This window comes from Leucopleurus acutus, assembly GCF_964270905.1.
Source record: "Leucopleurus acutus genome assembly, chromosome: 4".
Taxonomy (NCBI): domain Eukaryota; kingdom Metazoa; phylum Chordata; class Mammalia; order Artiodactyla; family Delphinidae; genus Leucopleurus; species Leucopleurus acutus.
This window is the reverse complement of record NC_139146.1, coordinates 34159170-34447527: the sequence shown is the minus strand read 5'-3', so window position 1 is coordinate 34447527 and position 288358 is coordinate 34159170. Positions and strand designations below refer to the sequence as shown.

Genomic DNA, 288358 nt, shown 5'->3' with positions numbered 1-288358 from the left:
TTAATTTGATTTCTTTTATAGTTGATTTTTTTTCTAATTTTGCAAGTAGAATTTTTAAGAAATAGTAATGCTTTCCTTTCAGTTTAAAGCTATACTCAACAGAGTCATTGCTAGACCTGTGGAAAATTACCTCTCTAGTTTTACTTAATTTTTCTGGAGTGGTTGAACTTTAAGAGAGCTTCCTTCCCTTGCAACTTCCTTATAATTTTCATTTTGATTTTTTTATGAAGTCACAGTGGAAAGCTTCTTCAGTATCTCCATAATGAATCAACACTGATTCCCTATTCAAATGATGTCCCCATTGAGAAAGACACACTAATTTCAAGATCTATACAGCTAAACAAAGTCTCAAGTTCAAGTTTCCCATCACTATCAACGGATTGTGGAAAATAAAAATACTAATTAAAATACAGAAGTGAAACCACTGGTTTCTGGGAAAAGCATGACTTTCAGAGAAAAATAAGATGCTTTGCATGAAAATATTCCCACTAAAAGTATAATTTTTCTGGAAATTATACCTTTGTTGCCACGTGGCTGATGATATTTAAATTTAGGTGGTTTAGAAAGAAACACTTAATATGAATTCTAAATCAAGCTTTTCTACTTGCAAGTCTAAGATGCAGATGAAACTGGTTTTAGAATATTCCTACTTTCAAATGGGACCAAAACAATGAAGCATTCTATTTTCTTATATCAAAAATATATTTTTTTGAAAATTTCTCCTTTTTATACTTTTGAAACATTCCCTCCATGTGTAAAACCAAAGGAATTTCTGATTAATTGTTACTAAACGTTAGCCTAGAGGTTAAACATAAGTACATTTCAACATTGTATTATAGCAAAAAGGGGAACTGTTATAGAATTGAGGTGTAAAAATAGACAAAATTTTCAGCTTAATGAATAAATGTGAAACACGAAATTGTTTTCTGAATCACTAAGTTTTGCCATCCAACTGTCCACCCTTACTTTACACTACATAGATTGGGAGCTTGTGTATCCCCGGTGATCTTTCAGAAAAGGGTGGGTCTGATGAATTTAATTCAGTTGAGTGTCTTCTTTTACCCACTAAAAACGAGCTCTCTCTTCTCATAGGAAGGCTATCATGACACATCTCTCAGCTTTTGTTCATGTTTCTCTATTTGACCTGATTACTCCTTTACTTCCCTACAACTGTCCTTTCTCTAAGTATCACATCTTCCATAAGACATTTCCAACCATCAAGCTCATTTTTCTCAATCTCAGTAGAATCACAAAAACACAGATGATGAAAAAGGAAAGTGGCAAAGAGGTTCCACTGGTGATTTAGATGTATTCACCCTTTTATGTTCACTGTGACAATCAGATGTAATAACAACATGTTATATGGTAGCTAGCACCTTGTTGAGAAGGGAAAAGGAATTCATATTTATAATGTTGACCAGGTACAGGTCCTTCCCACATGTCTTGTTTAATCCACACACCTGTCCACCAGATGCCAGCCCTTAAAGATGTCTTTACATTATGGTTTATTGAGCATTCCTTTACAAACCAGGAGGGTACCTTGACCAGCTGCAGGAAAGAAAGGGTCAATACACCCTAAATCATTGCCATTGGCAAACTCTTAAAATTCAACTGCTCACTCTGAAATCATACCACATAGTAAACCAGTTACCTCAAAATGCATATTATGACATAAGCATGTCTTGACAGCATGATACTTAGAATCAGGCTTCTCCAGTCATCCCATCGAGATTTGTTTTTCTATGTCAAAAGTCAATTTAAAAACATCTGCTTTAAAATCCTTCCAGACCAAAATAATATCCATCCTACTCCACAGCAGTGCCTACCAAAAATCCAAAAGAATTAACAGATAAAGGACAGCTAATGGACATGTGAACCATTCATGCCCCAGCAATCTAATTCATGTCCCTGAATCTTACACCTAGAAAACAGTATAATCAGTCCTTAGAGCTTCTAACATTAAATTTATGTTTTATTGTTTGTTCCTCACTTTTTTCTTTTCTTTTTTTGCCACTGTCTTGTCCTTAGCCCACTATACTCACTCTGGCTCCAAGAGCTGCCTACAATTCACAGAGCCCATGTTTTGTTTTTTTTTGTTTGTTTTTTCTCTCACACCTGAGTCTGTGCACTTGTCAGAATTGCTCTACCTACATAAAGCACTCATCAACCCTTCTTTTACAATGGGCTAAAACTTAGTTTCTTCAAAGTTAGCTTAAATACTCACCCTACAGGAAACCTTCATTCCCAGCCCTTCTACAGTGTCAGTGAAGATCTAATAGAGGTATATGTGGGTAATACAGAGAAAGCCCATCTGCTTTATTAGTCTCTTTACTTCAGTCTCTCCTATTACACTAAGCTCCATGAGGGCAGGATAATGAACAGTAATAAAATGAACAATGACCAAAGTGAAACTAGGAGAAAAGAAACACATGGCATCAAGAACTCAGAACGGTTATAAAATTAAACTTCCTTTCACAAAATAAACCACCAGGAAATGATTCACGATGATGTTACCTGGTTTATAATCAAATGACTGGGATTTATACTACCAACAAAGTTTTGAAGATGTAGGGTGTACATGCAATCTCCATAAAAATATTATCTTACTTCCTAAGCAAATTCCCAAAGATAGAAATGAGAGGAAAAGCAAAGACAGCTTTGATTACATAAATATCTGAAATGTTATCACTGATCTGAAATATATCAGAAACAGAGTTTTGGAAAAGATGGTGGTATGGTAGCAGATATCCAAAGTCCTTCCTAGAAACTCAGTCAAATCACAAAAGAAAAACAAGAATAGGAGAAAATCTGCATCTGAGTTCACAATGGTCAAATTCCAGTGGCAGATAATGAGTCTATTCTAGTTAACATAAGCAGAACATTTTACATGATTTTAGATGGCTATCAGAATCATGAGAAAACTTAATAAACAAACTCCTAGTTAACTTTTCAGAAATGACTGAGAATCACAATACAGAACCAAGCTATGAAGAAAAATGGTAGCTCTATAATCAGGCACCTGCCTGTAAAACTCAGAAGCTGCCACCTGCTAATCAGGAAGCCACAACAAAAATAGATACCCCAGGATGACATTTGCTATAAGAAGCTGGAAGAATAGCTGTGCCTCACTTCTCTCTTCCAAATCTCATACAAGGGCATCCAAATGATTAAACCTAAATTCTGTTTAGAATCCTAGCTAAGAATGTCTAGAAAATGTACTGTTTTTCAGCCTCTTCAATAAGTCATGGCAAAAGCACTAAGGATTTTTTGCTAGATATAATGAAGATGAGATTAGGTTGAAGGCTCATCAGGAACATACCCATGACTCCCCTTCTCCAGGAGTAGTAATGAGACACAGGAAAAAACTAAGGAAATCCTAGGGAAAAAACATAAGTACTTTTAAATCAGAGGGGACATGGCTAGAGGTGAGGTTAGCATCACTCAGCTTGGTGCTCCATCACCAGCACATACCAGGGCTATGCTACCTCATTGGGAAAGGAATCCTGGCCATACCAAATAAAAACATGCAGTACAATGTTTTCTGAACTGGCTTATCACTAATGTAACAGACTTTTCCCAACTGGAAAGTTATTCCCCTAAAGCAAGAGCATTTTATATTTCTACCGACAAGGTCGGGCTGGCCCTAGTACCAGCATATGCCTGGAGTAAAAGAAATGTGGCCCTAGGACAGTAGTTTCCAATAACCAAACTGTAGAGACCAGGTTCTTCTGTGGATATATTTATCTTCCTCCCCAGTCCCCTCAGACTGATAAATGACTGATAATTTAACTGAATTCATTCAGAGGGATACCTTAAGTTCTAAAAGGATGAGGCCAACAATAGCCATGTAAATAGTCACTACTTAGGGGGAATAGGGGGCAAAAAATAATGTCAGCTCCCATTCACATCACCCACAGGGAAATTGAAGAACACTAATCATACAAGAGATAGGGACAGAATATACAAGACCACAGATGAGAAGAACATTAACATTAAGTGGGGTGGGGAGAGAAAACAAATAATGGAATAGCAGCATTTTAAGTGGCACTACAAGCAGCAAAGATTAGATTCAACTACAGAAAATAAACTGCAGAGAATCAGAATTAGACTAAAAAGTAACAGCAAATGAAGTAGATAAAATATGAAACACAGATCAGATATCTAATATATGAATAATGGGTATTCATTTAGTAAATTGTTTTGGACATCTTTGTGATTGGCTTAAAACAAAACACAGAACGTACAAAGATATTAGAAGAAAACTTTCCTAATGTGAGAAAAAATTCAAACAGATAAAAGGGCTCATGATATACTAAGAAAAATAGCCAGACCTTTATTACATCATGGTAAAATACTGGAGGTGGGGAAAGGTGGGAGGAGAAGAAAAGAAAAATGAGTCTAGGATTGAGCTTTTTAATGACAGAAAACAAATAGGGCAATTTGTATGGAAACTTCAGGGAAAAAATTATAAGCCAAGAATTCTATAATGAAATGAGTTCACATGTGAAGGCAAAAACATTCTCAGATATATTTCCTCAAATTTTTGTATACCACTCTTGTAATCTTCCTGAAAAAAAGAAAGAAAGAAAGAAAAAAAAACCCACCAACAGGTACTTGAATATTTCAGTCAACCAACAAACACAGCAAGATATAAATTTCAAAAATAGGAAGCTATGACATAAAAGACTGTCCGGTGGCAAGTCACAGAACACTATCCAAAACTAGCTCTAAAAAATGGAGCTTTGGTCGCCTCATATAATAAGTACAGGGGTATGCAATCATCAGGTTTTTTCCCAGTGGACTGGTCCAACAATTTCCTTAAAGACCAAGGTATTTTCCACCCATCCAATCCTTGTCCTAAGCAGGTTAGCTTTCATCTTCATGAATACATAGCTCCTGCCAAGACAGACATCACTCCTCACACATCCATGAGGGAGGAGAGGGTGAAAAAGAGAGCTTTCTAATCACACATTTCTTTTTAATCAAAAAGTATTTCCCAGGAGTTTTCCAACAATATCTCCTTACATGTAATTAGCCAAAACTACGACACATGGCTATCTGTAGCTGTACAGGAAGCTAGGGAAGTATTTGTCACTTTCAGGCTCTATCATAGACAGATGGTCTCTGAGAGTTGGAAAGAGGGGAAGTGAATGACTGTCAACCAAGTGTGTAGTGTCCACCAGCATATAAAAGTAATTATAATTATTGTAAAGTTTTGCAAAACATTTGTATGTTATTTCTGGAAAGATTAAGATATTTTTTGACGTATTACATCCAGACAAAACTTAGAATATACCAACAAAAATCAAAAGGGGTTGTGGGGGTAAGAAAGAGCGTATGGAGGTCATGGTAAGTGCTCCAACAGTTACGGGTAAAATAGTCCCTCCTTCTCTCCTGAATCTCTTTCCTGTGTTGATAGGGAGACCTATACATACCAAAAGGTGTAATCCTTGCTCTTGGAAATGGTCAAGAGTTAGGAAGAGTCATATAGAGTTATCTAGACAGTATGACAAGCACCATCCTGTGAGTTCAGCATTTTCCCAACTCCCCACTCTCACTCCTTCCTCGGACTACACCAAAACTAAATTACCACTTCTTTAAGAAATTCAGATATTGAGCTTATCCATCTGGCCCATTCTCACCTACCGAAAACCCCTTCTCTGGTGCTCACTCCCCACTGTGAAAACTGGTAGGTGATATTGGAGACTCTTAAATCCATGCTCCTGACTCAATTGTCCAGGTTCTGCATCCCATCCCACCCTCCCCACCCCCATTCCCACAAGGGTCCCCTTTCTATTGTGTAATATCAATTCTCTCCTCTAAAATTCAATCAAGATAAGGTGTTAACAAAGGAAGAGAAGAGGAGTAAAGAGAAAAGTCATGGAGATTAAAAACTGTATCCATTATTTCTCAGTCTTTGACCAATGTAAGACATTACATCCTATTTTTTGAGGGGAAGAGGGCTTCTTCATACTCCTTTCAATTCTCTCTCCACTCCCAACAGATTTTCTTCCATGACTCATCCTCCCCTGAAAACCAATACACTCAGCCCTAATGCTCATAACCATGTCAGTAAAAGGTCTATTCTTTACTGAGGCCAGAACAATGAAAAGGACAGGGCTTTCTGCAACATTGAAAGATAAAGGAAAGCTAACACTTGTCTAACTCCAGCATTTCCACAAGCCACCACAGTCCACGGCTATGGTCACCTGAGCTTTCAAGGGAGGGCAAGGTGGTATGGAATGGGAAAGTCAGGGAAAATTGGGCATTCAATGAATTTGATCCATCAATCCTCAATTTTGGATGACCCCAAGCAGAAGCCTCCTAGCAAGTGGAGGGTTCCACAGCCGGCTCCTGTTAAGCAGTTTCCTGAGAAACCACCACTACCCTTCCCCACCTCATTAAGCACATGAAAAACATCTGTATCCACCAGGAGCCTGACCCAAGATTTATTCCTCTCTCTTTCAACCACATGAAAATTCACAGTGGGACTCTCCCAAGGGCAGTCCAGGAGTTCAGCCACACCTCTGTCTAGCATGGTCAGCAACTGCTTGAGTTCCTCATTTTCCCTGGGAACTGCTGTCTCCTGCTTCTAGAGGTTTCTCACCACTGTCGGGAACAGCACTCCCTCCTTTGTGATGGAACAGGACAAGTACAAGAAAGAGGAACAAACAGCACAAAACTCAAGGTATTCCAGCGCGCTTCTTCCAAGGCTTTACACCCTAGTCTCCCTGCAAATGCCCCCTCCATCCTTACCTGCTGTTGGCTTCACCAGTTTTCCTTGTGGTGGTTTTCTTCCCATCTGACTGCTTCGGGTTGTTGAAAATGTCAGTCTCTGGGTGGGAAAAGAGAAGAAGAAGGGGGAGTGGGTGCCATGGAAAGTATGGTTTCTCTCGGGAATGCTTCCCATCACCTCCAAAGACTAGCGTCCCCCGGCAATTCCACCTTTCCCCTAGCAATTCCACCTTTCCCCCGGCATCTACTGCACCTGCTCCCACGGCTGCCCCAGCTCCTGCTTCTTCTTCTTCAGCTCCTAGTCATACTACACCTTCTAGGTGATTAGCAACTATTGGAGGATGTTATGGACAGGACGTGACCACAGGTTGACCTGTGAGCAGGACCCGGACAATTGGAGGCTCCTGCTTGCTCCCCATCCTTGAAATGTACATTCTGCCCACAGTTCCCACAGCCAGAGCCATTTCAAGGACACAACCTTAAGACAGCAATGTGTTGTTGAGACCATCTGGATGGTATGCAGGGCCAAACCAGGTTAAGGACACTATACAAACTCAAGATTCTGATGCACAGGTGCAGAAATCTACTTATCTTGCAGCCTCTGAGACAAGCCTGATAAGTAGTTTTCCTTGCTTATTATAACTGCCACCTAGGAATCTGGAGTGGCTGCCTCTTTCTTCCCTCGCTACTTGTCCTCCGTGTAGAGTGGCCAGGTTGCAAACCAGCAGCAACCGTTGCAGTCGCTTTAAACAAGAATGACACACGCAGGACTCCCAGAGCCACCAGCCAGGGGAAATAAGTCACAGCCTACACAAGTGGAGAAAAAGAACCGTCCCTTCTCCACATGAGTGTGGAGAGCAAGTTATGGGAGGTGTGCCATCCTCCCCTGCTCCCGGAAGCTAAGGCTTGGTCCCCTACCTCCTTCCGTGCCTTGCCCAGGTCGTGCAGCCCCGTATCCTGTTCCTCGAGCTCCTGTTACTGAGCCCGCACAGCAGCACTCGTCTCCTTGTGTATCTGCACCCAGGCCAGGAGCAGGGCAGGAAAGAACTGCCGTTCTTTTAAGCCAGTGGTTCTCAGACATTAGCAGGCATCAGCATCACCTGGGGAGCTTGTTAAGGCTGACTGCAGAGCCCACCCCCAGAGTTTCCAATAAAGTAGGTCTGGGTGGGGCCCCAGAATTTGCATTTCTAGCAAGTTCCCAGGTGATGCTGACATGCTGGTGGAGGGATCACACTGCTCTAAGCTCTACCTTAACTTCTTGTCCCTTCCCATCTTCCTCCTTCCAGACTCTCAGCAGCCTTCACTGGCAAGAAGTAACTGTGGGCACTTTACTTCCCCTCTGTGCCCATTCCATCTTCTAGGACAAGATCTGTTTCCCTCAATCTTCTCTTCATTAGGCACTCATTTATTCTATCCATCAGTCATGCTGGAGCAAGGCAACTAAATAGCTTTTGAAGACTCCCAGGTGATTCCATGGTATAAGGTTTCAGAACCACTAGGTAGATGGTGATCATTGCCCATCTCCACAGGTGAAGAAAACCTCTGCCGCCACTTCCCCTTGGGCACCTTCCGCAATACAGAACACCAGGGACTGGGGGCCCCGTGGGTCCATTACACCTCTCCAGTCCTCTCTCATCTGGAGCACACCCTGTCAACTTCAAAGGAAGGCTAAATCTCTGAAACACTTCTGCTGTCCTCATTCTGCATTAAGATCCTGGGGTTTCAAGTCCCCCAGAGCAACCCCTCCTATCAAGTGCAGGAAGTTCAAGAAGAAGGGAGGTTCATCCCTTTGCTGACTCATGCCCAACTTACCCCCATGAGACATGGCTGGCGACAGAGAAGGTGGCTAAGGTCACTGTCTCACAAAGACAGCACCACTGCCCTCTCCACCGTGATGCATCCCCTTAGCCTCAGGCAAAGGAGCAGAACTCGCCATTCCCTGGATCCAGGGCAAAACATCCTGCTGGGGTAAGCTAGACCTAGCCGAGCCCCGGCAGTGGTTGAGCACGCAAGTGTAGGTGTCCGAAAGCGGAAAAAAAAAAATAGGGAGCCCCCAAGTAGACACAAGGCAAATGCTATGTGAGCCAGGACAAAGTCGGAGTCAAGGAAGTGGAAACTAAATAATGAGAAAGCCCCCAGCTGCTACCTGGAATCAGAGCCCCTTCCTTGTGAGGTTCCACGATGCCTTCTGAGACTAGGAAGGTGTTGGGAGAAGCAGGATTTCCTCCAGCTTTCTGCAAATCAATGTAAGCCAAAAGTGCTGGAGCCTACCCAGGCATGGCTTCCTTAACTTTAAGGACATCCCCCTCTAGTACCTAATCATACTTTATTAAACCAGAAAATACTTCAGAAATCAAAAAGTCAGATTTTCTTATTTAACAAAAAAGGGAAACAAGTCAGTCACACACAATGAGAGGCAAAGCCAGAAGTAAATCCAAATGCTGTAATTCCAAGTTAATTTTTTCCACGGTACCATATTTCCTCACTAATTCATCTCCACCACCTCTAATCTATTCATTTCCCAGCCAGCCTAGCTAAGCCAAAGAATGAATGCTTACCTAGTTGAGCCAGTCTCCAAAAGCCTGATTGCTCAGAACTCCTTGAGACCCACTTGCTTTCTCATTGGACAGTCTTGGGTTTCCAAAGAGAAAGAGAGAAGAAAAGAAAGAAAGAGGAATTGTGAAGAAATTATATGAGGAAAGTCACAGGAGTGGCTGGCTAATGCCATCCTTCCTATGAATTCCAAGGGTCTTTAGTGCAGAGACCCAGGCTCCCAGGGCCAGCCTCGTTGCTCACTAGTTCTCAGTCTGGGCTCCACCTTAGAAATGCTTGGGGAAATTTTAAAATTCCCCATGCCCAGATCAATTAAATCAGGATCTCTGAGTAGGAGACCCAGGCAGCAGGATTGTTAAGGCTTCCCAGGTGATACATTGTGTAGAATCATGGCTCTAACAAGCTATATGTTAGTTCCTCTCCCAGACTCTAAGGCTGATCAGCTGGGGGATAAGCTTTCTGGGTGGGAACAAGCTGAGTATTAGAGAGGGCAGTTCTTTGGCAGCAATGTAAAAATTAAATTTAAGCAGCCACTCAGTAAGGAATAAACTCATGCTTTAGTTTAAAAATGAAGCCTCAGGCTTCCCTGGTGGCGCAGTGGTTGAGAGTCCGCCTGCTGATGCAGGGAACACGGGTTCGTGCCCCGGGCCGGAAGGATCCCACATGCCGCGGAGCGGCTGGGCCCGTGAGCCATGGCCGCTGAGCCTGCGCGTCCGGAGCCTGTGCTCCGCAACAGGAGAGGCCACAATGGTGAGAGGCCCACGTACCGCAAAAAAATAAATAAATAAAGCCTCTAATTTTATTGAGTCAACCTTTGCTTCTCTTCCAGATTGTTTTCTCCTTTTCTGTTCTATAAAATTATTGAGCTAAAGCAATAATGCTAATGGGATCAATACTGAACATCATTAGAGGTAGATGTCATGCCTTTTCTTAACAGTCTTCAGTGAAGGCGTGGAGCTGAAAAAAAAACAAAAAACTATGTTTGCTCCCTTCATATGTCTGCTAAACTGGTTGCCTGATGCATTAGTCCTTTTTCCACTCCCCAGACCAGCAGTCCAATCAAGGCTCACCTAAAGGATGACCTGCAGGGAAGAAATCTTATAAGGCTTTATAAGAGAAGCACTTGCCTGGCTATCATTTAACTATTCCAGCTCGATAGAATTGCTAAGGTGTTATCAGCTGACTAGGACCTGGATAGCAGAAAAGAGGAAGGCAGCTCATAGGGAAGAAAAACACAGAGGCAGGAAACCATAAAGTTGGGAAGCTCGTCATATTACACTGGAACTACTCAACTATATGGCTCACCATTTCTCTTTGATTCCAGGTAAGCAAATTGGACACTGTTTCAGGTGTTTCTTTATAAATGAGTTCAGAGAGGCAGAATGGTGTAATGAAAGATAGCAGGACTTGAAGTCAGGATCAAACCTGATGTGTCACTAACTAGCCCTATCTTTGTCCTTGAGGGAAGTTTTTTAACCTCCCTTAGCCTCAGCTTACTCACCTGTAAAACAGAAATAATAAAATCTACTTCACAGGGTTGTTTTAAAGATTAGTGTTTTTGTATGTAAGTACCTAGTATCGTGAGTGAAAAGAAAGGGCATTCTACAAATAATTGTGACAACAAGAAAAATAACCATAGCATTTGTACTCACAGCAGCAGTTGTTATTGATTCATACTGACAGAAAAATAGTTCGCTTATATACCAAACTGAAAGCTCTCACTTTATTTTATTCAGGTTTTAGGTTTTTATTTTGTGAAAGTTTGACACGAGTAGTATTCATAGGTATGGAACTGAAGCTTACAGTTATAAACAAAATTCCTTTAAGGAAGCCCTTTTAATTTCTAGTTTTAAGGTACTGGAATGATATGAGAAGGCTTAAGACAACATTTTCAGTCCCTAAATCAGTGAGACCACATTAACCAAATGGTCTCTAGTTTTTAAAGCAATGAGAAAAAAAGAGATCAATTCTATAATGAATACAGTGTACAGAAGTGGAGAAATGAGTATAAAATGAAAGAATATGAAATCAAGAGAAACATCTTGCCATATATATGAAGACGTAACTCATTCTTTAGCAGAATGAATAAAGAAAATAATGACCAGATGCAACCTGGCAAAAAGGTGTATGAAAACTTCCTCCTACGGGTGGTGAGTGTATCAGACAAATTATCAGCAAATACATAGATTACTTTCTAGATCAGAGAAAAGCATTAAATAACTGTGTAGCCTTAGGAATGTTTCTTAATCTCTCTGAGCATCAGTTTTTCTTTTTAATTTTATTGGAGTGTAGTTGGTTTACAAAGTTGTGTTAGTTTCAGGTGTACAGCAAAGTGATTCATTTTTACAGATACATATATTCATTCTTTTACAGATTCTTTTGTCATATAAGTTATCACAGAATATTGAGTAGAGTCCCATGTGCTATACAGTAGGTCCTTGTTGGTTATCTATCTTATATATAGTAGTGTGTGTATATTAATTCCAAGCTCCTGATTTATCCCTCCCCGCCCCCTGCCCCGCTGATGCTCCTCTCTGAGCATTAGTTTTCTCTTCAGTAAATTTGGGATAATATTAACGAGACTCTATTGCTATGTGTGTGGAATTAATAGTCAGTGGTGCATGGAAAGCACTTAATATAGTGCTTTTCACTTTGTTGTTGTCTATTATTTTTGTCTCTGCTGCTGGAATTAAAATAATTTAATAGCAGGATTTGAAGACTTATCAGAGAATAATGACCTAGCTAATTTTCACTACCTGATCCTGCCCTAAGATTAAAGTGAAATATCAGGTATATTACAGGCTCCCAGCATCCTTACTTATTCTTAGTTTGTTCAGTAGGAAATCTAAACTTAAAGTACTTAACAGGAGTTCTGGGTTTTAATCAAGCAAGCTAGTTATGTTAAGGGATGACATCTCTTATCACCTGTTTTTTCTACAAAGTTTTGATCAGAAAGCTGTGTTACAAAGACTTTTCAATTTCGAACAATGGGAAATCCTTTCTAATTAGTTACCAAACTCTCCTTGTCCTATGTCTGAACAACATTCAGGGAGTGTGTGAGACGTCAAGGGGAAGAAGCACGCAGAATAGTATGCTAGAATGCAGTTTGCCTGTTGGGGCACTCATCCTTAAGCAATGACCACAGCAGATTTTGCAAAAGGCATGGTAAACCTTTCCATTTTATTTGCTTATTCACTGAATATTTCTTAAGCATTTAGGAGTGACCAACTGTTATAACAAGCAACCCCAAAGTTTCATTGGTTTTGCACTACCTGATTTAGTTCTTATACACAAAGTCAAATCAGACATTCCTGATGAGCAGCTTTCATCCAAGTAATGACAAAATCCCAGATATTCCCATTAGTGACTCTGCCATGTCCTAGGGTCTTTTCAGAGTCCTCTGCCCAATGCTTTATTCTCAGCCAGGCAACAGGCAAAAAGAAAGAGACCTCAGAAAGTTGAGACCCTGGCACCCATCCACCTCAGCTCAGAATAGATACACATCACTTCTCACAGTGCATTGGCAAGAACTAGTTACATTGGACTCCCCTGGTAGTGCAGTGGTTAATAATCTGCCTGCCGGGACTTCCTGGTGGCACAGTGGTTAAGAACCCTCTTGCCAATGCAGGGGGCACGGGTTCGAGCCCTGGTCCAGGAAGATGCCACATGCCGCGGAGCAAATAAGCCTGTGCACCACAGCTACTGAACCTGCTCTCTAGAGCCCACAAGCCACAACTACTGAAGCCCGCACGCCTAGAGCCCGTGCTCTGCAACAAGAAAAGCCACCGCAATGAGAAGCCCATGCAACACAACTATGAGTAGCCCCTGCTCGCGGCAACTAGAGAAACCCTGCGCACAGCAATGAAGACCCAATGCAGACCAAAAAAATAATAATTAAAAAAAAAGAGAAAAAGGAATCTGCCTGCCAATTCAGGGGACACGGGTTCAAGCCCTGGTCTGGGAAGACCTCACATGCCGTGGAGCAACTAAGCCTGTGAGCCACAACTACTGAGCCTGCATGTCACAACTACTGAAGCCCACACACCTAAAGCCCATGCTCCGCAACAAGAGAAGCCACCGCAATGAGAAGCCCACGCACCACAACGAAGAGTAGCCCCCTCTTGCCACAACTAGAGAAAGCCCGCGTGCAGCAACGAAGACCCAAAGCAGCCAAAAAAATAAATTTAATTAATTAATTAATTAAAAAAAAAACTAGTTACATGGTCTCACTTAGATGCACGGGAAGCTGGGAAAAGTAGACAGGTAGTCAGTCCCCAGAAATAAGTCTATACTATGGCAGGAGAGTGTGATTCGGTGTTGCTCAGCTAGCCATCAGTGCCATAAGCACCCAGTTGCTGGGGACAGATCAATTTAAAAAAAGTGAATCCTTCTCATCATGAAGCTTGCAGTCTAGTTTATCTTTAATTAGAAGCTCCTCCTAATGGCTCAGTGTGTTGAATTGCCTTTTGTCAATTTAACTCTCATCCCTGTCTACATTGTGGAACTACATGTCCCAGAATCCTTTCCTGGTACCATTCAATGTTAGATCCTGCCAATTAGACTTTCACAAAATTTTAGAGAAGAATCATTTTTTTCAATAGCAGCTGTTTGCAGGCGGATGAGATCATTTTTGGCAGCACTCTTTGGCTTTCAGTGCTTCTCCCAGGAATCACCTGCTATAAGCAGGCAGCTGAGATCATCAACAGAAGCTTCCAGTGGCTCCAGCCATCCCCCTGAGAATAACCCAGTTCACTACTCCATGCAGCTAGGATCACTGATAGTGGCTCTCCAGCAATCCTGTACTTTCAAATTTGCTAAATAATCATCTTCTGGACTTTCTCTCCCACAGCAATTCCAATGTTCTGGGTTAATTTTATTCCTACACAAATACTAATTTCTGTTTTCTGACAAAACCTGAACACAGGATTAAAAAGTTCAGTCAGTGCATTTATTCAGTAATTCAAAAAATATTTTTCATTGCCTGATGTATGTCAGGTTCTGTGCTAGATGCTAGAGAATACAATTTGACAGGCCCAACAGATAAACTTCTGGCTTCATTGTGCTCACTTGTAATAATCTCAGTGAGAAACACATTGTAAAACATAATAAGTAAATTCTGAAGAGTACTTTAAAGAAAAACTGTAGGGTGCTGTGAGAGAGGACTTTTTTCAAGAGAAGTAAAATAAAAGCTGGGGTGGGTAGACTCCTACCGCACGCATCAAATTAGAAAATCAAGAGTAACTCAATGCTATATTACTAGTCAAAAGAAATTTGGGAGCTTCCCTGGTGGCGCAGTGGTTGAGAGTCCGCCTGCCGATGCAGGGGACACGGGTTCGTGCCCCGGTCTGGGAGGATCCCACATGCCGTGGAGCGGCTGGGCCCGTGAGCCATGGCCGCTGAGTCTGCATGTCCGGAGCCTGTGCTCCACAACGGGAGAGGCCACAACAGTGAAAGGCCCGCGTACCACAAAAAAAAAAAAAAAAAAAAAAGGAATTTGGCAGAATTCATGGAAGGTATGACTAATTAGATGTATTTAATGCCTCTGAGTTGTAATATATCACCACAGGGGTCACAATATGTCAAGGTCACAATAAATATCTTCCAGAGGCAAGAAACCCTACTTTGTTCTTATGTAGTAGGACAAAATATTTCATATTATCTATATCACTCAAGGATTTGGGATATCAGTGAAATTTAAAAAACCCAATTGACTATAAATACAACTTCAATATATGTAACTATTAGAATTTTAGAGTAAAATCCATTAGAGAAGAATCAAGTAAAGCAGAGTAGACAATTCTGGTCAAGAAAAGATGGTGTTTATAGTCTTCCCACATGTTAATTCCATTTGTCAGTCAATGGCTAACATGCTTATTCATTTTATGTTTTATAAACTGGATTAGAGAAAGACCACCAACATTCACTGTTGGGTTGTGTACTAGCTGTCTGAAAAGTATAAGATGTAATTATGTGTTCATTTTCTTTCACTATTAATGTTAATATAGTTAATAAACATTAATTAATATTTATTAACAACTTGGAAAAAGAAAAAATCATGAATGGACAACCATAACACTCCACCCTAACCACAACTAGAACATATAAAATTTTTATAAAAATCTGCTTGGTTCTTTATATCTCTTTAACCTTCAGAGATAGGCCTTTCAACTTACCTGTTTCCAACCTTTAAATATAATCAAGGAGATCTCTTGTAACCTCTGCCCAGTAGTTCAAAGCTCAGCAGCTGGCCAGTCTAGCTGCTTGCCCTATGGTGTTATTGCCCAGAAGCAGAGACCAGCCTTACTCTTTGTAAATAAGCTTCAGCATACATTTATCATTCAAAAATATTTATTGAACAACTTATGTATGTTGGGCCCTGGAGATACAACTGAAGAGGACTTAAATGATTCCTGTCCTTATAGAGCTGGGAGAAGGAGGGGGGTGGGCAGGAGGCGGAAGAACAAGGAGGAAGTGGGACATCCATGAAAGGAAGTACAGGGGCAACTAATCCAAACTTGACAGATTTGAGTTTCCCAGAAGAAATACCTTCTAATTAAGACCTAAAAGATGCTAAGAAAATTATTTTGGCACAGAAAAGAGGTAAAATAATCCTGACAGAACGAGAAGCCTTGGGGAAACCCAGAAGTAAGAGAGACCATGGCAGATGTCCATTTGGAGGAATTGGAAAGAATTTAACGTGGCTGGATTTTATAATAGGTGAGGGCAGAGAATTAACAAGGAATAGATATTACAGGAAATGGTAGAGGCCATATTAGAGAATTTGAACTTTAAGAGCAGTGTGGAGCCTTTGAAGGGTATAAACTAGGGGAACAGTTGGATCAATTTTGTATTTTGGAAATTTCATTCTGGCTACCATGGGGAGAAAGGAAAGGAAGGGGAGAAAGATGGGAGGAGGAAGAGGATGTGCCATATAGAAGATTATTGTCATAACTCAAGTACTGATAAAAAAATCATGGTAGTTTAATCTATGTCCGTGAGTCTTTCTCTGGATTTACTGACTACTACTGTGTTTTATTTATTGAACACCTTTGTTTGTTTCCTGACTTACCCCTCATAGCCCTTTCTAGATGTTGAAGAACTATTACAAATTCATCTCACTAGCTGAATTTCTACTACACGGTACCAAATATACTTGAAAGTAACTTATTGCCAGGCTGTCCCTCTGCTGATTGCTCAACCGTGTATTCCCCAACCTGGCCATGCTAGGGTCTCAAGAAATACTGGGACGTGTACTTCTTGCCTACTGCAGACCTTTCTAAATAATTCCTACTTAACTAATTCCTATTTTCTGATGCTAAGACCCTTTGATTTGCTGTCATTCCTCTGTGAAACTGTCTGCTCCCCAAGTCTTTACCATGTTCCCCTACTCTCCCTATGACCTAAGCTCCAATTAATACATTAGCAAAAGCATGGACTCTAATGGGCATTGACACAGATCTTAGAATTTTGAACCCGCCCCAACCTACAGGCCTGAGACTGAAATCTGGTGTCATAGAAGTTTTCTCAGTCTGAATTTAATAGCTATTTTGACCAGAATAGGCAAATTCATCTTTTAAATATTATGAGAGCAATTATAAGTTTACAGGTACATTGATTCATCCATTCAGTAGTCATCGAAAATCAGACCCTATGGTTAGAATTTAGCTAACCTCTGAAAAGGATAAAAAATGTTGAATGGTGCATAATTCTTCCTTCCAAGAAGTTAATGAGCCAGCTTGGAAGCCAAAGAATATGAACACTGAACATTTAGCTAATTTTGTAAGATATTTAATTATCTCAAAATGATAGATATCAATTTAATTTGAATGCTTACTGTGTGCTAGGCTCTGTGCCTAATGCATGACATGTCCTATATTTTTAATTATTATAATAATCATGCAAAGCAGGTGTTATTATTCCAATTCTTAAAATAAGGAAATAAGATGCAAGGAAGTTAGATGACTTGTCCAAAATTGTACAGATGGTAAGTGGTAAAAGTGGATCCAATCCCTAGTCTGTTTTCCCTCAGGGGTTTTGCTTTTTACTCATATGCTATAGTGCTTGCCTTCTAATGCCCATGAATCATTTTATATTCTAATCTAAAACCCATTATGTTCACTTAAATATGTTCTGGAAAGGAATACAGTGGGATGAACGAAGACAAGAATGGCAGAATGCTTTCAACTTTTATGGTAACTCCAGTTAATTTATTGTAGCTAACTGAAACACTGTCTTAAGAGAAGTGATAGTAGTTGAAATAACCTATAAAAAGTATTTTGAGGCTGCATTTGAACTCAGTGTGAAAGAAAGCCATCTTTAATTTGTGATGTCTTCCCTGAAGTCAGAATAGAGAAGTTGTGATACTGAACTGTGTCAGTAGCTATCTGTGTGAAAGGGAGTCCACAAGACACAGCCATATACAATTGCCTAATAACAGTGAGGACATAAATGAATTTTGATATCCTATATCTGTCCTGAGCTAGCACCTTAAACTTCTACAATTTTCAATGCCTGTGTATCCAGCAATCCAGAAAAGAAAAGGCAAAAGAGAACTGTGAGGGAATAATAGGCCAAACCAGCATTTTCTAATATGGTAGCCATTAGCCACATGTGGCTTTCGAGCACTTAAAGTCTGGCTGGTGTGACTGAGAAACTGAAATTTTTATTTTACTTAATCTTAAGTAATTTAAATTAAAATGCTAGATACTCTATTTGGTTTCTGGAAATGTTTAAATATGTTTAGAATAACTTGAGTATGTGATTCCACTTTTTAGCCATGTTATGAAATCTAAAAACGGATCAAGTAATTTCAATGAAAATTAACTTTCAAATTCAAATATGCTATAAGTATAAAATATACACTGGATTTTAAAGATTTAGCCCACACAAAAAACAATGTAAGATATTTAATAATTATTATGTTGATTATATGTTGAATATTTTGGATATATTGGATTAAGTCAAATATACTCTTCAAATCAATTTCACCTATTTCTTTTCACTTAATGCAATCAACTAGAAAATTTTAAATACATATGAGGCTCACATTTTATTTCCACTAGACAACATTGGACCAGATACTACAGATCACAAGGACAGGGAATGGAGGGTGGAAGTAAAGTCAGTATAGATTTAATTGAGCATTCAGGTAGGTTGTTGTTCTAGGTCAGTGTTTCCAGGTCTTTATTTTTCCCCCATTATCATTCCTTAAGGTGCCTTTTTAGACAACTTTTTCCTAGTCGCTCTCGCCATGAAATTTGACCACAAGAGATACACTGTACAGTATATCTGCTTATCTACCGTGGACCTTTGGAGGGAACCACAAACCATTCTAATATCTGAGACGTTCTTGCCCAGAGTGTACTTAATAGCTTGTCCCTTTGAGGGTGATATTATTCCCATTGAGAGTTCATGGGTTATGAGAATTGGGAAGAATTAAGTGACCAGAGGTCCTAGCGAGGATAGAAGGTGACTTCAGACAGTGTGAAGCAATAACAAATAAGGGGTTATGAGTTAACTGGGAAAGGGGTAAGTTGAAGAGGAGGTAGAAGAACTATAATGAGGATCTCATGCAGGGCATAAAGCATTAGGACTAGTGCCCACAATTATCCAACACAGTTTTTCTTTGTCTATACCTTTGGATGACACATCTTTCAGGTATAAGTTGGGGCAACACCTAACTCACAGTAATGTCAATTGTACAATGAATATGTATCATCGATATAAGAGGTGCTGTGTATATCACTAATTCCTCCCATACAGATGCCAATTCTGTAATTTGGGATGAAATGAGGAAGTTAAAAAATATATATATCCTGTGATAGCTTCATTTCCAGGTGTTGGAATTTAATAAACCAAGCATTACCCCATCATGAGCTCCTCCCTGGTTTTTCCCTTCCTCTCGTCTTCACTGCTTATGTACCTGTAGGAATGTCAAATGAGGGTAATTGACACTAGAGGAAGATGAACCCCAAAATGTAGGGAAATGGTCAATCAGTGCAACTTCCTGCAAATGAAGATTCATGTAAATAAAATTTGTTTCCATAGTATCCATCTCATAAGGTAATTTCATATAATTTAAGAGGCAAAATGAGGCAATATCTACCCCCTAGATGTTGTCAGAAAGTAATTTTCTTAAAACACATAGAGTAGAAGCTTGGAACTTGTATGTCATGAGATAATAACATAATGGTAAACAGACAAAGAAATCTGCATTAAGTCTTGGGTGATAAAAAGAGAAGTGATGAGTAAGTATTTTCCAAGTTTTTGCTACTACTGTCCAAGGGCACAGGTACCCTGGCCAACTGAGAAAGTGTTCAAGTTTTCTTCGCAGAGCTATCCTTGTAATGAAGATGAGTATCATAGCTTCATGATAATTAAAAAGCATCATTTAACTTATTTTATCCTGACTCAAGCAAATTTCTGCTTTAAATTTAGCTTTGCAAATAGGCCCTTCTGACCAAAAAAACTCCCCAGATGATCAGCTGTTTTAAGTTTTCCCGCCAGTCAGTAGAGATATTTTTCACTGAAAATTTATGAGCTAGCAATTTAAATAAGTCCTTTGGATGCACTCAAAATGTACTATGTTATAAACCTAAACCCATAAATTCCTCCCCCTTTCCTGCTGTTCCTTTATTCCCTCTCTGTATAAATAGGGGAGGAGAGTGAGGCTACCACCTAAGCTAAATGCTGGGAATTTTTCTGAGAATTCTTGCTCTCTTTGGTTCTTGCTTTACTCTTAGTCATTGCAGCCCATCACCTCTTCTGTGTAACACATGCACATCACCATGGCTACTGTCTGAAGTCCCTCATCAACGCCCCCCAACTTCTGTAAAGGTCTTTCTGTCACTTGTTTTTCTTTCAAATCAATTATCACCTTAAACACTACTGTATTAACCCTGACTGACATGGCTAAAGAGACTAAGACAAAAAAGGGAACTTAATGACCCAAGTAACTAAGAATGGTAAGAGTGTTTCTGGCTTCAGTTGCAACTGGGTCTGCAGACTTAAGCAGCTTATTAGGTTTCTTTTTCTGTCCCTCAGCTCTGGGTTTGTCAATAGATTGGCCCCAGTCTCACCTTTTGCAGACAGACTTTCTCCACCTGGTGAGTGTCATGGACATGGAGATGCACGGGCATGTCCCTTCCAGAAGGGACTTGCTGCCAGCTGCGGGGAACGCAGTGAGTCAACAGCCTCCAGCTGCCAGCTCCTTTCAGGTCTGCCTCAGCTGTGGAGAGCCACCTCACTGTAGGTCACACCTTTCCCACGGTGGCATGCATCTGGGGACAAAGTTAGGCTGGCCAGCCATTTGAGGTCCAGGCAGGATGCTGATGGGCTTTTCTTACTCCAGAGCTCCCTGCCAGTTGGGCTGGGGCTTTGTCAAACCTGCACCACAATTCCTCTTCTCCCTCTGCTCAACAATGTATCTTTTCCATTGGATTGACCCCTAATAAACCCCTGTACCCCAAACTCCATCTCTGTCTGCCTCCAGAGCACCCAGCCTATAACTGAGTTTCATGGCCTAAATGACTGGGATTTCCAGAATCCCATCTCCATGGTGCCAGGATCAGGGCTCAGCTTTCCCCCTCTAGCTCTGGTTAGAACAATCCTAAGGATGGATTCTGATTGGCCCTATTTGGTTCACATTTCATTCCCTGGGGTAATTACCAGGGCCATGGAGTCAGGGGCTGTGTGACCACCACCAAGATCACAGAGGAAGGAAGGGTTATCTAAAGGAAGGAAAATGTTGTCCTTTGTAATCGTCCATACATTCAACTGAGGGCTCTTTCTAAAATAGAGATCTAAATTTGTTTTTCCTTTGTTTAAACATCATCAACTTTGCCCAATGCCTATAGCAGAATATTGGTGAAAAACATTCACAATAACACAAAACTCTCTAAAGGACACAGATGCAGCAAAACACCCCTTATTTTTGTGGGGCACATTACTTAGGAATGCTTTCTGCCTCAAATGGAGATTCCATTTTACATAAAAAGATATCTAGAGGAATGCAGTTTCTGCCTTTGGTTCAGCTGCTCCAATGTGTCAGGGCCAGCCGGCATCTTGGTTGTCCTCATGGCTTTTCATTTGCGGTTGCAACACGGTTGCCAAGACTTTAGCCATCATGACTTCAGTTAAGACAGGACAAAGGAGGAAGGAAGGAGACACACCAAAGCTTTCCCCAAGCCCCCGCCCCCCCCCAAACCTCACCAGTTTCTACTAACAGTTTATGGATCAAAAATGAGTCACATAAAAACCTCTAGCTGCAGGGGGAGTTGACTGATAAAGTAAGGCTCTATAGGAGCCATCAGGGGAGAAGGGGTTGGAATTTAAGCTAGATAAGAAGCAGAGTGAGAACAGGAGAGCATTGTGAACTGACAATGAAAAAGGTTGTAGAATTGTAGATTCCAGCAAGTCAGGGTACCAGAGGAGGAAACCGGAATGAGAGGACATGGTGAGCAGAGAGTTAGAAAGCTTGAACTTGAGATTGTGGAGTTAGTTGAAGTTACTTGTATTGACGAGGTATAAGATAAGGACATAGGAGTCAGGGACTAAGTGGAAGAGTAAATAGAGGGAAGGAAACAAACCAGGAGACACCTCTGATTTAACAGCTTTTACAGGCCAAGCAAGTACCTGCCACAGAGCAGAAACTGGAAAAATGAATATTGACTGACTTCCCAGTCAATATTCATCTGCAATCTTGATGTCTCTCCTGAGATGCAGACCCTTTTGTCAAACAACTTTCTCCTCCCCGATGTCCTGTAGGTGCCTAGTGTCAGCGTGCTCAGGATCAAATCATAATCCCTCAATTATTGTTTGTTTTTTTAATAAGTTTATTTATTTTTATTTTTGTCTGCATTGGGTCTTTGTTGCAGTACGCGGGCTTTCTCTAGTTGCAGTGAGCGGGGTCTACTCTTTGTTTTGGTGAGCGGGCTTCTGATTGCGGTGGCTTCTCTTGTTGTGGAGCTCGGGCTCTAGGTGCACTGGCTTCAGTAGTTGTGTCATGTGGGCTCAGTAGTTGTGGCTTGCGGGCTCAGTAGTCCTGGTGCACGGGCTTAGTTGTTCTGCAGCATGTGGGATCTTCCTGGACCAGGGCTCGAACCCGTGTCCCCTGCATTGGCAGGCGGATTCCTAACCACTGTGCCACCAGGGAAGCCCTAATCCCTCAGTTCTGAGTACCCCATCCCTCTCTTATGTTCTCGGGTTAGCTTAATTGTATCCATTTATCTCGACTGGAAATCTGAGAGTTGTCCCGACTGCTCATCTTCCTCGCTTCCTTGATGTTGTTCCTTGCAACATCTTACCAGTGGCAAGGTTCAGCGGTGCTAACTTAGAATTGTCTTTCTGTTTCTCCTCTTCCTCCAACACCTTGGTCAGACGTGCCATCACCTCTTCCTCGGACTTTGACAGTCATCTTCGAAATTATCTCCCTATATAGAAATATTTCTCTTAAAACTGTTTTAATTAAAACTTTCTCAAATCTTAGAAGTAACATGTTAACCCCAATCTGTGAATCTAGGGAAAGTTGTACGAAATACCACCTCTTCCTATGCCCGCTGAATAAACTGATACCCATCTTTCTCATCTTTCACTTGGTCAACAACAAACATAATTAGTCATTTATAAGATTATTTTTACTGCTGTTTTTATAAAATGGGATCGATCCATATGCCCTGTATGCTAATTTAAAGGTTCCTTAAGCCAGTGTCTAACATACTGATGGATCTCCGTAATTTATGGGTTATGTTTCATTTTGTTACCCTTGCGTATCAGAGTAGTTATCACTTGTTATAATACATACTTAATTGCCTGTTAGAGTCTTAGCATTCTGAGGATAGAGGCCATGACTATCTTGTTTACTGATATGCTCTTACTACCTAGAGCAAAGTCTAGTGTCAAAAGCGTTTTGAATGAATGTACAAAGAGCAATAGCAAATAATGTGTCACTAAAACAAGAGCTGACATTTATTGAGAATGTACTATGGGTCAGTGCTATGAGAACAGGCTACGTGCTTACATGCATTATCTCTTTCACTACTCAAAACCCAGGAAGTCAGTACTGCTACTAGTTCATTTTATCATTGAGGGAATTGAACCTTAGAGAAATTGTCATTTGCCCAGAAGTCATGACTACTAGGTAAAGGATTCAGGACTTAATCATGGTCTGATTCCATGCTCTTAATAACTGTGGAGCTAACAAATGAATTTCCTTTTTAAAAGTTTGAGCATATTTCAACATTTTCCTAAAACATACATTGTCACTCACTTGCATTTTATTACAGCATCTTTACTAGGGCATTTTAACTGATCAAGGAAGAAGTGGAATTACAGAGAGCAACTCAGCATTTCTCATTCTTGCAGCCTCTCTGTTCTTGGCTGTGGCCAATAGGGAGTAACATTTACTGATAAATTCTTCATAGTTAGGATTTTAGTATATATGACTTATTTCTTTTTTTTGAGGCAGGGTTTTAAATAATGGGAATTTTTTAAATCTTGTTGGCAGCTCAAGCAACTAGTGTTAATATGTTTGCTCCAGTAAACCCTATTTTCATCTATTATATATATTTTCATTCTAATATGTATATTATGTATAGTATATTCTATTAAGCATATTTGCTCTAAGGTTGAAGCAGTTATGACAGGGTATCCAAAATGTTCTTAAATATTTGGGCTTCCCTGGTGGGGCAGTGATTGAGAGTCCCCCTGCCGATGCAGGTGACACGGGTTCGTGCCCCGGTCTGGGAAGATCCCACATGCCGCGGAGCGGCTGGGCCCGTGAGCCATGGCCGCTGAGCCTGTGCGTCCCAAGCCTGTGCTCCACAACGGGAGAGGCCACAACAGTGAGAGGCCCACGTACTGCAAAAATAAAAATAAAAATATTATACGAATACAAGCCCCTCTTTTGTTTCCTATATGAACTAGCATGGAGAATGTTTTGTTTTCTTGGCAGATTGGAGTAAAGGTAAAGTTTCAGATCTCCTGACAACATTGCTTATTAATAATAAATGGTCCCTGAACTGCCATTTAGAGAAATGGGATGTGCAGAGCTGTGTGATGCTGGACTAGAAACATTTCTTTTTTGCCAGTTGGTATAGAAAAAAGACATAGAAAATGAGGCATTTGGTCAGGGGATTAAGAATTTTGAAAGCAGGGATTAAGAGGAAATTGAATCGTTTCTCCATGTGATGTGTAATATAAATCCCCTGTGCAGAAAAGAGTTAACAAAGCAGACCCAATTTCCATGCTTCGAAAGTCCTGCTTGCAGGGTTGACCCTTGGTTGGTATCTGGGAAGTTGGATTTCAGGGAAGCAGGGGGAACCATTCTCAGAACTGATGAGAGTGGCCCATTGTGCCTAAAGTGTGCAGACAACATTGTTTTTCCTGAACACCTGCTTTCCCTCTGGGAGTTTGGAATTTGGATGTCAGTCAGAGGGTGCCTACATGACCAGCCTCCAATAAAAACCCTGGGCACTGAGTTTTTAACAAGCTTCCCTGGTTGGCAAGAGCTAGAAAGGAGTTATCACAACTCATTACCAGGGTGAATTAAGTGAATCTTGTGTTACTCCACTGGGAGAGGACCCTTCAAAACTTATATCCAATTTTCCCTGGACTTCATCCCATGAGCCTTTTCCCTTTGCTCATTGTACTTTGTAGCCTTTTGCTGTAATATATCATAGCTATAAGTATGACTGTTATACTGAGTCTTGTGAGTTCTCCTAGCAAATCACCAAACCTGGGGGTGATCTTGGGGACCTTCAACATAGCATCTTACTCACTATTACTAAAAATCTTCAGTTTATCACACATCCATTGAGTTTTCACTATGTACCCAAGTATTTTTAAAACATTGGGAATGTGATAATGAATAAGGTGCATCCCCTATTAAGAGGCCTGTGGGCCCGTGTCGTGGTTCTCACCCAAGGTTGGTTTTGTCTCACGGGGGACATTTGGTAAGTCCAGAGACATTTTTTGATTGTCACCACTTGGACAGTGCTACTGGCATCTACTGGGTAGAAGCCAGTGAAGTTGCTAAACATCCTACAGTATAAATGGACCAGCTCTCCCCATCCCAATAAAGAATCATGCAGTCTAAAATGTCAGTAGTGCCAAGGCTGAGAATCCCGACCTACTGAGAAAGAGACACATAACAGATAATTTTAATAGAATGTGAAAGCTGTTTGCTGGCTTCCTCTCTGGTAGGAATCTTGTCCTCTGCCCTACCTTAGCCATTCACTCCCACAGCCAGGGTCCCCACCTACCACCTTTTCATTTTCACCCCTTCACAACCTCACATTTCCCCTGATGAGGTTAGATTCCTCAATTTCTATAATCATTCCCTCTCATACCCACCATACTCCCATATCTATCTCCCTGTGCAGGCCTCACTTGTCCAGTCACAGCACCACTAAATCCAAGTCTGCATCTACTCCAGACTCACAACACAGCTGGCTTTGATGGTTTCACTTTAAATTCATGATCACTAACCATCAAGTGAGCCTGAATGGTGCCATCAGAGTTGCAGTCCCTTCATTCCCTCACTCAACAGTTTCGTACCTCGCCCTCTCTCCTCACACTTCCTGTACCTCCTACCCCTGGAAGTTGATTGGGCTGTTTCCAATGTCACTGAAAAAAATAAAAACAATCAGAACTTCCTCAAGCTCTCACCGCCACAGCTACCTACATACAGACACCTGGCCCCAAGAACTCTGTCTTCCTGCCATTATGAAGGATGAATTCCATTTGTCAGCAGGTTCCAACCCCTCTCACTTGCTCAAGGACATCACTCTAGCAACTCTATCCCTTTTCTCCTGTATCATCATTCTTCCCCTCTCTACTGAAGGTTTCCTACCAACAGAAAAATATGCTATTACTTTCCCCATCTTAAAAGACTTTATCCCCTGACCCTACTTTTTCCTCCATCACTGCCCTATTTCTCTCCTCTCCTCCACCCAAAAACTCCTCAGAATACTTGTATGTATTTGCTGCTTTGAATTTTTCTCCTTCGATTCTTTCCTGAACCAATTCAGGAAAGAATTCAGGTTTCTACCAGCACTACTCTTCCCAATCTGCTTTTGTCATCCATGTACCGTCCTGTGACGATAAGTCATCTTCTCATAAGGTAGAGACAGGATGGGAGCTCAGGGCTCTCCCTGACCTCCAGGACTGCACTGAAGCCTCAGCTTCTTCATGAACCCGATTCCACTGTTCCTGTTTATTTCACAGACAGCACAGTTTTTCTCAACTCTCTGAATCACCTCCCCATGCTGATTGCTTTGTTCTCTTAGTGGCCTTAAGCTCAATTCCAGTGAAAAAATAATCCAGTTGGTCAATTCATAGTTTCAGGCCAGGCTTCATCATATATTATCTACCAGGCTGTGAACTGACTGGTATGATTTAGTTCAGGTATACCTGGCCACCTATATGTAAAACAACCAATTATTGCTTCTCTAAGTTGACAGCTGAGGAAGAGGCACCTTTATCAAAGAAGGAACACTAGGATTAAAGACTGCGTGCTGAAGCCAGTGTAGTGGTATTCAGGCAATTTCTGATCATTTTGTCCCTAACGGCATAGATCACATACTGCCTTAAAATATAGTAATCCTGGAATACATTACATGTGGCATTCTCTAGATTTAGATGACTGCATTCAAGGACTATGTCTTAGTTATCGCCGTATCTTTCAGCCAATTGACGCTGTGTCCTCAGCTTGATAAGCCGATTAGGGCAGTGTAAAAGAAACATTTACACTTACAGCTTTGGACATGAAGCATATTTTCCCAATTCTTACCATGCTTCATTCTGTCCTTATGACTGCCTCATCTTCTGCTACTACTTCTTTCTAGCTGTATGCTAGACTGTAAACTCTGGGTGGGAAATACAGTGATTCCATTGCATTGGGTTGGCCGAAAAGTTCATTTGGGTTTTTCCATAACATCTTATGGAAAAAACCAAACGAACTTTTCGGCCAACTCAATAGTTAACTGCTCTATCCCCAGAACCTTGTTCCACAGCCTAGCCCATCGTAGGTGATTGGCAAATGTTAACTGAATAAATAGCAACTGAGCATTGGTCCCAGACTGGTCCCTTTGGCTCCATTTTTATGGCTCCCTGGCTAGCCCCTTGTGGTATGTCTTCTGCAATATCTTTGTCTACTGATTATACTCTTTCCCCACCTTCATTCCATATCCTTTTCCCAAATTCATGTTGGGAAGCCTGGCAAGGTACCATGCATTGAAAAATGTAGACATGTAATACATTTGTAGCAAAAAAATTTCTTCCCAGGAATGTAACCTACCACCTTACTGACCAGTGCTATTAACATGGTTATCTGCTTTTCCGCAGCCCACCATTACCACACACAATAGGAAATAAATAAGGCCATTTAATAATAATGTAAATGTTACTACTAATAAAGATAAGAGTTACATTAGAGCCAAGTTACATATCTTTTACAGGACTGGGAAATTTTAATATGCTTCTCCATTCAGGGAGGGATTTGGGGTTTATATGATCTCAATCATTTTTTTATCTGTTAATACCCACATTTTGGACATTTCACAGATCATTAGCATACCTACTAGAGGAAAAGAAATATAAATAGAAAAGGAACTAAAATTAAAATGCATTAACTGGGTTATATGCCCATAAATCTGATAGTTTTAAAAAAGGGGAGGCGGTAAAAACTGGCAGAAGGGGTAGGAGACTGAAATCAGTGATTAGAAATGAAGCGTGAGAACTGACTATGGAATTCCTTTATCAGGAATATCCTTATTTTCCATTGGAATGCACCCTGGGAAATCAGCTATAGTATTCTCTGTGTGGTAGGTCAATTTTTCTGGCAAAGGGGACCATATAATCTCAGTGTGAAACATTTCAGGACTGGGGGGAAATGTGATGGAAATGAGCCAGAAGAGTGAATTACACACATGTTTGAGTTGAAGCTGCTCCTGCCAGGCTGTAAATTATGAGAGTCATTTATAAGAGAGTCCATAATTGCTAGAGGAATTTCTGTGTTAATCATCAGGAGACAGATTCAATAAAAAAAAAAAAAATCAGTGCCAGCTTATGTAAGGTTCTTTCTCCTTTCCCAAGGCAATTATTGGCTATTCTCTGTTGATGACTGAGGAATGATAGCACCTTAATTAGCTATTTTTCCTTGAAGAAAATCACATTGCTTTGATTTAAGCACACCCAGACAAGCTATCCAGGAAGTCTGTGGCTACAAATCTACAAGTCTGTAGATTTCAAAGAATCCCAAAGCCAGTCCCTCTGGTTCAAATAAAATAACAATATAAAACATAATTTTAGCCTTTATTGAGAAGATTAAATTCTGTTTTAATAAAAACATCTTTTTGGCTCTACAATTGCTATATTAGACTGAACTCTCATGTCAAAAAATCAATAAAAATTAATTGTATTTATATGAAGTATAGACTTGCCTGAATCATACCAATGTGAAGAATGACAAATATCATCCAGATGGAAAGAATAGTCATAAATTTTAAAATACAAATCAGTTGTTAGACACGTTAATTTTCTCTTCTTCCTAGTTCCTAGAGCTATTTCGTGTGTCCTTATTTGCTGTAACTTGAAAAAAATTTTAATATGTAAAACAAACTGGGTTTGGGGAATTCCCTGGCGATCCAGTGGTTAGGACTCCGTGCTTCCACAGCAGGAGGTACAAGTTTGATTCCTGGTCAGGGAACCAAGATCCCTCATGCCACGCGGCAGCCAAAATGAATAAATAAATAAACAAACCGGGGCGGGTGAGGGGTGGTTATTGAATAGTCCCTCAAAGAGCAGAACAGGCCACTATAAGTCATGATTATCTGAGATGATTTTTTTTTAATAGTTACACAGCCAAAGTAAAGAAGCCTAAGATTTGCACATTTTTTTCTTTCTTGTTTGCTAGCCATTACAACTGAATTACCTGGGCAGGTTATCAGATTTCAATAGTTTTATTGGTTCTCTTTTCTTTTTCTAAAACTTTCTATTTTCTTGATTTCTAATTTTGAATTTCTGTATTTCTCTCCAACCTAGTTGAATTCTGTTTTTACCCATTCAGATGAGTAATGTCATCATAATAAGCACTGTGAGGAAATGCCAAGTTGATTTAAACAAACATCTTTTCCCCCAGTGAGTTTACATTCTAATGAGAATAAATCATGGCTACTTAAATAACTAGAAAACAAACAGACAGAGATACTTGGGGAAGAGTAGTATACACGAAGGACTATGAGAATTTAGAAAACAGAAATAATGAGTCCTGGATAGAGAGATTAAAGTAAGCATCACAGAGAAAAGTGTATTTGTGCTGAGACTTTAAGGACAGGTATTGTTTATATATACCTGTCTGGGATAGGAAAATGATACATAACTGTATGAGATGACCAAATTTAGTAGCTGATAGAAATTTGTATTTCTCCTCTTTCTTTAAGACTTAGTGATCTCATACTCATTTGGGAAAGCATGATGTGGCGTATTCCACAGTGAGCTTGATATCCAGCAGTCCCTTTATGGCAGAAATGGACTATCAGGAACTGTTACTCACAGCATTAGTGACACAAAATACACATCTCCATCTTGACTAACTCATTAGATGGGAACCAACTGATATACCATAAATGATCTGCACAGCATGACCTCTTTTCCACAAAGAGACTGCACTTTGTACTTTAGTTAACGTTAGGGATTGCAAAATGAGAATTTATTCTTTTCTTTCTATTTTTTAATGATAGAAATAGCTTTTAATTTTTACACTTAACATTCTGAGTAACATGTAATAATTGCTAAGGACTGTAGTGTTAGAAAAATAAGGATGAAATAATGCACACAAAAGATAGGAGAGGTATTTTTAATAATTTTAAGGGGGGTAATGTTTCTATCAACTTGATTACCCATAGCTCTGTACATAGTCCTATGGATTTTAGACCCAGTTTTTGAGTCCCCACTATTCACCAATAAGATGGCAGTGATGTAGATAAGAATATTCCTATAATTCTTTCTAATGATTATATGAAACCCAGAAGCCCTAAGGAAAAAAAAAATTGACGCATTTGACTTCATAAAACCACAATACTGTTATATAAAGAGACACTACAAACAAAGGAGAAAATATTTTCAATATGTATGGTAAAGGGTAAATACCACTTTATACAGAAAACTCTTACAAACCAATTTCTTTTAAAATAACATGACCTCCATTAAGCATATGAAACTATTCCCAACTCCACTAATAATCAATTCAACTTAAACAAGAAGAAATTAATTTTACTTATAAGATAGGCCAAGATTAAAAAGAATACTAATATCCAGTCTTGGTGACATTAGAATAATCATACACTTTTGTGGAAGTATAAATTGCTACAACATTTCGACAAGCTATTTAGCATATTTCACAAAATTAAAGTGCACAGTTGCTCTGACTCAGGAATTCTTCTATGAATGTATCGTACAGTAATATAGAAACATGTGAAATATACAAGCATGATACCTTAACAGTGGTTGTCATAGCAAACAAAAAATAGAGAATTTGTCTATAGGAACTGATTAAATAAATCACCATAAATTTTTACAACAGGCAGGGACCCATTTGTCATCTCAAGACAAAAATTTAAAGTATGGTTGGGTGGGAGAGGGAAGGAAGATAAAAATTGTTTAAAATGTTCACTTTAAAAATTAACTTTAGCATAAATCACAAACATGCACAAAGTAAAAGATGAAAGCATGGCTCAGACCCACTCCCACTCCTCAAAGTTGCCACTGGTAACAATTTGGTCTGTATCCTTTCCGAAATGGAGAAGTTTTGAAGCCATGACCTGCTCTGCTTTTACTAAACCAAGATGCAGTTAAACATTAGTTTTTAAATCTCATAATAAGATACAAAGTAAACAGCACCAAAAAAAATTACACTTCCCAAGTCTACAATTTCCAAAAAAAATGAAATCATCCGCAGTGGTATTGTGCATCTTGTGCTTTCTACAGAGAAGAGTTTAATTTCTATGCTTCTTTTGCAGCATGTCAAATGTCACAGACAACACAGGCATTCAAGCTTCTCTGAGCCTTAACCACTTTCTTCCAAACTTCCTGGTTTTCACCTCATGTACAACAAATGATTTGCTTCCTATTTTAGACCAATAAGGTTTCATAATTTCCATCAGCTTTTCTTACAGCAGCTCTTTTTCACATTCGGCAGCCTGCCCCTTCCCCTTTCTCTTAAAATCCAACAGTTTATTTAAATAGTTTTAATTCCCCAAACATTTAAGCAATGTTAGAACAATTGCTATAAAGTGTTTAGATGCCTGGCTGACCCATAATTTCCATTTAAGCCAGTCAGTAGGCGGAATTAGTTCAATTTATTATTTTCTTTTGAATTGATCTGTCTTCGTTCCCCGCCTTGTGAGACTCTACTTACTTCCCCCTTCCTCCTCTTCTTTGTCCATGGCTTCGTCCTCCCTCTCACTCCCTTCCTCTCCTTTTATCTCCCTTCCTACCATTCCTGCCCATCCTATCACCACCCACCCTACTTTCTCTTTTTTTTTTTTGCGGTACGCGGGCCTCTCACTGCTGTGGCCTCTCCCGTTGCGGAGCACAGGCTCGGGACACGCAGGCTCAGCGGCCATGGCTCACGCTCCGCGGCATGTGGGATCTTCCCGGACCGGATCACGAACCCGCGTCCCCTGCATCGGCAGGCGGACTCTCAACCACTGCACCACCAGGGAAGCCCTACTTTCTCTTTTCTTAACGTTTCAGCTGCAATATGTGTTAAAACAGAACTTCAAGATCTCCCTGGGCACTAAAACACGTTGTATACCATGGCTACTCCTATAGGCTTTAGCAAGAAAGAATCATCAGCACAATTGTCCCTCAGGATCCTGGCTACAGCCTAGTGCCGAACAAGGGAGCACAGTAACTGGAGGGGGAAGAAAATCTTTCACTTGCAGAACTTAGGCCTGTGTGTGTTGCCTTCTGCGTACAGTAACCTCTTCGCTTTGCTCATTATCTTCTATTAAATTTTTTGAGCTATCCTGTTGCTTTCAGTTATACCATCACTATCTCATTATCTAGAACTCCTTGTCCCCATGCACATTTTACCTCTATAGTTATTTGCATCTAATTGTTACCCTTAACTCACTTCTGCTTTCACCCATGCCTTTGGCAATGCAATAGCAACATGCACAGTCAAGATGCTGACCCTTCAATTTGTTGAAAGATACTGCAAAGTTCTAACATTCCTACTAATGAGGTGAATTTTTTAATTGCTTTCCAATAACACATGAAGAGGTGGGATAGAATGGGAATAGTGTGACAAATAAACCTAGGAGCATGAAAGATAAAAGAGATTATGTGTTAGTTCTTAATACTCAGAAGTCCAAATAGTCAAGTCTGCTATTGAGACATTATACTTGTGATTCTGCCAAAAAAACGTAGCTTTTGTGAAGAGAGATGTTGTTTCAGCCCTTTAAAATATGAAATTTACTAGGAGAAACACCACAGTTTTAACTGATTTCTTCACCTCTTGAACCAGTCTCATCCACCTCTTCATTTTAGAAAAATCTTTCTAATATTATTGTACTCTCTTCTCCAAAGTCTAGATCCCTTGGTGTGGCGACCATCTACACATTTAGTCTTCCCTCTCTCCTGCCATGCTCCCTCTAGATATCTATCCCATTACCTTAGTAACTTCTCAGTATTCCCTGCTATAATTCTCTGTTATAGACCTTGCTACCCGCTCTGTATAGAATCCCTTACCCACTACTCTGCATGACTACTTTCCTCTGCCAGCTGTCTCTCCTCAGCTCTAGTCTCCACTCTGTGGAAGTGCCTGACCCCTGGGCAGGCACAGGTACTACTTACTCTACTCCTCTTGTCCTCATGCATACCTCCATTAGAGTCTATGTATGTGTGTATATATATCTATCATTATACATTTATACATACTATTGTACAATTTTTGTTTAGTATATCCAGCTCCTCATTATACTTTTCTGAAATCGGATACCATATCTTTTTATCTCTATGACTCCAGCATCTAGAATGAGTACCTGCCATTTAGAAGATGCCTGTGTCAGTGAGATTTCTTGCTTGTAGGTCACTAAAACCAACTATGGCTAAGTTAGAAAAGAAATGCATTAATAAAAATATTGGGTGGATTATAGAATTAAGGAGAAGGCAAGATAGAGAAATAGGCTCAGAAAATGGGCAGGAACCAATGGATTCAGGGCAGCAGAACCAAGACTAAAGTCATGCCACAAGGATAGTCTAGTTACCTTGCTACCACTGGTATGTGTCTCCATCCTTACTGGACATCACTGTTGTGAACATGTGGTGCTGCCACCACTGGACCCTCAATACGTTTAAATGATTTCCAGTTTCCGTTTCACTACCCCCACATTCAAAATTCTGAGTGCAAGTGTCTAGATGGTTGAGCCTAGTTCATGAACCTACACCCCAACTTATAGGTGGTGGTGATAGGAAGGGTAAAGAGAAGTGATCTATGTATCCCCCCAATTTATACAGTGGACAATTCCCTTAAACAGGAAGGAAAATTATACACTGAGTAGCCAAAAAAAAAATTACAAATGTCCACGAGAGTTACATATAATCATGTTGTCACTATGAACTACAGCAATGAACAGAATATATTTTAGCTGTATTTACTGATTTTGAATCCATCTTTAAGGATAATGTGATGGTTTTTATTCCCTTTGCTTATTACAGAACCATGTAAGAGAAAAATAAAATTTCATTAGGCAAATTTCTTCAGGCAGCTTTTTAAAATAACATGAACTATCAAAAGACTTTCTAAGAAGTGAGGGCTTCCCTGGTGGCGCAGTGGTTGAGAGTCCACCTGCCGATGCAGGGGACATGGTTTGAGCCCTGGTCTGGGAAGATTCCACATGCCGCAGAGCGGCTGGGCCCGTGAGCCATGGCCGCTGAACCTGCGCGTCCCGAGCCTGTGCTCCGCAACGGGAGAGGCCACAACAGTGAGAGGCCCGCGTACCACCAAAAAAAAAAAAAAAGAAGTGAGACAACAACTAGAAATCTAATCAATGTGATAGATAAAGACTATTAGCCCAACTCAACTATTGAGGAAAAAACCCTCTCAATCTAAAATTGTAATCACAGTGAAACTTTTCTAAAAAACGAAGGTAAAAATTAAAGACATTTTCAGACAAACTGAAGCTAATAAAATGTGTTGCCAGCAGATCAGCACTATAAGAAACCCTCAAGGAAGTTATTTGGATTAAAGGGAAATTATCCTAGATGGAAGACTGAATATTCAGGAAGGGATGAAAAACACAGAAAAGAGTAAATATGTGAATTAATATAAAATTATTTGTTAAAATTTATGTAGAAGATGATTGTTTAAGGTAAAATAATAATGGTGATGATGTAATTTTGACTTTTAAACATAGAGAATCAAAAATAGTGACAAAAAAGCACAAAGAATAGGAGTTGGGGTAAATGGCACTATTCCATATAAGGTTCTTACATTATTGGTGAAATGACATAACATTAATCCATTGTTGACTGTGATAAATTAATGATATATATATTGCAAATGGCCTTATACTAACCTCTAAAAATAATGCAAAGAAAATCCAGTAGAAAAGCTAGAATACAATAATAAAAATCTACTTGATCCAAAACGGGAAGGAAAGAGGGACAAAGGCACACACACACACACACACACACACACACACACACAATTTAAAAAAAACAAAAAACAGGTGGAACAAATAGAAAACAAAGTAGCAAGATGATATACTTAAACCCATATGAGTAGTAAGTGCATTAAATATGAATGGGCTAAACATTACAATTAAGATATTGTCAAAGTGCATAATGAATCAAGACCCAATCAAATGCTATTTACAAAAGACACAATTTAAATGGAATATCATGGATAAGAGAAAACAGAATGGAAAGAGATAGGCCACACAAACCCTAATTAGGGGAAAAAATATGCTACTGTGGTTATATTAATGTCAACTAAAGTAGGCTCCAAAATAAAGGATATAAAGAGAGATATTTCACAATGATGAAAAGTCAATTCATCTGAAAGACCTAAATATGAGTATTATGTGTATGCACCAGTATATGTATCTAGTAACATACTTTTGAAACTATGAAGCAAAAATTAAATAGAATTTAAAAAATAGACAATCCTGCAATGATAGCTGGAGATATTTTTTCTTCAGTTTTTAAAAAGTATTTATTTTTGGCTGCATTGGGTCTTTGTTGCTCCACGTGGGTTTTCTCTAGTTGCGTCAAGCAGGGGCTACGCTTCATTGCAGTGTGCAGGCTTCTCATTGTGGTGGCTTCTCTTGTTGCAGAGCATGGGCTCTAGGTGCACAAACTTCAGTAGTTGTGGCACATGGGCTCAGTAGTTGTGGCTTGCAGGCTCCAGAGCGCAGGCTCAGTAGTTGTGACACAGGGGCTTAGTTGCCCCGTGACATGTGGGATCTTCCCGGACCAGGGATCAAACCCGTGTCCCCTGCATTGGCAGGTGGATTCTTAACCACTGCACCACCAGGGAACTTCCATAGCTGGGGATCTTCATATAACCCTTTCAATAACTGATAGCTTAAGCAAAATAAACAGTAAGGATATAGAAAAGTTACACAACACTATTAACCAACACTTGCATTTATATAACACTATACCGAATACCTGCAAAATATATAGTGTTTAAGTACACAAAGGACATTTACTGAAATAGAGCATATGCTGATAAATAAAGCAAGTGAAATTTTTCAATGCACTGAAATTATGCAGAATATGCTCTCTTACCATGGTGTTTCCTAATAAATAATAACAGAAAAGAAACTAGAAAATTCCTAACTGTTTGGAAAGTAAGCATCACATTTTAAAGAACTTATAAGCTGAATAGGAAATCATAGGGAAATTACAAAATAATTAATTTGAATAAAAATAAAACATAATAAAATTTAGGGAATGCAACCAAAGTAGTACCTAATAGGAAATTTATAAAATTTAAATTAGAAGACGTTTTAAAATAAAAACTCTAAGTTTCCACCTCAAGAAACTAGAAAAATATCAAAACCAAAGAGAGTAGAATGAAGAACATAATTTAAGTAGAAATCAATTTTAAAAAGAGGATAGGAACAATTGAGAAAATTAAAGCCACAGTGGATCTTTGAAAAAAATTAATAAAGTTAATAAAAGCCTAGCAGGACTGATCAAGAAATAGGAAACAGCAACAGGATATATTGTACAGAACAGAGAAATATAGCCATTATTTTGCAGTAAATTTAAATAGAGTATAATCTATAAAAGTATGGAATCACTGTGTTGTATGCCTGAGACCAATATAATATTGTAAATCAACTATACTTGTTTTAAAAATTTTTTTTAAAAAGTAACAATCCAAATGTCTAGCAACATGGGAGCAGATAAAGCAATTGAGTTAAATTCAGATAAGGGAATACTATTCAGCAATAAAAAATAAAAATAAGGCAAACATCTATGCAACAAAATGGATGAATCTCACTGACTTTTTTTAGCAAAAAAAATCAGACACATAAGACTACATACTATATGATTTAATTTATAAGGAATTCATTATTGGGCAAAAACAATTCATAAGAAGTCAGAATAGCAGTTTTGATTGAGGAGAGGGATGGCTATTCACTGGAAAGACCATGAGAGAACTTTCTAAAAAAAAAAAAATTGAAATGTTTTAAAACTTGATCTAGATTGTTTTACATAGATATTTATATGTAAACATTTATTGAGCTGGACACTTATGATCTGTGTATTTTAATAAATAAAATGTATTAATATCTACTATTTAACTGATTTTTCTTTGTCCAAATATAATAATTCTCTTGATTCTCTTTTAAAGTAATCTCCATAAGAGCAAGATTTTGACTCTTTGGTCCACAGACTCTTTTGTCTCCAGTGCCTGGCACACAGTAGACCCTCAATAAATAGTTGCTGAATGATTGTTAAAAAGGAAAAATGTAAGCAGCCTTATCATGTCTGTTTTAATCAACAGTTCACACTATCCAATTACAATTTTTCTTGAACTAGCCTTATATAATTGCCATATTTTTTTCCTCAAAAGGAAGTAATTTTTGGATTCCTTTCCCCCCTTCTGGTTTAACAAGGTTAAACTTTTTAACACTTGACCTTATGCTTTCACATCTAATTTTCTCTTTGCAGGCTGCTGTTTTCATTTTGTAGAAGGTTCGATTGATTGTGTGTGTGTGTCTTACAGGGTTTTTTCTAGAGAATGTAAAACTTCAAGTAAATTAAATAATTAAATATATGTAATAATAAATAATGCTCTTATATGCCCTCATTTACATAGAAAAGAAGTTGGTTGCCACTGATTTGATTGTATTATGCTTATATAAAAGTCAGTACCTGTTTAATCTACATATGTAGTACATTTAACCTGCCTGTTCCTCCAAAGTAGCATTATTTTTTCCTTTTTAAGAGTTGTGTTAACAGCTAAAGTTTTGGGTCACTTACTCTCTGTCAAGCACTGAGGTCAGAGCTTTACTTATGAGTTCCTAGTAATCTTACTTGATCACTTATCAGTGGTGTGTGGGAGCCTGATCTTATCAGTTCTTACCAGCAGGGCCAGCTTCATAATTTGCAAGGCCTAGTACAAAATGAAAAATGCAAGCCCATTCAGGGCAGGGTAGCAATCTCCCCTTCCCACAGGACTACCACCTAACCCACGGCAGATGGACAACCCCAAAAGAAACAGTTGGTACCTTAATGAGGGGTAGGTGAGAAGCTTCAACAGAGTTGCCCATTGAAAATACTGTGGTACAGCCAGCCCAGGGCTAAGATGACCAATACCTTAACCTGCAATGAAAGCCTACAGGGTACCCATCTGACCCCCTCCAGCCACCATGTGACCAGTTGGTCTCCTCAAGGAATGGTACCATATTGGAGGCTCAACATTGGTATACGTTACTGACAGATTGGAAATTTGATGGTGGTAGTAGAGGGATTAGGCTTACTAAGTGGGAATCCTTCATGCAGAGCCCACATCCCTGTCACCAAGGCCACTTGGCTCATAAGGCTATTGTTCTAGCGCTAGGGTAGCTGAGGACACTGTTGACATCAATCAGCCAAGTTATTTGAACTACTTTGTTTTTTTAGTATCTTTTCTGTGATAACTACTCTCTGGCAGGGATTAATAAGTAATATGAAGGTCTATAACTTTTGTGCCTATTCATATATATCCATCCATGTACCTCTACCCCATACCTTTTGGTCTCTTACCATCCAATCTTTCTCCTTACAGACTGATGGTCCATAGGTCCATATACTCCTTTAACCAATGTATATGACCAGATGCATCACTCAAAGTTCTGCCTATTGCAGGGATTTTTTTCTCACCACTGTCTTTCAAAGCCACTGAATATGGCTTTGTTGAAGTTGCTGTCCATTTGGGGCAGGTACCAACATACCAAGCTGGCCCATTCATAAACCAAGCTTGGGCTTTGTTTTCCTCAATCATCTTACTGTAACTAAATTACAACTAAAATTGTGAGCTAAGTGGTCACTGGCATAATAATGACAGATGAAATGGCAGTCAGCTTGCCTTTGCTCTCTGCTCATCCTCAATTCCAGAGGTACTATTTCCATGTTGCAATGGGTTGTTGCTGGGCCCACCCAACTGTACATCTCAAAGGGTCTGACAGACCCTAGCTCTTGCTGGGCAGTTCCAGACACGCAGTTATGCATTCCATTTTATACCATTGTTTTTAAAAGGCATATAATTCTCTGGATGATTTTGATGTTCTTCAGTTTTACTATGATGCACCTAGGTGTGAATTTTTTGAATTTCCTTGCTTGGAATTTATTGGATTTGTTGAATGATATTGGTATCTTTTGTCATTTCTGGAAAGTTCTCAGCCATAATATCACCAAATATTTCCTCTGCTTCATTATCTCTCTTAAACTGAAATTTCAACTAAGCATATATATTCACACATATGTGTTTCTGTCTATCTGTGCTATATTTTGACCCATCTTTGATATTTTTCATCTCACTGAGCTACTAAGATCATCTCTTCAATTGTTTTTTTTTTCTGACTTACTAATTCTTTGCTTAGATGTGTATAATCTGTTATTCAACCAGTCCACTGAGATTTTAGTAATTATAGTTTTCATTGATAGTAGTTCTGTTTTGTGCTTTTTCAAATTTTATTTATTGAGATATATTTGCATACTTTTATATTATGTGTCTTATAATTCCAAAATATGAAGTTTAAGTATCTGTTTCTGCTTCCTTTCTCACGTAGGATAGCTTATTTCCTTGTATTTAGTAATATTTTTTATTATACACTGCTCATATGCCCTGGAATTTTATCTGTGGAAGTGTGTTAATGCCTAATATTAAAGTAGGTTTTCCAGAATTTGTCTGTTCCATTCATATATCTGGGGCACTTTAAACTGAATTCACAACTCGGATTTTTGGCTTGGCGGGTAACATGAATTTGGTTACAAAACTGAGCTATGGTTACAAATATCAAAGGATAATTTCTAAAATTTTTTTGACTGAATACCAAGTTTTGAGACTGGCAATTTTTCTTATAGTTTCCCAAAGAGAAAAAAGATTTATTCATAGTCAGTACATACTCTGGCCATAGAGTCCTTTGTGATCCCAGTTTTATGTAAGGGATTTCTTATTAGACTCTCACTTTAGGTGGCTTCCAGAATGCTTTTTCCCTTACTTGAATTTTACAGTCTCACAAAAACCAATACTTAAGTAGTCAGTATGGTTAATTTACTTATCTAGGTACCCAGGTACACCCCAGTCTCTGGCCTGCATATTCCTTATTTCTTTCCTAATGAACGCAATTAAGGAGTGTTTGTCTATATTTTACCCAGCACCAGCCTAGAGATCTAATCAGCCTTGTCTCCAGAAATCTCTTTTTCCACTCAACTTGTCAATGTCCCCTTGTTATAACTGCTCAAAATTTAAGTCTGTTATGAATTATTTGGCTACAAGTAACAACAACAACAACAAAACAGATTAAATAGTTGCTACAAATAATTGTTTTTTTAAAAAAAAAACAAAACAAGGAGTCTGGAGGTCGGTATTGCATTCCAGTGCAGCTAGCTATTCAATGGCCATGACAATGACAATGACAAAGGCTCAGGCTATTTCTACCTCTGCTCAGTGAAATTTAGTATTTTGACATTTTATCTTCATTGCTTGTCGACATGGTTATAAGTTAGCTCCTGTTTCTTGAGGACTTAGTCCATTTTTCAAGTGGAACAATGAGGAAAAGCCAAAAGGACAAAAGGCAGGGTCAACTGTTTGCCCTTTTTTATTGAGAAATAAAATAAACTTTCTCTTATTTTTCATTGGCAGAACTGAATTAATGGCCACCTCGGACCAATCAACAGCAAAGATATATGAGAAGAGCATTTCTATTTAGACCAATCACAACCCATTCCCTGAAACTAGGATAGGGCCCTTCTTCCCTTTAGATCAGGAGTTCTCCATTACTACCTGAGTAAATGTGGATTCTGTGAACAGAAAATAGGGAGTTGTAGAATGAACATTGGGTATGGATTAGGTTATATCTGCTGAAACACCTAAGGCTTTCTCAGCATCTAGCCCTTCTTACCTAGAATGACTTCTCTTCTCCCTTCATCCACTTACATGACTTCATGTCCTTTAAGCCCAAGCTTAGGGCTACCTTTTGTTAAGGACTTTGGCATCATCCTCTGTCCACAGGGCTTGCTCTCTTTCCAACTGTCAACTTGCTACATTGTGTTATTCTTTCCAACTCCCAATCCAGATTATAAACTCCTTGAGAGTATGCATTGTGTCTCATATCACCTAGCCTAGTACCTTGAACATGCTCAATCAGTCAATGGTAATTGTTTCCTAAAGAACTGATTGATTGTCTCATGACTTATGTTCTCCATATCTCTTCTGCTTAATGACATCACATCTTTGGCACATCCTAAACTCTAGTCCCATGACCCTATTTTATACCATAATCCTATTGATCTCTGTTTTTAAACTCTAACTGTTCTCACATCAAAACTCTGTTCTTTTCTTCTTGTTTATGTTTTCCTTTGCTGTGCAAAAGCTTTTAGGTTTCATTAGGTCCCATTTATTTATTTTTGGTTTTATTTCCATTTCTCTAGGAGGTGGGTCAAAAAGGATCTTGCTGTAATTTATGTCATTGAATGTTCTGCCTGTTTTCCTCTAAGAGTTTTATAGTGTCTGGCCTTACATTTAGGTCTTTAATCCATTTTGAGTTTATTTTTGTGTATCGTGTTAGGGAGTATTCTAATTTCATCCTTTTACATGTAGCTGTCCGATTTTCCCAGCACCACTTATTGAAGAGGCTGTCTTTCTCCACTGTATATTCTTGCCTCCTTTATCAAAGATAAGGTGACCATATGTACATGGGTTTATCTCTGGGTTTTCTATCCTATTCCAGAATGGGAGAAAATATTTGCAAATGAAGCAACTGACAAAGGATTAATCTCTAAAATTTACAAGCAGCTCATGCAGCTCAATATCAAAAAAACAAACAACCCAATCCAAACATGGGCAGAAGACCTAAATAGACATTTCTCCAAAGAAGACATACAGATTGCCAATAACCACATGAAAGGATGCTCACCATCACTAATCATTAGAGAAATGCAAATCAAAACTACAATGAAGTTTCACCTCACACAGGTCAGAATGGCCATCATCAAAAAGTCTACAAATAATAAATGCTAGAGGGGGTGTAGAGAAAAGGAAACCCTCTTGCACTGTTGGTGGGAATGTAAATTGATACAGCCACTATGGAGAACAGTATGGAGGTTCCTTAAAAAACTAAAAATAGAACTACCACATGACCCAGCAATCTCACTACTGGACATATATCCTGAGAAAACCATAATTCAAAAAGAGTCATGTACCACAATGTTCATTGCAGCAGCTCTATTTACAATAGCCAGAACATGGAAGCAACATAAGTGTCCATGGACAAATGAATGGATAAAGAAGATGCAGCACATTTATACAATGGAATATTACTGAGCCATAAAAAGAAACTAAATTATTTGTCATGAGGTCTGTCATACAGAGTGAAATAAGTCAGAAAGAGAAAAACAAATACTAATACAGTATGCTAACATATATATATGGAATCTAAAAAAATAAAAATAAAAAATAAATGGTTCTGAAGAACATATGGGCAGGGCAGGAATAAAGATGCAGATGTAGAGAATGGACATGAGGACATGGGGAAGGGGAAGGGGAAGCTGGGATGAAGTGAGAGAGTGGCATGGACATATATACACTACCAAATGTAAAATACATAGCTAGTGGGAAGCAGCTGCATAGCACAGGGAGATCAGCTGGTTGCTTTGTGACCACCTAGAGGGGTGGGATAGGGAGGGTGGGAGGGAGACGCAAGAGGGAGGAGATATGGGGATATATGTATATGTATAGCTGAGTCACTTTTTTATAAAGCAGAAACTAACACACCATTGTAAAGCAATTATACCCCCAATAAAGATGTTTAAAAAAAAAGAATATTCAACTCAAAAAAATAAATAAATAAAACATATTTTTCTAAGACAAAAATGAAATCAATTAATTAAAAAAAAACAACTGATTTTCCTCACCCCTTATTATTGTGATAATTTGTTATTGGTTACCATCTCTACTGTTGTCTTACACAATTCCATGCTATTCTAGTTTTCCTCCTCTGTTTCTCTTTTTCCTGCATCTTTTGCTGATTCCTCTTTTTTCTTACTGCTCTGATGCTTTTATTCTCTGTCTCCTGAGAGTTCATATTTAGACCTTTTTTTGCCCTCCTCAACCTTTTTCTTTTGAGCAGATCCATTCTGATTTAGATGACTCCCCAAAGTAATGAGAATAGTTCTACTAATTCCTGTACCCGTACATGTTGCCTTGTTGCTATTTCAAGCTCAAAGCTTCCCAAACTAAACTTACCGTCTTAAGTCCAAATATATTATTTATTCCAGTTTTCCTCTTTCTTCCAGTGGTGCCGTCACTTTTCCAGTGTTAGAGAATTAAATATTTAAGGCATCTCTAACTGTTCCTGTCATGTTGATTCAATCTTTGAAATGTCTCTAATATCCATTGCATCATTTTTCCTCCTCCTTCCAAGTTCAGACATATTTGCCTCAATTAACTAAATAACCTCTAACAATTCTCCCTGTCCCAATGCCTCTTTTCTCTAATCTCTTTTAAACAGATTAATCTGCTGTAAATTTACCTTTAATGAAATCATGATTCTGATCCAGAAAGCTTCAGTGACTCTCCCCTACCCATCACATAAAATCCAGATTCGTGAGACTGCCTTTCTGAGTCAACTCTAATCTGATACCCCTGATGTATCCAAGTTAATTGTCTATTTCCCCAAAATGAATGTTTGTTATAGTAGGACAAGTTCATTTTCACCTCTGTGCTTTTACTCTGCCATGCCACCATCATCCCTCTCCCAATTTATCAATTTTGCTTCTGCTTCTCCCACAGAAGACTTCTGGAAATCACCTCAATTAAACAAGAGATGCTTATTTCTGATATTCAGTAGCCAATAAAACATTCGCTCTGCTTCAAATAGATTTGACTCCCTGATGAATGTGAAAAAAAAATAGATAACTTGCATCATGGGTTCTTTTTTAACAACCATTCTTCTCATGTCTTTCCTGTAGTTTCTTAGATTCTTTTTTTTTTTTTTTTTTTTTGCACCACTGTGACTATCTCTTGTGCTCTCCTCCCCACCCTTTTTTTTTTAAGTTTTGCAGTTTGTGAAATTCAAAGACGAAAAGGGCTTACTTGAAACCACTTAGCTGACTGGGGATTTGTACATCCTTACATGGTCCTAGTTTGTTTTTGAAAGAGAGCAATTCCATCTGGATTTTGGCCTTTGGGGGGACTTTATGCAGGTGGCAGGCCACTTAACCTGGTGGAGATTTCCTTTTAATTATGTTCATGTTGAATGCCTCCCACAAAGTAGGTATTCTGGACTGATTTCTTTTTGTCATTATAAATGAGTGTTTATGCTAACATTTTTTTCTTTCTTTTGAAGATTGTTTATTAGAAAAACAGTTATGATTTTTAAGACTCCAATCCATTTGATCTTAATGTATTTTCTTTCCCCACAGAGCAGAGATATTTCAAAAATGTTTTACTTTAATGGTTTTTTATCTAGGCTAATCCCTTATAAAAGTGCAAAGTGTCTGCATGCTAAAACAAATGTGCATTTGAATACTCAATTGATTAACCAGTTTTCAAATAAACTTTTTAGATTTTGCATGTGCATTTGTTGCTCACTTGACCATATAATAATTAATTAGCCTTAAGTATAATGGATTGCACCTTCAAATCCTGCATGCATATTCTAATAGGATGACAGTGTTTTATATCACTTTTTATATTTTAGTCAAACAGACAAGCACTCACAAGCTAAGGAAGAGAATTTTGAAGGTGGGGGATATTTCATATCTGCAGAGTTGACATTTTGATTCATGAAGTGTTACAGTTGTTTTTAACGTATTTATTTGGTGGCTCATTCAGCAAAATTAATCCTGATAGACGAAATGTGTTTAAAGCACTGCTTACAAAATGAATGGTGTCTCTAAGCTAATAGAGCTATAAATGAACAGGAAAAAAATGGAGAAGACTTTAAAAATGAGTCAAGTGAAAATAAATGCCAGATTAAAAAACAATTTACTCTATGTATCTAGAGAGCCAGAGGAACTCAAGTGCAAAGACTTATAGACTAAGTGAGCAACTGAAATATTTAAACATCAACCTAATGCTATTCAGCCATGATGGTGGGAAGGCTGCGTAGAGTTGGGCTTCCTACCTTCACTTGTGGTACATGGAGCTAAAAGGCAAAAACCTAAATTATGCCATGAGGGGTATATTACGAGTCAAGCAGAGAAGTACAACCATGCCACTCATCAGTGATTACAAGGGGCTATGGTGTCACTTGAGAATCAGGAAAAACAAGAGCCAGAAATAATGAGTTAGCTCCGGTATCTAAAAAGCAATGGGGATAAGTACTGCAAACCGAGGCCCACTCCCTTACAAAAACTTGTGCCCATCTCAATTTTTGGTTTTGAAAGCAGAATAGGTTTATTTAAAGTGATCTTCACAGAACAGACACTTATCTATAAAACTCTTCATAAAAGAGAATTCCTATTTTATGAATAATACCTTGAGTCTATATAGACAGTTCTACCAAGATTTTCAAAATATATAAATAGCCAAGTTCTCACTCTTGGGAAAGGTCAAATAAGTATAAATATTCTTTGTACAGAATAGTATAGGGCTTCAGAGAGAATTATATGAGTGCAAACTCTGGCTTTATCACTCATTAAGTATTTGACCCTGGGCAAGCCAAAAGATCTCTATCTGGGTTTTATCATCTGTAAATGAAGATAGATAATATTTATTGTTTATCTTTAATCTCACTGATGTAGCCCACGGTGCTTAAAAAGTATTGTGCACTTAGTAGGTGCTCAATAAATGTTTAATAAATGAATGGATATATAAAGCATTTTTTAATACTTCCTGGCACTTGTTTTCAATAAATAAATGATAAAAAAAATTTAATTTGGTGTCATCTCCTACGAGAGTGAGGCTCTCAGACCTCCCCTATTTGGTCTCTCCACTGAAATGCACTTAACTCATTACATTAGGACAATACCGCTGAAAAAAAGTTCTGTGATAAAAGAAGTTAAGGAAACACAGCATGTTTTTCCTCTTCTTGAGATTCATAATACAATTAGTTTATTAAAACACCCAATGAGCCCTGCTGTAGGTAAACCTGTTTACCTTTGTTTATCCAGCATTTTCAAAATGAATTTGTCCACAGAAGTCTCTTTTCACATCATGACACTCTTTCATTTATTCAAATATTTATAGAGTACCTAGTATACTCCAAACACTATTTTCATGTCTAAAAAGTCATGAACAAGTCCCTGTCCTCTAGGAGTTTATACTATTAGTGATGGAAACATTTAGTAAAAACTAAAATAATATGTGATTTCAAGTAGTAATAAGCACCACGAAGAAAAATTAAGCAGGATTTGGAGATAAACAATGACAGCTGAGCTTGGAGTATAGGTGGTACAGAAATCCACAGACTATAATTTGGGAAATTCTGCCTTAGATTTATACCCATGTGCTAGCCAAGGTGAAAAAGGCCTACAAAAGGAAAAGGCTTGAGAAAATCCTTAACACTCTTCACTCTAATGGATGTGTGCTCTCTGTGAAGATCATGTTCCTTGACTTTGAAGACCAGCCCTATTGATGGGGATTACTGATCAGCTATAAAAGGAAGGCAATATCATGGGAGGCATCCTAGAGATTCTGATTTAGAGCCCCTCAAATTGTTCTTTGTAGGTAGTACTTACTCAGGTTACTCCTAAGGCAATTTTTCCTTCTTGTAAACTTGGAAAAATGTAATGTTTGCACACTTTGTTAAAGATCTCAGCTGTTCAATTTGCCCTAACATATCTCTCATTAGTAGATAATTGACTGGCATAATTCTTCCTTCCCACAGACATAGAAATTGGATTGCCAGATTCCATGTTGTTTCTCATATCATTAAGCAGGACAACCCATACCTTCTTTTATTCACGAGTTCACAACACCTACTAGATATCTACCGTACGTGCGGCTCTGTGTTAGGAGCTGGGCATGCAAAAACAAATTTGACCAAAAGAAGCTTACTAGCACATTGTAGGCAGATGGTTAGGTACTTTCCCTTGTGTTTCCCAGCCTCTGTCTTAAGAAATCAGTCACAGCTTCACAAAGAAGAAATGTAACTTATTGGTTTCTCACTTTCCAAAGCCACAGAGAACACACTAAATAGGAGTAGATGCCTAAGATATACTTTAAGTCCACTCATGAAGTTTTTGGATGGCTTTTAAATATTTAGGGTAATGATCAATATGACAATCTTTTGCTAATCAATAGAAATAAGATACCACAAAGGCAGAACTTCTCTCCATTCTTCTCACTGGGAAGGGTCTGCTTAGCAGCATAACTTCTAAACATTCATGAGACCACCTCAAAAGCAGGTACTTGGAACTGGTTAGAGCAGAGAAAGCAGTGATTCTAATCTGCCACCTGAAGTCATATGACTCATCTGAGGCAGAAGTGGTAAGAAACATTTAGGCCAGGAATCTGAAATTATGAGCGGCTAAGAAAGTCATAATGATTGTACTGATGAGTCATCTGCCATCTGCTTCTCATTCAGAAAAGATAAGTCAAGATACAAATAACCAAGAGTAAAGCAATACCAAGAAAATGCAAAACGGACTCTTTTTCTAGAATGATAGAAGGAAATATGAAGTATATGAGAAGCTATCACAAGGAGACTGATTTATTCAGAACCTCGTTAAGCAGGCTGGGCAGATATAGATATGATGAGACCTAAAACCTGCAGTAAGTGACATGAGAAGGGAAGGAGACCTATACCCTAACCAGAGAACTGGAAGCCAAGACACTCAATAGGTGAGTTTCAGTTTACCAATTCATTCTTCCAACTCTACTTGCTGGCTCAATTTGCAATGCCAGAGGCAAGAAAAGGCCCTAATAAGAACACTCCATTCCAATGAGAAGAGAGAAGCTGATAGCACACATATGGTCTCTTCTTGCTGCCTTGATACCTTTCAGGCCTCTCCTATGATCAACTTTGGCTACCTCACTAGCACAAAGAACCATTCAGTGGAATTGTGCTATGTTCAATTGAACTTCTCATTTCATTGCTCTTGGTTTATATTGCAATTTTAATGCACCAATCACACTGTATTATGAGGCACTGTCTGTACCTCTGTCTCTCTAATAGATGGTAAACTCTTTGAGAGCAGAAGCAATAGCTTATTCATCTCTGTCTCTCTAGTACCCAGAAAAGTTGCTGGATCAGAATAGGCATTTTTAAAATCTTAATATTATAACAAGGTCCTACTGTATAGCACAGAGAAATATATTCAATATCCTGTGATAAACCATAATGGAAAAGAATATAAAAAAGAATGTATGTATATGTATAACTGAATCATTTTGCTGTAAAGCAGAAATTTACACATTGTAAATCAACTACACTTCAATTTTTAAAAATCTTAATGTATTGAATTTAACTGAACTTCCCTTTGGTATTTCATCTATAGCCTGCCGTCCTGTTAGTACATAATAGGACTTTGGTTATAATTCTCCTCAAGAACTCTATGAAATTCCACTGAGATTCTAGATGCCCTACTCAAAAACTTAGCTAAAAGAGGGGCAGTAGACTGATATTCGCTCCTTCATTCATTCTACAAATCTTTATTGATTATCTGCTGTGTGCTACACACAGTTCTTGGGGCTTGGGATACACCAGTAAACAAGCTAAGATCCCTGCCTTTGTGAAGCTTACATTCAAGTGGGAAGCAGGAACAGAAAATAAATATGATAAGTAGACATGCTAATATTGAAGATGATAAATGCCATAGAAAAGAGAAAATATAGAATAGGAAAGATCGGGAGTGCCAGGATCAGGTTTGGAGGATGGGCCGTTTGCAGCACTAAGTAGAAGAGTCAGGGTATATCTCATTGAGAAGGTATGGTTTGACAAGACTTGAAGGAGGTGATGGGGTTAGCCAAGTGGATATTTGAGAAAAAAAGTGTATCATGCTTTCTTCTCCAACTCCATAAAGAACTCCCTAAGGCAGCCGGTGGTGCCTTTGAAACTCAGATGATGTGGTTAGTTTGCTGAGCTGCCGAAGCACTTGCTTTTGGCTCACACGGTAAATTCAGTGAGTAAGGTTTTAGTCATTTTGTTACTGTTGTGTGATGTGGGAGACTGAGAACAAGAACAGAGAAAGGAGAAGAAGCACAGGACTCAAGAATGGGGTGAGAAGAAGAGGGAGCTCCATGTTAATCTGAGCTCAAGGAAGGTTCTGGAAACCTTGTGGGTGGTATGAAGTCAAAACCTTTCCTATTTCCTAAATGTTCTTCCCTGTAGTAAGTTTAAATTGTCTAAATTTGACACTTAAAACTCACAGGATCTTTTTGCTGCCAATAAAGACTGCTTTAGCTGGCTTTTTCCCTTCATTCTGTATTTCTGTGGCAACCAAAGGAGAGCACTCAAAACTATAATTTCTGGCCCAAGAGAGGGAATTCCAGTTTTATGGTTTTAATCCTTGCTTTCTATCAGTCTTATCACATTATATCTCTCTGTTCCTGGGGCTTCTTCAAGCTAGTCAAAATGTTGCTGGAAATTCATTCATTCAACTAAATATGTTTATTAAATGCTTGACAGATCCTGACTATATTCCAAGGATACAAAGATGAGGAAGATGTGATTCTATCAGTAGTGAGAAGACATCCTTAATAACCTGTTGCAGTGTTACTATATCTCAGGCCAGAACACAATGACCATAAATCACAAGAAAACAATAAAATACATTTGTCATACTCTAAAAATAATTCCGTCAAAAATAATAAACATTTTTTCCTATGATTTCTAAAGAGCTGAAACTTAAGAAAACTCATGTTCCTACCAATGATTATTTTATTACTGCCATTTTCTTCCCCATAAAAGTCTGAAACCTCAGCAACATTTAGCCTCTTCTCCTGGTTCCTGTTAATAAGTCTGTGTTTCACCAAAAGGCCTGCATCGCCCACATTTACCATTTTATCACTATACCACAACAAAGGAAGAGAACGGAAGCTTCACAAAAGCCACTATAGAAGAACTGGAAACAGTGAAGTTAGGGGATGCTTTAAGACAGGGATTGTGGACAACATATGAGCACAGAGGTAATGGTGGTCCAGTTGTCAGAGATCATGACTCTATAGTGAGGTCTGCCCACTGGGTGGTGGTGGTGTGATTTACATAATATAGAGCGCAGTTATCTGAGAAAGAAAGTTTTCTTCAGCCTTATAAGTCTTAAGAATCCCCCCCAAAATTCAAATAACAAAACATATAAACCATATGCACGGGGTGTTTGGCGTCATATCACAGAAAGGTTTTTGCATTGATGAGCAGGTAGTTGCTGACTCGAAATGGGATTTCTCTTCTGCAGGGGGAACTGCAGACATATAAGGAGGGGAGGAGAAAATAATCACAGCCCTCACAGACTGCTTTCTTTGTTTTATTCTTCCTGGAGTCTCATCATTCTAGGGAGAATTTTGTACTGCTTCTGTTTTGTTGCTGGGCCTATCCTGTTTCCATACCCAAATGAAGTATTCCTGGAATCTAAGGTGTCATTTTACCAGCCTAACCACAAGTTCTGCATTGTTTCCTCTGTTCTGCTCTCACCCTTGAATAATACCTCTCCCTCGGTGCTAAATTCAGTGCCCCTGTCTAGCATCTAGGGAAGAATACTGAGTCCTCTGCCCTGCATATCTTCCAAAACGGTAAGAGAGACCAGCAGAGCAATAAAATGACAGGCCCATTGTTTGAGCCCAATGCCGGGACTTCCCCTTTTGTATAAGCTGAGTCACATTTTTCCTGTTGTCGACTTGAAGCCTGTCCGTTGATGTACGATAGGGCTATCTTGCTGATGTATAAAGACAGGCAGAAAGGTTTCCCTGCATTTGTTTGCCTTACCTTGGACACTTACCAATTAGAAGCTGTCCACTGGCCAAAGGAGATAAGACGTGGTTTATTAAAGCCCAGATACTAGACTGAATGAACTAATTTCTGACAATTTTCTTCTGTTAACACACTATCTGAGGTTCCTGCCTTGTGCAATGTTACTGATTTTGACACAAGTCTTTTGGGATGTATATGTGCATTTTATTCTTGATATCTGTTCAGTTGACACATGCTTTCAAACCGCACATATCTTTGATTGGCTGGAAAATTGTGCAAACAGGAAGTCAAAAGATGGAATCAACCGTGAAACGACCATAACAAGTGAAGTTTCTGCTTAAGTGCCAAGGTGGGAATGCTATTATGAGGAACAAACAAACAAAAAATGACATGATAATATCAATATAATTCCAACAGGAAGAGTGAGCATCCAGAATGCTCTAATTATCTTATTTTCAGGACCTTATAACCAACAAAACGGTTGCAGATCTTAATCCACAATATTGTTGCTAGACAGATAAGATCTCCAAAATTAGGTGAGGGGTGTGATGACATTTGCTGGCTAGGAAATATTTGAGATAATATTTTTTGTCTGATGATGACTATCTGTACTGATCTTAAAGAAAAAAAAAACCTTGCTGTTCTAAGTTAATCCCTTCATTTATTTGGCAAATATCTCTTGAGTTCTTACTCTAGGACAGGATTGTGGAGGTCATAGGATATTCTCTTCTTGCTTACAAGTCTTTGCACCAAGAATTTTCTTGTAATTCTTCAAAGTTGCCAAGCATCGGTCCTCCTGTGATATTATTCTCCTATGGTGAATTCTCAAAATGAAGGATTTTTAACACCAGTGGAAAGAATGAAAGATATCCTCAAATCAGTGGATATAAGGAACACAGGCAAATATTAGAATGAAACGAATGAGGCAACCTTTAGACAAATATCAGAATTACTACTTCACTAGGTATGTTATGAGTTTATGAAATTTATTACTTTATAACTTTTAGAAATATAAATGGACTTTAAAAGTATTTGGATAACTTTTGAGGAAGGACTGCTGCTGGCAGTAGAATAGGGGAAGGACAAAGAACGGACCACTTATATGGTAAATCTTGTTCATCCATTTTTTGAGAATTTCTATATAAAATATGCTATGTAAACGAGATCATGTGCCATCTATTCAGATAACTGACTCTTTTTTAAAGTATGATCAATATCTCTCAAAGTCTACCTCTGCCTGAAAATAATTTAAAAGATTACAGTGGAACATTTTAATGTCATCTTGTTGGAGGGAGAATAAAGAATTAATAGTGAGGACTTAGCACAAAAGTGCTTGTTAGTTAGAAGATTAAATCACAATGCATATATTAATCCATTTAACCTTCAGACACCATTTTAAGAGACTGTTTTAAGAGGAAGTACTTTGGGGATATTCATTTCAGTTATCCTTAATTGTATTCAAAAATCTGGTTTCTAGAAATTTAAAGATCAAAGCTGGAAGAAAATAAATCTGAAGGGGAAACGTGGAGGGGAGGGATAAATTGGGGGCTTGGGATTGACATACACACTCTACTATATATAAAATAGATTACCAACAAGGACTTACTGTATAGCACAGGGAATTCTATTCCATATTCTGTAATAACCTACATGGAAAAAGAATCTGAAAAAGAATTAATATATGTATATGTATAACTGAATCACTATGCTGTACACCTGAAACTAACACAACATTGTAAATCAACTATACTCTAATAAAAAAATTTTTTAAATGGTTAAAGAAAAAAAAGAAATTAGTCTAACCCTCTTATCTCACAGATAAGGAAACTGAGGCACAAACAAATTGACTTCCAGAAGTCACAGCTTTGATACAGGGAAGAAGCCAAGCCCATTCCAAGTCACCTAGATACCAGAGCTTGTTTCATGTCTCTGTGTGGACAGGAAGAGGAAATAAAGATGCATCCTAGAATTGTCCAGTTATCCTCTATCCCATATTGTGAAATGATTCCATTTAGGGATGGAATCAATCCTGATTGGGAAGCCCCTGCATCGACTTTAAACTCATGAATCTGCCTTAAGTGGTGATATGCTTGTCATAGTTCTAGCCCCATCCACAATACATCCCAGAGCTGCTCACCAACACTGGACTAACAAAACAGTCCTCTTTATTGTTTAATAGAAAGATGAAAAGTGAAGAAAATTTCCAAGTATAAAGGCCCTCCCAAAGAGAAATCCAGAGAAAATAGCAATAATAATGCAAAATATTCAACTATATAATTTCCAAGACTTTCATTTAACTGTATAGTCAAATAACGTTATTATTCATTTCACAGCTATAGATCAATTTGCTCACGTGTGAAACCTATGAAATAACAACCATTTTCTCTTCAGATGAGTGATCCTGGTCTGAGTTCCCCATACAATTTGATGAAAATACATTATTCCAGATGGACTCCAGTTGCTGGGCAGATGGAAACCTGTAAGTAAAAGACTAAAAACTTTATTATCCTAAATTAGGTGGTCAGAGAGAGAAAGTAAGAGAACAGAACTGCATCTCAAATAATTTGTAAGTTTCCTGAATTTTAAAAAATTCTTTCAGGAGAAAAAACTTCAAAAGAGAAAAAATATATGCATTTATAAGTTTTGACATGTTTAAGTTTTAAAAAGTGTCTACTTTTACAGGTCAAATTTTTATCCATAATTTGTAGCTATACTAAATATAACACAGTACTTTCCATTTTCACATACTGAGCCAATTTGTTTATAAACCAAGCACAGGTGTTTTCACTGTCCTTTAGTTGAATGTACAGTATTCCCCTCTCCTTAGGGGCATCGGTGCAAACTAAGGGAATATCACAGATTTGACTGTGGTGAGTGACATGAGGGTCTGGGCTACCTGCCCATGCAGCTTACTTGCCTGTGATATTTCTGGATATACCTTTCTATCTAATGATAGACTACCGCTGGGCCCATCCACATTCATGACTTGGCTAGTCCAACAGAAATTAGCTCATAGTGGGCAGCTCAGTTGGCATCCTATGGGCAAAAGTTCCATCTTTGCCAGGACCCAATACCACTCCAAGAACTGTTTTTCAAAAAGTACATAATTCTCCACTGCAGATGGCATGACATTGCTCCAAACTCCCAAAGGCCTGCCTTGAGCGTCCGCCACTAGAGGTTGCCATAAACTCCAAACAACATCTTTTCCCACCACTGACACCTCCAGCACTGTAGGGTCTGCTGGATCGGGTCTGCTGGATCACATAGCCTAAGGACATAGACCCCACTACAGGCTACCCCTGATGCAGAGCCTTTCCAGCGCTGGTGCCCCCTCAAATCTGACAGCCTTCTGTGTAACCAAGCATATGGGCTAGAGCAGCATTTCCAACTGTAGAAAGCAGTGCCTCTAGAACCGAGAAGAACCTACTGGGAGCACTGTTGTCCTGCTTGTGATGGGGATGCAAAATGCAGTGATTTGACTTTTGCGTAGGAGAGCATCTTCCACCATGTCTCTGATCACTGGGTATCTATAAACTTCACTGAAGTGGCAGGTCCCTGAAACTTCATCTCCCACACTCAGGGATTGCCAACTCTTATTGGAGAGGAGTAGACTATCTCTGTAAACCTTGAACATTCAGGGAGGTCTACAGAACTAAAATCCTCTGGGAGCATCTATCCAGATGTCTCCATCCCACGTTTCAAGATCCCAGGTTTTCCCAGTCAGGGCCATCAGAGACCTGCCTTGACTGAGCATCAAAGTATCTCTGCAGCTTCTAGACTCCATCAGGTTCTGAGTCTGCTCTTCAGCTGTTCACCGTTCCACTGCAGGAGATAGGGGCCTCTTCATAAGGTACCAGTGAGGCTCTCTGACTCTCACGCTTAGTATTTGTTGTTTGTTAGTGGCCCTCAGTTTCTCATCATCCCACCGTAGAGTGTCAATACAGCTTAGTAATAACCAGCCAACTCTGCTGTCCTTGCACACCCCTTCCCCACATCTTTCAAATCCCTGAATCATCACACCCACCTGGGTGTTCTCCACTGTGATGTTTCTGCATGTCCCCACTGGGGAAATGTTCAGCTATGGGACTGCCATCTTGTGTCCTGTGTTCTACATTCCTCTCAGGATGGAGTTCTCCTTGCTTGCTGAGCAATGAGTGAGCCAAACGCCAAACCCATTTTACCACCTGATTTCTCAGAACATTTTTAGTATCAATTGTATCAATGCAGGTGAACCCAGAAGCAGACATCAAGATAGGATTACACATGTAAGATATATACTAGGAAAAACTCCTGTGAATGATAAAGGGGGCAGGAGTAGAGAGAGGCTTCAGAGCACCATGAGGTTTTTCTCTGTAAAAAGAGAAACAGAAAGTTTGTCATCCTGGATCAGATGATCTCTAACTCTATAACTCTCCAATTTCTGCACCTTCTGCTCACAAATTTGTTAGAAGAACTGAACGTAGGTGTACATGGAAAGGCCTAGCTCAGCATCCATACAGAGAGGGTCCTTAACAACTGTTAAGTTATGTGTTCACTGCAAAAGAAACCAAAACAAAACAGGGGAATAATAGGCAGAACCCCTGAGTGTCCTTCAAAGAAATACAGTGCCCTTAATGCCATGTGCAAACAGGTAGCCAGGGAGAGGCTGCCTCTCTCTGCATTTACAACGATGCCTACTTCTCACCAAAGTCAACGTTAAGCACTTTATCTTTAGCACAAGGAAGAAAACAGGATGCACTTATCTCCTTTAGACATGACCTCAAAATGTGTTCTGTCTTACAACCATTATTACTAAAATGCATCTCTCCTATTGTTTAATCAGAAAGAGAAAAATAGGGCTTGTGACAGGAGGTAGGACAAGGTAAACAAATACTGAGTGCTGGTTGATGCCAGGCACCACTTTAGACCCTTTGTAAATGGCTCTGACTTCATCCTTACAACAGCACTCTGGAGCAGGAATTATTACCACATCTTACATGAAACTTGAGGACTTCCCTGGTGGCGCAGTGGTTAAGAATCCCCCTGCCAATGCAGGGGACATGGGTTTGATCCCTGGTCCAGGAAGATCCCACATGCCGCAGAGCAACTAAGCCCATGCACCGCAACTACCGAGCCTGCGCTCTAGAGCCCACAAGCCACAACTACTGAGCCTGCGTGCCGCAACCACTGACGCCCGCGCGCCTAGAGCCTGTGCTCTGCAACGAGAGAAGCCATTGCTATGAGCAGCCCACATACCGCAGCAAAGAGTAGCCCCCGCTCACCACAACTAGAGAAAACCCGTGTGTAGCAACGAAGACCCAACGCAGCCAAAAATAATTAATTAATTAGTTAATTAATTGTTAAAAAAAGAAAGATAATTGGGGTTTATAGAGGTTAAGTCACTGGTCCATAGTAACTCAGTTAATTATCAGAAATGATCAATCATTGACTCCAGAATCCTGTATATTTCATCTTTTAAAAACTTTGTCTGTAAAGTGGAACTTATGCAGATTTATAAAAATTTTTTTAGTTTTAAATAATTTTCTTTTCAATATAGAAATGAATTTTCCCTATATTTTAAAATCTGTAATGATTTTTGTCCCTACCCCAGTTAATACCACACCATTTTAAGCAGTTAGTTGTTCATAGATCTATTTCTGTCACTTAAATTTAAATTCCTTGAGGGCAGTTATCATGTCTAATTCATCTCAGCCCTACCAAATAGAAGAAAGCCTAAATATTCTACATACTTAATTTATGTATGCTGAGCCAAATAGGAAATCTCAAAAACTGCAGTTAATTTTTCTGCTAATTCTCCAGTTATTTTGATATAACAAATTAGGATATTAGAGAAGAAAACATATTCTCCTCTTTACTCTATGAGACCTACATCAACATGGAAGGACCCTCTCAGAAACCTTAAAACTATTCTATTTGCTGAGAGCCCAAAGTTGTTTAACTATGTGTTTTCTTGGCTAAAAGATAGATGTGGCTTATGGGAATCAACAGGGAGTCTTCATCCCAGAAACTCACCCTGAGTTTCCCCACTATGTGGAGAGATGACCAATGGGATGCATGAAAGTAAAGGGCACATGGGATTTGGGGAACAGATCATGAAAGGCGATTCTAGAAAATAGGCCTTGGCGGTGGCTTTCTGAATTCACATCATGGTGAACAGCACAGGCTTTAGAGACGGACCAGCTTTAGTTTGAATCCTGTGCGTGGCACCGAGCTGTGTGACCTTGGACCAGTTGCTGAACCTCTCTAACCACAGTTTCTTTGTGTATAAAACAGAGATGCTAATAGTGTTACTGTGAGAATGAAGAGGAAGAGTGACTGTAAAGCATTTAGCATGTGGCCAGCACATGAGAAATACTCGTTAAATAATCACTGCTACTCATTCTTATTTTTCCTATGCATGTAACCAGCAACTCGCCTGTCTGAGCCGAAAGATAACAGCACTTGGAACTCACAATTTTAGTAGGTCTTTGCATTTCTATCACATCTTCCATCTCAGAGAACCAAAGCCCTGGAAAATATTAATTCTTGTCTGCTTTATTTATTCTAGTAAAGGCGAGAGCACATACAATGGCCTAGTTATTGAAAAGGACTGTAGCACAGAGAACTAACGCCACACGCACAAAGAAAAATCAAGTAAACCCTTAGCAGAATCTAGGTCTCTCATCTTCCAATATTCCTCTTTAATTGGATCAGACTATCTGTTTCCAGTGGCTAAATATTATTTATTGGCAGTGTAAGTCAAGGCTGCTGATACATTACTCTTTCGGGGAGTGTTTGTTTTTGGAAAACGGCTCTCAAATTTTCTAAATGTGAATTTAAAAGTCTGTCAGTCTATGTGCCGATAACACAAAACAGATTGTAAATGTAACGGGAGGCAGTCAAGTCAAACAAACCCAATGAGAGCGCCAGAAGGCTTAATATTAGGACTGCTCCTGTTCACAGGCTTTTGCTAATGACAGAACAATTGTTTGTGCTGATTTGTAGCTGGCATTGATATGCAGACAGTGACACTTTCATCTAAAATCCAGCTCCAAATTTTTTTAATCCTGTCAATGAATTTGCTGTGTCTGCAAAGAGCAACTCCAAAGAACCTTTCTCAATAATAAGAAATGGAAATATGCCAGCACAGTCTTTAATTCTAAATCCAGGGCATTCGTTGAAATATACAATGATTTTTCTCTTTGTCATTGTTTTGTCATCTACTGGGATGCCTGCCTCTGAACTATAACGTGTACATTTATAACTAACAGAGTTTTAAAATACTGAAATTGGTCAAAGACGGAGGGAGGTGGGCGTTAAACTACAGAAGGATATTGCAAGATTCCAAACTCATCTAACATTTCCTTTGGAAAATAAGAAAATGTAAATGTGCTCTGACTGCTGTTCACATTGACTGTGGGGACCAGTTTTTTATCAAACAGCACCTGCCTCTCTATTCAGAGATGTCTGCGTGTGAGGATAAGTGCAAACAACAAAGGCTTTGACTGTGACAGCAGCTGCATCATTTGCTGGGAACTTGCCATTATGTTTCAGGTCAGAGACTGAGGTTTGGTGCAGGGAATGGAGCTTTTAATATCAGGTGAATGGATTTTTTTTTTAAGAGGTTGGGAAGCTTTGGGTCTTAGGGAGAAAATAGCGCTTTAAAAATAGTCACATTTCTTTTGTACTGCAATTATCAGTGCATGACGAATCATTTTTTTATTCTCTTCCATGTAGGCAGAAGGAAATATCCCCTACCCATCTCTGTAGGCTGGACATTTTAAGAAATCAAAATGTTCCCATATTTAATCAGTTTCTTGAGAATATGCAATTTACCTAGAAGATTGATCCTGAAACATCACTTTTAAGGGAGGATGAACAAATGGCACAAATTCATCAATTTGTCCAGGAAGTCATTGTCACATGTTCACTGTTTAAACAGGTAATGTTGAGTAAATTGGTGGCATTTCCATAATTCCTACTGGAAAGAAGCTCACCTTGTGTAGGTGACAGAACATCAGAAATAGGAATAATCAGTCTTATTAAAAATTTTTTAAAATGATAAAAATATAAAGGAATAGAATAATACCCTCAGTTGAACCCAGCTCTGACATTAATGGTGAGACCCAGGCAGATCTCTTAATGCATCTAAGCTTCCATTTCTTCTTCTATAACGTGGAAATGGTCAAACGTTTCTCTAATTGTGAATAGGAAATAGGAAAATGTTTGTGAAGAGCTTTGCAAATCGTAAAACACTTAAAGAGCATCATGAAGAAAAGGAGCTAGAGGAATGATAATCATGACAATAATAACAATTATAAAAACAGTTATAATATTATTAAATATTATAAGGACAATTATTATTATTAAAAATAGTAAATCTTGCCCAGAAGTGCTGAAAATTGGTAGCTGGTACAGCTCAGACTATGTCGTTCTTATGCTCAGGGCTGGAGGAAAGGAGACACACAAGCCTCATAATATATGAGTCTGTTCTGACTGAAGTGGACTCCAGATGCATTAACACGTATTCTTTGAGAGGAACTCTGTGGATCATGAATTAAAGTCACATCTTTCTGAGAGTCTTTTTCAAAAGCAAAAGGTGGGCTGGTTGAGAATCCTATTCTTCAGAGAGCTTGCAGGGTTTCAAATGACTTTGACCCACTGAATGGGGGGGGTCACATTAACTTGTCAAAGTCACATTTCTCTCTCAATAAATCTGTTGCCCATGTGTTTGTGTGTAGCCTTACGTGAAGGTGTCAGTCAATGGCAAGCATGCATTGCCGTTATCTCTGCTCCAAAATTCACAGTTTTCCATTGCTACAGGAACTAAAGATTTTTTTTTTTTTTGGCTGTGTTGGGTCTTTGTTTTTGCGTGCGGGCTTTCTCTAGTTACAGCAAGCGGAAGCTACTCTTCCTTGAGGTGCTCAGGTTCTCATTGCTGGTGGCTTCTCGTTGTGGAGCATGGGCTCTAGGCACGTGGGCTTCAGTAGTTGCAGCACTCGGGCTCAGTAGTTGTGGCTTGTGGGCTCTAGAGTGCAGGCTCGGTAGTTGTGGTGCACGGGCTTTGTTGCTCCGTGCCATGTGGGATCTTCCCTGACCAGGGATCGAACCCATGTCCCCTGCATTGGCAGGCAGATTCTTAACCTCTGAGCCACCAGAGAAGTCCAGGAACTAAAGATTTTTAAACACCATCCTAAAAAAGTTGCAGGAATTATAGATCGAAAACAACTGTATTTTTGCTTCTGAAACAAACACCCCAGGAAAATAAATACACATTTAACACTACATGCACTATGTATACAACTTCCCACACTCACTCTCGAGGTGATAAATTTTGTGGTGAGAAGGTAAGGCAGCCGGTGGTCACTTATGCGGAGTCTAAGCATTACAGTTCCTTTGCTCAGAGATGGCGAAAGATGTGTTTAGCATATGTAGGTTGCCAAGTTTTTCCCCTCCATTGGTGGTTGTTTAGATAAGCAGGAACCACATTTCCCAGAATCTTCTTCTCTGTATAGTCCTGGGTTAGTGCCACCCATGGAGATGTTTGCATGAGATTTGGGAGGTCAATAAAGCAGCAGCCATTATGCTCAAAAGACGGTTGTTGCTCAATTCAGAGAAGAACAAAGAGGTTCAGGTTGTATGCCTCTCCCTGATCTATGTCCACCTTCCTACCTGACTGCCTGCTCTACTGACCAATAGCAGCCCCAGGCTACCAGCAGACGCTTTGTGGTGAATTCACAGAGGCGTTAGCCACAAAGAACCAGAAACCTTCTGCAGACTTCTATCTCAGTGCTGTTTCTGACTCCACTCTAGTAGCTGGACATGACTTGCTTTCTGCAAGCTCTAACTCGTTTACCCACTTGAGAGCTGGGTTAAGTCAGGTTCATATATCAACACAATTCAAGTCATCTAAAGATGATTGGTATTAGAAAAAAGCATGGGCTTCCAAGTCCTTCAAATCTACGTACTCATCTTAACTCCTTTTTCAGCTATCTTACCTTAATTTTCTTAAGCCTCCATTTCTACCTTGCCTTGATCTTGTGTGAAGAAAACAAAAAGTTTTCCCATGAGAATTCTTAATCATAAGCTAGTCTTCAGGTAGACTGGGGACTCATGCACTCTACCTACATAAGCCATAAAAATCCTAAGCTAAGACTTTAAAGTGGCCCTTGGTTGTTAGTGCCTCAGATACATCTGGGAAGAGCAAATATAGAAACTTTCCAAAGGAAAGCACCTTAGACCCAGGACACAAAGTTTTCCCAAATAAAGTTCCAAGAAACATGAGCTCACAATAAGGGGTAAAAAATTGCAAACACCCAAGGAAACAAGTTGTCATTAGCAAGAATCAGCAGAAAAAACAAAAAACAGAATCTGACCTGCAAAGATTGTAAATAATGAATTTATAAACACATATTTATCAGTCTCATACTTTGTGCCAGACTGTCCTTGGTGCCTGGGATCAGGCGTATCAGTGAGCCAAACTGAATTCCTGGCATTTTGATATTTGATATTTCTTGCCAATTGCTATTTATTATCAATGTTTAAAATGTAAGGAATGTCTCTTTGAACTTTTTAAAGAAATACTAGAGGGTGTCAAAATGACAGGTAGATTTGATAAATAAATAGAACTTGAAGAAAGAAAGATAATGATCTTGGAATTTAGAAGCTCAATGGACAGGATAAGACACAGGTTAAAAACAACCAAAGAGAGAACTCAAGTTTTTCTCCAGAATGTAGGACAAAGAGACAAAGGGATGGAGAATACAAGCAAGAGACAACAGGACATGAGGAACAGATCAGGCTCTAACACATACCCATTGAGTGTTTCGGAAGGAGAAAACGAGAGAGAAAGGGGCAATATTCCAAGAGATAATGGTTGAGAGTTTTCCAGAAGTGAAAGGCAGCAATCCTTACACTCAAACTCAACAAGTCACACCGGTATTTTTTTTTTTAATTTGGCAGCACATAAAATTTAATGGCAGCATATTTTAAAACATTAGATTTAGGTACCAAAATATTAAAAGATGGAATAAAATTTTAACTTCTATTAAGTTGTCAAAAAGGACAAGACAGCTGAGGCACTCAGGGCACAAGATTTAGGGAGGAATAATTTAGAGACATACAAGGGCAGGGCTGGCCCTTTCAAAACTCTGGCGGTGAGCTCCTCCTTCAACTTCGTGCCCTGGGTGTCTCATTTGCCTTACCCCTGTCCCGGCCCTCATAGATAAAAATCCGCTTTTGTGATCTAATATTTGGAATTCTCTAATTGAACATTTTAAAAAGTGAACTGAGTTATTTTTATGAAGTTTATATCTGTTTTTCAAATTTACTATGTGGTGATCTAATTTATATTCAATATACTGCACCCTTTGTAAATGTATAGTTTGTTGAATATAACAATGTAACTACATCCACAATCGAGATACAGATATTTCCATCATCCCAAAAAATTCTCTCATGCTCCTTTGCTGTTATCTGTCCCCACCTCTGGTCCTAGGAAATCACTGATGTGCTTCCTGTCATTACAGTTTAGATTTGACTTTTTACAATTGTATATAATGGTATCATACAGTTCTTACACTTGTTTTTAAGTAACAAGACAAAACTATCTAGAGCAGCACTTATTTCAAAATATCACGTTATAGATATGGGTTATCTTTATTTGTAATAAATAAAAAAGTTAAATTAGATATATTCGTCACTCTGCTTTTTTCTTTTTACACTGGTTTCAGAAGTACTAGAGAGATTTTGGTGTGCTATATTAAAAAAAAAGTGATGAAATTAATGAAACCAGAATTCTGTACAGGAATGTCTTGAAGCAAATTAGAGAATTAGTATCATTTTTATACTCTTAATTCACATGTATTTAACTTGAGTATTCATTTTGTTTTATCTTTATCAAAAGTCCCATCATGGGTATAAATTAAATTTAAAAGGTATTTAAGAATAAAAAAAAAGTTTTAGCTCTACAGTAATCAAAATCAGCATAATGGCTAGAAGCATTCAACCGGGTGACCAAATCACAAGTATAATTATCTTATATCCAATGACTGCTGTGCCTGGCCACTCAATACATTCTACCAGACTCTCAAAGTGTTCAGTTTTGAAAGAAAAAAATAATCACATCATCATTTAGGTATTTTGAAAAAGAAATTAGATGTCATTAACTTAATTTTTTATGTATCCCTGTATGGATTTTTTAAGGGAGAGTCATTACATTCAAGAATCTTTTATAAACTTACCAAATAAATAACGAATTTTTTGTACATACAAGAAGCCAAAATAGATGTCATTACCATTTCTAATGATGAGTCCCCTGTGACACTTTTACAAACCTTTGAGGATTTTCAAACCACAATTTGGGAAGTAAAAACTAATCAACGGTTACAGGCCACTTATGGGTCACTAATTACTGCATGTCACCAAGTAAAATTGCCTCTTTAGCCAGTCACACGCTTTGAAGTCTCTGCGTTATTATACACCATTTATCAGACCTCTCCTTCTGCCTTATAATCCTCTCACTTTTTTTTTTTTTTTTTTTTTTTTTTTGCGGTACGCGAGTCTCTCACTGCTGTGGCCTCTCCCGTTGCGGAGCACAGGCTCCGGACACGCAGGCTCAGCGGCCATGGCTCACGGGCCCAGCCGCTCCGCGGCATGTGGGATCTTCCCATACCGGGGCACGAACCCGCGTCCCCTGCATCGGCAGGCAGACTCTCAACCACTGCGCCACCAGGGAAGCCCTCACTTTCTAATTAAGGCCAACATTGTATTATGTTTCTCCAACCTACCTGGCTGGTCTATCTCTGGTTCTTTACCAGTTCCTCTTCCTTCTCTTGGCCGAAACAGAGCTAAACCCCCTGCTTTTCTCCCCCAGTTCATGCTTGATTTCCTTTGCTTCATCTGCTGTGCTGATCCTGGGCTTGTTTCCCCAGTTCTACTTCATTTTGCAGACCGTGTTTCCCAGGGGTCCCTTATCAGCTGGCTTCATTTGGTTAGACCAAATGGGGGCACTGGAGGGAAAAAGGAGGCCCTTGCAGAGGCACTGAGGAAGACAGGAGGGTAAAGGATGGGAGAAGCCAGGATATTTCCCTCCCTCTCTCTTTCTGCCTTGGATGCCATCTCTGATGTCTTCACTGGAGCTGGATGGTACAAGATGGCATCACTCACATGTCTGGCAATTAATTTTGGCTGCTAGCTAGGTCCTCCTCCATGCGATGGCTCATCTCTCAGCAGACAAGACTGGGCTTTTTCACAGCGTGGCAATCTGAAGTTTTCGAGAGGGCAAGACTGGAACTGCAAGACATCTTAAGGCCTATGAGTTCCAGAATTCACACAATGTCACATCCACCACGTTCTATTGGTCAAAGCGAGTTACAAGGCTGGACCTTATTCAAAGGGATAAATTTTACTTCTTGATGTAAATAAACTTTACTTCTTGATTTAAATAAACTCTACTTCTTGATGAGAAGAGCAGCAATAATATATTGTAAAGGGCCTGGACACAAGGGAATGTCATCCCCTAGGGGCCATTATTGTAATGATATACTTCACCCTGTCCCTCCAGAAACACCACCCCTATCCTAGCCACAGTTTAGGATCCTAGCCACATGCTATTTCTAATCTCTGTGTTGTCCCCTATTTGTCTCCTTAGCTCCTTCATCACCTGTTTAATCAATTGATCAGATTCCTTCTGGTTTCTGTGTTGCTCGTTTGACCCTAAATGTGCATCACCTTTCTTACTTTAACAGTGAATAACTCAAATCTGAATCCAAGCTTGATCTCTCATCCAAAATCCAATCCTAAACGTCCATATTTCCACCTAGATTTCCTCTTCATCACCTAAAGCTGGCATATCCAAATTTTAAGTTATAATCCTCTCTCCTAGACAATGACCATTGTCATTTTCTCTATACTCTGAACCGGGGTAGAATAACTACAGCCAGTGGACCAATCCACCACTGCTGGTTATATTGGAACACATTCATGCTTGTTTATTTTTGTACCATCTGTGGCTGCTTTCACAGTACAAGGACAGAACTGAGTAGCTGCAACAGGGTCCATGTGACCTGCAAAGTTTAAAATATTTACTATCTGGCTTTTTATGGGAAAATTTGCCAACTCCTTTTCTAAATATCTGATTCTTTTTCTTTTTCACGTACAATCAGGGAAGACGTGTTATCAATCTCAACTCAGACTCTCTTTATTTCTGGTTATTTCAATATTCTTTTAGCTCTCCCTGTCTCCGACCTCCTAACCTGTTCTACATATCTCAACTAAATTGATTGTTGCAAAATACCATTTTAATTGTCATTCACAATTCTACAGTGACTTCTTTTATGTATGATGATTACAAACACATTCTTCCATGAAATTACCTCAATTTACCCAACAAAATTTAATTTGCACTTTTCCCAAACCATCTTTTCCAATCTAGTGTTTCTTCTCTTGAACTTAATGATCTCTTCCTTCATTCAAATTCTGTTGCACTAAAAATATAAAATTTTGTTTTAATTTTTTTGTAAACTGAGAGATAAAATTATTCAAATAGAAGAGTTGGGAAAAAGAAATAGAAAACACTTACTCATAGGTTTTTACTCAAAAGAGAAAAAGTTCACTTACACAGAAGCTAAAAATTACAACTTCTCTTTTCAATGTTTGTGAACAAAATCCTGAGGTCAATACAGACATCCCTGGAAATAATCTGTTAAAACATTTGAGTGCTGGAGCAACTTCCTATCAGTTTGAAAGGGCAGATTGTTAAATAGTCAGTAATTTCACAATCTAAGTGTTAACTCCTTGATAGTGTAAAATCACCCATTGTGTACGTACTTACATGGAAATCGGCAAATGATGCAAATCAAGTCTTTTTTAAAGAGTTTCCCAGCACGTCACCGTATGCATACATACATTCATAAAAGAGGAAGAGAGAGGACAATAATAACAATAGTAATTAATAATAATTGATAAAAAGACACATTAGCTTAGAATTTACTATGTTCCAAACCATGTCCTAAGTACTTCACATATATTCAGTGGTATGCTGGAGCTGCCTGGTACCTGCTTGCAGAATCTGATTATGGGTATTGCTTCCCAGCTGTGTATTCAGTGACTTCACGTTAGAAAATCCAACATGGTGGGAGTATTTACACCATGGAAATAAGCCAATACTATAAATCAGGACTTGTACCCAGAAAAGAAGTCTTTAAATATTTACCAACACATCACTGGTCCCTTTTTTTAACTGAAGAATAGTTGATGTACAGTATTATATTAGTTTTGAGTGTACAGCATAATGATTCAGTTTTTTTTGCAGATTATATTGCATCATAGGTTATTACAAGATAATGGCTATAATTCCCTGTGCTATACAGTATATCCCTGTTGCTTACCTATTGTATACGTAGTACTTTTTATCTGTTAACCCTGTATCTCTAATTTGTCCCTCTCCTTCTCCCTCTCCCTCTTGGTGACTGCAAGTTTGTTTTCTATATCTGTGACTCTGTTTCTGTTTTGCATATACATTTATTTGTATTATTTTTTAGATTCCACATATAAGTGATATCATATAATATGTCTTTGTCTGGCTTATTTCACTAAGCATAATATTCTCTAGGTCCATCCACATTGTTGCAAATGCAGAATTTCATTCTTTTTTATATTCCACTGTACATATGTATATATAATTTGTACAATGGTATATATGTGTGTGTGTGTATATATATATGTATATATCTCAATATATACATTTCTTCTTAATCCAATCATTTGTTGTTGGGCACTGGGTTGCTTCCTTGTCTTGGTTATTGTAAATAGTGCTGCTATGAACATTGGGGTATGTGTATCTTTTTGAATTAGTGTTTTTGTTTTTTCCAGATATATACCCAGGAGTGGAATTGCTGGATTATATGGTAGTTCTATTTTTAGTTTTTTGAGGAAACTCCATACTGTCTATAGTGACTGTACCAATTTACATTCCCACCAATGGTATACAAGGGTCCCCTTTTCTCCATAACCTGTCCAATATTTGTTATTTGTTGACTTTTTGATAATAGTCTTTCTGACAGGTGTGAAGTGATATCTCAATGTTGTTTTGATTTGCATTTCCCTAGTAATTATCCACGTTAAACATCTTTTCATGTGCCTGTTAGCCATCTGTACCTCTTCTTTGGAAAAAAAATATTTATTCAGCTCTTCTGCTCATGTTTTGATTGGGTTGTGTCTGTTTTTGATACTGAGTTGTATGACTTTGTATATTTTGAACATTAACCCTTTGTTGGCCACATCATTTGTAAAAATTTTCTCCCATTCCATAGGTTGTCTTTTAATTTTGTTGATGGTTTCCTTTTCTGTGCAAAAGCTTTTAAGTTCAATTAGGTTCCATTTGTCTATTTTTGCTTTTATTCCTTTTGCATTAGAAGACAGATCCAAAAAAATATTGCTATGATTTATGTCAAAGAGTGTTCTAGGAGTTCTGTGGCTTCCATTCCTACATTTAGTTCTTTAAACCATTTTGAGCTTATTTTTGTATATGCTGTGAGGGAATGTTCTAATCGCATTGCTTTACATATGGCTGTCCAGTTTTCCCACCACCACTTGTTGAAGAGACTGTCCTTTTTCCATTGCATATTCTCACTTCTTTGTTGTAGATTAACTGAACATAGGTGTGTGAGTTTATTTCTGCGTTCTCTATTCTGTTCCATTGATTCATATGTCTGTTTTTGTGTCAATACCATGCTGTTGTGATTACTGTAGATTTGTAGTATAGTCTGAAGTCTGGGAGAGTGATACCTCCAGCTTTGTTCTATTTTCTCAAGATTGCTTTGGCAATTCTGGGTCTTCTGTGGTTCCATATCAATTTTAGGTTTATTTGTTTTTGTTCTGTGAAAAATGTCATGAGGGGTCTTCCCAGGTGGTGCAGTGGTTAAGAATCCACCTGCCAATGCAGGGGACAGGGGTTCGAGCCCTGGTCCAGGAAGATCCCACATGCTGTGGAGCAACTAAGCCCGTGCACCACAACTACTGAGCCTGCGCTCTAGAGCTCACGAGCCACAGCTACTGAAGCCCAGGTGCCCTAGAGCCCATGCTCCACAAGAGAAGCCACTGCAATAAACCCACACACCACAACGAAGAGTAGCCCCCACTCACCACATCTAGAGAAAGTCAGCACACAGCAACAAAGACCCAACGCACCCAAAAAAAAATAAATAAATAAGTTAAAAAAGAAAAAAGTGAACAAAAAAATTATCATGGGGTATTTTGACAGGGATTGCATTAAATCTGTAGATTATTTTGGGTAGTATGGTTATTTTAATAATACTAATTTTTCCAACCCAAGAGCATGGGATTTATTTCCATTGCATCATCTTCAATTTCCTTCATCAGTGTTTTATAATTTTCAGAGTATAGGTCCTTCACCTCCTTGGTTAAGTTTATTTCTAGGTATTTTATCCTTTTTTCATGTGATTTTAAACAGGATGTTTTTTTACTTTCTCTTAATGTATAGGAATGCAACAGATTTATGTAACTTAACCTTGTATCCTGAAACCTTGTTGAATTCATTTATTAGTTCTAATAGTTTTTGGGTGGAGACTTTAGGGTACTCTGTATAAAGTATCATGTCATCTGCAAATAGTGACAATTTTACCTCTTCCCTTCCAATTTGGATACATTTTATCTTTTTCTTGTCTGATTGCTGTGGCTGGGACATCCAATGCTATCTTAAATAGAAGTGGTTAGAGTGGGCATCCTTGTCTTATTCCTGAATTTAGCAGGAAGGCTTTCAGCTTTTCATGGTTGAGTATTATGTTGACTGTGAGTTTGCCGTAAATGGCCTTTATTATGTTGAGATGTGTTCTCTCTATACCCACTTTGATTAGAGTGTTTATCATGAGTGGGGGTTGAATTTTGTCAGATGCTTTTTCTGAGTCTATTGAGATGAACATGTGATTTTTAGCCTTCATTTTGTTAATGTGGTTTATTACATGGATTGATTTGTGACTATTAAACCATTCTTGTGACCCTGGAATAAATCCAAAATGTTCATGGTGTATGATCCTTTTATATACTGTTGGATTCGGTTTGCTAATATTTTTTTGAGAATTTTTACATCTATATTCATTAAAGATGTTGGCTGTAATTTTTTTGTGTGTGTGGTGTCCTTGTCTGGTTTTGGTATCAGGGTAATGGTGGCCTTATAGAATGAATTTGGGAGCATTCCCTTCTCTTCAATTTTCTGGAACAATTTGAGAAGAATAGGTATAAGTTCTGTTTTATATGTTTGGTAGAATTCTCATGTAAAGTCATCTGGTCTTGGATTTTTGTTTGCAGGAGTTTTTTTAATTACAAATTCAATTTCACTTCTAGTGATCAGTCTGTTCATATTGTCTGACCGCTGTTGTCTTACTGATTTTCTGTCTGGATGATCTGTCCATTGATGTCAGTGGGGTGTTAAAGTTCCCTACTATAATTGTATTACTGTCAGTTTTTCTCTTTATGTCTGTTGGTATTTGCCTTATATATTTAGGTGCTCCTATATTGGGTGTGCATATGTTAATGAGTGTAATATCCTCTTCTTGCATGAGTCACTTTATTATTATATTATGCCCTTCTTTGTCTTTTTTTATAGCTTTTGTTTTAAAATATATTTTGTTGATATGAGTATTGCTAACCCCACTTTCTTGTAATTTCTGTTGGGAATATCTTTTTCCACTCCTTCACTTTCAATCTGTTTGTGTCTTTAGCCTTGAAGTGAGTTTCTTGTAGGCAGCATATTGAAGGGTCTTGTTTTTTTATCCTATCAAATAATGCTTTTTGATCAGAGCATTTAGTCCATTAACATTTAAAGTAATTATTAATAGGTATGTACTTATTGCCATTTTATTACTGGTTTTCTGATTGTTTTTGTAGTTCTTCACTGTTCAGTTCTTTTCCTTTTTGTTTCTCCCATTGTGGTTTGAGGATTTTCTTTAGTGGTATTCTTGGGTTCCTTTCTTTTTGTTTTTCATGTATCTATTGTAGGTTTTGATTTGTGGCTACCATTGGGTTCATATATGTTGACCCATAATTATGTCTACTTGATTTAAACTAATAGTCATTTAAGTTCAAATACATTCTAAAAGACCTACGTTTTTTACTTCCCTCTACCACATTTTGTGTTTTTGCTGTCATATTTTGCATCGCCAGTCTTCTCCCTTTACTGTTTATTGTAGTTATAATTGCTTTAAAAAAATTTTTTGTCTTTTAATCTTTGTACTGTCTTATTTGAGTGACCGCCAGTCCTTACTCTACATTTACCTCTCCTGTCGACATTCTATAGATTCTTTTCTATAGATTCTTACTTGTTTTCCATGTGGCGATGACCCTTCAACGTTTCTTTTGGGATAGGTTTATTATTGCTGAATTCTTTCATTTTTTGCTTGTCTGACAAGTTCTATATCTCTTCTTCTATTCTAAATGATAGTCTTGCTGAGTAGAGCATCCTAGGTTACAGGTTTTTACCTTTCAGCACTTTGAATATATAATGCCACTCCTTTCTGGCCTGCAAAATTTCTGCAGAGAATTCAGCTGATAGTCTTATGGGAATTCCCTTGTATCTTTGTTTTTCTCTTGCTGCCTTTAGAATTCTCTCTTTATCTCGAAATTTTGTCATTTGAATTATGATATGTCTTGGTGTGGGTCTGCTCTGGTTCAACTTGTTTGTGACCCTCTGTGTTTCCTGTACCTGGACATCTGTTTCCTTATTTAGATTTGGGACGTTTTCAGCCATAATTTCTTCAAATACTTTTTTGATACTCTTCTCTCTCTCTTCTCTTTCTAGAACTCATGTAATGCGAATGTTAGCATTTTTGATGTTACCCCAGAGATCTCATATGTTACACTCACTTTTGTTTTTGTTTTTTAATTTGTCTTTCTATCTATTGTTCTGATTGGGTGATTTCCATTATTCTATCTTCCAGACCACTTATGTGTTTTTCTGTATCATTTATTTTGCTATTCATTGTTTCTAGCATATTTTTATCTCACATATTGAATTATATGTTTTTGATTCAGTCTTCTTTATATTTTCTAGTTCCTTGTTAAAATGGTCTGTGTTGAGATCAATTCTCTTCCTTAAGTCAGGTAACATTTCTATTGCCAATATCTGGAATTCCTTGGTAAACTGTTTATTTCTGTTTCATTATTTGTTTTTTTCAAGAACTTTCTCTTGCTCTTTCAGTGGAAAGTACTTCCTCTGCTTTTTCGTTTTACTTAAATTTCTCTGTCTCTATGAATTTAGGTGAAACAATTTCCTATTATGGTCTTAAAGAGATGTTCTTATGTGGGAGCATCCTTATACAAGCTACATATGCCCAATGCCTTTGGTGGGAAAGCTGGATTTGATGAGGTTGCCAGTCACATCTTTCCTCAGGGTGTGCTGTCAGCTATCACCTTGGTAGGGGGTATGGCTGGTGATTGAGGAGCTAGAGCTTGCACAGGGTGTGAGGTGGGACTTCCTCTGCTCAGTGGTCATTACCACCCTGTCAGAGAAGAGTCTGCTCCCAAGTTGCTGGATCAGAAGCACTAAGGGCTGGACTCAAGGTGGCTCTATTCTCTTTAAGTTTGTGTTTTTTCTTCTCCCTACTCTGGGACATTTGTCCCAAAGGAGGGAGAGTGCTGAAGCAAGTGGGGTTCATGTGTTACAGAGGTCGGATGCTCTGCATGTGTAGGCATCCGTGGCTGTGCTCAGATACAGCCCATGGTTACAACTTTCCCCTGTCGTGGCCTCCCCAGATCTAGTGCTAGGCTGTCTCATGGAGTGAGCAGGGCCTGAGTGTTTGCTCAGCTTGGGCTAGGGCACACAGTGAGGCTGTCATGGGAATTCTGGAAGCTGAACTGCCATCAGTACTCTGGGCTGCTTCTGGGATGCCACTTGAGTAAGCATCGACATCAGCCACCGCCACTCCACCTGAGCTACACCCCAGGGCCTTGGGTTGCCTCTGCATTCCTAGGTCAGGTCTTCTTCCAGGTCCTGGATGCCCTAGATCCAGTGCCAAGCTGGTGTAGAGTGAGCAGTGCCAGGGTCTTCACTCACCTCTAACTGGGGAGTGCAGCAAGGTGACAGCAGCTAGGGCAGACCTCTCTCCACCCTGCCTGGGGTCACGCCAGCACTCGTGCACTCCTCATAAGTGTGGGTCTAGGCTTCTCCAGCCTTTATATCTGTCTCCGAAGTCCTCTGATCAGCCAAGGGGGCTTGTCTCCTATCCATAGGACCCCAAGACTGGGACGCCCAGTTTGTGAGTCGATCCACTCACTCCCCAGGGCAAGCATCCACCCATGCAATCTCCCTTTTCCTCTCCGTCCCTCTCAGGGGTACAGGTCCCAACCTGATACCTTTCTTCCAATCCTACCTGATTATGTGTATATCTTTCACATAAGCCTTGGTTGTAAAGGAGTCCTTCTCCCCATTTCCAGTTAGTTTTCTCTGAGAATTGTTCCACATGTAGAGGTATTTTTGATGTGTTCATGGGGGAGGTGAGCTCCATGTCCCCTTACTCTGCCATCTTGATCTCCTCCCTCTCCAGCACATCACTGGTCTTAAGCCAGACTTTTACAAGACAGAATACTCACTATTGGTCTCCTAATGTATTAAACAGTGTCCTTTCATCAGTAGGAAACCTATGCTTGAATAGAGAAAAGGGAAGGAAAAATATGGAATTGCAAAAAGTAGGGAAAGATTTGACTGTAGTACTGAGCATAAAGTGATTAACAGTAAAAGTTTGAGCTGATTTGTAGGGGAATGGGGATGATAGAGGCCCATGGGAAGTGTTAGGGTCTTGCTCCAGTTGTGGGGAGAGGGAGAGACTCTTTTCTCTTTTCCTCTCTAGCATCAAACAAGAAGTAACTCTTCTATCCCAAAGAGGTTTTTAAACTTCCGTCCCAAAGAAAACACGTTCCACTGAGAAATTAAATAGCCAGTGAGATCACAGAGCCAGAAGCACGTGTGCTAGGGAGCTATCCATAGTGACATCCACAACTAACAAATTAACTTCTTTATTACACCTGTGACCTCTAGCAGTACCTACAGGTAGTTTGTCATGCAGTGGAAAGGAATAGTTGGGAGGAGTAATCTTGCTATTAGACAATCACAAATCTGCAAAGCCCTAGAGATCATGCAGACCTTCTTTTCCATTTCAGTCTATAGGCATTGTCCCATTGGAGAGCCAACAGGTTCTTGTAGTCCTTGGTCCCCAAAGAAGACTGTACATCCTGCAGACTATTCATCTAAGATTGAGCCTAGAATATGATGCTTTTGGTGTGTTATTATGCTCTTGGGGGGTGGGAGAGAATAAAAGGAGATCTGGAGGAAGGAAAATCCCACCCTGTCAACCTAAGGAAGACAGAACTACCTAGAGGAGTCAAAGAGGCCTCATCAGAAGAAGGTTCTGTCTCATTTTATTTTTCCTTCACATTTAAAGATTTACCCAACTCACTAATGTCCTAGAAGCAAGATACAAGCATCTCAGCTCAGGGTAGACCTTGAGCTAAGAACAACAGGCCGACAGTCAGTGTTCACCTGAGAAGTGTTGGCCAAACTTCCACATGGTCCTGAGACATGAGCTACCATGGAAGGCCCAGATATCCATACAAGTAATTCCAGCAACTTCCAGAAGCCCTACTGGGTATTAACTAGATCAGTTATGTATCTAATATCTGATGGTACCTAATATCCTGAAATTATATTGTATCATATACTAAAGCACTAATGCCTTCCTCATTGAACACTCAGAAATATAAGAAATGTAGCTACTATGATCTCAGAAACTGAGGGAAACTTCATAGTTCTGGACTTGAGAGAAATAGACCAGCCCATTCATTCTGTAAGTAATAGGACAGGAGCTGATCTTTTTGTAAGTACACTGAGAACTGTTAGGGAAAGAAGATAAGACCAAGAAGGAAGGTCACAGTCACTCTATAAATATTTGTGGCAGTTTGAGAATCCAATGTAATTTATGATTAATAACCCTAAAAGTCTGTAATAGATATAAATATAAATATAGATATAGATATGGATAGATATATATATTCACACAGGCACACAAGGCCTGATACAGGCAGGACTGAGACAAAAGTCTGACTACTGTTATCAGCAATCAGTTAAAAATATATATATATGACAAGACCACTACTACTGCTTCAGTTTCATGTGCAAGGTAAAAGAAAAAGTACTCATTTGTTAATTGCTGTTTCTATGAGTGATATCATCTCTGCTCTTCATTCCAAAAATAGCACAGGAGTGATAATCATAATCACAAAACAATATCATAGGTCTTTATGAAATTTAAAATAGTTTCCTATGTGTTTTTCCATCTCATGATAGCTTTGTGAGAAAAGCAGGCTATCAGGGCAAACATGGTAGTGTTAAGAACAGGAAGAATGGAAAAGAAAGGAAGGGCAGAAAGGGAGAAAGGAGAGGAAGGAGAAAGGAGGGAAGGAGGGGAGAAAGCTGCCTCCCAGCTCTTCCTGAAATTGGATATCAGTCTTAATCCTAATAATATCTCCTTATATCTCCTAACAAGTGTTCCAGAGATTAAGACCTACATAGTTCTTTGAAATCCCTGAAAATAATTGCTCTACAATTTCTAAGTAGTAGTATAATCATCACCAATCTTAGCTATAAAATTTCTCATAAACTCATATATAAAGTTGGGGAACTTCAGAAAAAAAAACAACAGTAAGAGCACAGTAAAGCACAAAGTCAAGGGAGTTGGTTAAGACAGAAAAAAAGCAGTAAGCACTAACTTTCCCTATAGGCCTCATAATCTTTCTCCAGGAGGCACTCCGCAGCCAAGCAGTAAGCTTCCGTGAAGAACAGGGTGTGTAAAGAGACCCGGAGACCAGCCCTGGGAAGGGAAATCCCTCCCATTTTGTCCTCAGTTCAACTCCCAAGATTCCCAGGCTCACTGTGTGAGTCACAGTGCAATTGCCTACGATATGCATCTGCACGGATGCCCTCTGCTTCAGCAGGGAATTGCAAGCTCCCGCCTGCCTGTAATAAGGGGGAAAATCAGTGCAACAATGTGACCGGATGCTGAAAAGCTGGCAGCCAGAGAAAACAGTAGTGCATTTGGCTAATAGTCTTTTGCAGGGCTTTTTACTGTAAAGAACATTGGCCTCCATGGACTAAGAGAAATTCAGCATTTGCATCCCTTTCTTGAATTTGATCTCTTTGTTTCCATTTTAATAGGTCGTGGGAAGTTTCCTGTGAATATGTAAACAAGCTTTGTGTTTATTTTAATCACTTTTTCCTCCTGTTTCCAGGCTCTGGACAACCCCCAGCCCTTACTTGAATTCTGGTGGTTAGAGTAGAACACAACCCATGTTGTAACCCAAGTCTTTCCTTTTGTAAGAGGAAGTGGTGAGATAAATAAAAGGATGGCATTTCCTTAAAGCAGCTGCATCTCCTATTAGCTGGCTGAAGAACTAACTCAACAAAAATTAGTCAACTGAACTAGTTTAAGAAAGAAAAGAAATCTTTGAGCTGGCTAATTTACAGCATTGAAAACTGAATACCCACCTAAGAAAGAATCTCTCCCTTTCCTGTTAATCCTGAATATTGCACCTCTTCTTTACTTCTCAGTGAATATCTTGAAAGTGTCACCATGTTTATTGTCTCTACTCCCTCCCACCTGATTTATTAACCCACTGTAATCAGGCTTCTGCCCTTACAACCTTACTGAATCTTATTGACACAGTGAATGTTTTTGAGTACTTACCTTATTAGATTTCTCTCTGGTAGTTCTACATGCTGACCAACTTCTCCTTTGAGAAATTTCTCTTCTTTTCTTTTCCATGATACCATGCTCTCTCTCCTGATTCTCTTACATCTCAGATCAATTCTTTTTTTTTTTAAGGAAGCAATTATAAAATTATATAATATTCTTCAAGTAGAGAATAAAGAGTTAAGGAAACACTTTTTAATTTTTAAATCAGATCAATTCTTAGAGTTCTTTCCTGAATCCTCTTCCCCCATCCTCTTAAAAATAGATATTCTTTTGTGTTCTCCACCTCTTCTTTGATGATCTCATTTTTTTCTTATATTTTCAGTATCACCTCTGCAAAATTTTCATGTTGGTATCTCTAGCCTAGACTTCCTTCCTAAGTCCTTATGTCTTCACCTCCCCATCTCTACTGTAGCCATGATTATTACGAACAATTCTAACTCAGCTCCTGCTGCCCGACTCCCACCTCAAGTGCCTACTGCTGCATGTCTTTCTGTGTTCTGCCCCCAGGGCCTTCTATAACGCCACAGGAGCTGGCTTGCCCACTTAAGCAAGGGTAGCCCACAATGGGGGAGTCAGTAGATAAATGTTCCAGACTTCCATCCTTCAGATGGCTAATTCTTGGAGGCATTCTTTGTCTTCTCAAAATCCCTTGTTGTCCAGAGCACTGACCTGAATAAAGTACCCTGATGTTGTCTCTTCCTCCTTTACTATATCATTCTTCTTATTTGGATGCTCATGCTTTGTAGGATTGCTTCCCAAATAAATTACCTGTACCCAAGTTCTTATCTCAGAAATTGCTTTTAGGGAATCCCAACGGCATTTTGTACCAGGAATGGGTGTGGAAGGAGACCCTCAAAATGAGATTCTATGGTTGGAATCTCCTTTTAGTTGATACTAATAATACAATTTCTGGTGGGGAGCAGGATGGATAAGACCCAGCATGAAGTAGCATTCAATTACTAAGACTCCCACCCATAGTGAAAATGATGAAATATAGAGGAAAGGAAAAGCATTGCACTCAGTGATGTGGGGTGATGGTAATTGAATGGCTTTTGTTAAACATCTTCAAAGCCTTGAGAAAATAGAATAGAACATGGAGTAGAAATAAAATAGCAGAATCACATCAGCTATCAACTCAGTGCACACTGGAAGATCAGAAAGCTTCTATAGAAGGGTTCAAAAAGACCTTCACTCCTACAGTCAGAGGGTAGTCTTTGCTGAAAATCAGGCCAAAGAGCTAAACCTTATGAAGAGACTGGATGTACAAGGTTGAGAGATCTCCTAAGCCGAAGACACAACCATGATAGAAAAGTAGTGGAATCCTAGACTTGATATGGAGACATCTGGGTGGATTCATTTAAGAAGGTTGAACCGCCAAGTTCTTCTGGAGCTTCCAGACTAGCTGAAGCAGCTCCTTCCCTTTGGTAGAGCAGAGTGTCCCTTACCTGAAGATCTTGTAAAGACCTCACCTGAGGCAGATGCCTAGAAAGATGATGTTGCCTCCTCAAGACCCAACATAGCCTCCCCTTATAATTCACAAACCAGTAACTATGGTCATGACCCTATTCACTGAGTAGGGAAATACAGTCCCCGCACCAGAAAAAAATAGCTTTTTTACAACAACAACAACAAAGTACTACTAGCCTATATGTATTAGCAGGACTTGGAAAAATACGTTTGGAAGTGAATTTTGAGGGTTAAGATTGGGAGGCAGTATATAAACCTGAAAAAGGGAGATTTGTTGACACTGAAGTACTCTTCCAGGACTCAGGATTTAATATCTTGGCAAGAACACTGGAACCCCATCCTAACACAGAGCTGGGATGCCTTCTTGAAGCTTAGTCACACTTATGGCTTATAAAGGTAGAGATAATGCAACTGCAATGGCAGAGTATTGAAAAAGAATTTGGAAGGCTCCAGAAAGAGGGAAAGAAAACTCACACTAACCATATTCCACAGGAGGGCCCAGAGGATACACCCTTTGCTAAGACAAAAAAGAATAAACATTTTTTATAAGATTCTGTTATATCTTTGAGAATTTCAGTGGTAACTCCTCTCTGTAAGCCAGGGTAGATAGTAGGAACTGATGCCATGGTGGAATTCATTTCCATTGGACCAATGGGGATGATAGAATTCCAAAAAACCAGAGACCAGGTTGTTGCATTTAATAGTCAGAGGCAAGGTGAAAGTAATTACCCTAATGGGCCTCAAAACCAGAATGGCAATCAGGGTGCCTTGACCATGGTGTTCCTAGAAGTAATGCAGATGTCTGTCTGTTTACAGAGAAAAGTCAAGGGCTGGTGAACAGAGAGCTGATGTCAGCATCCACAGTGGAAAATCACAATATACTCAGTTGATTTTCATCAGGTGTGCCAAGAAGATTCAATGAGGATAGAGCAGTCTTTTCAACAATAGTGCTGGGGCAATGGACTATCCACATGTAAAAGAATGGATTTGGACCCTTTCCTCACACCGTACATAAAAATCAACCCAAAATTGGTCATAGACCTAAAGAGCTAAACTATAAAACTCTCAGAGAAAACATGAGTAGATCTTCATGACCCTGGGTTAGGCAACTTCTTAGATATGACATCAAAAACACAAGGGATAAAAGAAAAAACATAAGTTGGACTTTATTTAAAAAAAAATAGCTTTTGTTCCTCAAATGTCACCATAAAGGAAATGAAAAGACAGGCTTCCCTGCTGGTGCAGTGGTTAAGAATCCACCAGCCAGTGCAGGGGACATGGGTTCGAGCCCTGGCCTGGGAAGATCCCACATGCCGCAGAGCAGCTAGGCCTGTGTGCCACAACTACTGAGCCTGCACTCTACAGCCCACGAGCCACAACTACTGAGCCCACGTGCCTAGAGTCCATGCTCCGCAACAAGAAAAGCCACCACAAGGAGAAGCCCATGCACCCCCACAAAGAGTAACTCCTACTCTCTGCAACTAGAGAAGGCCCACATGCAGCAATGAAGACCCAATGCAGCCAAAAATAAAATCAATTAATTAATTAATTAAATTTATTTTTTAAAAAAGGAAAAGGAAAAGTCAATTGTGATTGTTAATTTTATATGTCAACTTGTCAACAGGCTTTGGTGCTCTGTTTTTTGGTCAAACACCGATCTACATATTGCTGTAAGAGTATTTTTTAGATGTAATTAAAATATTTAAATCAGTAGACTTTGAGTAAAGCAGATTACCCTCCATAATGTGGATGGGTCTTATCCAATCAGTTGAATGTCTTAAGAGAAAAGACTGAGCTCCCTGGAAAAAGCAGGTATTCTGCCTCCAGACTGCTTTCATATAGCAACATACAGAATATTACAACGTCGGCTCCTGCCAGAATTTTCAGCCTGCCAACAGATTTCAGACTTGCCCCCTCAATTGTGTGTACAAATTCCTTAAAAGATCTCTCTCTCTCTGTCTCTGTCTCTGTCTCTGTCTCTGTCTCTCTCTCTTTCTCTCTCTCTCTCTCTCTCTCTCTCTCTCTCTATATATATATATATATATATACGATTTTTGATTTTGTATATATATATTTTTTTCTCAATATGTATTTCTCTGGGAAACCCTAATACAACACCTACAGAATGAAAAACACATTTGCATATTATGTATCTGATAAGAGACTACTTTTATCTAGAATATATTTTAAAACACAATTCAGTAGTAAAGAGACAAATAACCTAACTTTAAAATGAACAAAAGTTTTCCATAGACATTTCTTCATAAAATATACATGGGCATTCATGAAAAGAAGCACATTATCCCTAGTCATTAGGAAAATGCAAATCAAAACCACAAGAAGATAGCACTTCATATTCACTAGGATGACTAAAATCAAGACATAAGACAATATTAAATGTTGGGAAGAATGTAGGAAATTGTAACCCTCATACATTGTTGTGGGAATGTAAAATGACTTAACTACTTTGGAAACGAATTTGGCAGTTAACTGTTTAATATTAAACACAGAGTTATTATATAATTCATTCCTACTTATGGACCCATGTAAAATGAAAACATATGTCCAAACAAAAACTTGTACATGAATATTTATAGAACATTATTTGTATTAACCAAAAATGCAAACAACACAAATGTCCATCAACTAATATGTATGTGGCATATCCATACAATACAATATTATTTGGCAGAAAAAAAAGGAATGAAATTCTTATACATGCTATGATTCTGATGACCCTTGAAAACATTGTGTTAAATGAAAGAAGCCAGTAACAACAGACCAAATATTGTATGATTCTGTTTATATACAATGTCCATAACAGTCAAATCTGTAGAGACGGAAAGTTGATGAGTTGTTGCCCAAGACTGTGTAAGGCAGCAGAAAGAGAAGGGCAAGGAATGGGGAATGATTGTTGATAGGGATCAGGTTTCTTTTTGGGGTGATGAAAGTGTTCTAAAATTAGTTTATAGTGATGGTAACAAACTCTGTAAATACACTAAAAAAAACACAACAACTTTGAATTATAAACTTAAATGGGTAAATTTTGTGGTATGTAAATTTTATCTCAATAAAGCTGTTTTTTAAAAAGAAAAAAGAAAATAAGAAAATAAATCCTTCATTGGCTTCTGTCTTTTCTTATTTCATTTTCCCATTCTCTTGTCATAATTTCCTCTGATCATCTCCCAAACAAACAACTTCACACAAATCCTTTGTTCATTGTATATTTTCTGGGAAAATTAAAATGACAGTAGGCCTCCTTGGATTTCGGAGGCAGCATATACCACACTTGAGAATACTATTCTGACCCACATTGGAGTACTGAAGAAGGCTGAAAATTTTGAGTGGGCTCAGGGAAAGATGGGACTCAGCAATAAGTCCCGGCTATGAAGCAAGCTTCCCCACCACAAGCTTCCCTAAGACCCAGAAGACCCAATAGTAAAGCTACATATACCTTTATATGTAGCTAGATAGCTAGATAAATCTACATATACCATGGTAGGAAAGGATGCTTTGTGGGGTCTCTGCAAACCTCAATAGAAGACTCTCAGCACACAGCCCTCTGGTTTGCAGCCATACCTTCTGCAGTAGAGACTGAATCATGCACCATGGCACATCAAGTGCTTATGCAACCAGATCTTTCCAACTTGACCTGGATATTGTGAGAGCCACCAAATTTTGTAAGGTGAATGTTAATTGCACATCTCCAATCAATCATATTGGATATAGTACACTGGGAGTAAGGCGTCAACAGGTCTAGAGTATACAAGTAAATTGCGTGACTATGAGGCCATGATCCCTCTATCAGTTACCCCTATTGGACAAGTGCATCAATGACTCTCCTTCAACAAACAAATATGTTCTGACTGAGTCCTCCTCATCACAGACAAAGAGAAATATTAGACCTGTTCACAGTCAGCCCAATATGTTGGTGTGAGACAAAAAGGCCTGCACTACACTGCAGCTCCACTCGTGGACAAGTTTGTCCCTAAGGGACAATAAGGAAGGGAAATGCTGTTTGGCAGAGTTTTGATCAGAATATTTAGTTGCTCACTTTCTATGGATGGACAAGTGGCCAGAGCAGGGGTATATAGAGACTCCTGTGCAGTAGATTACTATTACTGAGAGCTAATAGTAGGATTGGCAGTGGATTAAAATTACTAAGAAGTAATAATAGGGTTGACCACTCACCATCACTGCCAATAATGTGCTAGCAAAATTTGTGCTATCGTACCCTGTGGTCTTAGGCTTTGTTGGATTAGAGGTCTTAATTCCAAAAGGGGGGATGGGTGATATTAGGGAATTCCTCCACCAGGCAACATTGTAAGTATTCCACTGAATCTGAAACTATAGTTCCTCATGTCAATGGACCAACTGGCAAAAAAGAAAATACTCTACTGAGGAGAACACTCAAACTTGATTCTCTGGAGAAGTTATAGTTGTTACAAAATAGAGATAAAGAGGCTTGTATCTGCAGCTTGGAGTGCTCACCATAGTCTATTATAGTGCTTCCATGCTTGGTGATAACAGCTAACTGGCAATTGAGGCAATCAGAGCCTCACAAGGGCAAAGTAACCAAGGACTCAGGCCCCTCAACCCAACCAGGCAAGCAACTTAGACCAGCTTAAGTGTTGACTGAGGGTTATAAAAACCTAGTACCAGGGCTTCCCTGGTGGCACAGTGGTTGAGAGTCCGCCTGCCGATGCAGGGGACACGGGTTCGTGCCCCGGTCCAGGAGGATCCCACATGCCGCGGAGCAGCTGGGACCGTGAGCCATGGCTGCTGAGCCTGCACGTCCAGAGCCTGTGTTCCGCAACAGGAGAGGCCACACCAGTGGGAGGCCTGCGTACCGCAAAAAAACAAAAACAAACAAACAAACAAAAATCCTAGTACCAGAAGTAGAAGAGGCAGAAGATTAAAACCAGTTACAGTCTGAGGACCACCGAAACAACAGAGACTGTCGCTTGTACTTCTAATTCACCTGAGCATCTTCCTGCCTTCCATCACAGTGCCTTCTCTAACACAACAGGAAGTCCCCTGGCTGACAGAACTGTGGTGCAGTTCACACCTCTGGAGGCTTCCTTCACCTCCACTCATCCAAGGAATTCCTACATCTAGGTGATTCTACTTCCCAAGAATCTGTTGAATCTATCATTTGAACTGTATCTCAACTGGTCCCCATGACTGCAGCCTTACGAATTCCAAACCTTCTTCTCTACTGCCAAGACAAGCTTTTGAAAAGCAAGTTATGTCTCTGCTCTTCTTTAAATCTTTCAATGGCTTCAGGTCAACTACAAGTTAAGGACTAAGCTCCTTAGCCAGGTATCTAAGACCCTGGATGGTCTTTCTTTCTTCTAGCCTTGTTTCCCGTCATTTTTTTACCCCTAAGCCATTTCACTCTCTAGAAATACCAAGTAGCTTAAGCTTCCAGACACCCTGTAGTAGGCAATTACTATCCATTCTCCCATCTGGAAACTGTATTCTAGGTTATCTCTGGGGGACCAGCATCTCCCCCTTTCCCAAATTAATTGCTTGCAATTGGACCATAGTTATTGTCCCAGGAATAGGCACTGCCCAGTCAGAGCCAGTGAATCATGATGAGATTTATTTTTTCAGGGATTCTGGGAAAGAAAACTTTCCTATTAGACACAAACCCAGGAATTATGTAACCTCTGGATCTACTGACAGCCATCTGGACACCACAGGGGATAGCCATAAGAATAAAGCCAACACAGAGGAAGCAAAGTGAATAATGGAGAGAAAATAATTGGATACTGATAACCTCATCTGAGACCCTGTGTACAGCCCAAACAGAAGCCAGATCTACTCTAGGTTGCTCATGTGTATGAACCACGGCCTTCCATTTTTAGCTTAAGATTCAGATTTTCTGTTTTGGGCCATTAAATGTGTCCTAACTGATACATATATACTTTTTCACGTGTCTGTACACTTGTGCATGTAGTTTCCTCAACCTAAAATGCCTTATTTAAATACCTTGGTTAAATGTTATCTTCTCTTGGCAGTTTTTCCTAATTATCCAGAATGTGGTCTTCACCTCGTTCACTGTGCTCTCTCTGTACATGAATATGCTACTATTGAATTTGTCCCCATATATTATATGCATAGTTAATGTGTAGGTCTCTCCCACTAGACTATTAATTCTATCTGTTTCTTGAAAGAGAATTTTTTTTCAACTAGCCCAATGAGAGGCACATAGCAAACACTTGCATTTATATATTGCTGCATAGCAAAACTTCCCCAAACTCAGTGGCTTAAAGCAACAAAGATTTATATTTTCTCTTTATTCTGTGGCTTTACCAGATAGTTCTTCTGTTTCATGTAGTGTTAAGTGGGGCACAAGGATAAGTGGAAGATACCAAATGGCTTCTTTCACATGACTGTCAGTTTACAACCAGGAACTCATCTGGGGTTGTCAGCCAGAGCACTTGATTCTCCTTCACAGGGTCCTCTCCATGGGGCTACTTGGGCTTCCTCATAGCATGGTGGCTGCATTCCAAGTAACAAAAGCAGCAGCTGAAGATATTTTTTAAAATTTATTTATTAAGCTATAGTTGATTTATAATATTCTGTTAGTTTCAGGTGTACAGCTTCAGTTTCTTTTCCCTTATAGATTGTTACAAGATATTGAATATCATATGCTATACAGTAAATCCTTGTTGTTTATCTGTTTTATATATAGTGGTGTGTATCTATTAATTCCATACTTCTAATTTATCTCTCCCCCTTCCCTTTCCCCCTTGGTAACCATAAGTTTGTTTTCTATGTCTGTGAGTCTGTTTCTATTTTGTAAATAAGTTGATTCGTATTTTTTTTAGATTCCAAGTATAAGTGATATCATATAATATTTGTCTTTCTCTGCCTGATTTACTTTACTTAGTATGATAATCTCTAGGTCTATCCATGTTGCTGCAAATGGCAATGTTTCATTCTTTTTTTTATTGTGTGTGTATATGCACACACACACACACGTATGTGTATATACACACATACATACCACATCATCTTTATCCAACCATCTGTTGATGGACATTTAGGTTGCTTCCATGCCTTGGCTATTGTAAATAGTAGCAGCTAGAGATATTTTAAAGCTCAGCTTCACAAGTTATACAGCATCATTTCTGTCAATATCATTGAACAAAATTGTCACAGGCCAACAAAGATTCAAGGGAAAGAGAAACAGATTCCATCTCTTGATGGATAAGATTATATTGCAAACTAGCATTTAATGTGGCGAATATTGTTGCAGCCATCTCTGAAAACAAAATAAAACAATCCACTGCAGCACTTAATCTCTAAATGCATGAATGAGAAAATGAATGAATATAGTATTGTTACCCTTTATTCCTGTCACTCATCTCATTCCACCACCTTTGTATTTAAGGTTTTATGGTGGCACAATCCTCTTGTTGGAATACTCATATTTTCTTTTAATAAGAGCTTCTAAAATTTTCAGCTCATAAGATCAGGATTTAGGTGGGTTCATATAGTTTTTCTCTAATATTCTCTTGGTGGAAAATAAAAACCTCTTTTAAGCCTGTGTCACAGGAATGTATTGTGTGTGTGTGTGTGTGTGTGTGTGTGTGTGTGTGTGTGTGTGTGTGTATTTGTTGATTCTGTATCTTCAACGGACCTAGAATGCTTTAATATTCTGACTCAAATTTTTAATTCCTGAGTTTTAAGTCCTATGTCTAATTTTAATCACATTATATAATACACAGTCCAATAATATTTAATAAATGTGAGAAGATGATAATTTGGCTTGTGCCAGATTCTTAAGTCTTTAATAATAAGGCAAAGGGGTTTGTTACCCTGCATCCAAGTCTATGCTACAAAACTCCATGAAGAATGTAGAAAAGACTACTCAGCATAGATCGACATTATATTTTTTCACGTGCAATAATAAAACAGACACTGTGAAAATACTCAATGTTAGATGCTACGTGAACATTGCTAAAGTCCCCACAAGTCCCTTCTATCCAATGAGCTTCTTTTAAGACCAGACGGCCACAGTCACAGGGCTTTTGGTTCAGTTAGTCATTTCCTGAGGACACATCTCTATGGTTTGTCCTTTTCAGTACAGTTCCTCTTACTCCCCTTTCTTCTCTTATTTATCAGAGTTTGATCTAACCTCTATTTTGACTTGAGTGTTCCAAGACCTCATCATATCTTGCTGGCTGTATATCTTTATAAATTGCCCCACTTGAGTTTTTGCCATAGTGTCTACCCACACCAGCTTCTACTTTGGTCCTTCCATTCCTTTTGTTTCTTTTAGTTTGCCTCATAATCCAAGCCCTAAGCAGCAAAACAAATTCTTTGTTTCTGACATTCTTGAATCAGAAATATTAGCAACTATATGCACCATCACTTGCCCTGGAGCCACCAAACCAGGCACAATTCCTATGGCTAAATCTGTGGATACAACTATTTGGAGCTTGGCATATACATTTTCACAATATCTATGGTTAGGTTCTGTGCATCACAGAAATTCTAACCAACACATGATGCAGCTAAAAACCTACTATACAAGAGTTGAATTTTAAGTCCCAGGTATATTTGAATCTTAAGTTACTGAGAACTCTGAAGATGGGAAACCAGAGGAAGAACAGCTTTTATAGTAGCCCAGGAAGATGGTTCCCATGACAGCAGCTGTCTGTGTATCATGTGTAGTCATCCAGAAAGCATGTTTCAAGCGTAAGCTGGAATTTATTTTCTGAATACCCAAAATGTCACATCTGTCCTTCATTTGTCCTAGTAGGTGAGCTTATGTAATCAGGGAAATCATACTAGTTCTCTGTTTTAGAAATTTTATGAAAACATCTTGGGCTTCCCTGGTGGCACAGTGGTTAAGAATCCGCCTGCCAGTGCAGGGGACACAGGTTCGAGCCCTGGTCCAGGAAGATCCCACGTGGCCGCGGAGCAACTAAACGCATGCGCCACAACTACTGAGCCTGCGCTCTAGAGCCTGCGAGCCACAACTACTGAGCCCACGTGCCACAACTACTTAGCCCACCCAGCTAGAGCCCATGCTCTGCAATAAGAGAAGCCACCGCAATGAGAAGCCCGTGTGCCACAATGAAGAGCAGCCCCCACTCTCTGCAACTAGACAAAGCCGGCAGCAACAAAGACCCAACACAGCCAAAAATAAATAAATAAATAAAATAAATGTATTAAACAAAGAAAACAGCTTGTAAAATGTAAGGAACAAGGAGTTATTTTCTGTCATAGGCCTGTTCTACCAGGTGTTACATGTAATTTGTGTTTCCTAATCTTTATTCCTGATTGAAACACCAAATAACGTAATATTGGTTGATGTTGAGTATGGACTTCTTGATGCTGCCTGAAACCTCACCAGAGGCTAACTCCATCTCCTTCTTTTCACGGGCTGGCCACTGGAAAAATGATACCGTACCTGGTGCTAACTAACTAATGAATAAAAGGAAAGAAGGGACAAGGACATAAAATTGCTAGATCTAAAAAAAAAATTGAGGTACACCAGGAAATGAAGTCACCAATGTTAGGGAATAAATCCTATGCCATCTTACCATCAGGATGCCAGCAGAGGGTTGATTCCTATTCCTGGAAGTACAGGGAGAAAATCAGCGCTGGCGCCAGCAGGGCTGGACAGGAGTGACAGGTTAAGAAGAGTCTAGGGAGTTCTGAAGGGCTAAGAGAGCTTTTGGAACTTTCTCTGGGAATTTAAAAAAAATTAAAGTCATAAATCTCTTCAGTAAATTATAAGTAGTTGGAAAATCTACTTTAAGCAAATCCATAAATATGAAAATTGTCTCACTTGATCCAAAGGAAGATACTAAGTCAAATGCCAGGAGTGAGATATATAATTCCTTAGCCAGGAACCAAGAGTAAGGAGAAAAAGCCTTGTGCTTTCAAATAAACACCCCCCAACAGGCTCAAACAGACACAGCAACTGAGTCCCCAAAACATCTATAGAGATGAGATGTTTGATAGAGAACATGTTACCTGTCTTTCATAAACACACAGAGGAGAATTTTACAAATACGCAGGTCAGGAACAAAATGTGTTCCAAAATGCATTTGTAAATCAGTTGAAGTTAAAACATATTTTTCACACTAAATCCATAGTTCAGGTTCTCAGAAGAATTTGAAAAATTCTACTTAAAACCATGCAGTTGAACATCGGGACCATTCAAATGATGAGTACAACGACCCAAGTTCTTTGAGTCTTAAGCGGCAGTGAGCACCAAAGTTGGGGACCAGAGGCAGAGCAGCTTCCATAGTAGCCCAGGAAGATAGTTCTTATGGCAACAAACATATTTATATATGTGCCATTCATAAGTCAAGAATCATCAAGATGTATAGCAGAGTATTCATGTTATCCAAATCCCAAGTTAACATATATCAACCTAAGTTTTTTCAATTTCATTTACAAATAAAAAAATGTTTTTCATCCTATTTTAAATAAAACTACTTCACGTTCAGAGTTTTCATTCACTTTTTCTATCTCGATCTGTATTTTCCTTTCTAAGACGAAAATATGGAGCTTTTATTCTGGCAGTAGTTTTCCTCCGTGTTCCAGGGACCCCCTGATAAGACCCCTCATATGACACCTGTCACCCTTTAAACAAAAGAAACCATTAGCCTTTGTCTACCACTTCCTCACAGAGGTTTTTATTGCTGTCTTCTTTATCACCTGTCCCTTGAGAAACAGTTCCTGCCAACTTGAAACCGCTGCTCATTTGAATTTAGTGAACTGCTTAATGCTTGTGTTAGGGTATACCCCTGGCCTTTGCCACGGACAACAAACTCACAATTCGATGCTCTTCAACAATAAATCTTCTCAACCAAATGTGGTCCTACCTTACATGTTTAGAATCACACATAAGTTTCCCTATTGAATTTATGATGGACATGTGGTATGCTTCTGGAATTTTAATAATGTCTAGACCATAAAAGAAGGTTATATTTGGTATTCTCCTCTCCTATTACTCTCTTTTCCTGTGTCTATCCAAGTCTTTTTTCCAGAAACGTGCTCAGCCATGCACTCTTCCTGAGCTTCACTCTTACACTTCATTTTTCAAGCAAGACACGCTATTGAGATAAGGTCTTGGCTGACTTACATTCTGGCCCAGCAGCTGTAATTAAGTGCTGTGTAGTCTATCCCCCAAAACAGTAGGGGGAATTTTATTAGAGACGCCAGTGGGTTTTGTATAAGTAGTCATTCTAAGTTGTTAGTGACCATTCTCATTCCCCAGATTGCCAGGAAAAATTATGTGTTAGTATCAAACCTAGCTCAAGGTAAGCCTTCAAGTCCCTAGCCAGTCTCAGGAGGCCCTGTGCCTCTTCTCTCTTGATGTATTCTTCATCTGTTAGCCAACACGTAGCTGAGAAGGAGGCAGACAGAAGCACAACTTCATGAAATTTAGCCCAGTTCTTCCAACTTTTTAAGTATCATTTCCTGTTTGCCTTAAATTTAACAGAGGGTCACTATGGTGTCATACATTATTCAGCAAGTATGGTATACTACAGTTCGTCTTTCCAGAGGTGTCTGAAACATTCAAGACTTAAGTCATCAGCTCAAAATTTATTCTGTTGTTAGGTCAACTCCAATTGATAATTTAGTTCATATATCATACTCTTAGCCAAAAATTCAATTTTCTATTATCTACTTAGTCATTGACTTTATTTCTAGTCTTAATAACCTTTTTAAAAATTCTTTTATAGTAATAGCCATACTGACGTTGTTACCACTTTAATGAAGATGATTAAATGAATCATAAATGCAGAGTTTAGCTTAGTATTATTTTCTACTTTTAAAAGGAGAGTGTTAATTAGTTATAAATATCTGGTCTCTAGCAGATTCAAGTGACTTGGTTCTGCATAAGGACAAAAAACAATTCCATCATCAGGAATGATAGAACACAAACTGCAGACAGCAATCCTGTTAATTCATATTGGCAAGAAGAAATAATAAAACAAATCAATGGAGCTGTAGATAAAATTCCTGTTTTTTACCAGGATTTCACCCACAATCTTCTTAGAATGAAGAATACGGCACATTTGTGATATCAGGGAAATCTCAGTTTGAGGCAAAGGTAGTTTGGCATTTCATTGACTGGATAAAAATAATAAAGCATTTAAACATATGTATGCCTCAGTTTCCATTTCAGTGGAAAAATACAACTGGCATTTGTGTTTGAAACTCTTAAGACTAAGAGAGGCGGTATCATAATGGTTAGGTGCATAACCCCAAAAACATACTGAATGAGTTTGCAGCCCATTCTACATAATCCACAAATAACCTTAGACAAGTTACTCAAGCTCTCTGTGCCTCAGTTTTTGCATTTGTAAAATGGGGACAATAATAAGCCAACTTTTACGGATATTTAAAGATTAAATGAATGAATGCGTGTAAATACCTAGACCAGTGCCTGGTACAAAGCAATAATTCAATAAATGTTAAGTCTGTAGCTATAGCCGTGAAATCAAGACTATATTTTTAAACCAATCAGTCTGCATGCACAACTAAAGATCCACATGCTACAACTAAACATGCAGCAACACAGATCCTGCATGCTGCAACTAAGACCTGGCACAGCCGAAATAAATAAATATTTTTTTAAAAAAGAAATATGGTACATCTATATAATGAAATAGTATACAGCTATCCAAAAAGATGAGGAAGCTCTAGATGTACCCATAAGGGACACTTCCCAAGACATATTTAAAAGGCAACATATAAAATAATATGAAGGGATTTCCCTGGCGGTCCAGTGGTTAGGACTCCACACTCTCACCGCCGAGGGCCCGGGTTTGATCCCTGGTTGGAGAACCAAGATCCTGCAAGCCATGTGGCACAGCCAAATAAATAAATAAGTATTTAAAATTAAAATAAAATAATATGAAAATGTGCTTTCCTTTAAGAAGATATATACAAATGAAATGGAGCAGGACCCTATGGTCCTTCCTCCTCATGTCCTCTGCCTGCCTTTTGTCTGTGAAAAAAAAAAATTTAGCCAAAGAATAAGTTTAATCAGAGAAGTGAGGAAATACAGAAACAAAGGAAAACAGTCCAACAAGACTCAATAATAATAGTTTAGTCATTAAGCATAGTTAAGGACCTTTAGTTCCGTCTCAAGGGCTATAGATCATATTCTGAGCCATATCCTGGGAGCTGTCTTATAGATACTGAAATCCCCACCAGGTGGAAGAAGTTAACTACATGATGACCAGCGTGTAGCCATGACATAAGCTGCCACAGTTCCAAGAATTGACCTCAAGGAAATGGGAACAAACTGACCCTGGAACTGAAGATTAACTGTACTTAAAACAATCAAGATGACGCCGATCAGACCACCGTGTGACCAATTTCAAGACGACTATCAGAGCTGACTGTGCTGCTTCTGCATGTAGCCCCCTCCCTCTGTCTATAAAAACTCTTGCCCCCTGATTGTCCGTCCGCCCTCCCCCCACTCCCACCCCACCCACCACCCAAAATAAAGCAAACTTTCCTTTCCACCAAAGAAAAATAAAGACTATATTTTTAAAGCAATCAGTGGCTACAGCTAATGAGGTTGGGACTGGCCCTCTTAACATTTCGCTGTCACCCATTTCCAAGTGTTTTACAGTGATTCTGTTGTACATCTGAATCCTAGTTCTAGGAAAACATTAAACTGAACACAATGAGAGCAAAAGAAATCATTCTGAACTGAGAATCAGGTTATGATGGTTGTCTCTGCCACCAATTGATCATAACCTTAAAAGATTTGGGCTCTCAATTTCCTTATCTGAAGACTGAGGGGAGTAAATTCTTAATCTCTAAGGTCCCTCCAGGTCTTACAAATGAGTCTGTATTTGATTATCTTGAAACAATCGGGATGCAATTTTTTAACAGCCATTTTTCGATAGGTATGTTTGCTTAGGTACGTTAAGCTGATTTTCCTTCTTTTAAACTTTAAATCAAGGTTTGTGTTAACTAACATAGAATCTCGTGAGTTTCGAACCAGAAATACGACAAAATGCGTTTTTCTACCAAAGAATCAAGGATAGCATATTATACTCTATCTAAATGAGCATAATTTTAATAAACATAAACTTCTAGTTTAGGGCAGCTTGGAAAATAAGGACTTCAGTTAAGAGCTACATAAAGGAAAGGCAGCTGGAGAGATAAAAGAAAGCAAGCCTAACTCTTAAAGGAGAATTTAAATTATACTTTTAGAAAATATTTGTAAAACAAAGAGTTGTCTTTGCAGGGAGCACATAATCTTGAAGGGAGGTGCTAAAGAGTCAGAAAGAAGACAAATAATACCAAACCAATTAAAGTTTTAAAAATAGTATTATCTCAAGGAAACAGATGAGTGCCTACAGGGAAGGGGAAAAGTTGGTTAAGAAAAAAAAAAAACTGATGAAAGAGAAGAAAGGGACTTTGTATATAAATAAAGGTATAATACAGAGACGTGGTGGTCAGGAGGAAGACATGAAAGAAAGACACACAGATGGGGATTCCCTGGAGGTCCTGTTGTTAGGACACCACGCTTTCATTCCTAGGGCTCAGTTCAATCCCTGGTTGGGGAACTAAGATCCCACAGGCTGCATGGCTCAGCCAGAAACAAACAAAAAAAGAAAACAGAGAAGTGATGTCAAAAGCATATTGATATGACAGAAAGACAGCTTCCTTATTCCAAAACATAAAAAATAGGGTGGAGAGAGACCTAGAATCGTCAAAAATGTCAATGTCATGAAAGATTAAAAAAAAAGACTGAGACACTGTTCTAGATTAAAGGAGACTAAAGAAATATATGATTCTTAATAAAATCCTATTTTTTTTAAAGTTATAAAACAATTGGCACAATAGGGGAAATTTGGGTATAGACTGTATGTTAGACAACAGTATTGTGTCAGTGATAAATTAGCTGAATGGTGATAAGATTGTGGTTATGTAGGAGAATGTCTCATTATTAAGAGATATATCCTCAAGTATTTAGGGGTAAGTAAAATGATAAGATGCAGCTTGCTTAGTCTCAACTGGTTCAGGGGGAAAATGTTATATAACAAAAAGGAGACAGAATAAATGCGGCAAAATGTTGGCAATCCGTGAATGTAGGTGAAGAGTCTTCAAGTGTTCATTGTATTATTCTTGTAATTTGACTGTAGGTTTGACATTTTTCAAAATAAAAAAAGATTCTCAAAATTTAAAAAAGTCATTATTTACACATAACGTTTGAATAAATAAGTTGTAATATTGCTTACCAAAAAAGGAGTTTTCAGCCATGTTTGACCCTTGTCCACCCTCCCCCTCCTCCCCTAGAACTTTATCAAAGGAGGAATGTGTGAAACTGAATCAGTAGTTACTGATTAGATCACACATCAGAACACCAGGTTCTGTGGAGGTTAGTGCTCTCCTTGTAATTAGAGCCACGAGTTCTCTACTGCCAGTTATTTTGTGGTATCTATTGGGTAACATCGAGAGAAAGAAAATGGGAACCTCTAAATGCAAATTCAGCCTGTGGTGAGAATAAAGCTAGCTAGGGGAATTTCTTCTCCTGGACTGAGGTAGCAGTGTAAAGCCTTCAGTGGACAAACCAGGAAGGATAATTTGACATATAGAGCCATATAGTTCATATCTCTTGGGAAGATATGGATGATGGAGAATAAACTGATTCTGGTTATTCATTGAGCATTTAAAAAAAAATATTTATTTATTTATTTATTTTATTTATTTGGCTGCACCGGCTCTTAGTTGCGGCACGTTGGATCTTTAGCTGTGGCACATGGGCTCTTTTAGTTGTGGCATGTGAGATGTAGTTCCCTGAACAGGGTTCGAACCTGGGCCCCCTGCATTGGGAGCATGGAGTCTTAACCACCGGATAACCAAGGAAGTCCTTATTGAGCATTTTTTAATTATCAAAAAATTAACCTCTCCAACAATATAAAAGGTGAAAAACTTTAAAGGGAACCCTCCAAAAAGTTGGAATTTTTTCCTAATGATGAAGCATTCTATCACTATTTTAAGTTTAAAATTATAATGAACAATTCTGGCAAAGAGAAGAAGAAATAGTGCTCCCATAAATTGCTGACTTCAGCATAAATTGGTACAGCATTTTTGGTAAATAATTTGGCAAGAGGTTTCAAGAGTTGCAAAAATATTCTTTTCCTGTTATCACTTTTCACAATGTATCTTAATGAAAGAGAGAGAGAAGTATGGGAAAAGGAGGTGAGGGAAGAAGGAAGGAAAGGAGAGAGAGAAAGAAAGAAGGGAGGAAGGAAGGAAAGGTGAGTTATGTATAACAAGATTGTCACTGCAGACACTTACACTAACAAAAAAGAGAGGGAGAGAGAGAGAAAGAGGAAAAAGAAAGAAAATGCTCAACAGTTATGACATGATGCACATCAACATTAAGTACATAAAATATTTCGCAAATCCTGACTATACAGAAAGAAGGAAAAATGCTTGCAGTGCCAGGTACATAGAATTAACAATTGCACCTACATTTTGATTCAACTATGTAAAGTCATGAAGCACAAGGGGACGCTGATCTGTTGGTTTATAACCAGGATGAGTGCAGGGTTTATCCTTTCAAAACCCTGTTGCTCTTGTTATGAGAGTAGACTTAAGTTTAATTGCTCTCTGAATAGTTTGAATAGTTTAGGGCACGCATGCAGCAAAGCCTACTAAATTGAATATAACTTTGGGGATATCAATAAATATAAATTCTCCCTCCACTTCTGCTGCAGACTATCCATATGAAATTATATTGAATCCCCATTACTCCTCAGCCTATTCTGATATAAAAACACCTCAAGACGGGAAAACAATAGTTACAAGGTTAGACAAACTAATATGCCAGTTTGATGAGAGCATTTATTTTAGGTTTTCAACTTTACAATGTGATTTTGGTACTGGTAAACTTCTATTTCTATTTGTCGTTTAGAGGAAGCTCAGTTTAGAAGGGCCACATAGTATACCAGAGGCTAGAATAAGGGCTCTAGAGTGAGGTAAATCTGGGCTTGAATCTGTTTTGTGTGTACTAGTTGAAAATCCTTGGGAATATTTGTTAATATCTTTCTGCACCTTTGTTTCCCCATCTGTAAAGTGGGTAAAAATTGTACCTACTTTATAGGGTTATCATGAAGATTAAGTGAGTTGCTGCATATAAGGTTGTTAGCACGTGCCTGGCATACAGCAATGCTAGGCGAACATCAGGGATTGCTGTTGTTCTCTTTAATCTGCCACTTTTACATAACAAGCTGTTGGGTCTAGGGGTGGTCAGAATAAGGAACATCTTTTAACATTATAGGTCCTGGTTCTATATTTGGACTCATTTATAATATAGCCAGAATATTAATGGGTAATGTTCGAAGACATCTTTAATGTCCTAATTCTGTCACCATCTAAGATATAATATTCAATAATATAATAATAGAGTTGTGGGAGATGTTACAGGAAAAACTTTACAAAGTTATATCCAGACATGTTAATTCTTGAGTCCTGCAGAATATATGTGATTGAGGGGAAACTGAAGAGTAAATTTTGGTCCTCCTGGAACCAATGCTGGAAGAAGCCACATCCCTAATGCCTCTTGCTATATTCACAATACCAACATTCAGGGTTGAAATCCCCCAAAAGACAGTGAGACATTTTAGATAATCTGCATCCCTTTGTTTCTCTAGAAAAGTCAATTATGGAATCATGGGAATTCATCCAAAGTTCTTTGAGAGACTGCTCTAATTGTCTAATTCAGCCACATTCAAGAAGGCGAGAAGTGGGCCAAGAATTTCTCTTTGGAATCAGCAGAAAATTTGATGCTAATAAAATATGTAAATAATAGAAGAAGATAAGCACGCAGATTGCATCCTGTTATTACTCACCAAGCAGTTCTGGGCACTTAAATTGAACAAGGCTGTATATCAGCACAGTGGCACGGTGCTGAAACACACAGTGAGACTGTATAGAAACAGGTGGCACTATTTTGGCTCGTAAGTAGCTTACACTTTATGTGATCAAAAGATATGCACAAATAAATAAGTCTTAGTAATCTAGTAAATGCATCCAAAATACAGTCCTGATAGAATGATTGTGAATAAGCTTTAAATCCTAAAGTCTTCATTTCAGCAAGTAGTATTCTTTTGGTTCTTGTTAGTTCCACAAATAACTTAGGTCTTGAACTTTCAACACCTCATTAACTGAAAGGAGAGGCTGGGGCAATCACTGTTGCAATAACGTGACTGCAATTTTTTTTTTTTTTTAATCTTGCAGCCACCAACTGGTAGCTACAAAGCTGCACCTCCTAAGGATCTGTTGAGAGAGTTTCAAGGCTCAGCAAAGCTCACTCTCTTGCTCTCAGAGGTACAATTAGACATTTGATGGAGCTCCCAGGTTAATTATAAAGTGAGCATCTCATTGGATTAATAAATGCTGAGGTTGTTGCCCATGCGATGAGAGAAGGCAGTACCAAATAATTCAGCTCACTCTTTCTGGTTGGCACTTGGCAATGTTAGTTATTTGGCAGGTCAACCTGACCTGGGTTATGTCACAAAAGACCACATGGAGCAGCTGCGGAAGCAAACCAAACGATCGTAGCATAAGTGTCACAAAAAGCATTCTGTGCACATTTAACAAGGTCAAGTACCATACAGTATAAGCTGGCTTTCCTCTATGGACTAAAAGTGAAAATGTTTTTCCACTTATTTGATTGGTAAAATATTTTATTTTGGAGCAAAATTTCATTGAAAGTAGTCTCCAAAAGTATTTCTAAAGTCTAGGAACTTGAACAATATACTGGTAGAGTAAGAGAGTCTATTTCTGGAAAATATATGTATATATGTATGTATAATATATATGTATAATCGATGGCCAAAGTGCATAAGCTCTTGATAGATATCTCTTGAGTAAATGAATAAATCTTTGACTAGCCTAGGAAAGTAGAATTCATTTGGCATTTATACCTACTATTAATTTCCTGGTAATTTCCACTGGTATTTTAGGGACAAGTTTCGATGCCCTAATGACCTAACTCCTTGAGATTAAAAGTTTGGCCCATAGACAAGCATCGTTAACATCACTTGGGAGCCTGTGAAACCTACACTATCTCAGACCTAATGAATCACCATCTTCACATGAAAGGTTGAGAAAATCTGATTTAAAACAGGTGCAATGGTTCTAAAATCAACATCAAGACCTTCCTTAAAAGGAAACACAAGGGAAGTAGATCTCATAAACGGTGACAGGACCAGATTTGATCTTTGGAAAGTGGAAAATGTTACTTGAAGCTATGGTGTGGTAGATACGTGAAGTCAAATGGCTGTATCCAAGGAATTATGATTATGATAATTATGATAATAAGATAATAAGAATTATGATAATTCTAAGAGAGGTTTCTTAACCTCTCTTAGAATTATTTGTAAAAAAAAGAAAAGGCCTAAGTAGAAGTCTTCTAGCCCTAATGTAACTTTTCTCTTGTCCTCAAGTGCCTTGGGTTTTATTTACCAGAAATTAACAGGGGTATCTCTTTCACCCTAGGTCACTCTAGTTTAGCCACTGCATGTGCCTCCTGCCCACCTCCTGCCCTCCTGCCCCCTCCGCCACTCTGCCAGGAGCCTAAGACACATGCTATATGCATGCTGAATGCACTTCTATCCCATGAACAGTAAAAACAGCATTTATTCTGAAAAGCCCTTGTCATTTCAGATAGATCAGAAAGGAATTTACTCATATGTGTTACATGTACACTCACTTGATTAATGGGACACACTAAAATAAATGTCTAATCCTTGTAATAGCCCCTCTTCCACACAGATTTACTCCTATTATACCTCATACTCTGAGGCCAGATGCCTTTTTTTGCTCCTCTGCACACATTTTTAATTTTTTTTTTGTGGTACACAGGCCTCTCACTGTTGTGGCCTCTCCCATTGCGGAGCACAGGCTCCCGACGCGCAGGCCCAGCGGCCATGGCTCACAGGCCCAGCCGCTCCGTGGCATGTGGGATCCTCCCAGACCGGGGCACGAACCCGTGTCCCCTGCATCTGTGGGCAGACTCTCAACCACTGCACCACCAGGGAAACCTGCACAAATTTTAAAATCTTCCAGGCAGTTCCCTGGTGGCCTAGTGGTTAGGATTCCGTGCTTTCACTGCAGTGCCCTGGGTTCTTGCAAGCCATGCAGTGTGGCCAAAAAAAAAGAAAAGAGAAGAAAAAGAAAATGAAATCTTCCATAAAGATCTGTTTTGTATTTTTTAGTTTTATATTTGTATTGTTCTATTAACTTAATAAAAGTTTTTTAGTACATTTAAAGGGGATCCCAAAGAAAATAACTGCCTGCAGAGCATTCAAGAAAGTTAAAAGTTCTTATTTATATCCCTAGACTGGAGAGATATTGTATATGTGGCATGATTTAAACAAAACATTATTAATAAGCGTAGTGATTATCAGCAAGTTATGACAAGTGGCCCTGAACACACCCCATTCTCACCACCACCACCCCATATGAGCTGTCTGTTGGGACCTTCCATTTGCATAGTACAAAGACTCAGAACTGGAAAAACATCTAGCTCTAAAGTAACCCTGATATGGTGACTTAAAGATATCATCAAATTCTTACACCGCTCATCAAGAGGTGATTCCCCTTGAATCTAAACTAGCCCTGTCACACACTTTGACAAACAGAATGTGGCAGAAGTGGATGTATAACTTTCAAGGCTGGTCTTCAAAGATCTGTGTATTCTCCTTTTGCCCCTCTGAAATGCTCCTTAGAAACCAGCCACCATGTAAGAAGTACAACGAGCCAGAGACCACCATGTGAGGAAGCCGGAGTTAACCCTGTGGAGGGTGAGAACCCGTGTGGAGAAGCACCGAAGTGCAATACATGTGAGTAAAGCTTGCTTGGAACTTCCAGTCCAGCTCAACCACCAGGTGATTGCAAATGAGTGAATGAGACAGCGCATGCCAAGTGGAGCAGAAAAACTGCCCAACCCATCTCTGCCTCAATTCCTGACCCAAAGAATCATGAGCAAGACTTCCCTGGTGGCACAGTGGTTAAGAATCCACCTGCCAATGCATGGAACACGGGTTCGAGCCCCAGTCCAGGAAGATGCCATATGCTGCGGAACAACTAAGCCCATGCACCACAACTACTGAGCCTGTGCTCTAGAGCCCTCAAGCCACAACTACGGAGCCTGCGTGCTACAACTACTGAAGCCCGCACGCCTACAGCCTGTGCTCCACAACAAGAGAAGCCACCACAATGAGAAGCCCACGTACCACAACAAAGAGTAGGCCCTGCACGCTGCAACTAGAGAAAGCCTGCATGCAGCAGTGAAGACCCAACGCAGCAAGGAAAGAAGGGAGGAAGGGAGGGAGGAAGGGAAAGAAAGATGAGCAAACAAAACTCTTGTTGAAAGCACTAAGTTTGGGGGTAATTTGTTATACAGCAATAGATAGCCAAAACACTTGGGGGTCAATCATTTTCTCCTTTATCACCATATGGTTTTTCTCCTGTTTTCATCTCTGTTTTTCCTGACTGCCCTGTTCATTCTGCTCTTTTACACTTACTGGGAAATTCTTCCTTAAATCTTCATACAAAACTCCAAAGGAGATAGAATGATTGGCTTAGTGAATTATCTCACCCTTATTGGACAGAACATTTTGTACCAGTCATTCTTATAGGTTATTGGCATTTTTATGTTGAGGCCTTAGTTGGCCAGGGGCCTACTTGGGTCAAATTAGTTCTGACTTGGCACATCGAGCCTGGTGCTGCTTTCCTGAGCAGGGCAGTTCATAGGGGCATTGGGGATGACTGGCACCTAATCTGATTGTTCTAAACATTTCATGATTAAATCTTCAGTGCTTTGAATTAACCAATTATCCCATGGTAAAATACAGACACTCCTTGCACACATGAAACTACTCACCAATTGTTTAAACTTCAATAAATATATGAGAGTTTTCCAATATGATCTAGTTGAACCTGAGCTTTAATGTTGGAAAAGGAAGAGAAGGCCTGATATCTGTGGATACTTGGAAGAGTAGAGGTGCTAAAAAGTCAACAAGAACTTAAAGGAAAGATAGGATTTTTCTAGATATTTGGGATCACTTAAAAGGTAATGCAAAGGCATAATATGGTGATTAAGACTAGACTATGTGACAATAAAGGAAGAAGAAGATGGAACAAGAAGATACTTGAGGAATATAAACAAGAGGTTGGAGCCTAGAAAAAGAGGAAGAGAATAGAAATTTTGGGAAGTATAGAAAATGTAACACCCTAAAAAGGTTGTTCACTGTCTGTCCTTCTCTGGTAAATGCTAATACTTAAAATCAGCATTTGCACAATAGATATATGTATACAGCCCTTATTGACTCCTAGAATTTGATGGTCTGTATGCTTACAGAGGCTTTCAGAGTTTTTAAAATGATATTCCCTTTATAATTTTTTGAGGAATCCCCAATTTTAAATGTACATCATCTCAAAATCTGGGCTGTTGGTATACTATGCAGATGATCCAGCACGTTGGGTGCAGAAAAGACAAAATTACCCAAGTGGCAAAAGTAAAAAAAGTAGCCTCTCGCATCAAAAGATTTCAAAATCTAGATGAAGCGTATGCATTTCTCATGCAAAAGAAAATCTCAATTGTTCCCTCAAACTTATAAAATTTTAAAGAATAATCTTTCTAGTATTAATTGGACTGAACTGCATTTTAGTCAAAGACTATGCAATCAGGAAATTAAAGACTTTTTTTTAACATCTTTATTGGAGTATAATTGCTTTACAATGGTGTGTTAGTTTCTGCTTTATAACAAAGTGAATCAGTTATACATATACATATGTTCCCATATCTCTTCCCTCTTGCTTCTCCCTCCCTCCCACCCTCCCTATCCCACCCCTCTAGGTGGTCACAAAGAGGAAATTAAAGGCTTTAATTTTTAAAGTTCTCTCTACAATATTTGTTTATTTGTATCCACTTTATAAAACTATAATCAGTAGTATATCATAGCACTCAAAACTATAAAAACCAATTCAGTGAAATGGATTTCAAATGTAAGTCTTGTACTCATTAAGACAAGAACAGAAGAATCTGATATTTGTATGATAAATCACCAGAAAAAGTATGGAACATGAGGAAAGAATCTGTACACCAGAATTTGGCCAAGTGTGCATTTAAAAATTTTTTTATTTTATACTGGAGTATAGTTAATTTACAATGTTGTGTTAGTTTCAGGTGTACAGCAAAGTGATTTAGTTATACACATACATATACCTATTCTTTTTCAGATTCTTTTCCTATATAGGTTATTACAGTACTGAGTAGAGTTCCCTGTGCTATACAGTAGGTCCTTGTCAACTATTTTATATATAGTAGTGTATATATGCTATTCCCAACCTCTTAATTTATCCCTCCTCCTCACGTTTCCCCTTTGGTAACCGTAAGTTTGTTTTCGAAATCTACGAGTCTGTTTCTATTTTGTAAATAAGTTCATTTGTATCGTTTTTTGATCGGGATCTTAGTTTTCCAACCAGGGATCAAAGCCTCACCCCCTGCAGTGGAAGGGCAGAGTCTTAACCACTGGACCACCAGGGAAGTCCCTGTATCATTCCTTTTAAATTCCACATATAAATGATATCATATGGTATTTGTCTTTTTCTGTCTGACTTATTTCACTTAGTATGATAATCTCTAGGTCCATCCATGTTGCTGCAAATGGCATTATTTCATTCTTTTTTTACCAAGTGTGCATTTTGGTGAGGGTACTCCAGAAAAGAGATCTTCTTTAGTCATTTGAAAACATCCCTCACTCAAACCCTTCAATAGGTTAAACCATTGTGATTAGAGTAAATTCGAAATTCCTTCCCTTGACCTGAAGTCTGCTTTCCTTTTTATTTATTTATTTATTTGTTTGTTTGTTTGTTTGGGGTTTTTTTGGGGGGGGCTGTGTTCGGTCTTCGTTGCTGCGTGCGGGCTTTCTCTAGTTGTGGTAAGCGGGGGCTACTCTTCGTCAGGCTTCTCATTGTCGTGGCTTCTCTTGTTGTGGAGCACAGGCTCTAGGCACACAGGCTTCAGTAGTTGTGGCACGTGAGCTCAGTAGTTGTGGCTCGTGGGCTCTAGAACACAGGCTCAGTAGTTGTGGTGCACGGGCTTAGTTACTCCACGGCATGTGGGTTCTTCCCAGACCAGGGCTTGAACCCATGTCCCCTGCATTGGCAGGCGGATTCTTAACCACTGGGCCACCAGGGAAGCCCTGAAGTCTGCGTTTCTGATCTCATCTCTTTTCACTTTCCCACACCACAGTCTCGTCCTGGTGGCTTTTTTCTGCTCCTTGAGTAAGTAAATCTCTGCCTTGCCTCAGAGTCTTGATTTTTGCTATTCTCTCTGGCTCTAATGCTTTCCCCCTGGATCTTCCTATGACTGGTTCTGTCTCATCATCCAGGCCTTAATTCAAATGGAAACTCATCAGAGAGGCTCTTTTCCCCTAACCATCTGTGGTAGGCAGAATGCAAAGATGGCCCCTCAAGATTCCCAGCCCTGGTGTACACACATGCCTTCTCCCAGTTATTAAATCAAACTCTAGCTCTCACTGTGAAGAGATTTTGGAGAAGGAATCAAGGTCCCAAATCTGTTGACCTTAAAATAGGGAGCTTAACAGGGTGGATCTGACTTCATCATATGAGCCTTTTAAAAAATAGGTAATTTTCTCTGTCCATTAGTAGAAGTCAGAGATTCAAAGCATGAGAAGGATTTCACATGCTATTGCTGACTTGAAGATGAAGGAAGTCAAAGAATGTGGGCAAACTATGGGAGGGAAGAGGAGCCCCTGGAGGACAGCCTGCAAGGAAACAAGTGCCTCAGTCCCACAACTGCAAGGAACTGAATTCTGCCGGTAACAGCAATGAGTTTGGAAGCACACATTCTCACAGAGCCTCCAGATGAGAATGAATCCCAGCCAGCACCTTGATTTAGCCTGGGAGATCCTGAACAGAGAACCCAGACACACTGTGCCAGACTTCTGACCTACCTAGCCATACGATAATGTTTAAACTGCTATGCTTATACTAATCTGTTAAACAGCAGTAGAAGACAAATGCACCAGCCTAATCTAAAAAAGGAATCTTCAGTCATTATACATTAGCCTGTTTTTCTTCCTTCTTGATATAGAAAACTCTAGGAAATTAATATTATTTGTTTGTTTGCTTGCTTACTTGCTAAATATCTCCTCATATTAGACTGAAAAGCTCAATGGGTGACTAGAGAAGGTGCTCCAACTTAATATCTGTTGAATAAGTAGATAATTGTCTCACATTAAGCAAAAGTTTTTCAACGGAAGATTTTTTTTAAACAAATCTTTTTTATCAAAAAATTTTAATCCAGTTTTTCATCAAATATTTTTTATCAAAACACCACACCAGAAAACCATTTTAAATTATGTCTTCCACTTGTCAGGTATTAAAAGTATTTCCATAATATGAATTTCAGTTTGTATTTACACTTTAGCAAGATGGAACGTACATAAGTTCAAAACAATTCTAAACGGCACAGCTATTCTTTGGCCCATTCCCAATGCTGTTTTTTTTAAAAAAAAAATGCTAGTCTTCAATGATGTGAAATGTCCTAACAAGTTTGCTAACAAGTTATTCCACTGGTCAACAATAGAAATCTCATGCACGTGCACACACACAACACACACATACACACACATACAGCCTCTTACTTCTGGTACATCTTTTGATGTTAATTTTCTTTATTTACAGCCTCAGCCAGGATGGAGGTCCACTCTCCATCCTTCTCCATCCTACTTTCTACTATAGAAGGCTGGCCTGTCACTAACTGAATCAGCAGACTTCTACATTCTCTAACTGCTGGTGGGTTTATCCTGGCGCTCTCCAAGAGAAATGATATGATATATAAATATATTTTAAATTTAATAATTTTCCAAACATTTAAAATTTTCTAGTAGCACATTTTAAAAAATAGCAAGAAACAGGTGAAATCAGTTTTAACAATATATCCTATATATTACTTATATTAAACATTACATATATTGATAAATATGTATTTAATAATATATGTTAATATTTAATAATACGTACTTTGAATACATATGTCCAAAATATGATCCTTCTTATTTTTGATTAATGTAAAATTAGTAATGTGATGTGTTAGTCTCTCACTTTTTTTAAAATTTTATTGAAGTATAGTTGATTTACAATATTGTGTTAGTTTCAGGTGTACAGCAAAGTGATTCCGTTATACACATACATATATTCATTCTTTTTCAGATTTTCTTCTCATATAGGTTATCACAGAATACTGAGTAGAGTTCCCTGTGCTATACAGTAGGTCCTTGTTGGTTATCTATCTTATACATAGTAGTGTGTGTATGTTCATCCCAAGCTCCTGATTTATCCCTCCCCCCGCTATGTTTCCCCTTTGATAACTGTAAGTTTGTTTCTGAAATCCATCTGTTTCTGTTTTATAAATAAGTTCATTTATATCATTTTTTAAAAATTAGATTCCACATATGAGTGATGTCATATATATTTGTCTTTGTCTGATTTACTTCATTTAGTATGATAATCTCTAGGTCCATCCATATGGCTGCAAATGGCATTATTTCATTCTTTTTTATGGCTAAGTAATATTCCAATGTATATATGTAGCACATCTTCTTTATCCTTTCCTCTGTCAATGGACAGATAGGTTGCTTCTATGTCTTGGCTATTGTAAATAGTGCTGCAATGAACATTGGGGTGCATGTATCTTTTCGAATTATGGTTTTCTCCAGATATATGCCCAGGAGTGACATGTCCAAAATATTATCCTTCCTATTTTTAATTAATGTAAAATTAGTAATGTATTTTACGTTCTCTTTTTATACTATGTTTTCAAAATTTGGTGTATATTTTACACTTACAACATTTCACTTACTCAGCAGCCATCAGTGACTAGGCTACCATATTAAGCAGTGCAGTTTAGCCCATGGAAGACATGGTAATGGATCACAGAGTGGTAAAGAGTAAATTTGAGATATTTCTTCCCTGACTCCTTCCCTGTGGGGTCACCTCAGACTGGTTTTGTCCTTCATAGCTCCTTTCAAGTTGACTTACTCCACACATAGCTTCTCTTCTGGTAACCATTTCTTCAACTTGCCCCTCCAGGCTTAGAGATGATAGCAGTGTTCTCCTTTGTGATTTTCATAAACCTTCTCCAAACACCTGTAACATCTCTTTATTAAACCCTTCTCAAAGTATTCTTGTTTGAGTATGCACTCTGTTTCCTGCTGGGACCCTTTATGACTCAGATCTTACTGGCATTTTTCTAAAAGGTTTAAGCGTTATGTCCCTGAAAGTATTATTTTAGGAATGATCAATTCTAAGTATGTACCTGTCAAATGATAGGGTGGTGTACCTAAAAAGTACACTAATAAGTAGAATTCATTGGAAACTGATAAACTAAAATTTGGTTAATGTAATTATAAAGGTGCCTAATAGGAACATACCTTCTAGATTCAATAACTATTTTTCAATAAAAAATTAGCATCATAGATAAGTTGCTGGGTTTGTAAAAGTTGAAACAATCTAGCAACTTTAAATGTCAGTATTTTCCCATGTTCCACTTTAACACAGATTTTGATTTTATTAGCTTTATATTATTGAATCCTAAGATTTATCTTGATTGACAAGGACTGTTAACCAGTTCCAAGAAGGAAATTATACATAAATATCTTCCTAAGTGGTAAATAATATATAGATTGTAGAAAAAAAATCTTTGACACATGTTTTTAATAAGAAAACTCACTCTGTGCCCCTTCATGGAAGAAGTCTATCCAATTGAGTACTAGTGTAATCCCTCATGTAAGCTGTTTGAGAATACTTTCTAAACACTTTTGGACCTATGGAAATTCATGTCTCTTTTATCACAAACTATGATCATAATTTCAAATATTTTTGAAACACAGAAATTTCAATTATTTATTATTCTCTAGGGAAATCCAGACAAAATATCTGCTTTTGTAGATGTGCTTCTTGGCCAAAGAACTTGCTCGAGGGACAGATGGAAAAAAATCTATGCTGAAATGAAAAGTACCTGGGGTTCATAAATTGACCTTAACCTAATATGATGAGAACATTTTCTCCTCTAAAAGGTAAAGTGCTTGTCTTTTTCCAGAGCTCAATAAGGCAGTAACCACCTTATTGCAAAACGTATTTGAATGAGATTCAGGAGGCATAGTAGAAACAGAAGCACTTACAAAATCAGTTTTCAAAGCTAAACTCCATTTGTTTCATTGATGCCAGCCAATGCCCTCGAGATTTTGAAATAGTTGGCAGATGTCCCTAACACCATGACATTATGGGTGCAACCTATTTTCATGTGGCTAAACCTACTCTTAGCTCTCGGTTAAAATAGAATGGGGAGTGAGAAGGTTACTCTTAAGCTGTGGGCTTCACTGATGCATAAGTGGATTCATCTGAAGAAACTCAGCTTTTAAGGACAATCACTTGTAAAACCACAAGAGGGTTTACTCCAAACCTCCACCACTTAGAGTTGGCCACAGAAGCCTAGTTTTGAATAACAAACTCTGTCAAACAGTAAATTAGACTTCATGCTTACCATCTTGTACTTCTGTTCAAAAGGAAACATTAGTTTAGAATGTTAACAGGTTAACTTGTTGAATAAAAGTCTCAAAAAGAGTATTTTCTTTTCTGGGAATGGGCCCAGTGAATTACCCCAATACTCTTAAACTTATCAATGCAAATATCTCTTAGCCAATCACTAAGCAAAATTCACCTACAAAATTCAGTGATCTGGATTTTTAGGTCACTCTTCCTCAGTAAAATATGTTGAGAATTATAGAGGGAAAAGAACACTGTTATAAAGAAGGAAATCTTGTGTCTCGGAAGCATTGTGTAAAATATATGTATAGGTTGGTATCTTGCCACTGGAATATTACAATGAGAAGCCAATTCAGGCATTATACCATCAGAACTTTCTAAACTTTTCTAATGATAATGAATCACGAGATTTCACAACTAAAAGATGGTAAGGTGGTGGTAACATTAAATGGGGAAAAATGCTACTTACTGTTAAACTTTGAAAAATATACCAATAGAATTTAAAATCATACAGAAAGCCATTTTAAAAAGCTGACTCACTTTTCTCAAAATTGTCTTTCCTAAAAGTCTTCACTAAGGAGCATATTACTGCCATGATGTTACACAATTATTCTTCATAGTGGTGTGACACCCTGAGTATCTTTGTGTAAATATCTAATTTAAATTTTTTATTTTGCAATAAAAAGTAGATAATAGTATTTTTCCCAAATTCAGATACACAACAGGTTGTCAAGAAATTCCATATTGATTAGTAATTACTTTTTAAATTTATTTTTATACTAAATAAGACTTTATGTTCTAGAAATCTGTTTATACAAAGTAATGCTTGAATCTCTTGGGGAGAAGGGTGTATACTCAGGAATAATGTTAATATCAGAGTGTAAAGTACATTCTTTCCTCTGGAATGAAAACAGTTAGCAATGTTAAAATGTTCGTTAAAGGCAAACTACTTAATCATTAGAAAAAGCCACTGAAAACACTGAATGTGTGAGAAGTTTCACCTCTTTAAGTTGCATAGATGTAAGGTCCAACTGGTTCCTCCTTTGAGGAGAGGCATTTAAAGCCACGTGGCTGGAAGAGAAATATGTTTCTCTCCTGCAGCTCAGGTCTCCTTGTGTCAGCTCCTTCCCACCATGAAATGAACATAGATGCCTTGAAGGAAATTTTGCATTAGGTCATAATTTTCCTCTTTTTGTATCTTTCTTGCATTCTGAGGAAGTGGAATAAGTCCTCAGCTGAAAAATAGGCCCTCTTTTCTTCACAACAAATATATATTAGAGGTAAAAGATACATAATTCAACAAAAATGAAGGAAAGAGTTTACCAGTGTAGAGTCTGGGGGCTTCCCCCACCCTACCCCCATCCCCCCTGGCTGGCTCTTGTTTTCCACCAAGGCATAATTAGATTAAAAATTTTTCTTAAACCTTTTTTTAGACTTGAGGATTTGAAGTGAGAGGGGCCTAGTTTAGCATTTCCTTTCATTTTTCTCACCTGTTTTCTTATACCTTTCTGCTTCAGAAAGTTATAGAAACATCTAAGAATTGAGAACTAAGCTTGTCATTCTATTCTTAAATTTGTTTAAGTGAAGGTTTAGAACTTCTGTTTCATCCCTACAGAACTGAATATTGCAGCAAAAAGTCTATCTCTTGCTTTATATCTTTCTGATATAAATTTCAGATTTTCAGTCACTTCCTATAATTGAATCATTGTTTATAATTTTAGCATAGTTCAAGTCCATTTTTAGAACATGCAGAATTAAATGTTTCAAGTTCTGTCTATATCTTAGAATTAAGTTCAAACTAATTTTAAAAGAGTAACAGTTTCTAAGATCATTATCTTTACATAAACTGATTAATCAAATTAAATTTTTGTGCCCCCCAAATTATGAATTTAGAAATACACTTGTTATTCTGTTACATATCCCTACTTTTCATAAAGCATACACAGTTTATCATGGATAGTGTTGACAGATCTTCTACACATAAAGTTCTCAGGCCACTTGTATCAGAGTTATCTGGGAGGCTCGTTTAAAAATGCAGACTCCTGGACCATACTCCAGCCCTAGTAGATGAGAATCTCTGGGAATAGAATCCAGAATCATCTTTTTAAAGAAGCTTCCCAGGAAATCTTTATGCATTCTAAAGTTTGACAACCATTGCCATAGAGGACACTCCCTCTAAATCATGAGAATAAAGGAAAAGTTGGATTTTTGTTTAGTTTTTGTCACCTAATCTGCTACAAACACACACACACACACACACACACATACACACACATACACACACTCATTATTTGGAAATAATCCATTGTATTTTATGGGTGTACATGCTAAATTGATGTAATAAAGAGCCACCAAAATACAATGCTTTAGATACAACAGAATTTATTTATTTCTCATGGGTGGTCTTGGGTAGGGAGGTGGCTCCAATCCAGGTGGTCATTAAGGGATCCAGGTTACTTCTGCCTTGTTGCTCTGCCTCTTCTAGAGGGTTGTCCTCATCTGCATGGCCCATGGTCAACACTGGCTCTTACCATCATGTCCACAATCCAGCCTACAGTAGGGAAAGGAGTTGAAGTGGAGAGCAGTAACATTTAAAATGTGATCTACAAGTTGTATACTTTACTTTTACCCATTGGCTAAGATTAAAAGAATAAAAAAAAATAGTTTAAGTGATGGAAGACAGCCAGAATACTTCTAACTTCATTAGAAAAGTTCCAGCATTTCTTCTTAGTCTTAATTAATATATGTACATGTGACATAATTAATGCTAATAAATCATTCTTCATCTTGCTATAGGTAATTATAGCAATTGGTGGGCCTATTCTCTTCCATGTTTTCATGACAAATGCTTACTATATTTCTATCTTGGAAAAGAAATAGGAGTCCTACCAACTATCTTTTCAAATTTTCAGTTCACAAACAGAGAATGAGCCAGAACCTTAGTCATTTCATCTATGAAATGCTAACTGGCTTGGTGAATGCACAAAAATATACATGGATACAATTCTATGCCAAATGAAGGGAGATCAAATAGTAGACACTAAAGAAGAGTAATGTAACAATGTGTGTACAATACTCATCTACCTTGTCCTCAGTGACGCCTAACCACAGTTAGATTTGGTCTCACTACACACACTGGGTACTAATATAGGTACAACAGTTAGCCGACTGATTCTTTCCCCTTATTACTTTTTGGGAATGAAATGGGAAACATTTTATTGGTGTTCCTTCAAGAAGAGTTACTCAAACAAAACTTGCTCTTCAAAAATATCAAATATGATCACATCCCTGATTAAATCCAGTCATGACTTCCCATTGCTCTTGGGTTAAAGGTTCATTCAATTAGTAAGGAAATAAACCCAGCATAAACTAGATTACCCCCAAGAAAGTGGGAAGTGGGGTGGGGGGGATTGACTCACATAAAGAAATATTCAAGGATAGATTATTTTTAAGTTCAGCTAGATGAGGTGACTCACATGGGTCAAATGCTCTTATTTGGTCTATTTTAGCTTTATTGTCAGGCAGGTTCTTCATTTACAATAGGTGATAAAAAAAACTCAGGCCTATATTCTATATTAACAACAATCCCAACAGAAAAAAAAAAAAAGCCTCTTCCCCAGCCCCAGAACTGTTTTGTTGCTTTTGATTTAACTGGCCTAGATACCAACATGTGGTTAGGATGTCCAGAACCAATCACTAAAGTCAGAGGTTTACAATGTTCTGATTGGCCATGTCTGAAGCTGAAAGTAAAGTCAGATTCACCTGGTCACATGTAATGAACGTTAAGAGTAGTTCCTCTGGGAAAATTAGGGGATGGACCTAGAAGAAATGGATTCCTGATAGGTCAAAACACAGATGTTTACTATAGTTCACCTCCTGACTGCACAACATCCACACATCTTTTTCTTATACCTAACAATTCAAAATTCCCCAAGCCTACATTAAGCAATAATATCATATGGAATCAAAAGCATATGTACTAGCACCATTCAAGTGTTACCCAGTTACTGCAACCAGACTGAGTCTAGACTCTCTTGTTAATGTGCATTCCTCCTGGTTCAGAAACCTATTGTAAAATGATACATTTAATCATCTCCAACAAACAATGTATATTTGTGAGGAAGAAACAAAATAACTACCATAAAAACTTCTATTTGAAAAAGGGGAAATGGGAGGAGGGGTGGCACGCAATGGACTATTTGTAGGACAGGAGTAGAGCAATCCCTTGCCTTGGCTTTGGAGTGAATTTCTTGAGGACCCCTTTTGTCTACTCTGGAATCTGTCTTCGGGGATGACCTCCCGTGTAATATGTCCTCTATGGCCATCGGTGAGAAAGGCACTGGGGAGTTTTTACTTTCTGGTCATCACACTCTACTACTGGTGCTATTTCTGTTAGTGTGGGTTTAGGATCCTGAGTACTGCCTTGGGGGTTGAGCAATCACAGCCCTGAGTTTATGGGTGTTTGAGTTTCTCTGGAAACCCAAGTTCCTTAAAAATTTAGTAAACTCTACAGTCAATTTGTTTCCTATAAATTCAGGGAGTTAGCAACGAAAGCCAGCATTGGTACTGAGGTCTAATCCTTGATTCTAGATCCTAAAGGGGTGGTTTCTGTCTTCTAACAATTAACCTTGATGTTTTGTCAACAGAGGTGGGTGCAGCTCCTGATTTCAATCTTATCTTCTGATTTCATTTTACTCTCCCCACTCTTGCTAGCACTAAATTTAGACTGGAACACAGGACTTTACTTTTCAAACTCCAAACAGTTATAAAGTTTCTGACTCCTAGTTGTTTGGGATTTCAGGACAAGGGCTAAAGGGCTGCTCTTAGTGTTTTCACTGCTCCCAGACAAACCAGCTTTAACTGCAGCTTGTCCCTTTCTTAAACGACCTCACTAAACCTCACAAAAAAAGAACCAGTACAACACTGCTATATTTAAGATGGATAACCAACAAGGACCTACTGTATAGCACAGGGAACTCTGCTCAATGTTATGTGGCAGCCTGGATGGGAGAGGAGTTTGGTGGAGAATGGATACAGGCATATGTGTGGCAGAGCCCCTTTGCTGTGCATCTGAAATTATTACAACATTGTTAACTGGCTATACTCCAATATAAAATAAAAAGTTTAAAAATAAATAAAGAACCAGTACATTACTATCTAAAGAAAAAAGAACACATCTTCTAATCTCCAGTCTCAGTAGGCCCATACTCTGAGTCCCAAGATACCACAGATAACAAGTTAATCAACTGTTGTGTTTCACTTCTCAGCTAAAGAAATGTAAGCAGATAGGGTAGGGGATCCTTGGAGAAAGAGAACCAGGCATGGCTTTCCTGACAGAAGAGAAGCCATTTTGGCCTATGACATTTTTTTGATCTAAGCCTGGCCACAATGCTTGCCCTTGAATGGGTCTCAGTAATAAGGATCTTAAGAGAACAGAAGGACAAACTTATCAGGCAAGAGAAATAACAATAACAAAGATAACAAATCAGTTGTAAAGATGCCAGGTTCTATTTTGATGGCAAAGACTAGCATCAAGCACTGTCTTGAGCTGTTTTACAGAATTTAAATCCACACCCCACCCCCACCCCCACCCCCCCACCCCCCCACCCCCCCAACTCAGGTGCTCAACCGCCAGATCAATTGGAATCTAAGGAGTGATGATGTTGACCTTTTCTGACCCTCACTACTTTGATCAACTGAAGTTGGATTCTGTCCCAATTTTGCTGTTTGGGGAGAGACTGCTTTGGACCAGTGTTCTCCTTACTGGCTGCAAGTAATAAATCTTTCCTTCTCCTGATCTTTCGCTTGGTTGTGGCTTTTGGCTTGACATCCACCAAGAGGCTGAAATGGAGCAGGACCCTGTGGGGTCCTCCCAGGTACAAGTACTTTCCGTGTCTCCCATTTCTTATTTGTAGGAAATAGGCTTCATTCAGCCTCCTTCATCTTTCCTGAGTTCCAAAGTGTAGAGTCAAACAGTTACTAATCACAGAAGGGAGGGAATGCAGAGACAAGGGAGGAGCAGTCAAGAAACAATAGTGCAGCCTTGGGGCAGGGTCCCGGTTCCTCCTCAAGGAGTATATGTAACAATATCTTCTGCAGGAACTAAGGCCCCCACTCAGGTGGAGGATGGTAATTTCAGGCTGAGTACACGACTCCTAGAACACAGCCCTGTACCAACCAATCAAGAAGAAAGCCACACACCCTGCAGCCCTCACCCCAAATTTTCCCTATAAAAACTTCTCCCTGAAAACCACCAAGGAGTTTGGGGGTTTAGAGCACAAGCCACCCATCCTCCTTGTATTGGTGCCTTTACAATAAAGCTGCACTTTCCTTCACCACAATCCAGTGTCAGTAGATTGGTTTTATTGTGCATGGGTGAGGGGACCCAAGTTTGGTTCGATAACAAGGTGAACCCAGTTTTCAGGTAACAGAAAGAGGTCCTCGTTGCCTCTTTCCTACCTACACCCGGCTAATTCCACACTTTAGCTGTCACCACACTTTGATTCTTGTACCACTTAAAAAAAAAATAATAGATCAAGACACCTCCAGTTCTAAGTTACTAAAATATAGCTCAAACAGGCTTGCCTGGTAAGAGGAATTTACCGGCTCACAAACCCGAAAAGTTATGGAGCAGATCTATTCAGCGATGCTAACTGGACATAATCTCTCAGCACTACTCTCCTCTGTGTTGGCTACAGAGAGACATTTCCTTTGAGAGAACTGAGTTTTTCCCTCTGGTTGCAATAGCCAACACCACCAGCAAAAGGCCCAGAGTTGGCCCTATTGGTTCTGATTGGCCTGGCTTGGGTTGCATGTTTCCCTCTCTCAACAATTCCTGTGGGGAGAGCAGGAAGTTATTCTCTGATTCGCCACGGCTACTTCAACACAGGCCCACATTTGAAGCTGAAGGTAGACTGGCTCTGCCTAAACCTCATGGTTTGAAGACTGGCTCTTTACCCAAAAAACTGAGCTCGCCTCTTGATGGATGTTGAGCCAAAAGACACAACCAAGCCAAAGACTGGGAGAAGGAAGGATTTATTATCTCTTGCAGCAAGTAAGAACACTGGGGATCTTTCCAAAGCAGTGTCTCCCCAGACAGCAAAACTGGGGAAGTTTTAAGCTAATGGCACATGCATATTCATGTACCATTGGCAGTTGATAGAGCAGTTGACAGAGACTTGGGCAGTTGACAGAGTCCAAGCTTTAGTTGATTGAAGTCATGAGGGTCTGAAAATGTCAACATCATCATCCCTTAGGTTCAGGGTGATCTGGTGGTTGAGAGCTTCAGGCTAATCTTTACCACTGAAATAGAACTGGGGGTCTTTACAACTGATATATTCTCTTTGCTATGGTTACTTCTTTTGCCTGAGAAGTTTGTCCTTGTGCTCTCTTAAGATAATTACTACTGAGACCTATTCAAAGGCAAGCATTGTGGCCAGGCTTAGCTCACAAAATGGATTAGGCCAAAGATGGCCTCTCTACTGTCAAGAAAGCCATGCCTGGTTCTTTCTTTCCCCTACCCTATCTGCTTAGAGTTTCCCAAGGATAAATCATAGTATCATTCTCTGACAAAAGTGAGGATGGATCCTGAGCAGTTTAAATCAATATATAATGACCAAAACAGATTCAATGTGACCTACAAGGCCTTGTATGTCCTGGTCCCTGCCTATCTTCAGCCTCATTGATTGTATTCTCCTACTTACTCATTGGGCTGCAGCCACACTGGCCTTATGACACATCCATTTCTGCTTTGGGCCTTTCCCATATGCAATTCCCTCTGCCCGAAACAAGACTCCTCTCCCCACACCCCATTTGATTGGTTCATTTCTAGTTATTTTTCAAAAGTCAGCCCAATTATCACTTCCTCAAGGAAAGCTCAAGTTGACTTCTAAACTGGGTTGCATCCTTCCTTGTATCTTCCCCCACAGCCTCCGAGCCTTTTCTTTGTAGTGCCTGTCATAATCACAATTTAAGTGTTTAGTTGTGTAATTACTTTCAGGTCTGGGCAGACAAAATATCTCTGTACCTTTAAAATATTTATTTAGCTGCACTGGGTCTTAGTTGCCGCCCGTGGGATCTTCGTTGCGGCATGCGGGATCTTTAGTTGCGGCATGCAGGAAATAGGCAAGCTGAAGGAATATGTGATGCTGGAGATAATTATTTTTCTCTCATTAATCTCTATATGTCTGGATCTAGATTGTCCCCAACTCCCTCTCCCTTGCACACCAATACCAATTTTTTCCTAGGTTGGTTGGTCACAATTATCTAAAAGAGAAGATATTTTAGTTGCATAATAATACATAACTATGAGGGAAATCGGGAGCAAAAATAATTTTCAATAAGATATTTCTGAAAGATACATCATGTTACTTAGTGCAAAGTGCTCACAATCTGAAATAGATAAACTTCGTTCTGGTGCTAGTTGAGCCATGAACCAGCTCTTTGTAGAAACTTATTTATTCTTTCTGAGCCTTTACTTACCTGTAAACTGAAAATAAATATCTACCTTGCGGGATCCTTGTAGTATAAAAATAATATGTACTTTGTGCTCAGCACTCAGTAGACAATCAATATTTGGTATATATTCTTATGATTATTCTTGGATCACAGAGCTGTCATTACAGTACAAAGCATGGATTAGAAACCTTAGCCATCACTGCACATCACCCAGATGGAGATTGTCCCTCCCCTGTAGGATCCCTTTAGTATGTATTTATTAGCTGCAGTGTTTTATAATACACCCTTGTGTTTTGAAGGAAGCTCCGATTTCTAGAAATTTATGTTATATTATAGATAGCACCTCAGCCTTGTCCAACCACCAGCATTTAATTCATAATACATTTCACAGACCCCATTCCTCTTTCTCTCCAAAGCCATGAAACTTGTGAAGAAAATCTACAAAGCCCACTAGGGAGGGAGAGAGATGGAGGGAGGGCACGATGAAATGAACTCACTAAACCAATTGTCCTCCCCTCCTTTGTAAGGCCTATGCGCCTCCTCAGCTTGTCAGTAGAATACTCTTTTAAAAGACCCTACCTTGGGGCTTCCCTGGTGGTGCAGTGGTTGAGAGTCTGCCTGCCGATGCAGGGGACATGGGTTCGTGCTCCGGTCCGGGAAGATCCCACATGCCGCGGAGCGGCTGGGCCCGTGAGCCATGGCCGCTGAGCCTGCGTGTCCGGAGCCTGTGCTCCGCAACGGGAGAGGCCCGCGTACTGCAAAAAAAAAAAAAAAGACCCTACTTTTCAGGGGCCTTGTTCAGTAAGTTTTCTTTTCTTTCCTGTATCTTTAACCACCCACCTCAATCTGCTCTCTCCCATCAGTAACGTGCTGGAGTCTTTCCCGTCTTAAGACATTCTTTCCTCCATCCGACAACGCCCTGGAGCTTCTTTGCTATCTGCTTCCTTCTCTCTGTAGCCAACCTTCTTTAAACATCGGCTCTCCCTATCTCCACATCCTCACTTCCTGTTTATCCTTCAACCTCAGGCAATCTGGCTTCTGTCACCAGGACTCTTCTCCTGAAGCTCACTTGGCCAAGGATCGCAAGGAATGCCCCACTGTTATACCCAAGGCACTTCTCGTTACTCGTCTCAGGTGACGGCTCCCTAGTATGTGGCCCTGCTCACCAGGTCAGACCTCGTTCATGAGGCTAGTCCTTAACTTGGCTCCCACAACAGCACACACCTCTGGTTTCCTCCTTTGGGGGCTCCTCTTCTTTCACAGGGGGTGTCCCTCTGAGGGTCCTGTCCTAGAACTCCACTTTTCTTCTCACTCAGAGTGTAAGGGTATCTCCCTCAACTGCCGTCTGTCTGCAGATGATTCACAAATTTCAAACTCCAGTCTGAATCCTTTTCCTAGGTTTCAGGCTCAGCCATCCAACTGCTTACTGCACATCTCCCCATGGATGTCCCTCAGGTGCCTCGAACTTAATGTTTTGATCACTGATTTCTTTTTTACTCCACTCTCAAAGTCCCACTTCCAGGTCCTCTTCTCTTCCTGTCATGTCTATCTCCAGTGAAAGTCACCACCAACTGCCCCAGCCAGGTCAGAAACCTGGGTGACATTCTGGAGTCCCGCCTCTGCTTCTCCGTGCTTCCAAGCAGTTACTAGGCTCCATTTCTTCTACCTCTGTGACGCCCATGTACCTGTCCATTTCTCTCCTTCCTGTTGACTAATCTCTAATTGAAGACCACTCTAATTTTCCCTAAGTCACTACCCCTGTCTCCCCACTGGTGTTCTAGCCCCCTGCTACTGTGTTCTCTCAATCCACTCTCCCTAGTGCTACTAGAGAGATGTTTCCAACATCCAAATCTGATCATTTTCTTCTCTCTTAAAACCCATGATTGACTTTCTACTGCACTTAGGCCACAACCCAAACCCCTTACCATGACTGTCACTAACCCCCATGGTCTGGTCCCTGCACATGGCCACAGCCTGAGTAGTCACCCTCTCCCTCTTCACTTCCTATACAAGTCATTTGGAACGTGGGTTGTTTTTTTTTTCCCCCTCAAACATGTCATGCTCTCTCCTGCCCCTGGTTCTTCATATACTCTTTTTACTCTTTTATCTCCACAGAGCACTCTTCTCTGACTTTCTACTTGGCCTGAATAATTCCTATTCATCCTTAAGATCTTAGCTTAAATATTACTTTCATGGGAGGTTTGCTCTGAGCTTTCGAACATGAGGTAAGCACCCTTCTGACTGCATCCCAGCACACAACACAGAGTGTTTTATCACAGCCCGTTTACATGTCTGTTTTCCCACTTGACTATAAGTTCTTGGAGGGCAGGGAACACGTCTTGTTCACTGTTGTATCACTGAATGAGAGAAAAAATAAGAAGTATATTGAAGTGAGAATAATGCAATGAGTCATCACCATGTAAGTTTAATTTTAGATATAGAATTAATTTAAATTTAATTTTAAATATAGCCTTTCTTAAAGGCTGAGAAAGCAGAGCCTGGGAAATGCTACCACTAATGTGAAACAAGAATGACCAGATATGTCGTTATTATTACACCTTTTAAGGGATGTTTTTGCGATGGTATTTCCATCCGTTTCTGATCCTTCTGTGATTTGAGGATTTCCTGAGCAAACCCTTGTAACGATGCCATTTGACTCTGGTTATGGTCATGTGCTGATTAAGCTGCCTCTCAAGAATGTGAAATTGAAACACAAATGACACATCAGTATCTCAAGCATCACCATAACCTATGACAGTTTAGAAACTTCAGATGAACCATTTTGCAATGGAAAATGAGACTAACAAGCCTTCATTTCTAAAGTTTTTTTTTTTTTTTTAATTTCTGACAAAGTGCCTTGACTTGTTATTCTTCCCCTTAGAAATGTTTTTTAGGGAATAGATTAACTTTCCCCTCACATTTGGAATGAACAGAATTCCTACCACAGTGGATGGCCTACATTAAAACATAAACAAGTAAATAAACGAAAAACAGTAAACACACTTTTCCTAAATGTTTCCATTACTGTAGCATTCTGCTCTGCCTGTGTGAGCATAGGCAAGGAATACAAATGTATCAGCCTAAGATACAATGTCACAGGTTGATCAGAGCTTCTTTTCTGCCCCCAGGAAGGAATTAAAGTTGGTTTATTTGTTTCCTTTTGGTTTGTGGAAAGAATACTGAAGAAGATTTAAGTCTCAGAATGTATCACCTGCTGTGTAATCCTGGGCAAGTTACTTAATCTCTCTGACATGTCCCCTCATGTTTTAAATACATGTTCCCTAGTGTTAAAAAATAAGATAAAATAAAATGGGATTCATAACTGTCTCACCTATTTTAAAGATTATTGTAAATACTAAATGAGATAATGCATGTTAAAGATTTTGGGTAGGTTTTTTAGTAGCAGAGTCTAGACTACAATCCTAAACCATGTCATTTACTCATATCAGACTGAGTTTAACATTCCAATAAGTATGCTTTTACTAGTTTCTCTGTCTAAATTTTTTTGAGTATCTGTTTTGTGAGTTGATACTACTTTTACCTTTAACAGTGGCCCTCACCCACCAAAATTATGACTTTAGCCTTTTTTGGATTTTAAATTTAGAGAGAGACTCTTTTGGTTCTTGTTCACTAGTAGACAATAGCTATTAATGTTTTAAGATTTAAGGAGAATCAGGAAAGTCTCCTTTATTAAAGTATATCAGTATTACCACTAGGATCACACCCACCTGACATCTCCCAACCCTGTGCTAAGCACACCATTCTTCAATAGTTCTCACTTCCTTATCTCTCTCTACCCAGTCTAACTAGGGTCAGTGATCATAAGATTTCAGAGAAATAAATGTTAGGGACCCCCAAAGAAACGCTTCTTTAGCATGTGTTTTTGATGTTCTGATTTAATGTGTGTGTGTGTGTTTCTTTTCACCTTCTACTCCAACTTTTCTTTCAGGAACCCCTATTTTGTGGTCACTACTTAAATGTACTTTATTCTCTTGGGGCTTAAAGTCATTGTGAAATGCAGAACAATTGCTTGGCAATCAACCCATGTTCAACTTAGAGGCGTGCCTAATTACTGACAGATCAAGGAGATTTTCTGCCAAATAGTAATAGTATTGTACTCTAAGATATAAAATAAGAAAACAAATTAAACAGAGGTTGGTGGTGTAGATCTTTGCAGGAAACTACCCTGCCTTCCCACAGGCTCTGAGTTGGCACTGATTCAGATCTCATTAGATTTTTCTCACACATCTCTAGAAAGTATGAAAACACACTTTAGAATATTTGAAGAAAATTGGATGTCAAATAGTAACTACCCTACTTCCTTTTTTATTTTTCCTTCTTTTCCATATAGAATATCATAAGAAAGGGAAGAATTTAACTCATGGGGACCTAAAATTAGTTTAATCTGTAAAGCTCTTTTTTCCAGGAAGAACTGCACTAATAGTTAGCTGCTTTGTAATACATTCATAAACTATTGCGTGACCATTATTTTGGAAAAAGAAAGAAATCAGAATCAATTTGTCTATCTGCCTGGATTAAAGAATGGTTTAAATGTTTTTAGAAAAATGTGACGAAACTCAACCAATAGAATTTTTTTTTATTAGAACAAAAATCCCTAAGTAGCCTTCTCAAGTTGAACTCAGGCAACTTTCAACACTTCTTTCTCCCCACTGCATCAGGCTACCAGTCCTATCACTTGCATTTTCCCCTGCTCTTTCCTTTTCACTAGTAATAATCTGGGTCATTCTTTGGCTGCTAATTATTTATCTCTTCCTCAAAGGAGAGTTGTTTGTTTGTTTGTTTTAACCTGACACAAGAGAACTTAGAAGGATTTAACCAACCTGAAATACAGAAAGGGAGTCACAGGCAAATTTGCTCCATCTTTGCAAAGGTGTGAGGGCTTCACCAGACTGTAGTGAGGTACCCACTGTTTGCTTTTTGTCATGGGATGCTCCATGAATGACAACATTTTGTGCCCATTAACTATTAATATTATGTGTAAGCATTAATTGTTTTCATCGTATTTTTACACATTAAGCTATACCCGCGATTTTTCAGCAGAGCTGTACATCTGATTATCCGTGAATCTTTTGAAGAATATTGTTACTCTAGCCCCATCCCAGACCTCGTTAATTAAACCAAGACACTGCTGGGGGTAGAGAAGTGCAAGCTAGTTATTTGTATTTTTCAAAAGCCCCAGAGGTGAGTCTCATTCATTTTCCCAATGGAAAGATTTAGTGCCATCCCATTTTAAGTATTTTATCCCCAAAGATCCATGTCCTATGAACAATTTCAGTAGGTGGCACTCTTTCCACCTGTCAGCTTCCCTGTTTGGCGGGAATGAACCCTAAGTCATTCAAGGAAATCAGGAGCAGATCAAGGGTGCAACGTCCTTCCACCACACTAATACTGAAAACAGGTAGCAGAACTTATCTGTAAACAATCTGTTAGTGGGGTTAAGACATATGTTATAGGGATGGGGGGAGTGGGCAGGAGTGTGATACCACATTTGTTTATTACACAAATATAATCATTATTCCAAAAAGTTCAAGCATGCCAACTTCTAGCATACAATTGGAGACAAAAGAAACAGCGTAGAAAGCAAATGATTAAAAAACAAAAAACAAACAAACAAACAAAAACCAAGTAAAAGTTTAGACAAGAGTTTTTGTTTCTGTTTTTGTTTTATGAGGAAGAGATAGGGAACACTAATGTTATTGTAAAAAAAACAAAAACAAAACCCCAAAACACAACCCCCCCCACACACACACCCTAACTGTGTGAAAAACTTATCATGGCATTAAACATAGATATCTGTATCTGCTAAACTGGGGAGACAGAACAGTGTAGCTTGCAAGGACATGAGCTTTAGAATCAGACAAACCTAGCTTTAGATTTAGACCTTGGTTCCAGCTCTTTAATCCCAACCAAATCACTCAACTGTTAATTCTCTATAAGCTTTTACCTACCTTATTTGGTTATGCTAAGCATTAAATTAAAAGATAATAAATGTACAAGAATTATTACAATGCTTGGTACATAGCCAGTATTTAACAAGTAAATGTAGTATATGTAAATGCAGGTGTTGAGTTGTCTTTTTTAAGTAACAGAATAACGGAAAATTATTTTGAGTTTTGAAGGGAAGATTCTTATACTAGTTAGTACTAATAATGGTGAGAAAAATTTAGACGGAGACGAGCAGGAAAAGATATGAGGATAATTTGGGTATAATGAAAAAGGCCTGATCTTGGATTCACTAAACTTGGGTTTGAGAGGTGATCCTCTATTGCAGGAAAAGTCACTTAGCCTCAATTTTCATTTTTATAAGACAGGAATTATATGCCATTTTAATGTGGCATATGATTTTGAATATTAAACTGTTAGTGTACACCTTACCACAAAAAATTAGTGTACAAAAATGCTTTTAAAACTATAAAATCCTATATAATAAACTTCATTATTGAAGTTTATCACTGAAACTGAAAAATTACTCTATCAGAAGAAAGTGGGGGACTTCTCTGGTGGCACAGTGGTCAAAAACCCACCTGCCAATGCGGGGGACACGGGTTCGAGCCCTGGTCCAGGAAGATCCCACATGCCACGGAACAACTAAGCCCGTGCGCCACAACTACTGAGCCTGCGCTCTAGAGTCCGTGAGCCACAACTACTGAGCCGCGTGCCACAACTACTGAAGCCTGCACGCCTAGAGCCTGTGCTCCACAACAAGAGAAGCCACCACCATGAGAAGCCCGCACACCATAACGAAGAGTAGCCCCTGCTCACCGCAACTAGAGAAAGCCCACGTGCAGCAACAAAGACCCAATGCAGCCAAACATAAAATATAAATAAATTAATTTTAAAAAAAGAAGAAAGTGGGATATTAAATGCGTTACCAAAGTTGGATGAGAATAAGAAGAGTAGTTATTGGACTGTGAATTCAGAATTTATGAGAAGAAAAGAGATTGATATTAGCAACACATTTGCAATACTTCTGGAGGCACTTCCATGAGATTTGTCTCACTAATGAGCCTAATATTCTTTGTCCACACCTCGTGGCATGTGGGATCTTAGTTCCCTGACCAGGGATTGAACCCATGCTCCCTGCAGTGGAAGCTTGGAGTCTTAACCACTGGTCCGCCAGGGAAGTCCCCCTGATATTCTTCTTATAACGTCTTTGACAATATTTTAACAGGATTAAACTTTTGAGTTTCATCTAACATTTCATTTCAACCCCCATTAAATCAGCACACACATTGGAAAGCTCCTGATTTGAGTGTTAGGATTATATCAGTTGTGTCTATTTCTTTAAAATTTCCAAATGATAGAAAGAGAAATTAACCATATGAAACAAGGTCAGGAAAAAAGTAGAAATCATATTAACAAAAGAGACTCTATCAAGAATCTCATAATATTATGATCCTCGGCTTTAGACAATGATGGTTTGTATTAATAATAATGTATATCAATAATTTGAAGTGTTCTGTCTAAATGTTTCATCTCTTGGGGATTTTTTTAACTTGGCATTCTACTTATATTAAATATGTACCTTTGTATGGTGTGCAGTAATGTCGCTAGACAAAAGAAACAAGAAAGTCCCTTCCCAGCAATGACTGCTGTGCTGTTTGAAGGTCAATTGTCTTTTAAGCATGGAGAGAATCTTTATCATGTCATACTTCAGAAATATGTTTTTGGAAATGGGAAACAACAGGCCATGATTTAATGTTTTTGTTAAACCACTATAATTCTTTCAAAGGTGTATGCACCACAACTCTCATCTCAGTTAAAGAGAAAATCAAGTCCTTAAAGAAAATTTCCTATTCTGCAGGTGGGGAGGAAATTAAGAATCACCTATTATTTTTTTGTTAGTACAAGAAATTTGCATTGTAAAGCAAGCTGCTATTGTCAGCTCTTTTTCTTTTTAATAGAAATTTATTTATTTATTTATTTTTGGCTGCGTTGGGTCTTCGTTGCTGCGCACAGGGTTTCTCTAGTTGCGGAGAGTGGGGGCTACTCTTCTTTGTGGTGCGCAGGCTTCTCATTACGGTGGCTTCTCTTGTCGCAGAGCATGGGTTTCAGTAGTTGTGGCTCGCGGGCTCTAGAGCACAGGCTCAGTAGTTGTGGCACATGGGCTTAGTTGCTCCGCAGCATGTGGGATCTTCCTGAACAAGGACTCGAACCTGTGTCCCCAGCATTGGCAGGCGGATTCTTAACCACTGCGCCACCAGGAAAGCCCTGTTGTCAGCTCTTTAAAGGACAAAGCAGACAGGAAGCTGCCTCCACCCTATGAGGCTTAGAGACCGAGCAATTGAGTTAGACAGCAGGTACCCAGCCCAATCAAGTCAATTTTCTAACACAGAATAGCATGTTGTGGGACTTGTTCTATTAGTTTTTTTTCTTCTGGTAAGGAAGCAAGGATTTTTCTGTGTGGAAATAGTGCTGGTCTTTCTAGTTGAAGAAAAAAAAAAAAGAAAATGGTAAGGAGTTTGATAGCAATTGACTGCTGTTAAAACAGCAAATTATCTTTTAAAAAGATTATCCACATCTGTAAGAGGAGAAATCTTAAGAATGCACACAATTAATAAAAGCTTGCTCCGAATTACCCACTAATATCCAGTCAACAACGTTCACTATAGCTTATCTTTCCCAGAAATAGCAAGTAAGAAAGAGGTGTTTAAAAAATCAACAATACAAAATTTCACTAAGATATTTTACACCTGGAGACCTTTAGAATTTTACTTCCTTTTGCTGTTGAAAAGTCATAACAGCCAAGAGGAGTAAGGTATTTTCAATTAACAAATGTCATGGTGGTTAAGGGTGGGGTGGGGTGGAGGTGCAAAGGAAGAAGTTGGCAAGAAAAGGTTCAGGGCCTGTTGCAAAACCAACTGCAAGCCAAGTATGACTCCAGGTAGACGAGAACCACCTGCTACAACAAAGAGAGAGGTTTAAAAGATGAGAGGGAGGTGACCCTACAGACCATTTCCTCAATTATCATATAAATAAGGGCATATACGGGTGTATATATCAGACACATGCCAATACAATATTTGCCATGTTATTCAATGTAGGAAGACATAATTACTTCTATACTTCTAGTTAAACAAGAAAAACTCTTGCAAGTAGATGGCTAGTAATAGTAATAACCAGTAGTAATAACCACCTGGGCACTTAGTGTCATGGTTAATCCTCACAACCGCACTGTTTTAGATGGTGTTTGACAGGTGAGGAAACTGACATACACAAAGGGTTAAGTACCACGCTCAAGGTCACACATTTAGTAAGCGTGGAGTCAAGATTCATCTGCCTCTGTGGACTCCAAAGCTCACGCTTTCCACAATTCTGCTGTTCTGTGCGCTGCACAACTGTACGTCACAGCCTTCGGAAAACTTTACTTTTTGGACTTGAGAAACAAATTACAAGGCACCTTTTAAACAGCTTAAAATCCGTTAGCAATTGCCAAGACTTCAATGACACATTAGTGTACAATTAGAAAAGATGGAAATTCATTTTACATGAATGCTTAGGGAAACGAACGATTTTACTTAGTCTAGTGCAAAACCAGAAATCGAAGTCAACTTTGTCTCAAAGTGGAATAAACAGCGTTTCACTTCAAACGCTCTTCTTAGTAACAACGTGACACATACAAAGAGTTCCTTTTTTAACCCTTTTCAAAGAGAAAATATTCCGATTTCATAAAATTAGGTAAAGACATCCAAAGAAATTTGCGGACAAAAAACCGTGAGCTACACAAAATAACTTGTGTTTACTTAAGAGTATCGTGATCACAATGTAGTGATCCCGTAAAAGATGTGTCCAAAACGTCTATCTAAAATTTGAATGCCAGTAACGTGAGAACTTCTAATAGAGGGCAAATCTCAAAAACCATCTGATATACCAATTCACGTGGGCTTTGTTCTTGATCTCATCTTCACATAAAAAATTTATGATTAGGGGGAAAAAAGCATTAAAAAGAGAAGTAAAACTACTCGGTGATGGAAAAGAAAATCTGTCAGTGGATGCGAGTGGTTATATAGAATTCCGAACTTCAGGGAAAATCGAGCGTCCGTCATTCGGCGTTTAGTTCTTTATGGGTCGATGTCATTACTTAATTATAAGGCTGGACATTTTTTCAAAATAGAGGCTCTTATGGGGGTAAATTTAAGCATTTGAAAGTGCAGATTTATTTCTTACAACCGAATCCAGAGCGAAGTGGAGAGTCACTGGTGCGAAAGCCCTCTCGGATCTGCGTGAATCCTTCTTCCCAGCCCACGTGGCCAAAGTAAACAGAAGGTGGGCCGGGGCGGGGAGAAGCGGGCCTGGGTCAAATTCCTAATTTGTCGAGTCTTTAAAACTACAGGCCCCTAAAGCACTAAGGGCATGCCCTCCGCGAAACTGGGGAGTGCTTCTGCTGAGCGAGATGAAAGCGACTGTGTGGAGAGGATGCCAAAGCGGGGACGAGGCGGGGCGGTTGGACCTACCAGGGGGTGGGTGCGCGAGGGGGCGTGTGCGGGGATACCTGCCAGGAGGTGGGAGTCGGGACGGGGGCGGCGCCCACCTACTCTAAGGAGGCGGTGGGGTGCGGTACCAGCAAAAAGTTTAAAAGGTTAAGCTGGGGTCTCGCAGCCTCCTGCCAGGGACGCACGCCACCTCCCCCTTCGCGCCCGCCCCGCGCCTTCACTGGAGTGGAAACCCATCAGAGGGTCCCGGGGGCCGGACCTTCCCCCGCGTGCCCCCGCCCCGCGCTCCTCCGGGCCCACGGCTCCCCACGCTGGCTCCCCAGCCCCGGCCTCGACCGCGCGCCCCCTCGTTCGGCCCCAGGGGCCGCCGGCTTTTGTGCGGGGAGCCCCGGGGCGGGGAGCCGATTCCTGGGGAGCCGTGGCCGAGGGTCCCGGGGCGGCGGCGGAGACCGGGACGGAGGAGGCGGCGGCCGGGTGAAGGGGGAGGAGGCGGAGGAGGAGGAGGAGGAAGCGGGGCGGAGAAGGCGGAGGAGGAGGAGGAGAGCGGCGGCTGCGGCGAGAGCTCGGGCGGCCCCGCCGCCTCCTCGCGAGCGCCGCGCGCCCAGGCCCGGCTCGCATGCGAGTCACGTCCGCCCCCTCGCCGCGGCCGCCCCGAGACGCCGGCCCCGCCGAGTGATGAGAACAGACGTCAAACTGCCTTATGAATATTGATGCGGAGGCTAGGCTGCTTTCGTAGAGAAGCAGAAGGAAGCAAGATGGCTGCCCTTTAGGATTTGTTAGAAAGGAGACCCGACTGCCACTGCTGGATTGCTGCAAGGCTGAGGGACGAGAACGAGGTCAGAGCGCTTCTCTTGTGCCGCGAAACTCTCCCTTTCCTCTCCCCTGCGCTTTCTCTCGGGCTTGTGGGGACTGGGGAGCAAAGCCTGCAGTGTCACCCACAAATACCAAGAGGGAAGAGGGAAGCTTCACAAATTACTGGAGCCTCTTCAACATGGCTGACAAATATAGTTTTAATTCCCCCCCACCCCCCTTTAAACCTGTAGTTCTGTGTCCTCCTCTCTCTCCTGCTAGTGCTCGTGTCCTCCTCGCCCAGAAAACTTACCTTTGTGAGTCCGGCCGGCTGCTTTCCCGGCCTTTTATCCTCCGGAAAGTGATTTTTCTCTGCTTTCCTTTCTAAAATAGTTCAGCTGTGGGGGGCACGACCTTCCCCTTGAAGCTTCCCCACCCCCTCCCTTCTTGGAAGGCAGACGAGCCTCGGGTTTATCCTCGCCCGCCCTGGGGAGAACACAGACGGAGTGGTCTTCGACCCTTTTCTCCGCTGGGGCTCTGGGTCTGCGTTTGCGTCCGCCCCTTTCTGCCCCGTGTCCCCCTTTTCGGGGGCTGCGCTCAGCGAGTGTCAGGCGAGTGGAACAGGAGTCCACTCAGTGGGGTTTTGTTTTTTCCTGAAGTCCGCGCGTTTTGTTAGCGGTGCCGAGCGAGAGAGGAAAGAATAGTTTCTCTGGTTCCCTCAATAAGACCCGAACCCACTTTTCTCGAGGCACATCAGCTCTGCGATGGGCTGTACCTTCCAGCCTGGGGAATGTGTGTGAGAGAATTTGTGGGCAAATCTGTGTCCTGGCTTTGTGCTTCTCCCGAATCAGCTTCGTCGGGTTCCCCGGTAAGTGACAGGCAGACACAAAGGCAGGCGCAGGCCGGGGGAGGGGGCGGGCGGGCAGGAGGCGGGGGAGGGGGGGGGAGTGTGGAGAGTTGGAAGACTGCAAGGTCAGGGGCGCCGAAAGAAATGAAACCCAATCCCAGTAAAGAAACAGAGACGTAGAGAGCAGATTTCTAACAGTCCCATCCAAATTTCTCTTTCCCTCTTGGCTGCTCTCTTTTCTTTGGTCTTTTATCTCTCTGCTTTTCTCTGTGTCTCTTTTCTCCTCATCCTCTTTCCTCTTCTACTTCTTCTTCCTCTTCCCCTTTCTTCCCCTTCTTCCTCTTCCTTTTCTCCTCTTTCTCCTCCTCCTCCTTTTTACGCACATGAATCTTGCTGAATCTCTTTCATTGGGGCTGCTCGTCTAGCGATATTAAGCTAAGTTTCTATGGAGACTTTTCTACCTATGGCAAATAAAGCGTGGGCTGGATAGACTGCTGAGAAGGTCGAATGTGAAATATAAGTGAAATTTACTGGCTGTTACCCTCATGACATACTTTTAATTGCCTTGAGTGAGTTTTCTTCCTTCTTCTTGTAGTGTTTAGGAATTGAAAAAGGATCATTTTCCAGTTGTTGAAAATTTAGTGAAATATTTTTATATTTGTCTGTCTAGGGAGGAGGATATATCCAAAATTTAAAATCTCGAGTCACACATTGTGCTTTTCCCTCTCCAATCAGGGATAATAATGGCAAATACAAATCTAAAAGTATTCATCAACAAATGATCCAACATAAGAGGAAGAATATATCTTAGGGACAGTTGGAATGTACATAGAAAAGATAATTGGGTTGGGTTGGGTTGGGTTTGATTTAAGACTGTGGGTATTGTTGCCTGGCTAATGAAAATCATTATATTTGCATTTTAATGAAAAGTTGAAATACTGGAGGGGAGTTATATTCTCTTCCATGTTTGCATGTGTGTTTTGTAATAGGTTTGAAGTAGAATATAAATTTCAACACAATAAATACTGATTTTTTAAATGTTATCAAGCAGAGAAGTGTTAGTGGAAGACTGGAAAGTCAAACAAGTTTAGAAGGCATGGACATGATTAAAAGATGGACAGAGTTGGAAAAGCACAGTAATGGACATTACTCCATAAATCGGATTTCCAAAACTATTTGTCCTCAATAGTTCACTTTGTAACTCCTTGTATTTTGATCTCTGGAAAAGCAGTTAAATTTACTTTAATCATTGATATCGGAGGCATGATTACAAGGGAGACATATTACTCATCTCTGTGGAATAGAAACAGCTCATTTGGTTAGTTCTTATTTGTCCTAAATAATAAAGAAAACACTTAGGAATTTAGCACAAATGCTTACTGTTTGTTGAGAAAACTGTGGTTAATTATTCCAGCAATTCAGAATTTAAAATAAATAATTTCTTTTGCTAACAGTGGTATATAACTACTTTTGGGGGACTTTTCAGATGTTGTATATACTGTCTTAAGGCTATTCAACTAATAATAGATACATCACATTGATAAATAAGGATATCTACATTGATTAATAATTTTCATTGTGACCATGAAAGCTTGTTCTTTCCCAGCATCCAATTTAGACTCTTTTCTGAAAATAGCTGCTAATTAATATTGTATGAGGGGCTTCAATGATTATAAGGAGGAGATGTGCATATTATTCACCAAATCAAGAAAATATTACTTTTTCCTTTAGTAGAATTTTTTTTTTTTTTTTTTTTTTTTTGCGATACGCGGGACTCTCACTGTTGTGGCCTCTCCCGTTGCGGAGCACAGGCTCCGGACGCGCAGGCTCAGCGGCCATGGCTCACAGGCGCAGCCGCTCCGGGGCATGTGGGATCTTCCCGGACCAGGGCACGAACCTCTGTCCCCTGCATCGGCAGGCGGACTCTTAACCACTGCGCCACCAGGGAAGCCCTAGAAAAATTATTTTAATTAGCATGGGATACTTTACAATGAAAGACATAACCTCAGCTTTTCATTTACCATATTTGTGAGAGTCAATACTACCTGGATTCTCCAAAAATTTCATTCATTCATTTATGTATGTATGTATGTATGTATGTATGTATGTATGTATGTATGTATGTCTGCAATAGGTCTTGGTTGCTGCACGCGGGCTTTCTCTAGTTGCGGCAAGTGGGGGCTACTCTTCCTTGTGGTGCGCATGTTTCTCAGTGCAGTGGTTTCTCGTTACAGAGCACAGGCTCTAGGCGCACAGGCTTCAGTAGTTGTGGCACTCGGGCTTCAGTAGTTGTGGCTCGCGGGCTCTAGAGTGCAGGCTCAGTAGTTGTGGCGCACGGGCTTAGTTGCTCCGCGGCATATGGGATCTTCCTGGACCAGGGCTCAAACCCGTGTCCACTGCATTGGCAGGCGAATTCTTAACCACTGTGCCACCAGGGAAGCCCTCCTTATTTTTAATAAATTTATTCATTTATTTATTTATTTTTGGCTGCGTTGGGTCTTTGTTGCTGCACGCAGGCTTTTCTCTAGTTGTGGTGAGTGGGGGCTACTCTTCGTTGTGGTGTGCAGGCTTCTCATTGCGGTGGCTTCCCTTGTTGTGGAACACGGGCTCTAGGTGCGTGGGCTTCAGTAGCTGTGGCATGCAGGCTCAGTAGTTGTGGTTCGTGGGCTGTAGAGCACAGGCTCAGTAGCTGTGGCGCACGAGCTTAGTCGCTCCACGGCTTGTGGGATCTTCCCAAACCAGGGCTTGAACCCGTGTCCCCTGTGCTGGCAGACGGAATCTTAACCACTGCGCCACCAGGGAAGTCCCCTGCTTATTTTTTAAATTGAACTAATGGTTAATGAGAAATTAACTTGGAATGAGGGAAGTCTCTTGCCTTGTTTAAATTCACACATTTACCAAACTCTTCTTATGGCTCTAATTAGATCTGGTATTGTGTTGGTCCATGCCAGGAGCCAGAGGGATTAATAGGATTCTGATTCAATGGTGCATGGACCTAGATATTGGCAGGTCAACATCACTTCCAGAACAAGTGAAATGCACCTGCCTGGGAGTTGTTATGACAGACTTCCAAAGTTCTTTTTGGGCACTAGACTTGTATTAGGTAACAAAGAGTGGAGTTAATGTTTTGGTTTCGCTTGTTGCAGTTAGAATTTCTCTATCAACTTCTCCAAGACTCCACCCATACACAGTGTTGTAAGCCAGATGGCACTACTGAAATGTATTGGGTTGGCCAAAAAGTTCGTTTGGGTTTTTGTAAGATGTTACTGAAAAACCTGTATGAACTTTTTGGCCAGCCCAGTCTTTCCTTGTTTATCTCATTAAGAAGTTCTTCTTATGATTCACAGACACACCTGGCAGAAACTTTATTTTTCATACTGCACCAAATCCAAGTTAGTAAATTCATGTGAATTCTTAAGAAATTAATTTGCAATAAAATGTTCTCATAAGCTGTGGATGTTTGACATTTTAGAATGTTTAATACTTAGAAAATGTTAAATCTGCTTTTTTTAATGCCCTAATTGCCTCTACAAGTTTAATTGTTGTCTTTGTTGTTGATGTTATCATTGCTTAATAGACTTTAATAGTCTTAGCAATCTTCAATTACTAGAGGGAGTCTTCTTTGTTTTGTAAGCAACCATGTAGACTGTTTTATTCTAATTGTTTCCTGTCATGGGGACAGGTTAAAACTTTGGACCAGCTAGCTGTCAGTTTTGGTTCATCAGAATAACATTTTCTCAACTATTATGCCATCGTTGCACAGTAGTTCTTACGAGTAGTAATGGCACCAAATCCAGTAGCAGGAAAATATCTCTCAAGCCAGTTTTACAGGTGGAGCCTTAACTGTGGGAGAGTCAGGTTGCCAAGTAGAGTTGGTGGTTATCTTGGAAACTGTGCTGAAGAACACAACCACAAATGTGATTTTGCCAAATATACAGTATTTACTTGGTCTAGATCTCCAATTTCTATTTTGACTCACTGCCAAAACTTTGTAAATACTGTGCCATTATTTAAGGAGGTTATATAGTTCATCTGTTGGTTTGGTGTGTAGTGGGAGAGAAGAGTTCCTGGAGGGAAGAGTGCAAAGCAAGACACCTTGAATCATTGTGACTGCAAGCCAAAAAGGATTGTATGTATCTGCTTATTTCCAGCATTATTCTTATTCTAGGTTGTACATTGCAGAAAATACCTAAGATAGATATAAAATCTTTTCTCAATAAAATGGATTTTGGTTGCCCATTCCAAAACAGTAAATTCTATCAGCTTTGATTTATGCTTTCTCCACTTGTCATGAAATGCAATTAAATGTGCCAGGCTTCAAGAAGTATAAATTGATGGTAGGTGGATTTTTAATATTTTGTGTAAAATTAAATTCAGTGATAATGTCAACCTACCTGCAGTTTTAAGAATTTTGAGATCGATACCTTATACTCACTAAGGGCTGTTCCTCAAACTGACTTGAAATCAAGCTCCACATAATCTGAGGATTACATAAAAAGATGAATGAATTGGAATGAAGCATTTTTGGAGGACAATTTAGGACATAAAATTAACTGGTTGCTTCACTAAAAATACTGTAAATTTTTTTTTAAGTTAGATTTATGTCTGTTGGAAGGGAGGCACTGATTTCTATGTCTTTTTATTCCATAATAGAATCTAGTGGTATACTACTAAATCAAGATTTAATGAGTTGGGGGTCGGGGGTAGGGGGTGAAGGTGGTCAAAAGGTACCAATTTCCAGTTATATAATGAATAAGTTCTGGGTTGTAACGCATAGTATGGTGACTGTAGTTAGCATTACTGTATTGTATACCTGAAAGTCGCTAAGAGAGTATATCTTAAAAGTTTTCATCACACACACAAAAAATCATAACGATATGAAGTCATAGGTGTGCTAAGTAACCTTATTGTGGTAATCATTTCCCAATATATACCTATTACAAATCATTGCATTGTATACTTTAAATTTACATGATGTATGTCAGTTACTCTCAATAAAAGCTGAGGGGAAAAAAGGTTTAATAAATGATGTAGAAGTAGCAAAAAAATGTCATTAAATTAGAAAATGTGTAATCTATTCTAAATGCATAAGAAAAATAATGTAAAAGGCGTTGGTGTTGCTGATGATGGTAGTAAAGATGGTGCTTTCTCCTTAAATGTAACTTCTACAGGTTATGGCAGTTGTCCTAAAAAAGCCAGTCATTAAAGCATACAGTTGATTGATGTTTAGTAAATTTATACTGGGATCGCATATTTTTATTTTTTAAAAAAATAATTTATTTATTTATTTATTTATTTATTTATTTATTTATTTTTGGCTGTGTTGGGTCTTCGTTGCTGTGTGCGGGCTTTCCGTAGTTGCGGCGAGCGGGGTCTGCTCTTCGTTGCAGTGCTCAGGCTTCTCATTGCCGTGGCTTCTCTTGTTGCGGAGCACGGGCTCTAGGCGCGCGGGCTTCAGTAGTGTGGCTCACAGGCTCTAGAGTGCAGGCTCAGTAGTTGTGGCGCATGGGCTTAGTCGCTTCACGGCATGTGGGATCTTCCCAGACCAGGGCTCCAACCCGTGTCCCCTGCATTGGCAGGCGGATTCTTAACCACTGCGCCACCAGGGAAGTCCAAGGGATCACATATCTTTTTTTTTTTTTTTTTCCCCCGGTACGCGGGCCTCTCACTGTTGTGGCCTCTCCCGTTGCGGAGCACAGTCTCCGGACGCGCAGGCTCAGCGGCCATGGCTCACGGGCCTAGCCACTCCGCGGCATGTGGGATCTTCCCAGACCAGGGCACGAACCCGTGTCCCTTGCATCAGCAGGTGGACTCTCAACCACTGCACCACCAGGGAAGCCCGGGATCACATATCTTTAATTGAAATTTTTATTGAGCTAATTGTAGATTCATATGCAGTTGTATGAAATAATAATAATTGAACATGAACATTCTGCCCAATTTTCCCCAGTGGTAACATTTTGCAAGACTATAGTATAATATCACAGTCAGGAGACTGACATTGATACAGTCTACCAATCTTACTCAGATTTCCCATTTGACTTGTATACTTGTATATGTATATATTTAGTTCTGTACCATTTTATCACATGATCAGATAATTTTAAACCTTTTTTTCCCCAAAAACAAAAAAGTTTAACACAGTTCTGTTTCATCAATCATGTGATTGTACTGCCATGTCTTATCAAAATGTGCATCAGAATATAGGTTTTTGTTTACTCAAAAGGTGGTTTTTTGCTTAAAATACTTTTGCATTAAAAATATTTTAAGTTGTTTTAATGTTTTATGACACTGCAAATTATATCATTTAATTCTCATCACAACTCTAGAGGTAGGTGTTGTTGTTATCCCTATCTCTGGAGAAGAAACTAATACACAGTGAGATTAAATAACTTGCCCAAGTTCCTACAGCCAGTACGTGGCTTAGGTAGGCTATGAATTTAGCCAGTCAGTCTCTAGAGCCAGTCTTTTGACCATTATGCTCTACCGCCTCATTACCACTAATGATGAAAATGTGGCTATAATGTGGGCTATATAGGGAAAGTCATAAAAGGAGACTTAAAGAGCATGCACCTGTCTACACAAAAACTTGTACCTGAATATTCATAGCAGCATTATTAACAATATACACGTAAAATAGGGTTAAGAAAAGAAACTGGTCTGCAGCCTCTTTGTGATGCCAAGACAAAGTGGGAAAGAGTTAGGATCAGAATGTTGATGGCTCTCCATGTTTCGCTACATATAGCCACAGTCTTTACTAACACCAACAGAATTTTACAGACTGTTAATGGTAAAATGAGTGCAGATTTTTAGGTCTAGACCCTATGAAATTAGGACATAATTTTGAACACACACAATGAATTACTTGGGGTTGGCGTTATTTGAATTTCTAACTTTATGTAATTCTAGTTACCAAACATTCTTCTTGTTAAGCAATACTCCTTTCCCTTTTATTCTGATTAGAATGCTGCCAGTTGGATCCCATAGCTTGGTGCCATGACTGATAGCAGTGTGGGGGAAAGCCAATGATCTTGAAGCATTTAGCTTTAATAATGTACACATGTTATTGTACTCAGTGGGGACATGTCTTGGCTTTGTGTAATTGCTGTAATCATTACTTTTTCAAGGAATAGGTGTAGAAATGACCCAGATATACCTTTTAAGAGTATGATTATAGCATTTACTTGTATGTTTGTTGTGTATTTGTGACAGGCCCAAGTTAGACACTCATGTTAGAACCTTTGACCCATCAGGAAGTTGATGTAGTGATTATTATGGAAAGCAATAAGGTAGAATATAGGTCTGGTCTTCCTTATAGGAGAAATGAGTAGTTTATTTGCTTTGGCCATCTCTTGTTTCTTGCAACACTTTTTGAACCAACTCGGCTGACAGTAGATTTTCATACTAGTATCTCTGTAATATTCAGAAAGCTGCTCACTGAATTTGAGTGTAGTACTCCATCTTTGCTTTATTTAATGTGATTCCAAAAATTGTAAACCTTTTCAAATTAGGGATATTTTGATTTTTTAAAAAATACTTTTAGCTTACCTTTTAATAAATAATTATTATTGAAAGATACACTGTATTCAAAACAGTGGGCTGTGGATTTTTGCTGATGGACTTCTCTCTTCAGAGAGAGCAGACTTGCCCATGTCAGGCATAGACAGTAGGTCTCCCATGAACATATGCCATACATAGTATTGATGTTTTTCATTTGCTACTTTTGCTATTTTGAGATTTGTCACAATTTTGTGGATGTCACAAAGTAATGATAATTTTAATTACTATTGTCATGCTTTATTAGCCATTACTAAAACCTGCCTTACCAAGTCATGTCTTTTTCTTGATAGAGTATTAAATCTGGTTTCTATGTTCAGATTATACTTTAATGGAAACTATTCACCCAACTCTCAAGGTGGGTTTTTATTATATATTTCTCCTCAAATTGATTTTTTTTTTTTTTGTCTTGCAGTGTAAAAGGAAAAAAGGCTTAAATAATGATAGTGAAGCCCAGAGGATATAGCATGGTCTATCTCTGAGTTATTTCTCCTGTTTTTCTTTCCTGCCTGCATTGAGAAACAAGGACACCCATTAAAAAATACCTTAATTATTAGTTGTGCTGATTCTAAAGTAAAGCACCAGAATCTAAAAATAATACAATGATACTATACCCAGATTCCATCTGTAACCTACTGTCTTGTTCCTGTTCATTTATTTTTTAATCTGTTTGTTCTTTTGGTACTTTTTCCATTTTTGTCTGAAGTTACAGAATTTTCACATTTGCCATTGGCTATAAAGTTCTGTCAGCTCTTTTATAGCCTTTCACGATTTTTGCATTAAAAGGATTACTTTTGGACACCCACTAATTAGTTTGGGTGATTATTAGCTTTTTGTTTGTCTTACTGCATACATCGTAACAGAACAAGAAATCATTTGTGCAAATGAAGTGTCTGATAGTTCATAAAATTGGAGTGAGCATCTCAAAAAGTGAATCAGTTATTAAAACATTAATTCACTTTATATTCATATTTTCATGTATCAAACATAATTGATAAGAGGAAAAATGACCATAAATGGGTACTTTTCAAACATGAAGGAAGAACATACAGTGATGTATGTCAATTATTTCTCAATAAAACTGGAAAAATATTTTAAAAATGAGGGAAGAACAAATCTTCCAATCCAAAAATACTCAACACATACATTATTTGTTTTTGTAAAAAGAAAAGCAGATACATTTCAGCAAGAAAGCACGTATTTTAAACTTTTCATTCTAGATTTCATCTATCCTTATTCCAATCCAATCACCTAAATGGTTTTTAATTTTGGAATTGTCTACCACATAATAGCTTGGAGAAAAACATTGGCAGAAAATGAAGCTAGTAGACATTTTGCTAATAACTTACCTTTTTAAATGACTATGAATTATGTGTGTCTACTGGAAATCAAAATTAGAAAGGACATTTGGTTAACTTTGGGAACTAAATTTTCAATATTTTGAAACTTAACCTGTTTACTCTTAAATGTGATACTTTTCAAGTAGGACATTTTATAGACAGCAGCTCATATTTAATATGTAATTTAAAAACATTTTGTATCAAGTATATAAAAGATATAGAACATGGCATTTTAAAATGACTAAAAAATGCTTGAGATTTTTTTTTTGAAGGCAGTGTATTTTTTGTTTGTTTTGTTTTTTTCGGTACACAGGCCTCTCTCTGTTGTGGCCTCTCCCATTGCGGAGCATAGGCTCCGGACGCACAGGCTCAGCAGCCATGGATCACGGGCCCAGCTGCTCCGCAGCATGTGGGATCTTCCCAGACCGGGGCACGAACCCATGTCCCCTGCATCGGCAGGCGGACTTTCAACCACTGTGCCACCAGGGAAGCCCTGAAGGCAGTGTATTTTTTAAAACAGTTTAATTTACTACTGGCAGTTTGCATCAGTTTTTTTACATTGTTATAACTTGTGCTTTAAGTAATCCTGAAGATTATGGGCAACTCTTCATATTTAGGGATAAAAACTTAGTTGTTGACATTGTCAGTTTTCTCTAATATTGGTAAGAATTTAGCCTCCTTAAGGAATGGAGTTTGTTTTCTGTTCACAGACCCATGATAAAAGGTACTAAATTGTGTTTCTGTTCACCCAGACAAAGCTATTGGCTACTTTCCTCTGCAAGGGTCATATTGTAATTTTATTTGGATGGAGATTTGCTACTTTGCAAACTATTTGCCTGCTTAGTGTCCTTCTAGTGGTTGTAATACTATCTCTCATAATAAGAAAAACAAGAAGTCTGATGAGAGGAGGTAGAAAGTGCATTCAGAATGCATTGTTGAGATTACAAAACTTACCCTAAATTTAATTAGACAGGCAGTTAATTTTGATCATGTCCTCATGTCAGGAGTTACATAAGAAGAAAAGTGATGGAGATAGGTCATTTCCTCCAGTTCTTCTTCCCACTTTTTTTTTTTTTTTTGGTGGGAGATGGAGGGAGAGAAAAAAATCTCCCCTGGAAATAATTCCTTGACACCCACATGCTCTTTTTTTAGGGCAAAAGAAATAGGAGGTTTCTCTTCGGAACTTGTTGACACTTCACACAGTCACGTCAACATTTGACACGTGGGTTCCATGCGCATGGCAGCGCTATTTACAAACACCATCCAGGGATTCCAGAGCCTCTTATGTAACAGCTGAGAGTACAGGCTTTGTGTGTCCCAGGGCGCAGAGGAATCAAACAGTTTAATTCATAGTCAGAGAGCCCTTGTCTGGCTCTGATGGGGTCATGAATCAAGGATCAAGGTGTCTAGGTCAGGATTCACCCAATATGCAGTTTTCCTACCAAAGCCTCAAAGGCTGTGCCTTAATATAGAATTACTCTTTTTTTTTTTCCTCCTGCAACAAACAGAACCAGTTATGAAAAACTTTTTTTTGTGATTTTTGCAAAATGTGGGCAAATTGTGCCTTGGTTTTGGTTGTAATTTACAGTGCCACTTGTGACTGAAGTGCACATGCCTGCCACCCAGTCTCACAAATGCTTTTTTTTTTTAAGTTTATTTTCTCATGTGTAAGCACCTTCAGATGCAAGAGAATTCATAAACTGACTTGCCCAACTAGACACTCTGACCACGGAACACTCAAGAAAACGATTGTTTGATCATCCTCCATATCCAGTCCCGCATTACCCATCCCCATCCCTTCTCAGCTCCCTTTTCAACGCCTCATCACCACACCTCCCTCAGCCCTTCTCCATTTTAAATTACATACCAAGACATGGTGTTTAAAAAACAAATTAGATTTCTATACCTAGGGAATTGTTCTTCCTTTTCCATATTGATTTTAAGAATTTTTCATATATATTTATCAATTTTTTAAAAAGTCTCAAGTTAATAAATTAAAGCACCGAGAATTTATGTCTACTCCTATGTATCTGGTATATGTTTCCTGATGTTTTTTTTCATTGTAAATTGCAAATTGACTGGTTGGAATATTTAAAATATGAGTAAATTTTGAGTTCTTTTTGTATTGCATCTTAGGATCATTTTAGATGGATGTCATCATTGATTATCCCAAAATAGAAACCTTCTAGCCTAACGGAGAATTGAAATTATATCAAAAAATGAACTTGTAGTTACTTTAAAAGTTGGGCTCTTTGAACTCTTCTTTCATAGAATATATTTTTTTCTAATTACACTATCTTTCTAAAAAGAGGAAAGATCAGAATCTTTGAAATGTGGTACTGTAAAAGGAAGGAATTTGCTTAACTTTTAAAAATAAAGGATTTTTTTTTTTCTCCAAGAATAAACGAAGTACCAAGTAATGTTTGGTATAAGAGAAGTTTAGATCTGGATTAATTTAGAGGTTATCTCTTCAAATCTATTATTTACATATGAGATTTAGAAATTTAAGTTTCAGATGTTTAACATCTGTATCTGCTCATTTTTAGAAGAAATTATCAAAAGAGTGACTCATTTAACCAACACAATGAAATCTGAGGATAGACATTTTTCATCTTTCCTTACTGAGTACAGGTTCCTTCTGGATTTGAAAAGATATAACCTATAACCACTAAATACATTATAAGTTATTGTACTTTTCTAATACGTTGAATTAAGATGCGGTGAATTTAGATTATAGGCATTAAAACTTGTTTTATTTGCATGCTTTTCATTGTTTTGGCCTGAAGATGGTGTATTTATCTTAATTACCCTTGGCCCAAACAGTGAAAGTTTGTGTGAAATTACTTATGAGTATACTTTCTTACTAAGAGCAGTACCATGTCTGAACACTCTTGAGCTTTCACAAGGGTGATCTTACCCTGTATTAGAACATTAATATTTTTCCCTCTTCTTATGCCTTTATTGGACAGTAAATTATATATGGTTATAAGCTGAAAGTGCTCAGAATTTGATAAAGACTGTAAATTAATGCATTTTTGCTAGGAAAGAGATTAAATATAACTTTATTCGACTGTATTTTTGTTTCACCTGAAGTGGCAAGCATTCAATAAACATTGATTTGTTTAAAAGATGGGCTTCCTTCATAAAGATGAGACTGACTGATAATTGTCTCTGTATTGTAAAATACCAAAATGGTAGGTTGAATGTGAAAGATATGTATCAAGATGCAATGTGGGGGTTTTAGGTTGTTTTCTCTTTCCAGCTACTATTGAGAGCATGTGTGTGTGTGCCCTCACTCAAAAAGTTTTGGACTTTTGATATATGAGTTAAGTCCTCATTGCTGGAAATGGTTAATTAAACAAACCATAATAAAACTCTCTGTCTATGAATATAAAATTTAAAAATACTGATGCCATGCAGTTTTCCAAATATCATGAAGGTGCACAAAATCCCCAGGGTCTTTTATGTAAACTGTTTTTATATGGTCCCTTTAGAAGACTGTTGAATCGCATAGGGCTCACACATAGAAACAAACAGCTGGCTTGGTGATGTTAAGATTGGCGCCAGGGTGTTCCCTCTTGCGTAGGAGCCCTAGGTCATCCTGACGCCTTCCCATGTGGTCAAGCACACATGGCTTTAATGTTTACACACACAGTTCCAGAATTCTGAACGCCAGTGATGTAACAGTGGGGGAAGGGGTGGTCTGTATCTTACAAACTGTTTGATGACCTAGGTCATGAATACTGATAGAGAATAAGAAAGCCCTGATTGTAGTCAAACTTGCCTGGAGGGGAAATAGAGTAGATGCTTAAAGCAGGCTTTGCCTCCAGCCCCCAAATTGTTTATTTTAAACTATCATTACCACCCAAAGGGAGTTTTCTACTTTGAACTTAAAATAGTAGCTTTTAACTCGGACAAATGAGTAAGTGCTTTAGTAACTAAGGACTGGAGGTGACAAAGCTCTTAAGAGTGTCACTCTCTTTGGTAACCAAGCTGATTCAGACTCTTTTGGAAGCTTTTATGGCAACTCAACCAGCTCTAATACTATTACTACATACCTGCATGGGAACAGACACTTGGAGCTAGAGCTGCCATTTTCTCTGGTTTTAAAATTGTTTCTCACCCATTATTTCTGTTTTATTTGTGAAAATATGCCAATCCTACCACATATAAAAATGCTTTTCAAAATCACTGAATATGTTTATATAGAATGACTTTGTTTAAGAGCTTTATATCTACAACAATACAGGGGAAAACCCCCTTCTTATCTGGTAGAATCATGATAAAGGGGGGGAAATGTGAGCGGTAATTTTGGAAAATATGTAATAATGGTAAGGTGGTGGTATCCATACAACTAAATACCAAGCTAGCGTATTTAAACATGGAAAAGTGCCTAAAAGGGTGAGGGGAAAACATGTTATAAATAAGGAGAATATAGAGTTTTCAGTGAATAAGTGCTCTATTACAAACTATGAACATTTATAAGATTTGTTTCAAACTCTTTCCTACTTGTAACGAATTATCCAGGACTTTTTAAAATCCATCTCTCTTTGAACTTTTAACAGATTTTTCTGGACTGTGGATTAGAGATTCTGTGTGCATGTATGTGTGTTTTTGAATATGTTTTTATATTTTAGATCTAGCTATATAAACTAGAGACATCTCCAGCTACTTGTAAGATATTGCCACCTGGATTTCCACCACCTTTGCTTCCACATTTCAATAAAGCATTTGTCAGATTTGCAAAAATGTAGTTCATTTTCAAACAGAATCATAGACTGTTATTGGCAAAAAACAAAAACTTTAGAGACTCTCTGTTGCATTAACAAATAAGAAAAAAATGGAGGCATGGGAAGGTAAAGTCAATTGCCTCAAATTGAGTAACAGGATATTTATCATTCTAATAATAGCCAATATTGACTAATTATTCACATTGTGTCTAGCACCATACTAGGCATTTCTAGAGATTATCTTATTCAATTCTCACATCACCTCTAATTTTTTAAATATTTATTTATTTATTTTGACTGCGGCGGGTCCCAGTTGCGGTATGCGAGATCTTCAGTTGCGTAACGCAGACTTCTTGGTTGCGGCATTTGAACTCTTAGTTGCGGCATGCATGCGGGATCTAGTTCCCCGACCAGGGATTGAACCCAGGCTCCCTGCGTTGGGAGCTCAGAATCTGACCCACTGGACCACCAGGGAAATCGCCCCATCACCTCTATGTTTGTTGGCGCTGTTATTATCCCCATTTTACTAAGGAAGAAACCAGGACATAGGATTAAATAATTTCCCTATACATTTTGAATTAGTTTTTTAAATGTGTCCTTAGCTACACTGTTCTTTTTTTTAATATTTATTTATTTTTGGCTGATTCTGGTCTTAGTTGTGGCATGTGGGATCTTTCGTTGCAGCGTGGGCTCTCTGGTTGTGGCTTGTGGGCTCTCTAGTTGTGGTGCTTGGGTTTAGTAGTTGTGGTGCAGGCATAGTTGCCCTGCAGCATGTGGGATCTTAGTTCCCTCCAGGATCGAACGGCATCCCCTGCATTGGAAGGCAGATTGTTAACCACTTGACCACCAGGGAAGTCCCTATACATTTTGAATAATCTTTAACATCTCCCCATTTGCAAATTTATCACTAAACCCTATAGAATAGTTTACTATGGCCATTTGTCTTGCCCCTTTCCATTTCTGTTTCCCTCACCCTATTTTTTTTTTTTCACTCTGTTCCCTTGTGACTAATTTCTTCCTCCTTGGTGTTCTTGCCTGTATGAGCTTTCTCTCCCACCCTCTTCCAGCTTTTTCTGCTTTTCCCATATTGTTTTCCCTGGAATCTACATTGCCTCATTATTTCTAATGAATCAGTCAACTCTAAACAGCTGGATGCCATCAAACAATCTGGTTTTTGGAGTTAGGAAGATCTAGTTTTGAATCCTGACTTGCCTTCTTATAAACTGTGTATGTTCTTACTCAAAACAGCAGCTTTAGCCTCTCTGAATCAGCTTCCCAATCTGTAAAATGGGAAAAGCAAAAATTCTTATCTCACAATATATATCACAATGATTTTTCAAATTTCTTAATTATACCAGTTAGTGAATGAAATATACATTCTTCTTAAAGTCATTCTTCTCTATGCTGTCTGATTATTCTATTCTGATTTAGTTTCTGTTCATTGTTCTCCTGGTTAGGTCCTCTATTGCCTTAGTCCCATGTCTTTCTCGGTATTTGATTCTTTTTTTTTCTTTTCTTTTCACTGATGTACATCCCCCAATTTTTTTCCCCAGAAATGGTGTGTAGGAGAAAAACTGAGTCCTTGCATGTCCAAAATGCTTTGAATTTTTCCTCAGAGTTAATTGATAAAATAAAGATAGGATTCCAGGTTCAAAGTAATTTTTCCTCAGAACTTGGGAGACATTGGTGCATTGCTGTCTTTCATCCATTGTTGGTTATAAGATATCTGAAATAAATGTGATTCTTCTTTCTTAGATAACTTTTTAAAAAATTTAAGTGCTTATTTTGATCTTTATCTTTTCAGCTCTGAAATCCCACCAGAAAAGTAAAGGGTCACAGGAATATCTAAATCCTAATATATCTAGGAATTACTCTTTTAAAATTTATCCTTCTCAGCACTAAATGATCCTGTACAATCTGGGAAAAAACTCCCTTTGTTTAGCTTTAGGAACTTTTCTTCTATTATACCTCTGATTATTTCTTCCCCTCTCTTTCTTTCTTCTCTATCTTTATGGAACTCACACAAATTGTACATTGGACCTCCTCAATTTATTTTTCTTGTTTATTGTATTTCTTTTCATATTTTCTACCTGTTTTCTCTGTATATTTTATTTTCTCAACTCTTTTGATTTTTTTAATGTTAATTGAATTTTAATTTACAAAAGGTCTTATACCCTCTGATTGATTCTTTTTAATGGCAGTCTCTTTGTGGCTCAAATTCTATGGAATGAGTTAAATTTTGTACAAAAATTACAGAAATAAAGAATTACATTCTATTCTATCTCTATGAAACAGTGCAACCAACTTTTAAAAATGTATGTGTATACACTATATATTATATGTACATAGATAATATATACATATATTTATAGTTTTACTGGTACTTTATTTATATTCCTTTTAAAAATAATAGTAGTGCTAGAGTCCATTACTAATTTTCAAAACTTGGTGTGTGTGATTTCGTAGTAAGCCTTCAGTATCCCCCTCATGCTTCAGTATTATAATCCCCAGGCATAGTGAGTGATTGTGCTTATTATTCCTAGCAGTAGAGATTCATCCAGTGCAGATCTAAGGTGTGACTGAATAATTTCTGGGCCCTTGAAGATACTTTGCTCATCTTCATATCTTTTCCCTATTTTGCTGCTCAGTAACAGGTAAGTAAGAAAAGGAGGTGAAACAAATTTCACTATTTTGCACTGTTTAGTAATCTTTTAAAATAAGTGCAATATCCATAAGGGCATAATCTTTTCCTAAGAGCCCCACTTCCCTAACTTTAGCGAAAGAAGAGACAGGTAAAAATATTCAATCCCTCAACAAAGTCTGTTGACTCTAGCTTTGATATATATCCAGAATCTGACCATTTCCCATCATTTCACCATCTCCACACTCTTCCAAGCCACTGTCATGTCTAACTTTGAACATTGCAGTGACATCCTAATGGGTCTCCCTGCTTCTGCCTTTGTCCTCTCTTCCTTACCTCACCGAGGTCTTTTACCCAAACCCAGAAATTCAAGTGATCATTTAAAAATTAAGTCATTTAAAAATTAAGTCAGATCATGCCTCTCTGCTTAAAGCCATCGATGAATCCCCATTTAACTCAATAATAAAAGGCAAAGTTCTTTTTGTGGCCTACAAGGTCTCAGGCCAATGTCTACATTTCTGATTCTATTTCTTGCCAGTTCTCTTCCCTCACTCCAATCTCCATGGCTTTCTTGCTGTCCAGACAACAAGATGAGCGTCCTCTTTCCTCCAGGTTTTTGCATTTGCTGTTTTCTCTTCCGGGAAAAGCCTTTGTTTAGATATCCAATGTGTTGCTTCTTCCCTTCCTTCTAATCTCTCTTTGAGTGTTAGTTTTTCAGAAATAAAATCCATAGCCATTTAACAGAACTGCCACATTTTACCTTGCCTCATTTTCTTTGATTAGGTTTATCATCACTTACTAGAGTATTTGTTGCTGCTTTAAAAAAAAAAAAAACGATTTGTGGGAATTCCCTGGTGGTCCAGTGGTTAGGACTCCGAGCTTCCACTGCAGGGGGCACAGGTTCCATCCCTGGTCCAGGAACTAAGGTCCCACACATACTGTGAGGCATGCCCCCCCCCAAAAAAAATATTTTCTGTTCACTCCAGTAGACGTGAGTTCTGAGAAAAAAGGCATTGTTTGGGTCACATATAACCTCAGCACCTAGAACAGTGGCTGGCACATGGTAGGCATTGAATAAATATTTGGTGAATGTATGAGTGAATGAAATGGTGAAAAAAAAAGGGGGGGGCCATGATATAATTTTATTTTTTTACTAGTTTTCCCTTTAAGGCTACCAGTGTTGTGTTTTTCTCCCCATCAGAAATTAAAGATAGATAAAAGTATATATTTAGCACACATAGGTGAAACTAGGCTTTTGGATCCACACAGCATAGCTGAGACAATCTCCCAGGAGCTTCTAGGACCAAGGAAACATTTGGAGCTAAAATATCATGCATATCAGCAACTGTACTCTTTTCTGATGTTATTATAATTGGATAGTATTTAAGTTACATTAGGTGTTTAAAAGGCTACTTTAAATTATAAACATGATTTGAAAAGCTACCTTAAGTTTTAAACAACTAATTTATAAATAGATTTTTGGAGCTCAAACCTCCTAAAAGATGAGCAATGCTTATGTTCTTCTTTCTGCTTCCTTTCTCTCAGTTGTGTGGTTACCAACTTCCTTCTAGCTAGGAGACATGGCACGGTTTTCAATATCTCTTAACTTCTACTGTCATGATGAGATAATATCCTTCAGAATATTACTTCTGAGTTCAAGTGTCCTTGACATTTATTTCATAGTGGAAAATAGCTATAGATCGATGATTCTCCAACTCAAGTTTTCCAAAGGTTTTGAAATACCTTCTTTTTTCATTTAAGGGGGTGGGAAACTTATGTAAATCCATAGTGTTTTGAGTGCATTTTTCTTTCATTATTGTTTTTATTACTAAAGGCTCAAAATCCAGTAGAATTTGAGTGTGATTTGTAAGTTTCATGGTGGGAGTTCTATTTCTGTTTTGTTTAAAGGGTTACTGCCATTGTCTAGCACAGTACCTGGAACACTGTAAGCCCACAATAGCTATTTGTTGAATGTAGACCAATACTTGTAGAGAATTCTAATTCTAAAGATTTAGTAGCATAAAATCCCATAATGATTAATATTCTACTTGATGCTAGTGAAATGAGATACAAATTGATAGAGTAGTTCTTTCCTTACTTTTCTTCCAAATAGAGAACTTTCTGAAATCAGAGAAGAGTTCATTTAAGACTTAATATCTTTTTTTGACATAATGATATGTGACCATATAGCCAGGTAACAGAAACCAGTAATCCCTCACAGTGTAACTTACTGAGGCATGTTCTGAAATCCTTAAATTCTATACTGGTGCCACAAGGTACAACTCTTGAGCTACAGCTGGTTCTTGATAAAGGATGCTAGTCCTTGCTGCCAATGTTACATTTGCCCATTTACAATGACCTACAGAAGTAGGTTAGCTGCTTTCTTCTGGATTGCATTATTCATTTTCATATGCATATCTTTACCTGTTTTGGAAGTCTGTTTTCTAATCTTCTTCCAAGGCTTATCATCTTCTTCATATGTTCATAGCATGCGTTTCTCAGACAGGCCAAACAGGATTAGTACATATTTGGTATTGCAGAAATGCATTATTGACTTTAAATGAGTTCTTCAGCTTTTCCTGTGATGCTGGGCAGCAAGTTTATTACTGTTTCCTTATCTGTAACATGAAAACCTTGGACAAGATAACATTTTCTGAAATTTCACTGAACTTTGTGTGTGTGTGTGAGACTACTTGCAGCGTATCACAGGTATTAAAGATTTGTTTCATTGCATTTTGTAAGCGACCTTGTTATTTCCTTTCAAGGAAAAAACAATAGTATTGCATTCAGATGCCTGTATGTTTATGAGAAACGTTTCAGAACTCTGAAGGTTGAATTCAGGGTTTCTTACAGATTGTTATTCTACTTGCTGAAATGTTTATCATAAAGTGAAACAGCAGAGAGCAAAGTTACTTTGGTCTTAATTCCATAAACCAAACTTTAAATATTCCTTGAGGGAATAGATGTTGTAAAAAAAAAATTCTGCTTTTCAGACCTCTTAAGAATGTAGATTTTGTTCTTAAGATGAAGTTCACATCAATACACCAATACAAAGGATAAAAAGTTTACCTATCTTTAATCCCTGAAGGAAAATGTTCATAAAATTGCTATTTACTGTGTACAATTTACTAAAATGATAAGTTCCTGGATTACACTTTTAAGATATCAAGCTTATTGAAAAACTTGAGATAGCAGTGAGGCATTTTAGTAAGTAAAGAAAATAAAGTCTAGTTTTGAAAATGACAGATTGGCTGCAAGAATGCAAAGTTGATGAGTCTAGGAAATTCAATGAAATTTGCTAATTTATTTTCTCTACTTAGTGAGTACAAAAGTCCATTTATTGAGATATTAATTACATGGTAAATTAAAACATCTTTGAAATCAGGCTCATATCCTTAGGAGAACTCTTAACACACTGATGTATGGACAGGATATAATTTAACAGCGAGTGGGGCTACTCTTTGTTGTGGTCCGCGGGCTTCTCATTGTGGTGCCTTCTCTTGTTGCAGAGCACGGGCTCTAGGCGCATGGGCTTCAGTAGTTGTGGCACACAGGCTTAGTTGCTCTGTGGCATGTGGGATCTTCCCGGACCAGGGCTCGAACCCATGTCCCCTGCATTGGCAGGTGGACTCCTAACCACTGTGCCACAGGGAAGTCCTAGATGGAAATTTTTAGAAAGAAAAATAAATGCTACAGGTCAAAAACACTAACAGAAATGAAGAGTACCTTTGAGAGGCTCCTGAGTAGGCTATATATGACTGAAGAAAGAATCTCAGAACTTGAGAATATGACAATTGAAAGTTCCAAAATGGAAAAGTAAAGAGAAGAAAACACAGGAGAATAAAACAAAAAAACAAAACAACAACAAAAACACAGAATATCCGAGAACTGTGGAACAATTATAAATGATGTAATGTAGGCAAAATGGAAATACTAGGAGGAAGAGAGAGAGAGAAACAAAAGCAGTATTTGAAGCAGCAGTGACTGAGAATTTCCCCAAGTTACTGTCAGACACCAAACCTCATATCCAGGAAGTTGAGAGACACCAAGCAGGATAAATGCCAAAAAACAAACAAAACAAAAACAAAAAACTACTCATAGACATATCATATTCAAACTTCAGAAAATCAAAGAAAAAGAAAAACTCTTGAAAGAAACCAGAAGAAAAAAATATGTTTCCTATTGAGAAGCAAAGATAAAAATTACATGCAACTTCTCCTGAGACACCATGCAAGCAAGAATAAAGTGGAGAGAGATATTTTAAATATTGAGAGAAAAAACCCACCAACCTAGAATTCTGTACCCTGTGAAATTATCCTGCAAAAGTGAAGGAGAAATAAAGCCTTTCTCAGACGAACAAAAATTGAAGGAATTTGTTGCAAGTAGTCTTCCATATAAGAAATGCTAAAAGAAGTTCTTCACAGAGAAGGAAAATGACATAGATAAGAAACCAGGATCTACATAAAGAAAGGAAGAGCATTGGAGAATAAATAATTGAAGATAAAATAAAAGCTTTTATTTTTATTATTCTTAGTTGGTCTAACATATAACAGTTTGTTCAAAAAAATAACAAGATTATATATATATATATATATATATGTATATATGGATATACATAATATGTGCATATATATAATGTATATATGTTGTAATTACATATGTAAGTATATAATGTATAGTCTCATGTATAAGTGAAATAAGTGACAGCAATGATACAGGGACAGGAGAGTGAAATTAGGAATATTTTATTATAAGGTACTTGCATTACCCATGAAGCAGTATAGTTTTATTTGAAAGTGAAATTTATTGAATTAGTTGTATATTGCAAACTCTAGGGCAACCACTAAAAAATGTTTAAAAAGAAGTATAACTCATATGTTAAGAAAGGAGAGAAAAAGGAAACATAAAAAGCTCAATGAAAACCACAAAAGAAAGAAAAAGTGTGGAAGACAAAAATAGGAAGAAAAAGCAAAGTCTACAATTAGAAAACGATAATAAATATGGCAGATATCAATTCAACTATATCAATAATCACCTTAAATACCAATGGTCTAAATTCACCAATTAAAAAACAGAGATCATCAGAGTGGATCAAGAAACAAGATCCAACTCTATATTGTCTACAAGATACCCACTTTAAATATATATAAAGACTCATAGTGATTAAAAGTAAAGGGATAGAAAAAGATTTGTCATTCTAACACTAATCAAAAGAAAAGCTGGAGGGACTTCCCTAGTTGTCCAGTGGTTAAGAGTCCATCTTCCAATGGAGGGGACGCGGGTTTGATCCCTGGTTGGTGAACTAAGATCCACATGCTGCGGGGTGACTATGCCCACACGCCACAACTACTGAGCCCACATGCCTCAACTGGAGAGCCCACGTGCCGCAAACTACAGAGTCCACGCACCCTGGGGCCCATGCGCCACAACTAGAGAGAGGTTGCGCACTGCAGTGAAGAGCCCACGCACTGCAATGAAGAGCTCACACACCGCAACAAAAGATCCTGCCTACTGGAACAAAGATCCCACGTGCTGCAACAAAGATCCCACGTGCCGCAACTAAGACCTGATGCAGCCAAAAATAAAAAAAAAGAAATAAAAAAATAAAATATACTTGTTAAAAAAAGAAAAAGAAAAGTTGGAGTAACTATAATAATTTCAAAGAGAGCTGACTGCAGAGCAAAGAAATCTATCAGACTTAAAAAGGGCATTGCATAATGGTAAAGAGGTCAACACTCCAAGAGAATATATAATCTTTAATGTGCATGCATCTAACAACGGTGTCAAAATAAGTGAGGCAAAGACTAGTAGAACTGCAAAAAGAAAAGATGAATCTCCTATTATAGTTGGAGAATTTCACAGTCCTTTATCAAAAATGGACAGCTCCAGCAGGCAGAAAATCAGTAAGAACATAGTTGAACTCAACAGCATCATCTGTCAACTGGATATAATTGACATCTATAGACTATTTCATCCCACAATAGCAGATTACATGTTCTTTTCAAGCTCTCATGGAACATTCACCAAGATAGACCATATTCTGGACCATAAAAAATACCTTAGCAAGTTTAAAATAGTAGAAATCATATAATATCTGCTCTCCGAACACAAGGGAGTTAAACTAGAAATCAATAACAGAAAGACCATTGAAAAATCCCCCAAACACTTGGAGATTTAACATACTTCTAAATGACACATAGGTCAAGGAAGGAATCCCAAGGGAAATATAAAAATATTTTGAAGTAAATGAAAATACAACTTATAAAAATGTGTGGAAAATCAGTGAATACAATGCTTAGAGGGAACTTTATAGCATTGAATACATAAATTGGAAATGAAAAATATAAAATCAATAAGCTAAGCTTTCATCTCAGGAAACTAGGCAGTGAAGAGCAAATTAAATCCAAAGTAAGCAGAAGAAAATAAATACAAATTAGAGGAGAAATCAATGAAACTGAAAACAGGAAATCAAGAGAGGAGACAGCACTACAGATGTCATGGACATTAAAAAGATAACAAGAGAATACTGTAAACAATTCTGTGCCCACAAATTTGGTAACCTAGATGAAAACAACCAATTCCTTGAAAGACACAATCTGCCAAAATTCACAAAAGAAGTATTAAATAATCGGAATAGGCCTAATTCATTAAATAAATTAAATCAATAATTAATAATTTTCCAAAACAGAAAACACCAGGCCTTTCTTATGGGTTCACTGATGAATTCTACCAAACATTTAAGGAAGAAATTATATCAATTCTCTATAATCTCTGTCAGAGAACAGAAGCAGAGAGAATACTTTCCAACTCATTCTTTGAGGTCAGCATTACTCTAGTACCAAAACTAGACAAAGATATAACAAGAAATGAAAACCATAGACCAAGATCTCTCATGAATATTGATCCAGAAATCCTCAACAAAATATTAGCAAATCATATCCCACAATGTCTAAAAAGAATTATCACAACCAAATGGGATTTATGCCAGGTATGCAAGGCTGGTTCAGCATTCAAAAATCAATTAATGTAATTGACCACATTAACAGGCTAAAGAAGAAACACCACATCATCATATCAATAGATGCAGAAAAGCATTTGACAACATCCAACATCCATTTGTGATAAAAATTTAGCAAAATAGGAATGGAGGGGAACTTATTCAACTTGCTAGAGAACATGTAAAAAAAACCTTACAGCTAATATCAACATGTAATGGTGAGAGACACAAAGTTTTCTCACTCAGATCAGGAATAAGGCAAGGATGTCATCTCTACTGCTTTACAACATAGTACTGGAAGTTCTAGCTAATGCAATAAGTCAGGGAAAGGAAATGAAAGGTATCCTGATTGAAAAAGAAGAAATAAAACTTTGTTCTCAGAAAGCATTGAAATTCCATGATCTTCTTCAGAAAATCTGAAATAATTGACCAAAAAAAAAAAAAAAAAAAAAACTCCTGCAACTCATAAGCAGTTGTAGCAAGGTTGCAGGGTACAAGGTTAATGTACAAAGGTTAATCACTTTCTGAAATATGTGAGGGAGATTAAGAGGTACAAACTTCAGTTGCAAAATGAATCATGGGTATGAAATGTACAGTGTGGGGAATATAGTCATTGTATGGTGATATATTGTAACTAGACTTATTGTGGTGATCAGTTTGAAAGGCACAGAAATGTCAAATCACTGTGTTATGGAATAGGAACTAACGTAGTGTTGTAGGTCAGTTATACTTCAAAAACAAACAAACAACTCACAGAAAAAAATCAGATTTGTGGTTACCAGTGGTGGGAGATGGGGGGAGGGAAGTTGGATGAAGCAGTCAAAAGGTACAAACTTCCAGTTATAAAACAAATAAGTACTAGGGATGTAGTGTACAATGTGGTAAATGTAATTAACACTGCCATATGATATATATGAAAGTTGTTAGGAGAGCAAATCCTAAGGATTCTCATCACAGGAAAAAAAATTTTAAATTGAAATGTAGTTGATTTGCAGTAATGTGTTAGTTTCAGGTATATAGCTAAGTGATTCATCTATCTATCTATCTATCTCTCTATTTTTAACATTCTTTTTTTATATTTATTTTATTTATTTATTTTTGACTGTATTGGGTCTTCGTTGCTGCGCATGGGCTTTCTCTAGTTGTGAACAGGCACTACTCTTCGTTGCGGTAAGTGGGGGCTACTCTTCGTTGCAGTGTGTGGGCTTCTTGTTGCAGTGGCTTCTCTATTCACGGAGCATGGGCTCTAGGCGCACAGGCTTCAGTAGTTGTGGCACGCGGGCTCAGTAGTTGTGGCTCACGGGCTCTAGAGCACAGGCTCAGTAGTTGTGGTGCACAGGCTTAGTTGCTCTGTGACATGTGGGATCTTCCCGGACCAGGGCTGGAACCTGCGTCCCCAGCATTGGCAGGCAGATTCCCAACCACCGCACCACCAGGAAAGCCATATATATATATATATAATATATATATATATATATATTTATATATTTATTTATTTATATATTTATTTATATTTATTTATTTTTTATATTTATATTTATATTATATATTTATATTTATATTTATATTATATTATTTATATTTATTTATATATATTTATTATATATATTTATTTATTTATTTATTTATATATATATATTTATTTATTTATTTATTTATTTATTTATTTATTTTAGATAATTTTACATTGTAGGTTATTATAAGATATTGAGTATTGTTCCCTGTGCTATACAGCAAATCCTTGTTGCTTATCTATTTTATGTATAGTAGTTTGTATCTGTTAATCCTATACTACTAATTTATTCCTCTCTTTCTTTCCCCTTAATGGCAGAGTAATATTCCATTATGTGTGGAATACACACACACACACACTCACACACACACACACACACACACACACACACACACACACCCCACATCTTCTTAAACCAAACGTCTGTTGATGGGCACTTGGGTAGTTTCTATGTCTTGGCTGTTGTAAATAGTACTGCTATGAACATTGGGGTGCATGTATCTTCGAATTTGAGTTTTCATGTTTTCAGGATATATGCTCAAGAGTGGGGTTGCCAGGGCTTCCGTGGTGGGCGCAGTGGTTGAGAGTCCGCCTGCCGATGCAGGGGACACGGGTTCGTGCCCCGGTATGGGAAGATCCCACATGCCGCGGAGCGGCTGGGCCCGTGAGCCATGGCCGCTGAGCCTGCGCATCCGGAGCCTGTGCTCCGCAATGGGAGAGAAAAAGAGTGGGGTTGCTGGATCATATGGTAGCTCTATTTTTAGTTTTGTAAGGAAACTCAATACTGTTTTCCATAGTGGCTGCACCAATTTACATTCCTACCAAGAGTGTAGGAGGGTCCCCTTTTTCCCACACTCACACCAGCATTTATTATTTGTAGACTTTTTTTATTTTTGTAGACTTTTAGATGATAGCCATTTTGACCAGTGTGAGGTGATACCTCATTGTGTTTTGATTTGCATTTCTCTAATAATTAGTAATGTTGAGTAATGCTAATTATTTTTTCTATTTCTTTAATTTTGTATCTATATGAGATGATTGATGTTCACTAAATTTATTGTGATTACCACTTCATGATGTATGTAAATCAAATCATGCTGTACACCTTACCTTACACAGTACTGTATGTCAGTTATCTCTCAATAAAAGTGGTAGAAAAAAAGTCAGTCACTTTCCTATATAACAGCAATTAACAAGTGGAATCTGAAATTGAAAACATCACCATTTACATTAGTACCCCTCAAAATGAGATACTTGGGTATAAATCTAATAAAATACATACAGTATACAAAAAAAGTTTACAAACTATGTAAGTATTTAAAAGATATATGAGGAAAACTATAAAACTCTGATGAAGGACATCAAAATATAACTTAAGTAAATGGAGAGATAGCTCATGTTCATGGATAGGAGGACTCAGTATTGTCAAGTCAGTTCTTCCCAATTCAATCTGTAGATCCAACACAAAGTCAAAATCCGAGCAAGTGATTTTGTGAATATCAACAAATGGATTCTAAAATTTATATGGAGAGACAGAAGACCCAATATTCAAACACAATATTTGGAGAAGAACAGAGTTGGAGGATTGACACACCTGACTTTAAATCTTACTGTAAAGCTACAACAATGTGGGATTGTTGAAAGGTTAGACAGATCAATAAAACAGAATAGAGAGCCCAGAAATAGACCCATACAAATATAGTCAATTGACAAAGGCTAAAGGCAATACAATGGAGCAAAGACAATCTTTTCAACAAATGGTGCTGAAACAACTGGACATCTATATGCAACAAAACAGATCTAGACATAGACCCTACACTCTTTACAAAAATTAACTGAAAATGGATCATAGACCTAAATGTAAAATGCAAAACTGTAAAACTCCTGGAAGATAACATAGAAGAAAACCTAGGTGACATTGGGTATGGTGGTGACTATTTATTTTATTTATTTATTTATTTATTTATTTATGATGACTCTGTAGATGTAATACCAAAGACATGATTCATGAAAGAAATAATTTTTAAGCTGTACTTCATTAAAATTAAAAATTCCTGAGAATTCCCTGACAGTCTGGTGGGTAGGACTCTGTGATTTCACTGCCGAAGGCCTGGGTTCGATCCCTGGTTGGGGAGCTAAGATTCCACAAGCTGAGCATCATGGCCAAAAAAAAAAAAAAATTAAAAACTCCTGTTCTGCTAAAGGCTATGTCAAGAGAATGAGAATACCAGCCACAGACTGGGAGAAAATATTTGCAAAGGACACATTTGATAAAGGACTATTATCCAAAAACTCTTCAAACTGTTAAAACAGTAAAAGAAATGAACAACCTGTTTAAATATTGGACAAAAGGCCTGAACTGACACATCATCAAAGAAGATACACAGAGGGTGAGTAGCATATGAAAAGATGTTCAAAATGATATGTCATTAGGGAATTGCAAATTAATTAATGAGATTACCCTACACACCTATTAGAATGGCCAAAATCTCGAATGCTGACAACATCAAATGCTGGTGAGGTTGTGGAGCAAAAGAAATTCTTCATTCATTGATGGTGGAATGCAAAAAGGTACAGCCACTTTGGAAGATAGTTTGGCAGTTACAAAACTAAATGTACTCTTACCATACAATCCAGTGATTGCACTCTTGGGTATTTACCCAAAGGAGTTGAAAACTTATGTCCACACAAAAACCTGCACACAATGTTTATAGTAGCTTTCTTCATAATTGCCAAAACTTGGTAGCAACCAAGATGCCCTTCAGTAGGTGAATGGGTAAATATACTGTAGCATGCAATGGAATATTATTTAACACTAAAAAGAAATAAGGTATCAAGCCATGAAAAGATATAAAGGAACCTTAAATGTGTATTGCTAAGGGAAATAATCTATCCTGTAAGGGTCCGTACTCTTTGATTCCAATTGTATGACATTCTGGAAAAGATGAAACTATGCAGACAGTAAAAAGATAAGTTTTTCCAGGGATTAGGGGATAGGAAGGATGAATAGGCAGAATACAGAGGGTTTGGTTTTTAGGGTAGTGAAACTATTCTCTAATATACTACAATGGTGGATACATGTCATTGTAGTACATCTGCCAAAACTCATAGAATGTACAACATTAAGAGTGAATGCTAATGTCAGCTGTGGACTTGGTGATAATGATGTGTCAGTCAGTATAGGTTCATCAGCTGTAACAAATGCACCACCCGAGAAAGGGATGTTCATAGTGGGAGAAGTTATACATGTGTGTGGACGGAAGTATATGACAACTCACTGTTCTTTCTGCTAAATTTTAGAGTGAGCCAAAATCTGCTCTAAAAAAAAAAGTTTAATTTTAAAAATGAAAAGCAGCCTAAAAAAAAAAACAAACCTTAAATTTATAAAAAGAAAATAAACTAGGCAGTAAAAATATTTTTTGTTTTTCTTACGGGTACCTACAGTGTTTCTATTCAAGTCCTCTATTGACACTGGGTTTTCCAACCTGAGGTTGAGAAAATAACCTAATCTCCTTCTTAATTGAATCACACCTTATTTGCAATGAACAGGTAGCACCAGTCCTTCATAAAAAAGGTGAGGGAGGGGATAGTAGTAGTTCAGAAGGCGATCAGTGGGCGAGATTCATTTGCCTTCATTCAGTGCCCATGATAGATCAAAGGCTACAAGCCACATTCAGGTACCTACAGACTCCATGCCTTTTCTGTGAGTACTGAAGATGAAAAAGCCTTGTTTGGTTTTATGTGAGGATTTCCCCCCTCATCACTCCTCAGAAAATGAAGGATATCTATCCTCTCATTTAGGAAATGAGTGCTTATAATAGAAAGTTATTTTTAGTCAGCTGTTACAGTTAGGTGATTTATGTCACCTCTGACCTGCTTTCTGATAACGCATGACTTCATTCATGGCTCTGGAGATGACCTGTGTACACTGACCTGGCATAAACCTGGAGTGTTAAGTCATTTTAGTGACAGTTGTTGGAGAGAGGATTGACCTCCCACTATAAGTCTGTCTACAGTGAGGTTCTGTAAAGCAGCTGCATTCCTAGTGAGGCCTGGTTAAGTTTATCCCTCTATTAGTTTCTTCAGTATTACTCATCTTTCTCAAAAGGAAAGAGGTTTTTCTAGCATGTAGAGTATCTGGCTTGTAATGGCTACTGAGCTGAAATAATATGCATATACTAATGGTGCTCATTTGTTTGTTTCCCTTCTCTTCGTTTACTGACTCATTCTTGGAGGTTGGAGTAGTTATGCCTTTCTGGTCAGCTGACAATTGAGCTTTCTTAGAAATGACACTTTCACGTCTCCAAGTATAAGAAGTTAATGCTCCAGTTTTCATTTAGCTTTTCATCCACTCAGAGTCAATGAAGAATCAAGACATTCAGTGTTGATTTCCATGGCCTATGAAGCTGAGTCAACTTGGCACCAAGGGCTTTTCTCAAACATTCTTCTAAAGGCAGGGTCAGTGGCTCCTTTTTTTCCAAACTCCACTTTGCTCAATGATGATTTTAAAATGGTGATAATGGTGATTTTATAAACTCTCAATTTAGTCACAATTAATATGCTTTTAGAGGAGTTTTTTTCCTTGGGAGTTTTTTGATGATTTTTACTTTGTCATATGATTAAAAATGTATGACCAAACATTATAGCAAAATAATGCTTACCTGCTTGCAATCTTCTGTTTTAGAAGAACTGGTAGTTGACAACTGACTCCTTTTTTATTTTGGTTTCTGCAACACAGGGGTTGCTTGGTAACTTTAATCCCTTCAACAAGAGGACAGTCAACAACAACAATAAATTCCTGCTCTCTTTAGATTTGTATATTCCATCTAGAAGATCTAGCAAATAAAAAATGATTTAAAATATTTTTTTTTAATATGCAGTTCTATGTAGACTAGACCACCTTTTACATCTCTGGAATATGGCATCAAATATTTTTTAATAATGCAGCCATTTCTTCAACATTATGATATGCTTGTTCTTAAGAAATTAACTTATAAGCAGCAATAGGTGTTTGCTATCTCCAGGAAATATTTGAAAATCCAGTTTAATTTGAAAATGATAATTTTATGAAAATATTATATCAAAATTTTGTTATTAAAATATCTATTTGGCTTTCTCATTTATTTATATGACTCTCCAGTCTTAAGTGTGATTGGATATACAGCTGTTTATACTAAATGTTTTATTTATTTAGGGGAGAAATGTATTTACATTCTGTCATTGTGGTCATTACTTGAAAGTTTAACCTCATACTTTAATTTTTAAATAACTTCAATGTCACAAAAATACTTTATATAATTTTCACATAAAGTTTTGAAAATTAAAAAAAGACCCTTTTGTCTTTCATTTTTCATTTCTTCCATCAAATTTCCCCCATGATGTTTCTTTCTAGCTACTGCCAAAGTTAATAGTTACATTTTCTTCAGTAACAAGTAGCAGATTTGCAAAGATTTTTTTAAAAATTTATTTTATTGAAGTATAGTTGATTTACACTGTTGTGATTTGCAGACTTTTAACAATTGCTTAAAAGCTTAAAAAAAATAATCCCTTATTTAAGAATCATGTGAATAACCAGAGCTTATACACAGGAGGTATACATGAGTGTGGCTTTGCTGAAGTTTACTGAAATATTTCCAAGTTAGCGGGGGAATTCTGCTGCCCTGCGACTCCCTGGCTCCCTTGCCATGACTCCCTGAACCTCCCCACAGTCCTGCAGCTAAAATAGGTGGCCTCTTAGACCCTCCTCCAGCACTATTACCCATGCTTTGACATGCCAGCTGTTAAATATTTTGATTATCATTCATGTGTATAGCCAGAGAATCATCATTTATTTGTCTTAACGATGTTTACTAAATTGTTTTTAAGAGTACCTTAGATAGAAGTATTTTATGTCATGTTAATGACACTTCCAATTTTGTAAAATGCATAACTTGCTTTTAACAATCTAGGTAAATAGAACTGGAGTTTTCCTACGTATTCTGAAATCTTTTTCATATATTTTTCTATTTTAAGGAAAACAATAAAATTAGAAATTTTGGGAAATTTGTGGAGTTTTCTAGTCATTTTCCTTTGCCTTTTTATTGGAAATAAGGTTTAATGAAATTTCCTTGTTAACATTTTTAGGATGAAAAATGTAGGCAGTATTTTAAGTGAAGTAGTGTTGCTTTTTAAAAATAGTGATATAGCAAATGTTGGCAGTTTTATAATATAGTATAAAATTTCATTTTATACAGTTTGCTGTCTCATCAAGCATTAGAAATTTTCTCACTGATCCTTTGGTGTTTGTATTAATGTTATTAACGTAATGGCATTAAGCCTTAGCTCATATGACTAATAGCATCCGTACGTGAAGATATTCTTTGGGCTATGAATAATTTATATAATAATTAATGATTAAAAATTAGTTCTTTTACTTCCCATCTGTCTTAAAGAAATGGGAAGGTGGGGTTAATATACACCTAATAATTTTCCTAAAATGTAAAGAAAATGAACTCATTTTTAAAATATCTGGGTTAATGTTATTGATTTGAAGCAGTTTTTTTTTTTAATGAAGCTTTCACAGTCTACCAAGTTATGGATCCTCAACCTATGGCTATTATAAATGGATATAGTTAGCAATTCAGTCTAAATGAACCATGGTAGTAGCCTCATTACTCTGAAAAGTCTGTTACATCAGTTTATAATATGAAATTACCAAATCTAAAGGAATAGAATATACATTGTAAAATAGTTTTGGGGGGGATCAGTAAGCATTGTGATTATGAGTTTATAGTTGTCTATTACAATTTGAGGATTATTCATTATAAAGTTGATTTTTTAAAATTTATTTATTTGGTTGTGCTGGGTCTGAATTGTGGCAGGCAGGCTCCTTAGTTGTGGCTCTCGGGCTCCTTAGTTGTGGCATGCATGTGGGATCTAGTTCCCTGACCAGGGATCGAACCCGGGCTCTCTGCATTGGGAACTTGGAGTCTTAACCACTACGCCAGCAGGGAAGTCCCCATTATAAAGTTTTAATACTATATGAGGGTATTTAAATTGGGATAATCCTACCAATGTAATTTTGCTCATGTTTTTATACTTTATTCATTGTGTAATACCTCTTTTTTAATACATGTATTCTATCTGTATCAAACTAGACGATAGATCTAAGTCATAGAATCATAACACCTTAAAGCTGGTTTGAAACAGAGATAATACAATTCAACATTTTATAGACTTCTCAAACCTCAGTTTCCTTAAGTGATTGGTTGGCTCAAGATCATGAGTTATGGAGGATTAGTGGCAGAATTAGAACCTGAGATGGATTTGTACATTGGTTATCTCTTCTACCTTCTGACTTCCTTAGTTTGCTTGTGGGTTTATGAGAGTGATGGGTGAGAAGTTTCTTCTGAGATTCAGCTCAAAGCCTAGCTCCTAATAGAAATATTGTCCTGCAGTCTACTATAGAAATTCCGTTGCCAAAACCTAGAGTTCCTTGTGTGGAGAAAAAGGAACAGATGAACCATAGAATCAGTGTACACATTTTTCTTCACCTCTTTCTTCTTCTCTGCCCCTTTTCTTTCCTCCACTACACAGAATTTCTAGAAGGGATCCCTAAAATGCTTAAACATTGGGAATGGCAGTTCTGTTATAAAGAATTATGTTTCCTATTTTAGTGGATAGAAGATAAACTATATCCTCTATTGGCTTTTCAGAGTTAAGACATTGGGCACACCTCCATTGGTTAATTATAGCCCAGTTTCTGACAGTTTCTGACCAAGTATTAGCAAGTGTCAGAGTGTCATAGAAATGTTTGCATTTCAGATGCAAGACATTATATATGCTTGTTCTGCTTGATTTTTACTCAATATTTTCTTTTAATATGGAATTTCCATCTCATTTTTTCAAAATATCTATTCCCTCATAACTTTGGTTGCTTGTTTGTTTCTAGAAGGTATATAAGTTGATAATCTATACACAATGCCAAGTGAATTTATACCTGTACCTCTACATTTCTGTTTGGTTCTTAATTTCTTTGTGCAATAGAAATACTATGTCATACAGTTTATAACTGTCTAATATTTCAGCTTTGTTCGGCAATTTTAGTTCTATAAAGACTTCATTAGAAACAATCTTGTTTGGTGTATATATTTTTATCTTAGTGGAATTTGTTCTGTAAACGCTCACTGAATTTTTCCTTGGAGTCACCACTTTCTCTATGTTGGGAAGAGCAGGGAGTAAATATGCATGAGGATTTGCTTTAGTTTTCTTCTTAGAACTTTAACTCCTGTAGTGTTTTTGGTTTTCTTTTTTTGTTTTGCTTTTTTCTTTTTAATTAATTAATTTTATTTATTTTATTTTTGGTTGTGTTGGGTCTTCTTTGCTGTGCGCGGGCTTTCTCTAGTTGTGGCGAGCGGGGGCTACACTTCATTGCAGTGCGCGGGCTTCTCATTGCAGTGGCTTCTCTTGTTGCAGAGCACAGGTTCTAGGCACGCGGGCTTCAGTAGTTTTGGCACACGGGCTCGGTAGTTGTGGCCCATGGGCTTAGTTGCTCCACGGCATGTGGGATCTCCCCAGACCAGGGCTCGAACCAGTGTCCCCTACATTGGCAGGTGGATTCTTAACCACTGTGCCACCAAGGAAGTCCCTGTTTTTTGTTTTTGGGTTTTTTTTTTTAAGCATTAATAGAACAGCCATTGCTGCCAAGTAGCTGACATTCTGAAATAGCATTTCCCTTTGGGCACCTTACAGTTGGGATCATTTACTTGCAGAGAGAGAGAGTAAGCATGAGCGCACGCTTGTTGGGGCATGGTGGGGTGGGGAGAGGAAAGAGGGAGGAGAACTGAGTTGTGGGTATATCCTGCTGAGGCCAGTAACCTGCTGTTCAGTGAACTTCCAGTCTGACCCCATTTAGACCTGGAGGAGGATCACATCAAGCAGGGGAGCAGCTGAGGGGGCGTGACAACAGCAAGGAAACACCTATTGCTGGGAAGCTTTTTAGAGACGTGCAATGATGATGGTGGATGATTAGCAACAAGAGGGAAGGACAGCCTAGATCCAGCAGGATAAACATAGTGCCCTGTTCACGATGGAAGTATTTATTTAATGTCTTGATCAGGGAAATATCCATTTATTGAAAGGAGAATGTATTTAAGACCCCCAAAAAAGATTTCTATACATGATACACAGCATGCATTGATGTATATGTGTTTATAGGTAGAGCGACTGGTTTGTAAAGAAAAGTTTTGTTCCATTTTTGAAGGAAAGTGTCTGCTACTAGGATTTGAAATACAGAATAATTTACCTATCACCAAAATGAAATGTATTCTTCATTGAATCTCCTACAAGCTGTTGGAGGCCATGAAGCATGGCAGTTAAGAGCACAGGCTCTGAAGGCCTGCCACCTACAAAGTGTGTGCTAAGGAACATGACTGAAAGTATTTTGAAGATTAAATGACTAAGAATGCATTCAATAAATCTTAGCTATTTTTATTATCACTGTTATTTTTTCATCTACATTCTGGAAAATATTTCAGAAAGTTATTATCCTTTTAAAACAGTGAATAGCTGATGAAGACAAAATACCAGAATAAGCTTCAATTTAGGGAAACAAAAGAAAAATCTGTCTTCGAACCACATTATCCTCAGAAAGATGGTGATATTAACCGTGAGGTTTATTTCGTTCAATTAAAAATGTAGATACGTGTGTGGGAGTGAAAACTTTTCAGTGTGTTCATAGGCTTTCATTCTTAAATTTCTCTCTTTTTTTGTTTTTGCTTTTGTTTGTTTGTTTGTTTTTCTGGCTCTTACCTTAACTTCTGTCTTTGGCACCAGTTACCCTTTATGTTTATTCTGTTTTGCCTTCTAAATGATTTGTTTTTTCCTTTATAATCTCAGTATATCAGGTCAGAGGGAAAACTCAGTGTATCAGCATACTGATAATGTTTTACATTTTCTTTGAGACTACTTACCATAGCATCCTAAATAGTATTATTAACGTTCTCTTTCAAAAGAGGTACCCAAGCATATGAGTCATTGCTGTAGTGATTCCTGAATGTTATCATGTTGGAGACTTTCCAAAACTGAACAAAGCCAAGATCACTGACCGTTGAAGAACTGTGTTCTAACAAGAGGCTTGTGGTCTCTTACAGGTGTACATTCTATTTGTTGGGATGGCCTCTTTCTATAAGGGGGCTCTTTGGAGCATAGAAAACTGGAACTTCATGTTCTCCTTGATAATTGGCCAGCTTGGTTCCCAGCCAATCAGATAACTGCTTGCAGTGACACGCATTTCCCTAGGACTCCCCATCTTGTGTCTTTCTTTAGAGAGCAGTTGCACTAAGCCTGCTCACACCAGTCTGAGCCAAGGGCACTGTTGTCCTGAGTGCCCCACAGTATAGATAAAAATCCCATACCAACCAAGTTCTGATAAAACTCTGAGTGTAAAGAATACATTAACCACTTAGGTTTTATATTACTATTTCAAACAGAAAACAGGAAGTAAAGTGCTTCCTTCCTTCCTAAGTGTTTGGTACATAAGTTGCTAAACCCAGCCTTAGGAATCTAAGGATATACAATGACCCTCTTCTAGTCTTACCAATGCTTCTTTGACCTTTTTTTAAAATCACAAGGTAAAAGCAATTATACTCCAATAAAGATGTTAATGAAATATCTTGTGAGGGTTTTTTTGGTCTCCAACCCTAACCTCCTGATCTTTACCTGTCTGATAATTATTTATTTGGAATACATGGATTCCTCAAATACATGATGTCAAAAATTTATTTTGTCATTTCAAATTCCTTTATAGAATTTTCTCTGATTAATACCATCGTTCTTCCAGGCAACCAAGCTCAAAGCTTTATTCCTATAATTTAGTCTTTCTTTTTCTCCCTACATCTAGAGTGTTACTAATATCCACCCATTTCTCAATCAGTAATATTTCTTTGCTTGATCATTTTATTTCATTTCCTCTGCCAGCATCTTGTTCAGACTTATCACTTAACATCTGAACTGCGGCAAGCCAATATCTTTTTTTTTTTAAGATTTATTATTTATTTATTTAATTTTTTGGGGCTGCGTCAGGGCTTGGTTACTGCACACGGGAACTTCATTGAGGCACACAGGATCATTTGTTGCAGCACGTGGGCTTCTCTCTAGTTCTGTGTGTGGGTTTTCTCTAGTTGTGGCGCATGGGCTCTGTACTTCACGACATGTGGGCTCTAGTTGAGGCGCTCAAGCTCAGTGGTTGTGGGGTGTGGGCTTAGTTACCCCCCAGCACATGGGATCTTAGATCCCTGACCAGAGATCGAACCCACGTCCGCTGCATTGTAAGGCAGATTCTTTTCCTTTTTTTTTTTTTTTAAAGTTTTTAGATCTTCTCTTTTAATTTTTTTTATACAGGAGGTTCTTATTAGTTATCGATTTTATACATATTAGTCTATATATGTCAATCCCAATCTCCCAATTCATCCCACCACGACACATGCAGCCCCCACCACCCGCTTTCCCCCCTTGGTGTCCATACGTTTGTTCTCTACACCTGTGTCTCTATTTATGCCATGCAAACCGGTTCACCTGTACCATTTTTCTAGATTCCACACATATGCATTAATATACAATATTTGTTTTTCTCTTTCTTACTTCACTCTGTATGACAGTCTCTAGGTCCATCCACGTTTCTACAAATGACCCAATTTCATTCCTTTTTATTGCTGAGTAATATTCCGTTGTATACATGTACCACATCTTCTTTATCCATTCGTCTGTTGATAGGCATTTAGGTTGCTTCCATGACCTGGCTATTGTAAATAGTGCTGCAGTGAACACTGGGCTGCATGTGTCTTTTTAAACTCTGGTTTTCTCTGGGTATATGCCCAGTAGTGGGATTGCTGGGTCATATGGTAATTCTATTTTTAGTTTTTTAAGGAACCTCCATACTGTTCTCCATAGTGTCTGTATCAATTTACATTCCCGCCAGCAGTGCAAGAGGGTTCCCTTTTCTCCACACCCTCTCCAGCATTTGTTGTTTGTAGATTTTGCTGGTGATGCCTATTCTAACTGGTGTGAGGTGATACCTCACTGTAGTTTTGATTTACATTTCTCTAATAATTAGTGATGTTGAGCAGCTTTTCATGTACCTCTTGGCCATCTGTATGTCTTCTTTGGAGAAATGTCTATTTAGGTCTTCTGCCCATTTTTTGATTGGGTTGTTTGTTTGTTTTAATATTGAGCTGCATGAGGTGTTTATATATTTTGGAGATTAATCCTTTGTCGGCTGATTCGCTTGCAAATATTTTCTCCCATTCTGAGGGCTGTCTTTTTATCTTGTTTATAGTTTCCTTTACTGTGCAAAAGCTTTTAAGTTTCATTAGGTCCTATTTGTTTATTTTTATTTCCATTACTCTAGGAGGTGGGTCAAAAAATATCTTGCTGTGATTTATGTCAAAGAGTGTTCTTCCTATGTTTTCCTCTAAGGGTTTTATAGTGTTTGGCCTTACATTTAGGTCTTTCATCCATTTTGAGTTTATTTTTGTGTATGGTGTTAGGGACTGTTCTAATTTCATTCTTTTACATGTAGCTGTCCAGTTGTCCCAGCACCACTTATTGAAAAGACTGTCTTTTCTCCATTGTATATCCTTGCCTCCTTTGTCATAGATTAGTTGACCATAGGTGTGTGGGTTTATCTCTGGGCTTTCTGTCCAGTTCCATTGATCTATATTTCTGTTTTTGTACCAATACTATACTGTCTTGATTACTGTAGCTTTGTAATATAGTCTGAAGTCAGGGAGTCTGGTTCCTCCAGCTCCCTTTTTTTCCCTCAAGATTGCTTTGGCTATTTGGGGTCTTTTGTGTCTCCATACAAATTTTAAGATTTTTAATTCTAGTTCTGTAAAAAATGCCATTGGTAGTTTAATAGGGATTGAATTGAATCTGTAGATTGCCTTGGGTAATATAGTCATTTTCACAATATTGATTCTTCCACTCCAAGAACATGGTATATCTCTCCATTTGTTTATGTCATCTTTGATTTCTTTCATCAGTGTCTTACAGTTTTCTGAGTAGAAGTGTTTTACCTCCTTAGGCAGGTTTACTCCTAGGTATTTTATTCTTTTTGTTGCAGTGGTGAACGGGATTGTTTCCTTAATTTCTCTTTCTTATCTTTCATTGTTAGTGTATAGGAATGCAAGAGATTTCTGTGCATTAATTTTGTATCCTGCAACTTTACCAAATTCATTGATGAGCTCTAGTAGTTTTCTGGTAGCATCTTTAGGATTTTCTACGTATAGTGTGATGTCATCTGCAAACAGTGACAGTTTTACTTCTTTTTTTCCAATTTGTATTCATTTTATTTCTTTTTCTTCTCTGATTGCTGTGCCTAGGACTTCCAAAATTATGTTGAATAATAGTGGTGAGAGTGGACATCCTTGTCTTGTTCTTGATTTTAGAGGAAATGGTTTCAGTTTTTCACCATTGAGAATGATGTTTGCTGTAGGTTTGTCATATAAGGCCTTTATTATGTTGAGGTAGTTTCCCTCTATGCCCACTTTCTGCAGAGTTTTTATCATAAATGGGTGTTGAATTTTGTCTAAAGCCTTTGCTGCATCTATTGAGATGATCACATTGTTTTTTTTCTTCAGTTTGTTAATATGGTGTATCACATTGATTGATTTGCATATACTGAAGAATCCTTGCATCCCTGGGATAAATCCCACTTGATCATGGTGTATGATCCTTTAATGTGTTGTTGGATTCTGTTTGCTAGTATTTTGTTGAGGACTTTTGCATCTATATTCATCAGTGATATTGGTCTGTAATTTTCTTTTTTTTGTAGTATATTTGTCTGGTTTTGGTATCAGGGTGATGGTGGCCTCGTGGAATGAGTTTGGGAGTGTCCCTTCCTCTGCAATTTTTTGGAAGAGTTTGAGAAGCATGGGTGTTAGCTCTTCTCTAAATGTTTGATAGAATTCACCTGTGAAGCCATCTGGTCCATGGACTTTTGTTTGTTGGAAGATTTTTAATCACAGTTTCAATTTATTTCTTCCTGATTCAGTCTTATAAGGTTATACCTTTCTAAGAATTTGTCCATTTCTTCCAGGTTGTTCACTTTATTGGCATAGAGTTGCTTGTAGTAGTCTCTTATGATGCTTTGTATTTCTGTGGTGTCTGTTGTAACTTCTCCTTTTTCATTTCTAAATTTATTGATTTGAGTCCTCTTGCTCTTTTTCTTGATGAGTCTGGCTAAAGGTTTATCAATTTTGTTTGTCTTCTCAATGAACCAGCTTTTAATTTTATTGATCTTTGCTATTGTTTTCTTTGTTTCTGTTTCATTTATTTCGGCTCTGATCTTCATGATTTCTTTCCCTCTACTAACTTTGGGTTTTGTTCTTCTTTCTCTAGTTCCTTTAGGTTTAAGGTTAGATTGTTTATTTGAGATTTTTCGTCTTTCTTGAGGTGGGATTGTACTGCTATAAACTTCCCTCTTAGAACTGCTTTTGCTGCATCCTATAGGTTTTGGATCTTCATGTTTTTATTGTCATTTGTCTCTAGGTATTTTTTTGATTTTCTCTTTGATTTCTTCATTGATCTCTTGGTTATTTAGTAATGTATTATTTAGCCTCCATGTGTTTGTGTTTTTTATGTTTTTTTCCTTGTAATTTATTTCTAATCTCATAGCATTATGGTCGGAAAAGATGCTTGATATGATTTCAGTGTTCTTAAATTTACTGAGGCTTGATTTGTGACCCAAGATGTGATCTATCCTGGAGAATGGTCCATGTGCACTTGAGTAGAAAGTGTAATCTGCTGTTTTTGGATGGAATGTCCTATAGGTATCAATTAAATCTGTCTGGTCTGTTGTGTCACTTAAAGCTCATGTTTCCTTATTAATTTCCTATGTGGATGATCTGTCTGTTGGTGTAAGTGAAGTGTTAATTCCCTCACTATTATTGTGTTACTGTCGATTTCCTCTTTTATAGCTGTTAGCAGTTGCCTTATGTATTGAGGTGCTCCTATGTTGGGTGCATGTATATTTATAATTGTTATATCTTCTTTTTGGATTAATCCCTTGATCATTATGTAGTGTCCTTCCTTGTCTCGTGTAACATTCTTTATTTTAAAGTCTCTTTTATCTGATATGAGTATTGCTACTCCAGCTTTCTTTTGATTTCCATTTGCATGGAATATCTTTTTCCATCCCCTCACTTTCACTCTGTTTGTGTCCCTAGGTCTGAAGTGGGTCTCTTGTAGACAGCGTATATATGAGTCTTCTTTTTGTGTCAGTTCAGCCAGTCTGTGTCTTTTGGTTGGAGTGTTTAATCCATTCGCATTTAAGGTCATCATTTATATGTATATTCTTATTGCCATTTTCTTAATTGTTTTGGGTTTGTTTTTGTAGATCCTTTTCTTCTCTTGTGTTTCTCACTTAGAGAAGTTCCTTTAGCATTTGTTGTAAAGCTGGTTTGGTGGTGCTGAATTCTCTTAGCTTTTGTTTGTCTGTAAAGCTTTTGATTTTTTTGTTGAGTCTGAATGAGATCCTTGCTGAGTAGAGTAATGTTGGTTGTAGGATCTTCCCTTTAAATATGTCATGCCACTCCCTTGTGGCTTGTAGAGTTTCTGCTGAGAAATCAGCTGTTAACCTTATGGGAGTTCCCTTGTATGTTATTTGTCATTTTTCCCTTGTTGCTTTTAATAATTTTTCTTTGACTTTAATTTTTGTCAGTTTGATTACTATGTGCCTTGGCATGTTTGTCCTTTGGTTTTTCCTTCCTGGGACTCTCTGTGCTTCCTGGACTTGGGTGGCTATTTCCTTTCCCATGTGGAGGAAGTTTTCTACTATAATCTCTTCAAATATTTTTTCGGGTCCTTTGTCTCCCTCTTCTCCTTCTGGGACCCCTATAATGCAAATGTTAGTGCGTTTAATGTTGTCCCAGAGATCTCTTAGGCTGTCTTCATTTCTTTTCATTCTTTTGTCTTCATTCTGTTCTGCAGCAGTGAATTCCACCATTCTGTCTTCCAGGTCATCTATCTGTTCTTCTGCCTCAGTTATTCTGCTATTGATTCCTTCTAGTGTATTTTTCATTTCAGTTATTGAATTGTTCATCTCTGTTTGTTTGTTTGTTCTTTAATTCTTCTAGGTGTTTGTTCTTTAATTCTTCTAGGTCTTTCTTAAACATTTCTTGCATCTTCTCAATCTTTGCCTCCATTCTTCTTCCAAGGTCCTGGATCATCTTCTCTCTCATTATTCTGAATTCTTTGTCTGAAAGGTTGCCTGTCTCCACTTGATGTAATTGATTCTCTGGGGTTTTATCTTGTTCCTTCATCTGGTACATAGTCCTCTGTCTTTTCATTTTGTCTATCCTTCTGTGAATGTGGTTTTCATCCCACAGGCTGCAGGATTGTCATTCTTCTTGCTTCTGCTGTCTGCTCTCTGGTGGATGAGGCTATCTTTAAGACACTTGTGCAAGCTTCTTGATGGGAGGAGTGGTGGTGGGTAGAGCTGGGTGTTGCTCTATTGGGCAGAGCTCCGTAAAACTTTAATCTGCTTGTCTGCTGATGGGTGGGGCTGGGTTTCCTCCCTGTTGGTTGTTTGGCCTGAGGCAACCCAACACTGGAGCCTACCTGGGCTCTTTGGTGGGGCTAATGGCGACTCTGGGAGGGCTTATGCCAAGGAGTACTTCCCAGAAATTCTGCTGCCAGTGTCCTTGTCCCCATGATGAGCCACAGTCACCCCCCGCCTGTGCAGGAGACCCTCTAACACTGGCAGGTAGGCCTTTTTCAATCTTATGGGGTCACTGCTCCTTCCCCCTGTGTCCTGTTGCACACATTACATTGTGTGTGCCTTCCAAGAGTGGAGTCTCTGTTTCCCCCAGTCCTGCCGAAGTCCTGCAATCAAATCCCGCTAGGTTTCAAAGTCTGATTCTCTGGGAATTCCTCCCTGTTGCTGGACCCCCAAGTTGGGAAGCCTGACGTGGGGCTCAGAACTTTCATTCCAGTGGGTGGACTTCTGTGGTGTAATTGTTCTCCAGTTTGTGATTCACCCACCCAGTGGTTATGGGATTTGATTTTATTGTGATTGCGCCCCCCCTACCATCTCTTTGCGGCTTTTCCTTTATCTTTGGATGTAGGGTATCTTTTTTAGTGAGTTCCAGTGTCTTTCTGTCGATGATTGTTCAGCAGTTAGTTGTGATTCCAGTGTTCTCTCAAGAGGAAGTGAGCGCACATCCTTCTACTCCACCATCTTGAACCAATCTCCTGTAAGGTGGATTCTTTACCGCTGGCACCAGGGACGTCCCAAGCCAATATCTTATATTTAATGATTTAGAACCCCTAAATCTTCTACTACATCACACCCACTAGGATGGCTTTAAAAAAAGAGACAATAACAAGTGTTCATGAGGGTCTGGAAAAATTGGAACTCTCACACAGTTGCTGATGGGAATGTAAAATGGCACAGAGACTTTGTAAAAACAGTTTGGCAGTCTTCAAAAGGTTAAACATAGAATTATCATATGACCTTGCAATTCTCCTAGGAATTTTCCTCTCAAGAGAATTGAAAACATATGTCCATATAAAAACTTATAAACAATGAACACACATGTTCAAAGCAGCATTATTTACAGTAGCCTTAAGGTGGAAGCAACCCATGTCTATCAACAGATAAATGGAAAACCAAAATGTGGTATATACATATAATGGAATACTCTTCTTCCTTAAAAAGGAAGGAAATTCTGACACATGTTACAGCATGGGTGAATCTTGAAGACATTATGCTAGGTGAAATAAACCAGTCACAAAAGAACAAATATGATTCAGTATGAGCTACCTCGAATGTCGAATTCATAGAGACCAAAAGTAGAATTGTGTTTGCCAGGGGCTTGGGAGAGGGGAGAATGGGGAGTTGTTTAATGGGTATGGAGTTTTGTTTCAGAAAATGAAAAAGTTCTAGAGATGGTTGTGATGGTTGCACAACAGTGTGAATGAGCTTAATGCCACAGAGTTATACATTTAAAATATGGTTAAATTAGTAAATTTTATGTTACACATATTTTACCACAATAGAAAAAGACTTGTAAATGAATGTTCATAGTAGCATTATTTATAATACCCAAAATGTAGAAATAACCCAAATATTTATCATGAATAGATAGAGTGTGGTACATCTATACAGTGGGATATTAGACATAAAAAGGAAGTACTGGGCTTCCCTGGTGGCGCAGTGGTTGAGGGTCCGCCTGCCGATGCAGGAGACACGGGTTCGTGCCCGGTCCGGGAGGATCCCACATGCCACGGAGCGGCTGGGCCCGTGAGCCATGGCCGCTGAGCCTTCGCGTCCGGAGCCTGTGCTCTGCAACGGGAAAGGCCACAACAGGGAGAGGCCCGCGTACCGCAAAAAAAAAAAAAAAAAAAAAAAAGGAAGTACTGATACACACTAAGACATAGATGAACTTTGGAAACATTATGCTCAGTGAAAGAAATCAGAAACAAAAAGCCAAATTTTTCATGATTTAATATATCTGAAATATCCAGAATAGGCAAATCCCTAGAGAGAGAAGGTCAATTAGGTAGAGGAGCGATGAATGAGGACTGACTCCTAATGGGTACTGGAATTATTTCAGGAGTGATGAAATTATTCTGGAATTTGATAGTGGCAGTAATGGCACAACTTTTTGAATATACTGAACCCACAGAATTATATGCTTCAGAATGATGAATTCTATGGTATGTGAGTTATATCTCAATTTTTAAAAACCCTAAATCTTAATACATTACTTTTATGATGCCATGTTGCTAAAAAACAATGGCATGCCCCAGTCTCAGCATACTATTTCTAGCTATGTAACTGAGAAAATTAAGTGACCCCCCCCTTCTGATTCTGTAAAATAGGGATAATAATAATTACCTCTCCAGATGTTTGTGTTAAATGAGCTAACATATGTAGTGCTTTAGCATGGTGTCTGGCATTTACTAAGAACCCAGTAAATTTACTAAGACCTCTTGGGACATGAGCCTTCAGCAGCTTCCAGTACTATTTCAGATACTATTTCCAGATATTTTGGAAAATGGCTCAACTCTTTTGTCATTTTACCAATACTCTTTACATTCCAGGTCAAAACCGCCTCTCCAAATTCTCTTAATGCTCTTTATAGTAACCCTCCCATCAGAATGGGCTTTTTAGGTATCCTTCAGTTTACTTTGCATATTCTTGCAGCTGTGTCTTTTCTTGAAAACAGTGCTGTCTCTCTCTATGCCTCTCTCTTTCTCTGAATTTCATCCTGCCCTTAAAACTCAGAAGAAGCCTTTCCTCATGCATTAAACTTTTCCTCTTATTTAAAGATTTTCACTACATCTTTGACCAGTGAAGGCTTACTTTGGTTATATTTTTAAAGTATTTATATTATTATGTGATCTTTTGAAAGTATGTGTCCAGGTAAATTAAAGCCCCTGAGCACAGGGTCACATGTTATAATGCTTTACCTTTCCGACAGCACTTAACACATTGTCTTGATGTGGTGTATTCGGAATAGACATTTGCTATTTATGAGTTAAGTTAGTGCTACATCTCAACAAGTAGAAGGAGTTATGCTAATGATTCTCTATCCTGGCTTCACCTTAGAAACACCTGGGGAGCAAGGCTTCATTTTAGGCCAACAAATCAGAATCTCTGAGCGTGAGGCCTCAACTTTACACTCACGGTGATAACTATAACCAAGGCTGAGAACTCTTATATTCAACAGATGAAGTAATACAAGCCAGTGGGTCTCAAACCTAATTGATTATCACAATCAGGATGTGATCACAAACTGATGTGAGCAGAGATGCTTTGGATATTGCAAACTGCTCTACAACTATTAGACAAATACTGTGGTGCAGTTGGGACTTTCATTGATTTGAGAAAGATCCTCCAGCCCCGTATTTTTCACAGCCAATGGCATAGTGGAAATATCCAATTATAGGCACCTGAAACCTTTAAATGCTACGCAATAGCTTTCATACCAGATATACATGCTGTGTTCCTTTTTGCTAACTTAAAAATATTCAAACGGTATCTTTTCCAGGCTGGCCACCATTCAGCAGCAGACCCTCTCAAGATTGTCCACTTGCCCTCGCTCCTGTTGAGTTACCACGGGTGGAAGCAGGAGATGGGCTCCGCAGCAGCCAACAGGCCATGACCCAGGAGGCGCAGTGAGGGACAGAGCTGCTGGTAAGACACTGGGGGCAGCGGGTGCTTGTTTGCAAGTGTAAGTTTGTTCTCAGTTTAATGGTCAATCTCTCTTACAACCTCCAACGCTAAGTTACTCTGTACTCTCTCAGATACCTCTGTTATCTATGCTTAGTATGCATGGCTTAGATTTTAAGGTCTGTGAATCCCCTAAAGTTGTGTGCTGACTTTTAAGTACTGATACATACATTTTTTTTTTCCTCTGAAGAAAAGGTAGATTTTCATCAGATTCTTAATGTTTGCTAGTTTAATAAAAGAGAGATAAGAGCCATTCAAATATAATAATAAGCATGGAGGAAGGTGCTATCTCTAACCACTTGTCACAGTATTTCTCTTCTCCATTCTTACATCACCTATGGCCACTTTGTCTCAATCTTGCTGAGGACCCAAAAAAAGTGCTATTCTGTGGTTATTTGCTGGTCTGAAAGTGAGTACCTCTTGAACCTAGGCAGCTGGGTTTCATGACAGTTTGGCTTCGTAGAACTAACAGAGAACTAAAGTTTAGAACGACAGATCTCAGGAGAGCCTATGTGATTTTTTTCACGTGATTTTTCTGAAAATACAAATAGAGGTACTGAGAGAAAGACACTTTTTTCATTATGTTCTTATAGTTGATCTTAATAAAGATCAATTTGTTTTGCTAATGAGTGTCCCAACCTAAAGGGTTTCTTTGGTTTTTTTTTAAGGGGTTTTTTTTTTTAATCACATCACTATCATTTATATAGACATATAGAAGTAGAGAACTGATGTATCTTTTTTCCCCAAAATATTTAAGATGAACACTAGAATGAATTCTACTATGTATACCTTTGCCTGTACTGTAAACCAGTTTAAATTGTGGATGCATTGTAGAAAAGAAAATGCAGGTTAGCTAGAGAAAAGGAAGAATGAGGTTTTTTTTTTTTCCATCTATAACTCTTTAGCAGATAATTTAGCTTTAGTTTCACTGAATCTTGTTTATACATTCAGCATAGCAGGTCTTCTAAAAAGCCTGTGTAGCTGTAATCTCTTCCCTCACTCCAGATGCCTGAGGATATAAGTATCCGCTCTGCCACTTGATACTTCTTAGAGACTGACCTGGTGCTGAGAAATCCTTTCCAGTGTGTCCTCAGTTAAACTCCCATGATCCCTGGATGTTGCCATTTTCAAGACACAGGGCAAGTGCATCTGCCTAGATTACCTCTCTGCCCTGGGAATTTTAAGTCACTGTGTAAGGGAAAGAGATCTCAGCACAGTAGTAACTCTCAGAATGAAAATTTTCCCCTTACATGTTAATGTTTTTAGAGTAATCATTGTCACTGAAAATAGACTTCCTCTTTCCCCTCTCATGCTGGAAAATCTTAGGTAATTATGAATAAAGCATTCTTTGCTTTTCCCCTCCTGCCTTAGTGGTTGCTTTACCTCTCGCTGTGGGGACTGTGGCTACTCATTCTGTACTTGGCCTTAACATGAGAACTGAGACACATTTTTAAGATAGAATTGTTATCTCTTTAGTGAAGTCATAACATTAGTCAGAAGATTTTCTCTTCTTGGTGGTGAAGGGTGAGTAAGGAAGAGTAAAAGTTTAGGGAAAAGTATAAGATAAATTACTAACAAGAACAGAGGACAGGAAATTAAAATATCAGCTGTTATTAAAAAAAAAAAAGATTTTCAAGTGACTACCGAAGGAGTTCTTCCCTCATATCCAAAAAAGAATCTAATTTTGTATTTAGTTTTTTACAGTTGGATAAGCTCAGCCAGGGACTTATTTTCAGTACTAAATACGCCGGGGGCTCATTTCTGATAATGTCTATTAGCTGTGTGTTCTTGGGAACAGTATTTAACCTCTTTAAGCCTTGTTTTATTTGGCAAGGAGGAAAATATGTCAGAGTTAAATACTAATGGAATTATGTAATGTTATATGGATAATGCGTGCAGGGCATAGCACATAATAAGTTCTCAATTTTATATTAGCCTTTGTTTATTATTATTAATCACTGTTACTAATCTTGCTTTTCGTTTTTTAATAATGAATTCATTCCAAAAGTATTTCTGGACCACCTGTCAACTACCAGGCACTCTTTAGGAACTGGGGTGCATTAATGAGGAAAACAAAGTCTCTCTTATTTATAGAGTGGGAGACAGACATAAATAAAAGTGCATAGTAGGTAGAATACCAAGAAGTGCTAAGCATAAAACTTTTGGTAGAAAAACGAAATTGGAGGCATGGTGAGTTAGTAATTGAAGATAGAGTAGTCAGAAAAGACCTCAGGGTAAAATTATTTTTTAAGTAAAAACATGAAAAAGGAATACACGCATACCATAAAGTTACACGGGGGAAGAGCATTTCAGGTAGATGAGAAATATACTACAAAGCCCTAGAGTAGTTTTTTCAGAGTGATTCAGAGAGAATCAGAACATCGTGTACAGCTTGATCATGTATCACCAATAAACATTTACCCAGGTACCCAAGTGAGTGATACAGATAAGAACTTTGGAAGTTCAAAGAATGGCAAGGCCCATCTAGACTAAAACAGGTAGAGAAGACTTCATGAAGGAAGGGGGCAGCTTGTGGTCTGGATCTTGAAGGAGAGGAAGAATTTGGATAGTTGGTAAAAGGGTACAAACCTTCAGTTATAAGATGAATAAAGTCCGAAAATCTAATATATAACATGATGACTATAGTTGACAATACTGTGTTGTATAATTAAAATTTGCTAAGAGAGCACAACCTAAATGTTCTCACCAAAAAACAAAACCAAAACAATTTAACAAAAAAAACCCTAAATGTGTCAAGTGATGGATGCAGTAATTAACTTGATGGGGGGAATTCTTTCACAGTGTATATATCAAATCATCATATTGTATACCTTATATATTTTAGTTTTATTTGTCGTTATACCTCAATGAAGCTGAAAGAAAAAAAAACTCCAAAGAAAAAGTTCTGAAGTTATTTTTATACAGTTCACAATCATGTAGCCTCACACCATCAGCCATAAAACAAATAAACAATAAGGAATGACATCCCAGTGACAGAAGTGGAGGAGAAACAGCATGAGATAGAATAAAATAAGGATGTTGGCTTTAAGGGCAGGGGGTGCACTAGGAAAGGGGCGAGGGCAGGCAACCTTGTACAGAGTTGGCAAGTAGTGGGAAAGGAGATGGAAAAATAGGTGAGGTCAATTTTTATAAAACCCTAAAGCCAGTCTAAAGATTATTACATGCCATTGTACACATATTGAGGAACAACTGGAGGAGGTAAGTAACGAGGTAAATTCGGGTCTCTAGCGATATTATTATTTTGACAAGTTGAGAAGAGTAGGGAGATGGTGGAAGTTGTTGGAGGAATTTTGGAGTGAGGTTGAGAACATGGATTATGATAATAAAGATAAGGCAGAAAAGGGAAGAGAGATTTGATATGTTTTAAAGAAAAATGATGATTTAACTGCTAATAGCACATAGGAGATTAAGAAGAAATGTCAAATTTTTCAAGTTTTAAATTGACCAATGAAGTGTTGGCATTATAGGAAATTATAGGAAAGAGGGTACCCAGAAATGATACATGACTTCCCTAAGTTCATGTCATTAGTTATTGGCAGAACCTGGACTAGCGCCACGTCTCCATATTGACAGCTCCCCATACCCTGCTCCCCATGCCATCTGTAGGAAATATTACTGATTTGTATTTTGCCAGATTGCTTGGGGAGAATAGAGTTAGAAGTTTTGGATTTGCCCATTCACACTGTCTTATAGCCATTTTTCTAATTAATGTGGACATTTTTACCCTCTCTCATGAAACAGATCTAAGTTGTTTAGAAAGGGTCAAAGAAGCATTGGTAAAACTGGAAGAGGGTCATTCTATATGCGTAGATTCTCCCACCTATAGTGATTATTGATGTTTCCTGATTTTTTTTTTTTTTTTTTTTTGCGGTACGCGGGCCTCTCACTGTTGTGGCCTCTCCCATTGTGGAGCACAGGCTCCAGACGCGCAGGTTCAGCGGCCATGGCTCACGGGCCCAGCCGCTCCGTGGCACGTGGGATCTTCCCGGACCGGGGCACAAACCCGTGTTTCCTGCATCGGCAGGCGGACTCTCAACCACTGCGCCACCAGGGAAGCCCAATGTTTCCTGATTTTAAATGTCATCTTTCTGTCTCTTCAGTAGTTTGAGATGGAACAGTTATTTCTATCATTGTACCTATTTTCTGTTTTATTTTTCAGAAGGAAAATGCCTTTTGCCTTCTCAAATTTAAATCACCACCTACATTTTAAAATTAAGACTTCAATTATCCCTTCCTTACAGGCCAGTCTTATAAACTGAAATCCATCGTCATTGTTCTAACAAGCCTGATTAATTTATCCTTTGAGTCATAAGACTAAACAAAAAAAAGACCCTAGAGATCATCCAAGGCAGTGCTCTTCAAACTGCACCCTTCAAACTATTATTTTTTCTACCCATCTATTTGTTATTAAATATTTTCTTATTTTTAATAAAATATAATTTTCTAAATTATTAGAAGTATACTTAAAAGAGAAAATTTTAATAAAATGTCATTTTCTAAATTATTAGAAGTATACTTAAAAGGGAAAATTTTATTTTTCTATTAACAACAGTGCTACAATTCTTTCTTTATACATTTCTTTACTCTCGCCATTATACATGCCTCATTATAATACAAGTCATGACTGAACCATATGAAAGCAAAATCTTTGTTACCTGTGGTATCTTGTCTTATATGCATATAAGGCCCAGATTGGTCTCATGGTCTCTATGTCCCAAGAGAGTGAATTATAGAAGACTATTGACGTTCTCATGGGACTCTGCTGAGAACTTTGGCAGTCCCTAAATTCACAAATAACACTATTAACACTTTTGGCATCAGTGCCTGTCCACATATGACACATATTTGAGTTTGGAACGAGTCAGCCATGCTAAAATAGACTGCACCCTATGAAAGTTATTTTCACCATTCTTGTGTTTCAGTTTCCCTATCAAAAGGTGAAGCATCAGTTGCCTCTATTGATCTCATAGGATATTTTAAGCATAAATGAAAGAGTCTTGGTGAAAACACTTTGTGTTCTGAAAGAAAGTTGCAGTGCAACTAAAGGCACTAGAAATGTTTACCCATCGTTACAGATGTTACTCTAACCAAACCTTTTCCTCAAAGTGTGAAATTAATTTGTTCTCTTGGCTTTTTTAATGTTGAAAAGATTAAGAGAACAAGTAATGGATTTCTGGGAGAATCTATGATCATATAGTTAATGTTGTATATGTGTATAACAATTTTGTAATTTTCAACCAAGAACACATACAGTCCTTGAATCTTAGTGGTGGTTTTAAAGGGACTTTATAAAGCAAAAACAAGGGACTTCTCTGGCAGTCCAGTGCTTAAGATTCTGCGCTTCCACTGCAGGGGACATGGGTTCAATCCCTGGTCAGGGAACTAAGATCCCACGTGCCACGCAGTGCAGCCAAATAAATAAATAAATAAATAAAATAAATAAACAAAAAACAACCTTGGCCATCTTTTCCAGATCTTGAATGCCCCCCCCCCACTTGCACATGTACACACCCATCTTACCTTAAATTCTTCCAGCCAGCTTGCTTCTTACTTCATTGAGAACGTTGAACTTGTTGGGCAGGAACTTCTACCACTTTCTTTTCCACCCACACCCCCAAATCCAGCTTGTCCACACCTCTACTTATTCTTACCACTCTTAATTTCCTTTCTCCATGAATTAATCATTTCCTAATTGTTCCCTCTGCTTCTGTTCTTCTATTCTTTTTTTCCACCTGCTGGTCAATTTAAAGTGCTCTAGTGTGCTCATTCTTAAATGCAAATATAACCATGTATACTCCCTTCTTAATACCCTCTGATGGATACCTATTGTTGAACTTTGTTAAAGCAGTGGAAGCACCACCCCCTACCCCACCTTCCTTGCAAAGTTTTTACAATTAAAATGAAGTTCATCTGGTCAGTGCAGAAATGGATACAATGTGGGGACTCATAGGGCCACCTGCCTACCCCCTTTTCAGCCAGTGTGGCCCTGAATAGCTCTGTGAACTCTTGCTATCTAAAGAACTCAGTTTGGAAAACCATTGACCTATAGGAAGTAGATCAAACTCTGTATTTAATATTCCTGATCTGGCTCTTGATTACTCTTCAACCTCCTTGTCACCATATTGACTGTCCCTCAGATTGTGTGGTATAATTCCTCCTAACTATAGGCCTTGAACATAACATTATATTTCACACATTCAAGTCTTTGTACTTGTTCCTCTCCTGGTTAAATGTCCTTTTGCCGTAGAGCCCCAGCTCAGGTTTCTCATCAGCAAAACCTCATATTTGTGGCATTTATTGTCCCTCAGACATCACACTTTCCGTAGTCCTGTGTGCCTGTCTTCTCTGAAATCCCTAGGACAAAGGCTGTATCTTATCTTCCATTCCTAACATCTTGCACAGTGTTTGGTTACATAGTAGGCACTTAATCACACTCTTCAAAAGAAGGAATTCACTTTGTGATCATATCTTCTGTTCTTCCTTGTCCCCTCTGGCTCCTTCTTAAAATAGATTCAGCACCTGCCCATTAAGTGGGGGTGGGGTGTGAGAGGAACTGAGAGGGTAAGAAGTTGGAACTTACAGTGTCTAGACATGGTAATCTTGTATACAAAATTACCTTGTTTCAGAGCTTGAATCTCAGATACTCAGTTGTAACTAACATTTGTAAAAGTAATATTTGATGCTTATATATTTTTTCCCTAAAGTGTCCTACTGAAAATAAATTGATTACAATTGGGATTTGTGCTTTTGTTGGCTGTTTTGGGAGACTTTAAGGATATTCTAATTCCAGTAGTATTGGTGAACATAAATGCTTCACTATAGGAAGAGAAATTTGAAAGCTGTTATGGATAATATATGGTGTCTGTTGGGTGATAATTTTAATGAATAAACACACTCAAGACCTTGTTTGTTGAGACATGAATGCAGGAAATGTTTAGAAAATTCCAGAAAGTTTAGTTGACGATAGATTTTCTGACCTAGCAGTTTTTTGTTTTGTTCTGTTTTTCACTCTCAGGTGAAAGGAGAAAGATTGGTCAGTGTACTTTAGAATGTAGGCCCTTGTGGGAAGCCATGTGTTTGGCAGTGCTGCCTAGGTGCCTTGCGATGTTATGAGGACATAGCTGGGAGTGTATGCAAGCTTACAGGGCTAAATCGATACGCTGGATCTCTAGAGAGCATTTCAGGAAAGACCTCTGAGCTCCAGGTTCCCTAACCAAACAGTGACGTGATTATTAAAATCCATAGCTTCAGAGGAGGGTAAATAAACTTCCCGCATCAAATGCAGGATTGAATACTTTGGAATTTTAAATGTATTTCATTTAGAACAAAAAAATATTTAGCCTTTTGATATATATATTTCTTGGAAGTATAAAACCAGATGGTCTCAAAAAGAATTTTTTCCTTTATTCAGTTTCATACTATTTAAAAAAACATTTTAAAATTTGAAGTATAGTTGGGCTTCCCTGGTGGCGCAGTGGTTGAGGGTCCGCCTGCCGATGCAGGGGACATGGGTTCGTGCCCCGGTCCAGGAAGATCCCACATGCCGTGGAGCAGCTGGGCCCGTGAGCCATGGCCGCTGAGCCTGTGCGTCCGGAGCCTGTGCTCTGCAATGGGAGAGGCCACAACAGTGAGAGGCCCACGTACCGCAAAAAAAAAAAAAAAAATTTGAAGTATAGTTAATTGATAATGTGTTAGTTTCAGGTGTACAGCAAAGTGATTCAGTTACACACACACACAAACACACAATATATATTATTTTTCAAATTCTTTTCCAGTATAGGTTATTAGAAGATATTGAATATAATCCCCTGTGCTATACAGTAGGTCCTTGTTTATTTTATATATAGTTGTGTATATCTGTTAATCCCAAATTTCTAACTTATCACCCCCCCTTCCCCTTTGGTAAGCATAAGTTTGTTTTCCATGTCTGTGAGTCTATTTCTGTTTTGTAAATAAGTTCATTTGTGTCATTTTTTTAGATTCCACAAGATATCACATATATTTGTCTTTCTCAATCTCTAGGTCCATCCATGTTGCTGCAAATGGCATTATTTCATTCCTTTTTTTTATAGCTAAGTAGTATTCCACTGTATATATTGGGATAGCCAAAAAGTTTGTTGGGTTAGTGAATACAGTGTTCAGTAAAATTCTTGGTGAAAATGAAAATGTCTTTTATTTTTACATAAAACCAAACGAACTCTTTGGCCAACCCAATATGTACCACATTTTCTTTATCCATTCATCTGTTGATGAATACTTAGGTTGCTTCCACATCTTGGCTATTGTAAATAGTGCTGCAATGAACATTAGGATGTGTTTGTTTTTCTCTTTCTGACTTACTTCACTCTGTATGACAGACTCTACTCATATATATGGAATCTAAAAAAAATGGTTCTGATGAACCTAGGGGCAGGACAGAAATAAAGACACAGGTAGAGAATGGACCTGAGGACACGGGGAGGGGGAAGGGTAAGCTGGGACGAAGTGAAGGAGTAGCATTGACTTATATACACTACCAAATGTAAAATAGATAGCTAGTGGGAAGCAGCTGCATAGCACAGGGAGATCAGCTCAGTGCTTTATGACCACCTAGAGGGGTGGGATAGGGAGGGTGGGAGGGAGGCACAAGAGGGAGGAGATATGGGGATATATGTATACATTTAGCTGATTCACTTTGTTATACAGCAGACACTGACACTACATTGTAAAGCAATTATACTCCAATAAAGATGTTAAAAAACAAACAAAACGATTGTTTTCCCATTTAAAAAAGAAAATGAACATTGGGATGCATGTGTCTTGTGGAAGTAGAGTTTTCTCTGGCTACATGCCCAGGATTGGGATTGCTGGTTTATATGGTAAAACCATTTTTAGCTTCAAGGAAGCTCCATACTGTTCTTCATAGTGGCTACACCAATTTATACTCCCACGACCAGTGTAGGAGGGTTCCCTTTTCTCCACACCCACTCCAGCATTTATTATTTGTAGACTTTTTAATGATGGTCATTATGACTGATGTCAGGTGATACCTCATTGTAGTTTTGATTTGCATTTCTCTGATGATTAGTGATGTTGAGCATCTTTTCATGTGCCTCTTGGCCATCTGTATGTCTTCTTTGGAGAAATGTCTATTTAAGTCTTCTGCCCAATTTTTAATTAATTAATTAATTAATTTTTGATACTGAGCTGTATGAGCTATTTGTATATTTTGGAGGAAATTAATCCCTGTCAGTAACATTGTTTGCAAATATTTTCTCCCATTCCATAAGTTGTCTTTGATTTTTTTTAATATATTAAGCTGTATGAGCTGTTTGTATATTTTGGAAATCAGTCCATTGTCGGTAGCATCATTTGCAAATATCTTCTCCCATCTGCAGGTTGTCTTTTTGTTTTGTTGTTATATACTTTTTTAAAGTTAAGAGATAGGTGGGGTTTAATTTTTATTTTTTTTGTATTTTAGTTGTCCCTTTCCATTTTTTCAAAAGTTCTACCTTCTCAAAATGAGTCTTTTTAAGACATTTTAAAAATAGAAATTAGTATAATGATTATTCAGTTAGTAATTTTCCTGCAGTAGCAAGGGAGGAAAGCACATCTGAATGCCTAGTGCATAGTAAGTATTAAATAAATAATATGTTTTGATTGAGTGAAGGGGTTGTAATCCTATAGAAAAGAAGATAACTTAATATCAAAATATTTTTTAAAACTCAGTTTAAATTTTATTAATGCTGTAGAAGGTACTTCTCTTCATTAATATGTGTCATACAACTGGAATATATCATAAAATGCCTACTTCAAATGTTTATTGAGGACTGTAACGAAAGCAGAAGGGGGAGATATGGGGAGAAAAGTGGCCAGCAGTTAAAAGGGGCAGTTTCCATATTTTATGAGAAAATAAATGTTTAGATAATTGCTATAACTGAAGAAAAGTTATATATTTTAAAACTTAAAAAAAAAATTATTCCCTTTTCATGCCGTGCTGGAATCTTCTTTACTACCTTTCTACAAAAGACTATTCTAGATTGGATTTTTCTAATGGGAATGCAGTAATTGAGTACATTTTTGGAATGTTCTAACTGTTTCGTATCCTGTTAAGGTAAAATCAGCATTTGTTGAAGAATGTTGGATCCCTGTGTTATGTACTGGTCCTTTAAATATTAAAGTTTGGTGTTCGGTATTTTAAATAGTTGTGATCAGGTCATGATACGTCTCTCTCCTAGTTTTCTGGACACTTCACATCCATTAATATGGCCTCAAAGCACACTTGGCTTTCTTGCCACAAGGCCACACATTAAAGTTGCAGTGTAACTTGTCTTTTTTTTCCACAGAAGCAGCTGATAAACCAAATCTCTTTCATCCTTACTTTGGGACTGTGATTTTCTAAATCAATGTTGAAAAATTTAACATTTAATTTAGTAAATTGCATCTTGTTATTTTTAGTCCCTCCTTTAAGCCTAGGCAAGTTTATGAAAATCTTTTTTCATTCTATTTATGTTTCTGCTTTCTCTTTCATTTTCTCTGTAACTTTTATAAGCATGACCTCTGTTTTCTTTGATATTACTGATTATAATGTTGATAAAATTTCTTTTTAAAAATTGGATGATCATTGAGAGAACAAGTCATATATATTTATGTGTGTGTGTGTATATATATATATATTTTTTAATAAGTTTATTTATTTAATTTATTTTTGGCCACATTGGGTCTTTGTTGCTACCTGCAAACTTTCTCTAGTTGGGCGAGCGGGGGCTACTCTTCATTGCAGTGCACGGGCTTCTCATTGTGGTAGCTTCTCATTGCGGAGCACGGGCTCTAGGCGAATGGGCTTCAGTAGTTGTGGCCCGCGGGCTCAGTAGTTGTGTTGCACGGGCTTTGTTGCTTCATGGCATGTGGTATCTTCCCAGACCAGTGATCGAACCTGTGTCCCCTACATTGGCAGGCAGATTCTTAACCACTGCACCACCAGGGAAGCCCCTATATATATTTTTTAAGTCTTACCTAAAACTTAGAACAACTCTCATTTGTGATGTCCTTTATTTTCTCTGTTTTTAACTTTCTCCTCTGGAAAGTAGAGGCATTGTACATCTTACTTGATAGGAGAAAAGAATCTACTTTCATTACATAACACCGTACTTTTAAAACTTTAAAAGCTAGCTTTTTATATTTACAACTGGTGGTATAATTAGATGATTCCCATGGACTGGAGGTTCTGGATCAAGATAGGCAGCTGAAGAAGATTAAGATTCACTCTACCCTCCTCCCCCAAAAGGGGAGGCAACTCTGAACTGGCAGGCCTTACTAGAATCATTTTAAGTGAGTTGGACACAGTGATGAACCATGAACTTAAGGGTATATTAGAACAGTGGTCCCCAACCTTTTTGGTGCCAGGGACCAGTTTCGTGGAAGACAATTTTTCCACTGATGGGGTGGTGGCGGGTGGTTCAGGTGGTAATGCAAGTGATGGGGAGCGATGGGGCGCGGCAGATGATGAAGCTTTGCTCACTCGCCCACTGCTCACCTCCTGCTGTGCGGCCCGGGGATTGGGGACCCCATATTAGAAGGTAGGCTTGAACATGTAGAAGCAATTGTCTCACTCCTGAATTTGTGGTTACTTTTGCCTTTACTGAAGGAGAGAGAAAACACTTTCCTGTTGGTTCTGCAGATAATGTATTTATCATCTTTGACGCATTGGTAGACTGATTTTCCATTTAGCTAGTTTATCAGGTATAGCAGATAATACTCTTGATAATAGATCATTTAAACCCAAGGTGGTTTGGTTTAAGTCACATTAGAATACAAAGGTCAGAATGATAGCACAGTGGACATTGATATGAAAACCTGTGAATTTGTTTTTAGAGGACATCAGGAAAAAAAAAGTAAGCTTTAAACTTCCACTGTTGTTTATCTGAGCCTCAGTTCATCAGTTATTTCTATTTCGAAAATTCCTTCTAGAGTTTTATTTTGTGAATGTAGAAAAAGGTATATTAATTTAAAAGATCTGCTGTGTCTCTACTTGTTATATGTTCATTCAACCCCTAATTACCTTTCCACTTAATTCTCATTTCCTCCCTCCTACTCTTTAACCATTTTCCATTTTCCTCCCTGTCTGGACACACTGCTTCCTGCTGGTCAGTAGGTCAGAAACCATGTGTCTGATATGAATATAAATATATAATACGTAGGTCATACTTTTCACCAAAATGAAAAGGAAGTTTGACTTTACTCAGTTGCTTATGTTTTGTTTTATGTTCAGGCTCTAAGTTTTATGTTCATGAGATAATTATGACTTGAGACACTTAATAATACTATGATTAAGATCTTTGTTGTTGAATCCTTCTACCCCAGGAGAGTGAGAAGAATTAAATTCTTCTTTAAATTCAATTATTTAGCTGAATCATTTAACTACTTGCAAATCAAGAGTTTAATTTAGAACATTATATTTGATATATTTTTAAAAGTTGGATGAACTGCCCTTGAAAATAAAACTATCTCTTCCTCAAAAAAGGCACCATTTTCCCTTCAAATATGTAATTGAGAAGAAATATTTTCCTATTGAAGTGGTCACACTTATACATCTTATTTGCCCTATTGTTTAATGTAAAGTATTTCCTAAAACTGTTATGGAAAGTCTTAATACTATATTTTCATTCATTGACAGTAAACAACACAATAGATATGAGGCAAAAAGGTGTTTTTTAAATGATAAATTGTGGGTGCATTGGTGCAATGCTTATTTTTGTTCCCATTGCAGTGCTCAGTAGCTTTTAGTAAATAAAATTATCAGTTGACAGTATTTAAACCAGGCACTTAAAGTGGGGGTATTTCTTATTTGTGAGCTTTTTTAAAGAAGAACTTCATTTCCCTGAGAGGGTTTTAGAACTACTTACGGATTTTACAAAGCAAACTATAAAGCAATGGAAGGTCACCTCCAAGTTGGGGCTAGAGTTGAATTCCTGCCAATATAGTTAAATATGCTATCATTAACAGGGCATCTTCATCCAGAATCTATAGATTACCATCTCCTGCCCTCCAGATTTATGTGACCATAGAATTTACTGCATATTTTGTGAGATAACATCCACCCCCAACTTCTTTCTTCCTTGACCTTTTGTAAATGTCCAGTGAACTGGTTCCCTGACTCATAAATATAAATGAATAAGTCCCTACATAGCTATCTCTTCAAACTTCATTTTTACAGAAAGCTTGCAAAAACTGTGGATACATAACATATATTAATCTTACTTAATGGATAGCTGATGCTGAAACTAATATGAAAATCAAATGATTAATTCTGTTTTCCTAGCCCTTGCCTTTGAGCAGCCTGAGTCTTCTGGGAGGCGAGGTGACTGCTTCAGCGTGGCGCGATGAATTACTTGGCACCGCTGCCTCTCAAGTTCTCTGAACACATAGTGGTTCTCTACCCACTGCTACAGACTACCTCTATAAAAAAAATCTGTAATTCGTACTTTGTTTTTTTAATCTTTTCCATAAACTACTATATTATTCTTAAAGAAATTATAGGATAGATTTTTAAATTACTCATTGTTTTCAGTTACCTTAGTATTTTTCTTCTCTGAAATTCTGGTTTTCTCAAAGGCAGTAGTTTTTTGGCCTCTTCTAAATAACATTTAATATTTTTAGTAACATCATAACTTTAATGAATGGCCACATTAAGCCCTTATTTTGAACCATATTCTCTTACTTTTTATAACAAGGCTTGGGTTTTTATTATTATCATTTATAATTTATTGAAGAGTACTTTCTCTTTGGAGTCCACAGTTCTGTAATAGGGTTGCTGTCAACAAAGTAGCAGATACTAGGTTAACGCCATAAAGATTTTATTGTGAAGACATGGAACGGTTAACTATAGCAGGCAAAATGAAAATAGTAAATACAAACATTTTCTGAAACAAAACAGAACATGAGTAAGTAAAAGTATCAAATACAGTGGGATACCTGGCCAAGTATTTTTCAATGTCTTAAGAAATGTAAGTGAAAACATTTGAATTTCATAGTCATCCATGTAAACTGAAAATAACCTAATGGAGTTTGAGCTCACGAAGTACTTGGACTTCCCTCTTATTCCTATCCTATTAGGATTCCTAACACTGTGTTGGCACATGTTAGGTAATAAATGTTTGGTAGATGAATAATGATTATCATTGACTTATTAAATGAGGAGAGTTGGAAGAGTGCTATCAATATCCAGTTAGTTACTTTGAAACATTTTATATAAGTTTAAGGGATAAAAATAGTGCCATATGATTATGCTATACTAAGTTAAGAACTACTTCCATTCTTACGTAGACCATATACATTCTTATTTGGCTTATATAATTTCACCAGAATACACAAAATAGCAGATTTGTTTGGGAGATGATTGGCCAGAAAGGAGTGGTAGAAGAGGGTTTTAGGCTTTGCATTTACTGGAAAATAATTGTATTTCCAGTTTTTAAAAATATCCTGAACAACACTGTGAACAGTTGGGAATTGAATGTGCTTGTGTCCGAGAAAGGCCATTTTCATCACAAAGAAGGGAGTGCCTGGCTTTGGGAAGCACATATACCTTAGCTCTTAATTACACTACTGATGCTGCTGAGCAGTAGGTAATACCAAAAAGAGTCAGAACCATGATTAAGGATGTTGAGGAAATGTCTTTGGCAAGATTTAAGTTTTCGATATAAGGAATATACAACCTCTGTGAAGTCATCCCAACTCCTTGAGGTAAACTTAGCCCCTTTCTTTTCTGTGTCTCCAAAGCATGTTGCATATAATCTATTAGAAAACTAATCACACTGTTTCCTTAGGATGTTTAAAGAAACTCTCTTCCTCAGGGGTAAGAATCTTTTTTTTTTTTTTAGTAGAGATAAATTTATTTATTTATTATTGTTTTTTAATTTTAGAATTTTATTTATTTTTTTATACAGCAGGTTCTTATTAGTTATCCATTTTATACATGTTAGTGTATATATGTCAATCCCAGTCTCCCAATTCATCACACCACCCCCCTCACCCTGCCGCTTTCCCCTCTTGGTGTCCATATGTTTGTTCTCTACATCTGTGTCTATTTCTGCCCTGCAAACCGGTTCATCTGTACCATTTTTCTAGGTTCACATATATGCGTTAATATACGATATTTCTTTTGCTCTTTCTGACTTACTTCACTCTGTATGACAGTCTCTAGATCCATCCACGTCTCTACAAATGACCCAGTTTTGTTCCTTTTTATGGCTGAGTAATATTCCATTGTATATATGTACCACATCTTCTTTATCCATTCATCTGTCAGTGGATACTTAGGTTGCTTCCACATCTTGGCTATTATAAATAATGCTGCAATGAATATTGGAGTGCATGTATCTTTTCAAATTAGTTTTCTCTGGATATATGCCTGGGAGTGGGATTGCTGGTTCATATGGTAACGTATTTTAGCTTTTTAAGGAAGCTCCATACTGTTCTCCATAGTGGCTACACCAATTTACATTCCCACCAACTGTATAGGAAAGTTCCCTTTTTTCCACACCCTCTCCAGCATTTATTATTTGTAGACTTTTTAATGATGGTCATTCTAACTGATGTCAGGTGATACCTCATTGTAGTTTTGATTTGCATTGCTCTGATAATTAGTGATATTGAGCATCTTTTCATGTGCCTCTTGGCCATCTGTATGTCTTCTTTGGAGAAGTGTCTGTTTAGGTCTTCTGCCCAGCTTGTTTTTTGTTTTGTTTTGTTTTGTTTTGTTTTTGCTTTTTTTTTTTTTTTTTTTTTGTGGCACGTGGGTCTCTCACTGCTGTGGCCTCTCCCGCTGCAGAGCACAGGCTCCGGACGCACAGGCCCAGTGGCCATGGTTCATGGGCCCAGCCGCTCCGCGGCATGTGGGATCCTCCCAGACCGGGGCACGAACGCGTGTCCCCTGCATCAGCAGGCGGACTTTCAACCACTGCACCACCAGGGAAGCCCCCCAGCTTGTTTTTTAAATACTGAGCTGTATGAGTTGTTTGTATCTTTTGGAGGAAATTAGTCCCTGTCAGTAACATCATTTGCAAATATTTTCTCCCATTCCCTAAGTTGTCTTTTAATTTTGCTTATGATTTCCTTTGCTGTGCAAAAGCTCTTAAGTTTAATTTGATCCCATTTGTTTATTTTTGCTTTTGTTTCCATTACTCTAGGAGACAGATCCAAAATAATATTGCTGTGATTTATAACAAAGTGTGTTCTGCCTTTGTTTTCCTCTAGAAGTTTTATAGTATCTGGTCTTACATTTAGGTCTTTAATCCATTTTGAGTTTGTTTTTGTATATGGTGTTAGAGAATGTTCTAATTTCATTCTTTTACATGTAGCTGTCCAGTTTCCATAGCACCATTTATTGAAGAGACTGTCTTTTCTCCATTGTATATTTCTTGCCTCTTTTGTCACAGATTAATTGACCATAGATACGTGGGTTTGTTTCTGGACTTTTTATCCTGTTCCATTAATCTATGTCTGTTTTTGTGCCAGTACCGTACTGTTTTGATTATTGTAGCTTTGTAGTATAGTATGAAGTCTCGGAGCTTAATTCTGTTTTATATTTTGCTGTGGAATTATGTTACCTGGCATTATTTTTCTTAACTTCTTAATTTCCTTCTTAATTTCAGTCTGTTTTCTAATTTAATCATTAATCTGTTTCAAAGAGTATCTATGAAAACTTCCTTTGGCAGCACAAGGCACGTGAGGTCTAAGATTAATTTCTAGAACACAAATGATTCTAGCAAATCATTTCTTTAAGCATGCTCTTCTTCTACTGTTGAGTAATATGCTTATTTTTTCTTTTAGTTGAAGTATATTTTTATAGGTACCATTCTGGATTTGTTTCCCCTATTTAGCTGATTCATCTGAATGATTCATCTGAATCAGCAGGGCTGATTCATCTACTACCACAAAAGTGTGATAGAATCTTCTTAGACTGTTTTAGTGGGACATTTAGAACATTATCATGGTAAAAGTTCTATTTGTTGAAAATACTGCTTAAGAGATCAGCTCCCTCCCTCCTATTCCCCTTTGTATCTGTCTTTCATTTGTCATGGCCACTAGTCCAGGTTCATAATTTGGGTTTGTCTGATTTTCTGTTTTGCAACTTCAGACAACTTGGAGAAGAGCTCTGTCTCTTTGGTACCTTCCTCCCCCAGTAAACCCTACCAGTTTAGGAAATTGAACACTCTTGCCAGGGTAAGCCCACTCTAAGTGAGGGGCTGGGTTAGAGAAGAGTCCTGCCACCCATAGGTGGTCTCTGTCTGGTGAGTTTGTACGTATTTCCTTTCCTCAACACTGCTGTCTTTGGCTGCTTTGTGTTTAAAGAAGACTTACCTGTTTCTCCAAAGCCTCCCTCACCTTTAGCTCTTCCTGCTATATATTAGGAGGGAAACTTTGGATGAAAAGAAACTTCCCTATATCAGGGTGAGCCGGCCACTTGAGTACATAACTGGGAGAGATACCACAGCACTGCTGTGTTTCTGTTTGAGTTTCCAGTTCCTTCTCAGCTATGGTACAGGGGTGGAGGGCTTCCATTGCAAAGTCTCCCTCTCTCCTGTTAGCCCTGACTACCACAACGCATGCCTCCAAGGAAGGGTTGTTGGGGCAGTTGGCTGGGGTTTTGTACATTCCACAGCTGGTTTAGGAAGAGGGGCTGTGATTAGACTCTTAGAGATGTCCTTTAATGTGGATTTGTCTGCATTTTAGCCAGAAATTCCTCAAAACTTCTGCCTATCAGCTGTCACTATTCCCTAGTGACTCTAGTGCTTATATAGGATATTTTCCAAAATTTTAAAAAATTATTTCAGTCATTTAATGGGAAGAGGGCTTGGATATCTGCTCTTATGTTACCATTTCTACAAGTCCTCCAGCCTAATTTGTTCGTGAACATGATGAAAATTAGTTTCTTAAATGAATTTAATATTGGATGCTGCTTTCAAGGAAATTCAAAATAGAAAGCAAGCTTTCAAGAAGAGAGAATAAATTATCAGCCAGTCTCACAAGGATAAAAATAAGCCAAATTTTTTTGGAGTAATTTTTTTTTTTAACATTTCCAATTCAAGTTGAACTCTTCAGATGAAACCAAAGAGCTAAACTCTAACTGATAAGGATCCTAAGCATTCGCTTATGAGAATCTATAAGCTCACTGGAAGTTTTCCATAAATTTTGCTAGAAAGAGGGGACCAAGTTGCTTTCTTAAGATCCTCAATAGGATCTCAGTGCTTAGGAACTAATGTTGGAACTAATTTTCTTAAATACATAAGAAAATTAAAGCAAAAATTTACCATCTTATGAGTTTCTAGTTTTACTACATAAAAGGAGAGTGAAGAGCTGAAACTGGAGTGCAGAAAACTGGATTTGCTACCATTTGAAGTGTATCCAGAATAACCATCAGATTTTAAACAAGATCCTGTGTTGCATAATTCTTTGGTATGCTGAAGAAGGAGGAGGGAGTTTTAAAAGACAAGTGGAGAGCACATTCACTTTGTTTTGGCCATGACTTCAGTTTCAGTGTCCATATTAAGGGAACATAAGAGGGAACTGAAATGGCTGGTCAAGATAGCAATACTGCATGTCTATGGTTTCTGAGGGCAAAAGAGCCCAGCTTTTTATTTTCTGCTGTGGAAGGCAGCCTTTGTTACGTTGTTAGGCATTAGCAGAATGAGTAAAGCTCCTTCTTCTAATGTATCAGAATATTTTCCTATGCTTTTTCGGTTTGGTGGGAACCGGTAGAACAATTTTCAGGAAAAATTAAACAAATCGTTCAATTTGTGAACAATCCAACTGGCCAGCATTGAGCAGGACTCTCCAGCATCTTCCTCTGAATTACATTTTGAGTCCTCTGAGGAATCAACTTCCCAAATTGGGAAACTCTGGTTTTCTCATTTATTTTTATTATCTAATTCTTTTTCTTGCTATTAAGTATAAGGGATACAGAGAGACTTGATTTATTTTTATGTGCAGCAATTTTAAAAAGCTAATTAGGGCATCTTTATTTAACCACTTAACCCTTTTATATTTCTTACATCTTTTCCAATCATAGAAAAGTTGCTGAGCAAGCCCAACTTTGTTTACTAGCTTATAGGATGAAGAAAAGTAAAACAGGAGTGTGTAAAGGCACAATGGCGAGTAGATAGTGTTTCCAATTAATCTCAATGTTTGGGATTAATTTAGCATTAATTCTATTCTTTGGTGTCTTCCTGTTTTTTTGACATAGTGACCTGTCATAATGAAGAGGAAACAGCAGGAAACTTGGTACCAATTAAAACCAGTCTCCTTCCACCAAAGAACTGAACTGTCAGCAAATGTAATCTCAAATTCAAATAGTGATAAGTGTTTTAGGTGAACTAGAATAAAAGGACAAAGCTATTAAATTTCAACATCTAGTGGAAAACAATTAAAATGCATGCCAGTTTAATTAAGTTTGGTATTTTATATGTTACAACTTGCACAGCAGAAATACAAATAGATGCCTGATGCATGGTGTATATGTTTGGGCGGAGGCCGCTTTCAGCAGAACTGAATACACTGGGATGAATGTCTGTGTGAATATTGTTTATGCATTCACCTTTGGCATTCATTCCAACTATGAGTTATCCCACAAGGGTGATTGTTTGTACCCATATAACTCCAAATTAATCTGAGTAGCAGTATTTGAAGTTTGAATTTGCTCTAGGATGAGTCAAGTGTAATAACAGGTTTCTGAATCAAAACAAGCCTTCAGCCTTATCTGCGAGGAAATTTGAAATATCTGTCCTTACCCTAACTGAGCTGCTCTGAATGATCCTGGACACAGAACTCATTGCCTTTAGATCTTTATGTTAAATAGTCAGCTGAACTGACTTTTAAACTTAGAGGTCTAAATCCTTTGTGCCCTTTGATACAGGTTCATGACTGAACTTTCTTTTAACTAAAATAGAATACATGCCAGGTTGGTTTGTCACAATGGGAACAGAATAGAAATCTGACAGCAGATGTCTCACATATGTTTTTGCATTTCTTAATGGAATTAAATACGTGATTTTACTCTTCCACAGTGAAGATATTTTATTAATAAAAGATGTCTTTAAGAAAATTGAGAAATCTTCAATGTGTAGCTATAAAATTACTATTTTAAACACATGCAGAAAACTAAAGAGTTTATTTCTAATTATCTGGGAACACCAAAATGCTAATATTTTCCCCGTGTGACATAAAATATTTAGTTATAGATATTTTACTGATATTTCAGTTTGGTTGGTTGGTTTGTTTATAGTGGAGCCTATCAAGAATAATCATATCTCTTCTATTTTCATTCAGTGAACAGGCAGTTTTTGAGTGCCTTCTGCATATCTGTGCTAGGCTTTCAGGTTGGGAGGGAACGTGGATAAGACATGGAATTTGCCCCTAGGGAGTCCAAAATAACTGAGTCAAAGAAGGACAAACCTTGTTAGTGATAACCAGAGGAGTCACCAAGGGAATTAAGGACTCCAAACCCCTACGTGAGGCCCTTGCACTTGTATCTAATGTGCTAAAATCTAAACAATTTATATTGTAGTCAAAGTAGTTTTTTTGAGGATTTGTGTGTGTGTGTGTGTGTGTGTGTGTGTGTGTGTGTGTGTGTGTGTGTGTTGGGACCTGGGTTGAAAATAAACATGTATGGGAAGAGATTTTAAACTTAATTTTTCCTCAATTTCTAATTCAATAACTAGGTGTTATTTTTTTTTCAGGTAGTATCTTATCTACACCTGACAGTACTTTTTCTCTTTATAGAGTACTGTGTGTTCTAGTTTTTAATGCATTTAGTCACTAAAATAAATTTCTGTGTTAAAAGGCCTAATTGCTAAATGAAAATATTAAGATTCCTATAAACCAGTAGGAGAGAGAATATGTATACACAGTCATTCACTCAACACATATTGAGTGCCTACTTTCTGCCAGATATTGGGTTAAGTATTATGATTATGACTATGAAACCAGTAGACAGCTTCTTCTCTGCTAGAAGCTTAAGCCTGGTGGAGGATGCAGAGACGGAAATAGGCAGATACATAGTGTGTTAAGTGTTATGATGAGGAGAAATACAAGGTGTTCTTGGAACATCCTGGAGAGCGTCTAACACTCCCTTAGAAAGTCATTTAGTTTCCTAGAGGAAGTACTGTCTACACTAATATCTAAATGGAATAAATGAGGATTAATTTGTTCAGAATGGGACGGGTGAAGAAGAAGGAGATGGGGAAGATTTGTTACAGTGAGAAGGACAAGACCACATGTGCAAAGGCACAGGGGCCAGAGAAGCTGCTGGGTTAAAGGAACTATAAATTATAAATACATCAATAAGAGGCTGGGGCAAATGGCCATGAGAGAAAAGTTTAGAGAGAGGTCACAGCCAGATCCTGATAGCTTTAGGGTCATATTAAGGGGATTAAGGAGTATCAAGGCTAAGAGGATCTACTGAAGGATGGGAGTAAGTGGAGAAGCAATGGTGTTCAGCATTGGGCTTTAGTGTAGAGAATAGGCAAAAAGGGAAGACCAGAGGCAAGAAGGCCATTTAATGGCCTGTTGTAGTAATCCAGGAATGAGATGGTGACAGTAAGAGCCATGATAGTAAGAATGAGGATGTGGATAATCTATGGATTCCAGGGACAATGAGAAGGTTGAGACAATAATAATTCATATTTGTTGGGATTTTTGTAAAAGGAAAGAAAGAATTGAACATCAGGGTTTCTTCTTAAGTAACTGGGTAGATGATATTACCACTCACTCTGATAGGAAATACATAAAAGAGAGGACAAATTTGGAGCAAACAACAATGAATTCGGTTTGGAGTATGTAGATGACTAGGAGACAATTGCAAATTTAAATTAGCAACTCTGCTGAGGACCAGAAGTAGAGATCTGAGATCGATCTGCAACTTGAGAGAATGGGAGTTAAATAGGTCACTCAGGAAATGGTTATGTCACTGTCTTTCTGGCCGTCTCTTGGGTCATCTTGCTGTCTTTTCTTTCTCATTAGGATCTCTAAATTCTAAAGATTTCTCAGCCCCCATTTTAGGCCACCTTCTCTAACTGTACTCTCAGGATAATCTCATGGAGTCCTATGGCTTTAAATACCACTGATAGGCTGACACAGCTCAAAGTTAACTCCAGCTTAGACCTCTTACTTCTTGACTTTTATACCCAACTGCCTGCCTAGTATACCCATTTGAATGATAATATGCATTTCAAACTTAGCTTGTTCAAGACCGAACTCATAATTTTCCCATCAATCTTGTTACTCCCATTCACCCCTGTCTCAGCAAATGGCACCATCATCAACCTTGTGGCTCAGAATAACACTCTAGGAATATCCTGGTTTCTTCTTCCGTTTTATTCATTCCCTCACATCTAATCCATCACCAGGAAGTTTCATTTCTGCCTCCAAAATGCATCCAGAATCCATTCACTTCTCTGTATTTCCACTGCTGTCACCCTAGTCCAGGATATCATATCCTTTCTTTCGGATTACTGCATTCTCCCAGCTTGATGCATCTACTCTTAATGCCTTCAATTCATTCTCCACAGACTACCAGAGTGATCTTTTAAAAGTCCAAATCAGAGTATGCAACCATTCTTCATATAATGCTCAGATGGCTTCCCATTGGATTTAAATAGTAATCTAAGTGCCTCACCCCTACCTGGCCTTTACATACCGCTAACCTCATCTTAAAACCTCTCTCTCTCTCTCCCTCCCTCTCTCTCCCTCCCTCCCTCCCTCCCTCCCTCCCCCCCCCCCCCTCACCAACCAGACCAGATTCTCTGTTCTTTCTGTTCCTTCTGACTGGAACATTCTTCCCCCAACTTTTCCTGCCACTGGCTTTTTCATTCAGCTCAGATAGATGTCAGCAACTCAGAGTCTTTCCCTAACTTCTCTATTAAATACTTCCATTTTAATCCCTCTCTATCCCATCATTCAGATTTATTTCCTTCCTAGCATTTAGCAATCTACAATTGTTTTATTTGTTTACTTGTCTAAATAAACTTCACTAATGAGGAATCTAGACTATCTTGTTCATCCCTACTTCCCTAGAACTCAGAGCAATACCTTGAATATAACTACCTGTTAAATAGAATGAATAAATATATGAATGAATGTTGAAGAAGTTCTAGACTAGAATTCCAAGGACATCAGCATTTAAGCAATAAGCAGAGGAAGAACAGCTTGATAGGACAGTGAGCAGGAGCAATGAGAGATAGACAGTAACTAAGGCGAGATGTCACTGAAGTGAGAGTGTCCTAATACAGATCTCAGGAAAAGAGAGTTCAGAAAAGGGCAGCTCTTCCGGCTGGAAGGGAACAGGAAAAGCTGTATGGAGGAAGTGAATTTTTATTGAACCTTGGCAGATAGGTAGGGAAATTTTGTAAGAAGGAGGTAATGGAGGCACAAAGGCAGAGAAGCAGAATATACATGCCTTGGTGGGGAACAGAAAGTCATCCCATTAGGCTTTCATATATCTATCTCACTTAATAGTTAGTAACCCTTTTAGTGTTAGTGTTGTCACTAGATTAAAAAACAAAGGCTCCATCAGAATCACACAGTAAGTGGAAGAATGAAGATTTAAATGTAGATCTACCTGACTGCAAAGCCTACTTTTTTATTCCAACGTATGTCATTGAGATTCTCTACAGGTACCTCATATTTACCCTGCAAATAGCAGTATGCCAGTGATGGAATAAGGTGTGAACAAGTAGGTGGCAGTGAAGACAGATACTCTTAACTTTGATTATTCCCATTATAGCCTCAAGAGAAATTGAGGCTGAGGAAAAAATTAACTATTCTCATTTTAGCACTTTTTCTGTCCCCCAAATAGGAGAAAATTTAAATGTTTGAACCATGCAGTTTCTATCTTGTCAGAGGGTTAACAAGTCCAGTTTATTCATAATGAAGAGAACCTCTTCTTTATTCCCTACTGTTCTGTTTTGCAAAATGACCTGTACAGTTCACTTGAAGCCCCTCTCAGATTGAGAGGAACAGCAGACTTTCCAAAGGTTATATGTAATCATAAAACACTATTAAATGAATAAGCTTATGATAGTTTCAAGTGTTGAATTATTTTTCTTGTGTATTCAAAATCAATTACTTTTAAAGATTGGCAACTTAGAATTTTATAGTGGATTGTTTATGTATGTGTACCTATATTTGTAGGTATACATACACACCCCTCTGTATTTTGTTTTTTATTTTTCCAGTTTTGAGATATAACTGGCATACAACATTGTATAAATTTAATGTACACAACATAATGATTTGATATACGTATTTATTGCAAAATGATCACCACACTTAGTTCAGTTAATATCCATCACCTCATATAGTTAAAAATATTTTTGTCTTGTGATGAGAACTTTTAAAATCTATTCTCTTAGCGACTTTCAAATATACAGGGCAGTACTGTTAACTATAGTCACCATGCTGTACATTATACTGCTGTGGCTTACTTATTTTATAACTGTAAGTTTGTACCTTTTGACCACCCTCGCCCATTTTGCCATCCCCACCCCTGTCTTTGGCAACCACCAGTCTATTTTCCGTAGGTAGGGGTTAGGGCTTGTCTTGGTTTGTTTAAGATTCCATATAATTGAGATCATATGGTATTTGTCTTTCTCTGTCTGACTTAATGTCATTTAGCATAATACCCTCAAGGTCCATCCATGTTGTTGCACATGTGGGCTTTCCTTCTTCTGTATGGCCGAATAATATTCATATACAGATATGTATGTGTGTGTGTGTGTGTGTGTCTCACATTTCTTTATCTGTTCATTCATTAAGGGACACTTAGGTTATTTCCATGTCTTGGCTAATGTAAATAATGCTGCTATGAACATGGGGGTGCAGATTCTTCTTCAACATAGTGCTTTTATTTTCTTTGGATATAAACCCAGAAGTGGAATTTCTGGATCACATGGTAGTTCTATTTTTAATTTTTTGAGGATCCTCCATACTGTTATCCATAGTTGCTGCACCAACTTACAATCCTAAGAGCAGTGTACAAGTGTTCCCTTTTCTCCACATCCTCACCAGAATTTGTTATCTCTTGTCCTGCTGATGATAGCTACTCTAAAAGTCATGAGGTGATATCTCATTGTGGTTTTAATTTGCATTTCCCTAATGATTAATGATATTGAGCACCTTTATGTACCCGTTGGCCATTCCTATATCTTCTTTGGAAAAATGTCTGTTCAGGTCCTTTGTCCATTTTTAAATTGGATTATTTGAGGGTTTTGCTACTGAGTTGTATAAATCCTTTATATACATTAGATGTTAACCTAGTTTCAGATATTTGATTTGCAAATATTTTTTCACATTCCATATATTGTCTTTACATTTTGTTGATGTTTCCTTTGCTGTGCAGAAACATTTTAGTTTAATGTAGACCCACTTGTTTATTTTTTATTTTGTTGCTTGTGCTTTAGGTGTTATATCCAAAAAATCATTAGTAAGACCTGTGTCAAGGAGCTTCTTTTCCTATGCTTTCTTCTAGGAGTTTTATTGTTTCAGGTCTTAAACATAAGTCTTTAATCCATTTTGAATTAATTTTTGTGAATGGTATAAGTTAAGAATCTAGTTTTATTCTTTTGCATGTGAATATTCCGTTTCCCACCACCATATATTGAAGAAACTGTCTTTTCTCCATTGAGTATTCTTGGCTTCCTTGTCAAATGTTAGTTGACCATATATGCATCAGTTTACTTCTGTGCTGTTGATTCTGTTCCATGGGTCTATGTGTTTGTTTTTAATGCCAGTACCATACTGGCATGGATTACTATAGCTTTATAATATTGCTTGAAATCAGGCTGTGTGATGCCTCCCACTTTGTTCTTTTTTCTCAGAATTGCTTTGGATATTTGGGGACTTTTATGGTTCCATGTAAATTTTAGATTTTTTTTTTCTTCTGAAAAAAATGCCATTGGAATTTTAATAGAGATTGCATTGAATTTATAGATGACTTCGGGGAGTATGGGCATTTTAACAATATTTAATTCTCCCAATCCATGAATATGGGATACCTTTCCATTTTTGTGTGTCTTCTTTGGTTTCTTTCATCAATATTTTGTAGTTTTCAGTGTAGCAATTGTTCATCTCCTTGGTTAAATTTATTCCTGAGTATTTTATTGTTTTTGATGCTGTTGTGAATGGAATCATTTTCTTTATTTCTTTTCAGCTAATTCATTGCTAGTGTGTAGAAACACTACTGGTTTTTGTATGTTAAGTTTGTATCCTGCAGCTTCACTGAAGTTGTTGATTAGGGCTGTTTTTTGGTGGAGTCTTTAAGATTTTCTATATACAAAATCATGTTATCTGCCAATAGAGAAATTTTACTTCTTTCTTTCTGGTTCTGATGCCTTTTATTTCTTTTGCTTGCCTGACTCTTCTGGCTAGGGCTTCCAGTACTATGTTGAATAGGGGTGGTGAGAGTAGGCACCCTTGTCTTGTTCCTGATCATAGAGAAAAAGTTTTCAGCCTTTTACCATTGGGTGTGATATTAGCTGTGGGCTTGTCATCTATGGTCTTTATTATGTTGAGGTACATTCACTCTATACTTAGTTTGTTGAGAGTCTTTTTTTTTTTAATCGTGAATGTTGAATTTTGTCAAATGCTATTTCTGCATATATTGAGATGATAATATGATTTTTATCTTTCATCCTATTAATGTGATGTGTCACATTTATTGATTTGGGTATGTTGAACTGTCCTTGCATTTCAGGGATGAATCCACTTGATCATAGTGTATGATTCTTTTAATGTGTTGTTGAATTCGATTTGCTGGTATTTCGTTGAGAGTTTTTGCATCTATATTCATTAGGGATATTGGCCTATAGTTTTCTTGTAGTACCCTTATCTGGTTTTGGTATCAGGGTAATGCTAGCCTCATTTGGGAGTGTTCCCTTCTCTTCTATTCTCTGGAAAAGTTAGAGAAGGATTGGCATTACTTTTTCTTTAAATGTTTATTAAAATACACCAGTGAAGCCATCTTGTCCTGGGCCTTTCTTTATTGGGAGGTTTTTGATTATTGATTTAATCTCCTTACTCATTATTGTTCTGTTCAGATGTTCTGTTCTTTCATGATTCAATCTTGGTAGTTTGTGTGTTTCTAGGAATTTAGGGTGTCCAAGTTTGTTGGTGTATAGTTGTTCATAGTAGTCTCTTATGATCCTTTGTATTTCTGTAGTATCAGTTGTAATGTCTCCTCTTTTTAAAATTTGAGTCCTCTCTCTTTTTTCACGGTTAGTCTAGCTAAAAGTTTGTCAATTTTGTTTATCTTTTCAAAGAACTAACTCTTAGTTTTGTAAATCTTTCTATTGTTTTCCAGTTCTCTATTTTATTTATTTCTGCTCTAATCTTTATTTCCTTCTTTCTGTTTTGAGTTTAGTTTGTATACTATATTTTAAGCTAGAGTCAAATTATTCACTTTGTGCACACTAAATGAAAGTTAAGATACCACAAATTTTGGAAACTGAAGTTGTGAAGGCTGTCTATATTTTCTGGTGCTGTTCTTTTCAGCTTAAATACATTGAAAATTGAATTCGTGTTATTAGTCTCAATTTTTTAACTTTCCATTATTTAAAAAAAATGCATTCATTCTCCACCCCACCCTTCCCCCACCAAAAGACTCCATGGAAGTTTTATTTTGCAAATGCATCTGCTTCTCTGTTTTCTTTTTAACTGCATCAAGTCTGAACTTAATTCTTGACTCAACTTCTCAACCCTTCTTCTGAGATGGAAATGTACAGCTGAAGTATGAAATAGCCTACAGTGACTATTTTTAGGACTAGAATTCATTATCTATGCTGAAATTTGACAGTATACTTACTTGGTTATCATAAGGTTATAAAGGTAGAATTTAGGGAGATTCTCAGCTCTTCAGGTATACTCAGAAGAAGTAAAGTCAGAAGAAGCATACTAAATTTTTTAGCCAGTTTGAATCAAGTTGAGTGATTGTGTATCAAAGCTTGTAGTAATAATCACAAGTAGCCTTACTCAAAATGACACCCTAATTACTATCACATGTATACCCTTCTCATTTGAAGGTTTTGCATATACCTTTGCTTTACCAAATAGATTTCTTGTTATTTTAAGACCTCTGTTTCAAGTCTTCTTTCTAGAAATTTTCTTAAGCATTTCCCTCCACCTAGGATGTGCTTCTTTCACTGCAACTGAAGAAATCCTAAAAATTCTTTAGGACCTCTATGAAAATCATCTCCATTTTGATGTGTGTTCCATAGTTCCATGTTCATATGAACCTGATGACATTTATCTTCTTTTCTATTTATTTATTTTTTGGCCATGCCATGTGGCTTGCGGGATCTTAGTTCCCTGACGAGGGATTGAACCCAGGCCCCTGGCAGTGAAAGTGCCAAGTCCTAACCATTGGACTGCTGAGGAATTCCTGCATGTATCTTCTTGTAACTCTATGATCCACCTCTAAATTAGGTATAAGCTCCCTGAGAACACTATCACCAATCATTTTGTTTCTCATGGCACCTAGCATGTACTCAGCTCACAGGCTCAGTAAATGGTGAGTTGAACTACAAATTTGAAAGTATGTGTCAAAAAGTATACCGTAAAAGTTTGTCGTGTATAGTAATACAGATATAATGCTTACTTTTACAGAAAATGCCACATGAGACCTTTTAATAAAGTCTAATATTCTTCAAGTAAGTAGCATTTAAACTGAAAAGAATGGGTTATTTCAGTTCCTCTCTATAGTAACATCTTGTGGTCACTTGCCAGATCATGAAATATATGTTCAAGAAAATTAATGAGGGCTTCCCTGGTGGTGCAGTGGTTGAGAGTCCACCTGCCGATGCTAGGGGACACGGGTTTGTGCCCCGGTCCAGGAAGATCCCACATGCCGCGGAGCGGCTGGGCCCGTGAGCCATGGCCGCTGAGCCTGCGCGTCCGGAGCCTGTGCTCTTCCACGGGAGAGGCCACAACAGTGAGAGGCCCGCGTACTGCAAAAAAAAAAAAAGAAAATTAATGAAAGAGCTTTTTAAACTTCGTGACTCTTGACTTACATTTATTACCAAAAAGACTGAATTCTTATGCAGCACATTTTAATTTCAATTATTTAAAGCTTAAATTAGCTTGGAGGTACTTAAAATCTTTGATTGGTAGCTCTGTGGCAGTCTTCCAAAGGTGGAAATGCCAGAGTGGGTTCTGAGGAAAGATTTAGAGTTTTGAAAGTATTCTGAATGAAGAAACAGAAAGGAATACAACATTTTCCCAGCATTGCTTCAATAATGCCATTTTAAGCATCATCTCAAAGCATTAACGGCAGTTAAGATGAGATCAGCCAGTTTTCTTTTTTTCTTGGCTGCAATGATTTCACCATCTCTTCATGCTGCCTCTTGCCACAAAGAGAACATTTAAACATGGGAAAGAGTTTGCCTTGAATTGTAAGAAACTGAAAGGGGACCAGAGTGCCAACTCAGTTCTGGGGTTCTAACCCATAACCTCTTTGAGCAGAACGGTGTAGAATTTTTATGCAATGCCATAAATGGGTGGCCTGAGGAACATTTTAACTATAAGTCAATACCCCTGAATAGAGAAGTCTGACAATTCAGAGTTCTGTTTTCTCCATATGTGACTAAAGTAATTTTCCCATTAGGAGACTAACCATTGTTTCTTTCTACTCATTGTTCTCCCCTCAAATAAAATTAATTTTGCTTCAGAGTATTTTATGATCTTACTGCTAACCATGGGTTTAGAAGACTGTGTAAAACATTTCCACACTTTGAATTAAGAATTAGTGGACTTGGAGTTTGGTTAGAGTTTCTGGGGGAGATGAAAGAGGACAAGTAGAGTGGAAATCAGTATTTTTAAAACCAAAGACTAAAACAAATGGATATTTCAAATTTGTTTATTTCTCTATAATTCTCACAGAAGTGTTGGTACTTCTGGTTACTACAATTCTGTAACCTTTATAAATTAATCTGAGAAGTTCTTCTTCTTCATCCTAATTCAGTGTGTATTTTAACTGGTAGACTTATCTTATGGTACCATGTTTATAAGATGACAAAGTCAGAGTGCTTATTCCCACTGAAAGGTGGAAAGGGAACAAGGAAAAGCTACAACTTTTAGATGGTTGGTGACATTTTAAATGTACATTGCTTCAGATTTATATTGCATATACCATATTCAAATATAATTGAAGTATAAACATGACAATTTGATACAAGTTAAGACAGAAACTGTATGATATTTTCTATTAGATTTTTTCTCTAGAAAATTCTATTTTTGTTCCATGAAAATGCCATGAACTTGGATTATTCACTGATCTATTAATTTGAAATTATTTTCAAATGAAAAGCTAATTCATCTTTTAGCAGATTTAGTTACAGTCATGATAACAGATGTAACTACGTCTATTGGGCAAATCATTAGCCAAATCAACCTTTAATGCATCCTTTGGTGTGACATGTGAATTTGTGATATCCCCTAAATAATGCTCTGGTTGTATGGAAATTACTTTGTACGTAATTAGGTCTTATTTTGAATTCAAATAGCATTTTTGATACAGACATAGTGGAAGTATATTTTTAGTTTTTCTCAATGTTTAGATTTGGTGAGTTTACAATCCTTTTTTTTTTTTTAATTTTTTTTCTTCTTATCTTTCCCACATGCCCTATGAAGATTTACATCAGTGCAATGCTACATTACACCCTGAGAGCAGCCTTTCTCTTAACTTTATAGACATAACTTAAATGGTCTATTTAGCTCACACACACAAAAATTAACACCCAGATTACACCCTGAGAGCAGCCTTTCTCTTAACTTTATAGACATAAATTAAATGGTCTATTTAGCTCACACACAAAAAAATTAGCAATTTCTGAGTATTAGAGCAAAGTAGGATAGTTTAATATAAGTAAAATTTCTGCCAGGAATTTGAATTTTCCTTTTTGTCTTTATTTTATTTTTAAAATTACGCTTCAAGGTTGTTTTATACTGTACTCAACACTAGTGCTGAAGACTGTACTCTGTCTAATGCACAGCAGATTTGGAAGCATTTAGAAAGAAACAGGAGTTTTGTGGTCATGTTATCAAAAGTTTAATTGTTCATTTCAAGGCTGAAGAAATCTTTGATAGGAGAATTATTTCTCTTTAATATATGAGCATATTGGCACTTTTGATGTTTAGAAGATAATATGAAAAGCTAAGTTTCCTATTCCTATTTTATTCAATATTACCCTTAATTGGATTCTTTATATTACTGTAGTTTCTCATCTCTAATCTGATTTTATTTCTATTATTTAAACTTAGTACATAAAAACTCACTTTATGTCAGTCTGCATGCTTCCATTACATTTTTATGTGATGGACAATTAGGAGAGGCTCTCTTGATGTGGCAGGTGGGAACACAGACATCCCACAGGCTATGTTTATAAGATTTAATCTTAAAACCAAGTATTTGTCTCTTAAAATATGTATATATGATGTAAATCACTTTGGGCATTAATTAAATGACTGCTACTCTTAAAATTACCAAGAAGGATTTGTTACCATTAGTTACAGAGTTTTGAGTCACTGTTTCAAAACATTTTGTTTTGAGATTTTGTAGCCATTTCTGAATATTTTCATCAGGACAGAAGAGATTTTGAGCTAAAGCCAAGAGCCCTTTCTAAGGAAGAGTTTAAGTATTAGAATGGTAATGTTGTTGGAAGAAATTAGACAGGGAAAATAGTTTTTACATATTTAATTTGAAGTTAAAGCAAGACTTGCATATGTGCATGTCTTTGGCTTTCAGAGATGGACTCAGAGCTCTTTACACCTAAGTTGTGGATATTCTGCTAGACCACAAGTTCTCATCAATGCCTCAAGATCCATGTACATATTAAAACTGCATAAAATCATCATATATATCTGAATTAGGGTTTTCCAGTGTGTGCTATTCCATAGGATGTTGGTTTCACAGGTTACTCTGTAAACTGTGATTCTGTACTCAAGGTATGTCTGGGAAATGCCATACACACACATCGCCTTTTTAGGGATCCCAGAATCATATTAAAGGCTTTGAGGGCTTTCTTTAAAGTTTGAAATTTATTTGTAACCCAGTTTTCCTTACTTATTCTCTCTCAGCCTGGTCTTTCCCTTTAAAAAAATACATATTAATAGCCAATAGAACTAGTGCTTTATATATCACATATGATGTGACCTGGTTCCTATAATGTGGTTATTTGTTTTCTTCCACCTATATGTACAGACTAATCTCTAGCGTATTTAGCAGTGCACTTATAAAGAGACTTGATAGAGTTATGAAGAAGGTATCATTTTGGGATGGACACCACTGCCCAGATTCTGCTCCTTAATTTGAAAATCCAGAAAACCAATTTTATCTTTCTCTCAGAGTTGATTGGATTGATGGAAAGTGATTTGTCTTAATCAAATGCACCTGAGGTTGATGTTTAAACAAATTTATGTATTTCTCAATTCATAATCAGAAATTCACATTTCTAGTGATCAAAATATGATTTATGTGCGTTGTCCAAAGTATTGATATTTGCATTCAGGGTGCCCAGTGTTTCTTGGACTTGGAGAGTTTAAGGAATATTTTTTTGTCTAGACCTCAATGAAGAAAGCTTAGCCATCATTGCCTGTAGAAGAATTTGCTCATCTAGTGACTGTACTCATATTGGCCAATCCAGACTTTCTCTTCCCAGTATATGGAGTGCTTATATAACCATAAGGATGCTAAACCTGCTTCTCTGCCTTGGACTACCACCCCCATCTAGCCACACTTTGGCTCAGAGGTTGACAGGTCTGTGTTTCATACCTACATCTGCCCTGTATTAGCTATGCCAGGCTTCTTTGCTCTCTTAGTTTCTACTTACTTATTGGTAAAATGAGGTGAAAAGTATACTTTCCAGGCAAAGAGTAGTCTTTGTGATGACTTATTTCAGTGAGACACCAGTAGATATTTATCATTGCCAATTTTAGAGAATCGTATCATTTTAGCACTCAGAAAGATCTTAGACATAATCGTGTTCATTTTCCTCAGATTATAATTGAGGTTGTTTTTGGTTTTGTTTTTGTTTCTTCTTTAATTGTGATGCACAGAGGTTGTGACTTGCTCAAAAATCTATATCCAGGACTAGATCTGAATAGCTGGTCTTGTGTGTGTAGGTCTTCTCCAGCCAATTTAGTAATTAAAAATTCTTAATACTACTTTTGGATCCCTTAGATTGTGTTTCCAGAAGTAAGAACCTTTTGGAGGAAAAACATTTCTGGTCTTTTTATTTCTATTTTGATACCAGTTAAAATGTACACTATAATTTTGGGCAATATAAAGTGTTCATCAGAGATTCTAACAACACAGAAGATCAAAGAAGATGAGAGTAACCTTCTTAACATATGGGAACATGTTTCTGGTGAACACATGGTTATATAATCTTTTAAAATATAATCTTTTAAAATAACATCAAATAGTTGATGTTTCTCATTTTCCTAATGCTTTACCCACTAGAAAATCTCTTTTACTTTTTTCTCCTGGATGGACAAAAATTATTTTACTTATATTATGAAATAATGTTGGCGGTTTTCTTTAGGACTATTGAAGTATCTTAAATCGACAGCCCATTGATGGGTAATGGGTTTAATAGCATCTTCATTATTAATCTTTTTGTAGAATATTCTTTTTTTTTTTTTTTTTTTTTTTTTTGCGGTCCGTGGGCCTCTCACTGTTGTGGCCTCTCCCGTTGCAGAGCACAGGCTCCGGACGCGCAAGCTCAGCGGCCATGGCTCACGGGCCCAGCCGCTCCGCGGCATGTGGGATCCTCCCGGACCGGGGCACGAACCCATGTCCCCTGCATCGGCAGGCGGACTCCCAACCACTGCACCACCACTGCGCCACCAGGGAAGCCCTGTAGAATATTCATTTTACCCTCAAGTATAACTTTGTAACCCCCTGCAAGTTAACTGAACCAAAATAATCACTGATTGTTTCAAAATAGAAAGAAAACAAATGACTAGGTTGTCATAGTAACTGTAGCAGATTAGGACTAGATTGCTATGAGGATGGAGCTGTTCAAAGTTGTATAAAACTTCTCAGAAACACAGATGGCATGCCTTCTGAGGCACTGTTAGGGAACAAAACACCTTTGAGAAGGAGCAGATTTCATGAATACAACACAGTGCGCAAATGCCAAAATGCCTGTGTTGCAAAGATCCCTAGTATGAAGTTGTTCTATAAATGTTAGGTATGTTATTTGTTTCACAATAATACTTCGAAGTCCCCTGGGGCTGTGACAACTTGGGCGACTCTAGTATAGTTATCTTGTGCATCTTGGTAGTTTTGTTTCTTTTTCCATTCTTGATTTTAGGGCTCAAGACATGGGCTAGTGTATCCAATAATACAGTTTCACACATTGATTCGTTAAGATCATCTTGGTGAATTGGATGTTTCTTGTATAATTTGGCTCCAAGACTATGTTCAGATCTCACCGTCTCAATGAGACTTGCCCTGACTGTAGTATTTAATACAGCAACCTGCAGACCCTCCCTGGTACTCCCGACCTCCCATCCCCTGCCCTATTATTTCTTTATTTTTCCTCTAGCACTCAACATCTTCTTACTGTACCATACAGTTTATTCCTTATTATGTTTATTGTTTCTCTCCCCAGTAGAGTATCAAATCCAAGAGGGCAGGGCTGTTTGTTTCTTTTGCTCAGTGACGTACTGCTATTGGCTACAACAGTGCCTAGCACATAGGCATAGGATATGTTCAATAAATGTTTATTGACTAAAAGAATGAATACATCGACATTTTATTTTTATGCCTCTGCCTCTGTCATTATATTAAAGCATTGCATGATTATGAACCCTGTCAGAAATTACATCAAGTTCTTTTACATTACTAGAAATTATTTTGTTGGATTTATGTGACAATTTTATTGGAAAAGTCATACTCCAGGGTATAAAAATGAAAGCATTTTTCCCTGTAATTTACCCAAACATACTATGATATTGTCCTTCCTGCCCTACTATCCCTATGGTGTCTTCTTGAGTAGACTCTGTACTTTGTACAGCATTTTCTGGTAATTAGAACAGTTTTATTCCTGTCTTTGAAACTCAGCCCTATTCATCTTAAAAGTCCCCAGTGAAGCCTGATTCAGTACTCTTCTTCTTCCCCCAACACAGTCTTAACCTCTGGCTCCAACACTTGGAGAGTCTCACTCTGAATATCTCTGCCCCTGCCCCCTCTCTTTTAAACACCAGCCACTAGGAGGAAGGATGAAAAAAAGCTTAAGGTTCCTTATTCACCTGAACAAGGCTGTGCAGGACTTTGAATGTTACTGCTTTGGTGGTTGACATTGCCTAGCCATTGGATGCCCTCTTTGGGGCAGGCATCAAAGTACTGGCTCTCTCTTGGCACAGAGGGTTCTGCAGGGGCTCTTACTGCACTGCTCCCTGACCAGGAAGTCTGTCTTCTCTTTGTGTCTTCTATCACCACACCCACTTCAGCTTTGCCTCCAGAGAGTCCACCCTACAGCCTCTTTGTGCTGGGGTATGCTTGTCCACTGGACAGATTCTCAGATAGGATATCAGCAGGAGCAAACACAACTACAGATTCTGTAAGACATTTTTTTAATTGAAAATGTCAAGCACTGTATAGAGTGTATTCTAATAAGAGTACACTAGTGTCCTAGTAAGACTAACCAGCTCACAATTAACCATTCTAATTATGAGTGGACTGAAACTGAAAAATGTGAATAACTTTTATAATTTATGAGAAACAAATAATGCTTGTGACAAATGATATTTATAATTATGTTTGATGATCTTTTCCCTCAGCACATATTAGTTTGGTGAGAGTTAGAGACCAGGAATAAGCCCAGTTCGAGAAACAATCCAGGATTAACAGATACGTGGATAATTGAAAACTGACAAAAGAGCATGCCCATCTTACCAGTTGGGAAACTAGTTGACTAGAGTTGCCAACTGTAAGCAGATTTATTTCTAAACTGTCAGTTGTCCACATCTTACATGCAGACTTCTGTCTGTATGCCTCTTCTCTAATCTTCAGTGACATTTCTCCTGACTTTCCTCCTTTAAATAATCTATATGTTATTAAATTGTGTCTATAATGTTATTTTAAGAAACAAATTTTAAAACTTCAAATATTGGAATTATATAGTTTCTATTGAGGATTATGAAAAACTGGACAAGGTCTCTCTCCTATAACCATGTATAACACACAGCAGGAGCAAAGCAAGTGCTTGTCGTGTGTGTAGCTACTTATTAATGCACTTCTGGAAATGCAGGAATTTCTTTGAGATTTTGACATGCTTGTGTGTTCACTTTTTTTTTTCTTCCAAGATAAGTACATCTTAAGAGATTTCTTAATAATAAAATTGAAAGCTCTTACAAGATGAGAAATAGAAAAGTCAGTTTTGCAGTAAAAATATTAATTCACCTTGTATTGTCCATATTTAATGCATACATAATGCGTTATGTTCCATGCTTAACATGTAGTTTGGATACATAAAGTTAGCTGTTGAAAATATGTTTTGGATAGATTGTTTTCCTTAAAAATTTTAGCTCTAATATTAAACTAATGTTAAATTAAATAATTTTTAACTTCATAAGTTATGCCCTATAAAAAACACTTTTCTTACTTCCAGAGTGGGACTTAACCATACTAATATTATATATTAAGAAAGAAAGTCAAACTAAGTGGAGGGAATTTGACAGATGCAGAAGATAAGCATTGAAATTTGTCGGGATTTTAGAGCACTACCCACAGGGACATTCAATAGACAAAACAGGCCCATTGTCCTACACATATCTTGAAATAAATGTGTAGTTGACACAAATTATCTCCCATTTTGGTAGGAAAAATCTATAATAGTTGTGGAAAACAGTGCCATCTACTCAGGAAGTGTAGTCAAATATATCATCTTTACTCAGTGTTTTCCATGTCAGGAACTAATTAATTCCTAACACCAGAATTATAATAGGGGCAAAGCCTGTCATGGAGGTGATAGAGACATATATAGTAATCTCCTAAGGTTGATGTTGAGACACATGTACTTTAGTAGATACAGTCCTCGCAAGTAACTAGGCTTAAGAATTTATCCCCGACAGTGTGCATGTATCAGTAAACAGGACTCATCTGATGATGGCAGAGTATTTTATATACTTTCAGTATTAGAACATGAAGTCAAAGATTTTTTATAAAAAAATTATTGCCTTAGGGCAGCTATACAGATCTATAAATTGACTCTTTTGTCTCCTTGGAAAAAGCTGACATGAGATTTAAATGATGTTTATTTTTTTTCTCTTAGTGCACCACCAACCAAATCAATAAACCAAAAAGTAAAGGCCCTCTTCACAAATTCTGAGCATCATCTACAGCTTTATGTGGTGAGAGATGCAGCCACCATTCTCAAGTGATTCAAAAGGAGTCAAATGGTGTTGAGCTAAATTATAACCCTAAATGCATATTGGTGAAATGAGATGCTGATCCATTTGCACACTAATGTGCTATTTTTAAGTCATGCATCATAGCATCTTCAAAGAGGCCTGTCATAATTATGATGGATTAGACTGCAGAGTCAGTCCTAGATGCAGTAATTGTTTCACAGATGCTGCCGCTGTGACTTGAATTCATAATAAATTATTGTCAGAGAGGCGGGAGAAGGAACAAAATCAAATACCAAAGAAAAACTGCTGTGGCTAAAACCTGTTTTGGTCTTAGGAAACCAAAATGTTAGCTACTAGTCAAAAGGCTAGTATTTTCAGCTGAGATAAACAGACTTCATAAACGTGTACCTCTGACACTGAGGATGCAGGTGGACATACTTGGCATTTTTACTTAAAGTTCTCAAGCTCTATCTCAATATATTTCTTTCTCTCCCTCTCCCTAATAGCTTATGAAAAATTATTCTGGAGCATTAGCTGAAATCATAGAGTGACCATAACATATTCTTGCACATTTCTATTACCTGGTTATAATTTGACCGTTAGAATTTCCAGAAAAAAGAAAATTGGTGGTATTTATAGAAGACAAAACTACTCTTTTAGGTTCCTTAGAAGGCCATACTTCATGGGGTATATTAGACTGTTAGAATAAAGGGAGAAACATAAATAATATGACTAGTAAGATCTAAATTATGACATTTTGAACTGTGATTTAATTAACACCTGTCATTTAGGTAAATCATTTCTAAAACTGCCTCTTTAGGCTTTGACAAAATGCCAAAGCTGGTTTTAGAATCTGAGTGTTATATTTAGTCCATTCTTAAAGTTTAAGTCACATTCTTAAAGTTTAAGTTTAAGCCTTTTTGGTAAACCTATAAAGAAACTTCATGCTTTACCACATAATCAAAAACTGTGCGTGTATGTGTGTGTGTATACAATTTAAGTAATGAGTTACTTATTACATTTTGATTAGGGAAGATAACAGAGCAGTTAAAGCAGATGAATATATGCCATGTCTTTTCCTAAATTAAGGATTCAATAGCCAGAAAAGTTTCCATAAGTCATTTATTGAACATTACTAGTTTTTTTTAAAAACGCATTGAGTTTTTTATATAGTCTCCTCTGTACCTGGTAACTACTGATATATATGCATTCTACTTAGGACACTAGTTCTTCTGCCTCACTGACGTTGATAGATATGTTTGGCGAACACTCATTGTCATTCTTTTAAAACTTAGTGGGACACGTATTTCTCTCTTATTATGGTAAGAGGGAAATGAAGTTAAATTTCATGAGAGAAATTTGGGTTGATGTCATGCGGACCCTGACAGCTGGAAGTACTTATCCCCTCTCTTGTACTCACTCCTGTGGCACTTGAACAGTCACAATGTGTCACCGTAACCACAGTCCAGAGCAGTGCAGGACCTGTGCCTCTGTGTCTTTGCTCCACCCCAAAGCACTTGCACTGAGTGGGGATTCAACTGATGCTAGACTGAATACACAAATGAACTAATGCAAGTTGAGCTCCAGTTCTCTCGGTGACATTACTAGGGAAAATTTATAAATTGTGCTCGGATATTTTAGAGAAGAATCGTCAGCATTCCAGTGTCAATTAAAAAGGTAATCTAGAAAGATAGCAAGGACGGGATCAGAATAACGCTGTGGCAACTTCAAATTCCATGTACTAAACGTTTACATCTTCTTTTTTGTTCTATTCCAATTCACACAAAGAAACAATACCTTGATGAAATACATGCACAATGCCTTTAATCATGCTAATAATTACAGTCCTACAGATACGTAAAAAGGATACGTTTTATCCTAAGCCTGAAAAAAACTAAAATGTTGGCAAAGTGTGAATTGATTAACAAAATAAAACCTACTCCTTGAGTTATGCATTTTTCTTAATATTATGTGGCAGGAAGAGCTTCTGTGGAGCTGCCGGTCTAGACCCTGTGGGAGCAATTATTTTGATGCCTAACTTGAGCAAATTGCTCAGTTTTTACATCTGTAAAATGAGGGAGTAAAACTAGATTCTTTCTTATGCTCTGAAATGTTTTGTCCATTGTTACAACCATGAACTTCACATTTATCACTCATTTTGAATAAGTAATTTTTAAATTTCTTAGCCTCCCAAAAGTTTAAAATGCTGTTCAGTAATTCTGTGGGCAAGAGCGCTTTGTCCACTACTATTCTGGAAACAAGGAAGACTACCCAAATAATATGGCATGTATTTGTTCCTGGGGAACTTTCATTCTATTTCCAAAAAAGAAGAAAAGAAAGAAATATGATTTGTTAGTATTTTGGTAGCCCTAACAGTAGTGTACCTAGAACCAGCTCTTAACAGTTTGCAAGAGCAGATTGTGAAGTTTTCAGGAATTTTGTGAGCTGGCGGTTGAGAGCTTGAAATCAGCCATCATCTGTAAGAACACCTCTTAAGGAATATGTTAAAAGCTCACTGTTCATTTTGAAACTGTAACTAAATGCAATAACATCAAGTGTTGACACCATGAAAAACATCACTGGGTAAGCTTAACCAATCATCCTTTCCAGGTTGACCAAAGGCTCTTCTGCCTATGCCCTTGTATATAAACTTCATAACAGTTTTAAGAAAATATTAGTGCCTTAGTTTTGACTGGCCAATGTCCTTGTAGGTGAGTCACTGTCCCTACTGTAAAAATTGAGTCTTGTTCTAAAATGAAAATTTTCTCTCCTGATTTTTATAGACATAAATTTATTTGGCATTAACTATATTACAATTTTATTTGGTATAAATTACCATATACAAACCTCCAAGAGCTGGCACTACTTTAAAAACATTTGAATACTGTTAACAGTATGGAGGTTCCTTAAAACACTAAAAATAGAATTACCGTATGACCCAGCAATCCCACTACTGGGCATATACCCTGAGAAAACCATAATTCAAAATGACACATGTACCACAATGTTCATTGCAGCACTGTTTACAGTAGCCAGGTTGAAAACAACCTAAATGTCCAACGACAGATGAATGGATAAAGAAGGTATGGTACATATATACAATGCAATATTACTCAGCCATAAAAAGGAAGGAAATTGGGTCATTTGTAGAGATGTGGATGGACCTAGAGTCTGTCATGCAGAGTGAACTAAGTCAGAAAGAGAAAAACAAATACCGTACATCAGTGCATATATGTGGAATCTAGAAGAATGCTACAGATGAACCTGTTTGCAAGGCAGGAATAGAGACGCAGACGTAGAGAACTGACATGTGGACATGGAGGGTAAGGGGAGGGTAGGACGAATTGGGAGATTAGGATTGACATACCCTACCATGTGTAAAATAGGTAGCTAGTGGGAATCTGCTGTGTAGCACAGGGAGCTCAGCTCAGTGCTCTGTGATAACCTAGATGGATGGGATTGGGGGGAGGGAGGTCCAAGAGGGAGGAGATACATGTATACATATAGCTGAATCACTTTGTGGTACAGCAGAAACCAACACAACATTCTAAAGTAATTACACTCCAATAAAAAAAAATTGAACATTCAGTTTCACAATGAAATAGTATCCTGATCAGTACTATACATCATATTAATTATATGTTCTTGAGTGTAGGAAAAAATGAAGGATATTTCATTTGAATCTCAAATCAATTATGAGAATTCAAAATATTTCTGATATCAGTCATGTAAAAGAGCAGATCTGAATGAACAGAAACTATTTCTGTTCTTAGTCTCTGAGGAGCAAAAGGAATGCCACACAAAAATATCTCTATAGCAAAAATTTACATTCATTCATTCAAAAAAAAAACTATGGAAAAAGCTTCCCTATTCCCTTCAATTTGTAAAAATAACCTGTTAAATCTATTTTCACAAATTAGCAGGTAGATATCTACAAAAAATTATCTTGGAAGATTTGTCTTATATATAAATTATTGACTTTTATAAGCTTGAAAAAGCTTTGTATATTTATATGCCCTGTAAAAATTACATGAAAGCTTTTTCAGTATTTCTACAATGATCAAAATGAACAGGTCTCATTTCTTTCTTTTTTCATTAAAAATAAATAATGCTTCCAATATCAGTATAAAGGCGCTAGGTGATTATAAGAGTGCTGTTGCAAGAAGGTTACTGGATTGTGTAATATTCTGGGGTGTATACACAAAAAGTGTGGTTTGGCCACAGAAAGAAGTCAGAAGTCAAAGAAAATATTTCTTTTTTCTCCCTCTAAAATGGCACTTTATTGGTTTAAATATTCTGAATTAGATTCATAGACCAATAACAGATAATCCTCAAATAACACGTTATCCTCATCCAAAAATGGAAAAATAATATACAATTTTCCTGTCCTCCCTGAAAAAGTTAACCATTTAACTTTTTACATCTGATGGTTGTATTCAGTAAAGGAATTGCTGTCATGGACAGAATAGTTCTAATAATAGAATTAGTGTTTAAAAATGGCTATTGTGTTTAAAACTCCATATTGAAAAAAAATTGTCACCTTCATTCTTCTTAGAAGCTATTATTATGCTCATAAAAGATTTGCAAACTCCATCCATTGTAATTCTGCCCTTGACCCTTTGAAGAATGTCCAAATTATGTGGTGTGGATCGTAATAGAGAGTAATGTGTTAAATACTTTTTATATAAATATTTTTATCTAAAAAATTAAGTAGGACTATATATTGTATACAGAGAGTACAAATTTTTATATAATATATAACAACATAATGTACATGTAAATACATTTTGTTTGGTATATGTGTAAATCAATTTTACAGTTGCCAAAGGGAAGCATTTTTTGCTGTAGTGTTTGGAAAGCTAATTGACCTAGTCTGTGAAGAATTATCTAAGCTTATGTCTATGCTTCTTACTTAATTTTTTAAATTGAAGTATAGTTATTTTACAGTGTTGTGTTAGTGTCAAGTGTACAGCAAAGTGATTAAGTTATACACACACACACACACACACACGCACATATATATATTCTTTTTCAGATGCTTTTCCACTATAGGTTATTCTAGGATAGTGAGTCTAGTTCCTCTTACTATACATTAGGTCCTTGTTTACCTATTTTATATATAGCAGTGTGTACATCCCAATCTCCCCTACCCCACCCTTCCACCCCCACCCCCCTGCTATGCCCTTTGGTAGCCATAAGTTTGTGAGCCTATTTCTATTTTGTAAATAAGTTTATTTGTATCATTTTTTAAGATTCCACATATAAGTAACACCATATGATATTTGTCTTTCTCTGTCTGACTTACTTCACTTAGTATATGATAATCTGTAGGTCCCATCCATGTTGCTGACATTATTTCATTCTTTTTTAATGCCTGAGTAGTATTCCATTGTACATATGTACCACATCTTCTTTATCCATTCATCTGTCGACGGACATTTAGGTTGCTTCCATGTCTTGGCTATTGTAAATAGTGCTGCTAGTAACATTGGGGTGCACGTATCTTTTCTAATTAGAGTTTTCTCTGGGTATATGCCCAGTAGTGGGATTGCTGAATCATATGGTAATTCTTAGTTTTTTAAGGACCCTCCATACTGTTCTCCATAGTGGCTATACCAATTTACATTCCCAGCAACAGTATAGGAGGGTTCCCTTTTCTCCACACCCCCTCTAGCATTTATTATTTGTAGACTTTTTGATGATGGCCATTCTGACCTGTGTGAGGTGAAACTTCATTGTAGTTTTGATTTGCATTTCTCTAATAATTAACAGTGTTGAGCATTTTTTCATGTACCTATTGACCATTTGTATATCCTCTTTGGAGAAATGTCTGTTCAGGTCTTCTGCCCATTTTTTTATTGGGTTACTTAGGATTTTTTTTTTTTTTATTAAGCTATATGAGCTGTTTGTACATTTTGGAAATTAAACCCTTGTTGCATCCTTTGCAAATATTTTCCCCCATTTTCTAGGCTGTGGGAGGAGGAAGTCTTTAGCTGGCCTGTCTGCTGATGGGTGGGGCTGTATTCCCACCCAGTTAGTTGTTTGGCCTGAGGCGTCCCTGCACTGCAGCTTGCAGGCTACTGCGTGGGGCCAGGTCTTGGTGCCAAAATGTCAGTGTCTGGGAGAGCTCATGCAGATGAATTCCCCCCTCTCTATCCACCACCAGTCCCCAGGAGTCCCTCCAAGACCAGCAGATAGGTCTGTCCCAGGCTCCTATCAAATTGCTGCTTTTGCCCTGGGTCCCGGTGCACATGAGATTTTGTGTGCACCCTTTAAGAGTGAAGCCTCTATTTCCCCCAATCCTGGGGAGCTCCTGCAATCAAGCTCTGCTGGCCTTCAAAATCAGATGCTCTGGGGGGCTCTTCTTCCCCGTGCTGGACCCCCAGGGTGGGGGGCTCAGAACTCTCACTCCTGTGGGAGAACCTCTGTAATATAATTATTCTCCAGTTTGGGGTCATTCACCTTGGGGGGTATGGGATTTGATTACATTGGGAGTTCGCCTCTCCTACCAGTCTCTTTGTGGCCCCGTCTTTATGTCTTTAGCTATAGAGGATCTTTTCTGGTAGGTTTCAGTCTTTTTCAAGGATGGTTTTTCTGCAGATTGTTGTGATTTTGGTGTGCTCTTAAGAGGAGGTGATGTTAGGGTCCTTCTATTTCACCATCTTGGCCGCTTTCCTATGCTTCTTAATTTTTCAAAAGTGGTAATGCCCCTGATTTTGGAGAAGCTCCGTACATCAAAGACTACAAATCAGTTTTCATGATTCTGGAAACTAAAGGTTTTTTTTATGAAAGGTTATTGCTAATTAAGAGTATTAGTTTAGCTCAGAGCTTCCTAATAGAAATACAACATAAGCCACATACCACATTTAAAAATTTCCAGTATTCACATTAAAACAAGTAAAAAGAAACACATGAAATGTAATGACATATTTTTACTTATTATATCCAATATAGCACTGTTTCAGCATGTAATAAATATTTTAAAAAATTGAGTTATTTTATGTTTTTTGGTCCACACTAAGGTCTTTGAAATCCAGTGTGTATATATATTTACAGAACATCTCAATTTGGACTAACCACGTTTCAAAGGCTCAACGGCCATTTGTGACTAGTGACTGTGCACATCTAGCCCATCTCTTAACATTTGAAAGGAAGTAGGTCTAGCAGAAATAAAAATATCACTTTGTTCTGTTATTTTTATTTGTCATTAGGAATTACAACCTTTTGATTTAAGTTTTATTTATTAACATACATGCCTAAAAGTTCCAAAATGACACAGTTAAAAACAATCTCCCTCTCAGTGCTCTTCTCCAGCCTCTCCATTCCTTTTCCTGGAGGCAAAGTGTTATAGCCAGTCTGTTGTATATTCTCCCAGAGCTGATTTTATTTTTATTTTTGTAAAGGTACAGGTTGTGGCATTCTTATACATACTGTTCTGCAGCTTTCTTTACTTCATTTAATTACTTGGAAATACTTCATCTGAAAATATAGGTTGTTTCCAAACTTTGCTAGTGCAAAACACTGTGCATACATGGTTTAACAAATATGTGCATATTTGTTAGATGAGAGTTTAAAACTGAAGGATCAAAGGAAGTTTCTACGAAATTCTGTAGATATTGCTAAATCCTCCTGTATGGTATTCGTATTAGTTTTGACTCCTGAGAACTACGTGACAACATGTCTGTTTCCCCATATGCTTGCCAACGTAGTGTATTATTAAAGTTTTTGTTCGTTGCCAATTTGAAAAAAAAACTGTATCTCCTTGCAGTCTTAATTTGCATTTCTTTTTATAAGTTCTGATGGACATTTTAAAAATATTTAAAAGCCACTTGCATTTCATTTTCTGTGAACTGTCCATGTCCTTTGCTCATTTTTTCCTGTTTGATGGTTGGTCTTTTCCCTGTCAATGTGTATGAGTCCTATATATTAAGTATTATGTAACTTTTAACTTTGCTGTGGGTTTATTTTTACATGCACAAAGTTTATTGAACTTCCTCATCTTTTATGGCTTCTAGATTTTGTGTCACAAAGACCTTGTCCAGTCATTCGATTATTTTTTTTTTTGGTTTTCTCAGGCTGTTTTTAATTTTTTTAGGGTTTTGTTTTCCATATTCAGAATTTAAATCCATCTAGAATACATTTTGGTACAAGATGTAAGGGACCGATCCAACTGTATCATTTTTTCAGAAAACTATTCCATTGTTCTAATATATTTATTTGAAATGCCATCATTACCTCATACTATATTTCTATGTGTGTTTGAATCTATTTCTGGACATTCTATTCTATTCCATTGGTCTTATAAACACTCTATTATCTATTTATGTGCAAGTACGAGCTGTTTTAAGTACAGTAGAGCTTTTGTTGCTTTTTAATATCTTTCCATTTGGCTCCTACACTGCCCGAGCCCTATTATGATTCTCTTTCAGATTATTCCTGGTTATCCAATTTGTTTATTTTTCCACATGAACTTTAGAGTCAGCTTCTTAATAACTCAACCCATTCTTTTAGTATTTTTATGAAAATACATTAAATGAATAGATTAATTTGACAACTATACAAGTACATATTATATCTTTCTACTTGTTTTGTTTTTGTGTTTGGGTATCCCTCAGTATTGTTTTAACGTTTTATTCAGATAGGTCTTTCACATTTCTTTTTAAGTTTGTTCTTAGTGTTATAAAAATATTTTTTCTATTACAGTTTTTTATTCCACCATAGCTTCTGACTGGTTGTTGCTTTTAGGTACCAAGGCTGTTGATTTTTTTTTTTCTAGCTACTTTACTGTCGTCTGTAACAGTTTTTCAGTTGATTCTCTTGGTTGGCCAGTATACAATCTTATTCCCTGCAAATGATAACTTTAGTGTTGCTTCCCAGTGTTTGTTTCTTCTTCTGTTTCATTTGTCTTGGTCAGTAAGCAATGGCTATTTTAATAGAGCTTTTTTATAGCCCAAAGGGAAAATAGTCTTGATTTTTTTTTCCTACTTATAGCCTTAAAATAAATTTAATGAGAAAAACTGTGGGAAAATAAAGCATGACTCTATAATGAATGGGGCAGCATTCACTTTATATAATGGATTATTTTTGCTTTTCTGGTGCCCATTTCTTCTTGCTTTCCCTATCATTTTGGACTTTGAAATCTCCATCAGTATTGATCTCGAAAAGTTTGAATGAATGACTGAATAAAGAAATGATCACAAGATGAGCAAATTTATATCAATCTAGTGAAACTGATTGGATGCTCACTCTAAGCACAAAGATAAATAGAGTAGGATATTTTTAAGGAATTCACAGTCCAGTAAGAGAGAGTAAACAAAATACAGTTGAATGTGATATGTTCAGCAGTAGACCATATACAAGATCAAAAAGCAGGATAAAACTGGGAGTGAGTAATTCTTTTGGAAAATCAAGGAAAAAATTCTAGGGGAGGTGATCTGAGACAGTTGTAACCAGACACAGGAGTCACAGGGCACAATAAGAGGACTAGGAAGGCAGTCTAGGCAGATAAAACAACAGCATGGAGGTCTGAAACAGCTTGCAATGTTTGGGTATTTATAAGCTGTTGTTATAGTTGGAGTATAATCTGTGGGAGCAAGTAGGAGGACAGAAAAATAGAAACCTGCATATGAAAAACCATTTATATTAGGCAGGAATTCTCAAAAGAAGTAGGCAGCCAGATCTTGTAGAGGAAAATATAGAATCACTTAGAAAAGGCATTTTATAAACTACACTTTCACCCCTACCCCCTCCCCTGGAATGTCAACACTGCAGAGACTGTGCCTTATCTTCCAGGTGTGTCTGGGTAAAGAGTTTGAGAACTACTAATGCAGGCAATATGGAGTCAATAAAGTGTGTTAAGAAGTGTATGGCATCAGATTTGCCTTTGAGAACATTCCCTTTGATAACAGTTTGAAGGATCCTTGAAGGACTGGGGAGAGGACAGGCTGGGCTCAGGAGAAATCTATAAAAAGCTATTACAGTAGATAATGAAGCAAGATAATGTAGATCTGGCTGCCTAGTGGCAGTGAAGATGATTCAACGAATACATAGGAAATGGAATTGATGGAACTTAGCAAATGATTGGATATGTAAGGTGCTAGAGAAGAAAGAAAGGAGGTCGTCTTTCTCTATTGTTTTTAGCATTTTGACAAAAAAAAATTATTTGGGAAGGAAGTTGATACTATTTACTAATACAGTATGAACTTCCCACATTAGCTGTTGATTTTGATCTTTGTTTACTGTGACCATAAATATTTCAGAGTTGCTGGTAAGACAAGAATAATCATTTCCTGAGTAGCTCTTGGCTGTCACTCCGAGACATGAAAATGAGTATCACGGTTTGCTATGTCTAGGAATTCCAGTATTATTAATGCCACAGTTCTTCTCTAAGGTGTACTGTTAGTGTTAGATATATATTAATGTACTTTAATTTTTGTTTCCATACGCTTTAGAATTCATTCAGAGGGCAGCCTTGTGGATGGCCCCGAAGCAAGCCTGATGGAACAGGATAGAACGAACCATGTTGAGGGCAACAGACTGAGTCCATTCCTGATACCATCTTCTTCTCCCATTTGCCAGACAGAACCTCTGGCTATAAAGCTCCAGAATGGAAGCCCATTAACCAAGAGACCTTATCCAGAAGTAAATGGAGACACCAAGTGGCAGCCTTTCAAGAGTCATTATGGAATACCCCACATGAAAGGAAGTCAGAATAGCCGCGTGAGTCCAGACTTTATACAAGAAAGTAGAGGGTATTCCAGATGTTTGCAAAATGGAGGGATAAAGCGCACAGTTAGTGAACCTTCTCTCTCTGGGCTCCATCAGAACAAGAAACTGAAACAAGACCAAAAGGCCAATGGAGAAAGAAAGAACTTCGGGGAAAGCCAAGAAAGAAATCCAGGCAAAGGCAGCAGTCAACCCAATGTCTCCGATATGAGTGATAAGAGAGAATCTGTTAGCTCTGCAGCCCAAGGAAATGAAGTTAAAGATTTCACTGTTTTTTCATCACATAACTGCAGTGGATCTGAAAATCCAGAGCTTCAGATTCTGAACCAACAGGAGGGGAAAAATGCTAACTACCACGACAAGAACATTGTATTACTTCTTAAAAATAAGGCAGTGCTAATGCCTAATGGTGCTACAGTTTCTGCCTCTTCCATGGAAAACACACATGGTGAACTCCTGGAAAAGACGCTGTCTCAATATTATCCAGATTGTGTTTCCATTGCGGTGCAGAAAACCACATCTCACATACATGCCATTAACAGTCAGGCTACTAATGAGTTGTCCTGTGAGATCACTCACCCATCGCATACCTCAGGGCAGATCAATTTCCCACAGACCTCGAACTCTGAGCTGCCTCCAGAGCCAGCTGCAGTGGTGACTGAGGCCTGTGGTGCTGATAGTGCCAGTATACCAGCTGCAGTCCTAGGGGCCTGTCCCTTTCAGAAACCAGAGCAACGAAAGTCAGTTTTTGAGATATGCCCGTCTCCGGCAGAAAACAGTAACATCCAAGGAACCACAAAGCTAGTATCTGGTGAAGAATTCTGTTCAGGTTCCAGCAGCAATTTGCAGGCTCCTGGTGGCAGCTCTGAACGGTATTTAAAGCAAAATGAAATGAATGGTGCTTACTTCAAGCAAAGCTCAGTGTTCACTAAGGATTCCTTTTCTGCCACTACCACACCACCACCATCACAATTGCTTCTTTCTCCCCCTCCGCCTCTTCCGCAGGTTCCTCAGCTTCCTTCTGAAGGAAAAAGCACTCTGAATGATGGAGTTTTGGAAGAACACCATCACTACCCCAACCAAAGTAACACAACTCTTTTAAGGGAAGTGAAAATAGAGGGTCACCACGAGGCACCACCATCCCGGAGTCCAACTCCCTCTACACAAGTATCCAACCCCTCTCCGATGCTTCCAGAAAGGCCTCAGAATTATTGTGTTAACAAGAATGACATACGGACTCCAGGGACAATGACGTTTCCATTGTGTTCTGAGAAAACAAGACAACTATCAGAACGTCTCAAACATAACCCACCAATTCTTGGTAGCAGTGGAGATGCACAGGACCACTGCCAGCAGTTGATGGGACACAAAGAGCAAGAGATCTTCAAGAGTCAAGACAAGGAACAGACACGAGACCCTGTGCTCCCAACACAGCCCTATCTGAAACCAGGATGGATTGAATTGAAGGCCCCTCACTGTCATCAAGCAGAATCCCATCTGAAATGTAATGAGGCAACCCTGCGGTCAATTCTTCAGTATCAGTCCAACCCCTCCCATCAAATGACCTCCAAACAATACACTGGAAATTCCAACGTGCCTGGGGGGCTCCCAGGGCAAGCTTACACCCAGAAAATAATGCAACCGGAGCAGAGACCACCAAGGTACCAAGCTGAGATGAATCAAGGGCAGTCTCAAGGTACAGTGGACCAGCATCTCCAGTTCCAAAAACCCTCACTCCAGGTGCACTTCTCCAAAACGGACCCTTCACCCGAAGCTCACAGACAGTCAGTCTGTACCCTGAGGTGTCATTTCCAACAAAGACCAGATCCCCAAACTGAGAAACTCATGCCCCCAACATTGAAACGGCACTTGAATCAACAGGCTTCCGAGACTGACCCATTCTCAAACTCACACCTTTCACATAAGCCTCATAAGCAGGCAGCACAAACACAACCATCCCAGACTTCACATCTCTCTCAAAACCAGCAACAGCAGCAAAAACTACAGATGAAGAATAAGGAACAGATGCCCCAGACCTTTTCTCATCCCCAAGGCAACAATGATCAGCAAAGAGAAGGATCATTCTTTAGCCAGATTAAAGGAGAAAAATGCTTTCGTGGTGAAGATCAACATTCAAAATCAAGTGAGTTCCAGACTCATAATCCCCAAGTGGGACTGGAGCAAGTACAGAATATGAATAGTATAAATTCCCCCTATGGTCAGATCTTGAAGTCAAATGCAAGCAAAGTGCAGATTTCTTGTTCAAACAATATACACGTAGTTCCAGAAAATAAAGAACAGACTGTAAATTCTGAACTCTTTGCAGGAAACAAGATCCCAAACTCACATCACATGCAATATTTTCCAAATAATGTGACCCCAAAGCAAGATGTTCTTCACAGGTGCTTTCAAGAACTAGAACAGAAGCCTCAACAAGCTTCAGTTCTACAGGGATATAAAAATAGAAACCAAGACGTGTCTAGTCAACAAGCTGCACAGCTCGCTCAGCACAGGTACCTGATGCAAAACCAAGCAAATGCGTTCCCTTTGCCCAATCAGGCAGGAAGTCACATTCAGACCCTGCCCCAGAAGGACATCCAAAAGCATGCTGCTCTAAGGTGGCACCTTTTGCAGAAGCAAGAACAGCAGCAAACACAACAGCTCCAAGCCGAGTCTTGCCATAGTCAGATGCAAAGGCCAATTAAAGTCGAACCGGGATCCAAGCCCCACGCCTGTATGCGCCTCATGTCAGCACAGCCAGAAAACAAAATGTGGAAAAAGATACCCAAGCAGGAGATTCCACCTCCGAGCTGTGATAACATGCAGCAGCGGAGCATCCTTGAGACCATGGAGCAGCATCTGAAGCAATTTCAGGTCAAATCATTATTTGACCATAAGGCTCTTACTCTAAAATCCCAGAAGCAAGTAAAAGTTGAAATGTCAGGGCCAGTCACAGTTTTAACTAGACAAACCACTGCTGCAGAACTTGATAGCCACACCCCAGCTTTAGAGCAGCAAGCAATGCCTTCCTCAGAAAAGACACCAACCAAAAGAACAGCTGGTTCTGTTCTCAATAATTTTTTAGAGTCACCTTCCAAATTACTAGATACTCCTATAAAAAATTTATTGGATACACCTGTCAAGACTCAGTATGATTTCCCATCATGCAGATGTGTAGGTAAGTGCCAGCAATGTACTGAGACACATGGTGTTTATCCAGAATTAGCAAATTTATCTTCAGATATGGGATTTTTCTTTCTTTTTAAAAACTTTGAGTCTGGCAGCAATTTGTGAAGGCTCATAAAAACCTGAAGCTTACATTTCTTGTCTTTAAATTACAGATGCTTGTGCTGTGCAAGAGAGAACTTCACTTACATTCAGTTTTTCAAAAAAATTAAAAAATTGTGCATGCTCATTTGTCCCTCCCTTCAAACCGTTTAAAATATAAAGGTATCTGTTTTAGCCTAATCAATCTAGTTAACTCTTTGTATATCTCCTGGAGAGATAGCCAGGCAGTAAAAACACCTTGTTAAAATGAGAAAATAACTGCCCTATGCAAACTAATGTAGGAGCTTTTAATATTTTTTAATTCAAGATTGAATGTATTAGTAGTTTTACAAGATTAACTTTTATAATAGATAAGGGGACATTACCATCTTCTGTCTTGGTGACTTAGGGGAAATTTTAATGCCAAAGTTCTGAATATTCATAAAGTTGCCCTTTCTCCGTGTATGCATTTGAAACATTGTGTGATTTATATTTGATATTTTCTCTTTAAAAGTTTCATCTTTTTGATAGAAAATATGCTATTTCCCTTTCTTTTTTTTAAACAAGCATCTTTTTGTTAAAATTCAAGATGCATGATAGGTCTGTTGGAATAGGGAAACTTTTTGCTGATTGATGCAGTTTTATATATATATAAAGATCTTAATTATAGCTACTCAGCTTGGATACAGTAGAAGACATTTGTAAAAACCAGCGTTCAACTGATGTGGCTAATGGTCCACCCACTTTATGTTATTCCTCTTAAAATGGTACACTCCACATTTTATAGAAGGATGGAGGGAAGATCCGTACTGCCCCTTTGTGTGGGGGTAATATTATTGCCTCACTGGCCTAATGTGCCACACATGTCATAGACAACATTGGGTAAGTTATACTCATCTTCACACCCTTCTCCTATCATACAAACCTTTTTTCCCCACTTTTCATCTTTGATAATGTACAAGAGCCTCTTCCTTTTATCTGACCCTCTCTTCAATATTTTCTCTCATCATAAGTTGTTCTAAAGTAGTACATACAATATGGGTCTGGATTGAATGTTCTTATTTTCAAAACAGAGTAATCGAGTATTGTGGGGAAACGAGAGGAGAAAAAGGTATCTTGACAATAAACTGAACAAAATCCTGGGGGTGAGATAGGACAGGAAATTTTATTTTTAATCTTTTAACATCCAAATAACAGGCAGGCTTCTAGTAAGCTGTAATTTTTTTTTTCTTCAGTTTAAAAGATTGGACTGTAGTGGATATTACATATAATATATTCTAATTCCCTCACTGTCTATTTAGTTCCACTTACATGATTTAAAATAATTCCTTATCCCATATCTGAAATGCAATTTAATATATTTTTATCCAACAGGCAGAATGGACATATACTTAATTATTTGGCACATTTTCTAATAGATTAGTCCATCAGTTTACTCATTTTAAAGAAAAAAAATGTTTAAAGTCACATTTAGGACCCTTAATGTACAGGTGGGGGATAAGCTTTGTGGATGTAGCCTTTATATTTAGTATAATTGAGGTCTAAAATAATAATCTTCTATTATCTCAACAGAGCAAATTATTGAAAAAGATGAAGGTCCTTTTTATACCCATCTAGGAGCAGGTCCTAATGTGGCAGCTATTAGAGAAATCATGGAAGAAAGGTAATTAACGCAAAGGCACAGGGCAGATTAACGTTTATCCTTTTGTATATGTCAGAATTTTTCCAGCTTTCACATACAAAGCAGTAAACAATTGTAAATTGAGTAATTATTAGTAGGCTTAGCTATTCCAGGGTTGCCAACACTACACACTGTGCTATTCACCAGAGAGTCACAATATTTGACAGGACTAATAGTCTGCAAGCTGGCATAGGCTGCCCACTTTGAGATGGATGCCAGAAAACCCAGGCATGAACAAGAACCAGCCAGCCAGCCTGCTAGGCACAAGGGTGCTGGCACAGGCTGCAAAGAGAGCGCCCACTCTGGTTTTCCCACTCGATGATAAAAAAGGAAAAGGGGGGAAAGGTGGTATAAGAAAGGACCCATTGAGTCGAATTCACCTAGAGTTATAAATGAGTAGTTATCTCCAAGGAAGTTGTCCATTAGTATGAGCAGAGGGCAAGAGTGATGTACTGAATAGAAATAGAGACAGATTCTATTTATAGCTGCATTTTTTTTTTTTACCTGTCAGTCATAGGTATGCAAGTACTTACCTGAATCTACACAGTTACTCCTGCATGTCATCTTGCAGACTTGAAGACTGTTATGAGCAAGATAATCAATGCAGAGAGAGACTTTCATATAGGTATCCACAGCTCTGAGCTGTTATTACGCTAGGGTGCCTTTTCTTTAAGAGGTAGGCATTTTTATCATTAAAATACATTAGGAGACATTCTGGGCAGCAAGGACATATTCCATATCATTGTTGCCCAAAATTCAAATTATTCATTTCTAAATGAGCACATAGAAATTCACTAAATAATTGTCTAGTAGCCTGGCAGAAATAGTGAATTTCCCTAAGTGCCCTCTTGTATTAGCAAGGAGTAAGTAGTGCTTTGGTTATAAGGGAAAATATAATCTATTTCTAGAATTATCCTATATTTTCAAAATTGCTGGATACTGGTTATTTGCCAGCCTTTTAAAAAAAAATGAGAGATTCTTAGAGAAACAGTCCTAACTAAAATGAGTCCCCAAGTTTTAAAATAACTAAATTTAGTAAAGGACAAATAGTACGTTATTTTAGAAGACTGAATTTAACAAACTTTAAAAAGTTTTGTGCTTTGTGAAATTATGTATAAAAATAAGCTTTCCCATTATTTTTACCCATCATATAATTTCAAAATAGTTCATTACAATTATCAGTATATTTTGATACTGAAGAAATACAAGGCTTAAAGTCTACTATCCAGTTTGCTTGGCTTAGTTCTGTTTTTTAAAAATAAACTATTCATTTCTCAGGATGTGGCCATAGAGTAAAATTATGCTCAAATGTTCAATATACTGGTTGCCTCTTAGATTCATTTGCTAATTTTATGTGTGTGTGTGTTTCTGTGGATTTCTTTAAGGTTTGGACAGAAGGGTAAAGCTATTAGGATTGAAAGAGTCATCTATACTGGTAAAGAAGGCAAAAGTTCTCAGGGATGTCCTATTGCCAAATGGGTAAGTGTGACTTGACAAGGCCTTTGGTCTTCAGTCTTGGGCATTTTGATTCATTCATCTAACCCTGGGAATTGGGTTATCAGATCAAAGAATCATTTATGCCAGTTGAAAGGAATATTGCTTATATTTATCACGTGTCATCTCTTAAGAAAAAGGCAGATGAGTATAAAATCATGTACAAACTGTATTTAATTGAAAAAATTTAATAGTAAGGAGGAGGTCTGTTCAAGTGCCTGCTAGAAGTGTAATTCTTCCCGGCATGTGAGGAAGAGGTCCTTCATCCTTTAAGTACCTGCAGTTAATCTTTGTCATTTTTGAAGACCTTGAACTTTAAAGTCTTGCTTGTCTTCCATCTAGCTCTGGCTTTAGTGCAGGGAGCATTGTCCCCACTGTACTGGGTCGAGTCTGCTACACCCCGAGTGCTTTTGCATCTCTCCCAGTTCTGACCCCAGGGTAAGCCCCGACGTTATAGATGGGCAGCAAAAGGCAAGTTGCAGGTGCTGGTATATGTCGCCCTAATTGTGACCCAGACTTGAGAAAATATACAGACGTCAGTCAATGCTCTCATCTGCTGCAAGTGACCCTTGTTTTGTTTTGGTTGGGGTGGTGGGTGTTGGGGTGGAATGGTGACCCGAACAGGTGGTTCGCAGAAGCTGCAGCGAGGAGAAGCTACTGTGCTTGGTGCGAGAGCGAGCTGGCCACACCTGTGAGGCTGCGGTGATTGTGATTCTCATCCTGGTGTGGGAAGGAATCCCACTCTCTCTGGCTGACAAACTGTACTCCGAGCTCACCGAGACCCTGAGGAAATACGGCACGCTCACCAATCGTCGGTGTGCCCTGAATGAAGAGTAAGTGCCTCCCAGGCCTCTCTTCTCTTTCCACTGCTAGGAAAGCTTAATTGTTGGTTTGAGGGCAGAGAGTTGAAACTGCGTTTTCACATTTACAAAACAGGGATCAAAATGCCTGCTTCACAGCCATTCAGTAGGAACTTGCATTTGCTAATGCTAACATGGATACTTCGAAGCAATTTCATTTACTAATATTTTGTACCTTCGGACAGTGTAGCTATGAGTTAGAAGCAGCTTGCTGGAAATCTGAGTGTCTGTACCCACAAACTCAACCATACCATAAACCTGAAAATACTTATGTGTCCGCTTACTGCAAGTGACAACTGTTTAGTGTGCCTAGCCACCACATTAGTAAGTATTGACACCACTTCTGTGTAGCAGTATCTGAGACAGTTTGGTGAGAAACTTTAGGATTCCCAGGTCAAGGACTTTATAGGTAACAAACATAAAAATACAAGGCTTGTTTATAGAAGTTCTGTAGAAACAAACTGATTTTGACTTCATTGCAATCTAGTCCATTATTTCCATAATAATAATCAAAATCACTTCCACTTTTACTGCTACTAAATAATCAGGAAATTAGTGGCTATGGATGGGCATTATTTTCTAGAAATATGAAAATTTGGAATAGGAGAGCAAGGTATGCAGTTAAATATATTTAATGCATCCAAGTGCTGGTATGGTTTTGTTTGTGTTTTTTGTTTTTTAACCTTATCTACCTGCAGGAAGTTTACATCTTCACTTGGAGAAAGCTTAATTTTTTATTTTCCTTCTGCTATGCTATTCTTGTATATCATTAAAAGAATACAGGAAAATTCACAGTGCTGCACTGAAATCCTATGTAGCTATTTTACTCACAGTCGGTACTAAAATAATTTTAATATTGCACTTTTTTCTTAGTTTTTTTAAATTTTTTTGGCTGCGTCGGGTCTTAGTTGAGGCATGCGGGATCTTTCGTTGTGGCGCGGGGTTCCCTGTAGTTGTGGCGTGCAGGTTTTCTCTTCTCTAGTGTGGGGCTTGGGCTCCAGGCCACGTGGGCTCTGTAGTTCGCGGCACGCAGGGCCTCCCGCTGAGGCACGCAAGCTCAGTAGTCACGGCGCGTGGGCTTCTCTAGTTGCAATGCGCGGGCTCAGTCACGCCGCGGCACGTGGGATCTTAGTTCCCTGAGCAGAGATCGAACCCGCATCCCCTACATTGGAAGGCAGATTCTTTACCACTGGACCACCGGGGAAGTCCCTGCACTTCTTCCTTTAGTCACCTTTCTTCTGCATCCACCAAACTACAAAAGAGTTTACTGAGCTTATGGAAATATTGCGCTGCTCACTGCAACAATCCATTGCTAACCAAATTTGTCCTTTTGCTGACTATTACTCTAACTGGTATGGTTTTACTGTATATTAACATAGGTTCTCCCTCTGGGTCATTGGGGGTGGGTAGGGAGGGTTGCAAATCAACTATAAATAATCTGTTTAGGAAAGTTACTTTTCACATATGAAAGTGTGGCTTGGCTTTCTATGATAGTTATGATCCCAAAGTGTCATGGTGTGTACCTCAAGGCCATCAACCCACTTTTACAAATGATAGGTTGGAAGGTAGAAGTGGCTGATTCATAAGACATGACTCAAACTTGTGATTGACTGCTTTAGGTATAAAGTAATATTCCATTTACCCTAACATTCCTTGTTTCTCCTTGAAAAAAATGTATTTAGGTGTCTTTAATCAGAAAGAAAATGAAAGTTAAGGCATCTTGAGCTGATGTTGGTGATAGCATTTTTCTCAGGAATTCAGCGACACTGCCTTGTTTTTGTAAAGCAGACTTCCTCTTAGACTTGGTAGCTGGAACTTCTAAACCACCAAAGAACTTCTTGTGAAAATGACATTTGTTTTATTTAAATTTCTTGAAGTTTCTTGCAAACTATATTTCGCATTCTTTGTAATTGATTTAATTTGTATTAATATTATACATCTTTGTTATTTTTCCCCTGAAGGCTTTTCTTTGATTCTTATAAATGCCATTGTCTGAAATAGAATTTCTTTCTATATGTCAGATTCTATGTTAAGAACTTTCCTAAATTATGTTATTTTGCATTTGAAAACCATGAATGATGATTGGGCCAGGGTCTAAGAAAAATTAATAGGGACAAGAACAAAACTATTAAAAGATGTGCTTCAAATATTGACATTTTAAAGGCCAATCTGTATACTTTTGCTTAACTTCGTCTATAATTTCAAGATAAAGATGAGTAGTTATTTAGATGACGTTCCAGCTTTGAGCTACCTATACTTAGAGCAAGTTTCCAGAAACAAAAAATATACTTGAGGTACATGATTCAAATAGACACTTAACCAATGGCAATAGAGACTTCACTTGGATATAGCTTTTGAAGTTTCTTCTACCCCATAAAATAAGTTTTATTTCTGGAAAAAGTTAAAATTATGATTTTTTTGTGAAGAATGGAGGGTAATCTCAAATTGGGGCTGCTGACTCATTTTAATATTGAAAGCTGTGGGACCCTCATCACTGGGTTCTTATAAATCCCAGTGCCCACATGTACCATAACCACCCACTGTGAGTCCAGAAAAGAACTCCGAGAGCATCTTCCAGTGGGAGAATCAAAACGGATTTTTACATTTCCTTTGAGCCCAGCCAGCTGTTTCTCCTTTAAAGATTTCCCTTTGAGATTTTTATTTTATGACTAAGCCTAACCAATAATTTTTTGGCAAGTAAGAGTTGTGGGAGTGTATCTGTCATTATAAGGAAGTCAAAGCCAGAAATGTCTCTGCCATGCTGGGTGATATTAAACTTTTAAAGAAACTTTATATTATAAAAATTTTCCAATATACGTAAATGGGGGAGTGCAGTATATTTATCAACATTTTGCCTATAGTATTCCATATATTCTGTGCCCCCCCCCACTTCCTAACCCCATCCCCACCAGTGTTTTAAAGCAAAACGGAGGCCATATCATCTAAGCTATGTTCACTTCAGTGTGTATCACTAACAGATAAGGACTTTGTTGTTTTACAATGTTGTAAAACAATATTAGTTTCTACTGTACAGCAAAGTGAATCAGCTATATGTATACATATATCCCCTCTTTTTTGGATTTACTTCCCGTTTAGGTCACCACAGAGCACTGAGTAGAGTTCCCTGTGCTGTACAGTAGGTTCTCATTAGTTATCTGTTTTATACATATTAGTGTATACAAGTCAATCCCAGTCTCCCAATTCATCCCACCCTTTCTTTCCCCTCCTTGGTGCCCATGTTTTTTTCCTCTATGTCAGTGTGTCTATTTCTGCCTTGCAAACAGGTTCATCTGTACCATTTTCCTAGATTCCACATATATGCATTAATACACGATATTTGTTTTTCTCTTTCTGACTTACTTCACTCTGTATGACAGTCTCTAGGTCCATCCATGTTGCTGCAAATGGCACAATTTTGTTCCTTCTTATGGCTAGTCCATTGTATATACGTACCACATCTTCTCCATCCATTTCTCTGTCGATGGGCGTTTGGGTTGCTTCCATGACCTGGCTATTGTAAATAGTGCTGCAATGAACATTGGGGTGCGTGTGTCTTTTTGAATCGTGGTTTTCTCAGGGTATATGCCCAAGGACTTTTTTTTTTTTTAATAAACAAAACCTAGTCACAGTGTCATTATCATTCATCTCAAAATTGAGTGATTCTTTAATATCATTTAACATTCAGACCATGTTCAAATTCCCTAATTGGATACTGTTTCCAATGTACACATATACATATTAGATATACATATATATAAAGTAAAAAAATATTGACAAAAAGAAAGTCCATATCTTACATTTATTTGATTGAGGGTTTTGAGTAGGTCCCAGTTCATGCCTATTGTCTAGTATAGTTATTGATAGAACTTCCTTTTACTCTCAAAAGTGTCCCGGTTTGTAAGATACAGTGTATGATTCACAAGGCTCTTTTACTTTATTGTAGTTTCCCCTCTCTTTCTGATGAATTTATTTGTTAAAGAGACTGTATGATTTGCTTTGTAAAATTTCTCACATTCTGGATTTGGCTGTGCACACTTGCTTAACTTGTTCCTCTGTCACCAATATCTTCCGTACACTGGTAGTTAGAGTTAAATATGTACGTATGCGTGAATGTATATATTAGCAAAATGCTTCATAAGTGGTGATGAAATAATCTTAGTTCTTCATACCCATCAAGAGGGACATAATATCTGCTTTGTTCCATTTATAGTGATGTTATGAGTGTTCAGTTGAGGAGTTGTTAGCTTGATCCACCCATCGTAAAGTTTACCAGAAAACTTCTACCTAATGGTTTAGCACATCGATCGATGATTATTACCTGTTTCCATTAGTTTGCAAATTGATAATTTTCTTATTTTTTAAAGTATAAATTTGTTATGTACATTTAATTTATTTTGCTAGTTTTTCTATTCTTGCATAAGTTTAAATGGTTGATAAAATTTTTAGTTTAAATTTTGTTTTTTAAAATATTTACTTATTTATTATTTTTGGCTGCATTGGGTCTTCGTTGCTGCGTGCAGCCTTTCTCTGGTTGAGGTGAGCAGGGGCCACTCTTCATTGCAGTACATGGGCTTCTTATTGCAGTGGCTTCTCTTGCTGCGGAGCACGGGCTCTAGGCACGCGGGCTTCAGTAGTTGTGACACTCAGGCTCAGTAGTTGTGGCGCACAGGCTTAGTTGCTCCACGGCATGTGGGATCTTCCTGGACCAGGGATCAAACCTGTGTCCCCTGCATTGGCAGGCAGATTCTTAACCACTGTGCCACCAGGGAAGTCCCTTTTTTTTTTTTTTTTTAACAGTTAGAAGTCCAAAGAGGTTGAGAGTGTTTTTAAAAATCTGTTGTATAGGTAAATATTTTGATTACAATTTCTCTGATTTGTTATTTAACCATTAGCCAAATTCTGAGCCATGTTAAAATTAGGCTGCAATGTAAAAATTCTAACAATATTTGAAAGGCCCCTATAAAAATAAAGGTGCCTTTTCAGAAGCCACTTCATATAGGAAATCACCTTGAAGTCATTTTGTTATGTGTGAGTTTTTTCAATTTCTATATAATTCACACACCATAAAATTCACCCTTTTAAAGTATACAGTACAGTGCATTAGTATATTCACAAAGTTGTACAACATTTTCGTTGCTTCTAAAAGGAAACCTCAAAGCCATTAGGCAATCACTTCCCATTCTCCTCCCCCGCTAAATGGCAACTACTAATCAACATTCTGTCTCTAAAGATTTGTCTTTTCTGGGCTTTTCATATTAATAGAATCATACAATATTTAATCTGTCTGGCCTCTTTCACTTAGCATAATTTTTTTTTATTTTTTTAAATTTTATTGGAGTATAGTTGATTTCCAATGTTGTGTTAGTTTCAGGTGTACAGCATAGTGATTCAGTTATACGTATACATATATTCATTCTTTCTCAGGTTCTTTTCCCATATAGGTTATTATAGGTTATTCATTCTTTTTCAGATTCTTTTCCCATATTGAGTAGAGTTTCCTGTGCTATACAGTAGATCCTTGTTGGTTATCCATTTTGTATATAGTAGTGTGTATATGTTCATCCCAAGCTCCTAATTTATCCCTCCCCCCAGCCACGTTTCCCCTTTGGTCTCCAAAAGTTTGTTTTCAAAATCTGGGAGTTTGTTTCTGTTTTGTAAATCATTTTTTAAATATTCCACATATGAGTGATATCATACGATATTTATCTGACTTACTTCACTTAGCATGATAATCTCTAGGTCCACCCATGTTGCTGCAAATGGCATTATTTTGTTCTGTTTTATGGCTGAGTAATATTCCATTGTATATATGTACCACATCTTTATCCATTCCTCTGTCGGTGGACATTTAGGTTGCTTCCGTGTCTTGGCTATTGTAAATTGTGCTGCAGTGAACACTGGGGTGCATGTATCTTTTCAAATTATGGTTTCCTCTGGATGCATGCCAAGGAGTGGGATTGCTGGCTCATATGGTAGTTCTATTTTTAGTTTTTTAAGGAACTTCCATACTGTTCTCCATAGTGGCTATACCAATTTACATTCCCACCAACTGTATGAGGGTTCCCTTTTCTCCCCACCCTCTCCAGCATTTATTGTTTGTAGATTTTTTGATGATGGCCATTCTGACCTGTGTAGTTTTGATTTGCATTTCTCTGATAATTAGTGATGTTGAGCTTCTTTTCATGTGCTTTTTGGCCATCTGTATGTCTTCTGTGGAGAAATGCCTATTTAGATCTTCTGCCCCTTTTTTGATTGCATTGTTTTTTTGACATAGAGCTTCATGAGTTGTTTGTATATTTTGAAGGTTAATTCCTTGTCGTCGCTTTGTTTGCAAATATCAGTATTTTCTCCCATTCTGTGGGTTGTCTTTGTTTTGTTTATGGCTTCCTTTACTGTGCAGAAGATTTTAAGTTTAATTAGGTCCCATTTGTTTATTTTTGTTTTTATTTTCATTACTCTAGGAGGTGAATCAAAAAAAGATGTTGCTGCAATTTATGTCAAAGAGTGTTCTGCCTCTGTTTTCCTCTAACAGTTTTATAGTGTCCAGCCTTACATTTAGGTCTTTGATCCATTTTGAGTTTATTTCTGTGTATGGTGTTAGAGAATGTTCTAATTTCCTTCTTTTACATGTAGCTTTCCAGTTTTCCCAGCGCGACTTATTGAAGAGACTGTCTTTTCTCCATTGTATATTCTTGCCTCCTTTGTCATAGATTAATTGGCCATAGGTGCATGGGTTTATTTCTATTCCATTGATCTATATTTCTGTTTTTGTGCCAGTACCAAACTGTTTTGATGACTGTAGCTTTGTAATATAGTCTGAAGTCAGGGAGTCTGATTCCTCTAGCTTCATTTTTCTTTCTCAGGATTGCTTTGGCTATTTGGGGTCTTTTGTGTTTCCATACAAATTTTAAAATTTTTTGTTCTAGTTCTGTGAAAAATGCCATTGGTAATTTGATAGAGATTTCATTGAATCTGTTTATTGCCTTGGGTAGTATAGTCATTTTCGCAATATTGATTCTTCCAATCCAAGAACATGGTATATCTCTCCATCTGTTTGTATCATCTTCGATTTCTTTCATCAGCATCTTATAGTTTTCAGAGTACAGGTCTTTTGCCTCCTTAGGTAAATTTATTCCTACATATTTTATTCCTAGGTCTTTATAATGTTTTAAAGTTTTGTCCATGTCATAACATTAATCAGTACTTTATTCCTTTTTATGGCTGAATAATATTCCATTGCATATATGTGTACCACATTTTCTTTGTTCATCAGTTCATGGACATTTTAGTTATTTCCACTTTTTGGTTATTATGAATAATGCTGCTATGAATATCTCTGTACAGGTTTCTGTATAGATACATATTTTCAGTTCTCTTGGGTGTATACCTAGCAGTGACAATTTTGGTCATATGGTAACTACGTTTAACTTTTTGAGGAACTGCCAAACTGTTTTCCAAAACAGCTGCACCACTCTTCATGCCTACCAACAATATATGGAGGTTCTGATGTTTCCACATTTTCACCAAAACTACTTATTGGCTGCCTTTATTCATTTATTTTATTTATTATACCCCTTCCAGTGGGTTTAATGTGTATCTCATGGTTTTGATTTGCATTTCCCTAATGAGTAATGATGTTAGTCATTATTTCCTTTGCTATTGGCTATTCATATATCTTCGTTGAAGAAATCCTTTCTTAAATCTTTGCACCTTTTTAAATCAATTGTTTTTTGAGTTATAAGAGTTCTTTATATATTCTGGATACTAGAACTCATCAGATACATGGTTTGCAGATATTTTCTCATTCTGTAGGTTGTCTCTTCATTTGATGATATCCTTGAAGCACAAAAGTTTTAAATTTTGATGAAGTCAGTTTTTTTTAATTAACTGCTTGTACTTTCAGTGTCATATTTAAGAAATCATTGCCTAATCCAGGGTATTAAAGATTTACCCCAATGTTTTCTTCCCAGAGTATTATAGTTTTAGCTCTTCCATTTAGGTCTTTGATCACTGTTATGATGTGAGATAAGAGTTCAACTTCATTTTTTTGCATGTGGCTATCCAGTTGTCTCAGCTCCATTTGTTGAAGAGACTGTTTTTTCCATATTGAATGGTCTTCTCATTCTTGTTGAAAATTGACAAAGATGTATGTGTCATTTCAGGATTCTTCTATTCCATTAATTTACATATCTATCCTTATGCCAATACTACATGTTGTTGATTGCTGTAGTTGCTATAGTAAGTTTTGAAGTTGGGATGTATAAATCTTCCAACTGTTTTTCTTTTACAGGATCTTTACAGTATCCTACAGGATACTCTGGGTCCTTTTCACGTCCCTATGAATTTTAGGATGAACTTAATAATTTCCCCATTTGAGATTTTGACAGAGGTTCTGTTGAATCAGCAAATTAATTGGGAAGTGTTGACATCTTAACAATATTAAGTCTTCCTATTTATTAGCACAGGATGTCTTTACATTTATTTAGGTTTTTAATTTCTTTCAATGATGTTTTATAGTTTTCAGTGTACAAGTCCTACACGTCTTTTGTCAAATTTCCAAATATTTTATTCTTTTTGATGCTGTTTTAAGTAGAATTGTTTTGATTTTTTTTGGATTGTTCATTGCCAGGATACACTTACACAGTTGGGTTTTATATATTACTCTTATATCCTACAAGCTTATTTAACTAGTTTATTAGTGCCAGATTTTTTTGGTGGATTCCTTAGGATTTATACATACAAAATCATGTCATCTACAAATAGAGATAGTTTAATTTCTTCATTTCCAATCTAGGTGTCTACTTTTTTCTTTTTTTTTTTTTTTGATGCTTTTGCATAATTTCCCTGGCTACAACCTACAGTAGATATTGAACAGAATTAGCAACAGCAAGCAGCTATTGCTTGTCTCTGATTTCTTTCAGCTTTTCACCATTAGGTATGATGCTAAATGTAGGGTTTTTGTAAATGTTCTTTGTCAGGTTGAGGAAGATTTTTTTTTCTATTCTTAGGTTGAGTATTTTTATCATGAAAGGGTGTTGTACTTTTCTCAAATGCTTTTTCTGCATTTCACTTTGTTAATGTATTTCACATTGATTGATTTTTATACATTGGACCAACATTGCATTTCTGGGATAGATATTACTTGGCCATAATGTATACTTTTTGTATATGTTGCTGGTATCTATTTTGTATATGTTGCTAGTATCTTATTGAGGATTTTTTCATCTATATTGATAAGGGATATTGGTCTATAGTTTTCTTGTGATGTCTTTGTTTTTGGTTTCAGGGTAATACTGGATTCATAGAATACATTGAAAAGGGTTCCCTCTTATATTATTTGGAAGAATTTGTAAAGGATTGGGGCTAATTTTTTAAATGTTCAGTGGAATTCACCAGCAAAATCATGTACTCCTGGGCTTATCCTCATGGGAAGTTTTTTGATTACTAATTCAGTCTTTTTGTTATAGGTCTATTCAGATTTTCTATTTCTTCTTGAGTCAGTTTCAGTAGTTTGTGCTTTCTGGGAATTTGTCCATTTCATCTAAGTTATCTAACCTGTTGATAGATCATTTTTATAGTATTCCCTTATAATGCTTTTTATAAGGTCATTGGTAGTATCCTCTGTTTCATTTCTAATATTTTAGTAATTTGGGTCTTCTCTCTTTTTCTTGGTCAGTCTAGCTAGTTTTGTCTACCAAGACCTCAGGCAGCTGCAATGTTCAACAATTGCCTCTGACTATTTTCAACAAATATCTCCAGTGGGGAAAAGGCTATATACAATAGGTGAACTCCAAGTCAGATCAAATGAAGAAAGCCTTGCCAGTGGTGTCTTCTAGAGAACTACCAAATAGGTAAAATAATGACATTTCTCTAGGAATGGGGCTTTGGAGGATATCCAGCCTAATTCTGCCCTCTCCAGTGGTTGCCAGCCTGCCGATTTTCACCATAAATGTGGGCTGTTGGTTTTCAAGGGTGTCATGGAGTTCTGGGGACAGTGGAAATAGGGCAAGTTAAAACACTGTAAAGCTTAGCTTCTTACCAAAATTTCATTGCCTTTCTTGAAGAAATGCTTCCAGGACTGCTGCAAGTCTTTTGTTAATTTCCATATTTCTGAAGAGTTGATTCTGACCATATTTACCAGATTTCCTTTTGCTTTTGTGGAGGAGGGTATTTTCAGAGATCCTTATTCTGCCGTTTTTGCTGACATCTGTAAAATTGTAACTTCTAATTATAACATTCCTTCTGCATTTATTAGACGGAATTCTTTAAAGAACTTTTCACTATCAACTGTTTGGTTACCATTAAATATAATTTGTAAACAAATGACAGAATAATGCATGGTAAGTATCTTTAGTTGTGAAATTTCAAAATAGTGATTTGGTGCCTTTGTAATAACCATCCAAAAATGATCAGTTAGTTTGTTTTTTCTTTTTGGTATCATTATTAACTCATTTGGAAAAAAAACCCTCATGGATTTTAACCTACATTCATTTCAATGAGAAATGATATTTAGAGATCACAGTATGTGTCCAGATGTGCCCATTGCTACAAAGATATTGTTACTTTAGGCATTTTCAGTGGACTGATATAGGAAGTAATTTTTTTTTGAAAGAGAAAATCTGAGCTTTTTAATTCATATCGTGAGTTCATACTATTTCTTGTTCATAGGATTTTTACAGGGTATTTACTTATCTTTAGACTTATTTCATCTTACACTGAAATTCTTATTTTTGACATTAACAATGATTTCTTCATGTCACAACATACATAAGTAATTTCAAAATAATATCATTACTACAAATAAGACTACTGCCGTCCAGTGAGGTCAGGAGAGCCGTACATAAACAAACGATCCACTTCTTAACATGTATCCAAAGGAAATGAAATCATTATCTCAAAGGGATATCTGCATTCCAATTGCAACATTATTCACAGTAACCAAGGTGTGGAGACAACCTAAGTGTCCATCAATGGATAAAAATGTGGTTTGTGAACACACGCAGAGGAATATTATTCAGCTTTAAAAAAGGAAGTCCTGCCATTTTCGACAACATGGATGAATCTGGAGGGGATTATACTAAGTGAAATAAGCCAGACAGAGAAAGACAGATACCTGATATTACTTATATGTGGAATCAAAAACAAAAAAACAAAAGTCAAACTCACAGAAACAGAGTAGAAAAGTTGTGAGAGGCTGGGGGATGAGGGAAATAGGGAGAGGTTGGCAAAAGGATATATATAATCTTTCAGTTATAAAATGAGTAAGGTCTGAGGATCTATGACTATAGTTGATAACACCTTACTATATAACTGAAATTTGCTAAAAGAGTTGAACTTAAATGTTCATTGCAAGAAAAAAAAATATGTGAGGTGATAGATGTGTTAATTAACTGGATGGGAAAATCCTTTCATAATATATGCTTGTATCAAATCATCACGTTGTATACTTTAAATATCTTACAGTTTTATTTGTCAATTATACCTCAATACAGCTGTGAAAAAATACCTACTGAATATAGTTTTCCTAGTGGGTTGTTTTATCCTGTTTTTAATGTTTGGTTTCTTTGCTTGTTTGTCTGTTGCCCTTAGGATATAACTGACTTGGGATGTGAAGTCACAATACTGTATTTTAGCTAAAAACTGGAAAGCACTCAAATGCCCATCAATGGTGGGACGATTAATTTGTGGCATATCCATATAATAGAAACTGTACTCAGTGAATAAATACATCAATATAAAGTATAACTACATGCAACAATGTGGATAGATATTCCAAACAATGTTGAAGAAAAGAAGACACAAATAAGCTTATACTAGATAACTGCATATACATGTGTATGTTATGTATGTATGTGTGTATGTATGTGTGTACATATATATACATATACACATACAGTTTTGCCTATTTTTATACTACAGTATAGAAATATATAGCATACTATATGTAGTATAAAAATAGTCAAAACTATACATATGTGTGTGTACTATACTATACGTTGTATAAAAATGGGCAAAACTATATATATACACACACACATTTATATACACACTAAATTCAGTAGGTTTATAGTATATATAGTGTAAAAATAGGCATATATATATACACACACATACATACACTATATTCAGTAGGAATATAGTATATTTTGTATAGGATAAAAGTAGGCAGAGCTAATCTCTTCTGACAGAAGTTACTGTTAGGAGGACAATGCCTGGAAGGAAATATAAGACGGGATTTAGGGGTGCAAGTATATGTTTTGTTTCTTAGTTTGAGTGGCACTCACTTGTGTATGTTTCATTTGTGATGAGTGATGAGAAGCTATAAAATTATGTGTACTTTCTCTGTGTGTATTATACTACAATAAAATATTTGTTCAAGTTGTCTTTTAAAGCCAATCGAAATAGTTCTTTTCTAATGTGATTGTGGCACCGCTTAATATAGAGTTAGACTTCTTTCAAAACTAATTTGCGTTCATTTTGGAATGTAGACACCCAGAATATGAGATTTATAGCCTGGACAGTGCTCTCCATAGTCATGAACTTGGTTCTTTGCTTTCTCAGGAGAACGTGTGCCTGTCAGGGGCTGGACCCAGAGACCTGTGGTGCCTCCTTTTCTTTTGGTTGTTCATGGAGCATGTACTACAATGGATGTAAGTTTGCCAGGAGCAAGATCCCAAGAAAATTTAAGCTGCTTGGGGATGACCCAAAAGAGGTTTGTTTACTTCCTGATGTATAATCTGTTTATTTTTCATGGAGAATTGATGAGCACAGATGAAGTGAACAATATAATATACTCAAACTCTCATTAACAGGGAATTTCATCTCAGAGATAGATCAGTAAAATTTTGGCTAAACGGTAGGCACACATAATAATATTTTTAAAAATTAGCATAATAACAACCATGTGATACTAAAGTAATAAAGTTTGATCAACATAAACTATACTTATGGCCTTTTACACTTATTGTCTTCTATGTAAACTCCAGAGTTTCACACAGCTGTCATTTCCATATTAAAACTAAATATTACTACTTCAGTGTTAGAACTTTCATCTTTTGAACCTGAATTATAGAAATCATGTTCGTGACTGCCACATTCATAAAAGTCCATTTCTAGTCACAGTTTCAACCCATGAGATCTGATGCCTTAATGTTACTATAATAAATGCATTCAAGTAACTAAAACATATTTAGATTTTAATATAAAGGTGTAGTTGAAATAAATGAACATTGATTTCTCATTGACATCACGGGTGTTTGTCCTTCTCTAGAATATATATTTCTCAAAATATAACTTGTAGATTGGTATCACGTTTAACAACTTTTGTGTAGCATGGTATTCTAGAGTATGCTAATTGAATAATCAGAAAACCTCAGTATATTTAGCATTCATATATGATCAAATTTTTAGTAAATCTATACATGTTATAATTTTTTTCAAATTTTAAATGCAGTTGAAATATGCAATTATACTATTGATATAATTTTTATATGTCCCTTTGAAAAATTTGTTAGCTTTATTATTTGTGACTATAATAGTAAGTGGAAGTTTAATAAAGTGCAAAAGCTCTTCAAGTCGTGATATAAATTTTTCGTAGAATCGTAACATTTTAATAAGCTGTATTAATGTGCTAGATATCCTCTTTGCATAAGAAAACACAAATATTTGATAAACCTAATGAATAGCAATTTTGCCTGCTGTCTTACACTTTTAATTTTCACACTGGAGACCATTTTCTCCACTACTTCATAAATGTTTATCACTCTGTTTCATGTAAACAAATGCAGGGGATGGCTAGTGACATCCTCCCTCTGTTAGGTAGGAGGACTCCAGTCAGAAACCTCCTCACCTTCTAAAATGCAAGCAAGTATACCTCTGCCAGCTGCTTACATCTCCCAAGGTTTTTAGAGAAATATCAATGTGAAATGAGAACTTCTAAGTATGAATAGAACACCTGAGTATCATCCCCTACCATTTAAAAAAGCATATTCTTTGCTTGGGGGTAGGGGCGAATATACCTGAACATTTTTCCTCTCAAGTAAACTTTACAAAGTTTTTCATATATACCACATTATAGTTCTTAGGGTTTTATTCATATTTGAATCACATAGTAATTTTTAGTTCTATGGAGTGATCATTTCAAATTTTGTAATGCTATTTTTTATAAACATTTAAAATATAAAGATTAGAAATAGATTAAAACAAATCCTTTCAATAGCTCATCTTCCTCGGCCACTAATTGGAGAAGAATAGAGAATGTGACCTTTTAAAGACCGTATGGCTTCATTCTCCTAATCCTACTACCAGCATAGACTTATATTAATAAAATGCCAAATATCTGCATGCAAAGTAGAAAATTGATTAATCTCATGTAAATACCAACGAGCTAGACATTTAACAGCACATACAAAAATAGGTCTATGCTTTTCACTTAGAAATAGTCACGTTAAGATGATATTTAGTTATTGGGTTGGCCAATGTTATGGGAAAACCCCGAACAAACTTTTTGGCCAAGCCGATATTTAATGAGACGGTATAAAAAATCTAATTGATAGCCTCTCTCATATATGGATAGAATGGATTTAGAATTTAATATGTAGAATTATTCATTTTATACAGGAAGAGAAACTGGAGTCTCATTTACAAAACCTGTCCACTCTTATGGCACCAACATACAAGAAACTTGCACCTGATGCATATAATAATCAGGTAAGTTTAAACAGTTATTGACAGTGATTAGAACACTTTACTTACTCATTATTGGTGGCGTATCTTTCCAAAAATATTTTTGAAGCAACGATTTTCCTTTATTTTTCTAACTTTTTCTCTTCCTAATTGTTGAAACCACTGCAGTGTTCTGTTTTTGATATATGAATATTTGATATATGAAAATTACACCATCCAAAAGAGTATATTTTTGGTCTTTTAATCTGTAAAGATAATGAGCTTTTAAGGCTCACAAGCTATTTTACCTGCTAATCTTGTTCTCATATGGATAATTTTATCTCTGTAAGCAGACTTTAGTGATTAATTGCAATTATATGGCTCATACTATAGGTTCTAACCACCTGTTAACTGTTTCCACAGCAAGTCTATACATGTAAAGCTATGGGTGTACTACTTTGTAAGTGTATATACATGTGTCGAGATATGTCAGATTTTGCTAGATTTTTCCTTTTTCTTTTTCCTTTCCTATTTTCTAAGTGTGTGCTGGGTTATACCTATATGGAAGGCCAGGTGATTTGTTCAGAAATGCTCGTGAAGGAGGCAAAAGACCGTGAAGTCTACACTGTTTCAATAACATCAACAGCAAAAGCACTAAATGAAAGCCTGTTACGAACCAGATGCTGTGTTTAGTCACTGTGGACATTAAGATGAGCAGTGCAGATTCTCTGTCCTTACAAAACTCCTTCCTTAGAGGAGACAGAGATATGTAAAATGCCAGCTATAGGAAAACATGATAACAGCTGGGATAGAAGTATGCACATTTCTGAAGGAACAAAAAGGTTCTCCCTGAAAGTAGAGATGTAAGGTCACAAATGGCCTTGGAGGCCATACAAAGATCTTTGAACTTTATCTTATAGGTAAGAGGCCTACCACTGGGGTGTTCTAAGTGTATATTGGGGACGGTGAGGGTGAAGTGATTTAACTTGAAAAGGTCACTCAAGCCAAATAAATGAAATACAGCTTAGATTATAGAAGATTAAATTAGAGAAGTAAGCTGTTGCAATCACTGGGCAAGAGACGTTAAGGTTCTAATTTAACAAAATATCAGTAGTGATAGAGAAAATGAAATAAGTATGTGAGATATTTGGTGGAACTTATAAACTTAGTGACCAATCAGATTTGAGAACGAGCAAAAGAGAGAATTTGAGGGTCCACCAAATTTCTGGCTTGGACAGATGGTTGTATTAGTATTAGGAATCAGTGAGGAAAAGTAAGTTTGGAGGAGATAAGGAGAAGATGACAAATTTCATTTTGGACATGCTAGGTTTGACATACTTCTAGGATAATTAAAAGAAAAATCGGGAGAAAAATCCAGGTTAGCACTGTGATTTGGGAATTATCAAAATGCAGGAAGTAGTTAGTAGTAAATACAATTTTTCAGAGTGAAGATTACAAAGAGGAGAAGGGGCTAATGATTTTAATATTTAACATTTTAGGGGTGAGTGGGGGAAGAGAAACCAGTGAAGGAAGGACTGGGGGTAGGAGCAATGGAATAGGAGAGGTTAAAGATTTAAGAGGAAGAGGAAGATTGATAGATGGAGGAAAGCTTGAGGTGATGAGAAGGTGTTCAGAACAGAGTACACAGCAGTATGGGTACGGGAAAGCGTGAAGTATGACACATTTTGCAAACACTGTCATTTACTTAGTAATGTTAAAGACTCTATAAGGGGACTAGATTAGTCTACATAGCAAAGACAGACAGGGCACCAATTCTAGCCAACAATTTAGCTATTCTTGTTTCCATTGTGGACTTAAACATTTTCCCCAAACCTCAATTCTTTTTTTTTTTTTTTAAGTGGGAGCAAAGGACGCAACTTTAATAATGACTGTCTATAAGTTGTTTTATGTCACAACCTAGATATTTAGAGATATATGTTAATGTCTATGAAAATTATTTTAAATGCTATTAACAACAGTGGGATTAATATTGTTATTTTTACAACCTTACCTATTTTAATCAGTGTCACAGAAAAGTATAAGGAATGGTTTGCTACTGTTGTAAAATAATTCTGGTGAGCAAAATAATAAATCAAGCTATAAAAAGAAAATAAATTGAGTCTATGTTGCTAGATTTCAAGTTTGGCCATTTTCTGTTGAGTGAATTTTTTATAGGGGCTATTAATCAAATGGCTTTAACTGGGGAAAGGGACAGAACAACAAGCATTGATGTTCTTACTCCTTTGATTCCTATTGTAGACTATCTCATACAAACTTGATTATCTAAGCATTTATATTCTACACTATTACTTTTTGTTTGGAGTATTTTATGCATTTCCTGAACCTGGAATATCTAAAATATGAAGGTACCCCAAGTTTTTAAGTTATAACAAGATGATTAGGTATAATTCCCTAGATGTGTTTTAATATTTGTATATGAGTAAATGTGTAGATAGATACACTAAACAATTGGCATGAAGTTTCAGTTAAGCAAGATGAATAAGGTCGACAGATCTGCTGTACAAATCGTACCTATAGTCAACGATAATGTACATTTAAAAATTTGTTAAAAGTGTAGCTCTCATGTTAAGTGTTCTTACCACAATAAAATAAAATTTAAATACATACATACATTCATACATTAAAAAATAAATGTAATGTCTATATAAACTAAATCAACTAATGGCTAAGAACGAATAAGGTGTTTTTTATATTGCATGGTAGGTACTACTGGAAAGTTTATCCATATGTCTTAACATGGTTTAGAGACCCCAGAAAACAGCCATGTGATCTTTTCCTACAGTATACATAACACATCAAGGTTATAGGTGCTGTGGAAGTCTCCTATTTGGTATTTGCCTCCTTCCCCCAACTGAATATAGTACCTTTATTTCTCATATATGAATGTTCTTCTTTGCTTTGTTCCTTGATTTCATAAAGTCTTATTGCTGAAGTTAAGCTTCATTGGGTCTTCACAGCATTTCTTCTGTTAGCTCCGTGGAATTAGAATATAGGTTTTCTTAACTTAAATATCCTTTATGTCTATCCAGTAGAGTTATATTTCTCTATCTTTTCTATGGTTATCTTACCATTAAACTTTAGGACTGAATTAGCAGGCTCAAATCTCAAAATCATGTGCTTTCGTCATGTGTGGAGATGACATTTTAAACCAAGAAAACTTTCTTTGACAATGGAAATATTTTCTGTCTACACTGTTCAGAACAGTAGTTACTAGCTGCATGTGGTTACTGAACACTTGATATGCGGTTAGTGCAATTGAGTTAATGAACTTTTCATTTTAATTAATTTAAATTTAAATTGCTACATGTGGCTAGTAGCTGCCGTATTGAACAGCACAGATTTACACCATCAGAAAGCCATGCACTTAGAACTGTCTTCCAGACATAGAGATAAATTTCCAGTAATCCATTCACAGACCCCTGCATGGTACTTCTTATGAGATGGCATGAGTCTAAGGACCAGCTAGATTTTGTATACATTTTTATTCAAGGAACAGAATAAAGCCAACTAGATCACATCATCACACAATATTATTACACTAATATATGTGTAATTAGAGTCCCAAAAGGAGGACAGAAAAATATTTTTAAGTATAATGGCCAATTATTTTTCAAATTTGTTCAAAACTATAAACCCATTCATCCCAGAAGCTCAGCAAGCCCCAAATGGTGGGGGGGGGGGGGAAGAGAGATTAAGAAACTATATAAAATCACATTAAAATCAACTTGCTTTGATTAAGAGAAAATGTGAAAAGTAGATGGGGGAAAAAAGACATTACTTATAGGGAAAAAATGGATGACACACGCACAAGACTTAAAGTCTGAGAAAGATGCAAGAAAAAAGAGGAAAAACATCCTTAAAGTACAGAAAGAAAAAAAAAAAAGACTATCAATCTACAAATCTATAACCAGTAAAAACAACTCTCAAAAGTGAAGACAAAAATAAAGATTTTTTTTTTCAGGCATACAAAAGCTGAAATAATTTACCACCACCGGCAGACTAAAACTTCAAAAACGTTAAAGGAAGCCCTCTGATAGAAAGAAAAATGATACGATAGAAATCTAGATTGGCAAAAAGGAATGAAAACATCATAAATAGTAGATATGCGAGTAAAAAGACTTCTTCCCCTTATTTAAAAAATTTCTTTACAAGATAGTTTGTTATTTTAAAATATATTTAAAATGTAATTTAAGATTTATAACGTATAAAAATAGCACAGAGGCTTGGGGATTGGAAGTATACTGTTGTAAGATTCTTATGTCATATATGGATGGAATGGTATATTACTTGAATATAGACTGTACACTACACTGTAAACCTTAAAGCAGGCAGCCACTAACAAAAAATGTATAAGTAATCCCCCAGTAAAGAGATGAGAATGGAATTAATCCCAAAACATATTTTAAAATATGGAACTAAAAGAAAACTAAAACAAATACAAAACAAATAGCAAATGGTATATTTAATCCCAGCCATATCAAAAACCACATTAAATATAAATTTTTTTAACACTCCCAATTAAAAGGCAGAGCTTGTGATATTGAATAATCACATTGATACAGAACAATTGTGATATTTAAAAAAGCAAGAACCAAGAAATACCGTGCTTGGGCTTCCCTGGTGGCGCAGTGGTTGAGAGTGCGCCTGCCGATGCAGGGGACACGGGTTCGTGCCCTGGTCCAGGAGGATCCCGTGTGCCGCAGAGCGGCTGTGCCTGTGAGCCATGGCCGCTGAACCTGCATGTCCGGAGCCTGTGCTCCACAACGGGAGAGGCCACAACAGTGAGAGGCCCGCGTACTGCAAAAAAAAAAAAAAAAAAAAAAAAAGAAAGAAATACCGTGCTAATGTCAATCAAAAGGAAGCTGGAGTGATATTAATAGCAAAGTAGATTTCATAGCAAAGAATATTATAAAGAGGATCATTTTATAATGATAAAAAGGTCAGTTTAGCAAGAGAGTATGATGATCCTAACTATGCATCTAATAAGAGCTTTAAATTTTATTAAACAAAAACTGATACAACTAAAAACAAACAAAGCTACAGATACAGTCAGTTTTCAATATATCTCTCTCAAACCATTAGAACAAGTAGACAGAAAATTAGTAAGGGGACAGAAGACTTGAACAACACTTTTAACGAAATTGATGTTATGTATAGAACTCCCCATGCAATGACAGAATTAACAGTATTTTCAAATATACAGGGATGATTTACCAAGATAATTTATATTCTGGGTCATGAAACAAGTATTGATAAATTTAAAAGCCAAAAAATATGTTCTCTGATCACAATGAAATTAAATTGAAAATCTGTACCAGAAGGATACCTACAAAATCCCTAAATATCTGGAAACTTAGTGACTTATTTCTAAATGACCTATGGGCCAAAGAATAAATCACAAGGGAGAAAGTATTTCAAACTGAATGAAAATGAAGATGTGACATTGAAATGTGTGGGATGCAGCTATGAAGCTCACTTAGAGAAAGATTTATAGCATTGAACATTTATATCAGAAATGTTATATAAAAGTCTCAAATCAATGATCTATGTTTATATCCTATGAAGCTTGGAAAAAGAGCAACTTTAGCCATATAAAAGGCAGAAAGAAGGAAAAACTAAAGGTAAGAACAGAAATCAATGAAATAGAATACAGAAAACAGAATATATCGGTGAAACCAAAAGCTAGTACTTTTAGTCAATTTGTTCAAGAACAAATGAGAAGGTACAAATTGTCAATATCAAGAATTAAAGATAAGACACCATTATATATCCTACAGATAGTAAAAGAATAATAATGAAAACATTATTAAAATTTTATGAAAATAAATTAAATGACTTAGATGAAATGGGCAAAGTCCTTGAAAGGTACAAATTACTGAAGCTTACTAAAGAAAAAGTACCATGAATAGTCCTATATCTATTTAAAAATTGAATTTGTAATTAAAAACTTTCCCAAAAAGAAAACTCCAGGCCCAGATGATTTCCCTTCCAAATTTCACTCATTATTTAAGAAAGAAAGAATAGTTCAATGGAAACTCTTCTAGACAGTAGCAAAGGAGTAAGTACTTCCCAACTCATTCTATGAGGCTGGAAATATCCTGGTCAGACAAGGGCATTAAAGAAAAAATAAAGTCCAATGATATTCATGAATACTGATGTGAAAATTCTTAACAAAATTTCATCTAAATACATCCAACGATGTGTAAAAGGGATAATATATTATGATCAAATGGAGTTTATTTCAGGAGCAGCTGGTTCATTTAACACTCAAAGATCAATCAATGTGATTCACCATATTAACCAACATAATGAGGAAAACTATCTCAATAGATAGAGAAAAAGCATTTGACAAAATTTAACATCTATAGAAGGAAACTTTCTCAGCCTGATAAAGGGCATAGATTAAAAACCTAAAACTAACATCACACATAATGGTGAAAGAACTAAAGTATTTAGTGTTTTTATGGTAAAGCAGCAAGTTAAAGAAGCATTTCATTCCTTAACTTGCTCAGCTAGGTGGAACTGTAATTTCTTTGCTCCATTTTGTGACATGAAACTTTTTAATGCTATTTTATTGTGATGGGATCATGCCTATTACCTAAGGTAGGCTTTGCCATCTGTGAAAACTCAGTAAATGGAAAGCTAAATTTTTTTTAAAAACACATTATACATTGGGAACAAGAAAAGCATATCCATTCTCACCACTTCTAGTTAAAATCTTTTTCTTTAACTTCTCAAGTAGGTTTTACTATTTGTTGACGATGTTCTCTGTGCCATATTTATAAACATAAATTTAATATACAATTGTCATACAATAATAAAAATAAATACTTTTTACTCTTTATCAAATGAATGTTTGCTTAAGAAAATTCAAGGGATGTTTTCAAGAATAGTTCTCATCTTGCCAGCAAACTTTTTGTGACAACCTAATTTTTTAAATTGAGGTATAGTTGATTTACAATATTATATGTTTTACATGTACAACATAATGATTCACAATTGTTAAAGATTATACTTCATTTATAATTATTATAAAATGTTGGCTATATTCCTTGTGCTGTATAATATATCCTTGTATCTTATTGTGTTGAACATCTAACTGGAAATTTTAGACCATGAAATAGGCAAGAAAAAGAAAATAAAAAGGATACAGATTGAATATGAAGAAATAAAACTATCCTTATTTGCAGACAACATGTGTGTGGAAAGTCCCAAAGAGTCTACCAAAAAACTTCCTAGAACTAATAAGTGGTTTAGCACAGCTGCAAAATACAAAAATCGATTGTATTTCTCTATACTAGCAATAAACCATTAAAAATTGAAATGAAAACCAATAACAATTAAAATAGCATCAAAAATATGAAATTCTTAATATATATCTGACAAAAATGTGCAAGATCTGTGCACTGAAAACTACAAAACATTTCTGATAGAAATTATAAAGACCTAAATGGAACGATATACCATGTTCATGGATCACAAGACTAAGTATTATTAAGATTTCAGTTTTCCCCAAATTAATCAATGGATTCAGTACATGAACTATCAAAATCTCACCAGGTGTTCTGAAGGAATTGACAAGGTGATTCTAAAATAAATAGAAATGTAAAGAACCTGTAATAGTCAAACTTTTTTTTTAAAGAACAGAATTTGAATACCTATACTCCCTGATAGCAAGATTTACTACAAATCCACATTTACTAGTAATCAAGACAGTTGATTATTGGCATATACACACATACATACACACACACACCAGCACACCATTACATAACAAAAGATCAGAATAGAGAGTCTGGAAATAGATTCAACATGTATGGTCAATTGATTTTCAACAAAGGCAATTCAATGAGATAAGTGTAAACTTTTTACCCAGCAGTGTTTGAACAGTTGGATATCCATATGGAAAAAAATTCTTTGACTCTTAATCTCACACCCTATGTAAAAATCAACTCAAAATGGATTTATTTATGTAAAATTCTAGAAAATGCAAACTACAATAATCTCTAGTGACAGAAAGCAGATCAGTAGTTTCCTGGGAACAAAGTGGGAAGCATGAATTATAAAGAGGTGTGAGGAAACTTATGGAAATGATAGATATGTACATTATTTTGATTGTGGTAGTGGTTTCATGTATGTATATGTATGTGTGTGTATATATATAATCAAATAGTATAATAAACAGCATATATTTAAAGTGTAAGTCAATTATATCTCAGTAACACTATTAAATAACTTTACTGTGTCAAGGCATTTGCTCTATTTTGTGTCATTCCATTGTATTTGGGGATATAAAATATAATACTAAGGAACCTTTTTGACCTGCTCAGTACACAGGTCCTGTACTTTTTTGTCAAATGTGTGCCTAAAGATTTGAAATGTCTGAGTACTTCCCCAGTCACACACTCGCTTCCGTTTTTCAGATTGAATATGAACACAGAGCACCAGAGTGCCGTCTGGGTCTGAAGGAAGGCCGTCCATTCTCAGGGGTCACTGCATGTTTGGACTTCTGTGCTCATGCCCATAGAGACTTGCACAACATGCAGAATGGCAGCACATTGGTAAGTGGTGCTGAGGAGAGGTTAGCAGCATGTCCTGTTGAAGAGTAGAGGACTGGAAGTTAGCAGCATTTAGAGTAATATGTTTTCTGCCGGTGTCCCTGCAGAGAACAGTGTTTTCATGAATGATTGCTATTGCAAGGTGACCTTGTTTTGCATAACTAGTACTCATAACGGGTTGGCATGTCACATTAGTGGAAAACTGTATTGACAAGCATGTGAAAATCATGGAAATTCTTGGGCTTCCCTGGTGGCGCAGTGGTTGAGAGTCCGCCTGCCGATGCAGGGGACGCGGGTTCGTGCCCCGGTTTGGGAAGATCCCACATGCCGCGGAGCGGCGGGGCCCGTGAGCCATGGCCGCTGAGCCTGCGCGTCCAGAGCCTGTGCTCCACAACGGGAGAGGCCACAACAGTGAGAGGCCCGCGTACCGCAAAAAAAAAAAAAAAAAAAAAAAAAAAAAAAAAAAAACACATGGAAATTCTTGGTGCTAATCTAAACCAGTGACTAAGGCTCTCCAGCTACAATCAGATGCCCAAAACACTTCTTTCAAAATTCACTGTCAGATATCTAGTAGGTTATAATCAGTTAAGCAAAAAGCCATATACGAGCTAAGGTACCAGTCCACCCCGCAGAGAAAAGTATAAATGAAAAATGCATCGTCGATGTCACACCAACTACTACAGAAGGTTCAAAGTGCAAAAGAACCCGTTGTAAGTCCATATTACAGTGGGTAAAATGGATTGGTCCTTGTATTTGAAGGCTTTGGTAAGGGGAGAAAATGGATCCATCTTAGGGGGGAGCAGTGTTGCGTACCATCAAAACCCAGCGTGTGGCCTTGCACCTAAAGAGATGACTCAAAGTGGAGATAAAGAACGAAAAAGCTCAAGTACAGAAACTATAAATTAATCAACCTAATGAGTTATCAACATGGATACAGGTGTAATTGAGGAAGATGACCAATGAGACCTAACATGGAAAATAGCAGGCAGGCACTATAGTTAAATTATAGTGTAGAAAAGAATTCAGAGAGATAGGAGGCAGTAGTGGAATTAATTCGAGGAATCTGGTGTGAAATTTTTGTTGAGAAACAAAGAAGGTATTGGTCTAGAGCAGGGGCTGGAAAAGTTTTCTGTTAAAAGCTTTGCAGGCCACATAGGATCTCTGTCATATTCTTTGTTTGGGATTTTTTCAATAAAAAGTTCTTTAAAAATGCAAAAAAACCATTCCTAGTTCACTGGCCATACAAAAATAGGCTGCAAGGCAGTTTGGCCACAGGCCCTAGTTTGCTGATTTCTGATGCAGGAGAACAAACATGAGACTTACCATCCACAATATCTAACACCGTCACTCACCAGGTGTTGAACACCTGCTCATCATTTGGAGGTTCTGCTAGATTCTGGGAAGTAGAAGAAATAAATGATAGCTGGAGCTACAGTAGGTCTTGAAGATAACCAGGTTTCTCTCCAGCAAGGTGATGGAGAGTGGGCAGAGGATGAGAAAGTTTTTGATTGAAGGGGAATTTGTCTCTGATAGGTCACAGGTTCTGTGAGGTGAAATGGAAAGCAGCACTGGAGAGGTAGAAGCGAGTAGGGATAAATTGTGGGAAAAGGTTACAAGTGCTCAGAGGCAAGGATTTGTTTGGGAAGACTTATGTGTACGAAGTGAAATGCTCATTTTAATACCATTCCATGTTAAACTTATTTATAAAGGTAAATCTAATGTAATCATCACATTCCTTTCAAGAGTATATTTCAATGATTTTGTATTACCTTGGGTTTTAAATAACTGTGGTCGCATTTTCTCCGTTAATTAAAAACACTAAATACTAAAAGCTAGTATTTTAAAACCAACAAACAATCTTTCATCAAAGCCAATGTGATTGTGGCCAACAAAAGAAATAAAGTACCATCAAATTATCAAAGCAGCAGAAGTAGCTTTTTTTTTTTTTTCTTTTCAGAAGAGAAATGAGTGAGAAGAGAGACAGTAAGTTAGATTTCATGAAGTACAGAGGAGGGAAAAGAAAGGTAGAAGCAGTGTTAACTTAAATATTACCTGTATCAATCAAATCTTCAATTTTACATTATTTAGATTTCACTTTGGTATCCTGTGGAAATTTCTTAAACACAGTTAAGGAGAGTTAGCTGTGAGGAAAGATGTGAAATCTCTTTGTGTACAAAGTATGAGATGAGGTGAATGTGATGTCACCAAAAGCAGAGGAAGTCATTTGGTAGAGGAAACTTGTAGCTTCTTTTTGAAGCTTCTTCCCTTAGTCAGAAATGTATGTGAAGAACAGTGTCACTGCAGTGACTGTAACGGTTCCTGATAGATTAAAAAAAAAAAAAAAATGTCAACATGAACTTGTTTATCTTGATGTACATTTTGATGCAATTTTCGTTAATAACAGACAATCGTGGTTTTATGGTAACAAACCAATCTGGTCCACTAGGCCAGCACCACAAATGTAAATACTGAGAAGGGAAAACACGCGCACACACACACCAGCTGTCATCTGGACTGAAACTGAGTCTGTGCTGTCTCATTTCCCTGCCAGGTATGCACCCTCACTAGAGAAGACAATCGAGAAATTGGGGGAAAACCTGAGGATGAGCAGCTCCACGTTCTGCCTCTCTACAAAGTCTCTGATGTGGATGAGTTTGGGAGCGTAGAAGCTCAGGAGGAGAAAAAACGAAATGGTGCCATTCAGGTACTGAGTTCTTTTCGACGGAAAGTCAGGATGTTAGCAGAGCCAGTCAAGACATGCCGACAAAGGAAACTAGAAGCCAAGAAAGCTGCGGCTGAAAAGCTTTCCTCTTTGGAGAGCAGCACAAATAAGAATGAAAAGGAAAAGTCAGCCTCCTCTCGCACCAAACAGATCGAAAATGGAAGCCAGGTGAAACAGTTGGCAGGTAAATTTAATGTGAAGCACTGTATGTTACGTGACACTTATTTTAAAAACGAACATTGTTAACTTTGGAAGGTTATGTTCGATCATGGTCTTAGTTCTGTACTAGAATTTTCTCTAAAGTAGCAAGGCCCAGGCTTTGTTCTTGGAGATGGTAGTGAGGTGTTGCATCAGCCCCAGTGTGAGGGAGAAGTTTGGATTTTATTCTATAATAAATGGCAAAGTTTTATGGTAAGTGATATGGTGAAATTAGTGTTCATCCATCAATGACAGACAAGCCAAATTAGAGGTAGAGGAACTAATAGTTTGGAGATTGATGCAGTAAACCAAGAGTGAGGTAATAAGAGCTTGAATTTTGGTGGTAGCAATGAAGACATAGCAAGAGATGACAGAAGCGAACTCTTCCAAAATGATTATCAATACGATGGTGACAAACCATTAGAATGAAGGAGAAAAAATACTTAAGGATGACTCCAAAGTTATAAGCCTAGATAATTAAAACAGTACTATTTATTGAGGTAAGTTTGAAAATAAGATTTATGAGGGAAGGCCAGGAGAATAAGATACCTTTCTTTAGCCATGTTGAGGCTGAGGTGTACCAGGGGAATCCACATATAGCTCTTAAAAAGCTTTTACCCATCAAAATAGATCACATCTATAGTAGTAGCAATAGAGCATTATTTATCAATGCTAGTAGATATTCTGTTTCTTGCTTTGTCTATAGTTAAGACTCTAAAAGGAGAAATCATACAATGTGATGTCCATATCCAAATTTCAGAGATGGTATTGGCCTAGCTATTAACAAAAGAAAAATGCATATCTTTTGCATTAGTATAATGCTCTGCTTAGAACCAACCGTCTTTGCTTCACAAAGTCACATCTCCCTACTGATTGATTTTGAAGCTCAAGGATAAAACTAATTTAGAATAATATGTCAAAGATGTTTAATAAACATTTGTTGATTGGTTGACTTACACTAAGAGAAGTAAATCCTATCCACTCCCTGATATCTCTTTTAAGTTAGCTATAAAGTACAATCAGTTAGAACTTTGTGTCTAGTTCCTTCTAACTGGCCTCTGCAGTGATTGTTTCAGTTCTCAGGACGCCATTGCGGCTCCATTTATCTGTTCTCATCTCATATTACTCTTTCTTTTAAGTGTGGTCATGAAACAGAAGTATGACTTTTAAAAGTTTCATTTACAAAGCTGAAAGTTCCTTTAAAGTTGTATCTACAACTGTGTTGATTTCCTTCCTGGAAAGCACGCTAATGAAATAGGGTTTGCCAATTGTATAAGGTGCTTTGGGCATTTAAATGAATGTCATTCTTTTCCTCATAGCATTGCTGAATCTTCCATAACAAATTTTTTGCTACATTACCTATTTAACATATTTGATTGCATGCCAGGCAATGGAGAAATAAAGTAAAATAAGACATGGTCCTTTCCCTCAAGGGACTACTTTGCAGTGAGGTGAGGAGGGGACTAAAAATGGATAATTCCAGTACGTTATGACTGTTGCTTTATCTGACTGATGTTTGCAGTGGCTATGACGAAGTATTACAAAAGCACTAGAAGTTGGGTTTATAGACGGCTTCCTTGAGGAAGGCATAACTGTGTCAAGGAAGGGCAGGGAGATGGCAGGGCACTTCAAGTAGAGAGTGTGGCTTGATCAAACGCGCAGAAGCTCCAGAGAACACGATGCTCTCAATGGAATGGCTTTTGGATGTTTTATTACATTTTTCACCATTTACCAAAATGTACTACTATGTGCTCTGCCATTTTATTTCTAATGCTTTAGACACAAAAAATGATGCCAGGCGGTGATTAGAGAGCTCTGACATTGCTCTTGTCCTCATGTGATGGGTGTTGCATAATTCTACTGATGGTTCTCACATACATGTAGGCATCCTCCCCAGTTCTCATAAAGGGCTGATCAAGCATGTTTGTCCTCGCTCTCTCTTATCCTGTCCACAGAACTTCTGCGACTTTCAGGACCAGTCATGCAGCAGCCCCAGCCTCAACTGCAGAAGCAGCTTCCACAGCCACCGAAGCAGCCACCACAGCTGCAGCAGCCACACCACCCCTTCACTGATAACCCTCAGTCAGAGTCTGTCAGCTCTTACACTTCTGGATCCACCAGTCTATACACGAGAAGGCCCAATCCAGTTAGTCCTTATCCAAGCTCTTCACACACTTCAGATATTTATGGAGGCGCTAACTCTATGAACCTCTATTCCACCTCATCCCAAGCTGCAGGTTCATATTTGAATTCTTCTAATCCCATGAGCCCCTACCCTGGGCTTTTGAATCAGAATAACCAATATCCATCATCATATCAATGCAATGGAAACATATCAATGGACAAGTGCTCCCAATATCTGGGTTCCTATTCTCCCCAGTCTCAGCCCATGGATCTGTACAGGTATCCAAACCAAGATCCTCTGTCTAAGCTAAATCTACCACCCATCCATACGCTTTACCAGCCGAGGTTCGGAAATAGCCAGAGTTTTACTTCTAAGTACTTAGGTTACGGAAACCAAAATATACAAGGAGATGCCTTCAGCAGTTGTACTCTTAGACCAAATGTACACCACGTAGGTACATTTCCTCCTTATTCCGCTCATGAGATGGATGGCCACTTCATGGGGGCTGCCTCTCGATTACCACCCAATCTGAGCAATCCAAACACAGACTATAAAAATGGTGAGCCTCACCCACCTTCTCATTTAATCCATAACTACGGTGCAGCTCCGAGCATGTTCAACAGCTCTCTTCATGCCCTGCATCTCCCAAACAAGGAGAATGACGTGCTCTCCCACACGGCGAATGGGTTATCTAAGACGCTTCCAGGTCTTAACCATGATGGAGCTGCTTCTGTCCAAGAAGGCTTCCACAAAGTACACGACGCTGGCAGTCAGGAAAAGCAGCCTTGTGCTGCCGAGGACAATGACGAGGTCTGGTCTGATAGCGAGCAGAGCTTCCTGGACCCTGACATTGGGGGAGTGGCTGTGGCTCCGACTCATGGGTCCATTCTCATCGAGTGTGCAAAGCGCGAGCTGCACGCCACCACCCCTTTAAAGAATCCCAACAGGAATCACCCCACCAGGATCTCACTCGTCTTCTACCAGCACAAGAGCATGAATGAGCCAAAACATGGCTTGGCGCTCTGGGAAGCCAAAATGGCCGAGAAAGCCCGCGAGAAAGAGGAAGAGTGTGAAAAGTATGGCCCAGACTATGTGCCTCAGAAAACCCACGGCAAAAAAGTGAAACGGGAGCCCACTGAGCCGCATGAACCTGCCGAGCCCACGTACCTGCGCTTCATCAAGTCCCTTGCCGAAAGGACCATGTCCGTGACCACAGACTCCACAGTAACTACATCTCCATACGCCTTCACTAGGGTCACGGGGCCTTACAACAGATATATATGATGTCGCCCCTTGTGGTTACCTCATTTGAAAAGACCACAACCAGTCTGTCCATAGTGTAGTTCTCATGATGTGGGCAGTGGGGAAAGGACACAGTATTCCTGACAAATGTGGTGAGAGGAACCTCAGCTCACCAGCAAAGAAAGAGGTCATCTTACCATAGCACTTAATTTCCACTGACTCCTAAGTGGTCACAGATGGAATCTAGGCAAAAGACCAAAGCATTCTATGCAAAAAGAAGGTGGAGAAGAAAGTGTTCCACAATTTACATTTTTAAACACTGGTTCTATTATTGGATGAGATGATATTTAAATGTGATATTTCCCCCCCTTTACAGCTCTACACATCTGTGACCACTTTTAATAATACCAAGTTTGCATAGTCGTGGAACACAAATCAAACAAGTACTGTAGTATTACAGGGGCAGGAATCTTAAAATACCATCTGGTGCTGAATATACAATGTACTGAAATACTGGAATTATGGCTTTTTAACATGCAGTTTTTACTGTAATCTTAATATTAACTTTTATTTATCAAAATAGCTACAGGAACATAAATGAATAGACAGCAAAACACTGAATTTGTTTGGATGTTCTAAGAAATGGTGCTAAGAAAATGGTGTCTTTAACAGTTGAAAATTAATGCCTTTATATCATCAAGATGCTATCAGTGTACTGCAATGCCCTTGAATAATGGGGGTACCTTTTCATTCAAGTTTTTAATCATAATTACCTATTCTTACACAAGCTTAGTTTTTAAAATGTGGACATTTTAAAGGCCTCTGGATTTTGCTCATCCAGTGAAGTCCTTGTAGGACAATAAACATATATATGTACATATATATATATATACACACAAATATGTATATGTGCACAAACATGTATATCTATAAATATTTTAAATGGTGTTTTAGAAGCACTTTGTCTACCTAAGCTTTGACAACTTGAACAATGCTAAGGTACTGAGACGTTTTAAAAAAAAAAAAGTTTACTTTCATTTTAGAATGCAAAGTTGATTTTTTTAAGGAAACAAAGCTTTTAAAATATTTTTGCTTTTAGCCATGCATCTGCTGATGAGCAATGTGTCCATTTTTATTACAGCCAGTTAAATCCAAAACGGGACTTATTGGATTCAAGGGAATACATTAGTCCACAAAACACATGTTTTCTGGTGCTCATCTCACATGCTATACTGTAAAACAGTTTTGTACAAAATTGTATGACAAGTTCATTGCTCAAATATGTAGAGTTCTAAGAATTTTCTGTTAACTGCAGGTAGTGATTAACCGCATGCTACAGACTCAACAAAGCTAGTTCACTTAAGCAATGCTATTTTATGGATCTGTATGCTCTTCAGCGCTGCCTTTGTGTTGATAATTGTACGTTGTGATGTTGTCATTTCTTAGCTTAAGTGTCCTCTTTACCAGGAAGACTGAGCAGACTGATGCCTGCATAAGATTAATAAACAGGGTTAGTTCCATGTGAATCTATTAATTAAAAGAAAAAAAAAACAGGCAGCTGGTTTGCTGTGGTGGTTTAAAATCATTAATTTGTATAAAGAAGTGAAAGAGATGTATAGTAAGTAAATTAAATTGTAAACAAAACTTTTTTAACGCAATGCTTTAGTATTTTAGTACTGTAAAAAGAAATTAAATATATATATATATATATATATATATATGGATTTGAAGCAGAATTCACATCATGATGGTGCTACTCAGCCTGCTATATATCATAATGTGAGCTAAGAATTCATTAAAGGTTTGAGTGATGTTCCTATTTGTCATATACCTCAACACTAGTTTGGCAATAGGATATTGAACTGAGAGTGAAAGCTTATAGCATTGTGTACCATCATTTTTTTCCAAGTCTTTTTTTTATTAAAAAAAAAAAAGCATACCTTTTTTCAATACTTGATTTCTTAGCAAGTATAACTTGAACTTCAACCTTTTGTTCTAAAAATTCAGGGATATTTCAGCTCATGTTCTCCTTATGCCAACATGTCACCTGTGTTTATGTAAAATTGTTGTAGGTTAATAAATATATTCTTTTTCAGGGATTTAACCCTTTTATTTTGAATCCCTCCTATTTTACTTGTATATGTCCTGATGTAACTAAAACTAATTTTGTAAATCTGTTGGCTCTTTTTATTGTAAAGAAAAGCATTTTAAGAGTTTGGAGAATCTTTTGACTGTTTCAAGCAGAAAAAAAAATTACATGAAAATAGAATGCACTGAGCTGATAAAGGGAAAATTGTAAGGCAGGAGTTTGGCAAGTGACTGTTGGCTAGAGTCCTTAACTCTCTAAATAAAGATGTTTTGATCCTGTAACCAATACAGGCACCGATCCATGAGGACTTCTCTACACAAACAAAACACTTAGGGGGATGGTGTGCAATCAGCTGTACAATGATGTCTTAGTCTGTGTACATTTTAGCTTACTAACATTTCAAATAAATTCTTAATCAACACAGGCCTTTGAGTTTTATTGGTCAAATCTTCATAACTTGGCTTTTGTCTTTTAAAAAAATGTCTTCAGTTTTTGGCTGTAACCAATTTACAGGCATTTCAAGAACATTTGTTTTGTATTTGTCAAACTGCATGATTTTAATATTTTGCGTATACCATATATCTCACCCCAAATATTTGATTACTTCATGCACATTTGTTGGTTTTGAGTCAGCCATCCCGATATGAGTGAATATTTGGTTTCTGTATCCTCCACTGTCATTTGTCAAACTGCTGGCCAACAAGAGCAGGAAGTATAGTTTGGGGGGTTGAGGAGAGGTTAGGTAGGGAGGAAGAGAGGAAATTGAGTGGCATATTGTAAATATCAGATCTATAATTGTAAATATCAAACCTGCCTCAGAATGAATGGAAAGCAGATCTCCAATTTGCTTATATAGGAATATCAGGTTGACTATATAGCCATACTTGAAAATGCTTCTGAGTGGTGTCAACTTTACTTGAATGAATTTTTCATCTTGATTGACGCACAGTGGTGTACAGTTCACTTCTAAAGCTAGTGGTTAACTTGTGTAGGAAACTTTTGCAGTTTGACACTAATATAATGAATCTGTGTGCATTTTTCTATGCTTTTTTAAAAAACAGTTTCATTTCATTTTCATGAGATGTTTGGTTGTCTGTAAAAATCTGAGGATGGTTATAAATACTGTAAGTATTGTAATGTTATGAATGCAGGTTATTTGAAAGCGTTTATTATTATATCATTCCTGATAACGCTATGTGAGTGTTTTTAATAAAATTTATATTTATTTAATGCACTCTAAGTATTGTCTTGTTGAAGTTTCTGTTTACTGCCTGAATTACTGCCACCTCGGTGAGGCAAAAGGGAATGAAAAGAAATTGCTTTTTAAAGCTACTTTGTAGATGGTTATTCTTTTTTTTTTTTTTTTTTTTTTTGCGGTATGCGGGCCTCTCACTGTTGCGGCCTCTCCCGTTGCGGAGCACAGGCTCCGGATGCGCAGGCTCAGCGGCCATGGCTCACGGGCCCAGCCGCTCCGCGGCATGTGGGATCTTCCCGGACCGGGACGCGAACCCATGTCCCCTGCATCGGCAGGCGGACTCTCAACCACTGCGCCACCAGGGAAGCCCAGAAGCCTGATGGTTATTCTCAATAGCAAACTATATGGTAACATCGAAATAATTAAGGCCAAAATATTTCTCTAGTTATTCAACTTTGTTTTCAAGCTTGTTTAGCCTCTTCACTTTGCATGTGTAGCCAGTGTAAGTCAGGAGTGGTATAACAGCACTTCTGCTGACCACAGGCTGACCATCCCTCCTGGTGTAGAGTCTGAGGGCTATCGGTGACAGCAGGGACACCAGGGTTGAGTTCATACTGCTTAGGTCTAAGGCCAGCCCTGCTTTCAGATTCTCATTTTCCTCCTCAAGTCCACTCTTCAAGGAAAACTCCTCTTCCTGCCTATCGGAAATGCAAGCAATGTTAGGCAACGGGAGTGGGAAGAGGTAGCCTGGGAGGCACCAGACAAATGTGCATGTCCTCACCCACCCCACATGGCTTCAGGGAGCTGGAGGCTACATTGTCCTCTCTACCCCTTCCCCTGTCATGTCAATCACCCCTCACACAGCCCCAGTGCACTCCTGCCGAAACACTTTCTAGAAACACAAGATACCAAACACAGTTACTACTTCTACTTAGACTGAGTCTTCCAACCCTCACCCTGACCCCTTCCGAAACTGGTAGGGAAATCATTTACATCATGCCTGAAGTAAGGGAATTCCCTTTCCCATACTTTTCTCTCTGTTCAGCCTGGGTCAAATAGTCATGCCTGAGCCCAGGAAATGACTGCCGTTTAATGATCTTTGAACTCGTGGCCTGGGTGATTCCTCCAGCACTCTACTCAAAGCCAGGATGTTAAGAGGAGAAGCAACATCATCATTAAAAAGCAGTGATTCACCAATTTTATTTTATTTTTTTTAATTTCAACCCTCTTGGGGTGTTGTCAACGCTCATTTCATGATCCATCCTCTGGTTGGACCTTGGGAACCTCCCACTCTTCACATTTGCTAGTCTCCACTGCCCAGGGCAAGGGGAATTTAAGGTTCTGTGAGCACAAAAACTTTTCCTGCCAGGGCCCATCCAGATCCCACTAGTGGAAGCTGGTGATGCCAGTGCCCTGTAAATGAAGGTGCAGGCAGCCCTGCTGCTTCTAAGCCCGCAAGTGGAGAGGAGAGACAGCTGGCAATAACACATGAGCCAGCATCACAAAGCTTTATTGACCCCTTGCCTCCTCTGGAAATAATTGCCAAGAATGAACCTTTTCATGCAAGCAGCCATGCACACAGCTGCCCTGTCACACAGCATCACTTGCTCCTTTCCTTGGTCTCTTCAGTTGGTCTATCCTAAAAACCCTCCCTCCCGCTTTGGGTAATTCGAGCTTCTCTTCGACTCCTGCCTGACTCTCCTGCTCTGTACCAAATCAGCTATGTAAGATTCAGTGAGAAAAGACCTTATTCATCAAGGAATCTTCTCCTCAAGCTGCAGAGAATTTTTATTTGGTTTTGTTGGTTTAAAGGCCACCTGGAGGTGAGTGTCCAGCAAAAAAAAAAAAAAAAAGGAAAGCTGGGGGGAGCATCTTTTCTTTCACTTCAATGCAGGGGGAGAGTGCGGGCCACATGAAACACTTGCTAACTAACTTCAGTCACTGGGCTTTGCGGTAAGGGGCGGGGTTACTTCCTCTAAGGGGCGGGGTTACTTCCTCCCTGCCTTCTTCCCTCTCTCGGCTGAGGAACACTCTCTAGTTGTTAGAGTGGTGAGAAAACGTTCGCAAAAAAGCCTAGAGGAGAATTCACCGTAATTATAGATTATTTCAGTTTTACCAGCACTCTTAAGTTTTCGAAGAACAAAGATACTTTTATTCCCGTATTTTCGAGGCCACGTGCCTGCATCTCCCTCTCTCTTACCAGGCAATTTCTCACAAATGTCTTTGCTTGTCTGGTACAACATTCATTCCCTCTTGAAAGGAGCCTCTCTTTTCCTTGCACACACGCTGCACGAGTATGCTTGCTTTGGGGGCTTCCTTTTATGCTTTTTCAAAAGGAATTTCTTGACTCACATTGACATTTTACTCTCTAATCAATTCTTAATTCAAACTGAAATGAGATTTCTCCTTAGTTGATGAGTAAAAGAGTAGTTACAGAGAGATACTCCACTTCTTCCCTACCCCCACAAGAAGGAATTCAGGTCATTTAAATTCACGGAATGAAGGATTTATAGGCATATTCACCAAGCGCTTGCTTTATATTCCTTGCACAGCATAGTCACAGTAATAGAAATCTGGCTGGTGTGGCTTGAAACTTGAGATGCCCCTGGTGCCCTAACCCCTCTCTCATGGGTACCTCTTGACTGAGCTTTAAGAAACATGATGAAGTACCGGCAGAAAGCACCTGGCTTTGGATACAGTAGGTTTACTAGTTAAGCTTCATCTGTAAAAGTCCGTAAAACAGTACATTCCTCACAGGGACATCGTAAGGATTAATGGGAATGTAAAACTTCAAGTACAAACTCAAATACACGGTTATTCTTGCGAAGTTTTTCCTCTCCCTCCCTCCCTACCCTTTGCTTCCTGCTAGAAGGTGCATCCCACTGACCACACTTTAGTGCCCACCCAGCTGACTTCCCACAACACGACCCCGAATTCCCTCGCCTGACCAAACAGGTTTGCATAACACCGTAAGAGCTCTTGGCTATGAAGCAGCACTAGGACCTCCAAGCTAGAGAGAAGACAGTGACAAAACAAGGAAATAATCCTCTGTCCTATAATCTTATTAACCCTCAAATTGGTTTTCAGATGAGGTAATAATCCCCTAGTGACTCTGTGAAAATTCCAGTAGTTGGAATGACATCACAGTTTCTAAGATACCAAATACACATCAAAGACCAATAAGAAGCTTAACCAATTTGAGTTAAAAGCAGAAGGAAAAAAAAATTAACCAAAGGAAAAAAATAAATGATTGAGGAAATTATATTTTTATTTCCTTTCCTTACAATGTCATCTACGAACAGGTGTCTTTCGTGGAATTAGTGTTTATAATATCCATGTTTCAAATACACGTATTTGAATAAAATATTTTTAAGGCAGAGTATATTAAAATGGAAGGGAGTTATGTTCCAAATATTATGTATCATTGATTTTTAAAAATTTTTGTTTTTATATTCCCTAGGAGATGACCTACAATAAAGAACTATAGCTCTGGGTTCAAATCCTGGCTCTGCGTTACCAGCTGTGCGACCTTGGGCTATGTGCTAATCTGTCCTGTATTTTCCTCAATTTCCGCATCTGAAGAATGAAAATAATAATAACTATGTCACAAGGTTGTTGTGAGGAATACATGAATTCAAAGTACATCAAAAGAACTAAAAAAACAAAAGCCAGATATTATAATTATGTTAATTAGTTGAACTGAAGCTGTAATTTCCTACCATAGTGGTTTTATTTTATGCATTTTCAAGTCATTAGTGAGAAAAAGGAAGTACATTTTAACTGTACAAAGTCATGGATAAGCAGATTTGAATGAGACCTTAGAGATCACCTTTCCCAACACCTGGTTTTATATAATCATTCATTCATTCACTCATCCATCCATTAAGAAATAGTTTTAAACACTCACTCTTAAAAATGGTGTCACGTGCATTTCTGGGAGTTAGGCATCCAGCAATGAGCAAAACCAATAAGTCCCTATCTACTTGGAGCTTATATTCTAGTTAGGAGAGAGAGACACAGAATAAAGTAGCTAAGTACACAGAGGAAAAGTAAGACAGGGTAAGGGAAAAGGGAGCAGTGACTATTGGGAGGGATGCTGGATTTTTTAAATATCAGTTTGTCAAGGAAGTTTTACTGATAAGGTAATATTTGAAGGCAATGAAGATACAAGCCATGTGGATATTTGAGAAAGAGTATATCAAGCAGAGAGAAACAGCAAGAGGAAAGCCCTAAAGTGCTAGCCCTAAAGTGCTAGCAAATATAGGAAGGTTGTGGCTGGAGCAGAACAAGCAATGAAGAGAGTGGTGGGGATAAGTTTAGATGGTGGAGGGGGTCCCTGTTATAGAGCATTGTAAGTCTTTTGGCCTTTACCCTAAGATGATGATATTAGAGGGTTCTCAGAAGAGGAGGAACATGACCTGATTAGGGTTTTAAAGGATAACTCTATGTTAAGAATGGATTTTAAAAGGCAAGACAGATCCAAGCTCATGAAGTTAATAGGTCATGTCAAAATTTTAATCCAAAACGTTCTTTTCCAAGACATATAATAACTAAACTGTCTAAAGCCAAAGAAAAATAAGAATTGAAAATAGGCAAGAGAAAAAGATTCTCTCATACAAAGGAACCCACATAAGGCTATCAGTGGATTTCTCAACAGAGACCTCACAGGTCAGGAGAGAATGGAATGACATAGGCAAAGTGTTAAAGAAAGAAACTGCTAACCAACACTATTTTACCAAGCAAAGTTGTTCTTCAGAACTGAAGGTGAAATAAAGACTTTCCCTAATAAACAAAAGGAAATTGATGACCATTAAACCAACCTTACAAGAAGTGCTGAAATGAGTTATTTGATTTGAAACAAAAGAATGCTTACTAGTAAAAAAAAAAAAAAAGAATGCTTACTAGTAAAATGAAAACATAAAAATATACCACACATTGGTAAAGATTAGCAAATAGATTCAGAATACTCTAATACTATAATATGGTGATGTGCTAACTACTTAATTCTAGAGTAAAGGTTAAGGCACAAAAGCATAAAAATAGCTCTAGCTTCAACAAGTTGTTAATGGATACACAATTTTAAAAAAAATGGTTAAAGATGACATCAGAAACATAAAAGGGGGAGAGAGTAAAAATATAGTTTTTATATGCAGTCAAAGTTATCAGTGCAAATTAGACTGTTATATATACAAGATGTTTTGGGACTTCGCTGGCAGTCCAGTGGTCAGGACTCAGTGCTTTCACTGCCGTGGCTCTGGGTTCAATCCCTGGTGAGGTAACTAAAATCTCACAAGCTGCGTGGCGTGACCAAAAACAAATAAACAAAACAAAAACAAAACAGCTGTTTTATGTAAACCTCATGGGAAATACAAAGCCAAAATCTACAACAGATACACAAGATAAAGAGAAGGGAATCAAAGCATTCCACTACAGAAAGTCATCAACTTACAAAGAAAGGCAGGAAAAAGAAGAAAAGAAAAGAAAACCAGAACTTCAAAACTTACCTACCAATAATTACTCTAAATATTAATGGACTGAATTCTCAAATGAAAAGGCATAGAGTGGCTATATGGATTAAAAAAACAAGATCCAACTATATGCTGCCTACAAAAGACTCACTTCAGCTTTAAGGACACACATGGATCAAATGAAGAGTAGACATATTCCATGCACTTGGAAACCAAGAGAGCAGGAGTAGCTATATTTATATCAGAAAAAAAATAGACTTTAAGCCAATAACAATATCAAGAGGAAAACATGGACATTATAATGATAAGGGTGTCAGTTTATGAAGAAGATAAAACAATCATGAGTATATACACACTCAACATTAGAGCACCTTAAATATATTAAGCAAATACTAATAGGTCTGAAGGGAGAACTAGACAATAATGCATTAATAGTAGGGGACTTCAGTACTCCATTTTCAACAATGGAGAGATACCAAGACAGAAAAACAAGGAAATGTTAGACTTGAACCAAACTTTAGACCAAATAAACCCACCAGACATATACAGAAGAATGGTCTAACAGCAAAAGAATACAGATTCATCTCAAGCTTAAACAAAACTTTCTTCAGAATAGATCACATAATATGTGACAAAACAAGTCCTAGCAAATATAAGAAGACTGAAATCATAAAAGTATCTTTTCCAGTCACAATGGTATGAAACTAGAAATCAATAACAAGAGAAAAGCTGGAAAATTCACAAATATGTGCAGATTAATCAATATACTCATGAAAATCCAATGGATCAAAACAAGAAAGGGTACAAATAGATGGACAGATATACCATGTTCTTGAATTGGAAGGATCAACATTGTGAAAAGGACTCTACTACCCAAAGCAATCTACAGATTCAATGCAATCCCTATCAAGCTACCACTGGCATTTTTCACAGAACTAGAACAAAAAATTTCACAATTTGTATGGAAAAACAAAAGACCCCGAATAGCCTAAGCAATCTTGAGAAAGAAAAACAGAGCTGAAGGAATCAGGCTCCCTGACTTCAGGCTATACTACAAAACTACAGTAATCAAGACAGTATGGTACTGGCACAAAAACAGAAAGATAGATCAATGGAACAGGATAGAAAGCCCAGAGATAAACCCATGCACATATGGTCACCTTATCTTTGATAAAGGAGGCAAGAATATACAGTGGAGAAAAGACAGCCTCTTCAATAAGTGGTGCTGGGAAAACTGGACAGGTACATGTAAAAGTATGAGATTAGAACACTCCCTAACACCATATACAAAAATAAGCTCAAAATGGATTAAAGACCTAAATCTAAGCCCAGAAACTATCAAACTCTTAGAGGAAAACATAGGCAGCACACTCTATGACATAAATCACAGCAAGATCCTTTTTGACCCACCTCCTAGAGAAATGGAAATAAAAACAAAAATAAACAAATGGGACCTAATGAAACTTCAAAGCTTTTGCATAGCAAAGGAAACCATAAACAGGACTAAAAGACAACCCTCAGAATGGGATAAAATATTTGCAAATGAAGCAACTGACAAAGGATTAATCTCCAAAATTTACAAGCAGCACATGCAGCTCAATAAGAAAAAAAAACAAACAACCCAATCCAAAAATGGGCAGAAGACCTAAACAGACATTTCTCCAAAGAAGATATACAGATTGCCAACAAACACATGAAAGAATGCTCAACATCATTAATCATTAGAGAAATGAAAATCAAAACTACAATGAGATATAATCTCACACCGGTCAGAATGGCCATCATCAAAAAATCTAGAAACAATAAATGCTGGAGAGGGTGTGGAGAAAAGGGATCCTTCTTTCACTGTTGGTGGGAATGTAAATTGATACAGCCACTATGGAGAACAGTATGGAGGTTCCTTAAAAAACTACAAATGGAACTACCATAACACCCAGCAATCCCACTACTGGGCATATACCCTGAGAAAACCATAATTCAAAAAGAGTCATGTACCAAAATGTTCATTGCAGCTCTATTTACAGTAGCCAGGAGATGGAAGCAACATAACTGTCCATTATTGGATGAATGGATAAAGAAGATGTCACACATATATACAATGGAATATTACTCAGCCATAAAAAGAAATGAAATTGAGTCATTTGTAGTGAGGTGGATGGACCTAGAGTCTGTCATACAGAGTGAAGTAAGTCAGAAAGAGAAAAAGAAATACCATATGCTAACACATATATACGGAATCTAAAAAAAAAAAAAAAAATAGTTATGGAGAACCTAGGGGCAGGACAGGAATAAAGATGCAGACGTAGAGAATGGAGTTGAGGACATGGGGAGGCAGAAGGGTAAGCTGAGACAAAGTGAGAGAATGGCATGGAATTATATACACTACCAAATGTGAAATAGATAGCAAGTGGGAAGCAGCTGCATAGCACAGGGAGATCAGCTCGGTGCTTTGTGACCACCTAGAGGGGTGGGATATGGAGGGTGGGAGGGAGGGAGATTTAAGAGGGAAGAGATATGGGAACATATGTATATGTATACCTGATTCCCTTTGTTATAAAGCAGAAACTAACACACCATTGTAAAGAAATTATACTTCAATAAAGATGTTAAAAAAAAAAAAACCAAAGAAAAAAAAAGCAAGGGAAATCAAATAGCTTAGAAACAAATTAAAAAATGAAGGTACAACATATCAAAAATGTTGGGATGCTGCAAGAACTGTTCTAAAAAGGAATTTTATATATTCATATATTAATGTGTATATTAATAAAAAAGAAAAATATCAAATAAGCAATGTAAATTTACATCTCAAGGAACTAGAAAATAGAACAAATTAAGCCCAAAGTTAGCAGAAGGAGGTCAGTACCAAAATCAGAGCAGAAATTAATGAAATAGAGACCACAAAAACAATAGAAAATATCATTGAAATTAAAAGCTGTTTTTTTGAAAAGATAAAGAAAATTCATGAACTTTTAGTTAGACAAACTTAGAAAAACTGAAAGAGGATGAGGACTCAAAATTAGAAATGCAAGAGGAGATATTACAACTGATACCTCAGAAATACAAAGTATCATAAGAGACTACTAAAAACAATTATATGTCCAAAACTGAATAACCTAGAAGTGGATAAATTCCCAGAAACAGAAAAATTCCTAGAAAGACTGAATCATAAAGAAACAAAATATGAACAGACCAATAATGAGTAAGGAGATTGAATCAGTAATCGTACCTCTCAACAAACAATACTCCAGGACCAGACTGCTTCACTGGTGAATTCTACCAAACATTTAAAGAACAAACACCCACTTACATCAATGGATAGATCACCTAGGCAGAAAATCAATAAGGAAACGATAGCCTTAAATGACATATTCCACCAGGACTTAATATCTATAGAATATTCCATCCAAAAACAGCAGAATATACCTTCTTCTTAAATGCACACAGAACCTCCTCCAAGATTGATCACATGCTAGCCACAAAACAACTGTCAAAAAATTTAAGACAACTGAAGTTATATCAAGCTTCTTTTCCGACCACAATAGTATGTAACTAGAAATCAATTACAGGAAGAAAACTGGAAAAAGCACAAACATGGAGACTAAGCAACGTGCTACTAAAAATACAATGGATCAATGAAGAAATCAAAAAAGAAATGAAAAAATACCTTGAGACAAATGAAAATAGGAACATAACTTTATAAATCTATGGGACACAGCAAAAGCACTTCTAAGAGGGAAGTTTACAGCCATACAGGCCTACTTCAAGAAACAAGTAAAGCTCAAACGACCTAACTTTCCATCTAAAGGGATTAGAAAAAGAACAAATCATGCCCAAAGTCAGCAGAAGAAGGAAATAATAAAGATCAGAGAGGAAATAAAGAACAAAAAAAAAAAAAAAAAACAGTAGTAAAGACTGATAAAATTAAGAGCTGCTTTTTAAAAATTAAAAAAAAAAAGAAGAGCATTTAACCAGACTCATCAAGAAAAAGGAGAAGGCTCAAAGAAAATAAAATTAGAAATGAAAGAGGAGAAGTTACAACCTATATCACAGAAATACAGTCAAAAGAGAATACTATAAACAGTTATATGCCACTAAACTGAACAACCTAGAAGAAATGGATACAGTCTTAGAAACATATAATCTTCCAAGACTGAATCAGAAAGAAATAGAAAATCTGAATGATCATTCACTAGTAATAAAATTGAATCAGTAATAAAAAATTCCTGGGCTTCCCTGGTGGCGCAGTGGTTGAGAGTCCGCCTGCCGATGCAGGGGACACAGGTTCGTGTCCCGATCGGTGAAGATCCCACATGCCGCGGAGCGGCTGGGCCCGTGAGCCATGGCCGCTGAGCCTGTGCGTCCGGAGCCTGTGCTCCGCAACCGGAGAGGCCACAACAGTGAGAAGCCCGCAACGCAAAAATAAATAAATAAATAAAATACGGCATTGTTTCTCAAAAAAAAAAAAAAAAAAATTCCTAACAAACAGAACAGGCTGCTTCACAGGGGAATTCTACCAAACATTTAAAGAAGAATTAATATCTATTTTTCTCAGACTATTCCAAAAAATTGAAGAGGAGGGAATACTTCCAAACTCATTCTACAAGGCCGGCTTTACCCTGATATGAAAACCAGACAAAGACACTAAAAAAAAAAAAAAAAAAAAAAAAAAAAAAAATACAGGCCAAAATCCTTGATGAGCAGAGATGCAAAAATCCTCAACAAAATATTAGCAAATCAAATTCAACAATACATAAAAAGGATCATACATCATGATTGACTGAGATTTATCTCAGGGATTCAAGGATGATTTAATATCCACAAATCAGTCAATGTGATACACACATTAACAAAACAAAGTATAAAAATTACATGATAATCTCAATAGATGCAAAAAAATCATTTGACAAAATTCAACATCCATTTAAGATAAAAGCTTTCATCAAAGTTGGTATAGAGGGAACATATCTCAATATAATAAAGGAGATTTATGACAGACCCACAGCTAACATCATTCTTACTGGTGAGAAGCTGAAAGCTTTTCCTCTAAGATCAGGAACAAGACAAGGATGCCCACTCTTTTCACTTTTATCCATCATAGTGTTGATAGTCCTAGCCACAGCAATCAGACAAGGGAAAAGAAAATAAAAAGGATCCAAATTGGAAAGGAAGAGGTAAAACTGTCACTATTTGCAGATGACATGATATGATATATAGAAAACCCTGAAGACTCCACCAAAAAATTATTAGAGCTAATACGTGAATGCAGTGAAGTTGTAATATACAAGATTTACAGAAATATGTTGCACTTTTTACATTAATAATGAACTATCAGAAAGAGAGTCAAGAAAACCATCCCACTTATAATCAAGTCAAAAAGAATAAAATACCTAGGAATAAATTCAACCAAGGATATGAAAACTATAAGACATTGATGAAGAAAATTGAAGACAATACAAATAAGTAGAAAGATACTCTGTGTTCATGGACTGGAAGAATTGTTAAAATGTCCATACTACCCAAAGCAATCTACAAATTTAATGCAATAACTATCAAATACTCATGATATTATTCACAGAACAAGAACAAATAATCCTAAGATTTGTATGGGACCACAAAAGACCCTGAATAGCCAAAACAATCTTGAGAAAAAACAACAAGGCTAGAGGTATCATACTCCCCAACTTCAGACTACACTACAAAGCTACAGTAATCAAAACAGTATATTGGCACAAAAAGAAATATATATCAACGGAACAGAATAAAGAGCCCAGAAACAAATCCATACTTATATGGTCAACTAATCTATGAAAAAGGAGGCAAAAATGTACAATGTGGAAAAGACAGTGTCTTCAATAAGTGGTTCTGAGAAAACCAGACAGCTACTTGTAAAAGAATGAAACTAGAACATTTTCTCACACCATATACAATAATAAATTCAAAATGAATTATAGACCTAAATGTGGGACCTTAAACCATAAAACTCCTAGAAGAAAACAAGCAGTAAGCTCTTTGACTTTGGTCTTAGCAATATTTTTTGGATCTGTTTCCTCAGAGAAGGGAAACAAAAGCAAAAAGTATGCAAATGGGACCTAATCAAACTTAAAAGCTTTTGCAAAGCAAAGGAAACCATCAACAAAAAGAAAAGTCAACCTACTTTCCTCAATATCTTGGGAGCAGATATTTGCAAACAGTATGTTTGATAAGGGGTTAATATCTAAAATATTTAAACAACTCATAAAATTTAATATCAAAAATAAAAGCAACTCAATTAAAAAATAGGCAGAGAACCAGACCTGAATAGGCATTTTTCCCAAAAAAGACAGGCACATGAAAAGATGACCATCATCACTAATCATCAGGGAAATGCAAATCAAAACTGCAATATGATATCACCTCACACCTGTCAGAATGGTTATTAACAAAAAGACAACAAATAACAAGTGTTGGCAAGGCTGTGAAGAAAAGGGAGCCCTCATTCATTGTTGGTAGGAATGTAACTTGGTGCAGCCACTATGGAAAAAGTATGGAGGTTCTTCAAAAATAGAACTATCATGTGATCCAGCATTACATTCCTGGACATTTATCTGAAGAAAACAAAAACACTAATTCAAAAAGAAATGCACACTCTTATGTTCATTGCAACATTATTTACAATAGCCAAACTATGGACGTAACTTAAGTGCTCATTGATAGATGAATGGATAACACAACACATACACACACACACACACACACACACACACACACACACACACACATGCACACGCACAAGCACACACACACTAATAATACTCAGCCATAAAGTAATGAAAATTTGTGACAACATGGATGGACCTGGAGGGTATAATGTTCAGCGAAATAAGACAGAAGAAAATACTCTATGGTTTCACTTACATGTAGAATCTAAAAAAACAAACAATTATAATGAAACAGAAACAGACTCACAGATACAGAGAACAAATTAATGGTTACTAGAGGAGAGAGAGTGGGAGAAGGGGCAAAATAGATTAAAGGGATTAAGAGGGACAAAATAGTAGGTTAAAATATATGTGACAAGGATGTAATGTACATCACAGGGAATGTAGTAAATATTTTAATAACTTCCTCTTGCATAAAATATATAAAAATACTGAATTACCTGAAACTAATAAGTCAAACACAATTCAATAAAATTTTTAAAAATAAAAATGAAGAATTAACGACAATCCTTCTCAAGCACTTCCAAAAAATTGATGTAGACAGAACACTTATAAATTTATTTTACAAGGCCAGCATTACCTTGATACAAAACAAGACAAGGACGTTACAAGAAAATAATATTACTGGCCAATATCCCGATGTACATAGATGTAAAAACACTCAACAAAATATTAACAAGCCAAATTCAACAATAAATTAAAATAATCATACACAATGATTAGGTTGGATTTATTCCACTGATGCAAGGATGGTTCAACATCTGCAAAATCAATGAATATGATATATCATGTTAACGAAATGAAGGATAAATATCATACGGTCATCTCAACAGATGTCAGAAAGGCATTCAACATCCATTCTGATAAAAATTCTCAATGAAGTGGGTATAGAGGAAATGTACCTCAACATAATAAAGGCAATATATGACAAACTCACACATACTCAATGATGAAAAGCTGGAAACTTTTCTTCTAAGATCAGAAACAAAACAAGGATGTCCACTCACCTAAGCCAGAGCAATTAGGCAAGAAAAAGAATAAAAAGGTATACAAATTAGAAAGAAGTTAAACAGTCACCATTTGCAGATACAATATATTTTATGTAGAAAACCATAAGGACACCACCAAAAAATGTTAGAACTAATAAAGGAATTCAGTAAAGTTGTGGGATACAAAAATCAACATAGAAAAATCAGTTGCAATGTTATATACTAAGCTATTAGAAAGAGAAAATAAGAAAACCATCTCATTTACATTCCTATATACATCTGCATCTAAAAGAATAAAATACCTAGGAATAAATTTAACCAAGATTTAACCAATAAATTTAACTAAGACACTGATGAAAGAAATTGAATATACAAATAAATGGAAAGATATTCTGTGCTGTTGGATTGAAAAAATATTATTAAAATGTTTATGTTACTCAAAGCAAACTACAGATTCAATGTAATTCCTGTCAAAATTCCAATGGCATTTTTCACAGGTGTAGAAATAAATTACCCTAAAATTAGTATGGAACCACAAAAGAGCATGAATAGCCAAAGCAATCTTGAGAAAGATGAACAAAGCTGGAGGCATCAAAATTTCTGACTTCACATGATATTACAAAACTATAGAAATCAAAACCAGATGGTATTGGCAAAAAAATCTAGACACATAGATTAATCAAACAGAACAGAGAGCCCAGAAGTAAAACCATGCATATATGGTCAATTAATTTATGACAAAGGAGATAAGAATATACAATGAGGAAAGGACAATCTCTTCAATAAATGATGTTGAGAAAACTGGTTATCCACATGCAAAAGAAACTGAACCACCATCTTACACCATACACAAAAACTAACTCAAAATGGATTAAAGACTTGAATGTAAGACCTGAAACAATAAAACTCACAGAAGGAAATATAGGTGGTAAACTCCTTGAAGTCAGTCTTGGCAATGATTATTTGGATTTGACACCAACAAATGCAAAAATTAACAAGTGGCACTAGGTAAACCAAAAAAGTTTGGAGAGATATTTCATGTTTGTGGATCAGAAGAATTATTATTGTTAAAATGTCCATATTACCCAAAGCCATCAATGAAGTCCCCATCAAAATTCCAATGGCAGGGCTTCCCTGGTGGCGCAGTGGTTGAGAGTCCGCCTGCCGATGCAGGGGACACGCGTTCGTGCCCCGGTCTGGGAAGATCCCACATGCCGCGGAGCGGCTGGGCCCGTGAGCCATGGCTGCTGAGCCTGCGTGTCCGGAGCCTGTGCTCCGCAACGGGAGAGGCCACTACAGTGAGAGTCCCGCGTACGCAAAAAAAAAAAAAAAAAAAAAAAAAAAAAAAAAAAATTCCAATGGCATTTTTAGCAGAAATAGAAAAAAACAGTCTTATAATTTGTATGGAACCACAAAAGACTCCAAATAGCCAACACAATCCTGAGGAAGAACAAAGCCAGAGACAGCACACATCCTGATATCAAACTATATTACAAAACTATAGAAATTAAAATAGTATTGTACTGGCATTAACATATACACAAGGATCAATGGAACAGAACCAAGAGCCCAGAAATGAACCCCCCCACATATAAGGCAAACTAATATTTGAGGAGGGAGCCAAGTATACTTGATGTGGAAAAGACAGTCTCTTCAATAAATGGTGCTTGGAAAACTGGATAACCACATGCAGAAGAACAAAATAGGACCCCTATCTTAGACCATTCAGAAAAAAATAGCTCAAATGAATTAGAGACTTAAATTTAAGAACTGAAAACATTATACATGTAGAAGAAAACATAGGAAGAAAGTTCTCTGACATTGGTCTTGGCAGTGATTTCCTGGATAAGACAGCAAAACACAAGCAACAACAGCAAAAACAAGTGTGACAACAAATTAAAAAAGCTTCTGCACAGCAAAAGAAACAATCAGCAAAATGAAAAGACAATGTATGGAATGAGAGAAAATATTGGCAAATCATATATCTGATAAGCAGTTAATATCCAAAGTACAGTAGTTCCTCCTTATCTATGGGGTTCCAAGACCTCCAGTGAATGCCTAAAACTGTATAGAGTAACAAACACTATATATACTATGTTTTTTTCCTATACATACATATCTATGATAAAGTTTAATTTATAAATTAGACACAGTAAGAGATTAACAACAACTAATAATAAAATAGAATTATAACAATATACTGTAATAAACAGTATAGTAACAATATACTGTAATAAATTATAACAATATACTGTAATGCAAATGTGGTCTCTCTTTCTCTCCCTTTCTCAAAATATCTTATTGTACTGTATTCATCCTTCTTCTTCTTCTAATGATGTGAGATGATAAAAAGCCTACATGATGAGATGAAGTGAGGTGAAGGACATAGGCATTGCAACCTAGTGTTAGGCTACTATTGATTGGCCTTTTGACAATACATCAGAAGAAGATCATCTGCTCTAGGTGATCGTGGATCACTGAGCCATGACAATGTCAATGGCTGGGGATCCTGGGCAGGACAGAGCAGGTCTGTGTGAGATTTCATCATACTACTCAGAATGGTACACAATTTAAAACTTATGAATTGTTTATTTCTGGAATTTTCAATCAATATTTTTGGACCATGGTTGACTGTGGGTAACTGAAAGCACAGAAAGTGAAATTATAGATAAGGGGGGACTACTGTGTATAAAGAACTCACACAACTGAATAGCAAAAAAAACAAAAAACTGAACAACCCAACTGAAAAATAGGCAGACACACTGAATAAACAGTTTTCCAAAGACATAGAGAGCCAACAGGCACATGCAAAAGTAGTTGACGTCACTAATCATCAGGAAATGCAAATCAAAACCACAATAAGATACCACCTCACACTTGTTAGAATAGCTATAAGCAAAAAGACAAGAGAACAAGTGTTGGTAAGGGTGTAGAGAGAGGGAAACCCTTGTGCACTTTGGTGGGGATGTAAATTGGTGCAGTCATTATGAAAAACAGCATAGAGGTTCCTCAAAAAGTTAAAAATAGAACTACCATATGACCCAGAAATCCACTTCTGGGTACGTATCCAAAGAGACTGAAATCGGGATCTCGTAGAGATGTCTGCACTCCTGTGTTCATTGCAGCATTCCTGACAATAGCCAAGATATGGAAACAACCTAAGTGTCAGTGGATGAATGGATAAAGAAGATGTGGTATAGATACACAATGAATATTAGTCAGAAGAAAGAAGGAAGTCCTGCCATTTGCAACAACGTGGATGAACCTCGAGGGTATAATGCTAAGTGAAGTAAGTCAGACAAAGAAAGACAAATAATGTATGATCTCACTTACGTGTGGAATCTAAAAATGTCAAACTCAGTAATAGAAAGTAAAGTGGTAGTCACTGGTCAAAGGGTACAAACTTTCAGTTATAAGATTAACATGTTTGGGCATCTAATGTACAACATGGTGATTTTAGCCAATAATGCTGTATTACATACTTGAATGTTGCTAAGAGAATAGCTCTTAAGTGTTCTAAACACACACACACACACACACACACACACACACATAAAGAAATATGACAGTTTGGAGGTGTTAGCTAAGCCTGTGGTGGTAATCATTTTGCAATATATAAATGTATCAAATCAACACACTGCACACCTTAAACTTACACAATGTTTTGTGTCAATTAGATCTCAATAAAGCTGGGGAAAAAAGGTAAAGATGGAAACAAGGAGGTCAGATAGAAGAAGCCCACTGTAATAAGCCAAGTAAGAGACCAGGGTGATAGAGGTAATGAGAAGTGGCTGAATCAAGGATGTGGGTATGGAAGGAAGGGAGGGAGGGAGAGGGGGAGGGGGAGGGGAGGGGAGGGGAGGGGATGGAGGGGGAGGGGAGGGAAGGGGAGGGGATGGAGGGGGAGGGGAGGGGAGGGGATGGAGGGGGAGGGAGAGGGAGGGGGGGGAGAGAGAGAGGAAGAGAGAGAAAGAGAGAGAGAGAAAGAAAGAAAGAACGAGAGAAAGAACTAGAGAAAGAAAGAGAGAAAGAAAGAGAGAAAGAAAGAGAGAAAGAAAGAGAGAGAGAGAAAGAAAGAAAGAAAGAAAGAAGAAAGACCTCAAAGTTTTTGGCTTGGGCAACTGGAAGATTGCAATTGTCATTTACTCAGGAGGAAAGAATGAAATTCAGACGGGAGGACTGTAGAAAGAAAAGGTTGGGGGCTGAGGTGGGAAGAGTTAAGAGTTCAGTTTCAAAGATGTTGAGTTTGAGATGCTTACCAGATAGTCAAGTGGAGGTATTGAAAAGTCAATTGGAAACAAACTCTGGAGTCCAAGAAGTGTGATTGGAGATTCAAATGTAGGAGTCTCAGCATAAAACTGTATTAAAGCCATTAGAATAGATAAAATCACCTAAGGAGGAGTGTAGATAGAAAAGATACTGAAGGACTGAGCCATGGGCCATTCTAATACTCAGAAATGAAGACATGGAAAAGAAACCTGCAAAGAAGACTGAAAAAGAGCTGTTAATATATAGGTGGCAGTGGAGGTGAGATGGAGAGGTTTTCTAGAACGCAAGTGAAGACAGCGCTTTAAGAAGAAAGAATGATCAGCAGTGTTCAATCCTGCTGACAGGTCAGGAAAGATGAGGCCTGAGAGTGGATCACTGGATTTAGAAACGGGGAGATCATGGTCTACATTCAAAGGAGTTGTTTTGAGGGAATGCCATAGGCCAAAGCCTGACTGGACAGAGTTCAGTAAGTGGAGAGGAGGAGGGGAGGGAGAGGGAGGGACTGGAAGTTCGGAGTTAATAGCTGCAAACTATTACATTTAGAATATGGATAAACAACAATGTCCCATTGCATAGCACAGGGAACTATAGTCAATATACTGGGATAAGCCATAATGGAAAAGAAGATAAAAAAAGAATGTATATATATATGTATAACTGAGTCACTTTGCTGTACAGCAGAGATTGGTACATTGTAAATCAACTATACTTCAATAAAAAAAATAAAATAAAATGAAAAGAAGTGGAGAAGAGGGGTTTCAGACAGTGGTTCTTTCAAGGAGCTTTGCTGTGAATAGACAAGAGAAATGAGGCAGTGTCTGGAAGGTAGGTGGAAGAAGGGAAAAGGCTTTTGAAGCTGGGATACCATAGAGGTCTCTGTGCGCGGATGGGAATGATCCCGTAGAGATGGAAAATTGATGATGCACCAGAAAGACTGAGGGGAGAATTCTGGCGTGATATTCTTGAGGAGGCAAAGGGACTTCTTTAAATTTAAAAAAGAAAATGCTGAAGAAACGGAGGCCTAAGGCAGGAAAGCAACTTGGCTGAGGTGACGAGGCAGCAAGGGATGGGCCCAGGCCTTCCGCTATTTCTCGCAAGAAGTTTCCCACCCAATCACAGCTACAGGCCCTGTAACTAACGGCAGAAGGGACAGGGATGTAAAAGCCCACTGACTTGACAGATTCCATCGCTTTATTAAATAAATGCCATTTTATGACCATATAGGTCCCATTTCTAATTAAAGTGAGGCTTTCTTCTTAAGCAGAGGTGCTGGTAGGTCTTTCCTATAGAAAGTTCATTCATAATTATGATAAAAATTTTGTATAATGACAGTTCATGCCTCAAATGCTAAAAAGCTCATTTGTAAATCACAAGTAGGCAAATATCCCTCCTACCCCAAATGTGTACATGTAATTTCTTAACCAGGAATCATCACTGTCATGTACACTACAAAGTCACAGACAGTCTAGTTCAAGTCAGTGTAGAACTTGGATAAGGGGAAGCTTTGCAGAGGGTTCTTCCTGTTTTTCTCCCTCTCTTCCTTCCTTCCTTCCTTTTAATATAATGCCATTGTAAACCTTAGGAAGATACACACTTGGAGAAAATAACCTTAAGTGCATTTTTAATAAAGGTGTCTATGAAATTAGGTTCAACGGGAAGTTAAGTATAAACTGTGCTGTGGTTGGTTGGTTGTTTCTTGGCCACTCCAGCTGCAGTCATTCAGTTTATCTAACATTTATTATCAGATATTGTTATTGATTAAATTATCTAACCTCTTTGAGTTTGTTTACATATCTGGTAAATGAGGGATAACACATTTGCTGCAAAGTTGTTGTGGAGATTAAATAAAATTATTTACATAAACTAGTGTGTAGCAGAATGCCCAGAACAGAGTAAGCACTTAAGCCTATCCTGTGAAGTCCACTTCCCTCCTACTTCAATTCCATTTCAGGCAGTGGGGCTGGTAGGAGGAAAGCCAGAATCCCAGCTCTGCAACTTCCTCACCATCAACGGCTGAGCAGTTACTGCCAAGGTCTTTTGAGTTACAGAAAATCTACACAAGCATCTGCCTTCAAAGGCCTCAGTGCACGGTCAGGGTGGCAGGCTTTGAGAACGGCCCCTATCCCTGACAAAATCCCTTCAGGGGCTTCTCACTGCTCCTGGGATCAAGTTCAACCTCCTGGCCAGGGTTATAGGGTCCTCGGTGATGGGCCCCTGCTGTGGGTTCTGGTCACATTTCCTGCATCTCCTGCCCCTCCTCTGCCCCCTATCTTCAGTCTCATTTTATGTTCTGGTCATATCCAACTCTTTTTAGTTCCTCATGGTGGTGATACTTCATGGAATGTTCCCCAATGCCCAATTCGGGCTTGTGTCCCTCCCCTGCAGCCCTGTCTCCCCTCTCACACCATTCATCAGGCTACAATGGCTTGCTTAGCTCCTCGAAAACAGGGTCAGTTGTCTCTAGGGGCCCTGGTTTTACTCCCCACCTAATCTAGTGCCTGGCATGTAAGAGGAATTCAAATGATACTGAATAACAATTCCCTGAAAAATTTTATTATGAAAGTGTATTAATGCAAGGTTGCATAGGCTTGGGGCCCCATGAAGGCTGCTGCTATTAAGGGATACGGATAAGGAGGGAGACGCAGAGAACTGAGCAGCCTGGAAAGATGACACTTAAGCTACCTGGAAACATACAAGGGCTTTTGTGAGGAAGGCGGGAAACTCAAGTGTAAAGCCTTGGACTTGAAAGGGGACAAAAAGGACAAAACACAAAAGGAAAGAATAGCTAGAATCTAAATAAGAATCCAGTTTATCAAAATATATCTCCTAGGTGCAAACTATGTTCGGGGCAACTTGGAAGATAAACGAAAGCCCATGAAAGAACCGCCACCCTTAAGTGGTCGAGGATGGGAGGTGGGATGCGCCTTAGTAGGAACAATGAAATAAAAATGTGAAATAAGTTGGTGCCAAACATGTGCTCGAACAAGCCTCTCGATTATTCAATGGAACAAGGGGACACTAGGGGCGGCCGTTCCCAGTGGAGGCTGCACAGAAGAGGTCAGATCTGAGCTGGGCTTTGAAAGATGGAGGCGTCCGGTTAGGTGAATGGATAGAGAAAGACTGTCCGACAGGCCCTCTATTTTAGGAAGCTCCCTCCACAAACTACAGAATGGGACCCTTCTCCTCTGAACAGTTTTCTTTTACAATTACCAAACATAAAAGGACTTGGAGGCAAGTGGGTACAGCAGACCAAATATTGGCTCTAAATAAACCTGAGTTTGATTCCTAGCTCTATGCCTTTTGGCACAATTTCCTCATCTCTCTCAAACTGCAGTAGTAGCGGGTCTCTTGCAAAGGCAGCCGTGAGGATTCCCATGGGTGAAGCATGGGAATGTGTCCAGCAAGATGCCTGGTGCAAAAGAAGCTTGGCTCTTCCAGACAACTCAGGGAGGCTGTGGGGAATATGAATTTGTGCTTACTGGTTTAAAATCATTCTCTGAGACAAGAGGAAGTGGAACAGAAAAGGGGAGAGGCTGGAGAAAGACACTTTTTAAAGCGTAAGATCAGCAGAGGAAATAAGCAAAGTCCACAATCATAAAACTCTGGACAGTATATATCTTTTTTTTTAACATCTTTATTGGAGTATAATTGCTTTACAATGGTGTGTTAGTTTCTGCTTTATAACAAAGGGAATCAGCTACACATATACATATGTCCCCATATCTCCTCTCTCTTGTGTCTCCCTCCCACCCTCCCTATCCCACCCCTCTAGGTGGACACAAAGCACCGAGCTGATCTCCCTGTGCTATGTGGCTGACAGTATATATCTTTAAAAGCAACAGAGAGATAAAGGAAAGTGTTGAACTGACAGAGGACGCTGATGACACCGAGAGAACTCCCCAAAGGCTGAAGGCTTGAATAAGAATTAGGAAAGGGACCTAAGACAGAGGGCATACATTTTTCCCCAAAACTGGGGAAGTGAAAGATCCAAACTAAGAGTTAAATCCTGGCAAAATCTGTAAAATCAGCAAAGAAAACTTTTTTTTAATAAAAAATTGAAGGGAGGGACTTCCCTGGTGGTGCAGTGGTTAAGAATCCACCTGTCAATGCAGGAGACACGGTTAGATCCCTGGTCCGGGAAGATCCCACATGCCATGGAGCAACTAAATCAAAACTACTGAAGCCCGCATCCCCTAGAGCCCGCACGTCGCAACTACTGAGCCCATGCACCACAACTACTGAAGCCCACGTGCTGCAGCTACTGAAGCCCGGGTGCCTAGAGCAGAGCTTCAGTAGCTCTGCAACAAGAGAAGCCACCGCAATGAGAAGTCTACGCACTGCAATGAAGAGTAGCCCCCTGCTCACCGCAACTAGAGAAAGCCCGCACGCAGCAACGAAGACCCAACGCAGCCAAAAAAAAAAAAAAAAAAAATTGTAGGGAAAAGGAGAATGGACACTTGAGGAGCATCCGGCCTCACAAAAGGACAGGTCATTGTGAGTAGCAAGGAAGGGGGATGAATACAGCCTTTGCTGGTGCCAAATAGATGTCTCTGTCCTTGCTTGCCAATATCTTCTACAAAGGAATGCAAAAGCAGGAGTCAAAGCGAGGCTGGTGTATTTAAGGCCTATGAAAATGGAGACGGCCAAATGTTGGCCCAAGGAAAATCTAGCAAGAAAAAAAAGATTGCTTCATTCTGAATGGTGTGTTAATAACAGCTGGGAAGTAAGCACAGTAAATCCCAGGCTGGGAAAGTTTGCCTCTGGAGAAAAGTTCCACAGATGCAGCTTACCACTCAACAGAGGAATCCAGTTCTCAACTGGGGAGGATTCAAACCAAGGTCACCACCTCCTACACAGATATTGAGAACAGCTGGTGTGGAGTTGACCTCTAACTGGGTCTGTGACCCGTGACTGTTGGGACCCAAAGACACAGGACATGGCTGGAGACAATTCTTCCTGCCTCTATCCTGAGGCCAAAATCTGTAACACACAGGCCGGGGGCCAGTTCCACTCTTCCTCTTCTCCTGGACTCTGGGTCCCTGAATCAGCCTTGGCAATGAAAGGGCAGAGACCCTAAGGGTCACATATGTACAGTTCAAGATAGCAGAGAGGCTCTGGGAAGCTGTCCAATCACACGGTACAGATGGCTAAAAGACAGTCATCTCTAAATCAGTACCAACCCCACTTTTTCCCCTGGTTTGACCTAAATGCATATTCATTTAAAAACATTTTCTTAAAGGAATCCTATATGGAAGAGGCAAATGAGAGTAGCAGTCAATGTAAACATGGGTACGGTTGACTGCAGGGCCTGGGTTCAAATGAGGGTTCCATCAATTATGAGCCTTAATGAACTAGCAAGCTAGTTAACTTCTCTATGTTTATCAAGAAACTGGGAGAATGATACCTACACCTCAGGAAACTGTTGAAAGGGTTAAGTACGATCATTCATGAATGTCAACTCTCAGCACAGTGTCTGTCACTATGTACTCAGTAAATGGTGGTTAGTGAAGGTTATTATTCCATAAATCTGGGATTTCACCTTGCATTGATTGACCGTAAACTAAAATGTTTTTAGAGTTTCAAAAGTTAAAAAAGTTTGACTACAACTTCACTCAACGATATAGAGGAATCTCACAAAATGCTGAACAACAACAAAAAAGTATGTATTGTATTATTTAATCCATAGGAAATTCAAGAACAGGCAAAACAAATACATGGGGTTAGGAAATCAGGGTACTTGTTACCCTTCAGAGAGAAGATAGGGGTTAGTGGTGGGTTTTGACTATCAGAGGGCATTTTGTTTCTGTATCTGGAAGCTGGTTACCTGTATGTGTTCATGGGAAAACTCACTGACCTATATACTTAGGATAGGTGCCCTTTCCTACATGTATACTTCAACATAAAGTTCACTAAACAAAATTTTTAAAAGATTTTTAAAGTCCTCTTTTTTCTCATACTACAGAAAACTGACTCCTCACATTCACTCATTCATTCCACAAATTTTTTTTTTTTACTGAAATGTAGTTGATTTACAATATCATGTTAGTTTCAGGTATACAGCACAGGGATTCAGTTATATATATTTTTTCTTCAGAGTCTCTTCCCTCATAGGTTATTACAAAATATTGAGTATAGTTCTCTGTGCTATACAGTAGGTCCTTGTTGGTTATCTATTTTATATATAGTAGTGTGTGTATGTTAACCCCAACATACAACATATATGATAATCCCAATTGTCATTCCACAAATATTTATTGAACATCTACTGTGTGCCAGGCACAATTCCGGATGCATGCGATACATGAGCAAATAAGACAGAGTCTGCTTTCAGCTACAAAGGAATCTTCCTTTTCCAGGGAGGGCGAGAGGGCAGCATGGTAGAGTGGGAAGAAGAATCCTGGCTAAAACTTCTATTAATTTTCAGTTTCCTCATGAGGCAAATGAATGTGAGAAACGTCTTGCCTCCTTTTCAGAGAATATTTGTGTATTTTCAACCTTATCAGGTAAAGAGAGAAACTTCTCCCCTGGGACCTCATAAAGAACACGAGTTGAGCTTCCCTGGTGGTGCAGTGGTTGAGAGTCCGCCTGCCGTTGCAGGGGACACGGGTTCGTGCCCCGGTCCGGGAAGATCCCACATGCCGCGGAGCGGCTGGGCCAGTGAGCCATGGCCACTGAGCCTGCACGTCCGGAGCCTGTGCTCCGCAACGGGAGAGGCCACAACAGTGAGAGGCCCGCGTACCGCAAAAAAAAAAAAAAAAAGGAACACGTGTTGATCGTGTGAGTAACGCCCTCAGTGATGTCCTCATAGCAGAAAAGCTTTCTCCCAACTCCAACTATGGCTTTCTATACACTCTTCACTTTGCCTTTCAGTTTCATTCATGGCTTCAAAATACTGAAATCTGACATAGTGCCTAAGGGTAACTTCAGTGAGGAGGCAACTCAAAAAATATCAATTTCCATCAAAACTCCCCCAAAGCTACTCGAAATAAAGCCTAAAAACCTAAGATGAAGAGTGATGTCAGCAAATGGTGGACTAGGTATCTCCAAGCCGTCACTCCCCCACAGAAACATACACACACACACTAAAATAACCCGATAAGAGTGCTGGAAAAAAAAGTCAAAGGTCTACCAGCAACCAAGAGGATACCCAACCAAGAAAAAGTCACATCTAGAATGGTAGGAAATTGTGCGCTGTTTTACTTGCCCTTGCCCTACCACCTCCTGGGGGATGCAGAGTCCCTGGATGAGACAGAGTCTTGGTCTGGAAGAGGCAGCATCCAGGTTTCCAATTCTATTCCATGAACCAGAGGGTCAGAGCAGACCTTACCTGCAACATTCTAACCTGTCTGGGGCCTACCTGAACACGTGTTTCATCAAACTTAAAGCTCAGCTGGGGAGAAAGAATGAGAGCTGCTCACGAAAGCTACAAGGAGACCAAGATTAGTAGGTGCGCAGGGCCAGAGATTACTGGTGGAGACGTATAATAGACCCTCAAAGGCCCTGCGCAGATGCTGAGTGAGACACTTTGGAGAAGTAAAACATTCAAAAGCAACCCTGTGTGTGTGTGGGCAAGGGGCAATTTTTAAAGTTACACATGGGCCCAGACAAAACCCACACTCAGAAAAGACCTTTAGTTATCAACTCAGGCTTATCCCAAGGCCCAGAGCACACCTGGCTAATTAGTGAAGGACTACACCAGCACAGAGCCAGTCTACAATGACTGGAAGAGATTGCTGTTTTTCCAAATGCCTAATTTTCAACAAGTAAAAAATCACAAGGTATGCAAAGAAATAGGAAAATATGGCCCATTCCAGAGAAGAAAGTAAACTGGCAGAATATAACCCTTAAACATGACAGGCATCAAATTTACTAGACAAAAATGTAAAACAAAACAACAAAACACAAAACCCAATTAAAAAATGGGTGATTGTTTTGATATTGAGCTTCAGGAGCTGTTTGTATATTTTGGAGATTAATCCTTTGTCTACTGTTTCACTTGCAAATATTTTCTCCCATTCTGAGGGTTGTCTTTTTGTCTTGTTTATGGTGTCCTTTGCTGTGCAAAAGATTTTAAGTTTAATTAAGTCCCATTTGTTTATTTTTGTTTTTATTTCCATTACTCTAGGAGGTAGGTAAAAAAAGATCTTGCTGTGGTTTATGTCAAAGAGGGTTTTTCCTCTAAGAGTTTTATAGTGTCTGGTCTTACATTTAATTCTTTAATCCATTTGGAGCTTATTTTTGTGTATGGTGTTAAGTAGTGTTCTAATTTCATTTGCACTGTTGGTGGGGATGTAAATTGATACAACCACTGTGGAGAACAGTATGGAGGTTTCTTAAAAAACTAAAAATAGAACTACCATATGACCCAGCAATCCCTCTACTGGGCATATACCCTGAGAAAACCATAATTCAAAAAGAGTCATGTACCACAATGTTCATTGCAGCACTATTTACAATAGCCAGGAGATGGAAGCAACCTAAGTGTCCGTCGACAGATGAATGGATAAAGAAGATGTGGCACATATATACAATGGAATATTACTCAGCCATAAAAAGGAATGAAACTGAGTTATTTGTATTGAGGTGGATGGACCTAGAGTCTGTCACACAGAGTGAAGTCAGGCAGAAAAATAAATACCATATGCTAACACATATGGAATCTAAAAAGAAAATGGTTCTGATGAACCTAGGTGCAGGGCAGGAATAAAGAGGTAGACATAAAGAAAGGACTTGAGGACATGGGGTGGGAGGGGGAAGCTGGGGCGAAGTGAGAGTAGCATCAACATATATACACTACCAAATGTAAAATAGTTGGCTGGTGGGAAGCAGCCGCATAGCACAGGGAGATCGGCTTGGTGCTTTGCGATGACCTAGAGGGGTGGGATAGGGAGGATGGGAGGGAGGCTCAAGAGAGAGGGGATATGGGGACATGTGCATGCATATGGCTGATTCACTTTATTGTGCAACAGAAACTAACACAGTATTGTGAAGCAATTATACTCCAATAAACATCTATAAAAAAAAATGGGTGAAGGACTTGAATAGACATTTCTCCCAAGAAGATATACAAATGATCAATATACATGAAAAGATGCTCAACATCAATAATGATCACAGAAATGCAAATCAACCACATGAGGTGATAACACTTCACACCCATCAGGATTTCCATAACAAATACAGGTGAGGATGTGAAGAAATTGGAACTCTTATGCTTTACTGATAGGGATGTAAAATGCTTCAGTCACTGTGGAAAGCAGTACGGTGTTTTTTTTAAAAAAAAATCAAACATAGAATTGCCGTATCATCTAGCAATTTCATTTCTGGGTGAATACCCAAAATAATTGAAAGTGGGGACTCAAATAAATATATGTACACCCGTGTTCACAGGCAGCATTATTCACAATAGGTGGACACAGCCCAAATATCCACTGACAGTTGAATGGTATCATGGATTAAATATTTGTGCCCTTTTCCCAAATTCATATGTTGAAATCCTAACCCCCAGGGCGATGGTATCAGTAGGTAGGTACGTCTTCAGAAGGTAATTAAGTCATGAGGACGGAACCCTCGTGAATGAGATTAGTGTCCTTATTGGAAGAGACACTAGAGCTTGCTCCCTCTCTCTGCTTTCCACCACGTGGGGATACAATGAGAAGACAGCCATCTGCAAACCAGGAAGTGGACTTCAACCAGACACAGGATCTGCTGGCGCCTTGATCTTTGGTTCCCAGACTCAAGAACTATGAGAAATATATGTTTACTGTTTTAGCTACCTAGTCTACGGTAATTTGTTACAGCAGCCCAAATTGACTGAGACAAATGGAAAAATATGTATATATGGTATATATACATACAATGGAATATCATGAAACCACAAAAAGGAATGAAATTTTGATACATGCTACAACATGGATAAACCTTGGTGACATTGTGCTAAGTGAAATAAGCCAGACACAGAATGACAAATATTATATGATTTCACTTACATGAGGTACCTAGAGTAGTCAGATTTAGAGAGACAGAAAACTGAATAGTTGTTGCCAGGGCTGGGGAGTAGGGGGAAATGGGAAGTTAGTGTTTAATGGGTAGGGTATTTCAGTCTGGGAAGCTGAAACATTTTTGAAGATGGATAACGAAGATGGTTGCACAACAATGTCAATGTACTTAATGCCACTGAACTATATACCTAAAAACTGTTAAAATGGTAAATTTTTTGTTATGTATATTTAATCACAATAAAAATTACAAAATAAAACCTAAGTTGAAAACGTGGACTTTAACAAATGTGACTTAAAGTCAGTCCCTTTGTGCCACCTTCTAAACACATTACCTCCTGAAGCCCTTCCAATGTTTTCATGTATTTATACCTTCGACAAGTACTTATTGAACATTGATCTTGTGCCGGGTACTGTTCTAGACACTGGAGATCCAACAGTTTAAAAATAAAAACAAAACCCTCTGTGCTCTCTGGGACACGTACATCATATTAGTCAGGAATTCTGGAGCTGCTAGTGCCTGAAATCAACCTCCACTTGTGACAAAGCAGTCAGCACTGCACGGCCAAGCATTTTCACAGCAAAGATTCCAAATAATGGCCCTCAATGCCAACTCAGTTGAGCATCTCTAACATGCCAGGCATTGTGGAAGAGAGCTGGAAGTAAGGTTAAGTATGACTCAGTCCTAGCCCCTACAGGTATCTTTAAGTCCAGCTGCAGCTAAAGAGCATATGTTCATGGAGCACTCAGGTGCTTATGGATGGGAATGACTCAGATGGGCAGTCATAGTATTTTCAGGTCAAGGTACAGAACTTTCCAAAGGCTATGCTTTCATCTCCCAAGTAGGCTGTGATGTTACTTACATGTTTGCAGCTTAGGAAGTTATAGTATAGTATATATATAGTATAGGAAGTTATAGCATAGTAAGGATATTAATAACCACTAACATTTATAGAGAATTTTACTATGGGCCAAAGATTGATATAAGTGCCTTACATGGATTAACTTTTTCAATACTCGCTAATCACCATTTAAAGGAAGTCCTCTTATTATCTCCACTTTTTTTTTTCTTTGCGGTACGCGGGCCTCTCACTGTTGTGGCCTCTCCCGTTGCAGAGCACAGGCTCCGGACGCGCAGGCTCAGCGGCCATGGCTCACGGGCCCAGCTGCTCCACGGCATGTGGGATCTTCCCGGACCGGGGCACGAACCCGTGTCCCCTGCATCAGCAGGCGGACTCTCAACCACTGCACCACCAGGGAAGCCCTATCTCCATTTTATAGTTGAGAAAACTGAGACACAGAATTGAAATAATGTTTTCAAGATCACAGAGCTAATAAGCGGCTCCAGAGCCTGGTTGAAAGTAAGGCGATGTGAAGAATTGTCTTATCTGGGCAATAGGCTCTCTGGCTGACCAGTCAAAACAGTCAGAGTCCCAGTAGGTCAGCCCTTTGCCCTAGTGTCCAATCTGTAATAGAGCTCTCAG

The 288358-nt window shown here is 37.8% G+C and overlaps 1 protein-coding gene across 1 annotated transcript; it reads left to right on the top strand.

Moving 5' to 3' along the window:
- The first annotated feature begins 125210 nt into the window (after window positions 1–125210).
- Window positions 125211–257050, top strand: TET2 (tet methylcytosine dioxygenase 2). The gene is made up of 11 exons (XM_082838410.1): window positions 125211–125414; window positions 171026–171171; window positions 219063–222514; window positions 224176–224266; window positions 225670–225763; window positions 226403–226611; window positions 239200–239350; window positions 241258–241347; window positions 249747–249884; window positions 252433–252787; window positions 254757–257050. Exons 3-11 carry the CDS (start codon window positions 219109–219111, stop codon window positions 256208–256210), a joined length of 5988 nt encoding a protein of 1995 aa, XP_082694536.1. The 5' UTR covers window positions 125211–125414; window positions 171026–171171; window positions 219063–219108; the 3' UTR covers window positions 256211–257050.
- The last annotated feature ends 31308 nt before the right edge of the window (window positions 257051–288358 follow it).

What these genes read in the sequence shown, in the direction of transcription:
- TET2 (XM_082838410.1), top strand. Translation starts at nt 219,109, where the DNA reads ATGGAACAGGATAGAACGAACCATGTTGAGGGCAACAGACTGAGTCCA. An exon ending in CCCATCATGCAGATGTGTAG is followed by an intron (nt 222,515 to 224,175) that starts GTAAGTGCCAGC and finishes TTATCTCAACAG; the next exon opens with AGCAAATTATTGAAAAAGAT. An exon ending in TTGGGGATGACCCAAAAGAG is followed by an intron (nt 239,351 to 241,257) that starts GTTTGTTTACTT and finishes CATTTTATACAG; the next exon opens with GAAGAGAAACTGGAGTCTCA.